The following is a 266,043-nucleotide window of genomic DNA, read 5'->3' on the forward strand; positions in this document are numbered from 1 at the left end:
GTCAGGGTTAGGGTTGGGACCGTTCAGAGCTGGGTTCATGGTCAGGGTTGGGACCGTTCAGAGCTGGGTCAGGGTTGGTACCGTTCAGAGCTGGGTCAGGGTTGGGACCGTTCAGAGCTGGGTTAGGGTTGGGACCGTTCAGAGCTGGGTTCATGGTCAGGGTTGGGACCGTTCAGAGCTGGGTTAGGGTTGGGACCGTTCAGAGCTGGGTTAGGGTAAGGGTTGGGACCGTTCAGAGCTGGGTCAGGGTTAGGGTTGGGACCGTTCAGAGCTGGGTTAGGGTTGGGACCGTTCAGAGCTGGGTTAGGGTTGGGACCATTCAGAGCTGGGTTAGGGTTGGGACCGTTCAGAGCTGGGTTAGGGTTAGAACCGTTCAGAGCTCTGGTTAGGGTTAGGGTCGGGACCGTTCAGAGCTGGGTTAGGGTTAGGGTTGGGACCGTTCAGAGCTGGGTTAGGGTTGGGACCGTTCAGAGCTGGGTTCATGGTTAGGGTTGGGACCGTTCAGAGCTGGGTCAGGGTTGGGACCGTTCAGAGCTGGGTAAGGGTTAGGACTGTTCAGAGCTGGGTCAGGGTTGGGACCGTTCAGAGCTGGGTCAGGGTTGGGACCGTTCAGAGCTGGGTCAGGTTTAGGGTTGGGACCGTTCAGAGCTGGGTTAGGGTTGGGACCGTTCAGAGCTGGGTCAGGGTCAGGGTTGGGACCGTTCAGAGCTGGGTTAGGGTTGGGACCGTTCAGAGTTGGGTTAGGGTTGGGACCGTTCAGAGCTGGGTCAGGGTCAGGGTTAGGACCGTTCAGAGCTGGGTTAGGGTTGGGACCGTTCAGAGCTGGGTTAGGGTTAAGACCATTCAGAGCTGGGTTAGGGTTAGGGTCGGGACCGTTCAGAGCTGGGTCAGGGTTAGGGTCGGGACCGTTCAGAGATGGGTTCATGGTCAGGGTCGGGACCGTTCAGAGCTGGGTTCATGGTCAGGGTCGGGACCGTTCAGAGCTGGGTTAGGGTTGGGACCGTTCAGAGCTGGGTTAGGGTTAGGGTTGGGACCGTTCAGAGCTGGGTCAGGGTTGGGACTGTTCAGAGCTGGGTTAGGGTTGGGACCGTTCAGAGCTGGGTCAGGGTTAGGGTTGGGACCGTTCAGAGCTGGGTTAGGGTTGGGACCGTTCAGAGCTGGGTTCATGGTCAGGGTTGGGACCGTTCAGAGCTGGGTCAGGGTTGGTACCGTTCAGAGCTGGGTCAGGGTTGGGACCGTTCAGAGCTGGGTTAGGGTTGGGACCGTTCAGAGCTGGGTTCATGGTCAGGGTTGGGACCGTTCAGAGCTGGGTTAGGGTTGGGACCGTTCAGAGCTGGGTTAGGGTAAGGGTTGGGACCGTTCAGAGCTGGGTCAGGGTTAGGGTTGGGACCGTTCAGAGCTGGGTCAGGGTTGGGACCGTTCAGAGCTGGGTTAGGGTTGGGACCATTCAGAGCTGGGTTAGGGTTGGGACCGTTCAGAGCTGGGTTAGGGTTAGAACCGTTCAGAGCTCTGGTTAGGGTTAGGGTCGGGACCGTTCAGAGCTGGGTTAGGGTTAGGACCATTCAGAGCTGGGTTAGGGTCGGGACCGTTCAGAGCTGGGTTAGGGTTAGGGTTGGGACCGTTCAGAGCTGGGTCAGGGTTAGGGTTGGGACCGTTCAAAACTGGGTTAGGGTTGGGACCGTTCAGAGCTGGGTTAGGGTTGGGACCGTTCAGAGCTGGGTTAGGGTTGGGACCGTTCAGAGCTGGGTTAGGGTTAGGACCGTTCAGAGCTGGCTTAGGGTTAGGGTTGGGACCGTTCAGAGCTGGGTTAGGATTAAGACCATTCAGAGCTGGCTTAGGGTTAGGGTTGGGACCGTTCAGAGCTGGGTTAGGGTTGGGACCGTTCAGAGCTGGGTCAGGGTTAGGGTCGGGACCGTTCAGAGCTGGGTCAGGGTTAGGGTCGGGACCGTTCAGAGCTGGGTTCATGGTCAGGGTCGGGACCGTTCAGAGCTGGGTCAGGGTTGGGACCGTTCAGAGCTGGGTTAGGGTTAGGGTTGAGACCGTTCAGAGCTGGGTCAGGGTTAGGGTTGGGACCGTTCAGAGCTGGGTTATGGTTGGGACCGTTCAGAGCTGGGTTAGGGTTAGTGTCGGGACCGTTCAGAGCTGGGTTAGGGTTAGGACCATTCAGAGCTGGGTTAGGGTCGGGACCGTTCAGAGCTGGGTTAGGGTTAGGGTTGGGACCGTTCAGAGCTGGGTCAGGGTTAGGGTTAAGACCGTTCAGAGCTGGGTTAGGGTTGGGACCGTTCAGAGCTGGGTTAGGGTTAGGGTTGGGACCGTTCAGAGCTGGGTCAGGGTTGGGACTGTTCAGAGCTGGGTTAGGGTTGGGACCGTTCAGAGCTGGGTCAGGGTTAGGGTTGGGACCGTTCAGAGCTGGGTTAGGGTTGGGACCGTTCAGAGCTGGGTTCATGGTCAGGGTTGGGACCGTTCAGAGCTGGGTCAGGGTTGGTACCGTTCAGAGCTGGGTCAGGGTTGGGACCGTTCAGAGCTGGGTTAGGGTTGGGACCGTTCAGAGCTGGGTTCATGGTCAGGGTTGGGACCGTTCAGAGCTGGGTTAGGGTTGGGACCGTTCAGAGCTGGGTTAGGGTAAGGGTTGGGACCGTTCAGAGCTGGGTCAGGGTTAGGGTTGGGACCGTTCAGAGCTGGGTCAGGGTTGGGACCGTTCAGAGCTGGGTTAGGGTTGGGACCATTCAGAGCTGGGTTAGGGTTGGGACCGTTCAGAGCTGGGTTAGGGTTAGAACCGTTCAGAGCTCTGGTTAGGGTTAGGGTCGGGACCGTTCAGAGCTGGGTTAGGGTTAGGACCATTCAGAGCTGGGTTAGGGTCGGGACCGTTCAGAGCTGGGTTAGGGTTAGGGTTGGGACCGTTCAGAGCTGGGTCAGGGTTAGGGTTGGGACCGTTCAAAACTGGGTTAGGGTTGGGACCGTTCAGAGCTGGGTTAGGGTTGGGACCGTTCAGAGCTGGGTTAGGGTTGGGACCGTTCAGAGCTGGGTTAGGGTTAGGACCGTTCAGAGCTGGCTTAGGGTTAGGGTTGGGACCGTTCAGAGCTGGGTTAGGATTAAGAACATTCAGAGCTGGCTTAGGGTTAGGGTTGGGACCGTTCAGAGCTGGGTTAGGGTTGGGACCGTTCAGAGCTGGGTCAGGGTTAGGGTCGGGACCGTTCAGAGCTGGGTCAGGGTTAGGGTCGGGACCGTTCAGAGCTGGGTTCATGGTCAGGGTCGGGACCGTTCAGAGCTGGGTCAGGGTTGGGACCGTTCAGAGCTGGGTTAGGGTTAGGGTTGAGACCGTTCAGAGCTGGGTCAGGGTTAGGGTTGGGACCGTTCAGAGCTGGGTTATGGTTGGGACCGTTCAGAGCTGGGTTAGGGTTAGTGTCGGGACCGTTCAGAGCTGGGTTAGGGTTAGGACCATTCAGAGCTGGGTTAGGGTCGGGACCGTTCAGAGCTGGGTTAGGGTTAGGGTTGGGACCGTTCAGAGCTGGGTCAGGGTTAGGGTTAAGACCGTTCAGAGCTGGGTTAGGGTTGGGACCGTTCAGAGCTGGGTCAGGGTTAGGGTTAGGACTGTTCAGAAATGGGCGAGGGTTAGGGTTTTTCAAAGCTGGGTCAGGGTTAGTAGAATATGTACCAACCCTGCCAGGTCAATGTTACTTTTGCTGCGTTCAAAACAACTGGGAATTCGATAAACCAGATCTGACTGGGGAGAAATCGATTTGAACGGTCATCCAACTCGGGCCTCTTTCTAGAGCTCCGACTTTCCGACCTGAAGATCACTGACGTTATGGTTTGACCTCGTATTGTTACGAATTCCCAGTAGTTTTGAACGCGGCATTAGTCCTATCACTCTCCAGTGATGTCATTTAAACCTGTCTCACTCTCCAGTGATGTCATTTTAAACCTGTCTCACTCTCCAGTGATGTCATTTTAAACCTGTCTCACTCTCCAATGATGTCATTTAAACCTGTCTCACTCTCCAGTGATGTCATTTAAACATGTCTCACTCTCCAGTGATGACATTTTAAACCTGTCTCACTCTCCAGTGATGTCATTTAAACCTGTCTCACTCTCCAGTGATGTCATTTAAACCTGTCTCAGTCTCCAGTGATGTCATTTAAACAGCTGTCTGTCTCACTCTTCAGTCATATAGACGGGTTGGTTGTTTAGCTACAAAACTGACACATGCGTAACTTTGGGCAGTACGGACTGGGATGTGGACGCATGCGTAACTGGGCAGTACGGACTGGGATGTGGACGCATGCGTAACTTTGGGCAGGACGGACTGGGATGTGGACGCATGCGTAACTTTGGGCAGGACGGACTGGGATGTGGACGCATGCGTAACTTTGGGCAGTACGGACTGGGATGTGGACGCATGCGTAACTTTGGGCAGGACGGACTGGGATGTGGACGCATGCGTAACTTTGGGCAGTACAGACTGGGATGTGGACGCATGCGTATCTTTGGGCAGTACGGACTGGGATGTGGACGCTTGCGTAACTTTGGGCAGTACGGACTGGGATGTGGACGCATGTATAACTTTGGGCAAGACGGACTGGGATGTGGACGCATGCGTAACTTTGGGCAGGACGGACTGGGATGTGGACGCATGCGTAACTTTGGGCAGGACGGACTGGGATGTGGACGCATGCGTAACTTTGGGCAGTACAGACTGGGATGTGGACGCATGCGTATCTTTGGGCAGTACGGACTGGGATGTGGACGCTTGCATAACTTTGGGCAGTACGGACTGGGATGTGGACGCATGCGTAACTTTGGGCAGTACGGACTGGGATGTGGACGCATGCGTAACTTTGGGCAGTACGGACTGGGATGTGGACGCATGCGTAACTTTGGGCAGTACGGACTGGGATGTGGACGCATGTATAACTTTGGGCAAGACGGACTGGGATGTGGACGCATGCGTAACTTTGGGCAGGACGGACTGGGATGTGGACGCATGCGTAACTTTGGGAAGTACGGACTGGGATGTGGACACCTGCGTAACTTTGGGCAGTACGGACTGGGATGTGCTTAGATTGTTGATAACATGGCAACTATATTTAGTCTCCAATGTTTTTTTGAAAACATAAAATAAGGCACAATGAGCACTTGTCTCTCATCCATAGTAACAGTTGTTGGTTAGCTTGCACTAGCTAGCCAATTTTAGTCACGTGACATCAACCAAAACACCTCAAAACAAGACATGAAGTCACGAACAAGCCGAACCACTTATGATTCACCACATGGCAGTTTCTGGTCATTGTTGTTAGAAAACTGACCACATGGCTACTAAATCAGAAAATGTACTGTAATGTTAGCCCAGCAATGGTGCAAGGTAGAACACAGCCTTACATGTAGGATGTAACACTGTGGTAAGTCTATTTGGAAATCGTTGCAACCCGTACATTTAGTGTGGCTGTAGTTAACTAGCTTGCAGTTAGCTTAGCTTGATCCCAGTGTACACTACATTTTACAAAGCCTGAAACTTCAAGCGGACAATAAATGTTTTTATCCCAAATCCTTCATATGAAATTTAGTTGTGATTATACAAGCTGATGCATCATACCTATTACCTTGTTACATGGCTAATTGTTCGATTTTACATTTATATCTCAGCAAATAAGCTATATTAGATTGCAATCATAATATAGTAGCCATATCTAGGAAAACCAAAGTTCCAAAGGCTGGGCCTAATATAGTGTATAAGAGGTCATACAATAAAAACGGTTAAATCTCTGTGGATTGATGAGGAATTTAAAAAATGGTATGTTTGAGAGGGACGCGCGCATTTAAATTTTTTTTTTCTTATTTACAATGACGGCCTACAGTCGATTTAAGAAACAAAATGGGTATTAGGTGAACAATAGATAATAAATTAAATAAAAACAACAGTAAAAAGACAGTGAAAAATAACAGTAGCGAGGCTATATACAGTAGCGAGGCTATATACAGTAGAGAGGCTATATACAGTAGTGAGACTATATACAGTAGCGAGGCTATATACAGTAGCGAGGCTATATACAGTAGCGAGGCTATATACAGTAGTGAGGCTATATACAGTAGAGAGGCTATATAAAGTAGCCAGGCTATATACAATAGGGAGGCTATATACAGTAGCCAGGCTATATACAGTAGCGAGGCTATATACAGTAGAGGCGATATACAGTAGAGAGGCTATAACATTAGCGAGGCTATATACAGTAGCGAGGCTATATACAGTAGAGGTTATATACAGTAGAGAGGCTATATACAGTAGAGAGGCTATATGCAGGAGAGGCTATATACAGTAGAGGCTATATACAGTAGCAAGGCTTGAGAGGCTATATACAGTAGAGAGGCTATAAACAGTGTAGAGGCTATAAACAGTGTAGAGGCTATATACAGTAGAGAGGCTATATACAGTAGAGAGGCTATATACAGGCACCGTTTAGTCGGGCAAATTGAGGTAGTATGTACAGTTGAAGTCAAAGTTTACATACACTTAGGTTGTAGTCATTAAAACTCGTTTTTCAACCACTCCACAAATTTCTTGTTAACAAACTATAGTTTTGGCAAGTCGGTAAGGACATCTACTTTGTGCATGACACAAGTAACTTTTCCAACAATTGTTTACAGACAGATTATTTCACTTATGTATCACAATTCCAGTGGGTCAGAAGTTTACATACACTAAGTTGACTGTGCCTTTAAACAGCTTGGAAAATTCCAGAAAATGATGTCATGGCTTTAGAAGCTTCTGATAGGCTAATTGACATCATTTGAGTCAATTGGAGGTGTACCTGTTTATGTATTTCAAGGCCTACCTTTAAACTCAGTCCCTCTGCTTGACATCATGGGAAAATCAAAAGAAATCAGCCAAGACCTCAGAAAACAATTTGTAGAACTCCACAAGTCTGGTTCATCCTTGGGAGCAATTTCCAAACGCCTGAAGGGACCATGTTCATCTGTACAAACAATAGTACGCAAGTATAAACACCATGGGACCACGCAGCCATCATACCGCTCAGAAAGGAGACGCGTTCTGTCTCCTAGAGATCAATGTACTTTGGTGCGAAAAGTGCAAATCAATCCCAGAACAACAGCAAAGGACCTTGTGAAGATGGAGGGAACACTTACAAAATTATCTATTTCCACAGTAAAACTAGTCCTATATCGACATAAACTGAAAGTCCGCTCAGCAAGGAAGAAGCCACTGCTCCAAAACCGCTATAAAAAAGCCAGACTACGGTTTGCAACTGCACATGGGGACAAAGATCGTACTTTTTGGAGAAATGTCCTCTGGTCTGATGAAACAAAAATAGAACTGTTTGGCCATAATGTCCATCGTTATGTTTGGAGGAAAAAGGGGGAGGCTTGCAAGCCGAATAACTCTATCCCAGCTGTGAAGCATGGGGGTGGCAGCATCATGTTGTGGGTTTGCTTTGCTGCAGGAGGGACTGGTGCACTTAACAAAATAGATGGCATCATGAGGAGGAAAATTATGTGGATATATTGAAGCAACATCTCAAGGCATCAGTCAGGAAGTTAAAGCTTGGTCGCAAATGGGTCTTCCAAATGGACAATGACTCCAAGCATACTTCCAAAGTTGTGGCAAAATGGCTTAAGGACAACAAAGTCAAGGTATTGGTGTGGCCATAACAAAGCCCTGACCTCAATCCTATAGAGAATTTGTGGGCAGAACTGAAAAAGCGTGTGCGAGCAAGGAGGCCTACAAACCTGACTCAGTTACACCAGCTCTGTCAGGAGGAATGGGCCAAAATTCACCCAACTTATTGTGAGAAGCTTGTGGAAGGCTACCCGAAACGTTTCACCCAAGTTAAACAATTTAAAGGCAACGCTACCAAATACTAATTGAGTGTATGTAAATTTCTGACCCACCGGGAATGTGATGAAAGAAATACATGCTGAAATAAATCCTTCTCTCTACTATTATTCTGACATTTCACATTCTTAAAATAAAGTGGTGATCCTAACTGACCTAAAACTGATTTTTTACTAGGATTAAATGTCAGGAATTGTGAAACTGAGTTTAAATGTATTTGGCTAAGGTGTATGTAAACTTACAACTTCAACTGTATGTGTGTGTATATATATATATATATATATATATATATATATATATATATATATATATATATATATATATATATATACACACACAGTGTATTCAAAAAGTATTCAGACCCCTTGACTTTGTCCACATTTTGTTAAGTTACGGCCTTATTCTAAAATGTATTAAATAAAAAAATGTCAATCAATCTACACACAATTCCCCATAATTCTTGGATAAATGTATTAAAGTATTCAGACCCTTTGCTCTGACACTCAATTTTGCTCAGGTGCATCCTGTTTCCATTGATCACCATTGATGTTTCTACAACTTGATTGGAGTCCACCTGTGGTTAATTCAATTGATTTGACATGATTGTAAAGGAACACACCTGTCTATATAAGGTCCCACAGTTGACAGTGCATGTCAGAACAAAAACCAAGCCATGAGGTTGAAGGAATTGTCCGTAGAGCTCCGAGACAAGATTATGTCGAGGCACAGATCTGGGGAAGGGTACTAAAAAATGTCTGCAGCATTGAACGTCCCCAAGAACACAGTGGCCTCCATCATTCTTAATGGAATAAGTTTGGAACCACCAAGACTCTTCCTAGAGCCGGCCGCCTGGCCAAACTGAGCAGTCGGGAAAGGGCCTTGGTCAGGGAGGTGACCAAGAACCCGATGGTCACTCTGACAGAGTTCCTCAGTGGAGATGGGAGAACCTTCAAGAAGGACAACCATCTCTGCAACACTCCACCAATTAGGCCTTCATGGTAGAGTGGTCAGACGGAAGCCACTCCTCAGTAAAAGGCACATGACAGCCCGCTTGGAGTTTGCCAAAAGCCACCTGAAGAATTTCAGACCATGAGAAGCAAGATTCTCAGGCCAAAGATTGAACTCTTTGGCCTGAATGCGAAGCGGAGGAAACCTGGCACCATCCCTATGGTGAAGCATGGTGGTGGCAACATCATGCTGTGGGGATGTTTTTCAGTGGTAGGGACTTGGAGACTAGTTGGGATCAAATGAAAGATGAACGGATCAAAGTACAGAGAGATCGTTGATGAAACCTGCTCCAAAGCACTCAGGACCTCATCCAACGTGCCAGAACTTGAGAGGATCTGCAGAGAGGAATGGGAGAAACTCCCCAAATACAGGTGTGCCAAGCTTGTAGCGTCATACCCAAGAAGACTCGAGGCTGTAATCACTGCCAAAGGTGCTTTAACAAAGTACTAAGTAAAGGGTCTGAATTCTTATGTAAATGTAATATTTCGGGGTTTTTTGCAAACTTTTCTAAAAACCTGTTTTTGCTTTGTCAATATGGGGTATTGTGTGTAGCTTGATGAGGGAAAAAAATACAATTTAATACATTTTACAATAAGGCTGTAAAGTAACAAAATGTGGAAAAAGTCAAGGGGTCTGAATACTTTCCGAAGGCACTGTAGAGGGAAAGAGAGAGAATTAGAGGGAGCATACTTAAATTCACACGACACCAGATAAGACAGGAGAATCACACCAGATATAACAGACTGACCCTAGTCCCCCAGCACATGGACTATTGCAGCATAGATACTGGAGGCTGAGAAGGGGGGATCGGGGGACACTGTGACCCCGTCCGACAATACCCCTGGACAGGGCCAACCAGGCAGGATATAAACCCACACACTATGCCAAAGCACATCCCCCACACCACTAGAGGGATATCAACAGACCACCAACCTACTACCCTGCTACAAGGCTGAGTGAGTACAGCCCCCACACCACTAGAGGGATATCAACAGACCACCAACTTACTACCCAGAGACAAGGCTGAGTACAGCCCCCACACCACTAGAGGGATATCAACAGACCACCAACTTACTACCCTGAGACAAGGCCGAGTATAGCCCACAAAGATCTCCTCCACCGCACGAGCCCGAGGGGGTGCAAAACCGGACAGGAAGATCACGTCTGTGACTCAACCCACTCAAGTGATGCACCCCTCCTAGGGACAGCATGGAAGAACATCAATAAGCCAGTGACTCAGCCCCTGTAATAGGGTTAGAGGCAGAGAATCCCAGTGGAGAGAGGGGAATCGGCCAGGCAGAGACAGCAAGGGCGGTTCGTTGCTCCCGTGCCTTTCCGTTCACCTTCACACTCCTGGGCCAGACTACACTCAATCATAGGACCTACTGAAGAGATGTGTCTTCAGTAAAGGCTTAAAGGTTGAGATCGAGTCTGCATCTCTCACATGGGTAGGCAGACCATTCCATTATAATGGAGCTCTATAGGATAAAGCCCTGCCTCCAGCTGTTTGCTTAGAAATTCTAGGGACAATAAGGAGGCCTGCGTCTTGTGACCGTAGCGTTTGTGTAGGTATGTACAGCAGTACCAAATCAGAAAGATAGGTAGGAGCAAGCCCATGTAATGCTTTGTAGGTTAGCAGTAAAACCTTGAAATCAGCCCTTGCCTTAACCGGAAGCCAGTGTAGAGAGGCTAGCACTGGAGTAATATGATCACATTTTTTGGTTCTAGTCAGGATTCTAGCAGCCGTATTTAGCACTAACTGAAGTTTATTTAGTGCTTTATCTGGGTAGCCGGAACGTAGAGCATTGCAGTAGTCTAACCTAGAAGTGGAAAAAGCATGGATCCATTTTTCTGCATCATTTTTGGACAGAAAGGTTCAGATTTTTGCAATGTTACGTAGATGGAAAAAAGCTGTCCTTGAAACAGTCTTGATATGTTCTTCAAAAGAGAGATCAGTGTCCAGAGTAATGCCGAGGTCCTTCACAGTTTTATTTGAGATGACTGTACAACCATCAAGATTAATTGTCAGATTCAACAGAAGATCTCTTTTTTTCTTGGGACCTAGAACAAGCATCTCTGTTTTGTCTGAGTTTAAAAGTAGAACATTTGCCACCATCCACTTCCTTATGTCTGAAACACAGGCTTCTAGGGAGGGCAATTTTGGGGCTTCACCATGTTTCATCGAAATGTACAGCTGTGTGTCATCCGCATAGCAGTGAAAGTTAACATGTTCCCGAATGGCATCACCAAGAGGTTAAATATATAGTGAAAACAATAGTGGTCCTAAAACGGAGCCTTGAGGAACACCGAAATTTACAGTTGATTTGTCAGAGGACAAACCATCGACAGATAAGATCTAAACCATGCCAGAACTTGTCCGTGTAGACCAGTTTGGGTTTCCAATCTCTCCAAAAGAATGTGGTGATCGATTGGTATCAAAAGCAGCATGAGGTCTAGGAGCACGAGGACAGATGCAGAGCCTCGGTCTGACGCCATTTAAAGGTCATTTACCACCTTCACAAGTGCAGTCTCAGTGATATGATGGGGTCTAAAACCAGACTGAAGCGTTTCGTATACATTGTTTATCTTCAGGAAGGCAGTGAGTTGCTGTGCAACAGCTTTTTCAAAACATTTTGAGAGGAATGGGAGATTCCATTTAGGCCAATAGTTTTTTCATATTTTCTGGGTTAAGAGAGGCTTTATTACTGCCACTTTTAGTGAGTTTGGTACACATCCGGTGGATAGGGAGCCGTTTATTATGTTCAACATTGGAGGGCCAAGCCCAGGAAGCAGCTCTTTCAGTAGTTTAGTTGGAATTGGGTCCAGTACGCAACTTGAAGGTTTAGAGGCCATGATTATTTTCATCAATGTGTCAAGAGATATAGTACTAAAAACCTTGAGTGTCTCCGTTGATCCTAGGTCCTGGCAGAGTTGTGCAGACTCAGGACAACTAAGCTTTGGAGGAATACGCAGATTTATTAAAGAGGAGTCCGTAATTTGCTTTCTAATGATCATGATCTTTTCCTCAAAAGAAGCACATGAATTTATCACTGCTGAAGTGAAAGCCATCCACTCTTGGGGAATGCTGCTTTTTAGTTAGCTTTGCGACAGTATCAAAAATAAATGTTGGATTGTTCTTATTTTCTTCAATTAAGTTGGAAAAATAGGATGATCGAGCAGCAGTGAGGGCTCTTCGATATTGCACGGTACTGTCTTTCCAAGCTAGTCGGATGACTTCCAGTTTGGTGTGGCGCCATTTCCGTTCTAATTTTCTGGAAGTTTGCTTCAGGGCTCGGGTATTTTCTGTATACCATGGAGCTAGTGTCTTATGACAAATGTTTTTTGTTTTTAGGGTTGTGACTGCATATAAGGTATTATGCAAGGTTAAATTGATTTCCTCAGTTAGGTGGTTAACTGATTTTTGTACTCTGACGTCCTTGGGTAGTTGGAGGGATTCTGAAAGGGCATCTAGGAATCTTTGGGTTGTCTGAGAATTTATAGCACAGCTTTTGATGATCCTTGGTTGGGGTCTGAGCAGATTATTTGTTGCGATTGCAAATGTAACAAAATGGTGGTCCGATAGTCCAGGATTATGAGGAAAAACATTAAGATCCACAACATTTATTCCATAGGACAAAACTAAGTCCAGAGTATGACTGGCAGTGAGTAGGTCCGGAGACATGTTGGACAAAACCCACTGAGTCAATGATGGCTCCGAAAGCCTTTTGGAGTGGGACTGTAGACTTTTCCATGTGAATATTAAAGTCACCAAAAATTAGAATATTATCTGCCATGACTACAAGGTCCGATAGGAATTCAGAGAACTCAGTGAGGAACGCTGTATATGGCCCAGGAGGCCTGTAAACAGTAGCTAATAAAAGTGATTGAGTAGGCTGAATAGATTTCATGACTAGAAGCTCAAAAGACGAAAACTGCGTTTTTTTTGTAAATTGACATTTGCAATCATAAATGTTAGCAACACCTCTGCCTTTGCGGGATGTGCGGGGGATATGGTCACTAGTGTAACCAGGAGGTTAGGACTCATTTAACACAGTAAATTTATCAGGCTTAAGCCATGTTTCAGTCAGGCCAATCACATCAAGATTATGATCAGTGATTAGTTAATTGACTATAACTGCCTTGGAAGTGAGGGATCTAACATTAAGTAGCCCTATTTTGAGATGTGAGGTATCACACTCTCTTTCAATAATGACAGGAATGGAGGAGGTCTTTATTCCAGTGAGATTGCTAAGGCGAACACCACCATGTTTAGTTTTGCTAACAGTCTGCTGTCTGGCCTGTGGAGCTAGGGGAGTTAGAGCCCTGTCTATGTTCGTAGATAAGATGAGAGCACCCCTCCAGCTAGGATGGAGTCCGTCACTCCTCAACAGGCCAGGCTTGGTCCTGTTTGTGGGTGAGTCCCAGAAAGAGGGCCAATTATCTACAAATTCTACCTTTTTGGAGGGGCAGAAAACAGTTTTCAACCAGCGATTGAGTTGTGAGACTCCGCTGTAGAGCTCATCACTCCCCCTAACTGGGAGGGGGCCAGAGACAATTACTCGATGCCAACACATTATCAGCTTTTTTACACGCTGAAGCTATGTTGCGCTTGGTGACCTCTGACTGTTTCATCCTAACATCGTTGGTGCCGACGTGGATAGCAATATCCCTATACTCTCTACACTCGCCAGTTTTAGCTTTAGCCAGCACCATCTTCAGATTAGACTTAACGTCGGTAGCCCTGCCCCCTGGTAAACAGTGTATGATCGCTGGATGATTCGTTTTAAGTCTAATACTGCGGGTAATGGAGTCGCCAATGACTAGGGTTTTCAATTTGTCAGAGCTAATGGTGGGAGGCTTCGGCGTCTCAGACCCCGTAACGGGAGGAGTAGTGACCAGACAAGGCTTTGACTCCCACTCACTGCTTAATGGGGAGAACCGGTTGAAAGTTTCTGGCGGCTGAATGAGCGACACCGGTTGAGCATTCCTACAGCATTTCCTTCCAGAAGCCAACACTTAAATTACCCTTGCCTTACGATTGCGTCTGAAGCTGGGCTTGCAGCGCAGGACGAATCTCCTGTATATTTTTATTAATGTTTTATTTCACCTTTATTTAACCAGGTAGGCCAGTTGAGAACAAGTTCTCATTTACACCTACGACCTGGCCAAGATAAAGCAAAGCAGTGCGACACAAACAACAACACAGAGTTACACATGGAATAAACAAACGTTCAGTCAATAACACAATAGAAAAAGTCTATATTCAGTGTGTGCAAATGGCGTAAGGAGGTAAGGCAATAATTAGGCCATAGTTGCGAAGTAATTACAATTTAGCAAATTAACACTGGAGTGATAGATGTGCAGATGATGATGTGCAAGTTGAAATACTAGTGTGCAAAGGAGCAAAAAAGTTAATAAAAACAATATAAGGTGAGGTAGTTGGATGGGCAATTTACAGATGGGCTGTGTACAGCAGCAGCGATCGGTAAGCTGCTCAGATAGCTGATACTTAAAGTTAGTGAGGGAGATATAAGTCTACAACTTCAGCGATTTTTGGAATTCGTTCCAGTCATTGACAGCAGATAACTGGAAGGAAAGGCGGCCAAAGGGGGGCTTTGGGGATGACCAGTGAGATATACCTGCTGGAGCGAGTGCTACGGGTGGGTGTTGTTATGGTGACCAGTGAGCTGAGATAAGGTGGAGCTTTACCTAGCAAAGACTTATAGATGACCTGGAGCCAGTGGGTCTGGCGACAAATATGTAGCGAGGGCCAGCCGACGAGAGCATACAGGTCGCAGTGGTGGGTGATATATGGGGCTTTGGTGACGAAACGGATGGCACTGTGATAGACTGCATCCAGTTTTCTGAGTAGGGTGTTGGAGGCAATTTTGTAAATGACATCGCCGAAGTCGAGGATCGATAGGATACCCTCGTAAAACTGACTATGTTTGGAAGCGTGAGTGAAGGAGGCTTTGATGTGAAATAGGAAGACGATTCTAGATTTAATTTTGGATTGGAAATGTTTAATATGAGTCTGGAAGGAAAGTTTACAGTCTAGCCAGACACCTAGGTATTTGTAGTTGTCCACATATTCTAAGTTAGAACCGTCCAGAGTAGTGATGCTAGTCAGGCGGGCGGGTGTGGGCAGCGATCGGTTGAAGAGCATGCATTTAGTTTTATTTGCATTTAAGAGCAGTTGGAGGCCACGGAAGGAGAGTTGTATGGCATTGAGGTGGATCAGAGAATCACCAGCAGCAAGAGCAACATCATTGATGTATACAGAGAAAAGAGTCGGCCTGAGAATTGAACCCTGTGGTACCCCCATAGAGACTGTCAGAGGTCCGGACAACAGGCCCTCCGATTTTACACACTGAACTCTGTCTGAGAAGTAGTTGGTGAACCAGGCGAGGCAGTCATTTGAGAAACCAAGGCTGTTGAGACTGCCGATAAGAATGCGGTGATTGACAGAGTCGAGAGCCTTGGCCAGGTCGATGAAGACAGCTGCTGTAACCAAAATGCAGTGGGTAAAGTGCTCATCTTCTATATTTATTAAAGGAAAAAACACTTAAACAAAACAAATGACGAAAACAGTCCAATAATGTGCACAGACTATACTGGAAACAACCACCCACAAACACAAGTGAAAACGAACACACTTAAATATGGACTCCAATTAGAGACAACGACAACCAGCTGCCTCTAATTGGAGGTCATTGAAAAACTAGAATAAACATAGAAATAGAAAATTGAGAACATAAATCAAAAACCCGAAACACAAAACAAACACCCCCTGCCACGCCCTGACCAAACTACAATAACAAATAACCCATTTTACTGGTCAGGACGTGACAGTACCCCCCCCAAAGGTGCAGACCCCGAATGCACCTCAAAACAAAAAACCCCACAAAAAATAACCCCAAATTTAAAGGGAGGGAAGGGAGGGTGACACACCCCCCCAATCCTTCAACTATGGAGGTGGCTCTGGCTCCGGGCTTAGTCCCCATTCTAACCTGCCCACCCCCGCTGAAGGCTCAGGGCTGTAGACCACTGCTGAAGGCTCTGGGCTGAGGTGTGTCGCCGGAGACCTCGGGCTGAGGTGCGTCGCCGGAGAGCTCGGGCTGAGGTGCGTCGACGGAGACCTCGGGCTGAGGTGCGTCGCCGGAGACCTCGGGCTGAGGTGCGTCGCCGGAGACCTTGGGCTGAGGTGCGTCGCGGGAGACCTCAAGCTGAGGTGCGTCGCCGGAGATCTCGGACTGTGGGCCGTCTCTGCAGGCTCCGGACTGTGGGCCGTCTCTGCAGGCTCCGGACTGTGGGCCGTCTCTGCAGGCTCCGGACTGTGGGCCGTCTCTGCAGGCTCCGGACTGTGGGCCGTCTCTGGAACTGTCGCCGGCTGCTCTGGACTGGGACTGCGCACTGAAGGCCTGATGCGTGGGGCTGGCTTAGGAGGCGCCAGACTATTTACACGCACCTCAGGGCTAGTGCGAGGAGCAGGAACAGGACGTACTGGACTGGACAGGCGCACTAGAGGCCTGATGCGTGGGGCTAGCATTGGAGGTGCCAGAACAGTAACACGCACCACAGGGCTAGTGCGAGGAGCAGGAACAGGATACACTGGGTCTTGGAGACGCACTGGAGGTCTGGAGCGCACGGCCTGCACAACCCGTCCTGGCTGAGTTGTTACTGTAGCCCGGCACGGGCAGAGTGCTGGCAAAGGGCGAACTGGGCTGTGCTGAGTAATGATGGCTGCCGTGCGTAGAGCAGGCGCAGGGTAGCCTGGGTCTAGGAGACACACTGGTGGCCAGATGTGCTGAGCAGGCATACTCCTTCCTGGCTGGATGCCCACTCTAGCACGGCACTTGCGGGGGGCTGGTATCGACCACACCGGACTGTGTACGCGTAAGGGCGACACAGTGCGTATCTCCGCATAACAAGGCTCTTGCTTGCTCCCCATAATAAGCACGGGGAGTTGGCTCAGGTCTCCATCCTGAGTCTGCCCAACTCCCCGTGTGCCCCCCTAATTTTTTTGGGGGGGGTGCCTCCTCACCTCCCCAAAAATGGTGGATATAATGCCTCATACCGCCGTCGTTCTTCCTTTGCTGCCTCCAGTTCCTCCTTCGGTTGCCGGTACTCCCCAGCCTGCCTCCAGGGTCCCTTTCCATCTAATATTTCCTCCCGTGTCAACGACTCCAAATATTTATCCTGCTGCTCCTTCTTCCGCTGCTTGGTCCTCTTTTGGTGGGTGGTTCTTAAACGGGCGTCGTAAGGAGTGGACCGAAATGCAGCGGGTAAAGTGCTCATCTTCTAAATTTATTAAAGGAAAAAACACTTAAACAAAACAAACGACGAAAACAGTCCAATAAGGTGCACAGACTATACTGGAAACAACCGCCCACAAACACAAGTGAAAACGAACACACTTAAATATGGCCTCCAATTAGAAACAACGACAACCAGGTGCCTCTAATTGGAGATCATTGAAAAACGCAACATAGAAATAGAAAACTAGAATAAACATAGAGATAGAAAATATAGAACATAAATCAAAAACCCAGAAACACACAAAACAAACACCCCCTGCCACGCCCTGACCAAACTACAATAACAAATAACCCCTTTTACTGGCCAGGACGTGACAGCTGCACAGTACTGTCTTTTATCGATGGTGGTTATGATATCGTTTAGTACCTTGAGCGTAGCTGAGGTGCACCCGTGACCAGCTCAGAAACTGGATTGCACAGCGGAGAAGGTACGGTGGGATTCGAAATGGTCAGTGATCTGTTTGTTAACTTGGCTTTAGAAATGCAGAGCAGGATGGATATACGTCTCTAACAGTTTGGGTCTAGTGTCACCCCCTTTGTAGAGGGGGATGACCGCGGCAGCTTTCCAATCTTTAGGAATCTCGGACGATACGAAAGAGAGGTTGAACAGACTGGTAATAGGTGTTGCAACAATGGCGGCGGCTAATTTTAGAAAGAGAGGGTCCAGATATTATGAGTACAGCGACTGCCATTAGAAGGCATCATGTTAATGTTACTACTTAGCTTCGGCTGGTGGAGGTCCTGATGAACCACGTCCAGATAAAGCGTCCGAAGTGAAAAAATTGAATGAATAAAGTCGAGCGAGGGAATTTTTTTAAATTAAAAAGTAAAAAACGTAAAGTTGGCAGGTAGCAAAGTAAGGTTAGCAACAAACCGCACAGCAGCACGTAAACAAGTCTAGAAGTTCTGACCGGAAATGACTACAACACTAGAACTACAGCAATTGAACTAAATTAGTATAAGTATTAGAACAGTAGAACTAGAACAGTAGAACTTGAACTGTAGAACTACAACAGTAGAACTACAACACTAGAACTGCAACACTAAAACTGCAACACTAGAACTACAATTAGAACAGTAAATATAGAACAGTAGATCTGGAACTGTAGAACTTCAACTGTAGAACTACAACAGTAGAACTACAACACTAGAACTGCAACACTAGAACTACAATTAGAACAGTAAATATAGAACAGTAGTCTGGAACTGTAGAACTACAACAGTAGAACTACAACACTAGAACAACAACACTAGAACACTAGAACTACAACACTAGAACTACAACACTAGAACTACAACTATTGAACTAAAATATTATAATTATTAGAACAGTAGATCTAGAACAGTAGATCTATAACAGTGGAACTAGAACAGTGGACCTAGAACACTAGAGCTACAACAGTAGAACTACAACTGTAGAACTACAACAGTAGAACTACAACTGCAGAAATAGAACACTAGAACTACAACACTAGAACTAGAACACTAGAACTCCCTGGTCAAGTCATCATGATGATACCGCTATATGAGGACAGACTAAACAGTGCTTCCTCTAGCTGCCTTTGACAGCAATACTGTAAATGTACAGCACCAGTCAAAAGTTTGTACATACTCATTCTAGGGTTTTTCTTTATTTTTCCTATTTTCTACATTGTAGAATAATAATGAAGACATCAAAACAATGAAATAACACATTTTGAATCATGTAGTAATCAAAAAAGTGTTGATGTCTTCACTAATATTCTACAATGTAGAAAATAATAAAAATAAAGAAAAACCTTGGAATGAGTAAATGTGTCCGAACTGTTTGAATGTTTTGGCACAAGCGTCAACATATGTAGAACTCATTACCGCTCACAGTGGAACCAGCAGATGGAAAGGTGATTGGAGAGATTAATCTGTGACTCAGCAGGACAGAACCACACACACGCACGCACACACACACATATACACACACACACATATACACGCACGCACACACAGACATATACACGCACGCACACACACACACACACACACACACACACACACACACACACACACACACACACACACACACACACACACACACACACACACACACACACACACACACACACACACACACTTATAACTAACATGGCGGTGGTGTAATAATACAACTGGGTTACTGGATGGTAATAATTAACGAACACGTTGGGCCTCAGCTATGGAAACATGTCTATACCCCAAACACTGGAGGGGGGGAGAGAGGGGGGGGAAGAGAGCGAACACGTTGAACAGAGTAGGGCCATCTGGCCTCAGTTATGGAAACATGTCTATACCCCAAACACTGTGGAGAGATGAGAGGGGGGAGAGAAATAGGGAGGGGGGTGAGAGAGAGGGGGATTGAGAGGGGGGGGAGTGAGAGAGGGGGGGGTGTTTTGGTTCGATTGTGAAAAAAATGTATCACGGTTTTCGATTATGTGGGTTGAATGCTTTAACAACGCAGAATAACACAATTAATAAAAGTCCCATGATGGTCGTGACTGCTGATTACTGCTGATTACTGCTGATGACTGCTGATGACTGCTGATTACTGCTGATTACTGCCAATTCGTTTTGATAAACTCCCATATCTACTGGGTGAAATACCACAGTGTGACATCACAGCAGCAAGATGTGTGACCTGTTGCCACAAGAAAAGGTCAACCAGTGAAGAACAAACACCATTGTAAATACAACCCATATTTATTTTTATTTATTTTCCCTTTTGTACTTTAACTATTTGCACATTTGAAATGTCTTTTCCTTTGAAACGTTTTTGATTGATCATTTAACTGTTGTTTATTATCTATTTCACTTGCTTTAGCAATGTTAAAACCTCCTACATCTAGATGTTCCGCTAGCGGAACGCCTCACCAATATCCAATGGTATAGCGTGGCGCGAAATACAAATACCTCAAAAATGCAAAAACTTCATTTTTCAAACATATGACTATTTTACACCATTTTAAAGACAAGACTCTCCTTTATCTAACCACATTGTCCGATTTCAAAAAGGCTTTACAACGAAAGCAAAACATTAGATTATGTCAGGAGAGTACCCAGCCAGAAATAATCACACACCCATTTTTCAAGCTAGCATATATGTCACAAAAACCAAAACCACAGCTAAATGCAGCACTAACCTTTGATGATCTTCATCAGATGACACTCCTAGGACATTATGTTATACAATACATGCATGTTTTGTTCAATCAGGTTCATATTCATATCAAAAACCAGCTTTTCACATTAGCATGTGACATTCAGAACTAGCATACCCACCGAAAACTTCCAGTGAATTTACTAAATTACTCACGATAAACGTTCACAAAAAACATAACAATTATTTTAAGAATTATAGATACAGAACTCTTTTATGCAATCGCGGTGTCCGATTTTAAAATAACTTTTCGGTGAAAGCACATTTTGCAATATTCTGAGTAGATAGCCCGGCCATCATGGCTAGCTATTTTGACACCCAACAAGTTTGGCACTCACCAAACTCAGATTTACTATAAGAAAAATTGGATTACCTTTGCTGTTCTTCGTCAGAATGCACTCCCAGGACTTCTACTTCAACACCCAATGTTGTTTTGGATCCAAATAATCCATAGTTATATCCAAATAGCTGCGTTTTGTTCTTGTGTTCAAGACACTATCCGAAGGGTGACGCGCCAGCGCATATCGTGACAAAAATTGTCAAAATATTCCATTACCCTACTTCGAAGCATGTCAAACGCTGTTTAAAATCAATTTTTATGCGATTTTTCTCGTAAAATAGCGATAATATTCCAACCGGGAGACGTTGTATCCGTTCAAACACTGAAAGTAGAAAATGGAGTCGTCCCATGCACGCGTGCGCCAGTGTTATTGTTCTCAGAACGACCACTTTCCAAAACCCCTACTGTTTTTCGCCCAGGGACTGCAGAGTTATCATTCCACATTCTGGCGCCTTCTGAGAGCCTATGGGAGCCTTAGAAAATGTCACGCTACAGCAGAGATCCTGTATTTTCGATAAAGAGCCTACAGAAGGCCAAGAAATGGTCAGACAGGGCACTTCCCATATAGAATCTTCTCAGGTTTTGGCCTGCCATATGAGTTCTGTTATACTCACAGACACCATTCAAACATTTTGAGAAACTTTAGGGTGTTTTCTATCCAAATCAAATAATTATATGCATATTCTAGTTTCTGGGCAGGAGTAATAACCAGATTAAATCGGGTACGTTTTCTATCCGGCCGTGAAAATACTGCCCCCTATCCTAAACAGGTTAACATATGTTTCCCATGCCAATAATGCCCTTTTCATTGAATTGCACTGAGAGAGAGAGAGAATTGGTACAAAATATATAGAGTACTGTACTCACTACAATTACTTACAGTGCATTCGAAAAGTATTCAGAACCCTTGACTTTTTCCAGATTTTGTTTGTTACAGCCTTATTCTAAAATGTATTAAATATTTTTTTCCCCTCATCAATCTACACACACTACCCCATAATGACAAAGCAAAAACAGGTTTTTAGACAAATTTATGAAAAATAAAGATGAGGGAGGACAGTTTATGTTTTCATGAGCACGGCCTTATTTCCATTACAACGTGTTGGATGACTGTCATTCACATTCACCCAGTTCAATGTAACAGTGATGGGTTTAGGATACTGTCCTTCATATTCACCCAGTTCAATGTAACAGTGATGGGTTTAGGATACTGTCATTCATATTCACCCAGTTCAATGTAACAGTGATGGGTCTAGGGTACTGTCCTTCATATTCACCCAGTTCAATGTAACAGTGATGGGTTTAGGAGACTGTCATTCATATTCACCCAGTTCAATGTAACAGTGATGGGTTTAGGAGACTGTCATTCATATTCACCCAGTTCAATGTAACAGCGATGGGTTTAGGATACTGTCATTCATATTCACCCAGTTCAATGTAACAGTGATGGGTTTAGGATACTGTCATTCATATTCACCCAGTTCAATGTAACAGTGATGGGTTTAGGATACTGTCCTTCATATTCACCCAGTTCAATGTAACAGTGATGGGTTTAGGATACTGTCCTTCATATTCACCCAGTTCAATGTAACAGTGATGGGTTTAGGATACTGTCCTTCATATTCACCCAGTTCAATGTAACAGCGATGGGTTTAGGTTACTACATGATACTCTAATGTTCCCTCTACCCATCATGAGGTTGCTACAACCTAGTGAGAGAGAGAAAGAGGAGCCCCAGTGTGTTCTGGGAGATGAGATTTAGTTTTACCCAGGAGTCTCCTCCATAATCATCTGAGCATGGAGGGTTGCACACACACACACACACACACACACACACACACACACACACTTGTTCCCTATCTCCAGTAGGGTCTCTCTCTGGGATATATGCAGCTCTGCTTAACGCCAGACAGGTAAAATATGGTCCCTGTTCCTGTCTCTCACACACACACACACACACACACACACACACACACACACACACACACACACACACACACACACACACACACACACACACACACACACATTTCTCTCTCTCTCTCTCTCTCTCTTGCATTATAACGCTTAACTGACGTGGGATGTTACTGTGAATCTATCTGACAAGGAGTCTGAGGAGGAGTTGGGACGTTAAAACAGGACACTGAGGAGGAGTTGAGGAGGAGTTGGGATGTTAAAACAGGACACTGAGGAGGAGTTGGGACGTTAAAACAGGACACTGAGGAGGAGTTGGGACGTTTAAACAGGACACTGAGGAGGAGTTGGGACGTTTAAACAGGACACTGAGGTGGAGTTGGGACGTTAAAACAGGACACTGAGGAGGAGTTGGGACGTTAAAACAGGACCCTGAGGAGGAGTTGGGACGTTTAAACAGGACACTGAGGAGGAGTTGGGACGTTAAAACAGGACACTGAGGAGGAGTTGGGACGTTAAAACAGGACACTGAGGAGGAGTTGGGACGTTAAAACAGGACACTGAGGAGCAGGTAGGTCCAATGTTAGTTTGTTAGTTTGTAACATTTCTCTGCTGTTCGTGTCACTGTTTCTATAAGCAACAGAGACCATTACCAATGTTATTAATCAGTCTACAGTGCATTCGGAAAGTATTCAGTCCCCTTGACTTTTTCCATATTTTGTACGTTACTGCCTTATTCTAAAAAGTATGAAATCATTTTCCCCCTCATCAATCTACACACAATACCCCATAATGACATAGCAAAAACTGGTTTTTAGACATTTTTGCAAATGTATAAAATAAAAAAAATGCAATATCACATTTACATAAATATTTAGACCCTTTACTTAGTACTTTGTTAAAGCAACTTTGGCAGCGATTACAGCCTCGAGTCTTCTTGGGTATGATGCTACAAGCTTGGCAGCGATTACAGCCTCGAGTCTTCTTGGGTATGACGCTGCAAGCTTGGCAGCGATTACAGCCTCGACTCTTCTTGGGTATGATGCTACAAGCTTGGCAGCTATTACAGCCTCGAGTCTTCTTGGGTATGACGCTGCAAGCTTGGCAGCGATTACAGCCTCGAGTCTTCTTGGGTATGACGCTGCAAGCTTGGCAGAGATTACAGCTTTGAGTCTTCTTGGGTATGATGCTACAAGCTTGGCAGCGATTACAGCCTCGAGTCTTCTTGGGTATGACGCTGCAAGCTTGGCAGCGATTACAGCCTCGACTCTTCTTGGGTATGATGCTACAAGCTTGGAAACTATTACAGCCTCGAGTCTTCTTGGGTATGACGCTGCAAGCTTGGCAGCGATTACAGCCTCGAGTCTTCTTGGGTATGACGCTGCAAGCTTGGCAGCGATTACAGCCTCGAGTCTTCTTGGGTATGACGCTACAAGCTTGGCAGCGATTACAGCTTCGAGTCTTCTTGGGTATGACGCTACAAGCTTGGCAGCGATTACAACCTCGAGTCTTCTGACTCGAGTATGACGCTACAAGCTTGGCAGCGATTACAGCCTCGAGTCTTCTTGGGTATGACGCTGCAAGCTTGGCAGCGATTACAGCCTCGAGTCTTCTTGGGTATGACGGTACAAGCTTGGCACACGTATTTGGGGAGTTTCTCCCATTCTTCTCTGTAGATCAGTGGCGGTCGGTGTCGTTTAAGATGAGGGAGGACAATTATTTTTTTCATTAGCATGGGCTTATTTCTGTTACAACATATTGGGTGACTGTCATTCATAATCCAACTCAATGTAACAGCGATAGGCTTAGGCAACGACATGATACTTAAATGTCCCCTATACCCATTATGAAGTTTCTACACCCTGGCCTATTTTTGTATTTATTTCACCATTATTTAACCATGTAGGCTAGTTGAGAACAAGTTCTCATTTACAACTGCGACCTGGCCAACATAAAGCAAAGCAGTGCGACACAAACAACAACACAGAGTTACGCATGGAATAAACAAGCGTACAGTTAATAACACAATAGAAACAATAGAAAGTCTATAGACAGTGTGTGCAAATGCCGTGAGGAGGTAAGGCAATAAATAGGCCATAGTAGCAAAGTAATTGCAATTTAGCAGATTAACACTGGAGTGATAGATGAGCAGATGATGATGTTCAAGTAGTGATACTGGTGTGCAAAAGATCAGAAAAGTAACTAAAATCAATATGTGGATGAGGTAGGTAGATTGGGTGGGCTATTTACAGATGGCCTATGTACAGCTGCTTCGATCGGTTAGCTGCTCAGATAGCTGATGTTTAAATTTAGTGAGGGAAATGTAAGTCTCCAGCTTCAGCGGTTTTTGTAATTCATTCCAGTCACTGGCAGCAGAGAACTGGAAGGAAAAACGGCCTAAGCAGGTGTTGGCTTTGGGGATGACCAGTGAGATATACCTGCTGGAGCGCGTGCTACAGGTGGGTGTTGTTATCGTGACCAGTGAGCTGAGATAAGGCGGAGCCTTACTTAGCATAGACTTATAGATGACCTGGAGCCAGTGGGTTTGGCAACGAATATGTAGCGAGGGCCAGCCGACAAGAGCATACAGGTCGCAGTGGTGGTTGGTATATGGGGCTTTGGTGACAAAACGGATGGCACTGTGATAGACTGCATCCAGTTTGCTGGGTAGAGTATTGGAAGCTATTTTGTAGATGACATTGCCGAAGTCGAGGATCGGTAGGATAGTCAGTTTTACGAGGGTATGTTTGGCGACGTGAGTGAAGGAGGCTTTGTTGCGAATAGAAAGCCGATTCTAGATTTGATTTTGGATTGGAGATGTTTAATATGAGTCTGGAAGGAAAGTTTACAGTCTAGCCAGACACCTAGGTATTTCTAGTTGTCCACATATTCTAGGTCAGAACCATCCAGAGTAGTGATGCTAGTCAGACGGGCGAGTGTGGGCAGCGAACGGTTGAAAAGCATGCATTTGGTTTTACTAGTGTTTAAGAGCAGTTGGGGGCCACGGAAGGAGAGTTGTATGGCACTGAAGCGCGTCTGGAGGGTAGTTAACACAGTGTCCAAAGAAGGGCCAGATATATACAGAATGGTGTCGTCTGAGTAGAGGTGGATCCGAAAATCACCAGCAGCGAGAGCGACATCATTGATGTATACAGAGAAAAGAGTCGGCCCGAGAATTTAACCCTGTGGCACCCCCATAGAGACTGCCAGAGGTCCGGAAAACAGGCCCTCCGATTTTACACACCGAACTCTGTCTGAGAAGTAGTTGGTGAACCAGGCGAGGCAGTCAATTGAGAAATCAAGGCTGTTGAGTCTGCCGATAAGAATGTGGTGATTGACAGAGTCGAAAGCCTTGGCCAGGTCGATGAATACAGCTGCACAGTATTGTCTCTTATCGATCGCGATTATGATATAGTTTCTGGACCTTGAGTGTGGCTGAGGTGCACCCGTGACCAGCTCGGAAACCAGATTGCATAATGGAGAAGGTACGGTGGGATTCGAAATGGTCGGTGATCTGTTTGTTATCTTGACCTTCGAAGACCTTAGAAATGCAGGGTAGGATAGATATAGGTCTGTAGCAGTTTGGGTCTAGATTGTCTCCCCCTTTGAAGAGGCGGATGACCGCGGCAGCTTTCCAATCTTTGGGGATCTCAGACGACACAAAAGAGAGGTTGAACAGGCTAGTAATAGGGGTTGCAACAATTTTGTGGGTTCATTTTAGAAAGAGAGGGTCCATGAAAAAAGGTTTACAGCATAGGAACACACAGGTCAAGAGATCTGCATCTAGCTTATCTAGGGTGTTATCATTTGTCCAACAGTTGCAAACAAGAGTTTCTATTGGACAAATTCAGGTATGTTTATCCCCATTTCGTTCCGTTTGCTTCTGTTTAAGAAACGTTTTTCAACAGAATCGGCAGAATGAATACACTCCTGATCACGCGTAAATACAGTTCACTTTCATAGCAGCCACGTTTTATTCCTATGCGCTCTCCTCCTCTCACCTTTTCCCTTCGCTTATGGACTTCAATGCACAACACATCAGCTGTATGTGACCAGTCGAAAAAACCTTTCCAGTCAAACGATATCATAACCGCTACACACAGCCTACATCATTGTCATCATATTAGCTAAAGTAATGTCATATTCAACATAAAGTTGTCATAATTTCTGCTTGCAGTCCAAACACTTAAAAGACACACCCTGTCCACTCAGCCCTCAAATTAAGTGGACACTTCTGATGCCGTATCATGATGTGTGATGAGTGTACACTTACAGGGCGAGGGGGCGAAGGAGGCAGGAATGATTTTTAAATGGACCACCATTGGCCGGAAATTCGTCACTCGTTCATCCCGCGATGATTGTGTTTTCAGCCACCGGTAACTTGTGGGTGCTTTATATGCGCTACAGTCAATTATGATTACATGTCTACTTATATTAACTATATAATTATTAATATACGCCTACTGTATGATAGCTAGCAAATTAATTAGCTGACTAACGTTAGCCTGCCTAGCAGGAACTTCTGAAGAAGGAAAATGTTTTATTTCTACAATTTCCAAAAGATAACCAAACAAAAACGTGTTTGTGCCGTCATGTGCGTTAGTAGCACAATTCCTAACTTATTTACATTCGTTTTTACTTCCACTTGTATGTTGACTTCTCCATTGATGTTATTTTTACGTTTTGGCACTTTTCTTAGAGGATGTACAATCGTCACAAATTGAATTATGAGGGAGTTTCAGGCCCCGGAGTGAACATAATTATACACTCGCAAAGCCGACTAAAAACGAGGGCTAAGGTCCTTACGTGCAAACTTCCCTTGCTTGGCTAATCATTTGGACCACCCTCCAAGATGGCGACGGGGATTCCCCCAAGGGCATAAGGCAAGGGTAAGTGGATGAGGGTGTGTCTTTTAAGTGTTTGGACCGCAGCCACTGTGTAAGTCTATGGAAGGGGTTGAGAACCATGAGCCTCCTAGGTTTTGTATTGAATCAATGTACCCAGAGGAGGACGGAAGCTAGCTTGTCCAGAAGCCACTTCTGCGTTGTCTTGGCTGTGTGCTTAGGGACATTGTCCTGTTGGAAGGTGATCCTTCACCCCAGTCTGAGGTCCTGAGCACTCTGGAGCAGGTTTTCATCAAGGTTCTCTCTGTACTTTGCTCTGTTCATCTTTCCCTTCATGCTGACTAGTCTCCCAGTCCCTGCCGCTGAAAACATCCCCACAGCATGATGCTGCCACCACCATGCTTCACCGTAGGGATGGTGCCAGGTTTCCTCCAGATTTGACGCTTGGCATTCAGGCCAAATAGTTCAATCTTGGTTTCATCAGACCAAAGAATCTTGATTCTCATGGTCTGAGTCCATTAGGTTCCTTTTGGCAAACTCCAAGTGGGCTGTCATGTGCCTTTTACTGAGGAGTGGCTTCGTTTGGCCACTCTACCATAAAGGCCTGATTGGTGGAGTGCTGCAGAGATGGTTGTCCTTCTGGAAGGTTCTCCCATCTCCACAGAGGAACTTCTTAGGAGCTCTATCAGAGTGACCACCAGTTTGGTGGTTCCAAACTTCTTCCATTTAAGAATGATGGAGGTCACTGTGATCTTGGGGACCTTCAGTGCTGCGTACATTTTTTGGTCCCTTCCCCAGATCTGTGCCTCGACATGATCTTGCACTGTTAACTGGGGGGCCTTATATAGACAGGTTTGTGCCTTTCCAAATCATGTCCAATCAGTAGAATTTCCCACAGGTGGACTCCAATCAAGTTGTGGAAACATTTCAAGGATGATCATTGGAAACAGGATGCACCTGAGCTACATTTTGAGTCTCATAGCAAAGGGTTTGAATACTTATGTAAATAAGGTATTTCTGTTTTACATTTTTTCAAAAATTTCAAAAATGTCTAAATACCTGTTTTTGCGTTATCTATATGGGGCAGGGTGTGTATAGATTGATGAGGATGTTTTATTTATTTCATCCATTTAGAATAGTCTTTGTCTATATGGGGCAGGGTGTGTATAGATTGATGAGGATGTTTTATTAATTTAATCCATTTAGAATAGTCTTTGTCTATATGGGGCAGGGTGTGTATAGATTGATGAGGATGTTTTATTTATTTAATCCATTTAGAATAATCTTTGTCTATATGGGGCAGGGTGTGTATAGATTGATGAGGATGTTTTATTTATTTCATCCAATTAGAATAGTCTTTGTCTATATGGGGTAGGGTGTGTATAGATTGATGAGGACGTTTTATTTATTTCATCCATTTAGAATAAAGCTGTAACTTAACAAAATGTCAAAAAAGTCAGGGAGTCTGAATACTTTCCAAATGCACTGTATAATTGTGTGTGTGTGTGTGTGTGTGTGTGTGTGTGTGTGTGTGTGTGTGTGTGTGTGTGTGTGTGTGTGTGTGTGTGTGTGTGTGTGTGTAGGGATGACACCACTGATTGCCTGGCTGATGGTGTTTCTCTGTGATCTGACAGCAGGTAATTCTGCACCCTATACACCAATCTGTGTGCTGTGGCATAGCTCCGGTCCTGTATCTCTGGTCCAGTAGCTCTGGTCCCGTAGCTCTGGTCCGTAGCTCCGGTCCCATAGCTCCGGTCCCGTAGCTCCGGTCCAGTAGCTCTGGTCCTGTAGCTCTGGTCCTGTAGCTCTGGTCCCGCAGCTCTGGTCCCGTAGCTTTGGTCTCGTAGCGCCGGTCCCGTAGCTCTGGTCCCGCAGCTCCGGTTCTGTAGCTCTGGTCCCACAGCTCCGGTCCCGTAGCTCAGGTCCCGCAGCTCCGGTCCCGTAGCTCTGGTCCCGTATGTAGCATTTTCCCAGCCTCTCCCACTCCCATAACACCTTCACTATAACACCTTCACTATCCATAACACCTTCACTATCCATAACACCTTCACTATCCATAACACCTTTACCATCCATAACACCTTCACTATCCATAACACCTTCACTATCCATAACACCTTCACTATCCATAACACCTTAGATATCCATAACACTTTCACTATCCATAACACCTTTACTATCCATAACACCTTTACTATCCATAACACCTTCACTATCCATAACACCTTCACTATCCATAAGACCTTCACTATCCATAACACCTTAAATATCCATAACACCTTCACTATCCATAACACCTTCACTATCCATAACACCTTTACTATCCATAACACCTTCACTATCCATAACACCTTCACTATCCATAACACCTTTACTATCCATAACACCTTCACTATAACACCTTTACTATCCATAACACCTTCACTATAACACCTTTACTATCCATAACACCTTCACTATAACACCTTTACTATCCATAACACCTTCACTATCCATAACACCTTCACTATCCTAAACACATTCATTATCCATAACACCTTAAATATCCATAACTCCTTAAATATCCATAACACCTTCACTATCCATGACATCTTCACTATCCATAACACCTTCACTATCCATAACACCTTAAATATCCATAACACCTTAAATATCCATAACACCTTCACTATCCATGACATCTTCACTATCCATTACACCTTCACTATCCATAACACCTTAAATATCCATAACACTTTCACTATCCATGACATCTTCACTATCCATAACGCCTTCACTATCCATAACGCCTTCACTATCCATAACGCCTTCACTATCCATAACACCTTAAATATCCATAACAACTTCACTATAATACCTTCACTATCATAACACCTTAAATATCCATAACACCTTCACTATCCATAACACCTTCACTATAATACCTTCACTATAATACCTTTACTATCCATAACACCTTTACTATCCATAACACCTTCACTATAATATCTTCACTATCCATAACACCTTCACTATCCATAACACCTTTACTATCCATAACACCTTAAATATCCATAACACCTTTATCAAAAACAATGTTAAAAAAACTCTGTCTGAACACACAGATAAAGACAGCAGGAGGCTTGTGGATCTGGTTTGGGTTAGCTCTGATTCTATGTGTGTGTGTGTGTGTGTGTGTCTGTGTGTGTGTGTGTGTGTGTGTGTGTAGGGCTGGAGCGTGCTGAGGTGATGTGTCGTCGGTCCTGTGAGGAGCTGAATGATCTGTTATCAGAGCTGCATGGCCTCCACATCGTTACCACTAGTCTGCTGCGTGACCTTCAGAGAGCTGTAAGACACACAGACACATACAGACAGGGTTGCCATGGTTACTTCCTAAATGTAATCCATTACAGTTACTGGTTACCTGTCCAGACTTGTAATCAGTAATGTAACTATTGGTTTACCCAAACTCAGTAATCTGATTACATTCTGTTACTTTTAGATTAATTTCCCCTTAAGAGGCATTAGAAGAACGTATGTTACCAACTGAACCACATCTATTGCAGGATAAATCAATGTTAAAGCTTACATAGCTGGCCATTTATGGATGTTACATTTTACTTAATGGGTTGGTTATGTAGGCTTCTTCTAACCCATCGCTTTCTACTACATATAATAATATGATACAATTATATCTTTACATTAAAAACCAAAGGCCATCAGAATTCTAGTCATTCCAATAAATGTTATACCCCTTGATCTTCAAGAATAGGACTTAGAAATCTGGAAGTATAGATTAGCCAAATAGTTTTACCTGAGCATGACCCACCTGAGCATGACCCACCTGAGCATGACCCACCTGAGCATGACCCACCTGAGCATGACCCACCTGAGCATGAGCATGACCCACCTGAGCATGAGCATGACCCACCTGAGCATGACCCACCTGAGCATGACCCACCTGAGCACAGCCAGCCCTACTCTGTTGTTATTGATTGTGTTGTCATTGAGAACTGATTGGGCTCATTGATTCCAGGTGATTAATAAATGCCTCACTGATGGAATGGCTTGATGTGATTTGAGCACTACTGAAAGTGCTGTTTACATGTGATAAATGACTGCAATATGCTGCGTTTGCTATCGGCCTGTTGTTGACCTTTCTGCTGGTGACACTCTGATATCTTGATAATATCCAGCTGTTTAAAGGGAAAATCCACAGATGAAACAATAACAAAACGGTCGCCCTGCCTCTGTTTTGGTAAAAAGCTGAGGGATGGGCCTGGAGAAATGTAACCACTCTCAGACTAATAGACAGAGCTGTGGATACAAGGACTGACCCTCCATGATATCAACATTATTGTTTTAACCATGTTTTGAGGTTGTACAGTGTTTGTTTACATTTCCAATGTTTACAAACGCTGGAGAAAAAAAGCTTATATTTTGGGTTCTCATGGAGTGTGACACACACACACACACACACACACACACACACACACACACACACACACACACACACACACACACACACACAGAGCGTCAGTGCTAACCGTAACCAGATCCACAAGCCTCCTGCCGTCTTCATCTGTGTGTGTGTTCAGACAGAGGAGAATGAGGCATTGCGTGAAGCTCTCTCTGAGTTGGGCAGCAATTTGGACAGAGAGGGAGGAGGAAGAGGAGGAGGAGGAAGAGGAGTAGATGATGAAGAGGAGAAAGTGTGTGTGCAGGACGGACATGTGTATCAGTGGGAAGAGGACTGGGTTTCAGACAGCTGCACATCCTGTACCTGCCAGGTAAACACACACACACACACACACACACACACACACACACACACACACACACACACACACACACACACACACACACACACACACACACACACACACACACACACACACACACACACACACACACACACACACACACACACACACACAAACTCGAGTCAAGATATCTCTAGGCCCTTTTGCTTTACTACTATGTGTGTGTGTGTTTTGTGTGTGTTGTGTGTGTGTGTGTATGTGTGTGTGTGTGTCTGTCTGTGTGGGTTGTGTGTGTGTTTGTGTATGTGTGTATGTATGTGTATGTCTATGTGTGTGTGTGTGTGTGTGTGTGTGTGTGTGTGTGTGTGTGTGTGTGTGTGTGTGTGTGTGTGTGTGTGTGTGCGTGCGTGCGTGCGTGTGTGTAGGAGGGGAAGGCAGTGTGTCGGCAGGTCACCTGTCCTCCAGTAATATGTTCCAGTCCTTCCTTCACTGAAGGGGAATGCTGCCCTGTGTGTCTGGGTGAGAAAACACATTCACTTCGTCTACTCTATTTCTCATCATTATTTCACAAGTCATATTTGTCACGTATAAATCAAATCAAATGAAATTTTATTCATCACATGCCCTGAATACAACAGGTGTAGACCTTGCAGTGAAATGCTGAATACAACAGGTGTAGTAGACCTTGCAGTGAAATGCTGAATACAACAGGTGTAGTAGACCTTGCAGTGAAATGCTGAATACAACAGGTGTAGTAGACCTTACAGTGAAATTCTGAATACAACAGGTGTAGTAGACCTTACAGTGAAATGCTGAATACTACAGGTGTAGTAGACCTCACAGTGAAATGCTGAATACAACAGGTGTAGTAGACCTCACAGTGAAATGCTGAATACAACAGGTGTAGTAGACCTCACAGTGAAATGCTGAATACAACAGGTGTAGTAGACCTCATAGTGAAATGCTGAATACAACAGGTGTGGTAGACCTTACAGTGAAATGCTGAATACAACAGGTGTAGTAGACCTCACAGTGAAATGCTGAATACAACAGGTGTAGTAGACCTTACAGTGAAATGCTGAATACAACAGGTGTAGTAGACCTTACAGTGAAATGCTGAATACAACAGGTGTAGACTTTACAGTGAAATGCTGAATACAACAGGTGTAGACCTTACAGTGAAATTCTTACTTACAAGCCCTTAACGGACAATGCAGTTTAAAAAATATGAATAAGAAATAAAAGTAACAAATAGTTAAAGAGCAGCAGTAAAATAACAATGTGGAGGCTATATACAGGGGGTACCGGTACAGAGTCAATGTGGAGACTATATACAGGGGGTACCGGTACAGAGTCAATGCGGAGGCTATATACAGGGGGTACCGGTACAGAGTCAATGTGGAGGCTATATACAGAGGGTACCGGTACAGAGTCAATGTGGAGGCTATATACAGGGGGTACCGGTACAGAGTCAATGTGGAGGCTATATACAGGGGGTACCAGTACAGAGTCAATGTGGAGGCTATATACAGAGGGTACCGGTACAGAGTCAATGTGGAGGCTATATACAGGGGGTACCGGTACAGAGTCAATGTGGAGGCTATATACAGGGGATACCAGTACAGAGTCAATGTGGAGGCTATATACAGGGGGTACCGGTACAGAGTCAATGTGGAGACTATATACAGGGGGTACCGGTACAGAGTCAATGTGGAGGCTATATACAGGGGGTCCCGGTACAGAGTCAATGTGCAGGGGCACTGGTTAGTCGAGGTAATATGTACATGTAGGTAGAGTTAAAGTGACTGTGCATAGATAATAACAGAGAGTAGCAGCGGTGTAAAAGAGGGGAGGGGGGGCAATGCAAATAATCTGGGAAGCCATTTGATTAGATGTTCAGGAGTCTTATGGCTTGGGGGTAGAAGCTGTTTAGAAGCCTCTTGGACCTAGACTTGGCACTCCCGTGCGTTAGCAGAGACAACAGTCTATGACTAGGGTGGCTGGAGTCTTTGACAATTTTTAGGGCCTTCCTCTGACACCGCCTGGTGTAGAGGTCCTGGATGGCAGGCAGTTTAGCCCCAGTGATGTACTGGGCCATACGCACTACCCTCTGTAGTGCCTTGCGGTCAGAGGCCGAGCAGTTGCCATACCAGGCAGTGAGGGAACCAGTCAGGATGCTCTCGATGGTGCAGCTGTAGAACCTTTTGAAGATCTGAGGACCCATGCCAAATTTTTTGTCTCCTGAGGGGGAATAGGTTTTGTCGTGCCGTCTTCACGACTGTCTTGGTGTGTTTGGACCATTCTAGTTTGTTGTTGATGTGGACACCAAGGAACTTGAAGCGCTCAACCTGCTCCACTACAGCCCCGTCGATGAGAATGGGGGCGTGCTGGGTCCTCCTTTTCCTGTAGTTCACAATCATCTCCTTTGTCTTGATCACGTTGAGGGAGAGGTTTATATCCTGGCACCAGCCAGGTCTCTGACCTCCTCTCTATAGGCCGTCTCATCGTTGTCGGTGATGTGTCATCAGCAAACTTAATGATGGTGTTGGAGTCGTGCCATATGTATACATATGTGTGTGTATGCATATGTGTGTATGTGTGTGTGTGTGCGTGTGTGTGTGTGTGTATTTGTGTGTGTGTGTGTTTGTGTGTGTGTTGTGTGTATTTGTTTGAGTGTTTGTGTGCGTGCTTGTGTGTGTGTGTGTGTGTGTGTGTGTGTGTGTGTGTGTGTGTGTGTGTGTGTGTGTGTGTGTGTGTGTGTGTGTGTGTGTGTGTGTGTGTGTGTGTGTGTGTGTGTATAGGGTTGGGAAGTGAAGATAGATGGTCCCCATGGTCGGAGTGGACGGAATGTTCGGTCACCTGTGGGAGTGGCTTCCAGCGGAGAGGGCGATCTTGTGATGATGTCTTCACGTCCTGTTCTGACTCCTCCCTCCAAACCCGCAGGTGCACCCTGGGAAGTTGTGAAAGCCGAGGTGAGATCACCAATAACTCCTGTAATACAACTATATCCTGTAATACAACTATATCCTGTAATACAACTAGCTCCTGTAATACAACTAGCTCCTGTAATACAACTAGCTCCTGTAATGCAACTAGCTCCTGTAATACAACTATCTCCTGTAATACAACTAGCACCTGTATTACAACTATATCCTGTAATACAACTAGCGCCTGTAATACAACTAGCTCCTGTAATACAACTATCTCCTGTAATACAACTAGCTCCTGTAATACAACTAGCTCCTGTAATACAACTATCTTCTGTAATACAACTAGCTCCTGTAATACAACTAGCTCCTGTAATACAACTATATCCTGTAATACATCTGGCTCCTGTAATACAACTAGCTCCTGTAATACAACTATATCCTGTAATACAACTATATCCTGTAATACAACTGGCTCCTGTAATACAACTAGCTCCTGTAATACAACTAGCTCCTGTAACACAAGTAGCTCCTGTAATACAGCTAGATCCTGTAATACAACTAGCTCCTGTATTACAACTATATCCTGTAATACAACTAGCTCCTGTAATACAACTATCTCCTGTAATACAACTAGCTCCTGTAATACAACTGGCTCCTGTAATACAACTGGCTTCTGTAGTACAACTATATCCTGTAATACAACTATAACCTGTAATACAACTAGCTCCTGTAATACAACTATATCCTGTAATACAACTGGCTCCTGTAATACAACTATATACTGTAATACAACTATCTCCTGTAATACAACTATATCCTGTAATTCATCTGGCTCCTGTAATACAACTAGCTCCTGTAATACAACTGGCTCCTGTAATACAACTGGCTCCTGTAATACAACTATATCCTGTAATACAACTAGCTCCTGTAATACAACTAGCTCCTGTAATACAACTGGCTCCTGTAATACAACTATATCCTGTAATACAACAAGCTCCTGTAATACAACTGGCTCCTGTAATACAACTATCTTCTGTAATACAACTAGCTCCTGTAATACAACTAGCTCCTGTAATACAACTATATCCTGTAATATATCTAGCTCCTGTAATACAACTAGCTCCTGTAATACAACTAGCTACTGTAATACAACTAGCTCCTGTAATATAAGTTTATCCTGTAATACAACTATATCCTGTAATACAACTAGCTCCTGTAATACAACTAGCTCCTGTAATACAACTAGCTCCTGTAATACAACTATAGCCTGTAATACAACTATATCCTGTAATACAACTATATCCTGTAATACAACTAGCTCCTGTAATCCACATAGCTCCTGTAATACAACTATATCCTGTAATACAACTATCTCCTCTAATACAACTATATCCTGTAATACAACTAGCTCTTGTAATACAACTGGCTCCTGTAATACAACTAGCTCCTGTATTACAACTAGCTCCTGTATTACAACTAGCTCCTGTAATACAACTAGCTCCTGTAATACAACTAGCTCCTGTATAACAACTAGCTCCTGTAATACAACTAGCTCCTGTAATACAACTGGCTCCTGTAATACAACTCTATCCTGTAATACAACTAGCTCCTGTAATACAACTAGCTCCTGTAATACAACTGGCTCCTGTAATACATCTGGCTCCTGTAATACAACTGGCTCCTGTAATACATCTGGCTCCTGTAATACAACTGGCTCCTGTAATACAACTATGTCCTGTAATACAACTATCTTCTGTAATACAACTATCTCCTGTAATACAACTAGCTCCTGTAATATAACTAGCTCCTGTAATACAGCTAGCTCCTGTAATACAACTATATCCTGTAATACAACTATATCCTGTAATACAACTAGCTCCTGTAATACAACTATATCCTGTAATACAACTAGCTCCTGTAATACAACTAGCTCCTGTAATACAACTGGCTCCAGTATTACAACTAGCTCCTGTAATACAACTATCTCCTGTAATTCATCTAGCTCCTGTATTACAACTATATCCTGTAATACAACTAGCTCCTGTAAAACAACTATCTCGTGTAATCCATCTAACTCCTGTAATCCATCTAGCTCCTGTAATCCAACTAGCTCCTATAATCCATCTAGCTCCTGTAATCCATCTAACTCCTGTAATCCAACTAGCTCCTGTAATCCATCTAGCTCCTGTAATCCATCTAGCTCCTGTAATCCATCTAGCTCCTGTAATCCATCTAGCTCCTGTAATCTATCTGGCTCCTGTAATAGACATTACGGCTAGCTACGTTGTTGTATTTATTGAAGATACTCTTTGAAGATGTCTGTTTCAGACATGTTAGGAAGGTTGGGACTCTGCTGACGTTTGGCTGAAGCTCATTCCACCGTTGTGGTGTCAGAACAGAGAAGATCTGTGTCTGGGCTGGGGGGAGCTGACCCTCATATGGGTGGGAGGGCCAACAGACCAGAGGGTTAGCTAACCTAACCCTAACCCAGAGACCAGAGGGTTAGGGTTAGCTAACCTAACCCTAACCCTAACCCAGAGACCAGAGGGTTAGCTAACCTAACCCTAACCCAGAGACCAGAGGGTTAGGGTTAGCTAACCTAACCCAGAGACCAGAGACCAGAGGGTTAGCTAACCTAACCCTAACCCAGAGACCAGAGGGTTAGGGTTAGCTAACCTAACCCTAACCCAGAGACCAGAGTGTTAGCTAACCTAACCCTAACCCAGAGACCAGAGGGTTAGCTAACCTAACCCAGAGACCAGAGACCAGAAAGTTAGCTAACCTAACCCTAACCCAGAGACCAGAGGGTTAGGGTTAGCTAACCTAACCCTAACCCTAACCCAGAGACCAGAGGGTTAGGGTTAGCTAACCTAACCCTAACCTAACCCAGAGACCAGAGACCAGAGGGTTAGGGTTAGCTACCCTAACCTTAACCCAGAGACCAGAGACCAGAGGGTTAGGGTTAGCTAACAACTATATCCTGTAATACAACTAGCTCCTGTAATACAACTATCTCCTGTAATACAACTAGCTCCTGTAATACAACTGGCTCCTGTAATACAACTGGCTTCTGTAGTACAACTATATCCTGTAATACAACTATAACCTGTAATACAACTAGCTCCTGTAATACAACTATATCCTGTAATACAACTGGCTCCTGTAATACAACTATATACTGTAATACAACTATCTCCTGTAATACAACTATATCCTGTAATTCATCTGGCTCCTGTAATACAACTAGCTCCTGTAATACAACTGGCTCCTGTAATACAACTGGCTCCTGTAATACAACTATATCCTGTAATACAACTAGCTCCTGTAATACAACTAGCTCCTGTAATACAACTGGCTCCTGTAATACAACTATATCCTGTAATACAACAAGCTCCTGTAATACAACTGGCTCCTGTAATACAACTATCTTCTGTAATACAACTAGCTCCTGTAATACAACTAGCTCCTGTAATACAACTATATCCTGTAATATATCTAGCTCCTGTAATACAACTAGCTCCTGTAATACAACTAGCTACTGTAATACAACTAGCTCCTGTAATATAAGTTTATCCTGTAATACAACTATATCCTGTAATACAACTAGCTCCTGTAATACAACTAGCTCCTGTAATACAACTAGCTCCTGTAATACAACTATAGCCTGTAATACAACTATATCCTGTAATACAACTATATCCTGTATTACAACTAGCTCCTGTAATACAACTAGCTCCTGTAATACAACTAGCTCCTGTATAACAACTAGCTCCTGTAATACAACTAGCTCCTGTAATACAACTGGCTCCTGTAATACAACTCTATCCTGTAATACAACTAGCTCCTGTAATACAACTAGCTCCTGTAATACAACTGGCTCCTGTAATACATCTGGCTCCTGTAATACAACTGGCTCCTGTAATACATCTGGCTCCTGTAATACAACTGGCTCCTGTAATACAACTATGTCCTGTAATACAACTATCTTCTGTAATACAACTATCTCCTGTAATACAAATTGCTCCTGTAATATAACTAGCTCCTGTAATACAGCTAGCTCCTGTAATACAACTATATCCTGTAATACAACTATATCCTGTAATACAACTAGCTCCTGTAATACAACTATATCCTGTAATACAACTAGCTCCTGTAATACAACTAGCTCCTGTAATACAACTGGCTCCAGTATTACAACTAGCTCCTGTAATACAACTATCTCCTGTAATTCATCTAGCTCCTGTATTACAACTATATCCTGTAATACAACTAGCTCCTGTAAAACAACTATCTCGTGTAATCCATCTAACTCCTGTAATCCATCTAGCTCCTGTAATCCAACTAGCTCCTATAATCCATCTAGCTCCTGTAATCCATCTAACTCCTGTAATCCGACTAGCTCCTGTAATCCATCTAGCTCCTGTAATCCATCTAGCTCCTGTAATCCATCTAGCTCCTGTAATCCATCTAGCTCCTGTAATCTATCTGGCTCCTGTAATAGACATTACGGCTAGCTACGTTGTTGTATTTATTGAAGATACTCTTTGAAGATGTCTGTTTCAGACATGTTAGGAAGGTTGGGACTCTGCTGACGTTTGGCTGAAGCTCATTCCACCGTTGTGGTGTCAGAACAGAGAAGATCTGTGTCTGGGCTGGGGGGAGCTGACCCTCATATGGGTGGGAGGGCCAACAGACCAGAGGGTTAGCTAACCTAACCCTAACCCAGAGACCAGAGGGTTAGGGTTAGCTAACCTAACCCTAACCCTAACCCAGAGAACAGAGGGTTAGCTAACCTAACCCTAACCCTAACCCAGAGACCAGAGGGTTAGCTAACCTAACCCTAACCCAGAAACCAGAGGGTTAGGGTTAGCTAACCTAACCCAGAGACCAGAGACAGAGGGTTAGCTAACCTAACCCTAACCCAGAGACCAGAGGGTTAGGGTTAGCTAACCTAACCCTAACCCAGAGACCAGAGTGTTAGCTAACCTAACCCTAACCCAGAGACCAGAGGGTTAGCTAACCTAACCCAGAGACCAGAGACCAGAAAGTTAGCTAACCTAACCCTAACCCAGAGACCAGAGGGTTAGGGTTAGCTAACCTAACCCTAACCCAGAGACCAGAGGGTTAGGGTTAGCTAACCTAACCCTAACCTAACCCAGAGACCAGAGACCAGAGGGTTAGGGTTAGCTACCCTAACCTTAACCCAGAGACCAGAGACCAGAGGGTTAGGGTTAGCTAACAACTATATCCTGTAATACAACTAGCTCCTGTAATACAACTATCTCCTGTAATACAACTAGCTCCTGTAATACAACTGGCTCCTGTAATACAACTGGCTTCTGTAGTACAACTATATCCTGTAATACAACTATAACCTGTAATACAACTAGCTCCTGTAATACAACTATATCCTGTAATACAACTGGCTCCTGTAATACAACTATATACTGTAATACAACTATCTCCTGTAATACAACTATATCCTGTAATTCATCTGGCTCCTGTAATACAACTAGCTCCTGTAATACAACTGGCTCCTGTAATACAACTGGCTCCTGTAATACAACTATATCCTGTAATACAACTAGCTCCTGTAATACAACTAGCTCCTGTAATACAACTGGCTCCTGTAATACAACTATATCCTGTAATACAACAAGCTCCTGTAATACAACTGGCTCCTGTAATACAACTATCTTCTGTAATACAACTAGCTCCTGTAATACAACTAGCTCCTGTAATACAACTATATCCTGTAATACAACTAGCTCCTGTAATACAACTAGCTCCTGTAATACAACTAGCTCCTGTAATACAACTATAGCCTGTAATACAACTATATCCTGTAATACAACTATATCCTGTATTACAACTAGCTCCTGTAATACAACTAGCTCCTGTAATACAACTAGCTCCTGTATAACAACTAGCTCCTGTAATACAACTAGCTCCTGTAATACAACTGGCTCCTGTAATACAACTCTATCCTGTAATACAACTAGCTCCTGTAATACAACTAGCTCCTGTAATACAACTGGCTCCTGTAATACATCTGGCTCCTGTAATACAACTGGCTCCTGTAATACATCTGGCTCCTGTAATACAACTGGCTCCTGTAATACAACTATGTCCTGTAATACAACTATCTTCTGTAATACAACTATCTCCTGTAATACAACTAGCTCCTGTAATATAACTAGCTCCTGTAATACAGCTAGCTCCTGTAATACAACTATATCCTGTAATACAACTATATCCTGTAATACAACTAGCTCCTGTAATACAACTATATCCTGTAATACATCTAGCTCCTGTAATACAACTAGCTCCTGTAATACAACTAGCTCCTGTAATACAACTGGCTCCAGTATTACAACTAGCTCCTGTAATACAACTATCTCCTGTAATTCATCTAGCTCCTGTATTACAACTATATCCTGTAATACAACTAGCTCCTGTAAAACAACTATCTTGTGTAATCCATCTAACTCCTGTAATCCATCTAGCTCCTGTAATCCAACTAGCTCCTATAATCCATCTAGCTCCTGTAATCCATCTAACTCCTGTAATCCAACTAGCTCCTGTAATCCAACTAGCTCCTGTAATCCATCTAGCTCCTGTAATCCATCTAGCTCCTGTAATCCATCTAGCTCCTGTAATCTATCTGGCTCCTGTAATAGACATTACGGCTAGCTACGTTGTTGTATTTATTGAAGATACTCTTTGAAGATGTCTGTTTCAGACATGTTAGGAAGGTTGGGACTCTGCTGACGTTTGGCTGAAGCTCATTCCACCGTTGTGGTGTCAGAACAGAGAAGATCTGTGTCTGGGCTGGGGGGAGCTGACCCTCATATGGGTGGGAGGGCCAACAGACCAGAGGGTTAGCTAACCTAACCCTAACCCAGAGACCAGAGGGTTAGGGTTAGCTAACCTAACCCTTAGGGTTAGCTAACCTAACCCTAACCCTAACCCAGAGAACAGAGGGTTAGCTAACCTAACCCTAACCCTAACCCAGAGACCAGAGGGTTAGCTAACCTAACCCTAACCCAGAGACCAGAGGGTTAGGGTTAGCTAACCTAACCCAGAGACCAGAGACCAGAGGGTTAGCTAACCTAACCCTAACCCAGAGACCAGAGGGTTAGGGTTAGCTAACCTAACCCTAACCCAGAGACCAGAGTGTTAGCTAACCTAACCCTAACCCAGAGACCAGAGGGTTAGCTAACCTAACCCAGAGACCAGAGACCAGAAAGTTAGCTAACCTAACCCTAACCCAGAGACCAGAGGGTTAGGGTTAGCTAACCTAACCCTAACCCTAACCCAGAGACCAGAGGGTTAGGGTTAGCTAACCTAACCCTAACCTAACCCAGAGACCAGAGACCAGAGGGTTAGGGTTAGCTACCCTAACCTTAACCCAGAGACCAGAGACCAGAGGGTTAGGGTTAGCTAACCTAACCCTAACCCTAACCCAGAGACCAGAGGGTTAGCTAACCTAACCCTAACCCTAACCCAGAGACCAGAGGGTTAGGGTTAGCTAACCTAACCCTAACCTTAACCCAGAGGGTTAGCTAACCTAACCCTAACCCAGAGACCAGAGACCAGAGGTGGCAGAATGGAACGCTCAGGTTTGGGTGTTGTGTTTGAGCAATCATTTCCCTTTTATAAAAATGTGTGTGTGTGTGTGTGTGTGTGTGTGTGTGTGTGTGTGTGTGTGTGTGTGTGTGTGTGTGTGTGTGTGTGTGTGTGTGTGTGTGTGTGTGTGTGTGTGTGTGTGTTTAGTGCATGGGAACGGCGGCTGGGGCCTTTGGTCTCCGTGGTCTGCATGTTCTGTGTCGTGTGGTTCAGGTCTCGTCGTGCGTGTTCGACTCTGCATCTTCCCCATCTGTCACCGCGGGGGCAGCGGCTGCCGTGGCAACACCACAGAGACACGTCCCTGTGACGCTACACCCTGTCCAGGTGAGAACACAAACAAACAAACCACATGACTGCTATTGTTGATGTTGGATCGACTGACACACTGTCTGTGTGATTGTAGTTGTTGGGGGCTGGGGACCGTGGTCTTCCTGGTTACCATGCAGTGTGTCGTGTGGCAGTGGGCTGATGATTCGTCAGCGAGAGTGTTCTAACCCCGCCCCCCGGCATGGAGGCAGGAAGTGTGTGGGAGAGACGGCCGACTACGCAGCCTGCGATACACAGCCCTGTACAATAGGTAGCATACATAGACACACAGCTCTAACCCCACAACACAGCCTGGTTTATTTATAGTAGTCTGGGGATTCATATAGCACTACAAACAGGTTGGCTTCTTCTAAAGCATTTCAGATTTTGTCATCCGTTTGCTTTACACCAGCTGACTAATGAGCCCACCAGGGTCTGTCCTTCTACCCAAACCATCACTGACCTTGTTTTGGTGTCTGATAGATCGAGGATGTGGGGTTGTAAACTATGGGTTCAGTGATCATTACATCGTTTTCTGTAGTAGGAAGGTTCAGAAAACTATGGAGAACTATAGTGCAGATGTTTTGGTTACTTCATTGAGATAATTGTACTGGTCTCCTGTATTGAAATGCAATGAGGTGATAATGCCTGAGACCATCTGTAGAGGCTGTAGACAAGCTGGCACTAGATGGATGTTGTTGAATTAAGCAAAAAACTGAACCACAGATTAACGATTACATTTTAAAAGCAATGAAGTGAAGAAATAAATTCTATCTGGAGATCCAGGGCAGATTATGTTTTTTATAAGCTATCATTTACATTTACATTTAAGTCATTTAGCATTTATCCAGAGCGACTTACAAATTGGTGCATTCACCTTATGATATCCAGTGGAACAACCACTTTACAATAGTGCATCTAAATCTTTTAGGGGGGGGGGTTAGAAGGATTACTTTATCCTATCCTAGGTATTCCTTAAAGAGGTGGGGTTTCAGGTGTCTCCGGAAGGTGGTGATTGACTCCGCTGTCCTGGCGTCGTGAGGGAGCTTGTGCCACCATAGGGGTGCCAGAGCAGCGAACAGTTTTGAATGGGCTGAGCGGGAACTGTGCTTCCTCAGAGGTAGGGGGGCCAGCAGGCCAGAGGTGGATGAGCGCAGTGCCCTCGTTTGGGTGTAGGGACTGATCAGAGCCTGAAGGTACGGAGGTGCCGTTCCCCTCACGGCTCCGTAGGCAAGCACCATGGTCTTGTAGCGGATGCGAGCTTCGACTGGAAGCCAGTGGAGAGAGCGGAGGAGCGGGGTGACGTGAGAGAACTTGGGAAGGTTGAACACCAGACGGGCTGCGGCGTTCTGGATGAGTTGTAGGGGTTTAATGGCACAGGCAGGGAGCCCAGCCAACAGCGAGTTGCAGTAATCCAGACGGGAGATGACAAGTGCCTGGATTAGGACCTGCGCCGCTTCCTGTGTGAGGCAGTGTCGTACTCTGCGAATGTTGTAGAGCATGAACCTACAGGATCGGGTCACCGCCTTGATGTTAGTGGAGAACAACAGGGTGTTGTCTAGGGTCACGCCAAGGTTCTTAGCACTCTGGGAGGAGGACACAATGGAGTTGTCAACCGTGATGGCGAGATCATGGAACGGGCAGTCCTTCCCCGGGAGGAAAAGCAGCTCCGTCTTGCCGAGGTTCAGCTTGAGGTGGTGATCCTTCATCCACACTGATATGTCTGCCAGACATGCAGAGATGTGATTAGCCACCTGGTTATCAGAAGGGGGAAAGGAGAAGATTAATTGAGTGTCATCTGCATAGCAATGATAGGAGAGACCATGTGAGGATATGACAGAGCCAAGTGACTTGGTGTATAGCAAGAATAGGAGAGGGCCTAGAACAGAGCCCTGGGGGACAACAGTGGTGAGAGCACGTGGTGTGGAGACAGATTCTAGCCACGCCACCTGGTAGGAGCGACCTGTCAGGTAGGACGCAATCCAAGCGTGGGCCGCGCCGGAGATGCCCAACTCGGAGAGGGTGGAGAGGAGGATCTGATGGTTCACAGTATCAAAGGCAGCAGATAGGTCTAGAAGGATGAGAGCAGAGGAGAGAGAGTTAGCTTTAGCAGTGCGGAGAGCCTCCGTGACACAAAGAAGAGCAGTCTCAGTTGAATGACCAGTCTTGAAACCTGACTGATTTGGATCAAGAAGATCATTCTGAGAGAGATAGCAAGAGAGCTGGCCAAGGACGGCACGTTCAAGAGTTTTGGAGAGAAAAGAAAGAAGGGATACTGGTCTGTAGTTGTTGACATCGGAGGGATCGAGTGTAGGTTTTTTCAGAAGGGGTGCAACTCTCGCTCTCTTGAAGACGGAAGGGATGTAGCCAGCGGTCAAGGATGAGTTGATGAGCGAGGTGAGGTAAGGGAGAAGGTCTCCGGAAATGGTCTGGAGAAGAGAGGAGGGGATAGGGTCAAGCAGGCAGGTTGTTGGGCGGCCGGCCGTCACAAGACGCGAGATTTCATCTGGAGAGAGAGGGGAGAAAGAGGTCAAAGCACAGGGTAGGGCAGTGTGAGCAGGACCAGCGGTGTCGTTTGACTTAACAAATGAGGATCGGATGTCGTCGACCTTCTTTTCAAAATGGTTGACGAAGTCATCCGCATAGAGGGAGGAGGGGGGGAGGGGGAGGAAGATTCAGGAGGGAGGAGAAGGTGGCAAAGAGCTTCCTAGGGTTAGAGGCAGATGCTTGGAATTTAGAGTGGTAGAAAGTGGCTTTAGCAGCAGAAACAGAAGAGGAAAATGTAGAGAGGAGGGAGTGAAAGGATGCCAGGTCCGCAGGGAGGCGAGTTTTCCTCCATTTCCGCTCGGCTGCCCGGAGCCCTGTTCTGTGAGCTCGCAATGAGTCGTCGAGCCACGGAGCAGGAGGGGAGGACCGAGCCGGCCTGGAGGATAGGGGACATAGAGAGTCAAAGAATGCAGAAAGGGAGGAGAGGAGGGTTGAGGAGGCAGAATCAGGAGATAGGTTGGAGAAGGTTTGAGCAGAGGGAAGAGATGATAGGATGGAAGAGGAGAGAGTAGCGGGAGAGAGAGAGCGAAGGTTGCGACGGCGCAATACCATCCGAGTAGGGGCAGAGTGAGAAGTGTTGGAGGAGAGCGAGAGGGAAAAGGATACAAGGTAGTGGTCGGCGACTTGGAGGGGAGTTGCAATGAGATTAGTGGAAGAACAGCATCTAGTAAAGATGAGGTCAAGCGTATTGCCTGCCTTGTGAGTAGGGGGGGAAGGTGAGAGGGTGAGGTCAAAAGAGGAGAGGAATGGAAAGAAGGAGGCAGAGAGGAATGAGTCAAAGGTAGACGTGGGGAGGTTAAAGTCACCCAGAACTGTGAGAGGTGAGCCATCCTCAGGAAAGGAACTTATCAAGGCGTCAAGCTCATTGATGAACTCTCCAAGGGAACCTGGAGGGCGATAAATGATAAGGATGTTAAGCTTGAAAGGGCTGGTAACTGTGACAGCATGGAATTCAAAGGAGGCGATAGACAGATGGGTCAGGGGAGAAAGAGAGAATGTCCACTTGGGAGAGATGAGGATTCCAGTGCCACCACCCCGCTGGCCAGATGCTCTCGGGGTATGCGAGAACACGTGGGCAGACGAGGAGAGAGCAGGAGGAGTAGCAGTGTTATCTGTGGTAATCCATGTTTCCGTCAGCGCCAAGAAGTCGAGGGACTGGAGGGTAGCATAGGCTGAGATGAACTCTGCCTTGTTGGCCGCAGACCGGCAGTTCCAGAGGCTGCCGGAGACCTGGAACTCCACATGGGTCGTGCGTGCTGGGACCACCAGGTTAGAGTGGCAGAGGCCACGCTGTGTGAAGCGTTTGTATGGCCTGTGCAGAGGGGAGAGAACAGGGATAGACAGACACATAGTTGACAAGATACAGAAGAGGCTACGCTAATGCAAAGGAGATTGGAATGACAAGTGGACTACACGTCTCGAATGTTCAGAAAGTTAAGCTTACGTTGCAAAAATCTTATTGACTAAAAAGACTAAAATGATACAGTACTGCTGGCTGGTGAAGTAGGCTAGCTAGCAGTGGCTGCGTTGTTGACTTTGTTTGAAAGTGTAGCTGGCTAGGTAACCTCGATAGTTTCAGTACTACACCTTTATCATGATACAAAGGCAACTATGTAGCTAGCTAACATAACACTAATCAAGACGTTCCTTTGTAATGTATTTAGTTTCTACAATGCTGCTCGTCAGTAATAGTTGGCTAGGTTTGGAAGATGGCGACGCGGGGGACGAAAATAGCTGGCTAGCTTACCTCGATAATTACTCTAAACTACACAATTATCAAACTATGACAAAGACAACTATGTAGCTAGCTAACACTACCCTAGTCAAATCGTTCTGTTGTAATGTATTAGTTTCTACAGTGCTGCTAGTCGGTAAAGGTTGGCTAGCTAGCAGTGGGTTTGATGTTGACTAGGTGTGTTGACTAAATCTGGAGAAAGGCGTCGCGTCGGACGAAAATAGCTGGCTAGCTAACCTCGATGATTACTCTAAACTACACAATTATCTTAGATACAAAGACAGCAAAGACAACTATGTAGCTAGCTAACACTACACTAATCAAATCGTTCCGTTGTAATGTATTAGTTTCTACAGTGCTGCTAGTCGGTAGAAGTTGGCTAGCTAGCAGTGTTGACAAAGTTTGGAGAACGGCGTCGCGGAGGACGAAAATAGCTGGCTAGCTAACCTCGATAATTACTCTAAACGACACAATTATCTTTGATACAAAGACAGCTATGTAGCTAGCTAAAAATTGCTCAGATCAAACAAATCAAACCGTTGTAATGTAATGAAATGTAATATTACCTGCGGAGCGAAGTGCAGCACAACTACTCGCTCCAAACCCGGACATGGAGTTACATGTAATATTAGGGTTAGCTATAAGAAATGAAGGAATGATGTTAACAGGATGAAAAGAGAGGGCCAAGAATGAGGTTAACAGGATGATAGAGAGGGCCAAAAATGAGGTTAATACGATGATAGAGAGGGCCAAGAATGAGGTTAACAGGATGAAAAGAGAGGGCCAAGAATGAGGTTAACAGGATGATAGAGAAGGCCAAGAATGAGGTTAACAGGATGGTAGAGAGGGCCAAGAATGAGGTTAACAGAATGATAGAGAGGGCCAAGAATGAGGTTAACAGGATGAAAAGAGAGGGCCAAGAATGAGGTTAACAGGATGAAAAGAGAGGGCCAAGAATGAGGTTAACAGGATGAAAAGAGAGGGCCAAGAATGAGGTTAACAGGATGAAAAGAGAGGGCCAAGAATGAGGTTAATAGGATGATAGAGAGGGCCAAGAATGAGGTTAATACGATGATAGAGAGGGCCAAGAATGAGGTTAACAGGATGATAGAGAGGGCCAAGAATGAGGTTAATACGATGATAGAGAGGGCCAAGAATGAGGTTAACAGGGTGAAAAGAGAGGGCCAAGAATGAGGTTAACAGGATGACAGAGAAGGCCAAGAATGAGGTTAACAGCATGAAAAGAAAGGGCCAAGAATGAGGTTAACAGGATGAAAAGAGAGGGCCAAGAATGAGGTTAACAGGATGACAGAGAGGGCCAAGAATGAGGTTAACAGGATGATAGAGAGGGCCAAGAATGAGGTTAACAGGATGATAGAGAGGGCCAAGAATGAGGTTAACAGGATGAAAAGAGAGGGCCAAGAATGAGGTTAATACGATGATAGAGAGGGCCAAGAATGAGGTTAATAGGATGATAGAGAGGGCCAAGAATGAGGTTAATACGATGATAGAGAGGGCCAAGAATGAGGTTAACAGGATGATAGATAGGGCCAAGAATGAGGTTAACAGGATGATAGAGAGGGCCAAGAATGAGGTTAACAGGATGAAAAGAGAGGGCCAAGAATGAGGTTAATATGATGATAGAGAGGGCCAAGAATGAGGTTAACAGGATGATAAGAGAGGGCCAAGAATGAGGTTAACAAGATGATAGAGAGGGCAAAGAATGAGGTTAACAGGATGATAGAGAGGGCCAAGAATGAGGTTAACAGGATGAAAAGAGAGGGCCAAGAATGAGGTTAACAGGATGATAGAGAGGGCCAAGAATGAGGTTAATACGATGATAGGGAGGGCCAAGAATGAGGTTAACAGGATGAAAAGAGAAGGCCAAGAATGCGGTTAAGAGGATGAAAAGAGAGGGCCAAGAATGAGGGTAACAGGATGATAAAGAGGGCCAAGAATGCGGTTAACAGGATGAAAAGAGAGGGCCAAGAATGAGGTTAACAGGATGATAGAGAGGGCCAAGAATGAGGTTAAGAGGATGATAGAGAGGGTCAAGAAGGAGGTTAATATGATGAAAAGAGAGGGCCAAGAATGAGGTTAACAGGATGATAGAGAGGGCCAAGAATGAGGTTAACAGGATGAAAAGACAGGGCCAAGAATGAGGTTAACAGGATGATAGAGAGGGCCAAGAATGAGGTTAACAGGATGATAAGAGAGGGCCAAGAATGCGGTTAAGAGGATGAAAAGAGAGAGCCAAGAATGAGGTTAACAGGATGATAAAGAGGGCCAAGAATGCGGTTAACAGGATGAAAAGTGAGGGCCAAGAATGAGGTTAACAGGATGATAGAGAGGGCCAAGAATGAGGTTAAGAGGATGATAGAGAGGGCCAAGAATGAGGTTAACAGGATGAAAAGAGAGGGCCAAGAATGAGGTTAACAGGATGAAAAGAGAGGGCCAAGAATGAGGTTAACAGGATGATAGAGAGGGCCAAGAATGAGGTTAATAGGATGATAGAGTGGGCCAAGAATGAGGTTAATACGATGATAGAGAGGGCCAAGAATGAGGTTAACAGGATGATAGAGAGGGCCAAGAATGAGGTTAATACGATGATAGAGAGGGCCAAGAATGAGGTTAACAGGGTGAAAAGAGAGGGCCAAGAATGAGGTTAACAGGATGACAGAGAAGGCCAAGAATGAGTTTAACAGGATGGTAGAGAGGGCCAAGAATGAGGTTAACAGAATGATAGAGAGGGCCAAGAATGAGGTTAACAGGATGAAAAGAGAGGGCCAAGAATGAGGTTAACAGGATGAAAAGAGAGGGCCAAGAATGAGGTTAACAGGATGAAAAGAGAGGGCCAAGAATGAGGTTAACAGGATGATAGAGAGGGCCAAGAATGAGGTTAATAGGATGATAGAGAGGGCCAAGAATGAGGTTAATACGATGATAGAGAGGGCCAAGAATGAGGTTAACAGGATGATAGAGAGGGCCAAGAATGAGGTTAATACGATGATAGAGAGGGCCAAGAATGAGGTTAACAGGGTGAAAAGAGAGGGCCAAGAATGAGGTTAACAGGATGACAGAGAAGGCCAAGAATGAGGTTAACAGCATGAAAAGAAAGGGCCAAGAATGAGGTTAACAGGATGAAAAGAGAGGGCCAAGAATGAGGTTAACAGGATGACAGAGAGGGCCAAGAATGAGGTTAACAGGATGATAGAGAGGGCCAAGAATGAGGTTAACAGGATGATAGAGAGGGCCAAGAATGCGGTTAACAGGATGAAAAGAGAGGGCCAAGAATGAGGTTAATACGATGATAGAGAGGGCCAAGAATGAGGTTAACAGGATGACAGAAAGGGCCAAGAATGAGGTTAACAGGATGATAGAGAGGGCCAAGAATGAGGTTAACAGGATGAAAAGAGAGGGCCAAGAATGAGGTTAATATGATGATAGAGAGGGCCAAGAATGAGGTTAACAGGATGATAAGAGAGGGCCAAGAATGAGGTTAACAGGATGATAGAGAGGGCCAAGAATGAGGTTAACAGGATGATAGAGAGGGCCAAGAATGAGGTTAACAGGATGAAAAGAGAGGGCCAAGAATGAGGTTAACAGGATGATAGAGAGGGCCAAGAATGAGGTTAATACGATGATAGGGAGGGCCAAGAATGAGGTTAACAGGATGAAAAGAGATGGCCAAGAATGCGGTTAAGAGGATGAAAAGAGAGGGCCAAGAATGAGGGTAACAGGATGATAAAGAGGGCCAAGAATGCGGTTAACAGGATGAAAAGAGAGGGCCAAGAATGAGGTTAACAGGATGATAGAGAGGGCCAAGAATGAGGTTAAGAGGATGATAGAGAGGGTCAAGAAGGAGGTTAATATGATGAAAAGAGAGGGCCAAGAATGAGGTTAACAGGATGATAGAGAGGGCCAAGAATGAGGTTAACAGGATGAAAAGACAGGGCCAAGAATGAGGTTAACAGGATGATAGAGAGGGCCAAGAATGAGGTTAACAGGATGATAAGAGAGGGCCAAGAATGCGGTTAAGAGGATGAAAAGAGAGGGCCAAGAATGAGGTTAACAGGATGATAGAGAGGGCCAAGAATGAGGTTAAGAGGATGATAGAGAGGGTCAAGAAGGAGGTTAATATGATGAAAAGAGAGGGCCAAGAATGAGGTTAACAGGATGATAGAGAGGGCCAAGAATGAGGTTAACAGGATGAAAAGACAGGGCCAAGAATGAGGTTAACAGGATGATAGAGAGGGCCAAGAATGAGGTTAACAGGATGATTGAGAGGGCCAAGAATGAGGTTAACAGGATGAAAAAGAGGGCCAAGAATGAGTTTAACAGGATGACAGAGAGGGCCAAGAATGCGGTTAACAGGATGAAAAGAGAGGGCCAAGAATGAGGTTAACAGGATGACAGAGAGGGCCAAGAATGAGGTTAGCAGGATGATAGAGAGGGCCAAGAATGAGGTTAACAGGATGAAAAGAGAGGGCCGAAAATGAGGTTAACAGGATGACAGAGAGGGCCAAGAATGAGGTTAACAGGATGAAAAGTCAGGGCCAAGAATGAGGTTAACAGGATGATAGAGAGGGCCAAGAATGAGGTTAACAGGATGATAGAGAGGGCCAAGAATGAGGTTAACAGGATGAAAAGAGAGGGCCAAGAATGAGGTTAACAGGATGACAGAGAGGGCCAAGAATGCGGTTAACAGGATGAAAAGAGATGGCCAAGAATGACGTTAACAGGATGACAGAGAGGGCCAAGAATGAGGTTAGTAGGATGATAGAGAGGGCCAAGAATGAGGTTAACAGGATGAAAAGAGAGGGCCGAAAATGAGGTTAACAGGATGACAGAGAGGGCCAAGAATGAGGTTAACAGGATGACAGAGAGGGCCAAGAATGAGGTTAACAGGATGAAAAGAGAGGGCCAAGAATGAGGTTAACAGGATGACAGAGAGGGCCAAGAATGAGGTTAACAGGATGATAGAGAGGGCCAAGAATGAGGATAACAGGATGATAAGAGAGGGCCAAGAAGAAGGTTAACAGGATGAAAAGAGAGGGCCAAGAATGAGGTTAACAGGATGATAGAGAGGGCCAAGAATGAGGTTAATACGATGATAGGGAGGGCCAAGAATGAGGTTAACAGGATGAAAAGAGATGGCCAAGAATGCGGTTAAGAGGATGAAAAGAGAGGGCCAAGAATGAGGGTAACAGGATGATAAAGAGGGCCAAGAATGCGGTTAACAGGATGAAAAGAGAGGGCCAAGAATGAGGTTAACAGGATGATAGAGAGGGCCAAGAATGAGGTTAAGAGGATGATAGAGAGGGTCAAGAAGGAGGTTAATATGATGAAAAGAGAGGGCCAAGAATGAGGTTAACAGGATGATAGAGAGGGCCAAGAATGAGGTTAACAGGATGAAAAGACAGGGCCAAGAATGAGGTTAACAGGATGATAGAGAGGGCCAAGAATGAGGTTAACAGGATGATAAGAGAGGGCCAAGAATGCGGTTAAGAGGATGAAAAGAGAGGGCCAAGAATGAGGTTAACAGGATGATAGAGAGGGCCAAGAATGAGGTTAAGAGGATGATAGAGAGGGTCAAGAAGGAGGTTAATATGATGAAAAGAGAGGGCCAAGAATGAGGTTAACAGGATGATAGAGAGGGCCAAGAATGAGGTTAACAGGATGAAAAGACAGGGCCAAGAATGAGGTTAACAGGATGATAGAGAGGGCCAAGAATGAGGTTAACAGGATGATTGAGAGGGCCAAGAATGAGGTTAACAGTATGAAAAGAGAGGGCCAAGAATGAGTTTAACAGGATGACAGAGAGGGCCAAGAATGCGGTTAACAGGATGAAAAGAGAGGGCCAAGAATGAGGTTAACAGGATGACAGAGAGGGCCAAGAATGAGGTTAGCAGGATGATAGAGAGGGCCAAGAATGAGGTTAACAGGATGAAAAGAGAGGGCCGAAAATGAGGTTAACAGGATGACAGAGAGGGCCAAGAATGAGGTTAACAGGATGAAAAGTCAGGGCCAAGAATGAGGTTAACAGGATGATAGAGAGGGCCAAGAATGAGGTTAACAGGATGATAGAGAGGGCCAAGAATGAGGTTAACAGGATGAAAAGAGAGGGCCAAGAATGAGGTTAACAGGATGACAGAGAGGGCCAAGAATGCGGTTAACAGGATGAAAAGAGATGGCCAAGAATGACGTTAACAGGATGACAGAGAGGGCCAAGAATGAGGTTAGTAGGATGATAGAGAGGGCCAAGAATGAGGTTAACAGGATGAAAAGAGAGGGCCGAAAATGAGGTTAACAGGATGACAGAGAGGGCCAAGAATGAGGTTAACAGGATGACAGAGAGGGCCAAGAATGAGGTTAACAGGATGAAAAGAGAGGGCCAAGAATGAGGTTAACAGGATGACAGAGAGGGCCAAGAATGAGGTTAACAGGATGATAGAGAGGGCCAAGAATGAGGATAACAGGATGATAGAGAGGGCCAAGAAGGAGGTTAACAGGATGAAAAGAGAGGGCCAAGAATAAGGTTAACAGGATGAAAAGAGAGGGCCAAGAATGAGGTTAATATGATGATAGAGAGGGCCAAGAATGAGGTTAACAGGATGATAGAGAGGGCCAAGAAAGAGGTTAACAGGATGAAAAGACAGGGCCAAGAATGAGGTTAACAGGATGATAGAGAGGGCCAAGAATGAGGTTAACAGGATGATAAGAGAGGGCCAAGAATGCGGTCAAGAGGATGAAAAGAGAGGGCCAAGAATGAGGTTAACAGGATGATAAAGAGGGCCAAGAATGAGGTTAACAGGATGAAAAGAGAGGGCCAAGAATGAGGTTAACAGGATGATAGAGAGGGCCAAGAATGAGGTTAAGAGGATGATAGAGAGGGTCAAGAAGGAGGTTAATATGATGAAAAGAGAGGGCCAAGAATGAGGTTAACAGGATGATAGAGAGGGCCAAGAATGAGGTTAACAGGATGAAAAGACAGGGCCAAGAATGAGGTTAACAGGATGATAGAGAGGGCCAAGAATGAGGTTAACAGGATGATTGAGAGGGCCAAGAATGAGGTTAACAGGATGAAAAGAGAGGGCCAAGAATGAGTTTAACAGGATGACAGAGAGGGCCAAGAATGCGGTTAACAGGATGAAAAGAGAGGGCCAAGAATGAGGTTAACAGGATGACAGAGAGGGCCAAGAATGAGGTTAGCAGGATGATAGAGAGGGCCAAGAATGAGGTTAACAGGATGAAAAGAGAGGGCCGAAAATGAGGTTAACAGGATGACAGAGAGGGCCAAGAATGAGGTTAACAGGATGAAAAGTTAGGGCCAAGAATGAGGTTAACAGGATGATAGAGAGGGCCAAGAATGAGGTTAACAGGATGATAGAGAGGGCCAAGAATGAGGTTAACAGGATGAAAAGAGAGGGCCAAGAATGAGGTTAACAGGATGACAGAGAGGGCCAAGAATGCGGTTAACAGGATGAAAAGAGAGGGCCAAGAATGAGGTTAACAGGATGACAGAGAGGGCCAAGAATGAGGTTAGTAGGATGATAGAGAGGGCCAAGAATGAGGTTAACAGGATGAAAAGAGAGGGCCGAAAATGAGGTTAACAGGATGACAGAGAGGGCCAAGAATGAGGTTAACAGGATGACAGAGAGGGCCAAGAATGAGGTTAACAGGATGAAAAGAGAGGACCAAGAATGAGGTTAACAGGATGACAGAGAGGGCCAAGAATGAGGTTAACAGGATGATAGAGAGGGCCAAGAATGAGGATAACAGGATGATAGAGAGGGCCAAGAAGGAGGTTAACAGGATGAAAAGAGAGGGCCAAGAATGAGGTTAACAGGATGAAAAGAGAGGGCCAAGAATGAGGTTAATATGATGATAGAGAGGGCCAAGAATGAGGTTAACAGGATGAAAAGAGAGGGCCAAGAATGAGGTTAACAGGATGATAGAGAGGGCCAAGAATGAGGTTAATACGATGATAGAGAGGGCCAAGAATGAGGTTAACAGGATGAAAAGAGAGTGCCAAGAATGAGGTTAATACGATGATAGAGAGGGCCAAGAATGAGGTTAACAGGATGATAGAGAGGGCCAAGAATGAGGTTAACAGGATGATAGAGAGGGCCAAGAATGAGGTTAACAGGATGAAAAGAGAGGGCCAAGAACCATTATTCCACTGACAACATATTTGCGAACAGGAACAATCCAAGTAAACTATGGAAGTTTTTGAAGCAGTTAGGATACAGTACAGATAATTTATTCCATAACAGTCTAAACTAACATATGGAATTGTTTTAAGATTGTCATACCAAGGATAATTTAGCTATTGTCTAAGCTTAAGATGGTCATACCAATGATAATTTAGCTATTGTCTAAGCTAACATGTGGAATTGTTTTAAGATGGTCATACCAAGGATAATTTAGCTATTTGATTTGGAATTTTAGGACTCCTTTAGTAAAAAAACAATTGTAAAAAATAATTTGATGAAACATTGATTTTGGCCTTTCTGCTAAAATCAAATCAAATCAAATGTTATTGGTCACATACACATATTTAGCAGATGTTATTGTGGGTGCGGCAAAATGCTTGTGTTCCTAGCTCCAACAGAGCAGTAGTATCTAACAATTCATGTGTAAAGCTGTATGTAAGATGTAAGAAGGGCTTTATTAATACATTTGATTGATTGATTGTATGTAAACATTATTTAAACATAATTAAAGTGACTAGGGTTCCATTATTAAAGTGATTTCAAGTCTATGTATGTAGGGCATTAGCCTCTAAGGTGGAGGCCGGCTAGGGATTGCTATTTAACAGTCTGATGGCCTTGAGATTGACATTTACATTTACGTCATTTAGCAGACGCTTTTATCCAGAGCGACTTACAAGTTGGTGCATTCACCTTATGATATCCAGTGGAACAACCACTTCACAATAGTACATCTATATGGCGCGAAATACAAATACCTCAAAAATGCTATAACTTCAATTTCTCAAACATATGACTATTTTACACCATTTTAAAGACAAGACTCTCGTTAATCTAACCACATTGTCCGATTTCAAAAAGGCTTTACAGCGAAAGCAAACCATTAGATTATGTCAGGAGAGTACCCTGCCAAAAATAATCCCACAGCCATTTTCAAAGCAAGCATATATGTCACAAAAACCAAAACCACAGCTAAATGCAGCACTAACCTTTGATGATCTTCATCAGATGACACTCCTAGGACATTATGTTATACAATGCATGGGTGTTTTGTTCAATCAAGTTCATATTTATATCAAAAACCAGCATTTTACATTAGCATGTGATGTTCAGAACTAGCATACCCACCGCAAACTTCCGGTGAATTTACTAAATTACTCACGATTAACGTTCACAAAATACATAACAATTATTTTAAGAATTATAGATACAGAACTCCTTTATGCAATCGCAGTGTCAGATTTTAAAATAGCTTTTCGGTGAAAGCACATTTTGCAATATTCTGAGTACATAGCCCGGCCATCACGGCTAGCTAATTTGACACCCACCAAGTTTGGCCCTCACCAAACTCAGATTTACTATAAGAAAAATTGGATTACCTTTGCTGTTCTTCATCAGAATGCACTCCCAGGACTTCTACTTCAACAACAAATGTTGTTTTGGTTCCAAATAATCCATAGTTATATTCAAATACCATTTTGTTTGTGCGTTCAGGTCAGTATCTGAAGGGTGACGCGCGAGCGCATTTCGTGACAAAAGATTTAAAAATATTCCATTACCGTACTTCGAAGCATGTCAAACGGTGTTTAAAATACATTTTTATGCAATTTTTCTCGTAAAATAGCGCTAATATTCCAACCGGGCGACGTTTTATTCATTCAAAGGCTGAAAGAAAAAAATGGAGAATTCACATGAACACGCATCTCCAGTGTCACTGTTCTCAGCCTGACCACTCACAAAATCTCCTGCTGTTTTTCGCCCAGAGACAGGAAAGACGTCATTCCACTTTCTGGCGCCTTCTGAGAGCCAATGGAAGCCTTAGAAAATGTCACGTTACAGCAGAGATGCTGTATTTTCGCTAGAAATGCCACAGAAGGAGAACAAATTGTCAGACAGGGCCACTTCCTGTATGGAATCTTCTCAGGTTTTGGCCTGCCATATGAGTTCTGTTATACTCACAGACACCATTCAAACAGTTTTAGAAACTTTAGAGTGTTTTCTATCCAAATCTACTAATTATATGCATATTCTCGTTTCTGGGCAAGAGTAGTAACCAGTTTAAATCGGGTACGTTTTTTTATCCGGCTGTGCAAATACTGCCCCCTAGCCCCAACAGGTTAAATCACTAATCCAGGGTAATAATTTATCCATGGAGCTAAAACAAACAATACAGGTACATCTCAATGGTGGCATTGGCAGGGGCTCTTGTTCACTGCCACTTTATGCATGCTCTTCCTGGTACAATAGTGCCCCCAAGATCATTAAAAACAAACTGCGGACACCTCAAAACTAATTTGTTAGTATTATTCTTAGACTTCCAGCACATACTGATCTTGACCATTCGCACTTTGAAAGCCACAGATGGCTCAAAGTGGAGGAGTCTCTGTCAGTCTCTCTCCTCAAAGTGGAGGAGTCTCTGTCAGTCTCTCTTCTCCTCAAAGTGGAGGAGTCTCTGTCAGTCTCTCTCCTCCTCAAAGTGGAGGAGTCTCTGTCAGATCAAGTTTTGTCTTGTTCATCAGATTGTCCACAGTATGGTCCCCAAGCACCTTAAAACAACTTTAACTTGGTCAGGGATAACAATAACTATTCCACTACAAGGAATGAAACCAACACTGTTCCTTTTAGATTTAAGAGTGGTATGTGAAAAGATAGCTTTTTGTACTCGCCTGACATTCTTTGGAATAGTCTTCAAAAATAACTAGAAATTCATAACCTCCATGGTCGGTTTCAAGTTCTCAATGAAAAAAATCTCTAAGTAGCAGCATGTCTGAAAAGAGAGCAGTATGCCTACAGTATGTGGGAGAAGAGAGAGCAGTATGCCTACAGTATGTGGGAGAAGAGAGAGCAGTATGCCTACAGTATGTGGGAGAAGAGAGAGCAGTATGCCTACAGTATGTGGGAGAATAGAGGGCAGTATGCCTACAGTATGTGGGAGAATAGAGAGCAGTATGCCTACAGTATGTGGGAGAAGACAGAGCAGTATGCCTACAGTATGTGGGAGAATAGAGAGCAGTATGCCTACAGTATATGGGAGAAGAGAGAGCAGTATGCCTACAGTATGTGGGAGAAGAGAGAGCAGTATGCCTACAGTATGTGGGAGAAGAGAGAGCAGTATGCCTACAGTATGTGGGAGAAGAGAGAGCAGTATGCCTACAGTATGTGGGAGAAGAGAGAGCAGTATGCCTACAGTATGTAGAAGAAGAGAGAGCAGTATGCCTACAGTATGTGGGAGAAGACAGAGCAGTATGCCTACAGTATGTGGGAGAAGAGAGAGCAGTATGCCTACAGTATGTGGGAGAAGAGAGAGCAGTATGCCTACAGTATGTGGGAGAAAAGGACTACTGGCTGCCTACTGGGTTTTCTATTGTGTAGAAGATATTGCCCTGTAAATATTAGGGATTGATTGTTGAATATAGTAGGGCTGAATAAGACAAGGGTGATGTACCTGTCCAGAGGTGGTTATTATGGAACTGAATTATATTTCTGTCATTGTTTGCGTCCTCTACCACTGGAGTGCTCGTATGTCTGTTTTAACATTTTATAGTCAATTCTACCAATCAAACTCTATGGCCTTCCTCTCTCTCTCTGTGTAGACAGCTGTCTTTCTGGGCCCTGCTTCCCTGGGGTCTCCTGCCACTCTGGGACTGATGGCTCATGGGAATGTGGGCCCTGTCCACTGGGTTACCATGGAAATGGCTCTGTCTGTGAAGACCAGGATGAAGTAAACACACACACACACACACACACACACACACACACACACACACACACACACACACACACACACACACACACACACACACACACACACACACACACACACACACACACACACACACACAACCTCTATCTCTGTGTGAGTAATGTGTGTTGCAGGGTGTGTGTAACCTCTCTCTCCTGCAGTGTGTGTTGCAGGGTGTGTGTGTAACCTCTCTCTCCTGCAGTGTGTGTTGCAGGGTGTGTGTGTAACTTCTCTCCTGCAGTGTGTGTTGCAGGGTGTATGTGTGTAACCTCTCTCCTGCAGTGTGTGTTGCAGGGTGTGTCTGTAACCTCTCTCCTGCAGTGTGTGTTGCAGGGTGTGTGTGTAACCTCTCTCCTGCAGTGTGTGTTGCAGGGTGTGTGTAACCTCTCTCTCCTGCAGTGTGTGTTGCAGGGTGTGTGTGTAACCTCTCTCTCCTGTAGTGTGTGTTGCAGGGTGTGTGTGTGTAACCTCTCTCCTGCAGTGTGTGTTGCAGGGTGTGTGTGTAACCTCTCTCTCCTGCAGTGTGTGTTGCAGGGTGTGTGTGTAACCTCTCTCTCCTGTAGTGTGTGTTGCAGGGTGTGTGTGTAACCTCTCTCCTGCAGTGTGTGTTGCAGGGTGTGTGTGTAACCTCTCTCTCCTGTAGTGTGTGTTGCAGGGTGTGTGTGTAACCTCTCTCCTGCAGTGTGTGTTGCAGGGTGTGTGTGTAACCTCTCTCTCCTGCAGTGTGTGTTGCAGGGTGTGTGTGTAACCTCTCTCTCCTGTAGTGTGTGTTGCAGGGTGTGTGTGTAACCTCTCTCTCCTGCAGTGTGTGTTGCAGGGTGTGTGTGTAACCTTTCTCCTGCAGTGTGTGTTGCAGGGTGTGTGTGTAACCTCTCTCCTGCAGTGTGTGTTGCAGGGTGTGTGTGTAACCTCTCTCCTGCAGTGTGTGTTGCAGGGTGTGTGTGTAACCTCTCTCTCCTGCAGTGTGTGTTGCAGGGTGTGTGTGTAACCTCTCTCTCCTGCAGTGTGTGTTGCAGGGTAAGTGTGTAATCTCTCTCCTACAGTGTATGTTGCAGGGTGTGTGTAACCTCTCTCTCCTGCAGTGTGTGTTGCAGGGTGTGTGTAACCTCTCTCCTGCAGTGTGTGTTGCAGGGTGTGTGTAAGCTCTCTCCTGCAGTTTGTGTTGCAGGGTGTGTGTGTAACCTCTCTCCTACAGTGTTTGTTGCAGGGTGTGTGTAACCTCTCTCTCCTGCAGTGTGTGTTGCAGGGTGTGTGTAACCTCTCTCCTGCAGTGTGTGTTGCAGGGTGTGTGTAAGCTCTCTCCTGCAGTGTGTGTTGCAGGGTGTGTGTGTAACCTCTCTCCTACAGTGTGTGTTGCAGGGTGTGTGTGTAACCTCTCTCCTACAGTGTTTGTTGCAGGGTGTGTGTAACCTCTCTCTCCTGCAGTGTGTGTTGCAGGGTGTGTGTGTAACCTCTCTCCTGCAGTGTGTGTTGCAGGGTGTGTGTGTAACCTCTCTCTCCTGTAGTGTGTGTTGCAGGGTGTGTGTAACCTCTCTCTCCTGCAGTGTGTGTTGCAGGGTGTGTGTGTAACCTCTCTCTCCTGCAGTGTGTGTTTCAGGGTGTGTGTAACCTGTCTCTCCTGTAGTGTGTTTCGCAGGGTGTGTGTGTGACCGAGTGTGTGAATACAGACCCAGGGTTCCACTGTCTCCCCTGCCCCCCCCGATACCACGGCAACCAACCCTACGGTCTCGGACTGGAAGACGCCAACAACACCAAACAGGCCAGTGTGTGTGTGTGTGTGTGTGTGTGGTGTGTGGCGTGTGTGTGTGTGTGTGTGTGTGTGTGTGTGTGTGTGTGTGTGTGTGTGTGTGTGTGTGTGTGTGTGTGGTGTGGGTGTGTTTTGACTGTAAGTGTGTGTTGTAATTATAAGTGTGTGTGTGTGTGTGTATGTGTATGTGTGTGTGTGTGTGTGTGTGTGTGTGTGTGTGTGTGTGTGTGTGTGTGTGTGTGTGTGTGTGTGTGTGTGTGTGTGTGTGTGTGTGTGTGTGGTGTGGGCTATGGGTGTGTTTTGACTGTAAGTGTGTGTGTTGTAATTATAAGTGTGTGTGTGTGTTTAGGTCTGTGAGCCCCACAACCCCTGTAGAGATAATACACACCGTTGCAGTCAGCATGCAGAGTGTGTGTACCTGGGCGTGGCGTCGGAGACTGTGTATCGGTGTGTGTGTGGCGTTGGCTTCGCTGGGGACGGCTTCCTGTGTACTGAAGATTCTGACCTAGATGGCTGGCCCAATCATATCCTTCCCTGCCACCACAACACAACCTACCACTGTCTACAGGTACACACTAACACACACACACACACACACACACACACACACACACACACACACACAACACAACCTACCACTGTCTACAGGTACACACTAACACACACACACACCCAGGCACACACATAACACACACAACTGTATACGCTTAAGATTCACTTCGAAATAGGACATCTGTCGGGAGATGCCTTTAAAACCTGCCACTAGGGGCAACGGTGAGCACTATTACCATCCAGTAGGCTTGGAGTTTACTGGGCCGTTGTGGACAGGGATGGCGGATGTGCGAACAGTTAGACAGAACACTTCCACGTCCCACCACTAGGGAGCAGCATACACTAGGCCAGGTGCTGAGAGTGACAGTCAGTAATTGGTCACAGGTGTGAGAGATTGGGATTGGCTTTTGTATGTATGAATTATTATTATTATTATTATAATAATTATTATTATTATTACTATTATTATTATTATTATTATTACTATTATTATTATTATTATTATTATTATTATTATTATTATTATTATTATTATTGGGCTGGCCTAGCTATCCCTGGACCGTGGTTAGCTGTCTCCTAGCTATCTCTGAACCATGGTTAGCTGTCTCCTAGCTATCCCTGGACCACGGTTAGCTGTCTCCTAGCTATCCCTGGGCTGTGGTTAGCTGTCTCCTAGCTATCCCTGGACCATGGTTAGCTGTCTCCTAGCTATCCCTGGACCATGGTTAGCTGTCTCCTAGCTATCCCTGGACTGTGGTTAGCTGTCTCCTAGCTATCCCTGATCCACAGTTAGCTGTCTCCTAGCTATCCCTGATCCACGGTTAGCTGTCTCCTAGCTATCCCTGATCCACGGTTAGCTGTCTCCTAGCCATCCCTGATCTACGGTTAGCTGTCTCCTAGCTATCCCTGATCCACGGTTAGCTGTCTCCTAGCTATCCCTGATCCACGGTTAGCTGTCTCCTAGCTATCTCTGAACCATGGTTAGCTGTCTCCTAGCTATCTCTGAACCGTGGTTAGCTGTCTCTTAGCTATCCCTGGACTGTGGTTAGCTGTCTCCTAGCTATCCCTGATCCACGGTTAGCTGTCTCCTAGCTATACCTGGACCGTGGTTGGCTGTCTCCTAGCTATCCCTGGACCACGGTTAGCTGTCTCCTAGCTATCCCTGGACCACGGTTAGGTGTCTCCTAGCTATCCCATGGACCACGGTTAGCTGTCTCCTAGCTATCCCTGGACCATGGTTAGCTGTCTCCTAGCTATCCCTGGACTGTGGTTAGCTGTCTCCAAGCTATCCCTGATCCACGGTTAGCTGTCTCCTAGATATCCCTGGACCGTGGTTAGTTGTCTCCTAGCTATCCCTGGACCGTGGTTGGCTGTCTCCTAGCTATCCCTGGACCAAGGTTAGCTGTCTCCTAGCTATCCCTGGACTGTGGTTAGCTGTCTCCTAGCTATCCCTGGGCTGTGGTTAGCTGTCTCCTAGCTATCCCTGGGCTGTGGTTAGCTGTCTCCTAGCTATCCCTGGGCTGTGGTCAGCTGTCTCCTAGCTATCCCTGGACCGTGGTTAGCTGTCTCCTAGCTATCCCTGGACCACGGTTAGCTGTCTCCTAGCTATCCCTGGACCGTGGTTAGCTGTCTCCAAGCTATCCCTGGACCACGGTTAGCTGTCTCCTAGCTATCCCTGGACCACGGTTAGCTGTCTCCTAGGTACAGTGCCTTGCAAAAGTATTCACCCCCCCTTGGCATTTTCCCTGTTTTGTTGCATTACAACCTGTAATTTAAATTGATTTTTATTTGGGTTTCATGTAATGGACAAACACAAATTAGTCCAAATTGGTCTCCTAGCTATCCCTGATCCACGGTTAGCTGTCTCCTAGCCATCCCTGATCTACGGTTAGCTGTCTCCTAGCTATCCCTGATCCACGGTTAGCTGTCTCCTAGCTATCCCTGATCCACGGTTAGCTGTCTCCTAGCTATCTCTGAACCATGGTTAGCTGTCTCCTAGCTATCTCTGAACCGTGGTTAGCTGTCTCCTAGCTATCCCTGGACCGTGGTTAGCTGTCTCCTAGCTATCCCTGGACCACGGTTAGCTGTCTCCTAGCTATCCCTGGACCACGGTTAGGTGTCTCCTAGCTATCCCTGGACCACGGTTAGCTGTCTCCTAGCTATCCCTGGACCATGGTTAGCTGTCTCCTAGCTATCCCTGGACTGTGGTTAGCTGTCTCCAAGCTATCCCTGATCCACGGTTAGCTGTCTCCTAGATATCCCTGGACCGTGGTTAGTTGTCTCCTAGCTATCCCTGGACCGTGGTTGGCTGTCTCCTAGCTATCCCTGGACCAAGGTTAGCTGTCTCCTAGCTATCCCTGGACTGTGGTTAGCTGTCTCCTAGCTATCCCTGGGCTGTGGTTAGCTGTCTCCTAGCTATCCCTGGGCTGTGGTTAGCTGTCTCCTAGCTATCCCTGGGCTGTGGTTAGCTGTCTCCTAGCTATCCCTGGACCGTGGTTAGCTGTCTCCTAGCTATCCCTGGACCACGGTTAGCTGTCTCCTAGCTATCCCTGGACCGTGGTTAGCTGTCTCCTAGCTATCCCTGGACCACGGTTAGTTGTCTCCTAGCTATCCCTGGACCACGGTTAGCTGTCTCCTAGGTACAGTGCCTTGCAAAAGTATTCACCCCCCCTTGGCATTTTCCCTGTTTTGTTGCATTACAACCTGTAATTTAAATTGATTTTTATTTGGGTTTCATGTAATGGACAAACACAAATTAGTCCAAATTGGTGAAGTGAAAAAAATTACTTGTTTCAAACATTTCTAGAAAATACAAAATGAAAAGTGGTGCGTGCATATGTATTCACCCCCTTCGTTATGAAGTCCCTAAATAAGATCTTGTGCAACCAATTACCTTCAGAAGTCACATAATTAGTTAAATTAAATCCACCTGTGTGCAATCTAACTGTCACATGATCTGTCACATGAACTCAGTATATATAATCCCCTGTTCTGAAATACCCCAGAGTCTGCAACACCACTAAGCAATGGGCACCACCAAGTAAGTGGCACCATGAAGACCAAGGAGCTCTCCAAACAGGTCAGGGACAAAGTTGTGGAGAAGTACAGATCAGGGTTGGGTTATAAAAAAATATCAGAAACTTTGAACATCCCACTGAGCACCATTAAATCCATTATTAAAGAATGGAAAGAATATGGCACCACAACAAACCTGCCAAGAGAGGGCCGCCCACCAAAACTCACGGACTAGGCAAGGAGGGCATTAATCAGAGAGGCAACAAAGAGACCAAAGATAACCCTGAAGGAGCTGCAAAGCTCCACAGCGGAGATTGGAGTATCTGTCGATAGGACCACAGAGCTGGGCTTTACAGAAGAGTGTCCAGAAAAAAGCCATTGCTAAAATAAAATAAAAAGCAAACACATTTGGTGTTCACCAAAAGGCATGTGGGAGACTCCCCAAACATATGGAAGAAGGTACTCTGGTCAGATGAGACTAAAATAGAGCTTTTTTGGCCATCAAGAAAAACGCTATGTCTGGGGCAAGCCCAACACCAATCACCCCGAGAACACCATCCCCACAGTGAAGCATGGTAGTGGCAGCGTCATGCTGTGGGGGTGTTTTTCATCGGCAGGGACTGGGAAACTGGTCAGAATTGAAGGAATGATGGGGAGAGCTAAATACAGGGAAATTCTTGAGGGAAACCTGTTTCAGTATTCCAGAGATTTGAGACTGGGACGGAGGTTCACCTTCCAGCAGGACAATGACCCTAAGCATACTGCTAAAGCAACACTCGAGTGGTTTAAGGGGAAACATTTAAATGTCTTGGAATGGCCTAGTCATAGTCCAGACATCAATCCAATTGAGAATCTGTGGTATGACTTAAAGATTCCTGTACACCAGCAGAACCCATCAAACTTGAAGGAGCTGGAGCAGTTTTGCCTTGAAGAATGGGGGGAAAATCCCAGTGGCTAGATGTGCCAAGCTTATAGAGACATACCCCAAGAGACTTGCAGCTGTAATTTCTGCAAAAGGTGGCTCTACAAAGTATTGACTTTGGGGGGGTGAATAGTTATGCACGCTCGAGTTTTCTGTTTTTTTTTGTCTTATTTCTTGTCTGTTTCACAATGAAAAATATTTTGCATCTTCAAAGTGGTAGGCATGTTGTGTAAATCAAATGATACAACCCCCCCCCAAAATCACTTTTAATTCCAGGTTGTAAGGCAACAAAATTAAAAAATGCCAAGGGGGGTGTATACTTTCGCAAGCCACTGTACATGTATCTAACACCATGCTGGGCTCACTGTTACTTACGGCCATGTAAAATAGACACATTCTGACAAGGTTATGGAACAGTTAGTCAAGCCCAGAACCCCTTCACTAAGATTCGATTGATTTGATTGAATATATAATAACTGAGCTGTGTTGTGATTGGCTAACAGGATAACTGCCCCACCCTGCCAAACTCCGGACAGGAAGACCTTGACAACGATCGCCTTGGAGACGCCTGTGATCCTGATGACGACAACGACGATGTCTTAGATGAGAGGGTGAGGGAGAGGGTGAGGGTGAGGGTGAGGGAGAGGGAAAGGGTGAGGGTGAGGGTGTGTGTGTGTGTGTGTGTGTGTGTGTGTGTGTGTGTGTGTGTGTGTGTGTGTGTGTGTGTGTGTGTCTGTCTGTGTGTTTATTCCATTGTTTGTGTGTGTGTGTGTGTGTGTGTGTGTGTGTGTGTGTGTGTGTGTGTGTGTGTGTGTGTGTGTGTGTGTGTGTGTCTGTGTGTGTGTTTATTCCATTTTGTGTGTGTGTGTGTGTTTATTCCATTGTGTGTGTGTGTGTGTGTGTGTGTTTATTCCATTGTGTGTATGCTCCCTAGGATAACTGCCCTGGACACTACAACCCTCATCAGTTTGACTCTGACAGAGATGGAGTTGGAGACCGCTGTGATAACTGTCCCTTCACCCACAACCCTTTACAGACTGATACAGACAGCAACGGAGAGGGAGACGCCTGCAGTATCGACATGGATGGAGACGGTGTGTGTGTGTGTGTGTGTGTGTGTGTGTGTGTGTGTGTGTGTGTGTGTGTGTGTGTGTGTGTGTGTGTGTGTGTGTGTGTGTGTGTGTGTGTGTGTGTGTGTGTGTGTGTGTGTGTGTGTGTGTGTGTGTGTGTAGGGTTGGGTGGGCTACTTTCTAAATGTTAAATGTTGTTAAATGTCCAAAATTGTCATCTGTAAAATAACTTTGGATTACCCAACCTCACTAAACTTAATCTAAATACTTTCAGTTACTTTTGGATTACCCAACCTCACTAAACTAATTACTTTCAGTTACTTTTGGATTACTTTCCCCTTAACAGGAATTAGATGAAGACACAAAGGATCCTTTAAATGCATTTGGTGTCATCATAGTGGTGTCTGATTGGTGGTCATCATTTGGTGTCATCATAGTGGTGTCTGATTGGTGGTCATCATTTGGTGTCATCATAGTGGACTCTGATTGGTGGTCATAATTTGGTGTCATCATAGTGGACTCTGATTGGTGGTCATCATTTGGTTTCATCATAGTGGTGTCTGATTGGTGGTCATCATTTGGTGTCATCATAGTGGTGTCTGATTGGTGGTCATCATTTGGTCTGTCATCATAGTGGTGTCTGATTGGTGGTCATCATTTGGTGTCATCATAGTGGTCTCTGATTGGTGGTCATCATTTGGTGTCATCATAGTGGTGTCTGATTGGTGGTCATCATTTGGTGTCATCATAGTGGTGTCTGATTGGTGGTCATCATTTGGTCTGTCATCATAGTGGTGTCTGATTGGGGGTCGTCATTTTGTCTGTCATCAGTGGTGTCTGATTGGTGGTCATCATTTGGTGTCATCATAGTGGTGTCTGATTGGTGGTCATCATTTGGTGTCATCATAGTGGTCTCTGATTGGTGGTCATCATTTGGTGTCATCATAGTGGTCTCTGATTGGTGGTCATCATTTGGTGTCATCATAGTGGTGTCTGATTGGTGGTCATCATTTGGTGTCATCATAGTGGTGTCTGATTGGTGGTCATCATTTGGTGTCATCATAGTGGTGTCTGATTGGTGGTCATCATTTGGTCTGTCATCATAGTGGTGTCTGATTGGTGGTCATCATTTGGTGTCATCATAGCGGTCTCTGATAGGTGGTCATAATTTGGTGTCATCATAGTGGTCTCTGATTGGTGGTCATCATTTGGTGTCATCATAGTGGTCTCTGATTGGTGGTCATCATTTGGTGTCATCATAGTGGTGTCTGATTGGTGGTCATCATTTGGTGTCAGCATAGTGGTCTCTGATTGGTGGTCATCATTTGGTGTGTCATCATAGTGGTGTCTGATTGGTGGTCAGACTCGCTCAGGTGGAACAAACTGGGACCTTTTTTAATTGCTGAATTGAATGTCATTGAGAAAACAGAAAGGTGTCAATGTATTTTGTTTTTGTGCTAAAATTGTTTCTGAAATTAAAAGTAATCCTAAAAGTATTCATGTCATTTTTCAAAAGTATCTGTAATTTGATTACAATGTATTGGAAACATAACTGATTACAGTTACAGTTTATTCGAAATCAGATTACCTGTAACTGATTACATGTATGTAATTAGTTACTCCCCAACCATGTGTGTGTGTGTGTGTGTGTCTGTGTGTGTGTGTGTGTGTGTGTGTGTGTGTGTGTGTGTGTGTGTGTGTGTGTGTGTGTGTGTGTGTCCCTTCCAGTCCTATAGCATACAGACATACACACACACAACAAGGAAATTACTCATGTAGCTTTAGTCTCTCCCTAACTCATTCCTTCACATGGTAGATCTTTGTGTGTTTGTCTATGTGTTTGTGTAGAGATGCTGAACGAGCATGATAACTGCCCCCATCTGTACAACACTGAGCAGAGAGATACAGACCTGGACGGAGTGGGGGACCAATGTGACAACTGTCCTTTCCTGCACAACCCTACACAGGTATGCACACACACAGGTAAACACACACCGTTGTGTAGGTATGAACGTACACAACATACACATTAAAAACCAGACACCGCGGTCTATAGATTAAAACCAGCCACCGTGGTCTATAGATTAAAACCAGACACCGCGGTCTATAGATTAAAACCAGACACCGTGGTCTATAGATTAAAACCAGCCACCGCGGTCTATAGATTAAAAACCAGACACCGTGGTCTATAGATTAAAACCAGACACCGCGGTCTATAGATTAAAACCAGACACCGTGGTCTATAGATTAAAACCAGACACCGTGGTCTATAGATTAAAACCAGACACCGTGGTCTATAGATTAAAACCAGACACCGCGGTCAATAGATTAAAAAAAAGACACCGCGGTCAATAGATTAAAACCAGACACCGTGGTCTATAGATTAAAACCAGACACCGTGGTCTATAGATTAAAACCAGACACCGCGGTCTATAGATTAAAACCAGACACCGTGGTCTATAGATTAAAACCAGACACCGCGGTCTATAGATTAAAACCAGACACCGTGGTCTTTAGATTAAAACCAGACACCGTGGTCTATAGATTAAAACCAGCCACCGCGGTCTATAGATTAAAACCAGACACCGTGGTCTATAGATTAAAACCAGCCACAGCGGTCTATAGATTAAAAACCAGACACCGTGGTCTATAGATTAAAACCAGACACCGCGGTCTATAGATTAAAACCAGACACCGTGGTCTATAGATTAAAACCAGACACCGTGGTCTATAGATTAAAACCAGACACCGTGGTCTATAGATTAAAACCAGACACCGTGGTCTATAGATTAAAACCAGACACCGCGGTCAATAGATTAAAAAAAAGACACCGCGGTCAATAGATTAAAACCAGACACCGTGGTCTATAGATTAAAACCAGACACCGTGGTCTATAGATTAAAACCAGACACCGCGGTCTATAGATTAAAACCAGACACCGTGGTCTATAGATTAAAACCAGACACCGCGGTCTATAGATTAAAACCAGACACCGCGGTCTATAGATTAAAACCAGCTGGCGCGGTCTATAGATTAAAACCAGACACCGCGGTCTATAGATTAAAACCAGACACCGTGGTCTATAGATTAAAACCAGCCACCGTGGTCTATAGATTAAAACCAGACACCGTGGTCTATAGATTAAAACCAGACACCGTGGTCTATAGATTAAAACCAGACACCGCGGTCTATAGATTAAAACCAGACACCGTGGTGTATAGATTAAAACCAGACACCGTGGTCTCCAGTTCAGCTCAGTAATCTGAACAAAGTAATAGGGACCTTGTTGGACTGCTGTAATGCTAACCAGGTGTGTGTTTGTGTGTGTTTGTATAGACTGATTCAGACAGTGATATGGTTGGTGATCACTGTGATGATAATGAGGATATAGATGAGGACGGTCATCAGAACTCCCTCGACAACTGTCGCTACGTTGCCAATAGCAACCAGGTTGACCATGACAGAGACGGAATTGGCGACGCCTGCGACCATGACGACGACAACGATGGTATCCCCGATGACCGTGACAACTGCCGACTGATGTCGAACGCTGACCAGATAGACGCAGACAGTCAGTACACTCTCACACACACACTCTCACACACACACACACACACACACACACACACACACACACACACACACACACACACACACACACACACACACACACACACACACACACACACACACACACGTCATCAGCATTGGCGGCAGAGGCAGGTTCACATATCCTGATTAGTGACCAGAAAGCACATGTTTTCTTTTCTCTTTACCAGAACAATACTGGTGATTTAATTGATCATGTTCATATTCCAGATAGGCCTAGTTTGGGTGGGTTATAACTCTATGCGTCAGTGGTGGGACTGGCTACATGTCTAATGATGGGGGGTTATAACTCTATACCTCAGTGGTGGGACTGGCTACATGTCTAATGATGGCTGGGTTATAACTCTATACCTAAGTGGTGGGACTGGCTACATGTCTAATGATGGGGGGTTATAACTCTATACCTCAGTGATGGGACTGGCTACATGTCTAAAGATGGCTGGGTTATAACTCTATACCTCAGTGGTGGGACTGGCTACATGTCTAAAGATGGCTGGGTTATAACTCTATACCCCAGTGGTGGGACTGGCTAGATGTCTATAGCCGGGGGGTTATAAATGTATACCTCAGTGGTGGGACTGGCTACATGTCTAAAGATGGCTGGGTTATAAATCTATACCTCAGTGGCGGGACTGGCTACATCTCTAAAGATGGCTGGGTTATAACTCTATACCTCAGTGGTGGGACTGGCTACATGTCTAAAGATGGCTGGTTTATAACTCTATACCTCAGTGGTTGGACTGGCTACATGTCTAATGATGGGTGGGTTATAACGCTATACCTCAGTGGTGAGACTGGCTACATGTGTATAGATGGGTGGGTTATAACTCTATACCTCAGTGTTGGGACTGGCTACATGTCTATAGATGGGTGGGTTATAACTCTATACCTCAGTGTTGGGACTGGCTACATGTCTAAATATGGGTGGGTTATAACTCTATACCTCAGTGGTGGGACTAGCTACATGTCTATAGATGGGTGGGTTATAACTCTATACCTCAGTAGTGGGACTGGCTACATGTCTAAAGATGGGTGGGTTATAACTCTATACCTCAGTGGTGGGACTGGCTACATGTCTAAAGATGGCTGGGTTATAACTCTATACCTCAGTGGTGGGACTGGCTACATGTCTAACAATGGGTGGGTTATAACTCTATACATCATTGTTGGGACTGGCTACATGTCTAAATATGGGTGGGTTATAACTCTATAACTCATTGGTGGGACTAGCTACATGTCTATAGATGGGTGGGTTATAACTCTATACCTCAGTGGTGGGACTGGCTACATGTCTAAAAATGGGGGTGTTATAACTATACCTCAGTGGTGGGACTGGCTACATGTCTAATGATGGGGGTGTTATAACTCTATACCTCAGTGGTGGGACTGGCTACATGTCTAAAGATGGGTGGGTTATACCTCTATACCTCAGTGGTGGGCATGGCTACATGTCTAAAGATGGGTGGGTTATAACTCTATACCTCAGTGGTGGGACTGGCTACATGTCTAACAATGGGTAGGTTATAACTCTATACCTCAGTGGTGGGACTGGCTACATGTCTAAAGATGGGTGGGTTATAACTCTATACCTCAGTGGTGGGACTGGCTACATGTCTAAAGATGGGTGGGTTATAACTCTATACCTCAGTGGTGGGACAGGCTACATGTCTAAAAATGGCTGTTATAACTCTATACCTCAGTGGTGGGACTGGCTACATGTCTAATGATGGGTGGGTTATAACTCTATACCTCAGTGGTGGGACTGGCTACATCTCTATAGATGGGTGGGTTATAACTCTATACCTCAGTGGTGGGACTGGCTACATGTCTAAAGATGGCTGGGTTATAACTCTATACCTCAGTGGTGGGACTGGCTACATGTCTAAAGATGGCTGGGTTATAACTCTATACCTCAGTGGTGGGACTGGCTACATGTCTAAAGATGGGGAATTATAACTCTATACCTCAGTGGTGGGACTGGCTACATGTCTAATGATGGCTGGGTTATAACTCTATACCTCAGTGGTGGGACTGGATACATGTCTAAAGATGGCTGGGTTATAACTCTATACCTCAGTGGTGGGACTGGCTACATGTCTAATGATGGCTGGGTTTTAACTCTATACCTCAGTGGTGGGACTGGCTACATGTCTAATGATGGTTGGGTTATAACTCTATACCTCAGTGGTGAGACTGGCTACATGTCTAAAGATGGCTGGGTTATAACTCTATACCTCAGTGGTGGGACTGGCTACATGTCTAAAGATGGCTGGGTTATAACTCTATACCTCAGTGGTGGGACTGGCTACATGTCTAACAATGGGTGGTTTATAACTCTATACCTCAGTGGAGGGACTGGCTACATGTCTAAAGATGGGTGGGTTATAACTTTATACCTCAGTGGTGGGACTGGCTACATGCCTAAAGATGGGTGGGTTATAACTCCATACCTCAGTGGTGGGACTGGCTACATGTCTAATGATGGGTGGGTTATAAATCTATACCTCAGTGATGGGACTGGCTATATGTCTAAAGATGGGTGGGTCATAACTCTATACCTCAGTGGTGGGACAGGCTACATGTCTAAAAATGGCTGTTATAACTCTATACCTCAGTGGTGGGACTGGCTACATGTCTAATGATGGGTGGGTTATAACTCTATACCTCAGTGGTGTGACTGGCTACATCTCTATAGATGGGATGGTTATAACTCTATACCTCAGTGGTGGGACTGGCTACATGTCTAAAGATGGCTGGGTTATAACTCTATACCTCAGTGGTGGGACTGGCTACATGTCTAAAGATGGCTGGGTTATAACTCTATACCTCAGTGGTGGGACTGGCTACATGTCTAAAGATGGCTGGGTTATAACTCTATACCTCAGTGGTGGGACTGGCTACATGTCTAAAGATGGGGAATTATAACTCTATACCTCAGTGGTGGGACTGGCTACATGTCTAATGATGGCTGGGTTATAACTCTATACCTCAGTGGTGGGACTGGATACATGTCTAAAGATGGCTGGGTTATAACTCTATACCTCAGTGGTGGGACTGGCTACATGTCTAAAGATGGGGAATTATAACTCTATACCTCAGTGGTGGGACTGGCTACATGTCTAATGATGGCTGGGTTTTAACTCTATACCTCAGTGGTGGGACTGGCTACATGTCTAATGATGGGTGGGTTATAAATCTATACCTCAGTGATGGGACTGGCTATATGTCTAAAGATGGGTGGGTCATAACTCTATACCTCAGTGGTGGGACAGGCTACATGTCTAAAAATGGCTGTTATAACTCTATACCTCAGTGGTGGGACTGGCTACATGTCTAATGATGGGTGGGTTATAACTCTATACCTCAGTGGTGGGACTGGCTACATCTCTATAGATGGGTGGGTTATAACTCTATACCTCAGTGGTGGGACTGGCTACATGTCTAAAGATGGCTGGGTTATAACTCTATACCTCAGTGGTGGGACTGGCTACATGTCTAAAGATGGCTGGGTTATAACTCTATACCTCAGTGGTGGGACTGGCTACATGTCTAAAGATGGGGAATTATAACTCTATACCTCAGTGGTGGGACTGGCTACATGTCTAATGATGGCTGGGTTATAACTCTATACCTCAGTGGTGGGACTGGATACATGTCTAAAGATGGCTGGGTTATAACTCTATACCTCAGTGGTGGGACTGGCTACATGTCTAAAGATGGGGAATTAAAACTCTATACCTCAGTGGTGGGACTGGCTACATGTCTAATGATGGCTGGGTTTTAACTCTATACCTCAGTGGTGGGACTGGCTACATGTCTAATGATGGGTGGGTTATAACTCTATACCTCAGTGGTGAGACTGGCTACATGTCTAAAGATGGCTGGGTTATAACTCTATACCTCAGTGGTGGGACTGGCTACATGTCTAAAGATGGCTGGGTTATAACTCTATACCTCAGTCGTGGGACTGGCTACATGTCTAACAATGGGTGGGTTATAACTCTATTCCTCAGTGGAGGGACTGGCTACATGTCTAAAGATGGGTGGGTTATAACTTTATACCTCAGTGGTGGGACTGGCTACATGCCTAAAGATGGGTGGGTTATAACTCCATACCTCAGTGGTGGGACTAGCTACATGTCTAAAGATGGGTGGGTCATAACTCTATACCTCAGTGGTGGGACTGGCTACATGTCTAAAGATGGGTGGGTTATAACTCCATATCTCAGTGGTGGGACTGGCTACATGTCTAAAGATGGCTGGGTTATAACTCTATACCTCAGTGGTGGGACTGGCTACATGTCTAAAGATGGCTGGGTTATAACTCTATACCTCAGTGGTGGGACTGGCTACATGTCTAAAGATGGGGAATTATAACTCTATACCTCAGTGGTGGGACTGGCTACATGTCTAATGATGGCTGGGTTATAACTCTATACCTCAGTGGTGGGACTGGATACATGTCTAAAGATGGCTGGGTTATAACTCTATACCTCAGTGGTGGGACTGGCTACATGTCTAAAGATGGGGAATTATAACTCTATACCTCAGTGGTGGGACTGGCTACATGTCTAATGATGGCTGGGTTTTAACTCTATACCTCAGTGGCGGGACTGGCTACATGTCTAATGATGGGTGGGTTATAAATCTATACCTCAGTGATGGGACTGGCTATATGTCTAAAGATGGGTGGGTCATAACTCTATACCTCAGTGGTGGGACAGGCTACATGTCTAAAAATGGCTGTTATAACTCTATACCTCAGTGGTGGGACTGGCTACATGTCTAATGATGGGTGGGTTATAACTCTATACCTCAGTGGTGGGACTGGCTACATGTCTAAAGATGGCTGGGTTATAACTCTATACCTCAGTGGTGGGACTGGCTACATGTCTAAAGATGGCTGGGTTATAACTCTATACCTCAGTGGTGGGACTGGCTACATGTCTAAAGATGGGTGGATTATAACTCTATACCTCAGTGGTGGGACTGGCTACATGTCTAAAGATGGCTGGGTTATAACTCTATACCTCAGTGGTGGGACTGGCTACATGTCTAAAGATGGCTGGGTTATAACTCTATACCTCAGTGGTGGGACTGGCTACATGTCTAAAGATGGGGAATTATAACTCTATACCTCAGTGGTGGGACTGGCTACATGTCTAATGATGGCTGGGTTATAACTCTATACCTCAGTGGTGGGACTGGCTACATGTCTAATGATGGGTGGGTTATAACTCTACCTCAGTGGTGAGACTGGCTACATGTCTAAAGATGGCTGGGTTATAACTCTATACCTCAGTGGTGGGACTGGCTACATGTCTAAAGATGGCTGGGTTATAACTCTATACCTCAGTGGTGGGACTGGCTACATGTCTAACAATGGGTGGGTTATAACTCTATACCTCAGTGGTGGGACTGGCTACATGTCTAAAGATGGGTGGGTTATAACTCTATACCTCAGTGGTGGGACTGGCTACATGCCTAAAGATGGGTGGGTTATAACTCCATACCTCAGTGGTGGGACTGGCTACATGTCTAATGATGGGTGGGTTATAAATCTATACCTCAGTGATGGGACTGGCTATATGTCTAAAGATGGGTGGGTCATAACTCTATACCTCAGTGGTGGGACTGGCTACATGTCTAAAGATGGGTGGGTTATAACTCCATATCTCAGTGGTGGGACTGGCTACATGTCTAATCATGGGTGGGTTATAACTCTATACCTCAGTGGTGGGACTGGCTACATGTCTAAAGATGGCTGGGTTATAACTCTATACCTCAGTCGTGGGACTGGCTACATGTCTAAAGACGGGTGGGTTATAACTCCATACCTCAGTGGTGGGACTGGCTACATGTCTAATGATGGGTGCTTTATGACTCTATACCTCAGTGGTGGGACTGGCTACATGTCTAAAGATGGCTGGGTTATAAATCTATACCTCAGTGGTGGGACTGGCTACATGTCTAAAGATGGCTGGGTCATAACTCTATACCTCAGTGGTGGGACTGGCTACATGTCTAAAGATGGCTGGTTTATAACTCTATACCTCAGTGCTGGGACTGGCTACATGTCTAAAGATGGGGGGTTATAACTCTATACCTCAGTGGTGGGACTGGATACATGTCTAAAGATGGTTGGGTTATAACTCTATACCTCAGTGGTGGGACTGGCTACATGTCTAAAGATGGGGAATTATAACTCTATACCTCAGTGGTGGGACTGGCTACATGTCTAATGATGGCTGGGTTTAACTCTATACCTCAGTGGTGGGACTGGCTACATGTCTAATGATGGGTGGGTTATAACTCTATACCTCAGTGGTGGGACTGGCTACATGTCTAACAATGGGTGCGTTATAACTCTATACCTCAGTGGAGGGACTGGCTACATGTCTAAAGATGGGTGGGTTATAACTTTATACCTCAGTGGTGGGACTGGCTACATGCCTAAAGATGGGTGGGTTATAACTCCATACCTCAGTGGTGGGACTGGCTACATGTCTAATGATGGGTGGGTTATAAATCTATACCTCAGTGATGGGACTGGCTATATGTCTAAAGATGGGTGGGTCATAACTCTATACCTCAGTGGTGGGACTGGCTACATGTCTAAAGATGGGTGGGTTATAACTCCATATCTCAGTGGTGGGACTGGCTACATGTCTAATCATGGGTGGGTTATAACTCTATACCTCAGTGTTGGGACTGGCTACATGTCTAAACATGGCTGGGTTATAACTCTATACCTCAGTCGTGGGACTGGCTACATGTCTAAAGACGGGTGGGTTATAACTCCATACCTCAGTGGTGGGACTGGCTACATGTCTAATGATGGGTGCTTTATGACTCTATACCTCAGTGGTGGGACTGGCTACATGTCTAAAGATGGCTGGGTTATAAATCTATACCTCAGTGGTGGGACTGGCTACATGTCTAAAGATGGCTGGGTTATAACTCTATACCTCAGTGGTGGGACTGGCTACATGTCTAAAGATGGCTGGTTTATAACTCTATACCTCAGTGCTGGGACTGGCTACATGTCTAAAGATGGGGGGTTATAACTCTATACCTCAGTGGTGGGACTGGATACATGTCTAAAGATGGTTGGGTTATAACTCTATACCTCAGTGGTGGGACTGGCTACATGTCTAAAGATGGGGAATTATAACTCTATACCTCAGTGGTGGGACTGGCTATATGTCTAAAGATGGGTGGGTCATAACTCTATACCTCAGTGGTGGGACAGGCTACATGTCTAAAAATGGCTGTTATAACTCTATACCTCAGTGGTGGGACTGGCTACATGTCTAATGATGGGTGGGTTATAACTCTATACCTCAGTGGTGGGACTGGCTACATGTCTATAGATGGGTGGGTTATAACTCTATACCTCAGTGGTGGGACTGGCTACATGTCTAAAGATGGCTGGGTTATAACTCTATACCTCAGTGGTGGGACTGGCTACATGTCTAAAGATGGCTGGGTTATAACTCTATACCTCAGTGGTGGGACTGGCTACATGTCTAAAGATGGCTGGGTTATAACTCTATACCTCAGTGGTGGGACTGGCTACATGTCTAAAGATGGGGAATTATAACTCTATACCTCAGTGGTGGGACTGGCTACATGTCTAATGATGGCTGGGTTATAACTCTATACCTCAGTGGTGGGACTGGCTACATGTCTAAAGATGGCTGGGTTATAACTCTATACCTCAGTGGTGGGACTGGCTACATGTCTAAAGATGGGTAATTATAACTCTATACCTCAGTGGTGGGACTGGCTACATGTCTAATGATGGCTGGGTTATAACTCTATACCTCAGTGGTGGGACTGGCTACATGTCTAATGATGGGTGGGTTATAAATCTATACCTCAGTGATGGGACTGGCTATATGTCTAAAGATGGGTGGGTCATAACTCTATACCTCAGTGGTGGGACAGGCTACATGTCTAAAAATGGCTGTTATAACTCTATACCTCAGTGGTGGGACTGGCTACATGTCTAATGATGGGTGGGTTATAACTCTATACCTCAGTGGTGGGACTGGCTACATCTCTATAGATGGGTGGGTTATAACTCTATACCTCAGTGGTGGGACTGGCTACATGTCTAAAGATGGCTGGGTTATAACTCCATATCTCAGTGGTGGGACTGGCTACATGTCTAATCATGGGTGGGTTATAACTCTATACCTCAGTGGTGGGACTGGCTACATGTCTAAAGATGGCTGGGTTATAACTCTATACCTCAGTCGTGGAACTGGCTACATGTCTAAAGACGGGTGGGTTATAACTCCATACCTCAGTGGTGGGACTGGCTACATGTCTAATGATGGGTGGGTTATAACTCTATACCTCAGTGGTGGGACTGGCTACATGTCTAAAGATGGCTGGGTTATAAATCTATACCTCAGTGGTGGGACTGGCTACATGTCTAAAGATGGCTGGGTTATAACTCTATACCTCAGTGGTGGGACTGGCTACATGTCTAAAGATGGCTGGTTTATAACTCTATACCTCAGTGCTGGGACTGGCTACATGTCTAAAGATGGGGGTTATAACTCTATACCTCAGTGGTGGGACTGGCTACATGTCTAAAGATGGGTGGGTTATAACTCTATACCTCAGTGGTGGGACTGGCTACATGTCTAAAGATGGGGAATTATAACTCTATACCTCAGTGGTGGGACTGGCTACATGTCTAAAGATGGGTGGGTTATAACTCTATACCTCAGTGGTGGGACTGGCTACATGTCTAAAAATGGCTGTTATAACTCTATACCTCAGTGGTGGGACTGGCTACATGTCTAATGATGGGTGGGTTATAACTCTATACCTCAGTGGTGGGACTGGCTACATCTCTAAAGATGGGTGGGTTATAACTCTATACCTCAGTGGTGGGACTGGCTACATGTCTAAAGATGGCTGGGTTATAACTCTATACCTCAGTGGTGGGACTGGCTACATGTCTAAAGATGGCTGGGTTATAACTCTATACCTCAGTGGTGGGACTGGCTACATGTCTAAAGATGGCTGGGTTATAACTCTATACCTCAGTGGTGGGACTGGCTACATGTCTAAAGATGGGTAAGTTATAACTCTATACCTCAGTGGTGGGACTGGCTACATGTCTAATGATGGCTGGGTTATAACTCTATACCTCAGTGGTGGGACTGGCTACATGTCTAAAGATGGCTGGGTTATAACTCTATACCTCAGTGGTGGGACTGGCTACATGTCTAAAGATGGGGAATTATAACTCTATACCTCAGTGGTGGGACTGGCTACATGTCTAATGATGGCTGGGTTTTAACTCTATACCTCAGTGGTGGGACTGGCTACATGTCTAATGATGGGTGGGTTATAAATCTATACCTCAGTGATGGGACTGGCTATATGTCTAAAGATGGGTGGGTCATAACTCTATACCTCAGTGGTGGGACAGGCTACATGTCTAAAAATGGCTGTTATAACTCTATACCTCAGTGGTGGGACTGGCTACATGTCTAATGATGGGTGGGTTATAACTCTATACCTCAGTGGTGGGACTGGCTACATCTCTATAGATGGGTGGGTTATAACTCTATACCTCAGTGGTGGGACTGGCTACATGTCTAAAGATGGCTGGGTTATAACTCTATACCTCAGTGGTGGGACTGGCTACATGTCTAAAGATGGCTGGGTTATAACTCTATACCTCATTGGTGGGACTGGCTACATGTCTAAAGATGGGGAATTATAACTCTATACCTCAGTGGTGGGACTGGCTACATGTCTAATGATGGCTGGGTTATAACTCTATACCTCAGTGGTGGGACTGGATACATGTCTAAAGATGGCTGGGTTATAACTCTATACCTCAGTGGTGGGACTGGCTACATGTCTAAAGATGGGGAATTATAACTCTATACCTCAGTGGTGGGACTGGCTACATGTCTAATGATGGCTGGGTTTTAACTCTATACCTCAGTGGTGGGACTGGCTACATGTCTAATGATGGGTGGGTTATAACTCTATACCTCAGTGGTGAGACTGGCTACATGTCTAAAGATGGCTGGGTTATAACTCTATACCTCAGTGGTGGGACTGGCTACATGTCTAAAGATGGCTGGGTTATAACTCTATACCTCAGTGTTGGGACTGGCTACATGTCTAACAATGGGTGGGTTATAACTCTATTCCTCAGTGGTGGGACTGGCTACATGTCTAAAGATGGGTGGGTTATAACTCTATACCTCAGTGGTGGGACTGGCTACATGTCTAAAGATGGGTGGGTTATAACTCTATACCTCAGTGGTGGGACTAGCTACATGTCTAAAGATGGGTGGGTCATAACTCTATACCTCAGTGGTGGGACTGGCTACATGTCTAAAGATGGGGAATTATAACTCTATACCTCAGTGGTGGGACTGGCTACATGTCTAATGATGGCTGGGTTATAACTCTATACCTCAGTGGTGGGACTGGATACATGTCTAAAGATGGCTGGGTTATAACTCTATACCTCAGTGGTGGGACTGTCTACATGTCTAAAGATGGGGAATTATAACTCTATACCTCAGTGGTGGGACTGGCTACATGTCTAATGATGGCTGGGTTTTAACTCTATACCTCAGTGGTGGGACTGGCTACATGTCTAATGATGGGTGGGTTATAAATCTATACCTCAGTGATGGGACTGGCTATATGTCTAAAGATGGGTGGGTCATAACTCTATACCTCAGTGGTGGGACTGGCTACATGTCTAAAAATGGCTGTTATAACTCTATACCTCAGTGGTGGGACTGGCTACATGTCTAATGATGGGTGGGTTATAACTCTATACCTCAGTGGTGGGACTGGCTACATGTCTAAAGATGGCTGGGTTATAACTCTATACCTCAGTGGTGGGACTGGCTACATGTCTAAAGATGGCTGGGTTATAACTCTATACCTCAGTGGTGGGACTGGCTACATGTCTAAAGATGGGGAATTATAACTCTATACCTCAGTGGTGGGACTGGCTACATGTCTAATGATGGCTGGGTTATAACTCTATACCTCAGTGGTGGGACTGGATACATGTCTAAAGATGTCTGGGTTATAACTCTATACCTCAGTGGTGGGACTGGCTACATGTCTAAAGATGGAGAATTATAACTCTATACCTCAGTGGTGGGTCTGGCTACATGTCTAATGATGGCTGGGTTTTAACTCTATACCTCAGTGGTGGGACTGGCTACATGTCTAATGATGGGTGGGTTATAACTCTACCTCAGTGGTGAGACTGGCTACATGTCTAAAGATGGCTGGGTTATAACTCTATACCTCAGTGGTGGGACTGGCTACATGTCTAAAGATGGCTGGGTTATAACTCTATACCTCAGTGGTGGGACTGGCTACATGTCTAACAATGGGTGGGTTATAACTCTATACCTCAGTGGAGGGACTGGCTACATGTCTAAAGATGGGTGGGTTATAACTTTATACCTCAGTGGTGGGACTGGCTACATGCCTAAAGATGGGTGGGTTATAACTCCATACCTCAGTGATGGGACTGGCTACATGTCTAATGATGGGTGAGTTATAAATCTATACCTCAGTGATGGGACTGGCTATATGTCTAAAGATGGGTGGGTCATAACTCTATACCTCAGTGGTGGGACTGGCTACATGTCTAAAGATGGGTGGGTTATAACTCCATATCTCAGTGGTGGGACTGGCTACATGTCTAATCATGGGTGGGTTATAACTCCATACCTCAGTGGTGGGACTGGCTACATGTCTAATGATGGGTGCTTTATGACTCTATACCTCAGTGGTGGGACTGGCTACATGTCTAAAGATGGCTGGGTTATAAATCTATACCTCAGTGGTGGGACTGGCTACATGTCTAAAGATGGCTGGGTCATAACTCTATACCTCAGTGGTGGGACTGGCTACATGTCTAAAGATGGCTGGTTTATAACTCTATACCTCAGTGCTGGGACTGGCTACATGTCTAAAGATGGGGGGTTATAACTCTATACCTCAGTGGTGGGACTGGCTACATGTCTAATGATGGCTGGGTTTAACTCTATACCTCAGTGGTGGGACTGGCTACATGTCTAAAGATGGGTGGGTTATAACTCTATACCTCAGTGGTGGGACTGGCTACATGTCTAACAATGGGTGCGTTATAACTCTATACCTCAGTGGAGGGACTGGCTACATGTCTAAAGATGGGTGGGTTATAACTTTATACCTCAGTGGTGGGACTGGCTACATGCCTAAAGATGGGTGGGTTATAACTCCATACCTCAGTGGTGGGACTGGCTACATGTCTAATGATGGGTGGGTTATAAATCTATACCTCAGTGATGGGACTGGCTATATGTCTAAAGATGGGTGGGTCATAACTCTATACCTCAGTGGTGGGACTGGCTACATGTCTAAAGATGGGTGGGTTATAACTCCATATCTCAGTGGTGGGACTGGCTACATGTCTAATCATGGGTGGGTTATAACTCTATACCTCAGTGGTGGGACTGGCTACATGTCTAAAGATGGCTGGGTTATAACTCTATACCTCAGTGCTGGGACTGGCTACATGTCTAAAGATGGGGGGTTATAACTCTATACCTCAGTGGTGGGACTGGATACATGTCTAAAGATGGTTGGGTTATAACTCTATACCTCAGTGGTGGGACTGGCTACATGTCTAAAGATGGGGAATTATAACTCTATACCTCAGTGGTGGGACTGGCTATATGTCTAAAGATGGGTGGGTCATAACTCTATACCTCAGTGGTGGGACAGGCTACATGTCTAAAAATGGCTGGGTTATAACTCTATACCTCAGTGGTGGGACTGGCTACATGTCTAATGATGGGTGGGTTATAACTCTATACCTCAGTGGTGGGACTGGCTACATCTCTATAGATGGGTGGGTTATAACTCTATACCTCAGTGGTGGGACTGGCTACATGTCTAAAGATGGCTGGGTTATAACTCTATACCTCAGTGGTGGGACTGGCTACATGTCTAAAGATGGCTGGGTTATAACTCTATACCTCAGTGGTGGGACTGGCTACATGTCTAAAGATGGGTGGGTTATAACTCTATACCTCAGTGGTGGGACTGGCTACATGTCTAAAGATGGGTGGGTTATAACTCTATACCTCAGTGGTGGGACTGGCTACATGTCTAAAGATGGCTGGGTTATAACTCTATACCTCAGTGGTGGGACTGGCTACATGTCTAAAGATGGGGGATTATAACTCTATACCTCAGTGGTGGGACTGGCTACATGTCTAAAGATGGCTGGGTTATAACTCTATACCTCAGTGGTGGGACTGGCTACATGTCTAAAGATGGGTGGGTTATAACTCTATACCTCAGTGGTGGGACTGGCTACATGTCTAAAGATGGGTGGGTTATAACTCTATACCTCAGTGGTGGGACTGGCTACATGTCTAAAGATGGCTGTTATAACTCTATACCTCAGTGGTGGGACTGGCTACATGTCTAATGATGGGTGGGTTATAACTCTATACCTCAGTGGTGGGACTGGCTACATCTCTATAGATGGGTGGGTTATAACTCTATACCTCAGTCGTGGGACTGGCTACATGTCTAAAGATGGCTGGGTTATAACTCCATATCTCAGTGGTGGGACTGGCTACATGTCTAATCATGGGTGGGTTATAACTCTATACCTCAGTGGTGGGACTGGCTACATGTCTAAAGATGGCTGGGTTATAACTCTATACCTCAGTCGTGGGACTGGCTACATGTCTAAAGACGGGTGGGTTATAACTCCATACCTCAGTGGTGGGACTGGCTACATGTCTAATGATGGGTGGGTTATAACTCTATACCTCAGTGGTGGGACTGGCTACATGTCTAAAGATGGCTGGGTTATAAATCTATACCTCAGTGGTGGGACTGGCTACATGTCTAAAGATGGCTGGGTTATAACTCTATACCTCAGTGGTGGGACTGGCTACATGTCTAAAGATGGCTGGTTTATAACTCTATACCTCAGTGCTGGGACTGGCTACATGTCTAAAGATGGGGGGTTATAACTCTATACCTCAGTGGTGGGACTGGATACATGTCTAAAGATGGTTGGGTTATAACTCTATACCTCAGTGGTGGGACTGGCTACATGTCTAAAGATGGGGGGTTATAACTCTATACCTCAGTGGTGGGACTGGCTACATGTCTAAAGATGGGTGGGTCATAACTCTATACCTCAGTGGTGGGACTGGCTACATGTCTAAAGATGGCTGTTATAACTCTATACCTCAGTGGTGGGACTGGCTACATGTCTAAGATGGGTGGGTTATAACTCTATACCTCAGTGGTGGGACTGGCTACATCTCTATAGATGGGTGGGTTATAACTCTATACCTCAGTGGTGGGACTGGCTACATGTCTAAAGATGGCTGGGTTATAACTCTATACCTCAGTGGTGGGACTGGCTACATGTCTAAAGATGGCTGGGTTATAACTCTATACCTCAGTGGTGGGACTGGCTACATGTCTAAAGATGGCTGGGTTATAACTCTATACCTCAGTGGTGGGACTGGCTACATGTCTAAAGATGGGTGGATTATAACTCTATACCTCAGTGGTGGGACTGGCTACATGTCTAAAGATGGCTGGGTTATAACTCTATACCTCAGTGGTGGGACTGGCTACATGTCTAAAGATGGCTGGGTTATAACTCTATACCTCAGTGGTGGGACTGGCTACATGTCTAAAGATGGGGGATTATAACTCTATACCTCAGTGGTGGGACTGGCTACATGTCTAATGATGGCTGGGTTATAACTCTATACCTCAGTGGTGGGACTGGCTACATGTCTAAAGATGGGTGGGTTATAACTCTATACCTCAGTGATGGGACTGGCTACATGTCTAAAGATGGGTGGGTCATAACTCTATACCTCAGTGGTGGGACTGGCTACATGTCTAAAATGGCTGTTATAACTCTATACCTCAGTGGTGGGACTGGCTACATGTCTAAAGATGGGTGGGTTATAACTCTATACCTCAGTGGTGGGACTGGCTACATCTCTATAGATGGGTGGGTTATAACTCTATACCTCAGTGGTGGGACTGGCTACATGTCTAAAGATGGCTGGGTTATAACTCTATACCTCAGTGGTGGGACTGGCTACATGTCTAAAGATGGCTGGGTTATAACTCTATACCTCATTGGTGGGACTGGCTACATGTCTAAAGATGGGGGATTATAACTCTATACCTCAGTGGTGGGACTGGCTACATGTCTAAAGATGGCTGGGTTATAACTCTATACCTCAGTGGTGGGACTGGCTACATGTCTAAAGATGGCTGGGTTATAACTCTATACCTCAGTGGTGGGACTGGCTACATGTCTAAAGATGGGGGATTATAACTCTATACCTCAGTGGTGGGACTGGCTACATGTCTAATGATGGCTGGGTTATAACTCTATACCTCAGTGGTGGGACTGGCTACATGTCTAATGATGGGTGGGTTATAACTCTATACCTCAGTGGTGGGACTGGCTACATGTCTAAAGATGGCTGGGTTATAACTCTATACCTCAGTGGTGGGACTGGCTACATGTCTAAAGATGGCTGGGTTATAACTCTATACCTCAGTGGTGGGACTGGCTACATGTCTAACAATGGGTGGGTTATAACTCTATTCCTCAGTGGAGGGACTGGCTACATGTCTAAAGATGGGTGGGTTATAACTCTATACCTCAGTGGTGGGACTGGCTACATGCCTAAAGATGGGTGGGTTATAACTCTATACCTCAGTGGTGGGACTGGCTACATGTCTAAAGATGGGTGGGTCATAACTCTATACCTCAGTGGTGGGACTGGCTACATGTCTAAAGATGGGTGGGTTATAACTCCATACCTCAGTGGTGGGACTGGCTACATGTCTAAAGATGGCTGGGTTATAACTCTATACCTCAGTGGTGGGACTGGCTACATGTCTTTAGATGGCTGAGTTATAACTCTATACCTCAGTGGTGGGACTGGCTACATGTCTAAAGATGGGTGGGTTATAACTCTATACCTCAGTGGTGGGACTGGCTACATGTCTAATGATGACTGGGTTATAACTCTATACCTCAGTGGTGGGACTGGCTACATGTCTAAAGATGGCTGGGTTATAACTCTATACCTCAGTGGTGGGACTGGCTACATGTCTAAAGATGGGTGAGTTATAACTCTATACCTCAGTGGTGGGACTGGCTACATGTCTAAAGATGGCTGGGTTTTAACTCTATACCTCAGTGGTGGGACTGGCTACATGTCTAAAGATGGGTGGGTTATAACTCTATACCTCAGTGATGGGACTGGCTACATGTCTAAAGATGGGTGGGTCATAACTCTATACCTCAGTGGTGGGACTGGCTACATGTCTAAAGATGGCTGGGTTATAACTCTATACCTCAGTGGTGGGACTGGCTACATGTCTAAAGATGGGTGGGTTATAACTCTATACCTCAGTGGTGGGACTGGCTACATGTCTAAAGATGGCTGGGTTATAACTCTATACCTCAGTGGTGGGACTGGCTACATGTCTAAAGATGGCTGGGTTATAACTCTATACCTCAGTGGTGGGACTGGCTACATGTCTAAAGATGGGTGGATTATAACTCTATACCTCAGTGGTGGGACTGGCTACATGTCTAAAGATGGCTGGGTTATAACTCTATACCTCAGTGGTGGGACTGGCTACATGTCTAAAGATGTCTGGGTTATAACTCTATACCTCAGTGGTGGGACTGGCTACATGTCTAAAGATGGGTGAGTTATAACTCTATACCTCAGTGGTGGGACTGGCTACATGTCTAATGATGGCTGGGTTATAACTCTATACCTCAGTGGTGGGACTGGCTACATGTCTAATGATGGGTGGGTTATAACTCTATACCTCAGTGGTGAGACTGGCTACATGTCTAAAGATGGCTGGGTTATAACTCTATACCTCAGTGGTGGGACTGGCTACATGTCTAAAGATGGCTGGGTTATAACTCTATACCTCAGTGGTGGGACTGGCTACATGTCTAACGATGGGTGGGTTATAACTCTATACCTCAGTGGTGGGACTGGCTACATGTCTAAAGATGGGTGGGTTATAACTCTATACCTCAGTGGTGGGACTGGCTACATGCCTAAAGATGGGTGGGTTATAACTCCATACCTCAGTGGTGGGACTGGCTACATGTCTAAAGATGGGTGGGTTATAACTCTATACCTCAGTGGTGGGACTGGCTACATGTCTAAAGATGGGTGGGTCATAACTCTATACCTCAGTGGTGGGACTGGCTACATGTCTAAAGATGGGTGGGTTATAACTCCATACCTCAGTGGTGGGACTGGCTACATGTCTAAACATGGGTGGGTTATAACTCTATACCTCAGTGGTGGGACTGGCTACATGTCTAAAGATGGGTGCTTTATAACTCTATACCTCAGTGGTGGGACTGGCTACATGTCTAAAGATGGCTGGGTTATAACTCTATACCTCAGTGGTGGGACTGGCTACATGTCTAAAGATGGCTGGGTTATAACTCTATACCTCAGTGGTGGGACTGGCTACATGTCTAAAGATGGCTGGTTTATAACTCTATACCTCAGTGCTGGGACTGGCTACATGTCTAATGATGGGGGTGTTATAACTCTATACCTCAGTGGTGGGACTGGCTACATGTCTAAAGATGGCTGGGTTATAACTCTATACCTCAGTGGTGGGACTGGCTACATGTCTAAAGATGGGTGGGTTATAACTCTATACCTCAGTGGTGGGACTGGCTACATGTCTAACAATGGGTGCGTTATAACTCTATACCTCAGTGGTGGGACTGGCTACATGTCTAAAGATGGGTGGGTTATAACTCTATACCTCAGTGGTGGGACTGGCTACATGCCTAAAGATGGGTGGGTTATAACTCCATACCTCAGTGGTGGGACTGGCTACATGTCTAAAGATGGGTGGGTTATAAATCTATACCTCAGTGATGGGACTGGCTACATGTCTAAAGATGGGTGGGTTATAACTCTATACCTCAGTGGTGGGACTGGCTACATGTCTAAAGATGGGTGGGTTATAACTCCATACCTCAGTGGTGGGACTGGCTACATGTCTAACCATGGGTGGGTTATAACACTATACCTCAGTGGTGGGACTGGCTACATGTCTAAAGATGGCTGGGTTATAACTCTATTCCTCAGTGGTGGGACTGGCTACATGTCTAAAGACGGGTGGGTTATAACTCTATACCTCAGTGGTGGGACTGGCTACATGTCTAAAGATGGGTGCTTTATAACTCTATACCTCAGTGGTGGGACTGGCTACATGTCTAAAGATGGCTGGGTTATAAATCTATACCTCAGTGGTGGGACTGGCTACATGTCTAAAGATGGCTGGGTTATAACTCTATACCTCAGTGGTGGGACTGGCTACATGTCTAAAGATGGCTGGTTTATAACTCTATACCTCAGTGCTGGGACTGGCTACATGTCTAAAGATGGGGGGTTATAACTCTATACCTCAGTGGTGGGACTGGATACATGTCTAAAGATGGTTGGGTTATAACTCTATACCTCAGTGGTGGGACTGGCTACATGTCTAAAGATGGGGAATTATAACTCTATACCTCAGTGGTGGGACTGGCTACATGTCTAAAGATGGCTGGGTTATAACTCTATACCTCAGTGGTGGGACTGGCTACATGTCTAAAGATGGGTGGGTTATAACTCTATACCTCAGTGGTGGGACTGGCTACATGTCTAAAGATGGCTGGGTTATAACTCTATACCTCAGTGGTGGGACTGGCTACATGTCTAAAGATGGGTGGGTTATAACTCTATACCTCAGTGTTGGGACTGGCTACATGTCTAAAGATGGGTGGGTTATAACTCTATACCTCAGTGTTGGGACTGGCTACATGTCTAAAGATGGGTGGGTTATAACTCTATACCTCAGTGGTGGGACTGGCTACATGTCTAAAGATGGGTGGGTTATAACTCTATACCTCAGTGGTGGGACTGGCTACATGTCTAAAGATGGGTGGGTTATAACTCTATACCTCAGTGGTGGGACTGGCTACATGTCTAAAGATGGCTGGGTTATAACTCTATACCTCAGTGGTGGGACTGGCTACATGTCTAAAGATGGGTGGGTTATAACTCTATACCTCAGTGGTGGGACTGGCTACATGTCTAAAGATGGCTGGGTTATAACTCTATACCTCAGTGGTGGGACTGGCTACATGTCTAAAGATGGCTGGGTTATAACTCTATACCTCAGTGGTGGGACTGGCTACATGTCTAATGATGGGTGGGTTATAACTCTATACCTCAGTGGTGGGACTGGCTACATGTCTAAAGATGGGTGGGTTATAACTCTATACCTCAGTGGTGGGACTGGCTACATGTCTAAAGATGGCTGGGTTATAACTCTATACCTCAGTGGCGGGACTGGCTACATGTCTAAAGATGGCTGGGTTATAACTCTATACCTCAGTGGTGGGACTGGCTACATGTCTAACGATGGGTGGTTTATAACTCTATACCTCAGTGGAGGGACTGGCTACATGTCTAAAGATGGGTGGGTTATAACTCTATACCTCAGTGGTGGGACTGGCTACATGTCTAAAGATGGGTGGGTTATAACTCCATACCTCAGTGGTGGGACTGGCTACATGTCTAAAGATGGGTGGGTTATAACTCTATACCTCAGTGATGGGACTGGCTACATGTCTAAAGATGGGTGGGTTATAACTCTATACCTCAGTGGTGGGACTGGCTACATGTCTAAAAATGGCTGGGTTATAACTCTATACCTCAGTGGTGGGACTGGCTACATGTCTAAAGATGGGTGGGTTATAACTCTATACCTCAGTGGTGGGACTGGCTACATCTCTAAAGATGGGTGGGTTATAACTCTATACCTCAGTGGTGGGACTGGCTACATGTCTAAAGATGGCTGGGTTATAACTCTATACCTCAGTGGTGGGACTGGCTACATGTCTAAAGATGGCTGGGTTATAACTCTATACCTCAGTGGTGGGACTGGCTACATGTCTAAAGATGGGTGGGTTATAACTCTATACCTCAGTGGTGGGACTGGCTACATGTCTAAAGATGGCTGGGTTATAACTCTATACCTCAGTGGTGGGACTGGCTACATGTCTAAAGATGGCTGGGTTATAACTCTATACCTCAGTGGTGGGACTGGCTACATGTCTAAAGATGGGTGGGTTATAACTCCATACCTCAGTGGTGGGACTGGCTACATGTCTAAAGATGGCTGGGTTATAACTCTATACCTCAGTGGTGGGACTGGCTACATGTCTAAAGATGGCTGGGTTATAACTCTATACCTCAGTGGTGGGACTGGCTACATGTCTAAAGATGGGTGAATTATAACTCTATACCTCAGTGGTGGGACTGGCTACATGTCTAAAGATGGCTGGGTTATAACTCTATACCTCAGTGGTGGGACTGGCTACATGTCTAAAGATGGCTGGGTTATAACTCTATACCTCAGTGGTGGGACTGTCTACATGTCTAAAGATGGGTGGGTTATAACTCTATACCTCAGTGGTGGGACTGGCTACATGTCTAATGATGGCTGGGTTATAACTCTATACCTCAGTGGTGGGACTGGCTACATGTCTAATGATGGGTGGGTTATAACTCTATACCTCAGTGGTGGGACTGGCTACATGTCTAAAGATGGCTGGGTTATAACTCTATACCTCAGTGGTGGGACTGGCTACATGTCTAAAGATGGCTGGGTTATAACTCTATACCTCAGTGGTGGGACTGGCTACATGTCTAAAGATGGGTGAATTATAACTCTATACCTCAGTGGTGGGACTGGCTACATGTCTAATGATGGCTGGGTTATAACTCTATACCTCAGTGGTGGGACTGGATACATGTCTAAAGATGTCTGGGTTATAACTCTATACCTCAGTGGTGGGACTGGCTACATGTCTAAAGATGGAGAATTATAACTCTATACCTCAGTGGTGGGACTGGCTACATGTCTAAAGATGGCTGGGTTATAACTCTATACCTCAGTGGTGGGACTGGCTACATGTCTAAAGATGGGTGGGTTATAACTCTATACCTCAGTGGTGGGACTGGCTACATGTCTAAAGATGGCTGGGTTATAACTCTATACCTCAGTGGTGGGACTGGCTACATGTCTAAAGATGGCTGGGTTATAACTCTATACCTCAGTGGTGGGACTGGCTACATGTCTAACAATGGGTGGGTTATAACTCTATACCTCAGTGGTGGGACTGGCTACATGTCTAAAGATGGGTGGGTTATAACTCTATACCTCAGTGGTGGGACTGGCTACATGCCTAAAGATGGGTGGGTTATAACTCCATACCTCAGTGGTGGGACTGGCTACATGTCTAATGATGGGTGGGTTATAACTCTATACCTCAGTGATGGGACTGGCTATATGTCTAAAGATGGGTGGGTCATAACTCTATACCTCAGTGGTGGGACTGGCTACATGTCTAAAGATGGGTGGGTTATAACTCCATATCTCAGTGGTGGGACTGGCTACATGTCTAATCATGGGTGGGTTATAACTCCATACCTCAGTGGTGGGACTGGCTACATGTCTAATGATGGGTGCTTTATGACTCTATACCTCAGTGGTGGGACTGGCTACATGTCTAAAGATGGCTGGGTTATAAATCTATACCTCAGTGGTGGGACTGGCTACATGTCTAAAGATGGCTGGGTTATAACTCTATACCTCAGTGGTGGGACTGGCTACATGTCTAAAGATGGCTGGTTTATAACTCTATACCTCAGTGCTGGGACTGGCTACATGTCTAAAGATGGGTGGGTTATAACTCTATACCTCAGTGGTGGGACTGGCTACATGTCTAAAGATGGCTGGGTTATAACTCTATACCTCAGTGGTGGGACTGGCTACATGTCTAAAGATGGGTGGGTTATAACTCTATACCTCAGTGGTGGGACTGGCTACATGTCTAACAATGGGTGCGTTATAACTCTATACCTCAGTGGTGGGACTGGCTACATGTCTAAAGATGGGTGGGTTATAACTCTATACCTCAGTGGTGGGACTGGCTACATGCCTAAAGATGGGTGGGTTATAACTCGATACCTCAGTGGTGGGACTGGCTACATGTCTAAAGATGGGTGGGTTATAACTCTATACCTCAGTGATGGGACTGGCTACATGTCTAAAGATGGGTGGGTTATAACTCTATACCTCAGTGGTGGGACTGGCTACATGTCTAAAGATGGGTGGGTTATAACTCCATATCTCAGTGGTGGGACTGGCTACATGTCTAATCATGGGTGGGTTATAACTCTATACCTCAGTGGTGGGACTGGCTACATGTCTAAAGATGGCTGGGTTATAACTCTATACCTCAGTCGTGGGACTGGCTACATGTCTAAAGACGGGTGGGTTATAACTCCATACCTCAGTGGTGGGACTGGCTACATGTCTAAAGATGGGTGCTTTATAACTCTATACCTCAGTGGTGGGACTGGCTACATGTCTAAAGATGGCTGGGTTATAACTCTATACCTCAGTGGTGGGACTGGCTACATGTCTAAAGATGGGTGGGTTATAACTCTATACCTCAGTGGTGGGACTGGCTACATGTCTAAAGATGGCTGGTTTATAACTCTATACCTCAGTGGTGGGACTGGCTACATGTCTAAAGATGGGTGGGTTATAACTCTATACCTCAGTGGTGGGACTGGCTACATGTCTAAAGATGGGTGGGTTATAACTCTATACCTCAGTGGTGGGACTGGCTACATGTCTAATGATGGGTGGGTTATAACTCTATACCTCAGTGGTGAGACTGGCTACATGTCTAAAGATGGCAGGGTTATAACTCTATACCTCAGTGGTCGGACTGGCTACATGTCTAAAGATGGGTGGGTTATAACTCTATACCTCAGTGGTGGGACTGGCTACATGTCTAAAGATGGGTGGGTTATAACTCTATACCTCAGTGGTCGGACTGGCTACATGTATAAAGATGGGTGGGTTATAACTCTATACCTCAGTGTTGGGACTGGCTACATGTCTATAGATGGGTGGGTTATAACTCTATACCTCAGTGTTGGGACTGGCTACATGTCTAAATATGGGTGGGTTATAACTCTATACCTCAGTGGTGGGACTAGCTACATGTCTATAGATGGGTGGGTTATAACTCTATACCTCAGTGGTGGGACTGGCTACATGTCTAAAGATGGGTGGGTTATAACTCTATACCTCAGTGGTGGGACTGGCTACATGTCTAAAGATGGCTGGGTTATAACTCTATACCTCAGTGGTGGGACTGGCTACATGTCTAAAGATGGGGAATTATAACTCTATACCTCAGTGGTGGGACTGGCTACATGTCTAAAGATGGCTGGGTTATAACTCTATACCTCAGTGGTGGGACTGGCTACATGTCTAAAGATGGCTGGGTTATAACTCTATACCTCAGTGGTGGGACTGGCTACATGTCTAAAGATGGCTGGGTTTTAACTCTATACCTCAGTGGTGGGACTGGCTACATGTCTAAAGATGGGTGGGTTATAACTCTATACCTCAGTGGTGGGACTGGCTACATGTCTAAAGATGGCTGGGTTATAACTCTATACCTCAGTGGCGGGACTGGCTACATGTCTAAAGATGGCTGGGTTATAACTCTATACCTCAGTGGTGGGACTGGCTACATGTCTAACAATGGGTGGTTTATAACTCTATACCTCAGTGGTGGGACTGGCTACATGTCTAAAGATGGGTGGGTTATAACTCTATACCTCAGTGGTGGGACTGGCTACATGCCTAAAGATGGGTGGGTTATAACTCTATACCTCAGTGGTGGGACTGGCTACATGTCTAATGATGGGTGGGTTATAACTCTATACCTCAGTGATGGGACTGGCTACATGTCTAAAGATGGGTGGGTTATAACTCTATACCTCAGTGGTGGGACTGGCTACATGTCTAAAAATGGCTGGGTTATAACTCTATACCTCAGTGGTGGGACTGGCTACATGTCTAAAGATGGGTGGGTTATAACTCTATACCTCAGTGGTGGGACTGGCTACATCTCTAAAGATGGGTGGGTTATAACTCTATACCTCAGTGGTGGGACTGGCTACATGTCTAAAGATGGCTGGGTTATAACTCTATACCTCAGTGGTGGGACTGGCTACATGTCTAAAGATGGCTGGGTTATAACTCTATACCTCAGTGGTGGGACTGGCTACATGTCTAAAGATGGGTGGATTATAACTCTATACCTCAGTGGTGGGACTGGCTACATGTCTAAAGATGGCTGGGTTATAACTCTATACCTCAGTGGTGGGACTGGATACATGTCTAAAGATGGCTGGGTTATAACTCTATACCTCAGTGGTGGGACTGGCTACATGTCTAAAGATGGGTGGGTTATAACTCCATATCTCAGTGGTGGGACTGGCTACATGTCTAAAGATGGCTGGGTTATAACTCTATACCTCAGTGGTGGGACTGGCTACATGTCTAAAGATGGCTGGGTTATAACTCTATACCTCAGTGGTGGGACTGGCTACATGTCTAAAGATGGGTGAGTTATAACTCTATACCTCAGTGGTGGGACTGGCTACATGTCTAATGATGGCTGGGTTATAACTCTATACCTCAGTGGTGGGACTGGCTACATGTCTAAAGATGGCTGGGTTATAACTCTATACCTCAGTGGTGGGACTGGCTACATGTCTAAAGATGGGTGGATTATAACTCTATACCTCAGTGGTGGGACTGGCTACATGTCTAATGATGGCTGGGTTATAACTCTATACCTCAGTGGTGGGACTGGCTACATGTCTAAAGATGGGTGGGTTATAACTCTATACCTCAGTGATGGGACTGGCTACATGTCTAAAGATGGGTGGGTTATAACTCTATACCTCAGTGGTGGGACTGGCTACATGTCTAAAAATGGCTGTTATAACTCTATACCTCAGTGGTGGGACTGGCTACATGTCTAATGATGGGTGGGTTATAACTCTATACCTCAGTGGTGGGACTGGCTACATGTCTAAAGATGGCTGGGTTATAACTCTATACCTCAGTGGTGGGACTGGCTACATGTCTAAAGATGGCTGGGTTATAACTCTATACCTCAGTGGTGGGACTGGCTACATGTCTAAAGATGGGTGAATTATAACTCTATACCTCAGTGGTGGGACTGGCTACATGTCTAATGATGGCTGGGTTATAACTCTATACCTCAGTGGTGGGACTGGATACATGTCTAAAGATGTCTGGGTTATAACTCTATACCTCAGTGGTGGGACTGGCTACATGTCTAAAGATGGAGAATTATAACTCTATACCTCAGTGGTGGGACTGGCTACATGTCTAAAGATGGCTGGGTTTTAACTCTATACCTCAGTGGTGGGACTGGCTACATGTCTAATGATGGGTGGGTTATAACTCTATACCTCAGTGGTGGGACTGGCTACATGTCTAAAGATGGCTGGGTTATAACTCTATACCTCAGTGGTGGGACTGGCTACATGTCTAAAGATGGCTGGGTTATAACTCTATACCTCAGTGGTGGGACTGGCTACATGTCTAACAATGGGTGGGTTATAACTCTATACCTCAGTGGTGGGACTGGCTACATGTCTAAAGATGGGTGGGTTATAACTCTATACCTCAGTGGTGGGACTGGCTACATGCCTAAAGATGGGTGGGTTATAACTCCATACCTCAGTGGTGGGACTGGCTACATGTCTAAAGATGGGTGGGTTATAACTCTATACCTCAGTGGTGGGACTGGCTACATGTCTAAAGATGGGTGGGTTATAACTCTATACCTCAGTGGTGGGACTGGCTACATGTCTAAAGATGGGTGGGTTATAACTCCATACCTCAGTGGTGGGACTGGCTACATGTCTAATCATGGGTGGGTTATAACTCTATACCTCAGTGGTGGGACTGGCTACATGTCTAAAGATGGCTGGGTTATAACTCTATACCTCAGTCGTGGGACTGGCTACATGTCTAAAGACGGGTGGGTTATAACTCCATACCTCAGTGGTGGGACTGGCTACATGTCTAAAGATGGGTGCTTTATAACTCTATACCTCAGTGGTGGGACTGGCTACATGTCTAAAGATGGCTGGGTTATAACTCTATACCTCAGTGGTGGGACTGGCTACATGTCTAAAGATGGCTGGGTCATAACTCTATACCTCAGTGGTGGGACTGGCTACATGTCTAAAGATGGCTGGGTTATAACTCTATACCTCAGTGGTGGGACTGGCTACATGTCTAAAGATGGGTGGGTTATAACTCTATACCTCAGTGGTGGGACTGGCTACATGTCTAAAGATGGGTGGGTTATAACTCTATACCTCAGTGGTGGGACTGGCTACATGTCTAAAGATGGGTGGGTTATAACTCTATACCTCAGTGGTGGGACTGGCTACATGTCTAAAGATGGCTGGGTTATAACTCTATACCTCAGTGGTGGGACTGGCTACATGTCTAAAGATGGGTGGGTTATAACTCTATACCTCAGTGGTGGGACTGGCTACATGTCTAACAATGGGTGGGTTATAACTCTATACCTCAGTGGTGGGACTGGCTACATGTCTAAAGATGGGTGGGTTATAACTCTATACCTCAGTGGTGGGACTGGCTACATGTCTAAAGATGGGTGGGTTATAACTCCATACCTCAGTGGTGGGACTGGCTACATGTCTAAAGATGGGTGGGTTATAACTCTATACCTCAGTGATGGGACTGGCTATATGTCTAAAGATGGGTGGGTCATAACTCTATACCTCAGTGGTGGGACTGGCTACATGTCTAAAGATGGGTGGGTTATAACTCCATATCTCAGTGGTGGGACTGGCTACATGTCTAATCATGGGTGGGTTATAACTCTATACCTCAGTGGTGGGACTGGCTACATGTCTAAAGATGGCTGGGTTATAACTCTATACCTCAGTGGTGGGACTGGCTACATGTCTAAAGACGGGTGGGTTATAACTCCATACCTCAGTGGTGGGACTGGCTACATGTCTAATGATGGGTGCTTTATGACTCTATACCTCAGTGGTGGGACTGGCTACATGTCTAAAGATGGCTGGGTTATAAATCTATACCTCAGTGGTGGGACTTGCTACATGTCTAAAGATGGCTGGGTTATAACTCTATACCTCAGTGGTGGGACTGGCTACATGTCTAAAGATGGCTGGTTTATAACTCTATACCTCAGTGGTGGGACTGGCTACATGTCTAAAGATGGGTGGGTTATAACTCTATACCTCAGTGGTGGGACTGGCTACATGTCTAAAGATGGCTGGGTTATAACTCTATACCTCAGTGGTGGGACTGGCTACATGTCTAAAGATGGGTGGGTTATAACTCTATACCTCAGTGGTGGGACTGGCTACATGTCTAACAATGGGTGCGTTATAACTCTATACCTCAGTGGTGGGACTGGCTACATGTCTAAAGATGGGTGGGTTATAACTCTATACCTCAGTGGTGGGACTGGCTACATGTCTAAAGATGGGTGGGTTATAACTCCATTCCTCAGTGGTGGGACTGGCTACATGTCTAATGATGGGTGGGTTATAACTCTATACCTCAGTGATGGGACTGGCAACATGTCTAAAGATGGGTGGGTTATAACTCTATACCTCAGTGGTGGGACTGGCTACATGTCTAAAGATGGGTGGGTTATAACTCCATACCTCAGTGGTGGGACTGGCTACATGTCTAAACATGGGTGGGTTATAACTCTATACCTCAGTGGTGGGACTGGCTACATGTCTAAAGATGGCTGGGTTATAACTCTATACCTCAGTGGTGGGACTGGCTACATGTCTAAAGACGGGTGGGTTATAACTCCATACCTCAGTGGTGGGACTGGCTACATGTCTAAAGATGGGTGCTTTATAACTCTATACCTCAGTGGTGGGACTGGCTACATGTCTAAAGATGGCTGGGTTATAAATCTATACCTCAGTGGTGGGACTGGCTACATGTCTAAAGATGGCTGGGTTATAACTCTATACCTCAGTGGTGGGACTGGCTACATGTCTAAAGATGGCTGGTTTATAACTCTATACCTCAGTGGTGGGACTGGCTACATGTCTAAAGATGGGTGGGTTATAACTCTATACCTCAGTGGTGGGACTGGCTACATGTCTAAAGATGGGTGGGTTATAACTCTATACCTCAGTGGTGGGACTGGCTACATGTCTAAAGATGGGGGATTATAACTCTATACCTCAGTGGTGGGACTGGCTACATGTCTAATGATGGCTGGGTTTTAACTCTATACCTCAGTGGTGGGACTGGCTACATGTCTAAAGATGGGTGGGTTATAACTCTATACCTCAGTGGTGGGACTGGCTACATGTCTAAAGATGGGTGGGTTATAACTCTATACCTCAGTGGTGGGACTGGCTACATGTCTAAAGATGGGTGGGTTATAACTCTATACCTCAGTGGTGGGACTGGCTACATGTCTAAAGATGGGTGGGTTATAACTCTATACCTCAGTGTTGGGACTGGCTACATGTCTAAATATGGGTGGGTTATAACTCTATACCTCAGTGGTGGGACTGGCTACATGTCTAAAGATGGGTGGGTTATAACTCTATACCTCAGTGGTGGGACTGGCTACATGTCTAAAGATGGGTGGGTTATAACTCTATACCTCAGTGGTGGGACTGGCTACATGTCTAAAGATGGCTGGGTTATAACTCTATACCTCAGTGGTGGGACTGGCTACATGTCTAAAGATGGGTGAGTTATAACTCTATACCTCAGTGGTGGGACTGGCTACATGTCTAAAGATGGCTGGGTTATAACTCTATACCTCAGTGGTGGGACTGGCTACATGTCTAAAGATGGCTGGGTTATAACTCTATACCTCAGTGGTGGGACTGGCTACATGTCTAATGATGGCTGGGTTTTAACTCTATACCTCAGTGGTGGGACTGGCTACATGTCTAAAGATGGGTGGGTTATAACTCTATACCTCAGTGGTGGGACTGGCTACATGTCTAAAGATGGCTGGGTTATAACTCTATACCTCAGTGGCGGGACTGGCTACATGTCTAAAGATGGCTGGGTTATAACTCTATACCTCAGTGGTGGGACTGGCTACATGTCTAACAATGGGTGGTTTATAACTCTATACCTCAGTGGAGGGACTGGCTACATGTCTAAAGATGGGTGGGTTATAACTCTATACCTCAGTGGTGGGACTGGCTACATGCCTAAAGATGGGTGGGTTATAACTCCATACCTCAGTGGTGGGACTGGCTACATGTCTAATGATGGGTGGGTTATAACTCTATACCTCAGTGATGGGACTGGCTACATGTCTAAAGATGGGTGGGTTATAACTCTATACCTCAGTGGTGGGACTGGCTACATGTCTAAAAATGGCTGGGTTATAACTCTATACCTCAGTGGTGGGACTGGCTACATGTCTAAAGATGGGTGGGTTATAACTCTATACCTCAGTGGTGGGACTGGCTACATCTCTAAAGATGGGTGGGTTATAACTCTATACCTCAGTGGTGGGACTGGCTACATGTCTAAAGATGGCTGGGTTATAACTCTATACCTCAGTTGTGGGACTGGCTACATGTCTAAAGATGGCTGGGTTATAACTCTATACCTCAGTGGTGGGACTGGCTACATGTCTAAAGATGGGTGAATTATAACTCTATACCTCAGTGGTGGGACTGGCTACATGTCTAAAGATGGCTGGGTTATAACTCTATACCTCAGTGGTGGGACTGGCTACATGTCTAAAGATGGCTGGGTTATAACTCTATACCTCAGTGGTGGGACTGGCTACATGTCTAAAGATGGGGGTATTATAACTCTATACCTCAGTGGTGGGACTGGCTACATGTCTAAAGATGGGTGGGTTATAACTCTATACCTCAGTGGTGGGACTGGCTACATGTCTAATGATGGGTGGGTTATTTCTCTATACCTCAGTGATGGGACTGGCTACATGCCTAAAGATGGGTGGGTTATAACTCTATACCTCAGTGGTGGGACTGGCTACATGTCTAAAAATGGCTGGGTTATAACTCTATACCTCAGTGGTGGGACTGGCTACATGTCTAAAGATGGGTGGGTTATAACTCTATACCTCAGTGGTGGGACTGGCTACATGTCTAAAGATGGGTGGGTTATAACTCTATACCTCAGTGGTGGGACTGGCTACATGTCTAAAGATGGGTGGGTTATAACTCTATACCTCAGTGGTGGGACTGGCTACATGTCTAAAGATGGGTGGGTTATAACTCTATACCTCAGTGGTGGGACTGGCTACATGTCTAAAGATGGGTGGGTTATAACTCTATACCTCAGTGGTGGGACTGGCTACATGTCTATAGATGGGTGGGTTATAACTCTATACCTCAGTGGTGGGACTGGCTACATGTCTAAAGATGGGTGGGTTATAACTCTATACCTCAGTGGTGGGACTGGCTACATGTCTAAAGATGGCTGGGTTATAACTCTATACCTCAGTGGTGGGACTGGCTACATGTCTAAAGATGGGTGGTTTATAACTCTATACCTCAGTGGTGGGACTGGCTACATGTCTAATGATGGCTGGGTTATAACTCTATACCTCAGTGGTGGGACTGGCTACATGTCTAAAGATGGCTGGGTTATAACTCTATACCTCAGTGGTGGGACTGGCTACATGTCTAAAGATGGCTGGGTTATAACTCTATACCTCAGTGGTGGGACTGGCTACATGTCTAAAGATGGGTGGGTTATAACTCTATACCTCAGTGGTGGGACTGGCTACATGTCTAAAGATGGCTGGGTTATAACTCTATACCTCAGTGGCGGGACTGGCTACATGTCTAAAGATGGCTGGGTTATAACTCTATACCTCAGTGGTGGGACTGGCTACATGTCTAACAATGGGTGGTTTATAACTCTATACCTCAGTGGTGGGACTGGCTACATGTCTAAAGATGGGTGGGTTATAACTCTATACCTCAGTGGTGGGACTGGCTACATGCCTAAAGATGGGTGGGTTATAACTCCATACCTCAGTGGTGGGACTGGCTACATGTCTAAAGATGGGTGGGTTATAACTCTATACCTCAGTGATGGGACTGGCTACATGTCTAAAGATGGGTGGGTTATAACTCTATACCTCAGTGGTGGGACTGGCTACATGTCTAAAAATGGCTGGGTTATAACTCTATACCTCAGTGGTGGGACTGGCTACATGTCTAAAGATGGGTGGGTTATAACTCTATACCTCAGTGGTGGGACTGGCTACATCTCTATAGATGGGTGGGTTATAACTCTATACCTCAGTGGTGGGACTGGCTACATGTCTAAAGATGGCTGGGTTATAACTCTATACCTCAGTTGTGGGACTGGCTACATGTCTAAAGATGGCTGGGTTATAACTCTATACCTCAGTGGTGGGACTGGCTACATGTCTAAAGATGGGTGGATTATAACTCTATACCTCAGTGGTGGGACTGGCTACATGTCTAAAGATGGCTGGGTTATAACTCTATACCTCAGTGGTGGGACTGGCTACATGTCTAAAGATGGCTGGGTTATAACTCTATACCTCAGTGGTGGGACTGGCTACATGTCTAAAGATGGGTGGATTATAACTCTATACCTCAGTGGTGGGACTGGCTACATGTCTAAAGATGGCTGGGTTTTAACTCTATACCTCAGTGGTGGGACTGGCTACATGTCTAAAGATGGGTGGGTTATAACTCTATACCTCAGTGGTGGGACTGGCTACATGTCTAAAGATGGGTGGGTTATAACTCTATACCTCAGTGGTGGGACTGGCTACATGTCTAAAAATGGCTGGGTTATAACTCTATACCTCAGTGGTGGGACTGGCTACATGTCTAAAGATGGGTTGGTTATAACTCTATACCTCAGTGGTGGGACTGGCTACATGTCTAAAGATGGGTGGGTTATAACTCTATACCTCAGTGGTGGGACTGGCTACATGTCTAAAGATGGCTGGGTTATAACTCTATACCTCAGTGGTGGGACTGGCTACATGTCTAAAGATTGCTGGGTTATAACTCTTTACCTCAGTGGTGGGACTGGCTACATGTCTAAAGATGGGTGGATTATAACTCTATACCTCAGTGGTGGGACTGGCTACATGTCTAAAGATGGCTGGGTTATAACTCTATACCTCAGTGGTGGGACTGGCTACATGTCTAAAGATGGCTGGGTTATAACTCTATACCTCAGTGGTGGGACTGGCTACATGTCTAAAGATGGGTGTATTATAACTCTATACCTCAGTGGTGGGACTGGCTACATGTCTAAAGATGGCTGGGTTATAACTCTATACCTCAGTGGTGGGACTGGCTACATGTCTAAAGATGGGTGGGTTATAACTCTATACCTCAGTGGTGGGACTGGCTACATGTCTAAAGATGGCTGGGTTATAACTCTATACCTCAGTGGTGGGACTGGCTACATGTCTAAAGATGGCTGGGTTATAACTCTATACCTCAGTGGTGGGACTGGCTACATGTCTAACAATGGGTGGGTTATAACTCTATACCTCAGTGGTGGGACTGGCTACATGTCTAAAGATGGGTGGGTTATAACTCTATACCTCAGTGGTGGGACTGGCTACATGTCTAAAGATGGGTGGGTTATAACTCCATACCTCAGTGGTGGGACTGGCTACATGTCTAAAGATGGGTGGGTTATAACTCTATACCTCAGTGGTGGGACTGGCTACATGTCTAAAGATGGGTGGGTTATAACTCTATACCTCAGTGGTGGGACTGGCTACATGTCTAAAAATGGCTGGGTTATAACTCTATACCTCAGTGGTGGGACTGGCTACATGTCTAAAGATGGGTGGGTTATAACTCTATACCTCAGTGGTGGGACTGGCTACATCTCTAAAGATGGGTGGGTTATAACTCTATACCTCAGTGGTGGGACTGGCTACATGTCTAAAGATGGCTGGGTTATAACTCTATACCTCAGTGGTGGGACTGGCTACATGTCTAAAGATGGCTGGGTTATAACTCTATACCTCAGTGGTGGGACTGGCTACATGTCTAAAGATGGGTGGATTATAACTCTATACCTCAGTGGTGGGACTGGCTACATGTCTAAAGATGGCTGGGTTATAACTCTATACCTCAGTGGTGGGACTGGCTACATGTCTAAAGATGGCTGGGTTATAACTCTATACCTCAGTGGTGGGACTGGCTACATGTCTAAAGATGGGTGGATTATAACTCTATACCTCAGTGGTGGGACTGGCTACATGTCTAATGATGGGTGGGTTATAACTCTATACCTCAGTGGTGGGACTGGCTACATGTCTAAAGATGGCTGGGTTATAACTCTATACCTCAGTGGTGGGACTGGCTACATGTCTAAAGATGGCTGGGTTATAACTCTATACCTCAGTGGTGGGACTGGCTACATGTCTAACAATGGGTGGGTTATAACTCTATACCTCAGTGGTGGGACTGGCTACATGTCTAAAGATGGGTGGGTTATAACTCTATACCTCAGTGGTGGGACTGGCTACATGCCTAAAGATGGGTGGGTTATAACTCCATACCTCAGTGGTGGGACTGGCTACATGTCTAATGATGGGTGGGTTATAACTCTATACCTCAGTGATGGGACTGGCTACATGTCTAAAGATGGGTGGGTTATAACTCTATACCTCAGTGGTGGGACTGGCTACATGTCTAAAGATGGGTGGGTTATAACTCCATACCTCAGTGGTGGGACTGGCTACATGTCTAATGATGGGTGGGTTATAACTCTATACCTCAGTGGTGGGACTGGCTACATGTCTAAAGATGGCTGGGTTATAACTCTATACCTCAGTGGTGGGACTGGCTACATGTCTAAAGATGGGTGGGTTATAACTCCATACCTCAGTGGTGGGACTGGCTACATGTCTAATGATGGGTGGGTTATAACTCTATACCTCAGTGGTGGGACTGGCTACATGTCTAAAGATGGCTGGGTTATAACTCTATACCTCAGTGGTGGGACTGGCTACATGTCTAAAGACGGGTGGGTTATAACTCCATACCTCAGTGGTGGGACTGGCTACATGTCTAAAGATGGGTGGGTTATAACTCTATACCTCAGTGGTGGGACTGGCTACATGTCTAAAGATGGCTGGGTTATAACTCTATACCTCAGTGGTGGGACTGGCTACATGTATAAAGATGGGTGGGTTATAACTCTATACCTCAGTGTTGGGACTGGCTACATGTCTATAGATGGGTGGGTTATAACTCTATACCTCAGTGGTGGGACTGGCTACATGTCTAAATATGGGTGGGTTATAACTCTATACCTCAGTGGTGGGACTGGCTACATGTCTATAGATGGGTGGGTTATAACTCTATACCTCAGTGGTGGGACTGGCTACATGTCTAAAGATGGGTGGGTTATAACTCTATACCTCAGTGGTGGGACTGGCTACATGTCTAAAGATGGCTGGGTTATAACTCTATACCTCAGTGGTGGGACTGGCTACATGTCTAACAATGGGTGGGTTATAACTCTATACCTCAGTGGTGGGACTGGCTACATGTCTAAAGATGGGTGGGTTATAACTCTATACCTCAGTGGTGGGACTGGCTACATGTCTAAAGATGGGTGGGTTTTAACTCCATACCTCAGTGGTGGGACTGGCTACATGTCTAATGATGGGTGGGTTATAACTCTATACCTCAGTGGTGGGACTGGCTACATGTCTAAAGATGGGTGGGTTATAACTCTATACCTCAGTGGTGGGACTGGCTACATGTCTAAAGATGGGTGGGTTATAACTCTATACCTCAGTGGTGGGACTGGCTACATGTCTAAAGATGGGTGGTTTATAACTCTATACCTCAGTGGTGGGACTGGCTACATGTCTAAAGATGGGTGGGTTATAACTCTATACCTCAGTGGTGGGACTGGCTACATGTCTAAAGATGGGTGGGCTATAACTCTATACCTCAGTGGTGGGACTGGCTACATGTCTAAAGATGGCTGGGTTATAACTCTATACCTCAGTGGTGGGACTGGCTACATGTCTAACAATGGGTGGGTTATAACTCTATACCTCAGTGGTGGGACTGGCTACATGTCTAAAGATGGCTGGGTTATAACTCTATACCTCAGTGGTGGGACTGGCTACATGTCTAAAGACGGGTGGGTTATAACTCCATACCTCAGTGGTGGGACTGGCTACATGTCTAATGATGGGTGCTTTATGACTCTATACCTCAGTGGTGGGACTGGCTACATGTCTAAAGATGGCTGGGTTATAACTCTATACCTCAGTGGTGGGACTGGCTACATGTCTAAAGATGGCTGGGTTATAACTCTATACCTCAGTGGTGGGACTGGCTACATGTCTAAAGATGGCTGGTTTATAACTCTATACCTCAGTGGTGGGACTGGCTACATGTCTAAAGATGGGTGGGTTATAACTCTATACCTCAGTGGTGGGACTGGCTACATGTCTAAAGATGGGTGGGTTATAACTCTATACCTCAGTGGTGGGACTGGCTACATGTCTAAAGATGGGTGGGTTATAACTCTATACCTCAGTGGTGGGACTGGCTACATGTCTAAAGATGGCTGGGTTTTAACTCTATACCTCAGTGGTGGGACTGGCTACATGTCTAAAGATGGGTGGGTTATAACTCCATACCTCAGTGGTGGGACTGGCTACATGTCTAAAGATGGGTGCTTTATAACTCTATACCTCAGTGGTGGGACTGGCTACATGTCTAAAGATGGGTGGGTTATAACTCTATACCTCAGTGGTGGGACTGGCTACATGTCTAAAGATGGGTGGGTTATAACTCTATACCTCAGTGGTGGGACTGGCTACATGTCTAAAGATGGCTGGGTTATAACTCTATACCTCAGTGGTGGGACTGGCTACATGTCTAACAATGGGTGGGTTATAACTCTATACCTCAGTGGTGGGACTGGCTACATGTCTAAAGATGGCTGGGTTATAACTCTATACCTCAGTGGTGGGACTGGCTACATGTCTAAAGACGGGTGGGTTATAACTCCATACCTCAGTGGTGGGACTGGCTACATGTCTAAAGATGGGTGTTTTATAACTCTATACCTCAGTGGTGGGACTGGCTACATGTCTAAAGATGGCTGGGTTATAACTCTATACCTCAGTGGTGGGACTGGCTACATGTCTAAAGATGGCTGGGTTATAACTCTATACCTCAGTGGTGGGACTGGCTACATGTCTAAAGATGGCTGGTTTATAACTCTATACCTCAGTGCTGGGACTGGCTACATGTCTAAAGATGGGTGGGTTTTAACTCCATACCTCAGTGGTGGGACTGGCTACATGTCTAATGATGGGTGGGTTATAACTCTATACCTCAGTGGTGGGACTGGCTACATGTCTAAAGATGGGTGGGTTATAACTCTATACCTCAGTGGTGGGACTGGCTACATGTCTAAAGATGGGTGGGTTATAACTCCATACCTCAGTGGTGGGACTGGCTACATGTCTAAAGATGGGTGGGTTATAACTCTATACCTCAGTAGTGGGACTAGCTACATGTCTATAGATGGGTGGGTTATAACTCTATACCTCAGTGGTGGGACTGGCTACATGTCTAAAGATGGGTGGGCTATAACTATATACCTCAGTGGTGGGACTGGCTACATGTCTAAAGATGGCTGGGTTATAACTCTATACCTCAGTGGTGGGACTGGCTACATGTCTAACAATGGGTGGGTTATAACTCTATACCTCAGTGGTGGGACTGGCTACATGTCTAAAGATGGCTGGGTTATAACTCTATACCTCAGTCGTGGGACTGGCTACATGTCTAAAGACGGGTGGGTTATAACTCCATACCTCAGTGGTGGGACTGGCTACATGTCTAATGATGGGTGCTTTATGACTCTATACCTCAGTGGTGGGACTGGCTACATGTCTAAAGATGGCTGGGTTATAACTCTATACCTCAGTGGTGGGACTGGCTACATGTCTAAAGATGGCTGGGTTATAACTCTATACCTCAGTGGTGGGACTGGCTACATGTCTAAAGATGGCTGGTTTATAACTCTATACCTCAGTGCTGGGACTGGCTACATGTCTAAAGATGGGTGGGTTATAACTCTATACCTCAGTGGTGGGACTGGCTACATGTCTAAAGATGGGTGGGTTATAACTCTATACCTCAGTGGTGGGACTGGCTACATGTCTAAAGATGGGTGGGTTATAACTCTATACCTCAGTGGTGGGACTGGCTACATGTCTAAAGATGGCTGGGTTATAACTCTATACCTCAGTGGTGGGACTGGCTACATGTCTAAAGATGGGTGGGTTATAACTCCATACCTCAGTGGTGGGACTGGCTACATGTCTAATGATGGGTGCTTTATAACTCTATACCTCAGTAGTGGGACTAGCTACATGTCTATAGATGGGTGGGTTATAACTCTATACCTCAGTGGTGGGACTGGCTACATGTCTAAAGATGGGTGGGCTATAACTATATACCTCAGTGGTGGGACTGGCTACATGTCTAAAGATGGCTGGGTTATAACTCTATACCTCAGTGGTGGGACTGGCTACATGTCTAACAATGGGTGGGTTATAACTCTATACCTCAGTGGAGGGACTGGCTACATGTCTAAAGATGGCTGGGTTATAACTCTATACCTCAGTCGTGGGACTGGCTACATGTCTAAAGATGGGTGGGTTATAACTCCATACCTCAGTGGTGGGACTGGCTACATGTCTAATGATGGGTGCTTTATAACTCTATACCTCAGTGGTGGGACTGGCTACATGTCTAAAGATGGCTGGGTTATAACTCTATACCTCAGTGGTGGGACTGGCTACATGTCTAAAGATGGCTGGGTTATAACTCTATACCTCAGTGGTGGGACTGGCTACATGTCTAAAGATGGCTGGTTTATAACTCTATACCTCAGTGCTGGGACTGGCTACATGTCTAAAGATGGGTGGGTTATAACTCTATACCTCAGTGGTGGGACTGGCTACATGTCTAAAGATGGGTGGGTTATAACTCTATACCTCAGTGGTGGGACTGGCTACATGTCTAAAGATGGGTGGGTTATAACTCTATACCTCAGTGGTGGGACTGGCTACATGTCTAAAGATGGGTGGGTTATAACTCTATACCTCAGTGGTGGGACTGGCTACATGTCTAAAGATGGGTGGGTTATAACTCTATACCTCAGTGGTGGGACTGGCTACATGTCTAAAGATGGGTGGGTTATAACTCTATACCTCAGTGGTGGGACTGGCTACATGTCTAAAGATGGGTGGGTTATAACTCTATACCTCAGTGTTGGGACTGGCTACATGTCTAAAGATGGGTGGGTTATAACTCTATACCTCAGTGTTGGGACTGGCTACATGTCTAAATATGGGTGGGTTATAACTCTATACCTCAGTGGTGGGACTAGCTACATGTCTATAGATGGGTGGGTTATAACTCTATACCTCAGTGGTGGGACTAGCTACATGTCTATAGATGGGTGGGTTATAACTATATACCTCAGTGGTGGGACTGGCTACATGTCTATAGATGGGTGGGTTATAACTCTATACCTCAGTGTTGGGACTGGCTACATGTCTAAAGATGGGGGGTTATAACTCTATACCTCAGTGGTGGGACTGGCTACATGTCTAAAGATGGGTGGGTTATAACTCTATACCTCAGTGGTGGGACTGGCTACATGTCTAAAGATGGGTGGGTTATAACTCCATACCTCAGTGGTGGGACTGGCTACATGTCTAATGATGGGTGGGTTATAACTCTATACCTCAGTGGTGGGACTGGCTACATGTCTAAAGATGGCTGGGTTATAACTCTATACCTCAGTGGTGGGACTGGCTACATGTCTAAAGATGGGTGGGTTATAACTCCATACCTCAGTGGTGGGACTGGATACATGTCTAATGATTGGTGATTTATAACTCGATACCTCAGTGGTGGGACTGGCTACATGTCTAAAGATGGCTGGGTTATAACTCTATACCTCAGTGGTGGGACTGGCTACATGTCTAAAGATGGGTGGGTTATAACTCTATACCTCAGTGGTGGGACTGGCTACATGTCTAATGATGGGTGGGTTATAACTCTATACCTCAGTGGTGGGACTGGCTACATGTCTAAAGATGGGTGGGTTATAACTCTATACCTCAGTGGTGGGACTGGCTACATGTCTAAAGATGGGTGGGTTATAACTCCATACCTCAGTGGTGGGACTGGCTACATGTCTAATGATGGGTGGGTTATAACTCTATACCTCAGTTGTGGGACTGGCTACATCTCTAAAGATGGCTGGGTTATAACTCTATACCTCAGTCGTGGGACTGGCTACATGTCTAAAGATGGGTGGGTTATAACTCCATACCTCAGTGGTGGGACTGGCTACATGTCTAAAGATGGGTGGGTTATAACTCCATACCTCAGTGGTGGGACTGGCTACATGTCTAATGATGGGTGGGTTATAACTCTATACCTCAGTGGTGGGACTGGCTACATGTCTAAAGAATGGTGGGTTATAACTCTATACCTCAGTGGTGGGACTTGCTACATCTCTAAAGATGGGTGGGTTATAACTCTATACCTCAGTGGTGGGACTGGCTACATGTCTAAAGATGGGTGGGTTATAACTCTATACCTCAGTGGTGGGACTGGCTACATGTCTAAAGATGGGTGGGTTATAACTCTATACCTCAGTGGTGGGACTGGCTACATGTCTAAAGATGGGGGGTTATAACTCTATACCTCAGTGGTGGGACTGGCTACATGTCTAAAGATGGGTGGGTTATAACTCTATACCTCAGTGGTGGGACTGGCTACATGTCTAAAGATGGGTGGGTTATAACTCTATACCTCAGTGGTGGGACTGGCTACATGTCTAAAGATGGGTGGGTTATAACTCTATACCTCAGTGGTGGGACTGGCTACATGTCTATAGATGGGTGGGTTATAACTCTATACCTCAGTGGTGGGACTGGCTACATGTCTAAAGATGGGTGGGTTATAACTCTATACCTCAGTGGTGGGACTGGCTACATGTCTAAAGATGGGTGGGTTATAACTCTATACCTCAGTGTTGGGACTGGCTACATGTCTAAAGATGGGTGGGTTATAACTCTATACCTCAGTGGTGGGACTGGCTACATGTCTAAAGATGGGTGGGTTATAACTCTATACCTCAGTGGTGGGACTGGCTACATGTCTAAAGATGGGTGGGTTATAACTCCATACCTCAGTGGTGGGACTGGCTACATGTCTAAAGATGGGTGGGTTATAACTCTATACCTCAGTGGTGGGACTGGCTACATGTCTAAAGATGGCTGGGTTATAACTCTATACCTCAGTGGTGGGACTGGCTACATGTCTAAAGATGGGTGGGTTATAACTCCATACCTCAGTGGTGGGACTGGCTACATGTCTAATGATTGGTGGTTTATAACTCTATACCTCAGTGGTGGGACTGGCTACATGTCTAAAGATGGCTGGGTTATAACTCTATACCTCAGTGGTGGGACTGGCTACATGTCTAAAGATGGGTGGGTTATAACTCTATACCTCAGTGGTGGGACTGGCTACATGTCTAAAGATGGGTGGGTTATAACTCTATACCTCAGTGGTGGGACTGGCTACATGTCTAAAGATGGGTGGGTTATAACTCTATACCTCAGTGGTGGGACTGGCTACATGTCTAAAGATGGGTGGGTTATAACTCTATACCTCAGTGGTGGGACTGGCTACATGTCTAAAGATGGGTGGGTTATAACTCTATACCTCAGTTGTGGGACTGGCTACATCTCTAAAGATGGCTGGGTTATAACTCTATACCTCAGTGGTGGGACTGGCTACATGTCTAAAGATGGGTGGGTTATAACTCCATACCTCAGTGGTGGGACTGGCTACATGTCTAAAGATGGGTGGGTTATAACTCTATACCTCAGTGGTGGGACTGGCTACATGTCTAAAGATGGGTGGGTTATAACTCTATACCTCAGTGGTGGGACTGGCTACATGTCTAAAGATTGGTGGGTTATAACTCTATACCTCAGTGGTGGGACTGGCTACATGTCTAAAGATGGGTGGGTTATAACTCTATACCTCAGTGGTGGGACTGGCTACATGTCTAAAGATGGCTGGGTTATAACTCTATACCTCAGTGGTGGGACTGGCTACATGTCTAAAGATGGGTGGGTTATAACTCCATACCTCAGTGGTGGGACTGGCTACATGTCTAAAGATGGGTGGGTTATAACTCTATACCTCAGTGGTGGGACTGGCTACATGTCTAAAGATGGGTGGGTTATAACTCCATACCTCAGTGGTGGGACTGGCTACATGTCTAATGATGGGTGGGTTATAACTCTATACCTCAGTGGTGGGACTTGCTACATCTCTAAAGATGGCTGGGTTATAACTCTATACCTCAGTGGTGGGACTGGCTACATGTCTAAAGATGGGTGGGTTATAACTCTATACCTCAGTGGTGGGACTGGCTACATGTCTAAAGATGGGTGGGTTATAACTCTATACCTCAGTGGTGGGACTGGCTACATGTCTAACAATGGGTAGGTTATAACTCTATACCTCAGTGGTGGGACTGGCTACATTTCTAAAGATGGGTGGGTTATAACTCTATACCTCAGTGGTGGGACTGGCTACATGTCTAAAGATGGGTGGGTTATAACTCCTTACCTCAGTGGTGGGACTGGCTACATGTCTAAAGATGGCTGGGTTATAACTCTATACCTCAGTGGTGGGACTGGCTACATGTCTAAAGATGGCTGGGTTATAACTCTATACCTCAGTCGTGGGACTGGCTACATGTCTAAAGATGGGTGGGTTATAACTCTATACCTCAGTGGTGGGACTGGCTACATGTCTAAAGATGGGTGGGTTATAACTCTATACCTCAGTGGTGGGACTGGCTACATGTCTAAAGATGGGTGGTTTATAACTCCATACCTCAGTGGTGGGACTGGCTACATGTCTAATGATGGGTGGGTTATAACTCTATACCTCAGTGGTGGGACTGGCTACATGTCTAAAGATGGGTGGGTTATAACTCTATACCTCAGTGGTGGGACTGGCTACATGTCTAAAGATGGGTGGGTTATAACTCTATACCTCAGTGGTGGGACTGGCTACATGTCTAAAGATGGGTGGGTTATAACTCTATACCTCAGTGGTGGGACTGGCTACATGTCTAAAGATGGGTGGGTTATAACTCTATACCTCAGTGATGGGACTGGCTACATGTCTAAAGATGGGTGGGTTATAACTCTATACCTCAGTGGTGGGACTGGCTACATGTCTAAAGATGGGTGGGTTATAACTCCATACCTCAGTGGTGGGACTGGCTACATGTCTAATGATGGGTGGGTTATAACTCTATACCTCAGTGGTGGGACTGGCTACATGTCTAAAGATGGCTGGGTTATAACTCTATACCTCAGTGGTGGGACTGGCTACATGTCTAAAGATGGGTGGGTTATAACTCCATACCTCAGTGGTGGGACTGGCTACATGTCTAATCATGGGTGGGTTATAACTCTATACCTCAGTGGTGGGACTGGCTACATGTCTAAAGATGGCTGGGTTATAACTCTATACCTCAGTGGTGGGACTGGCTACATGTCTAAAGATGGGTGGGTTATAACTCTATACCTCAGTGGTGGGACTGGCTACATGTCTAAAGATGGGTGGGTTATAACTCTATACCTCAGTGGTGGGACTGGCTACATGTCTAAAGATGGGTGGGTTATAACTCTATACCTCAGTGGTGGGACTGGCTACATGTCTAAAGATGGGTGGGTTATAACTCTATACCTCAGTGTTGGGACTGGCTACATGTCTAAAGATGGGTGGGTTATAACTCTATACCTCAGTGTTGGGACTGGCTACATGTCTAAATATGGGTGGGTTATAACTCTATACCTCAGTGGTGGGACTGGCTACATGTCTAAAGATGGGTGGGTTATAACTCTATACCTCAGTGGTGGGACTGGCTACATGTCTAAAGATGGGTGGGTTATAACTCTATACCTCAGTGGTGGGACTGGCTACATGTCTAAAGATGGGTGGGTTATAACTCTATACCTCAGTGGTGGGACTGGCTACATGTCTAACAATGGGTGGGTTATAACTCTATACCTCAGTGGTGGGACTGGCTACATGTCTAAAGATGGGTGGGTTATAACTCTATACCTCAGTGGTGGGACTGGCTACATGTCTAAAGATGGGTGGGTTTTAACTCCATACCTCAGTGGTGGGACTGGCTACATGTCTAAAGATGGGTGGGTTATAACTCTATACCTCAGTGGTGGGACTGGCTACATGTCTAAAGATGGGTGGGTTATAACTCTATACCTCAGTGGTGGGACTGGCTACATGTCTAAAGATGGGTGGGTTATAACTCCATACCTCAGTGGTGGGACTGGCTACATGTCTAAAGATGGGTGGTTTATAACTCTATACCTCAGTGGTGGGACTGGCTACATGTCTAAAGATGGGTGGGTTATAACTCTATACCTCAGTGGTGGGACTGGCTACATGTCTAAAGATGGGTGGGTTATAACTCTATACCTCAGTGGTGGGACTGGCTACATGTCTAAAGATGGCTGGGTTATAACTCTATACCTCAGTGGTGGGACTGGCTACATGTCTAACAATGGGTGGGTTATAACTCTATACCTCAGTGGTGGGACTGGCTACATGTCTAAAGATGGGTGGGTTATAACTCTATACCTCAGTGGTGGGACTGGCTACATGTCTAAAGACGGGTGGGTTATAACTCCATACCTCAGTGGTGGGACTGGCTACATGTCTAATGATGGGTGCTTTATAACTCTATACCTCAGTGGTGGGACTGGCTACATGTCTAAAGATGGCTGGGTTATAACTCTATACCTCAGTGGTGGGACTGGCTACATGTCTAAAGATGGGTGGGTTATAACTCTATACCTCAGTGGTGGGACTGGCTACATGTCTAAAGATGGGTGGTTTATAACTCTATACCTCAGTGGTGGGACTGGCTACATGTCTAAAGATGGGTGGGTTATAACTCTATACCTCAGTGGTGGGACTGGCTACATGTCTAAAGATGGGTGGGTTATAACTCTATACCTCAGTGGTGGGACTGGCTACATGTCTAAAGATGGGTGGTTTATAACTCTATACCTCAGTGGTGGGACTGGCTACATGTCTAAAGATGGCTGGGTTATAACTCTATACCTCAGTGGTGGGACTGGCTACATGTCTAAAGATGGGTGGGTTATAACTCCATACCTCAGCTGTGGGACTGGCTACATGTCTAAAGATGGGTGGGTTATAACTCTATACCTCAGTGGTGGGACTGGCTACATGTCTAAAGATGGGTGGGTTATAACTCTATACCTCAGTGGTGGGACTGGCTACATGTCTAAAGATGGGTGGGTTATAACTCTATACCTCAGTGGTGGGACTGGCTACATGTCTAAAGATGGCTGGGTTATAACTCTATACCTCAGTGGTGGGACTGGCTACATGTCTAACAATGGGTGGGTTATAACTCTATACCTCAGTGGTGGGACTGGCTACATGTCTAAAGATGGCTGGGTTATAACTCTATACCTCAGTGGTGGGACTGGCTACATGTCTAAAGATGGGTGGGTTATAACTCCATACCTCAGTGGTGGGACTGGCTACATGTCTAATGATGGGTGCTTTATAACTCTATACCTCAGTGGTGGGACTGGCTACATGTCTAAAGATGGGTGGGTTATAACTCTATACCTCAGTGGTGGGACTGGCTACATGTCTAAAGATGGGTGGGTTATAACTCTATACCTCAGTGGTGGGACTGGCTACATGTCTAAAGATGGGTGGTTTATAACTCTATACCTCAGTGGTGGGACTGGCTACATGTCTAAAGATGGGTGGGTTATAACTCTATACCTCAGTGGTGGGACTGGCTACATGTCTAAAGATGGGTGGGTTATAACTCTATACCTCAGTGGTGGGACTGGCTACATGTCTAAAGATGGGGGTATTATAACTCTATACCTCAGTGGTGGGACTGGCTACATGTCTAAAGATGGGTGGGTTTATAACTCTATACCTCAGTGGTGGGACTGGCTACATGTCTAAAGATGGGTGGGTTATAACTCTATACCTCAGTGGTGGGACTGGCTACATGTCTAAAGATGGGTGGGTTATAACTCTATACCTCAGTGGTGGGACTGGCTACATGTCTAAAGATGGGTGGGTTATAACTCTATACCTCAGTGTTGGGACTGGCTACATGTCTAAAGATGGGTGGGTTATAACTCTATACCTCAGTGTTGGGACTGGCTACATGTCTAAAGATGGGTGGGTTATAACTCTATACCTCAGTGGTGGGACTGGCTACATGTCTAAAGATGGGTGGGTTATAACTCTATACCTCAGTGGTGGGACTGGCTACATGTCTAAAGATGGGTGGGTTATAACTCTATACCTCAGTGGTGGGACTGGCTACATGTCTAAAGATGGGTGGGTTATAACTCTATACCTCAGTGTTGGGACTGGCTACATGTCTAAAGATGGGTGGGTTATAACTCTATACCTCAGTGGTGGGACTGGCTACATGTCTAAAGATGGGTGGGTTATAACTCTATACCTCAGTGGTGGGACTGGCTACATGTCTAAAGATGGGTGGGTTATAACTCCATACCTCAGTGGTGGGACTGGCTACATGTCTAATGATGGGTGGGTTATAACTCTATACCTCAGTGGTGGGACTGGCTACATGTCTAAAGATGGCTGGGTTATAACTCTATACCTCAGTCGTGGGACTGGCTACATGTCTAAAGATGGGTGGGTTATAACTCCATACCTCAGTGGTGGGACTGGCTACATGTCTAATGATTGGTGATTTATAACTCGATACCTCAGTGGTGGGACTGGCTACATGTCTAAAGATGGCTGGGTTATAACTCTATACCTCAGTGGTGGGACTGGCTACATGTCTAATGATGGGTGGGTTACAACTCTATACCTCAGTGGTGGGACTGGCTACATGTCTAATGATGGGTGGGTTATAACTCTATACCTCAGTGGTGGGACTGGCTACATGTCTAAAGATGGGTGGGTTATAACTCTATACCTCAGTGGTGGGACTGGCTACATGTCTAAAGATGGGTGGGTTATAACTCCATACCTCAGTGGTGGGACTGGCTACATGTCTAATGATGGGTGGGTTATAACTCTATACCTCAGTTGTGGGACTGGCTACATCTCTAAAGATGGCTGGGTTATAACTCTATACCTCAGTCGTGGGACTGGCTACATGTCTAAAGATGGGTGGGTTATAACTCCATACCTCAGTGGTGGGACTGGCTACATGTCTAAAGATGGGTGGGTTATAACTCCATACCTCAGTGGTGGGACTGGCTACATGTCTAATGATGGGTGGGTTATAACTCTATACCTCAGTGGTGGGACTGGCTACATGTCTAAAGAATGGTGGGTTATAACTCTATACCTCAGTGGTGGGACTGGCTACATGTCTAATGATGGGTGGGTTATAACTCTATACCTCAGTGGTGGGACTGGCTACATGTCTAAAGATGGCTGGGTTATAACTCTATACCTCAGTCGTGGGACTGGCTACATGTCTAAAGATGGGTGGGTTATAACTCTATACCTCAGTGGTGGGACTGGCTACATGTCTAAAGATGGGTGGGTTATAACTCCATACCTCAGTGGTGGGACTGGCTACATGTCTAAAGATGGGTGGGTTATAACTCTATACCTCAGTGGTGGGACTGGCTACATGTCTAAAGATGGGTGGGTTATAACTCTATACCTCAGTGGTGGGACTTGCTACATCTCTAAAGATGGCTGGGTTATAACTCTATACCTCAGTGGTGGGACTGGCTACATGTCTAAAGATGGGTGGGTTATAACTCTATACCTCAGTGGTGGGACTGGCTACATGTCTAAAGATGGGTGGGTTATAACTCTATACCTCAGTGGTGGGACTGGCTACATGTCTAAAAATGGGTGGGTTATAACTCTATACCTCAGTGGTGGGACTGGCTACATTTCTAAAGATGGGTGGGTTATAACTCTATACCTCAGTGGTGGGACTGGCTACATGTCTAAAGATGGGTGGGTTATAACTCTATACCTCAGTGGTGGGACTGGCTACATGTCTAAAGATGGCTGGGTTATAACTCTATACCTCAGTGGTGGGACTGGCTACATCTCTAAAGATGGCTGGGTTATAACTCTATACCTCAGTGGTGGGACTGGCTACATGTCTAAAGATGGGTGGGTTATAACTCTATACCTCAGTGGTGGGACTGGCTACATGTCTAAAGATGGGTGGGTTATAACTCTATTCCTCAGTGGTGGGACTGGCTACATGTCTAAAGATGGGTGGTTTATAACTCTATACCTCAGTGGTGGGACTGGCTACATGTCTAATGATGGGTGGGTTATAACTCTATACCTCAGTGGTGGGACTGGCTACATGTCTAAAGATGGGTGGGTTATAACTCTATACCTCAGTGGTGGGACTGGCTACATGTCTAATGATGGGTGGGTTATAACTCTATACCTCAGTGGTGGGACTGGCTACATGTCTAAAGATGGGTGGGTTATAACTCTATACCTCAGTGGTGGGACTGGCTACATGTCTAAAGATGGGTGGGTTATAACTCCATACCTCAGTGGTGGGACTGGCTACATGTCTAAAGATGGGTGGGTTATAACTCTATACCTCAGTGGTGGGACTGGCTACATGTCTAAAGATGGCTGGGTTATAACTCTATACCTCAGTGGTGGGACTGGCTACATGTCTAAAGATGGGTGGGTTATAACTCCATACCTCAGTGGTGGGACTGGCTACATGTCTAATGATTGGTGCTTTATAACTCGATACCTCAGTGGTGGGACTGGCTACATGTCTAAAGATGGCTGGGTTATAACTCTATACCTCAGTGGTGGGACTGGCTACATCTCTAAAGATGGCTGGGTTATAACTCTATACCTCAGTGTTGGGACTGGCTACATGTCTAAAGATGGGTGGGTTATAACTCTATACCTCAGTGGTGGGACTGGCTACATGTCTATAGATGGGTGGGTTATAACTCTATACCTCAGTGTTGGGACTGGCTACATGTCTAAAGATGGGGGGTTATAACTCTATACCTCAGTGGTGGGACTGGCTACATGTCTAAAGATGGGTGGGTTATAACTCTATACCTCAGTGGTGGGACTGGCTACATGTCTAAAGATGGGTGGGTTATAACTCTATACCTCAGTGGTGGGACTGGCTACATGTCTAAAGATGGGTGGGTTATAACTCTATACCTCAGTGGTGGGACTGGCTACATGTCTAAAGATGGCTGGGTTATAACTCTATACCTCAGTGGTGGGACTGGCTACATGTCTAAAGATGGGTGGGTTATAACTCCATACCTCAGTGGTGGGACTGGATACATGTCTAATGATTGGTGATTTATAACTCGATACCTCAGTGGTGGGACTGGCTACATGTCTAAAGATGGCTGGGTTATAACTCTATACCTCAGTGGTGGGACTGGCTACATGTCTAATGATGGGTGGGTTATAACTCTATACCTCAGTGGTGGGACTGGCTACATGTCTAATGATGGGTGGGTTATAACTCTATACCTCAGTGGTGGGACTGGCTACATGTCTAAAGATGGGTGGGTTATAACTCTATACCTCAGTGGTGGGACTGGCTACATGTCTAAAGATGGGTGGGTTATAACTCCATACCTCAGTGGTGGGACTGGCTACATGTCTAATGATGGGTGGGTTATAACTCTATACCTCAGTGGTGGGACTGGCTACATCTCTAAAGATGGCTGGGTTATAACTCTATACCTCAGTGGTGGGACTGGCTACATGTCTAAAGATGGGTGGGTTATAACTCTATACCTCAGTGGTGGGACTGGCTACATGTCTAATGATGGGTGGGTTATAACTCTATACCTCAGTGGTGGGACTGGCTACATGTCTAAAGATGGGTGGGTTATAACTCTATACCTCAGTGGTGGGACTGGCTACATGTCTAATGATGGGTGGGTTATAACTCTATACCTCAGTGGTGGGACTGGCTACATGTCTAAAGATGGGTGGGTTATAACTCTATACCTCAGTGGTGGGACTGGCTACATGTCTAAAGATGGGTGGGTTATAACTCTATACCTCAGTGGTGGGACTGGCTACATGTCTAAAGATGGGTGGGTTATAACTCCATACCTCAGTGGTGGGACTGGCTACATGTCTAAAGATGGGTGGGTTATAACTCCATACCTCAGTGGTGGGACTGGCTACATGTCTAATGATGGGTGGGTTATAACTCTATACCTCAGTGGTGGGACTGGCTACATCTCTAAAGATGGCTGGGTTATAACTCTATACCTCAGTGGTGGGACTGGCTACATGTCTAAAGATGGGTGGGTTATAACTCTATACCTCAGTGGTGGGACTGGCTACATGTCTAATGATGGGTGGGTTATAACTCTATACCTCAGTGGTGGGACTGGCTACATCTCTAAAGATGGCTGGGTTATAACTCTATACCTCAGTCGTGGGACTGGCTACATGTCTAAAGATGGGTGGGTTATAACTCCATACCTCAGTGGTGGGACTGGCTACATGTCTAAAGATGGGTGGGTTATAACTCCATACCTCAGTGGTGGGACTGGCTACATGTCTAATGATGGGTGGGTTATAACTCTATACCTCAGTGGTGGGACTGGCTACATGTCTAAAGATGGGTGGGTTATAACTCTATACCTCAGTGGTGGGACTGGCTACATGTCTAAAGATGGGTGGGTTATAACTCTATACCTCAGTGGTGGGACTGGCTACATGTCTAAAGATGGGTGGGTTATAACTCTATACCTCAGTGGTGGGACTGGCTACATGTCTAAAGATGGGTGGGTTATAACTCTATACCTCAGTGGTGGGACTGGCTACATGTCTAAAGATGGGTGGGTTATAACTCCATACCTCAGTGGTGGGACTGGCTACATGTCTAAAGATGGGTGGGTTATAACTCTATACCTCAGTGGTGGGACTGGCTACATGTCTAAAGATGGGTGGGTTATAACTCTATACCTCAGTGGTGGGACTGGCTACATGTCTAAAGATGGGTGGGTTATAACTCTATACCTCAGTGGTGGGACTGGCTACATGTCTAAAGATGGGTGGGTTATAACTCTATACCTCAGTGGTGGGACTGGCTACATGTCTAACGATGGGTGGGTTATAACTCTATACCTCAGTGGTGGGACTGGCTACATGTCTAAAGATGGGTGGGTTATAACTCTATACCTCAGTGGTGGGACTGGCTACATGTCTAAAGATGGGTGGGTTATAACTCTATACCTCAGTGGTGGGACTGGCTACATGTCTAAAGATGGGTGGGTTATAACTCTATACCTCAGTGGTGGGACTGGCTACATGTCTAAAGATGGGTGGGTTATAACTCCATACCTCAGTGGTGGGACTGGCTACATGTCTAATGATGGGTGGGTTATAACTCTATACCTCAGTGGTGGGACTGGCTACATGTCTAAAGATGGGTGGGTTATAACTCTATACCTCAGTGGTGGGACTGGCTACATGTCTAAAGATGGGTGGGTTATAACTCTATACCTCAGTGGTGGGACTGGCTGCATGTCTAAAGATGGGTGGGTTATAACTCTATACCTCCGTGGTGGGACTGGCTACATCTCTAAAGATGGGTGGGTTATAACTCCATACCTCAGTGGTGGGACTGGCTACATGTCTAATGATGGGTGGGTTATAACTCTATACCTCAGTGGTGGGACTGGCTACATGTCTAAAGATGGCTGGGTTATAACTCTATACCTCAGTCGTGGGACTGGCTACATGTCTAAAGATGGGTGGGTTATAACTCCATACCTCAGTGGTGGGACTGGATACATGTCTAATGATTGGTGCTTTATAACTCGATACCTCAGTGGTGGGACTGGCTACATGTCTAAAGATGGCTGGGTTATAACTCTATACCTCAGTGGTGGGACTGGCTACATCTCTAAAGATGGCTGGGTTATAACTCTATACCTCAGTCTTGGGACTGGCTACATGTCTAAAGATGGGTGGGTTATAACTATATACCTCAGTGGTGGGACTGGCTACATGTCTAAAGATGGGTGGGTTATAACTCTATACCTCAGTGTTGGGACTGGCTACATGTCTAAAGATGGGTGGGTTATAACTCTATACCTCAGTGGTGGGACTGGCTACATGTCTAAAGATGGGTGGGTTATAACTCTATACCTCAGTGGTGGGACTGGCTACATGTCTAAAGATGGGTGGGTTATAACTCCATACCTCAGTGGTGGGACTGGCTACATGTCTAATGATGGGTGGGTTATAACTCTATACCTCAGTGGTGGGACTGGCTACATGTCTAAAGATGGGTGGGTTATAACTCTATACCTCAGTGGTGGGACTGGCTACATGTCTAAAGATGGGTGGGTTATAACTCCATACCTCAGTGGTGGGACTGGCTACATGTCTAAAGATTGGTGGTTTATAACTCAATACCTCAGTGGTGGGACTGGCTACATGTCTAAAGATGGCTGGGTTATAACTCTATACCTCAGTGGTGGGACTGGCTACATGTCTAATGATGGGTGGGTTACAACTCTATACCTCAGTGGTGGGACTGGCTACATGTCTAAAGATGGGTGGGTTATAACTCTATACCTCAGTGGTGGGACTGGCTACATGTCTAAAGATGGGTGGGTTATAACTCTATACCTCAGTGGTGGGACTGGCTACATGTCTAAAGATGGGTGGGTTATAACTCCATACCTCAGTGGTGGGACTGGCTACATGTCTAAAGATGGCTGGGTTATAACTCTATACCTCAGTGGTGGGACTGGCTACATGTCTAAAGATGGCTGGGTTATAACTCTATACCTCAGTCGTGGGACTGGCTACATGTCTAAAGATGGGTGGGTTATAACTCCATACCTCAGTGGTGGGACTGGCTACATGTCTAAAGATGGGTGGGTTATAACTCTATACCTCAGTGGTGGGACTGGCTACATGTCTAAAGATGGGTGGGTTATAACTCCATACCTCAGTGGTGGGACTGGCTACATGTCTAATGATGGGTGGGTTATAACTCTATACCTCAGTGGTGGGACTGGCTACATGTCTAAAGATGGCTGGGTTATAACTCTATACCTCAGTGGTGGGACTGGCTACATGTCTAAAGATGGGTGGGTTATAACTCTATACCTCAGTGGTGGGACTATCTACATGTCTAAAGATGGGTGGGTTATAACTCTATACCTCAGTGGTGGGACTGGCTACATGTCTAAAGATGGGTGGGTTATAACTCTATACCTCAGTGGTGGGACTGGCTACATGTCTAAAGATGGGTGGGTTATAACTCCATACCTCAGTGGTGGGACTGGCTACATGTCTAAAGATGGGTGGGTTATAACTCTATACCTCAGTGGTGGGACTGGCTACATGTCTAAAGATGGGTGGGTTATAACTCTATACCTCAGTGGTGGGACTGGCTACATGTCTAACAATGGGTAGGTTATAACTCTATACCTCAGTGGTGGGACTGGCTACATGTCTAAAGATGGCTGGGTTATAACTCTATACCTCAGTGGTGGGACTGGCTACATGTCTAAAGATGGGTGGGTTATAACTCCATACCTCAGTGGTGGGACTGGCTACATGTCTAATGATGGGTGGGTTATAACTCTATACCTCAGTGGTGGGACTGGCTACATGTCTAAAGATGGGTGGGTTATAACTCTATACCTCAGTGGTGGGACTGGCTACATGTCTAAAGATGGCTGGGTTATAACTCTATACCTCAGTGGTGGGACTGGCTACATGTCTAAAGATGGGTGGGTTATAACTCTATACCTCAGTGGTGGGACTGGCTACATGTCTAATGATGGGTGGGTTACAACTCTATACCTCAGTGGTGGGACTGGCTACATGTCTAAAGATGGGTGGGTTATAACTCTATACCTCAGTGGTGGGACTGGCTACATGTCTAAAGATGGGTGGGTTATAACTCTATACCTCAGTGGTGGGACTGGCTACATGTCTAAAGATGGGTGGGTTATAACTCCATACCTCAGTGGTGGGACTGGCTACATGTCTAATGATGGGTGGGTTATAACTCTATACCTCAGTTGTGGGACTGGCTACATATCTAAAGATGGCTGGGTTATAACTCTATACCTCAGTCGTGGGACTGGCTACATGTCTAAAGATGGGTGGGTTATAACTCCATACCTCAGTGGTGGGACTGGCTACATGTCTAATGATGGGTGGGTTATAACTCTATACCTCAGTGGTGGGACTGGCTACATGTCTAAAGATGGGTGGGTTATAACTCTATACCTCAGTGGTGGGACTGGCTACATGTCTAAAGATGGGTGGGTTATAACTCTATACCTCAGTGGTGGGACTGGCTACATGTCTAAAGATGGGTGGGTTATAACTCTATACCTCAGTGGTGGGACTGGCTACATGTCTAAAGATGGGTGGGTTATAACTCTATACCTCAGTGGTGGGACTGGCTACATGTCTAAAGATGGGTGGGTTATAACTCTATACCTCAGTGGTGGGACTGGCTACATGTCTAAAGATGGGTGGGTTATAACTCCATACCTCAGTGGTGGGACTGGCTACATGTCTAAAGATGGGTGGGTTATAACTCTATACCTCAGTGGTGGGACTGGCTACATGTCTAAAGATGGGTGGGTTATAACTCTATACCTCAGTGGTGGGACTGGCTACATGTCTAAAGATGGGTGGGTTATAACTCCATACCTCAGTGGTGGGACTGGCTACATGTCTAAAGATGGGTGGGTTATAACTCTATACCTCAGTGGTGGGACTGGCTACATGTCTAAAGATGGCTGGGTTATAACTCTATACCTCAGTGGTGGGACTGGCTACATGTCTAAAGATGGGTGGGTTATAACTCTATACCTCAGTGGTGGGACTGGCTACATGTCTAAAGATGGGTGGGTTATAACTCTATACCTCAGTGGTGGGACTGGCTACATGTCTAAAGATGGGTGGGTTATAACTCTATACCTCAGTGGTGGGACTGGCTACATGTCTAATGATGGGTGGGTTACAACTCTATACCTCAGTGGTGGGACTGGCTACATGTCTAAAGATGGGTGGGTTATAACTCTATACCTCAGTGGTGGGACTGGCTACATGTCTAAAGATGGGTGGGTTATAACTCTATACCTCAGTGGTGGGACTGGCTACATGTCTAAAGATGGGTGGGTTATAACTCTATACCTCAGTGGTGGGACTGGCTACATGTCTAAAGATGGGTGGGTTATAACTCTATACCTCAGTGGTGGGACTGGCTACATGTCTAAAGATGGGTGGGTTATAACTCCATACCTCAGTGGTGGGACTGGCTACATGTCTAATGATGGGTGGGTTATAACTCTATACCTCAGTGGTGGGACTGGCTACATGTCTAAAGATGGGTGGGTTATAACTCTATACCTCAGTGGTGGGACTGGCTACATGTCTAAAGATGGGTGGGTTACAACTCTATACCTCAGTGGTGGGACTGGCTACATGTCTAAAGATGGGTGGGTTATAACTCTATACCTCAGTGGTGGGACTGGCTACATGTCTAAAGATGGGTGGGTTATAACTCTATACCTCAGTGGTGGGACTGGCTACATGTCTAAAGATGGGTGGGTTATAACTCCATACCTCAGTGGTGGGACTGGCTACATGTCTAAAGATGGGTGGGTTATAACTCTATACCTCAGTTGTGGGACTGGCTACATGTCTAAAGATGGCTGGGTTATAACTCTATACCTCAGTGGTGGGACTGGCTACATGTCTAAAGATGGGTGGGTTATAACTCCATACCTCAGTGGTGGGACTGGCTACATGTCTAAAGATGGGTGGGTTATAACTCCATACCTCAGTGGTGGGACTGGCTACATGTCTAAAGATGGGTGGGTTATAACTCTATACCTCAGTGGTGGGACTGGCTACATGTCTAAAGATGGGTGGGTTATAACTCTATACCTCAGTGGTGGGACTGGCTACATGTCTAAAGATGGGTGGGTTATAACTCTATACCTCAGTGGTGGGACTGGCTACATGTCTAAAGATGGGTGGGTTATAACTCTATACCTCAGTGGTGGGACTGGCTACATGTCTAAAGATGGGTGGGTTATAACTCTATACCTCAGTGGTGGGACTGGCTACATGTCTAAAGATGGGTGGGTTATAACTCTATACCTCAGTGGTGGGACTGGCTACATGTCTAAAGATGGGTGGGTTATAACTCTATACCTCAGTGGTGGGACTGGCTACATGTCTAAAGATGGGTGGGTTTATAACTCTATACCTCAGTGGTGGGACTGGCTACATGTCTAAAGATGGGTGGGTTATAACTCTATACCTCAGTGGTGGGACTGGCTACATGTCTAAAGATGGGTGGGTTATAACTCTATACCTCAGTGGTGGGACTGGCTACATGTCTAAAGATGGGTGGGTTATAACTCTATACCTCAGTGGTGGGACTGGCTACATGTCTAAAGATGGGTGGGTTATAACTCTATACCTCAGTGGTGGGACTGGCTACATGTCTAAAGATGGGTGGGTTATAACTCTATACCTCAGTGGTGGGACTGGCTACATGTCTAAAGATGGCTGGGTTATAACTCTATACCTCAGTGGTGGGACTGGCTACATGTCTAAAGATGGGTGGGTTATAACTCCATACCTCAGTGGTGGGACTGGCTACATGTCTAAAGATGGGTGGGTTTATAACTCCATACCTCAGTGGTGGGACTGGCTACATGTCTAAAGATGGGTGGGTTATAACTCTATACCTCAGTGGTGGGACTGGCTACATGTCTAAAGATGGGTGGGTTATAACTCTATACCTCAGTGGTGGGACTGGCTACATGTCTAAAGATGGGTGGGTTATAACTCTATACCTCAGTGGTGGGACTGGCTACATGTCTAAAGATGGGTGGGTTATAACTCTATACCTCAGTGTTGGGACTGGCTACATGTCTAAAGATGGGTGGGTTATAACTCCATACCTCAGTGTTGGGACTGGCTACATGTCTAAAGATGGGTGGGTTATAACTCCATACCTCAGTGGTGGGACTGGCTACATGTCTAATGATGGGTGGGTTATAACTCTATACCTCAGTGGTGGGACTGGCTACATGTCTAAAGATGGGTGGGTTATAACTCTATACCTCAGTGGTGGGACTGGCTACATGTCTAAAGATGGGTGGGTTATAACTCTATACCTCAGTGGTGGGACTGGCTACATGTCTAAAGATGGGTGGGTTATAACTCTATACCTCAGTGGTGGGACTGGCTACATGTCTAAAGATGGGTGGGTTATAACTCTATACCTCAGTGGTGGGACTGGCTACATGTCTAAAGATGGGTGGGTTATAACTCTATACCTCAGTGGTGGGACTGGCTACATGTCTAAAGATGGGTGGGTTATAACTCTATACCTCAGTGGTGGGACTGGCTACATGTCTAAAGATGGGTGGGTTATAACTCTATACCTCAGTGGTGGGACTGGCTACATGTCTAAAGATGGCTGGGTTATAACTCTATACCTCAGTGGTGGGACTGGCTACATGTCTAAAGATGGGTGGGTTATAACTCTATACCTCAGTGGTGGGACTGGCTACATGTCTAAAGATGGGTGGGTTATAACTCTATACCTCAGTGGTGGGACTGGCTACATGTCTAAAGATGGGTGGGTTATAACTCTATACCTCAGTGGTGGGACTGGCTACATGTCTAAAGATGGGTGGGTTATAACTCTATACCTCAGTGGTGGGACTGGCTACATGTCTAAAGATGGGTGGGTTATAACTCTATACCTCAGTGGTGGGACTGGCTACATGTCTAAAGATGGTGTTGGTTATAACTCTATACCTCAGTGGTGGGACTGGCTACATGTCTAAAGATGGCTGGGTTATAACTCTATACCTCAGTGGTGGGACTGGCTACATGTCTAAAGATGGGTGGGTTATAACTCTATACCTCAGTGGTGGGACTGGCTACATGTCTAAAGATGGGTGGGTTATAACTCTATACCTCAGTGGTGGGACTGGCTACATGTCTAAAGATGGGTGGGTTATAACTCTATACCTCAGTGGTGGGACTGGCTACATGTCTAAAGATGGGTGGGTTATAACTCTATACCTCAGTGGTGGGACTGGCTACATGTCTAAAGATGGGTGGGTTATAACTCTATACCTCAGTGGTGGGACTGGCTACATGTCTAAAGATGGGTGGGTTATAACTCTATACCTCAGTGGTGGGACTGGCTACATGTCTAAAGATGGGTGGGTTATAACTCTATACCTCAGTGGTGGGACTGGCTACATGTCTAAAGATGGGTGGGTTATAACTCTATACCTCAGTGGTGGGACTGGCTACATGTCTAAAGATGGGTGGGTTATAACTCTATACCTCAGTGGTGGGACTGGCTACATGTCTAAAGATGGGTGGGTTATAACTCTATACCTCAGTGGTGGGACTGGCTACATGTCTAAAGATGGGTGGGTTATAACTCTATACCTCAGTGGTGGGACTGGCTACATGTCTAAAGATGGGTGGGTTATAACTCTATACCTCAGTGGTGGGACTGGCTACATGTCTAAAGATGGGTGGGTTATAACTCCATACCTCAGTGGTGGGACTGGCTACATGTCTAAAGATGGGTGGGTTATAACTCTATACCTCAGTGGTGGGACTGGCTACATGTCTAAAGATGGGTGGGTTATAACTCCATACCTCAGTGGTGGGACTGGCTACATGTCTAAAGATGGGTGGGTTATAACTCTATACCTCAGTGGTGGGACTGGCTACATGTCTAAAGATGGGTGGGTTATAACTCTATACCTCAGTGGTGGGACTGGCTACATGTCTAAAGATGGGTGGGTTATAACTCTATACCTCAGTGGTGGGACTGGCTACATGTCTAAAGATGGGTGGGTTATAACTCTATACCTCAGTGGTGGGACTGGCTACATGTCTAAAGATGGGTGGGTTATAACTCTATACCTCAGTGGTGGGACTGGCTACATGTCTAAAGATGGGTGGGTTATAACTCTATACCTCAGTGGTGGGACTGGCTACATGTCTAAAGATGGGTGGGTTATAACTCCATACCTCAGTTGTGGGACTGGCTACATGTCTAAAGATGGGTGGGTTATAACTCTATACCTCAGTGGTGGGACTGGCTACATGTCTAAAGATGGGTGGGTTATAACTCTATACCTCAGTGGTGGGACTGGCTACATGTCTAAAGATGGGTGGGTTATAACTCTATACCTCAGTGTTGGGACTGGCTACATGTCTAAAGATGGGTGGGTTATAACTCCATACCTCAGTGGTGGGACTGGCTACATGTCTAAAGATGGGTGGGTTATAACTCTATACCTCAGTGGTGGGACTGGCTACATGTCTAAAGATGGGTGGGTTATAACTCTATACCTCAGTGGTGGGACTGGCTACATGTCTAAAGATGGGTGGGTTATAACTCTATACCTCAGTGGTGGGACTGGCTACATGTCTAAAGATGGGTGGGTTATAACTCTATACCTCAGTGGTGGGACTGGCTACATGTCTAAAGATGGGTGGGTTATAACTCTATACCTCAGTGGTGGGACTGGCTACATGTCTAAAGATGGGTGGGTTATAACTCTATACCTCAGTGGTGGGACTGGCTACATGTCTAAAGATGGGTGGGTTATAACTCTATACCTCAGTGGTGGGACTGGCTACATGTCTAAAGATGGGTGGGTTATAACTCTATACCTCAGTGGTGGGACTGGCTACATGTCTAAAGATGGGTGGGTTATAACTCCATACCTCAGTGGTGGGACTGGCTACATGTCTAATGATGGGTGGGTTATAACTCCATACCTCAGTGGTGGGACTGGCTACATGTCTAACAATGGGTAGGTTATAACTCTATACCTCAGTGGTGGGACTGGCTACATGTCTAAAGATGGGTGGGTTATAACTCTATACCTCAGTGGTGGGACTGGCTACATGTCTAAAGATGGGTGGGTTATAACTCTATACCTCAGTGGTGGGACTGGCTACATGTCTAAAGATGGGTGGGTTATAACTCCATACCTCAGTGGTGGGACTGGCTACATGTCTAAAGATGGGTGGGTTATAACTCTATACCTCAGTGGTGGGACTGGCTACATGTCTAAAGATGGGTGGGTTATAACTCTATACCTCAGTGGTGGGACTGGCTACATGTCTAAAGATGGGTGGGTTATAACTCTATACCTCAGTGGTGGGACTGGCTACATGTCTAAAGATGGGTGGGTTATAACTCTATACCTCAGTGGTGGGACTGGCTACATGTCTAAAGATGGGTGGGTTATAACTCTATACCTCAGTGGTGGGACTGGCTACATGTCTAAAGATGGGTGGGTTATAACTCCATACCTCAGTGGTGGGACTGGCTACATGTCTAAAGATGGGTGGGTTATAACTCTATACCTCAGTGGTGGGACTGGCTACATGTCTAAAGATGGGTGGGTTATAACTCTATACCTCAGTGGTGGGACTGGCTACATGTCTAAAGATGGGTGGGTTATAACTCCATACCTCAGTGGTGGGACTGGCTACATGTCTAAAGATGGGTGGGTTATAACTCTATACCTCAGTGGTGGGACTGGCTACATGTCTAAAGATGGGTGGGTTATAACTCTATACCTCAGTGGTGGGACTGGCTACATGTCTAAAGATGGGTGGGTTATAACTCTATACCTCAGTGGTGGGACTGGCTACATGTCTAAAGATGGGTGGGTTATAACTCTATACCTCAGTGGTGGGACTGGCTACATGTCTAAAGATGGGTGGGTTATAACTCTATACCTCAGTGGTGGGACTGGCTACATGTCTAAAGATGGGTGGGTTATAACTCTATACCTCAGTGGTGGGACTGGCTACATGTCTAAAGATGGGTGGGTTATAACTCTATACCTCAGTGGTGGGACTGGCTACATGTCTAAAGATGGGTGGGTTATAACTCTATACCTCAGTGGTGGGACTGGCTACATGTCTAAAGATGGGTGGGTTATAACTCCATACCTCAGTGGTGGGACTGGCTACATGTCTAAAGATGGGTGGGTTATAACTCTATACCTCAGTGGTGGGACTGGCTACATGTCTAAAGATGGGTGGGTTATAACTCTATACCTCAGTGGTGGGACTGGCTACATGTCTAAAGATGGGTGGGTTATAACTCCATACCTCAGTGGTGGGACTGGCTACATGTCTAAAGATGGGTGGGTTATAACTCTATACCTCAGTGGTGGGACTGGCTACATGTCTAAAGATGGGTGGGTTATAACTCTATACCTCAGTGGTGGGACTGGCTACATGTCTAAAGATGGGTGGGTTATAACTCTATACCTCAGTGGTGGGACTGGCTACATGTCTAAAGATGGGTGGGTTATAACTCCATACCTCAGTGGTGGGACTGGCTACATGTCTAAAGATGGGTGGGTTATAACTCTATACCTCAGTGGTGGGACTGGCTACATGTCTAAAGATGGGTGGGTTATAACTCTATACCTCAGTGGTGGGACTGGCTACATGTCTAAAGATGGGTGGGTTATAACTCCATACCTCAGTGGTGGGACTGGCTACATGTCTAAAGATGGGTGGGTTATAACTCTATACCTCAGTGGTGGGACTGGCTACATGTCTAAAGATGGGTGGGTTATAACTCTATACCTCAGTGGTGGGACTGGCTACATGTCTAAAGATGGGTGGGTTATAACTCTATACCTCAGTGGTGGGACTGGCTACATGTCTAAAGATGGGTGGGTTATAACTCTATACCTCAGTGGTGGGACTGGCTACATGTCTAAAGATGGGTGGGTTATAACTCTATACCTCAGTGGTGGGACTGGCTACATGTCTAAAGATGGGTGGGTTATAACTCTATACCTCAGTGGTGGGACTGGCTACATGTCTAAAGATGGGTGGGTTATAACTCTATACCTCAGTGGTGGGACTGGCTACATGTCTAACGATGGGTGGGTTATAACTCTATACCTCAGTGGTGGGACTGGCTACATGTCTAAAGATGGGTGGGTTATAACTCTATACCTCAGTGGTGGGACTGGCTACATGTCTAAAGATGGGTGGGTTATAACTCTATACCTCAGTGGTGGGACTGGCTACATGTCTAAAGATGGGTGGGTTATAACTCCATACCTCAGTGGTGGGACTGGCTACATGTCTAATGATGGGTGGGTTATAACTCTATACCTCAGTGGTGGGACTGGCTACATGTCTAAAGATGGGTGGGTTATAACTCTATACCTCAGTGGTGGGACTGGCTACATGTCTAAAGATTGGTGGTTTATAACTCTATACCTCAGTGGTGGGACTGGCTACATGTCTAAAGATGGCTGGGTTATAACTCTATACCTCAGCGGTCGGACTGGCTACATGTCTAAAGATGGGTGGGTTATAACTCTATACCTCAGTGGTGGGACTGGCTACATGTCTAAAGATGGGTGGGTTATAACTCTATACCTCAGTGGTGGGACTGGCTACATGTCTAAAGATGGGTGGGTTATAACTCTATACCTCAGTGGTGGGACTGGCTACATGTCTAAAGATGGGTGGGTTATAACTCTATACCTCAGTGGTGGGACTGGCTACATGTCTAAAGATGGGTGGGTTATAACTCTATACCTCAGTGGTGGGACTGGCTACATGTCTAAAGATGGGTGGGTTATAACTCTATACCTCAGTGGTGGACTCTATCATATCTAAAAATTGGTGGGTTATATTACTCAGTATACCTCAAAGTGCTGTACAGAAACCCTGCCTACCCCAAACACAAGAACATGTGAAAGATGCGGTGGGTTATAACTCTATACCTCAGTGGTGGAACCAGGCTATTAAGAGGGTGGCCAGTCCTCTTACTGGCTGGCAGGGTGGATATTTACAGCTGGTCAAAATGTCTAAAATGGGTTGGGTTAATAACTCATAGCTAGTTGTGGGTGCAACATGCACTCCGGTGAACAGGTCAGGGTTATAACCCATAGCCTCAGTAGAACAGGTGAAACTGGAGCCAGCACGCCAGGTGGACTGGGGAAAGCAAGGAGTCATCATACCAGGTAGTCCTGAGGCATGGTCCTAGGGCTCAGGTCCTCCGAGAGAAAGACAGAAAGAGAGAAAGAGAGAATTAGAGAGAGCATATTTAAATACACACAGGACACCGGATAAGACAAGAGAAATACTCCAGATGTAACAGACTGACCCTAGCCCCCCGACACATAAACTACTGCAGCATAAATACTGGAGGCTGAGACAGGAGGGATCAGAAGACACTGTGGCCCCATCCGATGATACCCCCGGACAGGGCCAAACAGGCAGGATATAACCCCACCCACTTTGCCAAAGCACAGCCCCCACACCACTAGAGGGATGTCTCCAACCACCAACTTACCGTCCTAAGACAAGGCCGAGTATAGCCCACAACGATCTCCGCCATGGCACAACCCAAGGGGGGGGGGGGGCGCCAACCCAGACAGGAAGACCACGTCAGTGACTCAACCCACTCAAGTGACGCACCCCTCCCATGGACGGCATGGAAGAACACCAGTAGGCCAGTGACTCAGCCTCTGTAAAAGGGTTAGAGGCAGAGAATCCCAGTGGAAAGAGGGGAACCGGCAAGGCAGAGACAGCAAGGGCGGTTCGTTGCTCCAGCCTTTCCGTTCACCTTCACACTCCTGGGCCAGACTATACTTAATCATAGGACCTACTGAAGAGATAAGTCTTCAGTAAAGACTTAAAGGTTGAGACTGAGTCTGCGTCTCTCACATTGGTAGGCAGACCATTCCATAAAAATGGAGCTCTATAGGAGAAAGCCCTACCTCCAGCCGTTTGCTTAGAAATTCTAGGGACAATTAGGAGGCCTGCGTCTTGTGACCGTAGCGTACGTGTAGGTATGTACGGCAGGACCAAATCGGAAAGATAGGTAGGAGCAAGCCCATGTAATGCTTTGTAGGTTAGCAGTAAAACCTTGAAATCAGCCCTTGCCTTAACAGGAAGCCAGTGTAGGGAGGCTAACACTGGAGTAATATGATCAAATTTTTTGGTTCTAGTCAGGATTCTAGCAGCCGTATTTAGCACTAACTGAAGTTTATTTAGTGCTTTATCCGGGTAGCCGGAAAGTAGAGCATTGCAGTAGTCCAGCCTAGAAGTAACAAAAGCATGGATTAATTTTTCTGCGTCATTTTTGGACAGAAAATTTCTGATTTTTGCAATGTTACGTAGATGGAAAAAAGCTGTCCTTGAAACAGTCTTGATATGTTCTTCAAAAGAGAGATCAGGGTCCAGAGTAACGCCGAGGTCCTTCACAGTTTTATTTGAGACGACTGTACAACCATCCAGATTAATTGTCAGATTCAACAGAAGATCTCTTTGTTTCTTGGGACCTAGAACAAGCATCTCTGTTTTGTCCGAGTTTAAAAGTAGAAAGTTTGCAGCCATCCACTTCTTTATGTCTGAAACACAGGCTTCTAGCGAGGGCAATTTTGGGGCTTCACCATGTTTCATTGAAATGTACAGCTGTGTGTCGTCTGCATAGCAGTGAAATTTAACATTATGTTTTCGAATGACATCCCCAAGAGGTAAAATATATAGTGAAAACAATAGTGGTCCTAAAACGGAACCTTGAGGAACACCGAAATTTACAATTGATTTGTCAGAGGACAAACCATTCACAGAGACAAACTGATATCTTTCCGACAGATAAGATCTAAACCAGGCCAGAACTTGTCCATGTAGACCAATTTGGGTTTCCAATCTCTCCAAAAGAATGTGGTGATCGATGGTATCAAAAGCGGCACTAAGATCTAGGAGCACGAGGACAGATGCAGAGCCTCGGTCTGACGTCATTAAAAGGTCATTTACCACCTTCACAAGTGCAGTCTCAGTGCTATGATGGGGTCTAAAACCAGACTGAAGCGTTTCGTATACATTGTTTGTCTTCAGGAAGGCAGTCAGTTGCTGTGCAACAGCTTTTTCTAAAATTTTGGAGAGGAATGGAAGATTCGATATAGGCCGATAGTTTTTTATAATTTCTGGATCAAGATTCGGCTTTTTCAAGAGAGGCTTTATTACTGCCACTTTTAGTGAGCTTGGTACACATCCGGTGGATAGAGAGCCGTTTATTATGTTCAACATAGGAGGGCCAAGCACAGGAAGCAGCTCTTTCAGTAGTTTAGTTGGAATAGGGTCCAGTATGCAGCTTGAGGGTTTGGAGGCCATGATTATTTTCATCATTGCGTCAAGAGATATAGTACTAAAACACTTTAGTATCTCCCTTGATCCTAGGTCCTGGCAGAGTTGTGCAGACTCAGGACAATGGAGCTTTGGAGGAATACCCAGATTTAAAGAGGAGTCTGTAATTTGCTTTCTAATGATCATGATCTTTTCCTCAAAGAAGTTCATAAATTTATTACTGCTGAAGTGAAAGCCATCCTCCATTTGCGAAGGCTGCTTTTTAGTTAGCTTTGCGACAGTATCAAAAAGAAATTTCGGATTGTTCTTATTTTCCTCAATTAAGTTGGAAAAATAGGATGATCGAGCAGCAGTAAGGGCTCTTCGATACTGCACGGTACTGTCTTTCCAAGCTAGTCGGAAGACTTCCAGTTTGGTGTGGCGCCATTTCCGTTCCAATTTTCTGGAAGCTTGCTTCAGAGCTCGTGTATTTTCTGTATACCAGGGAGCTAGTTTCTTATGACAGATGTTTTTAGTTTTTAGGGGTGCAACTGCATCTAGGGTATTGCGCAAGGTTAAATTGAGTTCCTCGGTTAGGTGGTTAACTGATTTTTGTCCTCTGACGTCCTTGGGTAGGCAGAGGCAGTCTGAAGGGCATCAAGGAATCTTTGGGTTGTCTGAGAATTTATAGCACGACTTTTAATGCTCCTTGGTTGGGGTCTGAGCAGATTATTTGTTGCAATTGCAAACGTAATAAAATGGTGGTCCGATAGTCCAGGATTATGAGGAAAAACATTTAGATCCACAACATTTATTCCATGGGACAAAACTAGGTCCAGAGTATGACTGTGGCAGTGAGTAGGTCCAGAGACATGTTGGACAAAACCCACTGAGTCGATGATGGCTCCGAAAGCCTTTTGGAGTGGGTCTGTGGACTTTTCCATGTGAATGTTAAAGTCACCAAAAATTAGAATATTATCTGCTATGACTACAAGATCCGATAGGAATTCAGGGAACTCAGTGAGGAACACTGCATATGGCCCAGGAGGCCTATAAACAGTAGCTATAAAAAGTGAGTGAGTAGGCTGCATAGATTTCATGACTAGAAGCTCAAAAGACGAAAACGTCATTGTTGTTTTTTTTTTGTAAATTGAAATTTGCTATCGTAAATGTTAGCAACACCTCCGCCTTTGCCGGATGCACGGGGGTATGGTCACTAATGTAACCTGGGGGTGAGGCCTCATTTAACACAGTAAATTCATCAGGCTTAAGCCATGTTTCAGTCAGGCCAATCACATCAAGATTATTATCAGTGATTAGTTCATTGACTATAACTGCCTTGGAAGTGAGGGATCTAACATTAAGTAACCCAATTTTGAGATGTGAGGTATCACAATCTCTTTCAATAATGGCAGGAATGGAGGAGGTCTTTATACTAGTGAGATTGCTAAAGCGAACACCGCCATTTTTAATTTTGCCCAACCTAGATCGAGGCACAGACACGGTCTCAATGGGGGAAGCTGAGCTGACTACACTGACTGTGCTAGTGGCAGACTCCACTAAGCTGGCAGGCTGGCTAACAGCCTGCTGCCTGGCCTGCACCCTATTTCATTGTGGAGCTAGAGGAGTTAGAGCCCTGTCTATGTTCGTAGATAAGATGAGAGCACCCCTCCAGCTAGGATGGAGTCCGTCACTCCTCAACAGGCCAGGCTTGGTCCTGTTTGTGGGTGAGTCCCAGAAAGAGGGCCAATTATCTACAAATTCTATCTTTTGGGAGGGGCAGAAAACAGTTTTCAACCAGCGATTGAGTTGTGAGACTCTGCTGTAGAGCTCATCACTCCCCTAACTGGGAGGGGGCCAGAGACAATTAATCGATGCCGACACATCTTTCTAGCTGATTTACACGCTGAAGCTATGTTGCGCTTGGTGACCTCTGACTGTTTCATCCTAACATCGTTGGTGCCGACGTGGATAACAATATCTCTATACTCTCTACACTCGCCAGTTTTAGCTTTAGCCAGCACCGTCTTTAGATTAGCCTTAACGTCGGTAGCCCTGCCCCCTGGTAAACAGTGTATGATCGCTGGATGATTAGTTTTAAGTCTAATACTGCGGGTAATGGAGTCGCCAATGACTAGGGTTTTCAATTTGTCAGAGCTAATGGTGGGAGCCGTCGGCGTCTCAGACCCCACAACGGGAGGAGTAGAGACCAGAGAAGTCTCGGCCTCCGACTCCGACTCGCTTAATGGGGAGAACCGGTTGAAAGTTTCTGTCGGCTGAATAAGCGACACCGGTTGAGCATTCCTACAGCGTTTCCCTCCAGAAGCCATGAGAAAGATGTCCGGCTGCGGGGACCGTGCGAGGGGGTTTATACTAACGTTACTATCTGTACTTACTGGTGGCACAGACGCTGTTTCATCCTTTCCTACACTGAAATTACCCTTGCCTAACGATCGCGTCTGAAGCTGGGCTTGCAGCACAGCTATCCTTGCCGTAAGGCGATCGTTCTCCTGTATATTATAAGTACAACGACTGCAATTAGAAGGCATCATGTTAATGTTACTTAGCTTCGGCTGTTTGAAGTCCTGACGAACCATGTCCAGATAAAACCTCCGGGGATGAATGAAAAAAGTTGAGTGAGGAAAAAAGTTGAGTGAGGGAAAAAGTAAAAATATACGGTAATGAAAAAGTAAAAAACCGTCAGGTATCAAAGTAAGATCGGCAACAAAAACGCACAGCAGCGTAAACAAGTCTGCAAGTTGTGACCGGAAACAGGAACATGTACCTCAGTGGTCCTACTGGCTACATGTCTAATGATGGGTGGGTTATAACTCTATACCTCAGTGGTGGGACTGGCTACATCTCTAAAGATGGCTGGGTTATAACTCTATACCTCAGTCGTGGGACTGGCTACATGTCTAAAGATGGGTTGGTTATAACTCCATACCTCAGTGGTGGGACTGGCTACATGTCTACAGACGGCTGGGTTATAACTCTATACCTCAGTGGTGGGACTGGCTACATGTCTAATGATGGGTGGGTTATAACTCTATACCTCAGTGGTGGGACTGGTTACATGTCTAATGATGGGGGGTTATAACTCTATACCTCAGTGTTGGGACTGGCTACATGTCTAAAGATGGGTGGGTTATAACTCCATACCTCAGTGGTGGGACTGGCTACATGTCTAAAGATGGGTGGGTTATAACTCTATACCTCAGTGGTGGGACTGGCTACATGTCTAAAGATGGGTGGGTTATAACTCTATACCTCAGTGGTGGGACTGGCTACATGTCTAAAGATGGGTGGGTTATAACTCTATACCTCAGTGGTGGGACTGGCTACATCTCTAAAGATGGCTGGGTTATAACTCTATACCTCAGTCGTGGGACTGGCTACATGTCTAAAGATGGGTGGGTTATAACTCTATACCTCAGTGGTGGGACTGGCTACATGTCTAATGATGGGTGCTTTATAACTCTATACCTCAGTGGTGGGACTGGCTACATGTCTAAAGATGGCTGGGTTATAACTCTATACCTCAGCGGTCCTACTGGCTACATGTCTAATGATGGGTGGGTTATAACTCTATACATCAGTGGTGGGACTGGCTACATGTCTAAAGATGGGTGGGTTATAACTCTATACCTCAGTGGTGGGACTGGCTACATGTCTAAAGATGGGTGTGTTATAACTCTATACCTCAGTGGTGGGACTGGCTACATGTCTAAAGATGGGTGGGTTATAACTCTATACCTCAGTGGTGGGACTGGCTACATGTCTAAAGATGGGTGGGTTATAACTCCATACCTCAGTGGTGGGACTGGCTACATGTCTAAAGATGGGTGGGTTATAACTCTATACCTCAGTGGTGGGACTGGCTACATGTCTAAAGATGGCTGGGTTATAACTCTATACCTCAGTGGTGGGACTGGCTACATGTCTAATGATGGGTGGGTTATAACTCTATACCTCAGTGGTGGGACTGGCTACATGTCTAAAGATGGGTGGGTTATAACTCTATAGCTCAGTTGTGGGACTGGCTACATGTCTAATGATTGGTGCTTTATAACTCTATACCTCAGTGGTGGGACTGGCTACATGTCTAAAGATGGCTGGGTTATAACTCTATACCTCAGTGGTGGGACTGGCTACATGTCTAATGATGGGTGGGTTATAACTCTATACCTCAGTGGTGGGACTGGCTACATGTCTAACAATGGGTGGGTTATAACTCTATACCTCAGTGGTGGGACTGGCTACATGTCTAAAGATGGGTGGGTTATAACTCTATACCTCAGTGTTGGGTTATAACTCTATACCTCAGTGGTGGGACATGTCTAAAGATGGGTGGGTTATAACTCTATACCTCAGTGGTGGGACTGGCTACATGTCTAAAGATGGGTGGGTTATAACTCTATACCTCAGTGGTGGGACTGGCTACATGTCTAAAGATGGGTGGGTTATAACTCTATACCTCAGTGGTGGGACTGGCTACATGTCTAATGATGGGTGGGTTATAACTCTATACCTCAGTGGTGGGACTGGCTACATGTCTAAAGATGGGTGGGTTATAACTCTATACCTCAGTGGTGGGACTGGCTACATGTCTAAAGATGGGTGGGTTATAACTCCATACCTCAGTGGTGGGACTGGCTACATGTCTAATGATTGGTGCTTTATAACTCGATACCTCAGTGGTGGGACTGGCTACATGTCTAAAGATGGCTGGGTTATAACTCTATACCTCAGTGGTGGGACTGGCTACATGTCTAATGATGGGTGGGTTATAACTCTATACCTCAGTGGTGGGACTGGCTACATGTCTAACAATGGGTGGGTTATAACTCTATACCTCAGTGGTGGGACTGGCTACATGTCTAAAGATGGGTGGGTTATAACTCTATACCTCAGTGTTGGGACTGGCTACATGTCTAAAGATGGGTGGGTTATAACTCTATACCTCAGTGTTGGGACTGGCTACATGTCTAAAGATGGGTGGGTTATAACTCCATACCTCAGTGGTGGGACTGGCTACATGTCTATAGATGTGTGGGTTATAACTCTATACCTCAGTGGTGGGACTGGCTACATGTCTAAAGATGGGTGGGTTATAACTCCATACCTCAGTGGTGGGACTGGCTACATGTCTAAAGATGGGTGGGTTATAACTCTATACCTCAGTGGTGGGACTGGCTACATGTCTAAAGATGGGTGGGTTATAACTCTATACCTCAGTGGTGGGACTGGCTACATGTCTATAGATGGGTGGGTTATAACTCTATACCTCAGTGTTGGGACTGGCTACATGTCTAATGATGGGTGGGTTATAACTCTATACCTCAGTGGTGGGACTGGCTACATGTCTAAAGATGGGTGGGTTATAACTCCATACCTCAGTGGTGGGACTGGCTACATGTCTAAAGATGGCTGGGTTATAACTCTATACCTCAGTGGTGGGACTGGCTACATGTCTAAAGATGGGTGGGTTATAACTCTATACCTCAGTGGTGGGACTGGCTACATGTCTAACAATGGGTGGGTTATAACTCTATACCTCAGTGGTGGGACTGGCTACATGTCTAAAGATGGGTGGGTTATAACTCTATACCTCAGTGGTGGGACTGGCTACATGTCTAAAGATGGGTGGGTTATAACTCCATACCTCAGTGGTGGGACTGGCTACATGTCTAATGATGGGTGGGTTATAACTCTATACCTCAGTGGTGGGACTGGCTACATGTCTAAAGATGGGTGGGTTATAACTCTATACCTCAGTGGTGGGACTGGCTACATGTCTAAAGATGGGTGGGTTATAACTCTATACCTCAGTGGTGGGACTGGCTACATGTCTAAAGATGGGTGGGTTATAACTCTATACCTCAGTGGTGGGACTGGCTACATGTCTAAAGATGGGTGGGTTATAACTCTATACCTCAGTGGTGGGACTGGCTACATGTCTAAAGATGGGTGGGTTATAACTCTATACCTCAGTGTTGGGACTGGCTACATGTCTAAAGATGGGTGGGTTATAACTCTATACCTCAGTGGTGGGACTGGCTACATGTCTAAAGATGGGTGGGTTATAACTCTATACCTCAGTGGTGGGACTGGCTACATGTCTAAAGATGGGTGGGTTATAACTCTATACCTCAGTGGTGGGACTGGCTACATGTCTAAAGATGGGGGTGTTATAACTCTATACCTCAGTGGTGGGACTGGCTACATGTCTAAAGATGGGTGGGTTATAACTCTATACCTCAGTGGTGGGACTGGCTACATGTCTAAAGATGGGTGGGTTATAACTCTATACCTCAGTGGTGGGACTGGCTACATGTCTAAAGATGGGTGGGTTATAACTCCATACCTCAGTGGTGGGACTGGCTACATGTCTAAAGATGGGTGGGTTATAACTCTATACCTCAGTGGTGGGACTGGCTACATCTCTAAAGATGGCTGGGTTATAACTCTATACCTCAGTGGTGGGACTGGCTACATGTCTAATGATGGGTGGGTTATAACTCTATACCTCAGTGGTGGGACTGGCTACATGTCTAAAGATGGGTGGGTTATAACTCTATACCTCAGTGGTGGGACTGGCTACATGTCTAATGATTGGTGCTTTATAACTCTATACCTCAGTGGTGGGACTGGCTACATGTCTAAAGATGGCTGGGTTATAACTCTATACCTCAGTGGTGGGACTGGCTACATGTCTAAAGATGGGTGGGTTATAACTCTATACCTCAGTGGTGGGACTGGCTACATGTCTAAAAATGGGTGGGTTATAACTCTATACCTCAGTGGTGGGACTGGCTACATGTCTAAAGATGGGTGGGTTATAACTCTATACCTCAGTGTTGGGTTATAACTCTATACCTCAGTGGTGGGACATGTCTAAAGATGGGTGGGTTATAACTCCATACCTCAGTGGTGGGACTGGCTACATGTCTAAAGATGGGTGGGTTATAACTCTATACCTCAGTGGTGGGACTGGCTACATGTCTAAAGATGTGTGGGTTATAACTCTATACCTCAGTGGTGGGACTGGCTACATGTCTAAAGATGGGTGGGTTATAACTCTATACCTCAGTGGTGGGACTGGCTACATGTCTAAAGATGGGTGGGTTATAACTCTATACCTCAGTGGTGGGACTGGCTACATGTCTAAAGATGGGTGGGTTATAACTCCATACCTCAGTGGTGGGACTGGCTACATGTCTAATGATTGGTGCTTTATAACTCGATACCTCAGTGGTGGGACTGGCTACATGTCTAAAGATGGCTGGGTTATAACTCTATACCTCAGTGGTGGGACTGGCTACATGTCTAATGATGGGTGGGTTATAACTCTATACCTCAGTGGTGGGACTGGCTACATGTCTAACAATGGGTGGGTTATAACTCTATACCTCAGTGGTGGGACTGGCTACATGTCTAAAGATGGGTGGGTTATAACTCTATACCTCAGTGTTGGGACTGGCTACATGTCTAAAGATGGGTGGGTTATAACTCTATACCTCAGTGTTGGGACTGGCTACATGTCTAAAGATGGGTGGGTTATAACTCTATACCTCAGTGGTGGGACTGGCTACATGTCTAAAGATGTGTGGGTTATAACTCTATACCTCAGTGGTGGGACTGGCTACATGTCTAAAGATGGGTGGGTTATAACTCTATACCTCAGTGTTGGGACTGGCTACATGTCTAAAGATGGGGGGTTATAACTCTATACCTCAGTGGTGGGACTGGCTACATGTCTAAAGATGGGTGGGTTATAACTCTATACCTCAGTGGTGGGACTGGCTACATGTCTAAAGATGGGTGGGTTATAACTCTATACCTCAGTGTTGGGACTGGCTACATGTCTAATGATGGGTGGGTTATAACTCTATACCTCAGTGGTGGGACTGGCTACATGTCTAAAGATGGGTGGGTTATAACTCCATACCTCAGTGGTGGGACTGGCTACATGTCTAATGATGGGTGGGTTATAACTCTATACCTCAGTGGTGGGACTGGCTACATGTCTAAAGATGGGTGGGTTATAACTCTATACCTCAGTGGTGGGACTGGCTACATGTCTAATGATTGGTGCTTTATAACTCGATACCTCAGTGGTGGGACTGGCTACATGTCTAAAGATGGCTGGGTTATAACTCTATACCTCAGTGGTGGGACTGGCTACATGTCTAATGATGGGTGGGTTATAACTCTATACCTCAGTGGTGGGACTGGCTACATGTCTAACAATGGGTGGGTTATAACTCTATACCTCAGTGGTGGGACTGGCTACATGTCTAAAGATGGGTGGGTTATAACTCTATACCTCAGTGTTGGGACTGGCTACATGTCTAAAGATGGGTGGGTTATAACTCCATACCTCAGTGGTGGGACTGGCTACATGTCTAATGATGGGTGGGTTATAACTCTATACCTCAGTGGTGGGACTGGCTACATGTCTAAAGATGTGTGGGTTATAACTCTATACCTCAGTGGTGGGACTGGCTACATGTCTAAAGATGGGTGGGTTATAACTCTATACCTCAGTGGTGGGACTGGCTACATGTCTAACAATGGGTGGGTTATAACTCTATACCTCAGTGGTGGGACTGGCTACATGTCTAAAGATGGGTGGGTTATAACTCTATACCTCAGTGTTGGGACTGGCTACATGTCTAAAGATGGGTGGGTTATAACTCTATACCTCAGTGTTGGGACTGGCTACATGTCTAAAGATGGGTGGGTTATAACTCCATACCTCAGTGGTGGGACTGGCTACATGTCTATAGATGTGTGGGTTATAACTCTATACCTCAGTGGTGGGACTGGCTACATGTCTAAAGATGGGTGGGTTATAACTCTATACCTCAGTGGTGGGACTGGCTACATGTCTAAAGATGGGGTGTTATAACTCTATACCTCAGTGGTGGGACTGGCTACATGTCTAAAGATGGGTGGGTTATAACTCTATACCTCAGTGGTGGGACTGGCTACATGTCTAAAGATGGGTGGGTTATAACTCTATACCTCAGTGTTGGGACTGGCTACATGTCTAAAGATGGGTGGGTTATAACTCTATACTTCAGTGGTGGGACTGGCTACATGTCTAAAGATGGGTGGGTTATATCTCCATACCTCAGTGGTGGGACCGGGTACATGTCTAATGATGGGTGGGTTATAACTCTATACCTCAGTGGTGGGACTGGCTACATGTCTAAAGATGGGTGGGTTATAACTCTATACCTCAGTGGTGGGACTGGCTACATGTCTAATGATTGGTGCTTTATAACTCTATACCTCAGTGGTGGGACTGGCTACATGTCTAAAGATGGCTGGGTTATAACTCTATACCTCAGTGGTGGGACTGGCTACATGTCTAATGATGGGTGGGTTATAACTCTATACCTCAGTGGTGGGACTGGCTACATGTCTAACAATGGGTGGGTTATAACTCTATACCTCAGTGGTGGGACTGGCTACATGTCTAAAGATGGGTGGGTTATAACTCTATACCTCAGTGTTGGGACTGGCTACATGTCTAAAGATGGGTGGGTTATAACTCCATACCTCAGTGGTGGGACTGGCTACATGTCTAATGATGGGTGGGTTATAACTCTATACCTCAGTGGTGGGACTGGCTACATGTCTAAAGATGTGTGGGTTATAACTCTATACCTCAGTGGTGGGACTGGCTACATGTCTAAAGATGGGTGGGTTATAACTCTATACCTCAGTGGTGGGACTGGCTACATGTCTAAAAATGGGTGGGTTATAACTCTATACCTCAGTGGTGGGACTGGCTACATGTCTAAAGATGGGTGGGTTATAACTCTATACCTCAGTGTTGGGACTGGCTACATGTCTAAAGATGGGTGGGTTATAACTCTATACCTCAGTGTTGGGACTGGCTACATGTCTAAAGATGGGTGGGTTATAACTCCATACCTCAGTGGTGGGACTGGCTACATGTCTAATGATGGGTGGGTTATAACTCTATACCTCAGTGGTGGGACTGGCTACATGTCTAAAGATGGGTGGGTTATAACTCTATAGCTCAGTGGTGGGACTGGCTACATGTCTAATGATTGGTGCTTTATAACTCGATACCTCAGTGGTGGGACTGGCTACATGTCTAAAGATGGCTGGGTTATAACTCTATACCTCAGCGGTCCTACTGGCTACATGTCTAACGATGGGTGGGTTATAACTCTATACATCAGTGGTGGGACTGGCTACATGTCTAAAGATGGGTGGGTTATAACTCTATACCTCAGTGGTGGGACTGGCTACATGTCTAAAGATGGGGGGTTATAACTCTATACCTCAGTGGTGGGACTGGCTACATGTCTAAAGATGGGTGGGTTATAACTCTATACCTCAGTGGTGGGACTGGCTACATGTCTAAAGATGGGTGGGTTATAACTCTATACCTCAGTGGTGGGACTGGCTACATGTCTAAAGATGGGTGGGTTATAACTCTATACCTCAGTGGTGGGACTGGCTACATGTCTAAAGATGGCTGGGTTATAACTCTATACCTCAGTGGTGGGACTGGCTACATGTCTAAAGATGGGTGGGTTATAACTCCATACCTCAGTGGTGGGACTGGCTACATGTCTACAGACGGCTGGGTTATAACTCTATACCTCAGTGGTGGGACTGGCTACATGTCTAATGATGGGTGGGTTATAACTCTATACCTCAGTGGTGGGACTGGCTACATGTCTAATGATGGGTGGGTTATAACTCTATACCTCAGTGTTGGGACTGGCTACATGTCTAAAGATGGGTGGGTTATAACTCCATACCTCAGTGGTGGGACTGGCTACATGTCTAAAGATGGGTGGGTTATAACTCTATACCTCAGTGGTGGGACTGGCTACATGTCTAAAGATGGGTGGGTTATAACTCTATACCTCAGTGGTGGGACTGGCTACATGTCTAAAGATGGGTGGGTTATAACTCTATACCTCAGTGGTGGGACTGGCTACATCTCTAAAGATGGCTGGGTTATAACTCTATACCTCAGTCGTGGGACTGGCTACATGTCTAAAGATGGGTGGGTTATAACTCCATACCTCAGTGGTGGGACTGGCTACATGTCTAATGATGGGTGCTTTATAACTCTATACCTCAGTGGTGGGACTGGCTACATGTCTAAAGATGGCTGGGTTATAACTCTATACCTCAGTGGTCCTACTGGCTACATGTCTAATGATGGGTGGGTTATAACTCTATACCTCAGTGGTGGGACTGGCTACATGTCTAAAGATGGGTGGGTTATAACTCTATACCTCAGTGGTGGGACTGGCTACATGTCTAAAGATGGGTGTGTTATAACTCTATACCTCAGTGGTGGGACTGGCTACATGTCTAAAGATGGGTGGGTTATAACTCTATACCTCAGTGGTGGGACTGGCTACATGTCTAAAGATGGGTGGGTTATAACTCTATACCTCAGTGGTGGGACTGGCTACATGTCTAAAGATGGGTGGGTTATAACTCTATACCTCAGTGGTGGGACTGGCTACATGTCTAATGATGGGTGGGTTATAACTCTATACCTCAGTGGTGGGACTGGCTACATCTCTAAAGATGGCTGGGTTATAACTCTATACCTCAGTGGTGGGACTGGCTACATGTCTAAAGATGGGTGGGTTATAACTCCATACCTCAGTGGTGGGACTGGCTACATGTCTAAAGATGGGTGGGTTATAACTCCATACCTCAGTTGTTGGACTGGCTACATGTCTAATGATGGGTGGGTTATAACTCTATACCTCAGTGGTGGGACTGGCTACATGTCTAAAGATGGGTGGGTTATAACTCTATACCTCAGTGGTGGGACTGGCTACATGTCTAAAGATGGGTGGGTTATAACTCTATACCTCAGTGGTGGGACTGGCTACATGTCTAAAGATGGGTGGGTTATAACTCTATACCTCAGTGGTGGGACTGGCTACATCTCTAAAGATGGCTGGGTTATAACTCTATACCTCAGTCGTGGGACTGGCTACATGTCTAAAGATGGGTGGGTTATAACTCCATACCTCAGTGGTGGGACTGGCTACATGTCTAATGATGGGTGCTTTATAACTCTATACCTCAGTGGTGGGACTGGCTACATGTCTAAAGATGGCTGGGTTATAACTCTATACCTCAGTGGTGCTACTGGCTACATGTCTAAAGATGGGTGGGTTATAACTCTATACCTCAGTGGTGGGACTGGCTACATGTCTAAAGATGGGTGGGTTATAACTCTATACCTCAGTGGTGGGACTGGCTACATGTCTAAAGATGGGTGTGTTATAACTCTATACCTCAGTGGTGGGACTGGCTACATGTCTAAAGATGGGTGGGTTATAACTCTATACCTCAGTGGTGGGACTGGCTACATGTCTAAAGATGGGTGGGTTATAACTCTATACCTCAGTGGTGGGACTGGCTACATGTCTAAAGATGGGTGGGTTATAACTCTATACCTCAGTGGTGGGACTGGCTACATGTCTAAAGATGGGTGGGTTATAACTCTATACCTCAGTGGTGGGACTGGCTACATCTCTAAAGATGGCTGGGTTATAACTCTATACCTCAGTGGTGGGACTGGCTACATGTCTAAAGATGGGTGGGTTATAACTCTATACCTCAGTGGTGGGACTGGCTACATCTCTAAAGATGGCTGGGTTATAACTCTATACCTCAGTGGTGGGACTGGCTACATGTCTAAAGATGGGTGGGTTATAACTCCATACCTCAGTGGTGGGACTGGCTACATGTCTAATGATGGGTGCTTTATAACTCTATACCTCAGTGGTGGGACTGGCTACATGTCTAAAGATGGCTGGGTTATAACTCTATACCTCAGTGGTGGTACTGGCTACATGTCTAATGATGGGTGGGTTATAACTCTATACCTCAGTGGTGGGACTGGCTACATGTCTAAAGATGGGTGGGTTATAACTCTATACCTCAGTGGTGGGACTGGCTACATGTCTAAAGATGGGTGGGTTATAACTCTATACCTCAGTGGTGGGACTGGCTACATGTCTAAAGATGGCTGGGTTATAACTCTATACCTCAGTGGTCCTACTGGCTACATGTCTAATGATGGGTGGGTTATAACTCTATACATCAGTGGTGGAACTGGCTACATGTCTAAAGATGGGTGGGTTATAACTCTATACCTCAGTGGTGGGACTGGCTACATGTCTAAATATGGCTGGGTTATAACTCTATACCTCAGTGGTGGGACTGGCTACATGTCTAATGATGGGTGGGTTATAACTCTATACCTCAGTGGTGGGACTGGCTACATGTCTAAAGATGGGTGGGTTATAACTCTATACCTCAGTGGTGGGACTGGCTACATGTCTAAAGATGGGTGGGTTATAACTCTATACCTCAGTGGTGGGACTGGCTACATGTCTAAAGATGGGTGGGTTATAACTCTATACCTCAGTGGTGGGACTGGCTACATGTCTAAAGATGGGTGGGTTATAACTCTATACCTCAGTGGTGGGACTGGCTACATGTCTAAAGATGGCTGGGTTATAACTCTATACCTCAGTGGTGGGACTGGCTACATGTCTAAAGATGGGTGGGTTATAACTCTATACCTCAGTGGTGGGACTGGCTACATGTCTAAAGATGGGTGGGTTATAACTCTATACCTCAGTGGTGGGACTGGCTACATGTCTAAATATGGCTGGGTTATAACTCTATACCTCAGTGGTGGGACTGGCTACATGTCTAAAGATGGGTGGGTTATAACTCTATACCTCAGTGGTGGGACTGGCTACATGTCTAAAGATGGGTGGGTTATAACTCTATACCTCAGTGGTGGGACTGGCTACATGTCTAAAGATGGGGGGTTATAACTCTATACCTCAGTTGGGACTGCCATGTCTAGTTATAACTCTATACCTCAGTGGTGGGACTGGCTACATGTTCTAAAAATGGGTGGGTTATAACTCTATACCTCAGTGGTGGGACTGGCTACATGTCTAAAGATGGGTGGGTTATAACTCCATACCTCAGTGGTGGGACTGGCTACATGTCTAATGATGGGTGCTTTATAACTCTATACCTCAGTGGTGGGACTGGCTACATGTCTAAAGATGGCTGGGTTATAACTCTATACCTCAGTGGTCCTACTGGCTACATGTCTAATGATGGGTGGGTTATAACTCTATACATCAGTGGTGGGACTGGCTACATGTCTAAAGATGGGTGGGTTATAACTCTATACCTCAGTGGTGGGACTGGCTACATGTCTAAAGATGGGGTGTTATAACTCTATACCTCAGTGGTGGGACTGGCTACATGTCTAAAGATGGGGTGTTATAACTCTATACCTCAGTGGTGGGACTGGCTACATGTCTAAAGATGGGTGGGTTATAACTCTATACCTCAGTGGTGGGACTGGCTACATGTCTATAGATGGGTGGGTTATAACTCTATACCTCAGTGTTGGGACTGGCTACATGTCTAATGATGGGTGGGTTATAACTCTATACTTCAGTGGTGGGACTGGCTACATGTCTAAAGATGGGTGGGTTATATCTCCATACCTCAGTGGTGGGACCGGGTACATGTCTAATGATGGGTGGGTTATAACTCTATACCTCAGTGGTGGGACTGGCTACATGTCTAAAGATGGGTGGGTTATAACTCTATACCTCAGTGGTGGGACTGGCTACATGTCTAATGATTGGTGCTTTATAACTCCATACCTCAGTGGTGGGACTGGCTACATGTCTAAAGATGGCTGGGTTATAACTCTATACCTCAGTGGTGGGACTGGCTACATGTCTAAAGATGGGTGGGTTATAACTCTATACCTCAGTGGTGGGACTGGCTACATGTCTAACAATGGGTGGGTTATAACTCTATACCTCAGTGGTGGGACTGGCTACATGTCTAAAGATGGGTGGGTTATAACTCTATACCTCAGTGTTGGGACTGGCTACATGTCTAAAGATGGGTGGGTTATAACTCTATACCTCAGTGGTGGGACTGGCTACATGTCTAATGATGGGTGGGTTATAACTCTATACCTCAGTGGTGGGACTGGCTACATGTCTAAAGATGGGTGGGTTATAACTCTATACCTCAGTGGTGGGACTGGCTACATGTCTAATGATGGGTGGGTTATAACTCTATACCTCAGTGGTGGGACTGGCTACATGTCTAACAATGGGTGGGTTATAACTCTATACCTCAGTGGTGGGACTGGCTACATGTCTAAAGATGGGTGGGTTATAACTCTATACCTCAGTGTTGGGACTGGCTACATGTCTAAAGATGGGTGGGTTATAACTCTATACCTCAGTGTTGGGACTGGCTACATGTCTAAAGATGGGTGGGTTATAACTCCATACCTCAGTGGTGGGACTGGCTACATGTCTAATGATGGGTGGGTTATAACTCTATACCTCAGTGGTGGGACTGGCTACATGTCTAAAGATGGGTGGGTTATAACTCTATACCTCAGTGGTGGGACTGGCTACATGTCTAATGATTGGTGCTTTATAACTCGATACCTCAGTGGTGGGACTGGCTACATGTCTAAAGATGGCTGGGTTATAACTCTATACCTCAGTGGTCCTACTGGCTACATGTCTAATGATGGGTGGGTTATAACTCTATACCTCAGTGGTGGGACTGGCTACATGTCTAAAGATGGGTGGGTTATAACTCTATACCTCAGTGGTGGGACTGGCTACATGTCTAAAGATGGGGTGTTATAACTCTATACCTCAGTGGTGGGACTGGCTACATGTCTAAAGATGGGTGGGTTATAACTCTATACCTCAGTGGTGGGACTGGCTACATGTCTAAAGATGGGTGGGTTATAACTCTATACCTCAGTGGTGGGACTGGCTACATGTCTAAAGATGGGTGGGTTATAACTCTATACCTCAGTGGTCCTACTGGCTACATGTCTAATGATGGGTGGGTTATAACTCTATACCTCAGTGGTGGGACTGGCTACATCTCTAAAGATGGCTGGGTTATAACTCTATACCTCAGTCGTGGGACTGGCTACATGTCTAAAGATGGGTGGGTTATAACTCTATACCTCAGTGGTGGGACTGGCTACATGTCTAAAGATGGCTGGGTTATAACTCTATACCTCAGTGGTGGGACTAGCTACATGTCTAAAGATGGGTGGGTTATAACTCTATACCTCAGTGGTGGGACTGGCTACATGTCTAATGATGGGGGGTTATAACTCTATACCTCAGTGTTGGGACTGGCTACATGTCTAAAGATGGGTGGGTTATAACTCCATACCTCAGTGGTGGGACTGGCTACATGTCTAATGATGGGTGGGTTATAACTCTATACCTCAGTGGTGGGACTGGCTACATGTCTAAAGATGGGTGGGTTATAACTCTATACCTCAGTGGTGGGACTGGCTACATGTCTATAGATGGGTGGGTTATAACTCTATACCTCAGTGGTGGGACTGGCTACATCTCTAAAGATGGCTGGGTTATAACTCTATACCTCAGTGGTGGGACTGGCTACATGTCTAAAGATGGGTGGGTTATAACTCCATACCTCAGTGGTGGGACTGGCTACATGTCTAATGATGGGTGCTTTATAACTCTATACCTCAGTGGTGGGACTGGCTACATGTCTAAAGATGGCTGGGTTATAACTCTATACCTCAGCGGTCCTACTGGCTACATGTCTAATGATGGGTGGGTTATAACTCTATACCTCAGTGGTGGGACTGGCTACATGTCTAAAGATGGGTGGGTTATAACTCTATACCTCAGTGGTGGGACTGGCTACATGTCTAAAGATGGGGGGTTATAACTCTATACCTCAGTGGTGGGACTGGCTACATGTCTAAAGATGGGTGGGTTATAACTCTATACCTCAGTGGTGGGACTGGCTACATGTCTAAAGATGGGTGGGTTATAACTCTATACCTCAGTGGTGGGACTGGCTACATGTCTAAAGATGGGTGGGTTATAACTCCATACCTCAGTGGTGGGACTGGCTACATGTCTAATGATGGGTGGGTTATAACTCTATACCTCAGTGGTGGGACTGGCTACATCTCTAAAGATGGCTGGGTTATAACTCTATACCTCAGTCGTGGGACTGGCTACATGTCTAAAGATGGGTGGGTTATAACTCCATACCTCAGTGGTGGGACTGGCTACATGTCTACAGACGGCTGGGTTATAACGCCATACCTCAGTTGTTGGACTGGCTACATGTCTAATGATGGGTGGGTTATAACTCTATACCTCAGTGGTGGGACTGGCTACATGTCTAAAGATGGGGGGTTATAACTCTATATCTCAGTGGTGGGACTGGCTACATGTCTAAAGATGGGTGGGTTATAACTCTATACCTCAGTGGTGGGACTGGCTACATGTCTATAGATGGGTGGGTTATAACTCTATACCTCAGTGGTGGGACTGGCTACATCTCTAAAGATGGCTGGGTTATAACTCTATACCTCAGTCGTGGGACTGGCTACATGTCTAAAGATGGGTGGGTTATAACTCCATACCTCAGTGGTGGGACTGGCTACATGTCTAATGATGGGTGCTTTATAACTCTATACCTCAGTGGTGGGACTGGCTACATGTCTAAAGATGGCTGGGTTATAACTCTATACCTCAGTGGTCCTACTGGCTACATGTCTAATGATGGGTGGGTTATAACTCCATACCTCAGTGGTGGGACTGGCTACATGTCTAAAGATGGGTGGGTTATAACTCTATACCTCAGTGGTGGGACTGGCTACATGTCTAAAGATGGGGTGTTATAACTCTATACCTCAGTGGTGGGACTGGCTACATGTCTAAAGATGGGTGGGTTATAACTCTATACCTCAGTGGTGGGACTGGCTACATGTCTAAAGATGGGTGGGTTATAACTCTATACCTCAGTGGTGGGACTGGCTACATGTCTAAAGATGGGTGGGTTATAACTCCATACCTCAGTGGTGGGACTGGCTACATGTCTAATGATGGGTGGGTTATAACTCTATACCTCAGTGGTGGGACTGGCTACATGTCTAAAGATGGGTGGGTTATAACTCTATACCTCAGTGGTGGGACTGGCTACATGTCTAAAGATGGGTGGGTTATAACTCTATACCTCAGTGGTGGGACTGGCTACATCTCTAAAGATGGCTGGGTTATAACTCTATACCTCAGTGGTGGGACTGGCTACATGTCTAAAGATGGGTGGGTTATAACTCTATACCTCAGTGGTGGGACTGGCTACATGTCTAAAGATGGGTGCTTTATAACTCTATACCTCAGTGGTGGGACTGGCTACATGTCTAAAGATGGCTGGGTTATAACTCTATACCTCAGTGGTGGGACTGGCTACATGTCTAATGATGGGTGGGTTATAACTCTATACCTCAGTGGTGGGACTGGCTACATGTCTAAAGATGGGTGGGTTATAACTCTATACCTCAGTGGTGGGACTGGCTACATGTCTAAAGATGGCTGGGTTATAACTCTATACCTCAGTGGTGGGACTGGCTACATGTCTAAAGATGGCTGGGTTATAACTCTATACCTCAGTGGTGGGACTGGCTACATGTCTAAAGATGGGTGGGTTATAACTCTATACCTCAGTGGTGGGACTGGCTACATGTCTAAAGATGGGTGGGTTATAACTCTATACCTCAGTGGTGGGACTGGCTACATGTCTAAAGATGGGTGGGTTATAACTCTATACCTCAGTGGTGGGACTGGCTACATGTCTAAAGATGGCTGGGTTATAACTCTATACCTCAGTGGTGGGACTGGCTACATGTCTAAAGATGGGTGGGTTATAACTCTATACCTCAGTGGTGGGACTGGCTACATGTCTAAAGATGGGTGGGTTATAACTCTATACCTCAGTGGTGGGACTGGCTACATGTCTAAAGATGGCTGGGTTATAACTCTATACCTCAGTGGTGGGACTGGCTACATGTCTAAAGATGGGTGGGTTATAACTCTATACCTCAGTGGTGGGACTGGCTACATGTCTAAAGATGGGTGGGTTATAACTCTATACCTCAGTGGTGGGACTGGCTACATGTCTAATGATGGGTGGGTTATAACTCTATACCTCAGTGGTGGAACTGGCTACATGTCTATGGATGGGTAGGTTATAACTCTATACCTCAGTGGTGGGACTGGCTACATGTCTAAAGATGGGTGGGTTATAACTCTATACCTCAGTGGTGGGACTGGCTACATGTCTAAAGATGGCTGGGTTATAACTCTATACCTCAGTGGTCCTACTGGCTACATGTCTAATGATGGGTGGGTTATAACTCTATACCTCAGTGGTGGGACTGGCTACATGTCTAAAGATGGGTGGGTTATAACTCTATACCTCAGTGGTGGGACTGGCTACATGTCTAAAGATGGCTGGGTTATAACTCTATACCTCAGTGGTGGGACTGGCTACATGTCTAAAGATGGGTGGGTTATAACTCTATACCTCAGTGGTGGGACTGGCTACATGTCTAAAGATGGGTGGGTTATAACTCTATACCTCAGTGGTGGGACTGGCTACATGTCTAAAGATGGGTGGGTTATAACTCTATACCTCAGTGGTGGGACTGGCTACATGTCTATAGATGGGTGGGTTATAACTCTATACCTCAGTGGTGGGACTGGCTACATGTGTAAAGATGGGTGGGTTATAACTCCATACCTCAGTGGTGGGACTGGCTACATGTCTAACAATGGGTGGGTTATAACTCTATACCTCAGTCGTGGGACTGGCTACATGTCTAAAGATGGGTGGGTTATAACTCCATACCTCAGTGGTGTGACTGGCTACATGTCTAATGATGGGTGCTTTATAACTCTATACCTCAGTGGTGGGACTGGCTACATGTCTAAAGATGGCTGGGTTATAACTCTATACCTCAGCGGTCCTACTGGCTACATGTCTAATGATGGTTGGGTTATAACTCTATACATCAGTGGTGGGACTGGCTACATGTCTAAAGATGGGTGGGTTATAACTCTATACCTCAGTGGTGGGACTGGCTACATGTCTAAAGATGGGGTGTTATAACTCCATACCTCAGTGGTGGGACTGGCTACATGTCTAAAGATGGGTGGGTTATAACTCTATACCTCAGTGTTGGGACTGGCTACATGTCTAAAGATGCGTGGGTTATAACTCCATACCTCAGTGGTGGGACTGGCTACATGTCTAATGATGGGTGGGTTATAACTCTATACCTCAGTGGTGGGACTGGCTACATGTCTAAAGATGGGTGGGTTATAACTCTATACCTCAGTGGTGGGACTGGCTACATGTCTAAAGATGGGTGGGTTATAACTCTATACCTCAGTGGTGGGACTGGCTACATGTCTAAAGATGGGTGGGTTATAACTCTATACCTCAGTGGTGGGACTGGCTACATCTCTAAAGATGGCTGGGTTATAACTCTATACCTCAGTCGTGGGACTGGCTACATGTCTAAAGATGGGTGGGTTATAACTCCATACCTCAGTGGTGGGACTGGCTACATGTCTACAGACGGCTGGGTTATAACTCTATACCTCAGTGGTGGGACTGGCTACATGTCTATAGATGGGGTGTTATAACTCTATACCTCAGTGGTGGGACTGGTTACATGTCTAAAGATGGGTGGGTTATAACTCTATACCTCAGTGGTGGGACTGGCTACATGTCTAATGATGGGTGTGTTATAACTCTATACCTCAGTGGTGGGACTGGTTACATGTCTAATGATGGGGGGTTATAACTCTATACCTCAGTGGTGGGACTGGCTACATGTCTATGGATGGGTAGGTTATAACTCTATACCTCAGTGGTGGGACTGGCTACATGTGTAAAGATGGGTGGGTTATAACTCCATACCTCAGTGGTGGGACTGGCTACATGTCTAATGATGGGGGGTTATAACTCTATACCTCAGTGGTGGGACTGGCTACATGTCTAAATATAGCTGGGTTATAACTCTATACCTCAGTGGTGGGACTGGCTACATGTTTATAGATGGCTGGGTTATAACTCTATACCTCAGTGGTGGGACTGGCTACATGTGTAAAGATGGCTGGGTTATAACTCTATACCTCAGTGGTGGGACTGGCTACATGTCTAAAGATGGCTGGGTTATAACTCTATACCTCAGTGGTGGGACTGGCAACGTGTCTAAAGATGGGGGGTTATAACTATACTTCAGTGGTCGGACTGGCTACATGTCTAAATCAAATCAAATCAAATCAAATGTATTTATATAGCCCTTCTTACATCAGCTGATATCTCAAAGTGCTGTACAGAAACCCAGCCTAAAACCCCAAACAGCAAGCAATGCAGGTGTTTAAGCACGGTGGCTAGGAAAAACTCACTAGAAAGGCCAAAACCTTGGAAGAAACGTAAAGAGGAACCAGGCTATGAGGGGTGGCCAGTCCTCTTCTGGCTGTGCCGGGTGGAGATTATAACAGCACATGGCCTCGATGTTCAAATGTTCATAAATGACCAGCATTGTCAAATAATAATAATCATAGTAGTTGTTGAGGGTGCAACAAGTCAGTAACACAAGAGTAAGTGTCAGTTGGATTTTTCATATCCGATCTTTGAGAGTATCTCTACCGCTCCTGCTGTCTCTAGAGAGTTGAAAACAGCAGGTCTGGGACAGGTAGCACGTCCGGTGAATAGGTCAGGGTTCCAGCAGGTCTGGGACAACAGGTCTGTGACAGGTAGCACGTCCGGTGAACAGGTTAGGGTTCCATAGCTGCAGGCAGAACAGTTGGAACAGGAGCAGCAGCACGGCCAGGTGAACTGGGGACAGCAAGGAGTCATCAAGCCAGGTATTCCTGAGGCATGGTCCTAGGGCTCACGTCCTCCGAGAGAGAGAAAGAAAGAAAGAGAAAGAGATAATTAAAGAGAGCATATTTAAATTCACACAGGACACCGGAAAAGACAAGAGAAATACTCCAGATGTGACAGACTGACCCTAGCCCCCGACACATAAACTACTGCAGCATAAATACTGGAGGCTGAGACAGGAGGGGTCAGGAGACACTGTGGCCCCATCCGATGAAACCCCCGGACAGGGCCAAACAGGTAGGATATAACCCCACCCATTTTGCCAAAGCACAGCCTCCACACCACTGGAGGGATATCTCCAACCACCAACATACCATCCCGGGACAAGGCCGAGTATAGCCCACAAAGATCTCCGCCACGGCACAGCCCAAGGGGGGGCACCAACCCAGACAGGAAGACCATGTCAGTGACTCAACCCACTCAAGTGACGCACCCCTCCCAGGGACGGCATGGAAGAACACCAGTAAGCCAGTGACTCAGCCCCCGTAATAGGGGTAGAGGCAGAGAATCCCAGTGGAAAGAGGGGAAACCGGCCAAGCAGAGATAGCAAGGGCGGTTCGTTGCTCCAGCCTTTTCGTTCACCTTCACACCCCTGGGCCAGACTACACTTAATCATAGGACCTACTGAAGAGATGTGTCTTCAGTAAAGACTTAAAGGTTGAGACTGAGTCTGCGTCTCTCACATGGGTAGGCAGACTATTCCATAAAAATGGAGCTCTATAGGAGAAAGCCCTTCCTCCAGCTGCTTGCTTAGAAATTCTAGGAACAATTAGGAGGCCCACGTCTTGTGACCGTAGCGTACGTGTACGTATGTATGGCAGGACCAAATCGGAAAAATAGGTAGGAGCAAACCCATGTAATGCTTTGTAGGTTAGCAGTAAAACCTTGAAATTAGCCCTTGCCTTAACAGGAAGCCAGTGTAGTGAGGCTAGCACTGGAGTAATATGATCAAATTTTTTGGTTATAGTCAGAATTCTAGCAGCCGTATTTAGCACTAACTGAAGTTTATTTAGTGCTTTATCCGGGTAGAACGTAGAGCATTGCAGTAGTCCAATCTAGAAGTAACAAAGGCATGGATACATTTTTCTGCGTCATTTTTGGGCAGAAAGTTTCTGATTTTTGCAATGTTACGTAGATGGAAAAAAGCTGTCCTTGAAACAGTCTTGATATGTTCTTCAAAAGAGAGATCAGGGTCCAGAGTAACGCCGAGGTCCTTCACAGTTTTATTTGAGACGACTGTACAACCATCCAGATTAATTGTCAGATTCAACAGAAGATCTCTTTGTTTCTTGGGACCTAGAACAAGCATCTTTGTTTTGTCCGAGTTTAAGAGTAGAAAGTTTGCAGCCATCCACTTCTTTATGTCTGAGACACAGGCTTCTAGCGAGGGCAATTTTGGGGCTTCACCATGTTTCATTGAAATGTACAGCTGTGTGTCATCCGCATAGCAGTGAAATTTAACATTATGTTTTCGAATGACATCCCCAAGAGGTAAAATATATAGTGAAAACAATAGTGGTCCTAAAACGGAACCTTGAGGAACACCGAAATTTACAGTTCATTTGTTAGAGGACAAACCATTCACAGAGACAAACTGATATCTTTCCGACAGATAAGACCTAAACCAGGCCAGAACTTGTCCATGTAGACCAATGTGGGTGTCCAATCTCTCCAAAAGAATGTGGTGATCGATGGAATCAAAAGCAGCACTAAGATCTAGGAGCACGAGGACAGACGCAGAACCTCGGTCTGACGTCATTAAAAGGTCATTTACCACCTTCACAAGTGCAGTGTCAGTGCTATGATGGGGTCTAAAACCAGACTGAAGCGTTTCATGTACATTCTTTGTCTTCAGGAAGGCACTGAGTTGCTGCGCAACAGCTTTTTCAAAACATTTTGAGAGGAATGGAAGATTCGATATAGGCCGATAGTTTTTTATAGTTTCTGGGTCAAGATTTGGCTTTTTCAATCTTTATTACTGCCACTTTTAGTGAGTTTGGTACACATCCGGTGGACAGAGAGCCGTTTATTATGTTCAACATAGGAGGACCAAGCACAGAAAGCAGCTCTTTCAGTAGTTTAGTTGGAATAGGGTCCAGTATGCTGCTTGAAGGTTTCGAGGCCATGATTATTTTCATCATTGTGTCAAGAGATATAGTACTAAAGCACTTTAGTGTCTCCCTTGATCCTAGGTCCTGGCAGGGTTGTGCAGACTCAGGACAACGGAGCTTTGGAGGAATACGCAGATTTAAAGAGGAGTCCGTAATTTGCTTTCTAATGATCATGATCTTTTCCTCAAAGAAGTTCATGAATTCATCACTGCTGAAGTGAGAGCCATCCTCTCTTGGGGAATGCTGCTTTTTAGTTAACTTTGCGACAGTATCAAAAATAAATGTTGGATTGTTCTTATTTTCCTCAATTAAGTTGGAAAAATAGGATGATCAAGCAGCAGTGAGGGCTCTTCGATACTGCACGGTACTGTCTTTCCAAGCTAGTCGGAAGACTTCCAGTTTGGTGTGGCGCCATTTCCGTTCCAATTTTCTGGAAGCTTGCTTCAGAGCTCGTGTATTTTCTGTATACCAGGGAGCTAGTTTCTTATGACAAATGTTTTTAGTTTTTAGGGGTGCAACTGCATCTAGGGTATTGCGCAAGGTTAAATTGAGTTCCTCGGTTAGGTGGTTAACTGATTTTTGTCCTCTGACGTCCTTGGGTAGGCAGAGGGAGTCTGGAAGGGCATCAAGGAATCTTTGGGTTGTCTGAGAATTTATAGCACGACTTTTAATGCTTCTTGGTTGGGGTCTGAGCAGATTATTTGTTGCGATTGCGAACGTAATAAAATGGTGGTCCGATAGTCCAGGGTTATGAGGAAAAACATTAACCTCTATGGGCTACTCAACAGCCAGTGTAATCCCGTGGCGCGTTATTCAAATTCCTCAAAAATGCAAAAACTTCAATTTTACTTCAGATAATATTAATTACAGAGAAATTATTTTATAGAATAGCATGTTATATTACTTAATCCGGCATAGCCAAAGACACGACAGTAGATAGAACCTTCTAGTCCCAAAGTCTCCGTTTGTAGATAGAACCTTCTAGTCCCAAGGTCTCCGCTTGTAGATAGAACCTTCTAGTCCCAAGGTCTCCATTTGTAGTTGAACAAGTCATTGCATGTATATATATATTTTTACTTGACTTGAAAAAATGTGTGACTCGACTTGCTCTTAGAATGCATGACTTGTCCTGGACTCGAGACTCGACCCATTCTACTTGGGACTCGACTTGAGACTCGTACCTTGTGACTTGAGACTTGCTTGTGACTCAAATAATAGTGACTCTGGCACACACACAAATACATATACACACACCACATTATCAGTGTGTGTGTACCGTTTTCAGTCTCTGTAAAGATGACTTTGATAATGATATTACCTCTCTCTCTCCTGTCTCTAGATGATGGTCGTGGTGATGCTTGTAAAGATGACTTTGATAATGACAGTATACCAGATGCACTAGATGTTTGCTCAGAGAACAGTGGTATTGGATTTACAGACTTCAGGAAGTTTCAGACGGTTCTGTTGGACCCTCGGGGGACCACTCAGTCTGACCCTCTGTGGGTGGTCCGAGGACACGGAACCGAACTGCTACAGACTGCAAACTCTGACCCTGGCATCGCCTTGGGTACGACCCTTAACCTCTAACCTAAGACCGCATTAACGCTGATCTGGGTGTTGTTTGTGTGGTTTTCATGTGCGTGTGCGTGCCTGTGTTTGTGCGCATGTGCGTGCCTGTGTTTGTGCGTGTGTGCGTGCCTGCGTTTGTGCGCGTGTGCGTGCCTGCGTTTGTGCGCGTGTGTGTGTGTTCTCAGGTTTTGATGAGTTCCGTGCGGTGGACTTCAGTGGGACATTCTACGTGAACACAGACCGTGATGATGACTATGTAGGGTTTGTGTTCTCCTTCCAGTCCAGCAGACGGTTCTACGTTGTCATGTGGAAACAGGTCAGTCAGGAGTACACACACCCACACACACACACACACTGGCCTCTAACCCTGCCGGGTCAGCCAGTCCTGACCTCTTACCTCAAACCTGTAACTTCAAACCCTGCCAGGTCAGCCAGGCTTACTGGGAGAATAGTCCTTCCAGGGCGTTTGGGAACGCTGGTGTCTCTCTTAAAGTGGTCAACTCAACCTCAGGCCCTGGGGAGGCCCTCCGCAACGCCCTGTGGCACACAGGAAACACCATGCAGCAGGTACACACAGGAAACACCACACAGCAGGTACACACAGGAAACACCACACAGCAGGTACACACAGGAAACACCATATAGCAGGTACACACAGGAAACACCACACAACAGGTACACACAGGAAACACCATACAGCAGGTACACACAGGAAACACCACACAACAGGTACACACAGGAAACACCACACAGCAGGTACACACAGGAAACACCACACAGCAGGTACACACAGGAAACACCACACAGCAGGTACACACAGGAAATACCACACAGCAGGTACACACAGGAAACACCATACAGCAGGTATACACAGGAAACACCACAAAGCAGGTACACACAGGAAACAACAGGTACACACAGGAAACACCATACAGCAGGTACACACAGGAAACACCATACAGCAGGTACACACAGGAAACACCATACAGCACGTACACACAGGAAACACCATACAGCAGGTACACACAGGAAACACCACACAGTAGGTACACACAGGAAACACCACAAAGCAGGTACACACAGGAAACAGCATACAGCAGGTACACACAGGAAACACCACAAAGCAGGTACACACAGGAAACAGCATACAGCAGGTACACACAGGAAACACACACACACCTCTAACCCTATAGTAAACCCCTGTGTGTGGGTCCTTAGGTTCGCACACTGTGGCACGACCCCAACAACATGGGCTGGAAGGACTACACTGCCTACCGCTGGCACCTCATCCACCGACCCAAAACCGGTTTCATAAGGTACTTAACCACCAACCCATAACCCTAACCCATAACTCTAACCCTAACCCCTAACTCTAACCCCTAACCCTAACCCCTAACTCTAACCCCTAACTCTAACCTCTAACCCCTAACCTCTAACCTCTAACCCCTAACCCTAACCCCTAACTCTAGCCCCTAAATCTAACCTCTAACCCCTAACTCCTACCCCTAACTCTAACCCCTAACTCTAACCCATAACTCCTACCCCTAACCCCTAACTCTAACCCCTAACCTCTAAGTCTAACCCCTAACCTCTAACTCTAACCCCAACAGTAACTCTAACTTTAACCCCAACAGTAACTCTAACTTTAACCTCTAACCTCTAACCCCAACAGTAACTCTAACTTTAACCTCTAACCCCAACAGTAACTCTAACCCCAACAGTAACTCTAACCCCAACAGTAACTCTAATCCAACAGTAACTCTAACCCCAACAGTAACTCTAATCCAACAGTAACTCTAACCCCAACAGTAACTCTAACCCAACAGTAACTCTAACTTTAACCTCTAACCCCAACAGTAACTCTAACCCCAACAGTAACTCTAACCCCAACAGTAACTCTAACCCCAACAGTAACTCTAACTTTAACCTCTAACCCCAACAGTAACTCTAACCCCAACAGTAACTCTAACTTTAACCTCTAACCCCAACAGTAACTCTAACCCCAACAGTAACTCTAACCCCAACAGTAACTCTAATCCAACAGTAACTCTAACCCCAACAGTAACTCTAATCCAACAGTAACTCTAACGTTAACCTCTACCCCTAACCTCTAACCCCAACAGTAACTCTAACTCTAACCCCAACAGTAACTCTAACTCTAATCCCAACAGTAACTCTAACCCCTAACCTCTAACTCTAACCCCAACAGTAACTCTAACTCTAACCCCAACAGTAACTCTAACGTTAACTTCTAACCCCAACGGTAACTCTAAACCCAACAGTAACTCTAACTTTAACCTCTAACCCCAACAGTAACTCTAACCCCAACAGTAACTCTAACCCAACAGTAACTCTAACCCCAACAGTAACTCTAACCCCAACAGTAACTCTAACCCCAACAGTAACTCTAACCCCAACAGTAACTCTAACCCAACAGTAACTCTAACCCCAACAGTAACTCTAACCCAACAGTAACTCTAACCCCAACAGTAACTCTAACTCTAATCCCAACAGTAACTCTAACCCCTAACCTCTAACTCTAACCCCAACAGTAACTCTAACTCTAACCCCAACAGTAACTCTAACGTTAACTTCTAACCCCAACGGTAACTCTAAACCCAACAGTAACTCTAACTTTAACCTCTAACCCCAACAGTAACTCTAACCCCAACAGTAACTCTAACCCAACAGTAACTCTAACCCCAACAGTAACTCTAACCCCAACAGTAACTCTAACCCCAACAGTAACTCTAACCCCAACAGTAACTCTAACCCCAACAGTAACTCTAACCCAACAGTAACTCTAACCCCAACAGTAACTCTAACCCAACAGTAACTCTAACCCCAACAGTAACTCTAACTTTAACCTCTAACCCCAACAGTAACTCTAACCCCAACAGTAACTCTAACTCCAACAGTAACTCTAACCCCAACAGTAACTGTAACCCAACAGTAACTGTAACCCAACAGTAACTCCAACAGTAACTCTAACTTTAACCTCTAACCCCAACAGTAATTCTAACCCCAACAGTAACTCTAACCCCAACAGTAACTCCAACAGTAACTCTAACTTTAACCTCTAACCCCAACAGTAATTCTAACCCCAACAGTAACTCTAACCCCAACAGTAACTCTAACACCAACAGTAACTCCTAGCCTCATCCACCTACCCAACACTGGCTTCATCAGGTATCTAATTAACCTCTGAACTTTGGCATCTAACTTTTTGTGTATGTCCAGTAGTGGTGTTTGATGGTGTCTCTTCCAGCTGACTCAGGATGTGTGTGTGTGTGTGTGTGTGTGTGTGTGTGTGTGTGTGTGTGTGTGTGTGTGTGTGTGTGTGTGTGTGTGTGTGTGTGTGTGTGTGTGTGTGTGTGTGTGTGTAGGATAGTGGTGTCTGAGGGCAGGTCCATCCTAGCTGACTCTGGGCCAGTGTATGACAGAACTCTGGCTGGAGGGAGACTGGGACTGTTTGTCTTCTCACAAGAACACATCCTCTTCTCTGACCTCAGATACACCTGTAGAGGTGAGACACACACACACACACACACACACACACACACACACACACACACACACACACACACACACACACACACACTCAAATTCACAGACGTCAGTAAAGTTAATTTGTGTTTTTCTTCTCCCACTCTCTTCCAGATAACTGAGTTCTGTTCATACTGAGATACTGCTGCACCCGTCCCTCCACCACTTCATCCTCCTCCAGTCCTCCAGTCCTCCCTCCACCACTTCACCCACCTCCAGTCCTCCCTCCAACACTTCACCCTCCTCCAGTCCTCCCAACACCACTTCATCCTCCTCCAGTCCTCCGTCCACCACTTCATCCTCCTCCAGTCCTCCCTCCACCACTTCATCCTCCTCCAGTCCTCCCTCCACCACTTCACCCTCCTCCAGTCCTCCCTCCACCACTTCACCCTCATCCAGTCCTCCCTCCACCACTTCACCCTCCTCCAGTCCTCCCTCCACCACTTCACCCTCCTCCAGTCCTCCAGTCCTCCCTCCACCACTTCATCCTCCTCCAGTCCTCCCTCCACCATTTCACCCACCTCCAGTCCTCCCTCCACCATTTCACCCTCCTCCAATCCTCCCTCCACCACTTCACCCTCCTCCAGTCCTCCCTCCTCCAGTCCTCCCTCCACCACTTCACACTCCTCCAGTCCTCCCTGTTCCAGTCCTCCAGTCCTCCCTCCACCACTTCATCCTCCTCCAGTCCTCCCTCCACCACTTCATCCTCCTCCAGTCCTCCAGTCCTCCCTCCACCACTTCACCCTCCTCCAGTCCTCCCTCCACCACTTCATCCTCCTCCAGTCCTCCCTCCACCACTTCATCCTCCTCCAGTCCTCTGTCCACCACTTCACCCTCCTCCAGTCCTCCAGTCCTCCCTCCACCACTTCATACTCCTCCTCCCTCCATCACTTCATCCTCCTCCAGTCCTCCCTCCACCACTTCACCCTCCTTCAGTCCTACGTCCACCACTTCACCCTCCTCCAGTCCTCCCTCCACCACTTCATCCTCCTCCAGTCCTCCCTCCACCACTTCACCCTCCTCCCTCCACCACTTCATTCTCCTCCAGTCCTCCCTCCACCACTTCACCCTCCTCCAGTCCTCCCTCCACACTTCACCCTCCTCCAGTCCTCCCTCCACCACTTCACCCTCCTCCAGTCCTCCCTCCACCATTTCACCCTCCTCCCTCCACCACTTCATCCTCCTCCATTCCTCCCTCCACCACTTCATCTTCCTCCAGTCCTCCCTCGACCACTTCATCCTCCCCCAGTCCTCCCTCCGCCACTTCACCCTCCCCCAGTCCTCCCTCCGCCACTTCACCCTCCTCCAGTCCTCCCTCCACCACCTCATCCTCCTCCAGTCCTCCCTCCACCAGTTCATCCTCCTCCAGTCATCCCTCCACCACTTCACCCTCCTCCAGTCCTCCCTCCACCACTTCACCCTCCTCCACTCCTCCCTCCACCACTTCACCCTCCTCCACTCCTCCCTCCACCACTTCATCCTCCTCCAGTCCTCCCTCTGCCACTTCACACTCCTCCAGTCCTCCCTCCGCCACTTCACCCTCCTCCAGTCCTCCCTCCACCACTGCATCCTCCTCCAGTCCTCCCTCCACTACTTCACCCTTCTCCAGTCCTCCCTCCACCACATCATCCTCCTCCAGTCCTCCCTCCACCACTTCACCCTCCTCCAGTCCTCCCTCCACCACTTCACCCTCATCCAGTCCTCCCTCCACCACTTCACCCTCCTCCAGTCCTCCCTCCACCACTTCACCCTCCTCCAGTCCTCCAGTCCTCCCTCCACCACTTCATCCTCCTCCAGTCCTCCCTCCACCATTTCACCCACCTCCAGTCCTCCCTCCACCATTTCACCCTCCTCCAATCCTCCCTCCACCACTTCACCCTCCTCCAGTCCTCCCTCCTCCAGTCCTCCCTCCACCACTTCACACTCCTCCAGTCCTCCCTGTTCCAGTCCTCCAGTCCTCCCTCCACCACTTCATCCTCCTCCAGTCCTCCCTCCACCACTTCATCCTCCTCCAGTCCTCCAGTCCTCCCTCCACCACTTCACCCTCCTCCAGTCCTCCCTCCACCACTTCATCCTCCTCCAGTCCTCCCTCCACCACTTCATCCTCCTCCAGTCCTCTGTCCACCACTTCACCCTCCTCCAGTCCTCCAGTCCTCCCTCCACCACTTCATACTCCTCCTCCCTCCATCACTTCATCCTCCTCCAGTCCTCCCTCCACCACTTCACCCTCCTTCAGTCCTACGTCCACCACTTCACCCTCCTCCAGTCCTCCCTCCACCACTTCATCCTCCTCCAGTCCTCCCTCCACCACTTCACCCTCCTCCCTCCACCACTTCATTCTCCTCCAGTCCTCCCTCCACCACTTCACCCTCCTCCAGTCCTCCCTCCACACTTCACCCTCCTCCAGTCCTCCCTCCACCACTTCACCCTCCTCCAGTCCTCCCTCCACCATTTCACCCTCCTCCCTCCACCACTTCATCCTCCTCCAGTCCTCCCTCCACCACTTCATCTTCCTCCAGTCCTCCCTCGACCACTTCATCCTCCCCCAGTCCTCCCTCCGCCACTTCACCCTCCCCCAGTCCTCCCTCCGCCACTTCACCCTCCTCCAGTCCTCCCTCCACCACCTCATCCTCCTCCAGTCCTCCCTCCACCAGTTCATCCTCCTCCAGTCATCCCTCCACCACTTCACCCTCCTCCAGTCCTCCCTCCACCACTTCACCCTCCTCCACTCCTCCCTCCACCACTTCACCCTCCTCCACTCCTCCCTCCACCACTTCATCCTCCTCCAGTCCTCCCTCTGCCACTATACACTCCTCCAGTCCTCCCTCCGCCACTTCACCCTCCTCCAGTCCTCCCTCCACTACTTCACCCTTCTCCAGTCCTCCCTCCACCACATCAACCTCCTCCAGTCCTCCGTCCACCATTTCACCCTCCTCAACTCCTCCCTCCACCACTTCACCCTCCTCCAGTCCTCCCTCCACCATTTCACCCTCCTCCCTCCACCACTTCATCCTCCTCCAGTCCTCCCTCCACCACTTCATCTTCCTCCAGTCCTCCCTCGACCACTTCATCCTCCCCCAGTCCTCCCTCCGCCACTTCACCCTCCCCCAGTCCTCCCTCCGCCACTTCACCCTCCTCCAGTCCTCCCTCCACCACCTCATCCTCCTCCAGTCCTCCCTCCACCAGTTCATCCTCCTCCAGTCATCCCTCCACCACTTCACCCTCCTCCAGTCCTCCCTCCACCACTTCACCCTCCTCCACTCCTCCCTCCACCACTTCACCCTCCTCCACTCCTCCCTCCACCACTTCATCCTCCTCCAGTCCTCCCTCTGCCACTTCACACTCCTCCAGTCCTCCCTCCGCCACTTCACCCTCCTCCAGTCCTCCCTCCACTACTTCACCCTTCTCCAGTCCTCCCTCCACCACATCATCCTCCTCCAGTCCTCCGTCCTCCATTTCACCCTCCTCAACTCCTCCCTCCACCACTTCACCCTCCTCCAGTCCTCCCTCCACCATTTCACCCTCCTCAAGTCCTCCCTTCACCATTTCACCCTCCTCCAGTCCTTCCTCCTCCACTCCTCCCTCCACCATTTCACCCTCCTCAGCTCCTCCCTCCACCACTTCACCCTCCTCCAGTCCTCCCTCCACCACTTCACCCTCCTCCAGTCCTCCCTCCTCCAGTCCTCCCTCCACCACTTCACCCTCCTCCAGTCCTCCCTCAACCACTTCACCCTCCTCCAGTCCTCCCTCCTCCAGTCCTCCCTCCACCACTTCACCCTCCTCCACTCCTCCCTCCAACACTTCATCTTCCTCCAGTCCTCCCTCCACCACTTCACCCTCCTCCAGTCCTCCCTCCACCACTTCACCCTCCTCCAGTCCTCCCTCCACCACTTCATCCTCCTCCAGTCCTCCCTCCACCACTTCACCCACCTCCAGTCCTCCCTCCACCAATTCACCCACCTCCAGTCCTCCCACCACCATTTCACCCTCCTCCCGTCCTCCCTCCACCATTTCACCCTCCTCCAGTCCTCCACTCCTCCCTCCACCACTTCATCCTCCTCCAGTCCTCCCTCCACCATCTCACCCTCCTCCAGTCCTCCCTCCACCATTTCACCCTCCTCCAGTCCTCCCTCCACCACTTCACCCACCTCCAGTCCTCCCTCCACCACTTCACCCACCTCCAGTCCTCCCACCACCATTTCACCCTCCTCCCGTCCTCCCTCCACCATTTCACCCTCCTCCAGTCCTCCACTCCTCCCTCCACCACTTCATCCTCCTCCAGTCCTCCCTCCACCATTTCACACTCCTCCAGTCCTCCCTCCACCATTTCATCCTCCTCCAGTCCTCCCTCCACCACTTCACCCACCTCCAGTCCTCCCTCCAACACTTCACCCACCTCCAGTCCTCCCACCACCATTTCACCCTCCTCCCGTCCTCCCTCCACCATTTCACCCTCCTCCAGTCCTCCTCTCCTCCCTCCACCACTTCATCCTCCTCCAGTCCTCCCTCCAACATTTCACCCTCCTCCAGTCCTCCCTCCACCATTTCACCCTCCTCCAGTCCTCCCTCCACCACTTCACCCTCCTCCAGTCCTCCCTCTACCACTTCACCCTCTTTCAGTCCGCCCTCCACCACTTCACACTCCTCCAGTCTTCCCAACACCACTTCATCCTCCTCCAGTCGTCCCTCCACCGCTTCATCCTCCTCCAGTCCTCCCTCCACCATTTCACCCTACTCCAGTCCTCCCTCCACCACTTCCCCCTCCTCCAGTCCTCCCTCCTCCAGTCCTCCAGTCCTCCCTCCACCACTTCACACTCCTCCAGTCCTCCCTCCTCCAGACCTCCAGTCATCCCTCCACCACTTCATCCTCCTCCACCACTTCATCCTCCTCCAGTCCTCCCTCCACCACTTCATCCACCTCCAGTCCTCCAGTCCTCCCTCCACTACTTCACCCTCCTCCAGTCCTCGCTCCACCACTTCATCCTCCTCCAGTCCTCCCTACACCACTTCATCCTCCTCCAGTCCTCCCTCCACCACTTCACCAGACTCCAGTCCTCCAGTCCTCCCTCCACCACTTCATACTCCTCCTCCCTCCATCACTTCATCCTCCTCCAGTCCTCCCTCCACCACTTCACCCTCCTCCAGTCCTCCGTCCACCACTTCACCCTCCTCCAGTCCTCGCTCCACCACTTCATCCTCCTCCAGTCCTCCCTCCACCACTTCACCCTCCTCCCTCCACCACTTCATCCTCCTCCAGTCCTCCCTCCACCACCTTGTCCTCCCTTCACCACCTCATCCTCGTCCACTCCTCCCTCCACCACTTCATCCTCCTCCAGTCCTCCCTCCACCATTTCAACATCCTCCCGTCCTCCCTCCACCATTACACACTCCTCCAGTCCTCCACTCCTCCCTCCACCACTTCACCCTCCTCCAGTCCTCCCTCCACCTCTTCACCCTCCTCCACTCCTCCCTCCACCACTTCATCTTCCTCCAGTCCTCCCTCTGCCACTTCACCCTCCTCCAGTCCTCCCTCCACCACTTCACCCTCCTCCAGTCCTCCCACCGCCACTTAACCCTCCTCCAGTTCTCCCTCCACCACTGCATCCTCCTCCAGTCCTCCCTCCACCACTTCACCCTTCTCCAGTCCTCCCTCCACCACATCATCCTCCTCCAGTCCTCCATTTCACCACATCACCCTCCTCCAGTCCTCCCTCCACCACTTAATCCTCCTCCAGTCCTCCCTCCACCACTTCACCCACCTCCAGTCCTCCCACCACCATTTCAACCTCCTCCCGTCATCCCTCCACCATTACACACTCCTCCAGTCCTCCACTCCTCCCTCCACCACTTCATCCTCCTCCAGTCCTCCCTCCACCACTTCATCCTCCTCCAGTCCTCCCTCCACCATTTCACCCTACTCCAGTCCTCGCTCCACCATTTCACCCTCCTCCAGTCCTCCCTCCACAACTTCACCCTCCTCCAGTCCTCCCTCCTCCAGTCCTCCAGTCCTCCCTCTACCACTTCACCCTCTTTCAGTCCGCCCTCCACCACTTCACACTCCTCCAGTCTTCCCAACACCACTTCATCCTCCTCCAGTCGTCCCTCCACCACTTCATCCTCCTCCAGTCCTCCCTCCACCATTTCACCCTCCTCCAGTCCTCCCTCCACCACTTCCCCCTCCTCCAGTCCTCCCTCCTCCAGTCCTCCAGTCCTCCCTCCACCACTTCACACTCCTCCAGTCCTCCCTCCTCCAGTCCTCCCTCCACCCTTTCACTTCTTCCTCCCAGTCCTCCAGTCCTCCCTCCACCACTTCACCCTCCTCCAGTCCTTGCTCCACCACTTCATCCTCCTCCAGTCCTCCCTCCACCACTTCACCCTCCTCCCTCCACCACTTCATCCTCCTCCAGTCCTCCCTCCACCACTTCATCCTCCTCCAGTCCTCCCTCCACCACTTAACCCTCCTCCAGTCCTCCCTCCACCACCTCATCCTCCTCCAGTCCTCCCTCCACCACTTCATCCTCCTCCAGTCCTCCCTCCACCACTTCACCCTCCTCCAGTCCTCCCTCCACCACTTCACCCTCCTCCCTCCACCACTTCATCCTCCTCCAGTCCTCCCTCCACCACTTCAGCCTCCTCCAGTCCTCCCTCCACCACCTCAACCTCCTCCAGTCCTCCCTCCACCAATTCACCCTCCTCCAGTCCTCCCTCCACCACTTCACCCTCCTGGCTCCACCACTTCATCCTCCTCCAGTCCTCCCTCCACCACTTCATCCTCCTCCAGTCCTCCCTCCACCACTTCATCCTCCCCAGTCCTCCCTCTGCCACTTCACCCTCCTCCAGTCCTCCCTCCACCAACTCATCCTCCTCCAGTCCTCCCTCCACCACTTCATCCTCCTCCAGTCATCCCTCCACCACTTCACCCTCCTCCAGTCCTCCCTCCTCCAGTCCTCCAGTCCTCCCTCCACCATTTCACACTCCTCCAGTCCTCCCTCCTCCAGTCCTCCAGTCCTCCCTCCACCACTTCATCCTCCTCCACCACTTCATCCTCCTCCAGTCCTCCCTACACCACTTCATCGTCCTCCAGTCCTCCCTCCACCACTTCATACTCCTCCACCCTCCATCACTTCATCCTCCTCCAGTCCTCCCTCCACCACTTCAACCTCCTCCAGTCCTCCCTCCACAACCTCATCCTCCTCCAGTCCTCCCTACACCACTTCATCCTCCTCCAGTCCTCCCTCCACCATTACACACTCCTCCAGTCCTCCATTCCTCCCTCCACCACTTCATCCTCCTCCAGTCCTCCCTCCACCACTTCATCCTCCTCCAGTCCTCCCTCCACCATTTCACCCTCCTCCAGTCCTCGCTCCACCATTTCACCCTCCTCCAGTCCTCCCTCCACAACTTCACCCTCCTCCAGTCCTCCCTCCTCCAGTCCTCAAGTCCTCCCTCTACCGCTTCACCCTCTTTCAGTCCGCCCTCCACCACTTCACACTCCTCCAGTCTTCCCAACACCACTTCATCCTCCTCCAGTCGTCCCTCCACCACTTCATCCTCCTCCAGTCCTCCCTCCACCATTTCACCCTCCTCCAGTCCTCCCTCCACAACTTCACCCTCCTCCAGTCCTCCCTCCTCCAGTCCTCCAGTCCTCCCTCTACCACTTCACCCTCTTTCAGTCCGCCCTCCACCACTTCACACTCCTCCAGTCTTCCCAACACCACTTCATCCTCCTCCAGTCGTCCCTCCACCACTTCATCCTCCTCCAGTCCTCCCTCCACCATTTCACCCTCCTCCAGTCCTCCCTCCACAACTTCACCCTCCTCCAGTCCTCCCTCCTCCAGTCCTCCAGTCCTCCCTCTACCACTTCACCCTCTTTCAGTCCGCCCTCCACCACTTCACACTCCTCCAGTCTTCCCAACACCACTTCATCCTCCTCCAGTCCTCCCTCCACCACTCCCTCCAACCATTCATCCTCCTCCAGTCCTCCCTCCACCACTTCATTCTCCAGTCCTCCCCTCTCCAGTCCTCCCTCCACCACCTTGTCCTCCCTTCACCACCTCATCCTCGTCCACTCCTCCCTCCACCACTTCACCCTCCTCCAGTCCTCCGTCCACCACTTCACCCTCCTCCAGTCCTCGCTCCACCACTTCATCCTCCTCCAGTCCTCCCTCCACCACTTCACCCTCCTCCCTCCACCACTTCATCCTCCTCCAGTCCTCCCTCCACCACCTTGTCCTCCCTTCACCACCTCATCCTCGTCCACTCCTCCCTCCACCACTTCATCCTCCTCCAGTCCTCCCTCCACCATTTCAACCTCCTCCTGTCCTCCCTCCACCATTACACACTCCTCCAGTCCTCCACTCCTACCTCCAACACTTCATCCTCCTCCAGTCCTCCCTCCACCACTTCACCCTTCTCCAGTCCTCCCTCCACCACATCATCCTCCTCCAGTCCTCCATTTCACCACTTCACCCTCCTCCAGTCCTCCCTCCACCACTTAATCCTCCTCCAGTCCTCCCTCCACCACTTCACCCACCTCCAGTCCTCCCACCACCATTTCAACCTCCTCCCGTCCTCCCTCCACCATTACACACTCCTCCAGTCCTCCACTCCTCCCTCCACCACTTCATCCTCCTCCAGTCCTCCCTCCACCACTTCATCCTCCTCCAGTCCTCCCTCCACCATTTCACCCTCCTCCAGTCCTTGCTCCACCATTTCACCCTCCTCCAGTCCTCCCTCCACAACTTCACCCTCCTCCAGTCCTCCCTCCTCCAGTCCTCCAGTCCTCCCTCTACCACTTCACCCTCTTTCAGTCCGCCCTCCACCACTTCACACTCCTCCAGTCTTCCCAACACCACTTCATCCTCCTCCAGTCGTCCCTCCACCACTTCATCCTCCTCCAGTCCTCCCTCCACCATTTCACCCTCCTCCAGTCCTCCCTCCACCACTTCCCCCTCCTCCAGTCCTCCCTCCTCCAGTCCTCCAGTCCTCCCTCCACCACTTCACACTCCTCCAGTCCTCCCTCCTCCAGTCCTCCAGTCCTCCCTCCACCACTTCATCCTCCTCCACCACTTCATCCTCCTCCAGTCCTCCCTCCACCACTTCATCCTCCTCCAGTCCTCCAGTCCTCCCTCCACCACTTCACCCTCCTCCAGTCCCTGCTCCACCACTTCATCCTCCTCCAGTCCTCCCTACACCACTTCATCCTCCTCCAGTTCTCCCTCCACCACTTCATACTCCTCCTCCCTCCATCACTTCATCCTCCTCCAGTCCTCCCTCCACCACTTCACCCTCCTCCAGTCCTCCCTCCACCACTTCATCCTCCTCCAGTCCTCCCTCCACCACTTCATCCTCCTCCAGTCCTCCCTCCACCACTTCACCCTCCTCCCTCCACCACTTCATCCTCCTCCAGTCCTCCCTCCACCACTTCACCCTCCTCCCTCCACCACTTCATCCTCCTCCATTCCTCCCTCCACCACTTCAGCCTCCTCCAGTCCTCCCTCCACCACCTCGTCCTCCTCCAGTCCTCCCTCCACCAATTCACCCTCCTCCAGTCCTCCCTCCACCACTTCACCCTCCTGGCTCCACCACTTCATCCTCCTCCAGTCCTCCCTCCACCACTTCATCTTCCTCCAGTCCTCCCTCCACCACTTTATCCTCCCCCAGTCCTCCCTCCGCCACTTCACCCTCCTCCAGTCCTCCCTCCACCAACTCATCCTCCTCCAGTCATCCCTCCACCACTTCACCCTCCTCCAGTCCTCCCTCCTCCAGTCCTCCAGTCCTCCCTCCACCACTTCACACTCCTCCAGTCCTCCCTCCTCCAGTCCTCCAGTCCTCCCTCCACCACTTCATCCTCCTCCACCACTTCATCCTCCTCCAGTCCTCCCCCCACCACTTCATCCTCCTCCAGTCCTCCAGTCCTCCCTCCACCATTTCACCCTCCTCCAGTCCTCCCTCCTCCAGTCCTCCAGTCCTCCCTCTACCACTTCACCCTCTTTCAGTCTGCCCTCCACCACTTCACACTCCTCCAGTCTTCCCAACACCACTTCATCCTCCTCCAGTCGTCCCTCCACCACTTCATCCTCCTCCAGTCCTCCCTCCACCATTTCACCCTCCTCCAGTCCTCCCTCCACCATTTCACCCTCCTCCAGTCCTCGCTCCACCATTTCACCCTCCTCCAGTCCTCCCTCCACAACTTCACCCTCCTCCAGTCCTCCCTCCTCCAGTCCTCCAGTCCTCCCTCTACCACTTCACCCTCTTTCAGTCCGCACTCCACCACTTCACACTCCTCCAGTCTTCCCAACACCACTTCATCCTCCTCCAGTCGTCCCTCCACCACTTCATCCTCCTCCAGTCCTCCCTCCACCATTTCACCCTCCTCCAGTCCTCCCTCCACCACTTCCCCCTCCTCCAGTCCTCCCTCCTCCAGTCCTCCAGTCCTCCCTCCACCACTTCACACTCCTCCAGTCCTCCCTCCTCCAGTCCTCCAGTCCTCCCTCCACCACTTCATCCTCCTCCACCACTTCATCCTCCTCCAGTCCTCCCCCCACCACTTCATCCTCCTCCAGTCCTCCAGTCCTCCCTCCACCATTTCACCCTCCTCCAGTCCTCCCTCCTCCAGTCCTCCAGTCCTCCCTCTACCACTTCACCCTCTTTCAGTCCGCCCTCCACCACTTCACACTCCTCCAGTCTTCCCAACACCACTTCATCCTCCTCCAGTCGTCCCTCCAACACTTCATCCTCCTCCAGTCCTCCCTCCACCATTTCACCCTCCTCCAGTCCTCCCTCCACCATTTCACCCTCCTCCAGTCCTCCCTCCACCACTTCACCCTCCTCCCTCCACCACTTCACCCTCCTCCAGTCCTATCTCCACCACTTCACCCTCCTCCCTCCACCACTTCATCCTCCTCCATTCCTCCCTCCACCACTTCAGCCTCCTCCAGTCCTCCCTCCACCACCTCATCCTCCTCCAGTCCTCCCTCCACCAATTCACCCTCCTCCAGTCCTCCCTCCACCACTTCACCCTCCTGGCTCCACCACTTCATCCTCCTCCAGTCCTCCCTCCACCACTTCATCTTCCTCCCAGTCCTCCCTCCACCACTTTATCCTCCCCCAGTCCTCCCTCCGCCACTTCACCCTCCTCCAGTCCTCCCTCCACCAACTCATCCTCCTCCAGTCCTCCCTCCACCAACTCATCCTCCTCCAGTCATCCCTCCACCACTTCACCCTCCTCCAGTCCTCCCTCCTCCAGTCCTCCAGTCCTCCCTCCACCACTTCACACTCCTCCAGTCCTCCCTCCTCCAGTCCTCCAGTCCTCCCTCCACCACTTCATCCTCCTCCACCACTTCATCCTCCTCCAGTCCTCCCCCCACCACTTCATCCTCCTCCAGTCCTCCAGTCCTCCCTCCACCATTTCACCCTCCTCCAGTCCTCCCTCCTCCAGTCCTCCAGTCCTCCCTCTACCACTTCACCCTCTTTCAGTCCGCCCTCCACCACTTCATCCTCCTCCAGTCCTCCCTCCACCACTTCATCCTCCTCCAGTCCTCCCTCCACCACCTCATCCTCCTCCAGTCCTCCCTCCACCACTTCATCCTCCTCCAGTCCTCCCTCCACCACTTCATCCTCCTCCAGTCCTCCCTCCACCACCTCATCCTCCTCCAGTCATCCCTCCACCACTTCACCCTCCTCCAGTCCTCCCTCCACCACTTCACCCTCCTCCATCCACCACTTCACCCTCCTCCAGTCCTCCCTCCACCACTTCACCCTCCTCCCTCCACCACTTCATCCTCCTCCATTCCTCCCTCCACCACTTCAGCCTCCTCCAGTCCTCCCTCCACCACCTCATCCTCCTCCAGTCCTCCCTCCACCAATTCACCCTCCTCCAGTCCTCCCTCCACCACTTCACCCTCCTGGCTCCACCACTTCATCCTCCTCCAGTCCTCCCTCCACCACTTCATCTTCCTCCAGTCCTCCCTCCACCACTTTATCCTCCCCCAGTCCTCCCTCCGCCACTTCACCCTCCTCCAGTCCTCCCTCCACCAACTCATCCTCCTCCAGTCATCCCTCCACCACTTCACCCTCCTCCAGTCCTCCCTCCTCCAGTCCTCCAGTCCTCCCTCCACCACTTCACACTCCTCCAGTCCTCCCTCCTCCAGTCCTCCAGTCCTCCCTCCACCACTTCATCCTCCTCCACCACTTCATCCTCCTCCAGTCCTCCCCCCACCACTTCATCCTCCTCCAGTCCTCCAGTCCTCCCTCCACCATTTCACCCTCCTCCAGTCCTCCCTCCTCCAGTCCTCCAGTCCTCCCTCTACCACTTCACCCTCTTTCAGTCTGCCCTCCACCACTTCACACTCCTCCAGTCTTCCCAACACCACTTCATCCTCCTCCAGTCGTCCCTCCACCACTTCATCCTCCTCCAGTCCTCCCTCCACCATTTCACCCTCCTCCAGTCCTCCCTCCACCATTTCACCCTCCTCCAGTCCTCGCTCCACCATTTCACCCTCCTCCAGTCCTCCCTCCACAACTTCACCCTCCTCCAGTCCTCCCTCCTCCAGTCCTCCAGTCCTCCCTCTACCACTTCACCCTCTTTCAGTCCGCCCTCCACCACTTCACACTCCTCCAGTCTTCCCAACACCACTTCATCCTCCTCCAGTCGTCCCTCCACCACTTCATCCTCCTCCAGTCCTCCCTCCACCATTTCACCCTCCTCCAGTCCTCCCTCCACCACTTCCCCCTCCTCCAGTCCTCCCTCCTCCAGTCCTCCAGTCCTCCCTCCACCACTTCACACTCCTCCAGTCCTCCCTCCTCCAGTCCTCCAGTCCTCCCTCCACCACTTCATCCTCCTCCACCACTTCATCCTCCTCCAGTCCTCCCCCCACCACTTCATCCTCCTCCAGTCCTCCAGTCCTCCCTCCACCATTTCACCCTCCTCCAGTCCTCCCTCCTCCAGTCCTCCAGTCCTCCCTCTACCACTTCACCCTCTTTCAGTCCGCCCTCCACCACTTCACACTCCTCCAGTCTTCCCAACACCACTTCATCCTCCTCCAGTCGTCCCTCCACCACTTCATCCTCCTCCAGTCCTCCCTCCACCATTTCACCCTCCTCCAGTCCTCCCTCCACCATTTCACCCTCCTCCAGTCCTCCCTCCACCACTTCACCCTCCTCCCTCCACCACTTCACCCTCCTCCAGTCCTCCCTCCACCACTTCACCCTCCTCCCTCCACCACTTCATCCTCCTCCATTCCTCCCTCCACCACTTCAGCCTCCTCCAGTCCTCCCTCCACCACCTCATCCTCCTCCAGTCCTCCCTCCACCAATTCACCCTCCTCCAGTCCTCCCTCCACCACTTCACCCTCCTGGCTCCACCATTTCACCCTCCTCCAGTCCTCCCTTCACCATTTCACCCTCCTCCAGTCCTTCCTCCTCCACTCCTCCCTCCACCATTTCACCCTCCTCCAGTCCTCCCTCCACCACTTCATCCTCCTCCATTCCTCCCTCCACCACTTCAGCCTCCTCCATTCCTCCCTCCACCACTTCAGCCTCCTCCAGTCCTCCCTCCACCACCTCATCCTCCTCCAGTCCTCCCTCCACCAATTCACCCTCCTCCAGTCCTCCCTCCACCACTTCACCCTCCTGGCTCCACCATTTCACCCTCCTCCAGTCCTCCCTTCACCATTTCACCCTCCTCCAGTCCTTCCTCCTCCACTCCTCCCTCCACCATTTCACCCTCCTCCAGTCCTCCCTCCACCACTTCATCCTCCTCCAGTCGTCCCTCCACCACTTCATCCTCCTCCAGTCCTCCCTCCACCATTTCACCCTCCTCCAGTCCTCCCTCCACCTTTTCACCCTCCTCCAGTCCTCGCTCCACCATTTCACCCTCCTCCAGTCCTCCCTCCACAACTTCACCCTCCTCCAGTCCTCCTTCCTCCAGTCCTCCAGTCCTCCCTCTACCACTTCACCCTCTTTCAGTCCGCCCTCCACCACTTCACACTCCTCCAGTCTTCCCAACACCACTTCATCCTCCTCCAGTCGTCCCTCCACCACTTCATCCTCCTCCAGTCCTCCCTCCACCATTTCACCCTCCTCCAGTCCTCCCTCCACCACTTCCCCCTCCTCCAGTCCTCCCTCCTCCAGTCCTCCAGTCCTCCCTCCACAACTTCACACTCCTCCAGTCCTCCCTCCTCCAGTCCTCCAGTCCTCCCTCCACCACTTCATCCTCCTCCACCACTTCATCCTCCTCCAGTCCTCCCCCCACCACTTCACCCACCTCCAGTCCTCCCACCACCATTTCACCCTCCTCCCGTCCTCCCTCCACCATTTCACCCTCCTCCAGTCCTCCACTCCTCCCTCCACTACTTCATCCTCCTCCAGTCCTCCCTCCACCATTTCACCCTCCTCCAGTCCTCCCTCCACCATTTCATCCTCCTCCAGTCCTCCCTCCACCACTTCACCCACCTCCAGTCCTCCCTCCACCACTTCACCCACCTCCAGTCCTCCCACCACCATTTCACCCTCCTCCCGTCCTCCCTCCACCATTTCACCCTCCTCCAGTCCTCCACTCCTCCCTCCACCACTTCATCCTCCTCCAGTCCTCCCTCCACCATTTCACCCTCCTCCAGTCCTCCCTCCACCATTTCACCCTCCTCCAGTCCTCCCTCCACCACTTCACCCTCCTCCAGTCCTCCCTCCACCACTTCACCCTCCTCCAGTCCTCCCTCCTCCAGTCCTCCCTCTACCACTTCACCCTCTTTCAGTCCGCCCTCCACCACTTCACACTCCTCCAGTCTTCCCAACACCACTTCATCCTCCTCCAGTCCTCCCTCCACCGCTTCATCCTCCTCCAGTCCTCCCTCCACCATTTCACCCTACTCCAGTCCTCCCTCCACCACTTCCCCCTCCTCCAGTCCTCCCTCCTCCAGTCCTCCAGTCCTCCCTCCACCACTTCACACTCCTCCAGTCCTCCCTCCTCCAGACCTCCAGTCATCCCTCCACCACTTCATCCTCCTCCACCACTTCATCCTCCTCCAGTCCTCCCTCCACCACTTCATCCACCTCCAGTCCTCCAGTCCTCCCTCCACCACTTCACCCTCCTCCAGTCCTCGCTCCACCACTTCATCCTCCTCCAGTCCTCCCTACACCACTTCATCCTCCTCCAGTCCTCCCTCCACCACTTCACCAGACTCCAGTCCTCCAGTCCTCCCTCCACCACTTCATACTCCTCCTCCCTCCATCACTTCATCCTCCTCCAGTCCTCCCTCCACCACTTCACCCTCCTCCAGTCCTCCGTCCACCACTTCACCCTCCTCCAGTCCTCGCTCCACCACTTCATCCTCCTCCAGTCCTCCCTCCACCACTTCACCCTCCTCCCTCCACCACTTCATCCTCCTCCAGTCCTCCCTCCACCACCTTGTCCTCCCTTCACCACCTCATCCTCGTCCACTCCTCCCTCCACCACTTCATCCTCCTCCAGTCCTCCCTCCACCATTTCAACCTCCTCCCGTCCTCCCTCCACCATTACACACTCCTCCAGTCCTCCACTCCTCCCTCCACCACTTCATCCTCCTCCAGTCCTCCCTCCACCTCTTCACCCTCCTCCACTCCTCCCTCCACCACTTCATCTTCCTCCAGTCCTCCCTCTGCCACTTCACCCTCCTCCAGTCCTCACTCCACCACTTCACCCTCCTCCAGTCCTCCCACCGCCACTTAACCCTCCTCCAGTTCTCCCTCCACCACTGCATCCTCCTCCAGTCCTCGCTCCACCACTTCACCCTTCTCCAGTCCTCCCTCCACCACATCATCCTCCTCCAGTCCTCCATTTCACCACATCACCCTCCTCCAGTCCTCCCTCCACCACTTAATCCTCCTCCAGTCCTCCCTCCACCACTTCACCCACCTCCAGTCCTCCCACCACCATTTCAACCTCCTCCCGTCCTCCCTCCACCATTACACACTCCTCCAGTCCTCCACTCCTCCCTCCACCACTTCATCCTCCTCCAGTCCTCCCTCCACCACTTCATCCTCCTCCAGTCCTCCCTCCACCATTTCACCCTACTCCAGTCCTCGCTCCACCATTTCACCCTCCTCCAGTCCTCCCTCCACAACTTAACCCTCCTCCAGTCCTCCCTCCTCCAGTCCTCCAGTCCTCCCTCTACCACTTCACCCTCTTTCAGTCCGCCCTCCACCACTTCACACTCCTCCAGTCTTCCCAACACCACTTCATCCTCCTCCAGTCGTCCCTCCACCACTTCATCCTCCTCCAGTCCTCCCTCCACCATTTCACCCTCCTCCAGTCCTCCCTCCACCACTTCCCCCTCCTACAGTCCTCCCTCCTCCAGTCCTCCAGTCCTCCCTCCACCACTTCACACTCCTCCAGTCCTCCCTCCTCCAGTCCTCCAGTCCTCCCTCCACCACTTCATCCTCCTCCACCACTTCATCCTCCTCCAGTCCTCCCTCCACCACTTCATCCTCCTCCAGTCCTCCAGTCCTCCCTCCACCACTTCACCCTCCTCCAGTCCTTGCTCCACCACTTCATCCTCCTCCAGTCCTCCCTCCACCACTTCACCCTCCTCCCTCCACCACTTCATCCTCCTCCAGTCCTCCCTCCACCACTTCATCCTCCTCCAGTCCTCCCTCCACCACTTCACCCTCCTCCAGTCCTCCCTCCACCACCTCATCCTCCTCCAGTCCTCCCTCCACCACTTCATCCTCCTCCAGTCCTCCCTCCACCACTTCACCCTCCTCCAGTCCTCCCTCCACCACTTCACCCTCCTGGCTCCACCACTTCATCCTCCTCCAGTCCTCCCTCCACCACTTCATCCTCCTCCAGTCCTCCCAACACCACTTCATCCTCCCCCAGTCCTCCCTCTGCCACTTCACCCTCCTCCAGTCCTCCCTCCACCAACTCATCCTCCTCCAGTCCTCCCTCCACCACTTCATCCTCCTCCAGTCATCCCTCCACCACTTCACCCTCCTCCAGTCCTCCCTCCTCCAGTCCTCCAGTCCTCCCTCCACCACTTCACACTCCTCCAGTCCTCCCTCCTCCAGTCCTCCAGTCCTCCCTCCACCACTTCATCCTCCTCCACCACTTCATCCTCCTCCAGTCCTCCCTCCACCACTTCATCCTCCTCCAGTCCTCCAGTCCTCCCTCCACCATTTCACCCTCCTCCAGTCCTCGCTCCACCACTTCATCCTCCTCCAGTCCTCCCTACACCACTTCATCGTCCTCCAGTCCTCCCTCCACCACTTCATACTCCTCCACCCTCCATCACTTCATCCTCCTCCAGTCCTCCCTCCACCACTTCAACCTCCTCCAGTCCTCCCTCCACCACCTCATCCTCCTCCAGTCCTCCCTACACCACTTCATCCTCCTCCAGTCCTCCCTCCACCATTACACACTCCTCCAGTCCTCCATTCCTCCCTCCACCACTTCATCCTCCTCCAGTCCTCCCTCCACCACTTCATCCTCCTCCAGTCCTCCCTCCACCATTTCACCCTCCTCCAGTCCTCGCTCCACCATTTCACCCTCCTCCAGTCCTCCCTCCACAACTTCACCCTCCTCCAGTCCTCCCTCCTCCAGTCCTCCAGTCCTCCCTCTACCACTTCACCCTCTTTCAGTCCGCCCTCCACCACTTCACACTCCTCCAGTCTTCCCAACACCACTTCATCCTCCTCCAGTCGTCCCTCCACCACTTCATCCTCCTCCAGTCCTCCCTCCACCATTTCACCCTCCTCCAGTCCTCCCTCCACCATTTCACCCTCCTCCAGTCCTCGCTCCACCATTTCACCCTCCTCCAGTCCTCCCTCCACAACTTCACCCTCCTCCAGTCCTCCCTCCTCCAGTCCTCCAGTCCTCCCTCTACCACTTCACCCTCTTTCAGTCCGCCCTCCACCACTTCACACTCCTCCAGTCTTCCCAACACCACTTCATCCTCCTCCAGTCGTCCCTCCACCACTTCATCCTCCCCCAGTCCTCCCTCTGCCACTTCACCCTCCTCCAGTCCTCCCTCCACCAACTCATCCTCCTCCAGTCCTCCCTCCACCACTTCATCCTCCTCCAGTCATCCCTCCACCACTTCACCCTCCTCCAGTCCTCCCTCCTCCAGTCCTCCAGTCCTCCCTCCACCACTTCATCCTCCTCCACCACTTCATCCTCCTCCAGTCCTCCCTCCACCACTTCATCCTCCTCCAGTCCTCCCTACACCATTTCACCCTCCTCCAGTCCTCGCTCCACCATTTCACCCTCCTCCAGTCCTCCCTCCACAACTTCACCCTCCTCCAGTCCTCCCTCCTCCAGTCCTCCAGTCCTCCCTCTACCACTTCACCCTCTTTCAGTCCGCCCTCCACCACTTCACACTCCTCCAGTCTTCCCAACACCACTTCATCCTCCTCCAGTCGTCCCTCCACCACTTCATCCTCCTCCAGTCCTCCCTCCACCATTTCACCCTCCTCCAGTCCTCCCTCCACCATTTCACCCCTCCTCCAGTCCTCGCTCCACCATTTCACCCTCCTCCAGTCCTCCCTCCACAACTTCACCCTCCTCCAGTCCTCCCTCCTCCAGTCCTCCAGTCCTCCCTCTACCACTTCACCCTCTTTCAGTCCGCCCTCCACCACTTCACACTCCTCCAGTCTTCCCAACACCACTTCATCCTCCTCCAGTCGTCCCTCCACCACTTCATCCTCCCCCAGTCCTCCCTCTGCCACTTCACCCTCCTCCAGTCCTCCCTCCACCAACTCATCCTCCTCCAGTCCTCCCTCCACCACTTCATCCTCCTCCAGTCATCCCTCCACCACTTCACCCTCCTCCAGCCCTCCCTCCTCCAGTCCTCCAGTCCTCCCTCCACCACTTCATCCTCCTCCAGTCCTCCAGTCCTCCCTCCACCATTTCACCCTCCTCCAGTCCTCACTCCACCACTTCATCCTCCTCCAGTCCTCCCTACACCACTTCATCGTCCTCCAGTCCTCCCTCCACCACTTCATACTCCTCCAACCTCCATCACTTCATCGTCCTCCAGTCCTCCCTCCACCACTTCAACCTCCTCCAGTCCTCCCTCCACCACCTCATCCTCCTCCAGTCCTCCCTACACCACTTCATCCTCCTCCATTCCTCCCTCCACCATTACACACTCCTCCAGTCCTCCAGTCCTCCCTCCACCATTTCACCCTCCTCCAGTCCTCGCTCCACCATTTCACCCTCCTCCAGTCCTCCCTCCACAACTTCACCCTCCTCCAGTCCTCCCTCCTCCAGTCCTCAAGTCCTCCCTCTACCACTTCACCCTCTTTCAGTCCGCCCTCCACCACTTCACACTCCTCCAGTCTTCCCAACACCACTTCATCATCCTCCAGTCGTCCCTCCACCACTTCATCCTCCTCCAGTCCTCCCTCCACCATTTCACCCTCCTCCAGTCCTCCCTCCACAACTTCACCCTCCTCCAGTCCTCCCTCCTCCAGTCCTCCAGTCCTCCCTCTACCACTTCACCCTCTTTCAGTCCGCCCTCCACCACTTCACACTCCTCCAGTCTTCCCAACACCACTTCATCCTCCTCCAGTCGTCCCTCCACCACTTCATCCTCCTCCAGTCCTCCCTCCACCATTTCACCCTCCTCCAGTCCTCCCTCCACAACTTCACCCTCCTCCAGTCCTCCCTCCTCCAGTCCTCCAGTCCTCCCTCTACCACTTCACCCTCTTTCAGTCCGCCCTCCACCACTTCACACTCCTCCAGTCTTCCCAACACCACTTCATCCTCCTCCAGTCCTCCCTCCACCACTTCATCCTCCTCCAGTCCTCCCTCCACCACTTCATCCTCCTCCAGTCCTCCCTCCACCACCTTGTCCTCCCTTCACCACCTCATCCTCGTCCACTCCTCCCTCCACCACTTCACCCTCCTCCAGTCCTCCGTCCACCACTTCACCCTCCTCCAGTCCTCGCTCCACCACTTCATCCTCCTCCAGTCCTCCCTCCACCACTTCACCCTCCTCCCTCCACCACTTCATCCTCCTCCAGTCCTCCCTCCACCACCTTGTCCTCCCTTCACCACCTCATCCTCGTCCACTCCTCCCTCCACCACTTCATCCTCCTCCAGTCCTCCCTCCACCATTTCAACCTCCTCCCGTCCTCCCTCCACCATTACACACTCCTCCAGTCCTCCACTCCTCCCTCCACCACTTCATCCTCCTCCAGTCCTCCCTCCACCACCTCACCCTTCTCCAGTCCTCCCTCCACCACATCATCCTCCTCCAGTCCTCCATTTCACCACTTCACCCTCCTCCAGTCCTCCCTCGACCACTTAATCCTCCTCCAGTCCTCCCTCCACCACTTCACCCACCTCCAGTCCTCCCACCACCATTTCAACCTCCTCCCGTCCTCCCTCCACCATTTCACCCTCCTTCAGTCCTCCCTCCACCACTTCCCCCTCCTCCAGTCCTCCCTCCTCCAGTCCTCCAGTCCTCCCTCCACCACTTCACACTCCTCCAGTCCTCCCTCCTCCAGTCCTCCAGTCCTCCACCACTTCATCCTCCTCCAGTCGTCCCTCCACCACTTCATCCTCCTCCAGTCCTCCCTCCACCATTTCACCCTCCTCCAGTCCTCCCTCCACCACTTTCCCCTCCTCCAGTCCTCCCTCCTCCAGTCCTCCAGTCCTCCCTCCACCACTTCATCCTCCTCCAGTCCTCCCTCCACCACTTCATCCTCCTCCAGTCCTCCAGTCCTCCCTCCACCACTTCACCCTCCTCCAGTCCCTGCTCCACCACTTCATCCTCCTCCAGTCCTCCCTACACCACTTCATCCTCCTCCAGTCCTCCCTCCACCACTTCATACTCCTCCTCCCTCCATCACTTCATCCTCCTCCAGTCCTCCCTCCACCACTTCACCCTCCTCCAGTCCTCCCTCCACCACCTCATCCTCCTCCAGTCCTCCCTCCACCACTTCATCCTCCTCCAGTCCTCCCTCCACCACTTCATCCTCCTCCAGTCCTCCCTCCACCACTTCATCCTCCTCCAGTCCTCCCTCCACCACCTCATCCTCCTCCAGTCATCCCTCCACCACTTCACCCTCCTCCAGTCCTCCCTCCACCACTTCACCCTCCTCCCTCCACCACTTCACCCTCCTCCAGTCCTCCCTCCACCACTTCACCCTCCTCCCTCCACCACTTCATCCTCCTCCATTCCTCCCTCCACCACTTCAGCCTCCTCCAGTCCTCCCTCCACCACCTCATCCTCCTCCAGTCCTCCCTCCACCAATTCACCCTCCTCCAGTCCTCCCTCCACCACTTCACCCTCCTGGCTCCACCACTTCATCCTCCTCCAGTCCTCCCTCCACCACTTCATCTTCCTCCAGTCCTCCCTCCACCACTTTATCCTCCCCCAGTCCTCCCTCCGCCACTTCACCCTCCTCCAGTCCTCCCTCCACCAACTCATCCTCCTCCAGTCCTCCCTCCACCACTTCATCCTCCTCCAGTCATCCCTCCACCACTTCACCCTCCTCCAGTCCTCCCTCCTCCAGTCCTCCAGTCCTCCCTCCACCACTTCACACTCCTCCAGTCCTCCCTCCTCCAGTCCTCCCTCCACCACTTCATCCTCCTCCACCACTTCATCCTCCTCCAGTCCTCCCCCCAACACTTCATCCTCCTCCAGTCCTCCAGTCCTCCCTCCACCATTTCACCCTCCTCCAGTCCTCCCTCCTCCAGTCCTCCCTCTACCACTTCACCCTCTTTCAGTCCGCCCTCCACCACTTCACACTCCTCCAGTCTTCCCAACACCACTTCATCCTCCTCCAGTCGTCCCTCCACCACTTCATCCTCCTCCAGTCCTCCCTCCACCATTTCACCCTCCTCCAGTCCTCCCTCCACCATTTCACCCTCCTCCAGTCCTCGCTCCACCATTTCACCCTCATCCAGTCCTCCCTCCACAACTTCACCCTCCTCCAGTCCTCCCTCCTCCAGTCCTCCAGTCCTCCCTCTACCACTTCACCCTCTTTCAGTCCGCCCTCCACCACTTCACACTCCTCCAGTCTTCCCAACACCACTTCATCCTCCTCCAGTCGTCCCTCCACCACTTCATCCTCCTCCAGTCCTCCCTCCACCACTTCATCCTTCCCCAGTCCTCCCTCTGCCACTTCACCCTCCTCCAGTCCTCCCTCCACCACTTCACCCTCCTCCAGTCCTCCCTCCACCACCTCATCCTCCACCAGTCCTCCCTCCAACACTTCATCCTCCTCCAGTCCTCCCTCCACCACTTCACCCTCCTCCAGTCCTCCCTCCACCACTTCACCCTCCTCCCTCCACCACTTCATCCTCCTCCAGTCCTCCCTCCACCACTTCAGCCTCCTCCAGTCCTCCCTCCACCACCTCATCCTCCTCCAGTCCTCCCTCCACCAATTCACCCTCCTCCAGTCCTCCCTCCACCACTTCACCCTCCTGGCTCCACCACTTCATCCTCCCCCAGTCCTCCCTCCGCCACTTCACCCTCCTCCAGTCCTCCCTCCACCAACTCATCCTCCTCCAGTCCTCCCTCCACCACTTCATCCTCCTCCAGTCGTCCCTCCACCACTTCATCCTCCTCCAGTCCTCCCTCCACCACTTCATCCTTCCCCAGTCCTCCCTCTGCCACTTCACCCTCCTCCAGTCCTCCCTCCACCACTTAACCCTCCTCCAGTCCTCCCTCCACCACCTCATCCTCCACCAGTCCTCCCTCCAACACTTCATCCTCCTCCAGTCCTCCCTCCACCACTTCACCCTCCTCCAGTCCTCCCTCCACCACTTCACCCTCCTCCCTCCACCACTTCATCCTCCTCCAGTCCTCCCTCCACCACTTCAGCCTCCTCCAGTCCTCCCTCCACCACCTCATCCTCCTCCAGTCCTCCCTCCACCAATTCACCCTCCTCCAGTCCTCCCTCCACCACTTCACCCTCCTGGCTCCACCACTTCATCCTCCTCCAGTCCTCCCTCCACCACTTCATCCTCCTCCAGTCCTCCCTCCACCACTTCATCCTCCCCCAGTCCTCCCTCCGCCACTTCACCCTCCTCCAGTCCTCCCTCCACCAACTCATCCTCCTCCAGTCCTCCCTCCACCACTTCATCCTCCTCCAGTCATCCCTCCACCACTTCAACCTCCTCCAGTCCTCCCTCCACCACTTCACCCTCCTCCCTCCACCACTTCACCCTCCTCCAGTCCTCCCTCCACCACTTCACCCTCCTCCCTCCACCACTTCATCCTCCTCCATTGCTCCCTCCACCACTTCAGCCTCCTCCAGTCCTCCCTCCACCACCTCATCCTCCTCCAGTCCTCCCTCCACCAATTCACCCTCCTCCAGTCCTCCCTCCACCACTTCACCCTCCTGGCTCCACCACTTCATCCTCCTCCAGTCCTCCCTCCACCACTTCATCTTCCTCCAGTCCTCCCTCCTCCACTTTATCCTCCCCCAGTCCTCCCTCCGCCAATTCACCCTCCTCCAGTCCTCCCTCCACCAACTCATCCTCCTCCAGTCCTCCCTCCACCACTTCATCCTCCTCCAGTCATCCCTCCACCACTTCACCCTCCTCCAGTCCTCCCTCCTCCAGTCCTCCAGTCCTCCCTCCACCACTTCACACTCCTCCAGTCCTCCCTCCTCCAGTCCTCCATCCCTCCCTCCACCACTTCATCCTCCTCCACCACTTCATCCTCCTCCAGTCCTCCCCCCACCACTTCATCCTCCTCCAGTCCTCCAGTCCTCCCTCCACCATTTCACCCTCCTCCAGTCCTCCCTCCTCCAGTCCTCCAGTCCTCCCTCTACCACTTCACCCTCTTTCAGTCCGCCCTCCACCACTTCACACTCCTCCAGTCTTCCCAACACCACTTCATCCTCCTCCAGTCGTCCCTCCACCACTTCATCCTCCTCCAGTCCTCCCTCCACCATTTCACCCTCCTCCAGTCCTCCCTCCACCATTTCACCCTCCTCCAGTCCTCGCTCCACCATTTCACCCTCCTCCAGTCCTCCCTCCACAACTTCACCCTCCTCCAGTCCTCCCTCCTCCAGTCCTCCAGTCCTCCCTCTACCACTTCACCCTCTTTCAGTCCGCCCTCCACCACTTCACACTCCTCCAGTCTTCCCAACACCACTTCATCCTCCTCCAGTCGTCCCTCCACCACTTCATCCTCCTCCAGTCCTCCCTCCACCATTTCAACCTCCTCCAGTCCTCCCTCCACCACTTCCCCCTCCTCCAGTCCTCCCTCCTCCAGTCCTCCAGTCCTCCCTCCACCACTTCACACTCCTCCAGTCCTCCCTCCTCCAGTCCTCCAGTCCTCCCTCTACCACTTCACCCTCTTTCAGTCCGCCCTCCACCACTTCACACTCCTCCAGTCTTCCCAACACCACTTCATCCTCCTCCAGTCGTCCCTCCACCACTTCATCCTCCTCCAGTCCTCCCTCCACCACTTCATCCTTCCCCAGTCCTCCCTCTGCCACTTCACCCTCCTCCAGTCCTCCCTCCACCACTTAACCCTCCTCCAGTCCTCCCTCCACCACCTCATCCTCCTCCAGTCCTCCCTCCACCACTTCATCCTCCTCCAGTCCTCCCTCCACCACTTCACCCTCCTCCAGTCCTCCCTCCACCACTTCACCCTCCTCCCTCCACCACTTCATCCTCCTCCAGTCCTCCCTCCACCACTTCAGCCTCCTCCAGTCCTCCCTCCACCACCTCATCCTCCTCCAGTCCTCCCTCCACCAATTAACCCTCCTCCAGTCCTCCCTCCACCACTTCACCCTCCTGGCTCCACCACTTCATCCTCCTCCAGTCCTCCCTCCACCACTTCATCCTCCTCCAGTCCTCCCTCCACCACTTCATCCTCCCCCAGTCCTCCCTCCGCCACTTCACCCTCCTCCAGTCCTCCCTCCACCAACTCATCCTCCTCCAGTCCTCCCTCCACCACTTCATCCTCCTCCAGTCATCCCTCCACCACTTCACCCTCCTCCAGTCCTCCCTCAACCACTTCACCCTCCTCCCTCCACCACTTCACCCTCCTCCAGTCCTCCCTCCACCACTTCACCCTCCTCCCTCCACCACTTCATCCTCCTCCATTCCTCCCTCCACCACTTCAGCCTCCTCCAGTCCTCCCTCCACCACCTCATCCTCCTCCAGTCCTCCCTCCACCAATTCACCCTCCTCCAGTCCTCCCTCCACCACTTCACCCTCCTGGCTCCACCACTTCATCCTCCTCCAGTCCTCCCTCCTCCACTTCATCTTCCTCCAGTCCTCCCTCCACCACTTTATCCTCCCCCAGTCCTCCCTCCGCCAATTCACCCTCCTCCAGTCCTCCCTCCACCAACTCATCCTCCTCCAGTCCTCCCTCCACCACTTCATCCTCCTCCAGTCATCCCTCCACCACTTCACCCTCCTCCAGTCCTCCCTCCTCCAGTCCTCCAGTCCTCCCTCCACCACTTCAAACTCCTCCAGTCCTCCCTCCTCCAGTCCTCCAGTCCTCCCTCCACCACTTCATCCTCCTCCACCACTTCATCCTCCTCCAGTCCTCCCCCCACCACTACATCCTCCTCCAGTCCTCCAGTCCTCCCTCCACCATTTCACCCTCCTCCAGTCCTCCCTCCTCCAGTCCTCCAGTCCTCCCTCTACCACTTCACCCTCTTTCAGTCCGCCCTCCACCACTTCACACTCCTCCAGTCTTCCCAACACCACTTCATCCTCCTCCAGTCGTCCCTCCACCACTTCATCCTCCTCCAGTCCTCCCTCCACCATTTCACCCTCCTCCAGTCCTCCCTCCACCATTTCACCCTCCTCCAGTCCTCGCTCCACCATTTCACCATCCTCCAGTCCTCCCTCCACAACTTCACCCTCCTCCAGTCCTCCCTCCTCCAGTCCTCCAGTCCTCCCTCTACCACTTCACCCTCTTTCAGTCCGCCCTCCACCACTTCACACTCCTCCAGTCTTCCCAACACCACTTCATCCTCCTCCAGTCGTCCCTCCACCACTTCATCCTCCTCCAGTCCTCCCTCCACCATTTCACCCTCCTCCAGTCCTCCCTCCACCACTTCCCCCTCCTCCAGTCCTCCCTCCTCCAGTCCTCCAGTCCTCCCTCCACCACTTCACACTCCTCCAGTCCTCCCTCCTCCAGTCCTCCAGTCCTCCCTCTACCACTTCACCCTCTTTCAGTCCGCCCTCCCCCACTTCACACTCCTCCAGTCTTCCCAACACCACTTCATCCTCCTCCAGTCGTCCCTCCACCACTTCATCCTCCTCCAGTCCTCCCTCCACCACTTCATCCTTCCCCAGTCCTCCCTCTGCCACTTCACCCTCCTCCAGTCCTCCCTCCACCACTTAACCCTCCTCCAGTCCTCCCTCCACCACCTCATCCTCCTCCAGTCCTCCATCCACCACTTCATCCTCCTCCAGTCCTCCCTCCACCACTTCACCCTCCTCCAGTCCTCCCTCCACCACTTCACCCTCCTCCCTCCACCACTTCATCCTCCTCCAGTCCTCCCTCCACCACTTCAGCCTCCTCCAGTCCTCCCTCCACCACCTCATCCTCCTCCAGTTCTCCCTCCACCAATTCACCCTCCTCCAGTCCTCCCTCCACCACTTCACTCTCCTGGCTCCACCACTTCATCCTCCTCCAGTCCTCCCTCCACCACTTCATCCTCCCCCAGTCCTCCCTCCGCCACTTCACCCTCCTCCAGTCCTCCCTCCACCAACTCATCCTCCTCCAGTCCTCCCTCCACCACTTCATCCTCCTCCAGTCATCCCTCCACCACTTCACCCTCCTCCAGTCCTCCCTCCTCCAGTCCTCCAGTCCTCCCTCCACCACTTCACACTCCTCCAGTCCTCCCTCCACCACTTCATCCTCCTCCACTACTTCATCCTCCTCCAGTCCTCCCTCCACCACTTCATCCTCCTCCAGTCCTCCAGTCCTCCCTCCACCATTTCACCCTCCTCCAGTCCTCGCTCCACCACTTCATCCTCCTCCAGTCCTCCCTACACCACTTCATCCTCCTCCAGTCCTCCCTCCACAACTTCACCCTCCTCCAGTCCTCCCTCCTCCAGTCCTCCAGTCCTCCCTCTACCACTTCACCCTCTTTCAGTCCACCCTCCACCACTTCACACTCCTCCAGTCTTCCCAACACCACTTCATCCTCCTCCAGTCGTCCCTCCACCACTTCATCCTCCTCCAGTCCTCCCTCCACCATTTCACCCTCCTCCAGTCCTCCCTCCACCATTTCACCCTCCTCCAGTCCTCGCTCCACCATTTCACCCTCCTCCAGTCTTCCCTCCACAACTTCACCCCTCCTCCAGTCCTCCCTCCTCCAGTCCTCCAGTCCTCCCTCTACCACTTCACCCTCTTTCAGTCCGCCCTCCACCACTTCACACTCCTCCAGTCTTCCCAACACCACTTCATCCTCCTCCAGTCGTCCCTCCACCACTTCATCCTCCTCCAGTCCTCCCTCCACCATTTCACCCTCCTCCAGTCCTCCCTCCACCACTTCCCCCTCCTCCAGTCCTCCCTCCTCCAGTCCTCCAGTCCTCCCTCCACCACTTCACACTCCTCCAGTCTTCCCTCCTCCAGTCCTCCAGTCCTCCCTCCACCACTTCATCCTCCTCCACCACTTCATCCTCCTCCAGTCCTCCCTCCACCACTTCATCCTCCTCCAGTCCTCCAGTCCTCCCTCCACCACTTCACCCTCCTCCAGTCCTTGCTCCACCACTTCATCCTCCTCCAGTCCTCCCTACACCACTTCATCCTCCTCCAGTCCTCCCTCCACCACTTCATACTCCTCCTCCCTCCATCACTTCATCCTCCTCCAGTCCTCCCTCCACCACTTCACCCTCCTCCAGTCCTCCCTCCACCACCTCATCCTCCTCCAGTCCTCCCTCCACCACTTCATCCTCCTCCAGTCCTCCCTCCACCACTTCATCCTCCTCCAGTCCTCCCTCCACCACTTCATCCTCCTCCAGTCCTCCCTCCACCACCTCATCCTCCTCCAGTCCTCCCTCCACCACTTCATCCTCCTCCAGTCCTCCCTCCACCACTTCATCCTCCTCCAGTCCTCCCTCCACCACTTCATCCTCCTCCAGTCCTCCCTCCACCACCTCATCCTCCTCCAGTCATCCCTCCACCACTTCACCCTCCTCCAGTCCTCCCTCCACCACTTCACCCTCCTCCCTCCACCACTTCATCCTCCTCCAGTCCTCCCTCCACCACTTCATCCTCCTCCAGTCCTCCCTCCACCACTTCATCCTCCTCCAGTCCTCCCTCCACCACCTCATCCTCCTCCAGTCATCCCTCCACCACTTCACCCTCCTCCAGTCCTCCCTCCACCACTTCACCCTCCTCCCTCCACCACTTCATCCTCCCCCAGTCCTCCCTCCGCCACTTCACCCTCCTCCAGTCCTCCCTCCGCCACTTAACCCTCCTCCAGTCCTCCCTCCGCCACCTCATCCTCCTCCAGTCCTCCCTCCACCACTTCATCCTCCTCCAGTCCTCCCTCCACCACTTCACCCTCCTCCAGTCCTCCCTCCACCACTTCACCCTCCTCCAGTCCTTCCTCCTCCAGTCCTCCCTCCACCACTTCACCCTCCTCCAGTCCTCCCTCCTCCAGTCCTCCCTCCACCATTTCACCCTCCTCCACTCCTCCCTCCACCACTTCATCCTCCTCCACTCATCCCTCCACCACTTCACCCTCCTCCAGTCCTCCCTCCACAACTTCACCCTCCTCCAGTCCTCCCTCCACCACTTCACCCACCTCCATTCCTCCGTGTCCTGTTCCTGCTCCCCACACTCGCCCTGAGGTGCGTGCTACCAGTCTGGTGCCACCTGTGCCAGCCCCACACACTAGGCCTTCAGTGAGTCTCTCCAGTCTGGTGTGTCCTGTTCCTGCTCCCCATACTCGCCCTGAGGTGCGTGTCACCAGTCTGGGGCCACCTGTCCCCGCTCCACGCACTAGGCCTTCAGTGAGTCTCTCCAGTCCGGTGTGTCCTGTTCCTGCTCCCCACACTCGCCCTGAGGTGCGTGCTACCAGTCTGGTGCCACCTGTGCCAGCCCCACGCACTAGGCCTTCAGTGAGTCTCTCCAGTCCGGTGTGTCCTGTTCCTGCTCCCCACACTCGCCCTGAGGTGCGTGCTACCAGTCTGGGGCCACCTGTGCCAGCCCCACGCACTAGGCCTTCAGTGAGTCTCTCCAGTCCGGTGTGTCCTGTTCCTGCTCCCCACACTCGCCCTGAGGTGCGTGCTACCAGTCTGGTGCCACCTGTGCCAGCCCCACGCACTAGGCCTTCAGTGAGTCTCTCCAGTCCGGTGTGTCCTGTTCCTGCTCCCCGCACTCACCCTGAGGTGCATGTTACCAGTCTGGACAGCTTTGTGACATCAAATGGACTTTGGTGGTCAAGATGTGTTGGCATCTGTACTGATTGCGCAAAAGCCATGACAGGGAGACATAGTGGAGTGGTAACGCACAGTTGCTCCCAACGCCACTTGGGTTCACTGCAGCATCCACCGAGAGGCTCTTGCTGCCAAGGGAATGCCTGACAGCTTGAAAGACGTTTTGGACACTACAGTGAAAATGGTTAACTTTGTTAAAGCAAGGCCCCTGAACTCTCATGTATTTTCTGCACTATGCAATGATATGGGCAGCGACCATGTAACGCTTTTACAGAAGTACGCTGGTTATCAAGGGGCAAAGTATTGACATGTTTTTTTAAATTGAGAGAAACCTGTTATGAACCTGTTTATATAGTCAATACAAACCTGTTATAAACCTGTTCATATAGTCAATACAAACCTGTTATAAACCTGTTCATATAGTCAATACAAACCTGTCCATATAGTCAATACAAACCTGTTATAAACCTGTTCATATAGTCAATACAAACCTGTTATAAACCTGTTCATATAGTCAATACAACCTGTTATAAACCTGTTCATGAAGTAAATACAAACCTGTTAATATAGTCAATACAATCCTGTTATTAACCTGTTATACACCTTTTATAAACCTGTTAATATAGTCAATACAATCCTGCTATAAACCTGTTATACACCTGTTATTAACCTGTTCATATAGTCGCTATAAACCTGTTATACACCTGTTATTAACCTGTTATACACCTGTTATTAACCTGTTATACACCTTTTATAAACCTGTTATACACCTTTTATAAACCTGTTATACACCTGTTATTAACCTGCTCATATAGTCAATACAGTCCTGCTATAAACCTGTTATACACCTGTTATTAACCTGTTCATATAGTCAATATAAACCTGTTATACACCTGTTATTAACCTGTTCATATCGTCAATCCGTCATTTTTACATCATTTGAATATGTCAGGTGAGTATTTCATTTGAACATTCTTTCAGAGGGACAGTAAATGACAGCCAGTAAGGTCAGTTTGTTTTATACATCTGAACTTTACTGGAGAATAACAAGCATGACAACATGAGATACATTTGATAAACATGTTCACGCACACACACACACACACACACACACACACACACACACACACACACACACACACACACACACACACACACACACACACACACACACACACACACACACACACACACACACACACACACACACACACACACACACACACACACGTGTCCATATGGTGTCCAGTGTGTCTATATCATCTGTGTCTGGGAGTCGCAGCGCGGCCACAGGAATCGGAGACAGAGGAAGAGGAGGAAGAGGAGGAAGAGGAAGAGAGAGATGAAGAAGAGGAGGGTGACGTAGCCAGCGTGAGGAAGAGGAGGAGTGTCTGGAGCCTCGGCTGGAATCATATTGGTCAGATTCAGCATGTAGCCCAACGTCCAGCCTGCATCACTACCTGAAATCTATACACACACACACACACACACACACACAGTCAGTGTTGAAGACATATTTCAGAAAGGTCAGGATATAGAATCTAAACGATTGGTATTTTTGGTATTTTATTAGGATCCCCATTAGGTGTTGCAAAAGCAGCAGCTACTCTTCCTGGGGTCCACACAGAACATGAACTACATGGACAGAACTATATCTATTTAAAAAAGGTACACACAGCCTACACATCCACACAGCCATACATCCACAAAGCCTACACATCAATACATCCCCACAGCCTACACATCAATACATGAACACAGCCTACACATCCACACAGCCTACACATCGATACATCCACATAGCCTACACATCAATACGTCCACACAGCCTACAAATCAATACATCCACACAGCCTACACATCCACACAGCCTACACATCAATACATACACACAGCCTACACATCAATACATACACACAGCCTACACATCCACACAGCCTACACATCAATACCTCCACACAGCCTGCACATCAATACATCCACACAGCCTACACATCCATACATCCACACAGCCTACACATCCATACATCCACACAGCCTACACATCCACACAGCCTACACATCCATACATCCACACATCCACACAGCCTACACATCCACACATCCACACAGCCTACACATCCACACATCCACACATTCACACAGCCTACACATCCACACAGCCTACACATCCACACAGCCTACACATCAATACATCCACACATCAATACATACACACAGCCTACACCTCCACACAGCCTACACATCAATACATCCACACATCCATACATCCACACAGCCTACACAGCCTACACATCCATACATCCACACAGCCTACACATCCATACATCCACACAGCCTACACATCCACACATCCACACAGCCTACACATCCACACAGCCTACACATCCACACAGCCTACACATCAATACATCCACACAGCCTACACATCCATACATCCACACAGCCTACACATCCACACAGCCTACACATCAATACATCCACACAGCCTACACATCCATACATCCACACAGCCTACACATCCATACATCCACACAGCCTACACATCAATACATCCACACAGCCTACACATCAATACATCCACACAGCCTACACATCAATACATACACACAGCCTACACATCCACACAGCCATACATCCACACAGCCTACACATCCACACAGTCTACACATCAATACATCCACACAGCCTACACATCCACACATCCACACAGCCTACACATCCACACATCCACACAGCCTACACATCCACACAGCCTACACATCCACACAGCCTACACATCAATACATCCACACAGCCTACACATCCATACATCCACACAGCCTGCACATCCACACAGCCTACACATCAATACATCCACACAGCCTACACATCCATACATCCACACAGCCTACACATCCATACATCCACACAGCCTACACATCAATACATCCACACAGCCTACACATCAATACATCCACACAGCCTACACATCAATACATACACACAGCCTACACATCCACACAGCCATACATCCACACAGCCTACACATCCACACAGCCTACACATCAATACATCCACACAGCCTACACATCCATACATCCACACAGCCTACACATCCACACAACCTACACATCAATACATCCACACAGCCTACACATCAATACATCCACACAGCCTACACATCAATACATCCACACAGCCTACACATCCACACAACCTACACTTCCATACATCCACACAGACTACACATCAATACACCCACACAGCCTACACATTAATACATCCACACAGCCTACACATCGATACATCCACACAGCCTACACATCCACACAGCCTACACATCCACACAGCCTACACATCCACACAGCCTACACATCAATACATCCACACAGCCTACACATCCACACAGCCTACACATCTATACAGCCACACACAGCCTACACAATATGAGATGCAATTATGGCTCTATATATTACTGTATGCTTTATGGAATTTGTTCTGGATTAGAGGACTGTGAAAAGACCTCTGGTGGGGTAAGTGTGTGTGTCAGAGCTGTGTGTAAGCTGACTATGCAAACAATTTGGGATTTTCAACACATTAATGTTTCTCATAAAAAGAAGTGTTGCAGTCAGTCTCTCCTCAACTCTTAGCCAAGAGAGACTGGCATGCCTAGTATTAATATCAGCCCTCTGATTACAATGAAGAGCAAGACATGCCTTTGTTCTGGACCAGCTGCAGCTTAACTAGGTGTTTCTTTACAGCACTTGAACATATGACGGGACAATAATCAAGATAAGACAAAACTAGAGCCTGCAGGACCTGCTTTTTGGAGTGTGGTGTCAAAAAAATCAGAGCATCTCTTTTTTACTGACAGACCTCTCCCCATCTTTACAACCGTTGAATCCTTTGACCATGATCGTTTACAATCTAAGGTAACGCCAAGAAATGTAGCCTCCTCAACTTGTTCAACAGCCACACCATTCATTACCAGATTCAGGATATATGCTGAACAATCATATAAATGAAACATGCAACAATTTCCAAGATTTTATTGAGTTACAGTTCATATAATTAATAAAATTCATTGGGCCCTAATCTATGGATTTCACATGCCTGGGAGTACAGATATGCATCTGTTGGTCAAAGATACCTTAATAAAAGGCAGGGAAGAGGATCAGAAAACCAGTCAGTATCTGGTGTGACCACCATTTGCCTCATACAGCGCGACACATCTCCTTCACATAGAGTTGATCAGGCTGTTGATTGTGGCCTGGGGAATGTTGTCCCACTCCTCTTCAATGGCTGGGCGAAGATGCTGTATATTTGTCGGTAACTGGAACACGCTGTCGTACACGTCGATCCAGAGCATGCCAAACATGCTCAATCGGTGACATGTCTGGTGAGTATGCAGGCCTTGGAAGAACTGGGACATTTTCAGCTTCCAGGAACTGTGTACAGATCCTTGCGACATGAGGCGGTGCATTATCATGCTGAAACATGAGGCGGTGCATTATCATGCTGAAACATGAGACGGTGCATTATCATGCTGAAACATGAGGCGGTGCATTATCATGCTGAAACATGAGACGGTGCATTATCATGCTGAAACATGAGGCGGTGCATTATCATGCTGAAACATGAGGTGATGGCGGCGTGTTCCAATGGGCCTCAGGATGTCGTTACGGTATCTCTCCGCATTCAAATTGACATCGATAAAATGCAATTGTGTTGATTGTCTGTAGCTTATGCCTGCCTGCCCACACCATAACTCCACCACCACCATGTGGCACTCTGTTCACAACGTTGACATCAGCAAACCGCTCGCCCACATGATGCCATACATGTGGTCTGCGGTTGTGAGGCCGGACGTACTGCCAAATCCTCGAAAACGACATTGAAGGCAGCTTATGTTAGAGAAATGAACATTCAATTCTCTGGCAACAACTCTGGTGGACATTCCTGCAAACGCATGCCAATTTCTCCCTCAAAACTGGAGACATCTGTGGCCTTGTGTTGTGAGACAAAACTGCATATTTTAGATTGGTCTTTTATTCTCCCCAGCACCTTTCACCTTTATTTAACCAGGTCGGCCAGTTGAGAACAAGTTCAACTGCGACCTGGCCAAGAATAAAGCAAAGCAGTGCGACACAAACAACACAGAGTTACACATGGGATAAACAAACGTACAGTCAATAACACAATAGAAAAATCTATATACAGTGTCTGCAAATGTAGTATGATTAGGGAGGTAAGGCAATAAATAGGCCATAGTGGCAAAATAATTACAATGTAGCAATTAAACCCTGGAGTGATAGATGAGCAGAAGATGAGTGTGCAAGTAGAGATACTGGGGTGCAAAGGAGCAAGATAAATAAATAACAATATGGGGATGAGGTAGTTGGGTGGGCTATTTACAGATGGGCTGTGTACAGATGCAATGATCGGTAAGCTGCTCTGACATCTGATGCTTAAAGTTAGTGAGGGAGATATAAGACTCCAGCTTCAGTGATTTTTGCAATTCGTTCCAGTCATTGGCAGCAGAGAACTGGAAGGAAAGGCGGCCAAAGGAACAGTTGGCTTTGGGGATGACCAGTGAGATATACCTGCTGGAGCGCGTGCTACGGGTGGGTGTTGTTATGGTGATCAGTGAGCTGAGATAAGGCAGGGCTTTACCTAGCAAAGACTTATAGATGAACTGGAGCCAGTGGGTCTGGCGACAAATATGTAGCGAGGGCCAGCTGACGAGAGCATACAGGTCGCAGTGGTGGGTGGTATATGGGGCTTTGGTGACAAAACGGATGGCACTGTGATAGCAAACTGGATGCAGTCTGAGTAGAGTCTTGGATGCTATTTTGGAAATGACATCGCCGCAGTTGAGGATCGGCAGGATAGTCCGTTTTACGAGGGTATGTTTGGCAGCATGAGTGAAGGATGCTTTGTTGCAAAATAGGAAGCCGATTCTAGATTTAATTTTGGATTGGAGATGCTTATTGTGAGTCTGGAAGGAGAGTTTACAGTCTATCCAGACACCTAGGTATCTGTAGTTGTCCACATATTCTAAGTCAGAACCGTCCAGAGTAGTGATGCTGGACGGGCTAGCAGGTGCGGGCAGCGATCGGTTGAAGAGCATGCATTTAGTTTTACTTGTAATGATCATGCTGTTTAATCAGCTTCTTGATATGCCACACCTGTCAGATGGATGGATTATCTTGGCAATGGAGAAATGCTCACTAACAGGGATGTAAACAATTTTGTGCACAAAATGTCAGCTGATGAAACATGGGACCAACACTACATGTTGTGTTTATATTGTTGTTTAGAATCTAAAGGATCTTCAGAAGGAAGTAGGAAAACTGATACATAAACAGGAATTGCAACTGCACCGCATTTGATCGCATAGCACAGAGGGTGGTGAGCACGGTCCAGTACATCACTGGGGCTCCCTGCCATCCACTACCTCTACAGAAGGTGGTGAGTACGGCCCAGTACATCACTGGGGCTCCCTGCCATCCAGTACCTCTACAGAGGGTGGTGAGTACGGCCCAGTACATCACTGGGGCTCCCTGCCATCCACTACCTCTACAGAAGGTGGTGAGTACGGCCCAGTACATCACTGGGGCTCCCTGCCATCCAGTACCTCTACAGAGGGTGGTGAGTACGGCCCAGTACATCACTGGGGCTCCCTGCCATCCAGGACCTCTACAGAGGGTGGTGAGTACGGCCCAGTACATCACTGGGGCTCCCTGCCATCCAGGACCTCTACAGAGGGTGGTGAGTACGGCCCAGTACATCACTGGGGCTCCCTGCCATCCAGGACCTCTATATCAGGCGGTGTCAAAAGAAGGCCTGGAAAATTGTTAGACTCCAGCCACCCAAGCCATTGACTGTTCTCTCTGCTTCCGGAGCATCAAGTCTCACACTAACAGTCCTCTATCTAGCTGTTCAGGAGCCTATCTCCTATCCCCAAACCATTAGACTGATAACCAGATAACAGAATGGATACAGGACTATCTCCTATCTGTCATCACTGTATTTATTTTTTCACTGACTATGAACCAGGGGCGGAAATCCCGGGGGGGTCGGGGGGGACACGACCCCCCCATCCTGGGAAAAATATGATTTGTCCCCCCCAATATATCACTGAAACATAACTATGTAATTTAAATAATATTAATAATACGCAATGAAAGCAATTGTGCTGATTATAGACACTTAATAGCGCGTTTTTAAGTTTCAAAAGATTGCGACCCCCCCACCCTTTGCCTCACAATGGTTTGATCCACTGCCAGTTCCTTAGTTGGCAAGGTAACAGAGGGGTCGTATCTACTGTCTGAAAGGCACTCAACGAACGTAACTGACGTGATGTTAATCCAGTCAATCGTGCACACACACTAGCTGAATATGCAGAGCTAGCGCGCAAATATTAACTATTAAGCTAGCTAGTACCTATTCCATTTATGTGGCCTCGTCAAAGATGGAATCTTTGCTATCGTCAATTTATTCCAAGATCATCATGCAGATGATGTAAGTTAGTGCTTCAAAGTCCCTGTGATAAGGTTAGCGATAAACTGAAGTCCAAACTGAACAGAACTACACTCTCTTCTACCATTGTCTTAAATATATTTAATGGTCTCGTTGCAAAAGCTAAATTGTCGCAAGGGAACTTTTATTTATTTATTTTATTTAACCCGGGTAGCAAAGATTATAGCAAACACCACTGAAACGGAATTGGTGCTCGCTAGCTTTGCAAATTCAGCTATTGTTGGAAGCCAGCCAATATGAAACAAACTATTAAAATTACAAAAGGTTGCAGCATATGTTGTGTAAATGGTGAACTCATACAGCTGTCAACTCTTGTCATTTTAATCCGTTTCACATTTGCTCGCTACCTTTTAGATCGAAGCCCAAATAGAATGATAAAAGATAAGATGATAGAAGCCCATCTCCTACTGTAAATAACTTACACACATTGTGTGTGTGTGTAGCCAGCCTGCCAGCCAGCCAGGTAGAAAAATGGCAGAAAAATAAAAGACGGACATCAGAGTATTTTTCAGTACACCAAAACGCAAAGTAAGAACCTTAGTAGCCTAATATCTCAAAGACTAGTTGATAAAATGTTCATAAGAAAGAAATGAAATTCTAATGGAAATGTTTCACAATGATGTCATTGGGCAGAACAGGCAACAGATGGCACACAGACAGCAGAGTTGGGGACAGATATGCAGGGACAGGGAGTCTCAGGTAAGTTTGTTGAGTCTTTGTTTGGCAACATTATGAAAGGTTCTCAATTTTTCTGACTTGTAAAATAGGAACATAATTGGAAAATGCCATGGATACCCCCACTCTCAACTTAAACTGGTGACTGAACTAAGATTTGTTAAAGGCAATGGTATTGCTGTTGTGATTAGTTGTGTAGTTCTGGGTACCGGTAGTTAGGAGTATGGCAAACACCTTATTTCTTTGGTTCCTCAATATACATTTACCATATTACAATGTAGGCTATGTGTTACAGCACTACTTTTGATGTCCCCCTCAGGAATTGCTCTTGAGAAAATGTCATGTAATTGTCCCCTCCAAAGTTGACATCAGATTTTCGCCCCTGCTATGAACACTCACTGGACTCCTTGCACACACACACACACACACACACACACACACACACACACACACACACACACACACACACACACACACACACACACACACACACACACACACACACACACACACACACACACACACACACACACACACACACACACACACACACACACTTCATTCACACTCCACTGTTGATCATATATCCTGATGTCAAGTTACCTGGTCCCTATACATACTGTATCTCCTGACCCTGTATATAGTCCCCTGGTCCCTATACATACTGTATCTACTGACCCTGTATATAGTCCCCTGGTCCCTATACATACTGTATCTGCTGACCCTGTATATAGTCTGCTTTCTTTATCATGTTCTTCCTATTTCTGTGTTTTGTTGTACCTTAGTCTATTGTGTGGTACTGGACTGATATTATTACTTGTTGGTAAAACAGAAAAAAGCCATTTCACTGTGCTTGTGCACTTGACAATAAAACTGTGAAACTTGAAGGCTGATAGCATGACATAAATGCATATTTAACTACTAACAACACACCAACTCTTAACAGTCGTGTGTGTGTGTGTGTGTGTGTGTGTGTGTGTGTGTGTGTGTGTGTGTGTGTGTGTGTGTGTGTGTGTGTGTCTGACCTTCTTGATGAACATGATGTCTGTCCATGTGTCTGAGGTGAAGTTGTATCCATCAGTCAGTAGAGACAGGATGTAGCTCCCAGAGAAACAGTACTCTGCCAGATACTTCTCCTTCACATCAGGGTGCTGCTGCTGGATCTGCACACGCACATTACACACCGAGGGCAGTGAGGACTGTGACTGGGAGAAACTGCATGTGTGCTTATGTGTGTCTGTGTATTTATTAATTAAGGATCCCCATTAGTTCCTGCCAAGGCAGCAGCTACTCTTCCTGGGGTTTATTATGGATCCCCATTAGTTCCTGTCAAGGCAGCAGCTACTCTTCCTGGGGTTTATTATGGATCCCCATTAGTTCCTGTCAAGGCAGCAGCTACTCTTCCTGGGGTTTATTATGGATCCCCATTAGTTCCTTTCAAGGCAGCAGCTACTCTTCCTGGGGTTTATTATGGATCCCCATTAGTTCCTGCCAAGGCAGCAGCTACTCTTCCTGGGGTTTATTATGGATCCCCATTAGTTCCTGCCAAGGCGCCAGCTACTCTTCCTGGGGTTTATTATGGACCCCCGTTTAGTTCCTGTCAAGGCAGCAGCTACTCTTCCTGGGGTTTATTATGGATCCCCATTAGTTCCTGCCAAGGCAGCAGCTACTCTTCCTGGGGTTTATTACGGATCCCCATTAGTTCCTGCCAAGGCAGCAGCTACTCTTCCTGGGGTTTACTATGGATCTCCGTTAGTTCCTGCCAAGGAAGCAGCTACTCTTCCTGCGGTTTATTATGGATCCCCGTTAGTTCCTGCCAAGGCAGCAGCTACTCTTCCTGGGGTTTATTATGGATCCCCATTAGTTCCTGCCAAGGCAACAGCTACTCTTCCTGGGGTCCAGCAACAATACCAGCAGTTATATACAATTTAAAATATTACATAACATTACATTTCATAACATTTTTTCAACACATTAAGTGTGTTCCCTCAGGCCACTACTCTACTACCCCATATCTACAACACACTGTGTTCCCTCAGGCCCCTACTCTACTACCACATATCTACAACACACTGTGTTCCCTCAGGCCACTACCCTACAACCACATATCTACAACACACTGTGTTCCCTCAGGCCACTACTCTACTACCACATATCTACAACACACTGTGTTCCCTCAGGCCACTACTCTACTACCCCATATCTACAACACACTGTGTTCCCTCAGGCCACTACTCTACTACCACATATCTACAACACACTGTGTTCCCTCAGGCCACTACTCTACTACCACATATCTACAACACAAACCCATGTGTCTGTAGAGTGCGTGTCTTATCGTGTGTAAGCGTGTGTGTGTGTGTGTGTATATATATATATATATATATATATATATATATATATATATATATATATATATATATAACACACACACCTGGGTCCAGGGTGTAGAACAGTAGAGCGCCAGCTTCTCCCTGCTGCTTTCCAGAGAGCCTGATGTCAAGTTCAGAAAGTTCATCACAAAGTAGAATGCTGAGAATGCCTGAGAGAGAGGAGAGAGAGACGAGAGAGACGAGAGAGGAGAGAGAGACGAGAGAGACGAGAGAGGAGAGAGAGGAGAGATGAGAGAGGAGAGAGGAGAGAGGAGAGATGAGAGAGGAGAGATGAGAGAAGAGAAGAGAAGAGAGAGGGAGAGAGAGAGGAGAGAGAGGAGAGAGGAGAGAGATGAGAGAGAGAAGAGGAGAGAAGAGAAGAGAGAGAGGAGAGAGACGAGAGAAGAGAGAGAGGAGAGAGACGAGAGAGACGAGAGACGAGAGACGAGAGAGAGAGACGAGAGAGATGAGAGAGAGAGGAGAGAGAGAGAGAGAGGAGGAGAGAGAAGAGAGACAGAGAGCGAGAGACAGAAAGAAGAGACAGAGAGAGACAGAAAGAAGAGACAGAGAGACAGAGAGGGAGAGGGAAGAGACAGACCGAGAGAGACAGAAAGAGACAGCTAAATTAAAAAGACAGATGATTCTGAGCATTTTCTCACAACTTGTCTTTCTCATTACTAAGACGTTTTCTGCATTCAATCCCAGAAGGGGTTACCAGGGGTTTACAAGACCCTGTTGAAGGTGCCCTTTGAAGAACCCTTTTGGGTTCCAGGTATAACTCTTTTGGTTCCATGTAGAACCTTTTTGGGTTCCACGAAGAACCCTTTCCACAGAGTGTTCTACATGGAACCCAAAAGGGTTCTACCTGAAACCAAAAAGGGTTATCCTATAGGGACAGCCGAAGAACCCTTTTGGAACCCTTTTTTCTAAGAATGTAGGGTTAGGGTAAAAGTTAAGCTCACCCCAAACGGCCCCTGTAGTGGTGGCTGGTAGACCCTGTTGAAAGAACAGCGACTGAAGCTGCAGCTACTGAAGTTGAAGATTCTTCTGACTACTTCCTGGCACAATGATGCGTTTCCTGCTCCTATGTGAGTGAAACTGTCCCTGGAGACGAGGGGTTTCCCAGCCATGACGCAGGGGCTGGAGTACACGCTAAAGTAGCTTCGATCAACACTATAACCTGGGTGGAAACACGGGTCCAGCACTGAGCTGTCCCCAGACTGACAGACACACAGACACACACAGAGTTATGAGCCAGGGAAACACGGGTCCAGCACTGAGCTGTCCCCAGACTGACAGACACACAGACACACACAGAGTTATGAGCCAGGGAAACACGGGTCCAGCACTGAGCTGTCCCCAGACTGACAGACAAACACAGAGTTATGAGCCAGGGAAACACGGGTCCAGCACTGAGCTGTCCCCAGACTGACAGACACACAGACACACACAGAGTTATGGGATCAAAGGTAAGACATCAGGAATAGAGGTCAAGGGTCAAGATTACCTGAGTCTGCTGAGCAAGCGCCAGTTTGAGCGCCTGGTCTTTCCCGTAGCACAGGAAGCTGTGTGTGTAGAGGAAGTAGTCATTTCCATACAGACGGAAGGTCACAGCGTTCTCCGCCGATTCCTCCGCCACATCCTGATTGGCTACAAAGCTGATCTGAGTGGAGGCTCCGCCCAGGTCAAGAGCTCCGGTGGTCCCTGAGCCCTGCAGCACACACACACACACACACACGTTTCAGTATATCACTCAGCAGTAGCGGTGTGTGGGTAAAATCACAGGGGAACCCAGAACAAAATGCCATATTCCAACCTGTGTTGTGGTAATTGGCATTGTTTGCTCTGTAACCGGTTAGTTCACATGCCTTGTGGCCGTGTTATACAGGCCTAAAGGCCCAGACAACGAGACGACACAATGGCAGAATAAATTTACACCACAACTTTGTTTCATCACAAAACCGGAGAGCAACATCTGTCCGCTGAAGTCCTCAAAGCAGAATGCAGGAAACAGACAGTTACATGACCTCCAGCAGGGGTCAAGCAAGTTCATGTTCCCACATTTTCAGACCACTAGACCACTAAACAACTATTGATTTAGATCCAAGGAAAGTTACTGCAAGTCGCAAAGAAAACAGGAGCTCCACTATTCCAGCACCATGTCAACACCAGGAGCTGCCTCCACTATTCCAGCACCATTTCAACACCAGGAGCTGCCTCCACTATTCCAGCACCACTTCAACACCAGGAGTTGCCTCCACTATTCCAGCACCACTTCAACACCAGGAGCTGCCTCCACTATTCCAGCACCACTTCAACACCAGGAGCTGCCTCCACTATTCCAGCACCACTTCAACACCAGGAGCTGCCTCCACTATTCCAGCACCACTTCAACACCAGGAGCTGCCTCCACTATTCCAGCACCACTTCAACACCAGGAGCTGCCTCCACTATTCCAGCACCACGTCAACACCAGGAGCTGCCTCCACTATTCCAGCACCATGTCAACATGGGATAATTTATACTGTTCCATCTTCCATCCCTGGTATGGGATAATGGGATAATTTAGAGTACTGTTCCATCTTCCATCCCTGGTATGGGATAATGGGATAATTTAGAGTACTGTTCCATCTTCCATCCCTGGTATGGGATAATGGGATAATTTATACTGTTCCATCTTCCATCCCTGGTATGGGATAATGGGATAATTTAGAGTACTGTTCCATCTTCCATCCCTGGTATGGGATAATGGGATAATTTATACTGTTCCATCTTCCATCCCTGGATTGAGGTACGCTTTCCAGCCATATCCCGCATTTGTCACCGGGGTGCAAACATTATGGATAAGCAGTGTTTCAACATGAAAGAGAAGGTTCTCACCTGTTTCAGTTGGTCACTCAGGTAGTTAACAGTGACCCAGCCGAAGGCTCCCTCCTCCTGGCCTGTGATGATGCGAGCGCCCTGATAGGAGAACGGAGAGGACTGCAACACCTCCTCTACCGACCACAGCACCTGATCAGACAAACTCTGGTTCTCCATCCTAAACACGCACGCACGCACGCGCGCACACACACACACACACGCACACACACGCGCACACGCACACACACACACACACACACACACACACACACATACACACATACCCTTTTTTGGTTAGTCCAGTGTTTTCATAATAACTTCCTGGTTAGTCCTATGTTTTCATTTTTACTTCCTGGTTAGTGTACAACGTTTTCATAATAATGTCCTAGTTAGTGTCCAGTGCTTCCATAATAACTTCCTGATTAGTGTCTAGTATTTTGATATCAACTTTCTACTTGGTGTCCAATGTTTTAATATTAATATCCAAGTTAGTGTCCAGTGATTTTAACTAACTTTCTAGTTAGTGTCCAGGTTTTTCATTTGAACTTCTTGGTTAGTGTCTAATGTTTTCATAAAAACGTTCTGGTTAGTGTCCAGTGTTTTTATAATTACTGCCTGGTTAGCTTATTAACTTTCTAGTTAGTGTCCAGTGTTTTCATATTAACTTCCTGGTTAGTGTCCAGTAACTTTCTAGTTGGTGTCCAGTGTTTTCCTAATAACTTCCTGGTTAGTGACCAAAGTTTTCATACTAACTTCCTGGTTAGTGTCTATTCTTTTCATAATAACTTCCTAGTTATTAATCAGTGTTTTCATATTAACTTCCTGGTTAGTGTCCAGTGTGTTCACATGAACTTCCTGGGTAGTGTCCAGTGTTTTATAAAAACCTCCTAGTTATTGTCCAGTGTTTTTATATTAACTTTCTGGTTATTGTCCAGTAACGTCCTTATTGTCGTCCAGTGTTTTCATGTTAACTTCCTGGTTAGTGTCTAGTGTTTTTGTAAAAACTTCCTAGTTATTGTCAAGTGTTGTCAAATTAACTTCCTCATTACTGTCCAGCGTTTTCAGAAATTCCTGGTTAGTGTCTAATGCTGCCAATGACTGGAACGAACTGCAAAAATCACTGAAGCTGGAGACTCATATCTCCCTCACTAACTTTAAGCACCAGCTGTCAGAGCAGCTCACAGATCACAGCACCTGTACATAGCCCATCTGTAAATAGCCCATCCGACTACCTCATCCCCATACTGTATTTATTTATTTATCTTGCTCCTTTGCACCCCAGTATCTCTACTTGCACATTCATCTTCTACACATCTACCATTCCAGTGTTTAATTGCTATATTGTAATTACTTCTCCACCATGGCCTATTTATTGCCTTAACTTACCTCATTTGCACTCACTGTATATAGACTTTTTCTACTGTATTATTAACTGTATGTTTGTTTATTCCACGTGTAACTCTGTTGTTGTTTGTGTCGCACTGCTTTGCTTCATCTTGGCCAGGTCGCAGTTGTAATTGAGAACTTGTTCTCAACTAGCCTACCTGGTTAAATAAAGGTGAAATAAAATATAAATAAAATAAAAATTGGGCATGTGGACCCCAGGATGAGTAGCTGCTGCTTTTGCAACAGCTAATGTGGATCCTAATGAAATACCCAATAACACTGATAGGCTGCAGAGCCGTCTGTTTAGCTTGCTGCAGAGCTGTCTGTTTAGCTTGCTGCTACCTAATAACACTGATAGGCTGCAGAGCCGTCTGTTTAGCTGGCTGCTACCTAATAACACTGATAGGCTGCAGAGCCGTCTGTTTAGCTGGCTGCAGAGCCGTCTGCTTAGCTGGCTGCAGAGCCGTCTGTTTAGCTTGCTGCTACCTAATAACACTGATAGGCTGCAGAGCCGTCTGTTTAGCTGGCTGCAGAGCCGTCTGTTTAGCTTGCTGCTACCTAACAACACTGATAGGCTGCAGAGCCGTCTGTTTAGCAGTCAGTAGTTTCAGCTCCGTTGGGTAGTAGTGGGTAATGTTTATCCAGTCAGTAGTTTCAGCTCCGTTGGGTAGTAGTGGGTAATGTTTATCCAGTCAGTAGTTTCAGCACCGTTGGGTAGTAGTGGGTAATGTTTATCCAGTCAGTAGTTTCAGCTCCGTTGGGTAGTAGTGGGTAATGTTTATCCAGTCAGTATTTTCAGCTCCGTTGGGTAGTAGTGGGTAATGTTTATCCAGTCAGTAGTTTCAGCTCCGTTGGTTAGTAGTGGGTAATGTTTATCCAGTCAGTAGTTTCAGCTCCGTTGGGTAGTAGTGGGTAATGCCTGGCCAGTCAGTAGTTTCAGCTCTTCTCCTAAACACCGTGATCAGTGGATCATTTGAAGATCAGCGTCACTGAAGTTGGTGGTTCGTTCCTACTCATTTCTGATCTGTCGTCACTAGTTACCAGAGCCACAAAGTCAGAAACCGCGCCTACCTCTATAATTTATCTTCTTAAAATATGATGTTTAAACCTAATTTTAACCATAACCATACTGCTAACTTTATGCCTAACCCTAACCTTAAATTAAGACCAAAAAGCTCATTTGAGTTTTCACACATTTTTACAATATAGCCAATTTTGACTTTGTGACTGTACTATCTGGTGGAAATCTTTCAGATCTGAGACGAGAGAAATTGTCCGCCAGATTTGGTGTTTTGTTAAGGGCTCGGAGTGGTCACGCCCCCAAGAAGGCTCAGCCAATCATCCGACGGATTATACTTCCTGCTATCCTACGAAACAACATTTTGTGTCCAGGGGTCAGGCGTACCTGAGCAGCCTCATTCCGGCGGTGGCACCCAGGTAGAGGGGCGTCTCGTGGTGCCTGCTTATGGGGATGAGGCGCTCTGCTTCCTTCATACAGCTCTTCAGAGACGCCCCTGCCTGCCCTGGAAACACAGAGTAGCTGGAGATACCAGCACCTGGACACGAAACACACACACACACACACACACACACACACACACACACACACACACACACACACACACACACACACACACACACACACACACGAAACACACATTTTAACTAGATAACAAATCATATTTTAGTGGTCACATACACATGGTTAGCAGATGTTAATGCGAGTGTAGCGAAATGCTTGTGCTTCTAGTTCTGACAGTGCAGCAATATCTAACAAGTAATCTAACAATTTCACAACAACTACCTTGTACACACAAGTGTAAAGGGATGAATAAGAATATGTACATATAAATATATGGATGAGCGATGGCCATGTGCCATAGGCAATATGCAGTAGATGGTATAGAATACAGTATATACATATGAGATGAGTAATGTAGGATATGTAGACATAATTAAAGTGCCGTTATTTAAAGTAACTAGTGATACCTTTAAATCAATTTATTAAATGTATTAAAGTGGCCAGAGATTTGAGTCTGTATGTTGGCAGCAGCCATTCTGCTAGTGATGGCTGTTTAACAGTCTGATGGCCTTGGGATAGAAGCTGTTTTTCAGTCTCTCGGTCCCCGCTTGCTAGGTTTTTATAGTGTGTATGTGTCTACCTTTGACTTTGCAGGCGTGTGTCTGCTGCACTCTTCCAGTGTCATTATCCTTCTCTGCCGGCCACTCGTAGATATACACTGCTGTATGTGAGGAGCCAGCATCCAGGACGATCCCATACTGAGAGATGGAGAGAGAGACATTTTCAACCTCTCTGACCCAGTCTGTAATACCTACATGTTTCAAGCAAACCACCCTAGTCCTTGTACCTAAGAATGGAACCTGTCTAAATGACTACCAACCCGTAGCACACATCTTCAGCCATGACAAGTGTATTTATTCTGGATCCCCATCCGCTGATTGAGAAAGAAAAGGAGAGCCACTAGGAGCTCAGATGAAATAATTTAATAACTGAATAACCAACGTTTGTTCATCAGGGTATAATGACAAACACTGCGGGTCACTAGTTTATAAAGTGGCAAAGAACACACACAGGTGTCTGTAATCATGGCCGGGTGTGGCCTGATATCATTGGTTCATTCTCAGACATAAGAATAACATACAAAAACATAAATTGATAGCATACGATCATAGATACAATTTGGCTACATAGGCCTACAAAATATTTACAAAGAATAGCAAAATCACAATAATCACAAAAATGGCTTCAGTTAAAAGTCTACGTTGAGACCGAAGGGAGCAAGGTCCTTTAAATGAAAGATCCAGGCAGCCTCTCGTTTTAACAATAAATTGTCGAGGTCACTCCCTCTCCTAGGGAGGGTGACATGTTCGATGCCGATATAACATAGGGTTGAAATCTAGTGGTTTGCTTCCAAAAAGTGGACTGCAACTGGGGTAGTCTGGAGTGGCATGGTAGCCTAGTAGTTAGAGCGTTGGGCCAGTAACCGAAAGTTTGCAAGTTGAAATCCCCGAGCTGACAAGGTACAAATCTGTCATTCTGCCCCTGAACAAGGCAGTTAACCCACTGTTCCTAAGCTGTCATTGTAAATAAGAATTTGTTCTTAACTGACTTGCCAAGTTAAATAAAGTTGTGTTTTTGCACCTAATGGTGCTACGATGCTCCAAGATTCGTACTTTTAATTTGTGCTTTGTTTTACCCACATAATATTTAGGACAAGGACAAGTTATAAGATAAGTATCTGCCTTAGTGGAGCACGTAATAACACCTGTGATTGGGATCTGTTTCCCTGTTTGGGGTAGTTTGAAGGATCTACATTTGTAAGTGCCATTGCATTGAGTACAGCCATTACACTAGTAGTTTACATCCAGTAGAGGCATAAATAGACGTTGTTCAGGGATATCTTGGGGTGGTAAATCAGAGTGTACCAATTGATCTGAGATTTCCGCCCCGTGAGAATACGACCAAGGGAGGGTCCGAAAACACATTACCAATACTGTCATCGGATCTTAGAATGTGCCAATGTTTGCGATCGATTCCTTTCCCAAGTCTTTTTAGTTTCCTGAGGGGGAATAGGCTTTGTCGTGCCCTCTTCATGACTGTCTTGGTGTGTTTGGACCATGATAGTTTGTTGTTGATGTGGACACCAAGGAACTTGAAGCTCTCAACCTGCTCCACTACAGCCCCGTCGATGAGAATGGGGGCGTACTCGGTCCTCCTTTTCCTGTAGTCCACAATCATCTCCTTAGTCTTGTTCACGTTGAGGGATAGGTTGTTACCCGGCCAGGTCTCTGACCTCCTCCCTATAGGCTGTCTCGTCGTTGTCGGTGATCAGGCTGTTGTGTCATCTGCAAACTTAATGATTGTGTTGGAGTCGTGCCTGGCCATGCAGTCGTGGGTGAACAGGGAGTACAGGAGGGGACTGAGCACACACCCCTGGGGAGCTCCAGCGTTGAGGATCAGCGTGGCAGATGTGTTGTTACCTACCCTCACCATCTGGTGGCGGCCCATCAGGAAGTCCAGGATCCACCCCCTTAGAGGGTCCAGGATCCAGTGTTTAGTCCCAGGGTCCTTAGCTTAGTGATGAGCTTTGAGGGCACTATGGTGTTGAACGCTGAGCTGTAGTCAATGAATAGCATTCTCACATAAGTGTTCCTTTTGTCCAGGTGGGAAAGGGCAGTGTGGAGTGCAATAGAGATTGCATCATCTGTGGATCTGTTTGGGCGGTATGCAAATTGGAGTGGGTCTAGGGTTTCTGGGTTAATGGTGTTGATGCAAGCCATTACCAACCTTTCAAAGCACTTCACTTACTGGTCAGGACGTGACAGGAACAGGACATCCTGGATTGGGCTGACGCACTGAAGGCCTGGTGCGTGGTGCTGGCTTTGGAGATGCCAGACTGGATACACGCACCTCAGGGCTAGTGCGAGGAGCGGGAACAGGATACACTGGGCAGTGAAGGTGCACTGGCGGTCTCGAGCGCAGTACTGGCACCACCCTTACTGGCTGGATGCCCGCTTCCGCCTGGCAAATGCGGGACGCTGGCACCGCGCACACCGGCCTGTGAATGCTCGGCCTCGACGCCGTGCGCATCACCCCATAGCACGGGGCCTGAACAGTAACATGCTGCCTCCGGTAAGCACGGGGAGTTGGCTTGGGGCTTAACCCTGGCCCAGACAAACTACCCGTGTGCCCCCCCCCCAAAAAAAAATATTGGGGCTGCCTCTCAGGCTTCCATGCCAATCATGTTCCAATATAACAGTCCCGGTCCTCTCCAGCCTTTTTCCATGGTCCCTCTCCGGCTAGGATCTCCTCCCAGGTCCACAACTCCCGATAGCTTTTCTCCAGCTCCTTATCCCGCTGCTTGGTCTGTTGGTGGTGGGAAGTTCTGTAACGACCGTCATATGAAGTAGACCAAGGCGCAGCAGGTTGAGTGCTCATTTTAACGTTTTATTTTAATAAACTAGAACACTTAACTTCTCTAGGGTAGTGGGACGAAATTGTCCCACGCTATTCAACAGCCAGTGAAAGAATCAGAGCGCCAGATTTAAACCACAAAATGTCATAATTCAAAGTTCTAAAACATAGGACTATTTTACACCATTTTATAGATACACTTCTCCTGAATCGAACCACGTTGTCCGATTTCCAAAAGGCTTTACAGCGAAAGCAAAACATTAGATTATGTTAGGAGAGTACATCGACACAATAGCCACACCGCCATTTTCCGACCAACCACATGCATCACAAATAACCAAAACACAGCTAAATGAAGCACTAACCTTTGACAATCTTCATCAGATGACACTCCTAGGACATCATGTTACACAATACATGCATTCTTTTGTTCGATAAATTTCATATTTATATATAAAAACAGCATTTTACATCGGCGCGTGATGTTCCGAATTTTTTTCCCCTCAAATGCTTCCGGTGAATCTGCGCTACAATTTACAAAATTACTATTCGAAAACATTGGTAAAATATAATATTGTCATTCATAGAATTATAGATTAAGGAATACCCGGGATAGGATAAAGTAATCCTTCTAACCCCCCCACCCTCCCCCCAAAAAGATATAGATGTACTATTGTAAAGTGGTTGTTCCACTGGATATCATAAGGTGAATGCACCAATTTGTAAGTCGCTCTGTATAAGAGCGTCTGCTAAATGACGTAAATGTAAATGTAACTGGATTTTGTTGGAGAGGCTTCCATTAAAGAACACCCTCTGTGTTCTGTTAGACAGGTAACTCTTTAATGCATAATGCATAATATAGTGCATAATATAGTCTACAATATTATGGATTTTTCCATCGCAGCCACAGAATCTGAAAAAGCTATCGCAAACATTTATTGTACCTCGTTGCCCTAACAACCACATATGGTACCTTGTACTTCTGTAGGAGAGGCTTGTTCTGCAATACTGCTGTTGTCACCAGGGCAACTATCGCTGTGATACCAAGCACAGGGATGATGATCACTGCCTTATGCCAAGCGTTATTTCCTTTCGTCTCTGTGGAAGAGGGAGAGGAGGAGAGATGGGGAGGAGAGAGGGAAGAGAAGAGAGGAGGGAGAGAGAGGGAGGGAGGGAGGGAGAGAGAGAGGGAGAGGAGGAGAGATGGGGAGAGAGGGAGGAGAGAGGGAAGAGAAGAGAGGAGGGAGAGAGAGAGGGAAGGAGAGAGGGAGAGAGAGGGAGGAGAGAGGGAAGAGAGGAGGGAGAGGGAGAGGGAGGGCGAGAGGTAGGAAGAGAGAGGGGAAGTTGGAGAGAGTTAGCATTTTCCAACCAGCTGCTGATGATGTCACATCTGTATTATTGATGACAGGAGGGTTATGAGTGTTATTGTTGATACTGTTGTTGTTGCTGTTGTTGTTGTGTAACTAGGGACTAGTTCTAAATGTGTTGAGGTAGAGAGGGTGAAGGGTGGGGAAGAGAGGGAGGAGGGTAGGGGAAGAGAGGGAGGAGGGTAGGGGAAGAGAGGGAGGAGGGTATGGGAAGAGAGGGAGAGAGGGATAGAGGAGGGTGGGGAAGAGAGGGAGGATGGTGGGGAAGAGAGGGAGGAGGGTGGGGGAAGAGAGGGAGAGAGGGATAGAGGAGGGTAGGGGAAGAGAGGGGAAGAGAGGGAGGAGGGTGGGGGAAGAGAGGGAGAGAGGGATAGAGGAGGGTAGGGGAAGAGAGGGAGGAGGGTGGGGGAAGAGAGGGAGAGAGGGATAGAGGAGGGTAGGGGGAGAGAGGGAGAGAGGGAGGAGGGTAGGGGAAGAGAGGGAGGAGGGTAGGGGAAGAGAGGGAGAGAGGGATAGAGGAGGGTGGGGGAAGGGAGGGAGGAGGGTGGGGAAGAGTGGGAGGAGGGTAGGGGGAGAGAGGGAGGAGGGATACAGGAGGGTGGGGGAAGAAAGGGAGAGAGGGAGGAGGGTAGGGGGAGAGAGGAGGGTGGGGGAAGAGAGGAAGGAGGTTAGGGGGAGAGAGGGAGAGAGGAAGGTGGGGGAAGAGAGGAAGGAGGGTAGAGGGAGAGAGGGATAGAGGAGGGTAGGGGAAGAGGGGGAGAGAAGGAAGAGGGTGGGAGGAGAGAGGGAGAGAGGGATAGAGGAGGGTAGGGGAAGAGGGGGAGAGAAGGAAGAGGGTGGGAGGAGAGAGGGAGAGAGGGATAGAGGGATACAGGAGGGTAGGGGAAGAGAGGGAGAGGGAGAGAGGGAGAGAGGGAGAGAGGGATAGAGGAGGGTAGGGGGAGCGGGGGAGAAGGAGAGGGGGATAGAGGGAGGAGGGTGGGAGGAGAGAGGGAGAGAGGGATAGAGGAGGGTAGGGGAAGAGGGGGAGAGAAGGAAGAGGGTGGGAGGAGAGAGGGAGAGAGGGATAGAGGCAGGAGGGTGGGGGAGAGAGGGTGGGGGAGAGAGGGAGGAGGATAGGGGGAGAGAGGGTGGGAGGAGAGAGGGTGGGGGAGAGAGGGAGGAGGATAGGGGGAGAGAGGGTGGGAGGAGAGAGGGAGAGAGGGATAGAGGAGGAGGGTGGGAGGAGAGAGGGATAGAGAAGGAGGGTGGGAGGAGAGAGGGAGTGAGAAGGAGGGTGGGAGGAGAGAGGGATAGAGGCAGGAGGGTGGGGGAAGAGAGGGATAGAGGCAGGAGGGTGGGGGGAGAGAGGGATAGAGGCAGGAGGGTGGGGGGAGAGAGGGATAGAGGAGGGTAGGGGGAGAGAGGGATAGAGGGATAGAGGAGGGTAGGGGAGAGAGGGAGAGAGGAGGGTAGGGGAGAGAGGGAGAGAGGGATAGAGGAGGATAGGGGGAGAGAGGGAGGAGGGTGGGGGAAGACATGAGACAGGAGAGATTGACATGCATATTATTAATGTTTGCTCTCTGTGTGCATCCAAGGGCCAGCCGTGCTGCTCTGATCTGAGCCAATTATAATTTTCCCAAGTCCCTCTTTGTGGCACCTGACCACACGATTGAACAGTATTCCAGGTGAGACAAAACTAGGGCCTCTAGGACCTGCCTTGTTGATAAGGTAGAGTAGCGCTTTATTATGGACAGACTTCTCCCAATCTTAGCTACTGCTGCACCATCGAGAGCATCCTGACTGATTGCATCACTGCCTGGTATGGCAACTGCTCAGTCTCTGACCGCAAGGCACTACAGAGGGTAGTGCGTACGGCCCAGTACATCACTGGGGCTAAGCTGCCTGCCATCCAGGACCTCTACACCAGGTGGTGTCAGAGGAAGGCCCTAAAAATTGTCACTGACTCCAGCCACCCTAGTCATAGACTGTTCTCTCTGCTACCGCATGGCAAGTGGTACCGGAGTGCCAAGTCTAGGTCCAAAAGGCTTCTTAACAGCTTCTACCCCCAAGCCACAAGAGTCCTGAACATCTAATCAAATGGCTACCCAGACTATTTGCTTCTTTTTTTGAGTAGCGGAGAGAAAATCGTACTCTTTGATGATTGGCTGTTGTGTCTTGTGATGACGTCATGTGTTGGGCTCATTCATTAAGCTGTGCTAAAGTGTGTTCATACTGTGGTAATGGTTCACTGTTACGTGCTTTTACAATGGATAGAATGGAAATTCTTAAAACATTGTAATGATCTAGAAGTGCTAAATTGGGTGCACTTACTAAAAATATAAATGAAATCACAGTTTATGGTTGATGATAGAAATGTGGAATTGGTTTACCAGCCGAGGAGGCAGAAAAGGATCAGGTTTATTACCAGCCGAGGAGGCAGAAAAGGATCAGGTTTATTACCAGCCGAGGAGGCAGAAAAGGATCAGGTTTATTACCAGCCGAGGAGGCAGAAAAGGATCAGGTTTATTACCAGCCGAGGAGGCAGAAAAGGATCAGGTCGAATGGTTTGGCCCAAACACAGCAACACTGGACTATTTTGCATCCATAGTGGACACATGGATGGAAGAAGCACATCAATGCTCAGATGTTAACAAAACTGATGCGGAGGTCCAGCCAAGGGACAGTATCGCAAATATCTAATCAAAATGTGGAAATGAATCACAACACAGCAGGCGCTCAGGACAATCCACTACATCTTATATCAGGCTGAATTTGGAGACTGAAAAGGCAGCCTTATTGGTTGAAGTTGAAACATTGAAAAGGAAACAACTATTGGAGAAACAAGAGCCTCAACTCAAATCATAAATGGAAGAATTAGAGCTTGAAGCTGAAATATGGTCTAAAAGTGCTAAGCTGGATGTATCCCTTTGTTCAGCACGTCTGTGCATACCACACAGGGCCAGGGTCAAAGTAGTATGTTGCAAGAAAGTGCTACCACCACATACAGCTCTGTTCATCGTACGTCAACTAACACACAGGCGGAGCCTGTTGTAAGACCAAAAGATAAGCAGCTGCAACATCCAACTAGAAGAGGAAGGCCTATCAACCCAGATCAGGGTGGAGCCGACAACATGGGCACTGTTGTCAACATTCTGCTACACCAAAATGCTTTCACTGAAATGCTGGTAAAGCAGCAACGGTTGTCCTCATTACCATCTTAGTGTACCTGTGTTTACAGCAAAGACAGGCTGTACTTTTTGGAGCAATTCACCAGAGATCTAGTCTGAAGTTGCCAAGATATGGAGGCTAACAGAGGTTATGCAGAGACTTCTGGAAAAAAACACTTTGGAGATGACTATAGAATCACCACAGCTGAGCGCCCATGGACGACGTAGGAAGTGTCACGTTAGAGCAGAGATCCTTTGTAAAAGATAGAGATGGCAAAGAAGTTCCAGAAATGGTCAGACAGGCCACTTCCTGTAAAGGAATCTCTCAGGTTTTGACCTGCCATTTGAGTTCTGTTATACTCACAGACACCATTCAAACAGTTTTAGAAACTTTAGGGTGTTTTCTATCCATATATAATAAGTATATGCATATTCTAGTTACTGGGTAGGATTAGTAACCAGATTAAATCGGGTACGTTTTTTATCCAGCCGTGAAAATACTGCCCCCTAGCCATAAGAGGTTAAAGAGGTGTCTGAATGAATACCCCATCCACTTCTGTGAGCTGAGTTTTTCCATCTAGAACGTTATATAGGGATTCACTGTGGAGATATGAAAGGAGAGAACAGCACTCCATCTACAGTGGACTGATAGGACATATGTCAGTGCAGCAGGTCAAAATTATACGATTACAAGAAAGGGGCTCTGGGATTGTTTACTTTAGGAGGGTTTGTTTGTTTGTTTTTACCCTACGTTTTACCATACACAACCCACCTCTTGTGAATATTTGTTAGTGGTGTTAATACTGTTTGATTTATTTTGTGGGGTATTTTTATTTTTATTTTAGTGGGTTTTTCACGGGTTAGTAGGGATGCACCTTAACCTGTTAGGGCTAGGGGGCAGTATTGACACGGCTGGATAAAAAACATACCCAATTTAATCTGGTTACCACTCCTACCCAGTAACTAGAATATGCATATACTTATTACATATGGATAGAAAACACCCTAAATTTTCTAAAACTGTTTGAATGGTGTCTGTGAGTATAACAGAACTCAAATGGCAGGTCAAAACCTGAGAGATTCCTTTACAGGAAGTGGCCTGTCTGACCATTTCTTGAACTTCTTTTCCATCTCTATCATTTACTAAGGATCTCTGCTCTAACGTGACACTTCCCACGTCGTCCATAGGCGCTCAGAGCCCGGGAAAAAACAGAATGTCGTCATTCCAGCCCCAGGCTGAAACACATTATCGCCTTTCTCAAGTGGCCGATCAAGGGACACTGGGCTTAGGCGCATGACCCGACCGCCCCCGCCTTTGGGATTTTTTCCTCTGTTTGCCGAAAAGGAGATTCCCTGTCGGAATATTATCGCTTTTCTACGAGAAAAATGTCGTAAAAATTGATTTTAAACAGCGGTTGACATGCTTCGAAGTACGGTAATGGAATATTTAGAATTTTATTGTCACGAATTGCACCATGCGCGCGACACTTCTTTACTATTTCGGATAGTGTCTGGAACGCATGAACAAAACGCCGCTATTCGGATATAACGATGGATTATTTTGGACCAAACCAACATTTGTTATTGAAGTAGCAGTCCTGGGTGTGCATTCTGACGAAGACAACAAAAGGTAATCAAACTTTTATAATAGTAAATATGATTATGGTGAGTGCTAAACTTGCCGGGTGTCTAAATAGCGAGCCCGTGATGCCTGGGCTATGTACTTAGAATATTGCAAAATGTGCTTTCACCAAAAAGCTATTTTAAAATCTGACATATCGAGTGCATAGAGGAGGTCTGTATCTTTAATTCTTAAAATAATTGTTATGCTTTTTGTGAATGTTTATCGTGAGTAATTTAGTAAAATGTTAGCGAATTCCCCGGAAGTTTGCGGGGGGTATGCTAGTTCTGAACGTCACATGCTAATGTAAAAAGCTGGTTTTTGATATAAATATGAACTTGATTGAACAAAACATGCATGTATTGTATAACATAATGTCCTAGGGTTGTCATCTGATGAAGATCATCAAAGGTGAGTGCTGCATTTAGCTGTCTTCTGGGTTTTTGTGACATTATATGCTGGCTTGAAAAATGGGTGTCTGATTATTTCTGGCTTGGTACTCTGCTGACATAATCTAATGTTTTGCTTTCGTTGTAAAGCCTTTTTGAAATCGGACAGTGTGGTTAGATTAACGAGAGTCTTGTCTTTAAATAGCTGTAAAATAGTCATATGTTTGAGAAATTGAAGTAATAGGATTTTTAACGTTTTGAAAATCGCGCCACAGGCTGCCAGTGGCTGTTACGTAGGTGGGACGCAAGCGTCCCACCTAGCCCATAGAGGTTAAAGGGCACAGAAATGAAATTTTCTGAAGTATCTATTGTCCGAAAGTTTTGGTTGCACACATGTAAATTCTCTGGATAAGAAATGTATTGAAAAACCCAAGGTAAACCTGATACACAAAATGTTTGAAATGTCTTTAAATAATGTTGGAGGTACAGGGAAAGAAAAGGGAAAGAAACACTCACTTAATGGGGTTGAATAACCTCTGACCTCTTCTGACTTTCTGGTGAGGCCTGATCACCCTCACTAGAAAGGCTGGTGAGGCCTGATCACCCTCACTAGAAAGGCTAAAGACATTGGGTGAGATTTAAATATAATGTGTAAACAATAATAATAATTAGGAAGAAGTTTATAATTTATCAATAGTCCTATGCGTTATTCAGAACAAGAGGACACAGAGAGAGAGCTGCCCCTGAATGAGAGACACCTGTCTCTAGTCTATTTCACTATTTCTTGAATTACCTTATGGGATACAATTATTTTAAGATGAAGTTATCAAGGGTTGTAATTGTAATTTTATTTGTTATTTTGATTTAACCGGCGGTGTTGATTTTTTTGGACGCATGAATCACGATGTGAGTCATGTGTCAAAAGGGAAGAAGTGTATTGCTGTTGTTTTGTAGTTTTGTTTTTGTCTTGTTTGTTTTGTTTTGCTTCAACACAAATGTCACCAGATTGGGTCTGCTGGATGGTGGGGATTTCTCCCTCAGGATTAGCCCTCTGACTCCCTGACCTGGAACTGCGGTGAGATCGCCAAGTTGATAGGGGAGTAGAAGCCAATTTGAAAAAATGGCTTCAGCTGTGTGTTGTTATTCTCTTTGACATTTGTCTTAAACATTTGAAATAAGACTATTGGTAGAAGTAATCATTTGTCATACAGTGAATAGTTTGTCTGGATTTCCTGAATCAGAAATGCTCTAAACTAAACTGTTGTTCTGGTCTGTCCTCTCGGGAGGTTATGGGGAAGTCGACCACAGATGGTATCTAGATGCACGGAAGGATAATTCAACCAAGAACAGTATGAGCCTCACCCCCTCTAACCGGCTGAAGTCATGGCGAAAATGGCATTCACTATGGTCCTTCACCACTTCTACCGTGAGACCTGAGTCTGAGCCAGAAACCTGTACACAGCATCCAGTCGAAGCTATCATCTGCCTTTTCTGTCATGCCTTTTCTCTCAGGATTGCGACATGAGTCCACGTGGAGTGAGCATGGGGAGAGATCCCATCCAAACTACACTCGTGCTGCTGGTGTACTGGTAGGAAAATGGACAAGACATAATGGACTGTAAAGGATGGTGGCGGCTCAGGTGAGAGATTATTCCCCAGATCGGGACATAATCCCGATCTGAAATCGGGACATTATCAAGGGCCATCCACTTTGAATATGTGCCATTGGGAAGTCCAACTGAAAATGAAGAAAGGGCGGAAGAATGAGTGCCGGGAATCAGGGGGGTGGTCAACTGTGCCCGTAATTGATTTAGGCTTGTCCAAAATGGTTTATTTGGGGTAACAGGTTGATTGTGGAGATCTGCACACTGCGAAATGTTTAGTAATTTAGACCAAAAATGCATTGAGGTATTGATCTGTCATTAACTTGCCTCTTGGGACCACAGCTCCATCTGATCTGCCATTAACATGCCTCTTGGGACCACAGCTCCATCTGATCTGTCATTAACATGCCTCTTGGGACCACAGCTCCAGCTGATCTGTCATTAACATGCCTCTTGGGACCACAGCTCCATCTGATCTGTCATTAACATGCCTCTTGGGACCACAGCTCCATCTGATCTTCATTGTGTAATGAAGAACATGTGGATTGGATGAAGCTAAGGTCTAAGTTAAACCCTTCTACTGGTTTTTTGGTACCTATAGACCTATTAAAACAACCTGAGTCTACAGATCCCTTGAGTGTATTTTAGATTGTACGACCCAGAGTGAAGGGTTTGAAAGGATGAAGTGTCTGGTTTTCTGTGTTGATTTCTCTTACTTTAATTGGAGAATCTCCTTTTGATAGAAGCTATAATCTAATGCTTACCTTAAATGTAATTATAATTACCACAGATTGATAAGAAGAGGGCATCTGAAGGAAAATGTTATGTTTGTCTTTTTCTAATAACCATATCAACTGGGTTCATGCAAGTGACTGATTGATCGTACCTGGGAGGAATCCTCACTATCAGTATAAGCAATTTGGCAGTATGCCCAGAACATGGGCAGAATGAGAGGAATAGAGAGAGAGAGGATAGAGAAAGAGAGGATAGAGGGAGGATAGAGGGAGGATAGAGAAAGAGAGGAATAGAGAGAGGAATAGAGGGAGGAGGATAGAGAGAGGGATAGAGAGAGGAATAGAGAGAGGAATAGAGAGAGGAGGATAGAGAGAGGAATAGAGAGAGGGATAGAGAGAGGGATAGAGAGGTATAGAGAGAGGAATAGAAAGAGGAATAGAAAGAGGAGGATAGAGAGAGGAATAGAGAGGTAGAGAGAGGAATAGAGAGAGGTAGAGAGAGAGAGAGGGATAGAGAGAGCTAGAGGGAGGAGGATAGAGAGAGGAATAGAGAGAGGAATAGAGAGAGGGATAGAGAGAGGGATAGAGAGAGGAATAGAGAAAGGAATAGAGAGAGGGATAGAGAGAGGAATAGAGGAAGGATAGAGAGAGGGATAGAGAGAGAGGTACAGAGAGAGGTACAGAGAGAGGTATAGAGAGAGAGGTACAGAGAGAGGTACAGAGAGAGGTATAGAGAGAGGATAGAGAGAGGGATAGAAAGAAAGGGAAAGAAGAGAGAGGGGGAGAAATGGAGAGAGGGAGAGAGAAAGGGAGGGAGAGAGAGAGAGGGAGAGAGAGGGGGAGAGGGAGAAAGAGGGTGAGAGGGTGAGAGGGAGAGCGAAAGGGAGAGAGAGGGTGAGAGGGAGAGAGAGGGTGAGAGAGAAAGGGAGAGAGAGAGAGAAAGGGAGAGGGAGCGAGAGGGAGGGAGAGAGAGGGAGCGAGAGAGAGAGAGAGAAAGGGAGAGAGAGAGAGAGAGAGAGAGAGAGAGAGAGAGAGAGAGAGAGAGAGAGAGAGAGAGAAAGGGAGAGAGGGAGAGAGAGAGAGAGCTAACAGTTAACTATGTGGGGAGAGAGGGAGAGAGGGAGAGAGAGAGAGCTAACAGTTAACTATGTGGGGGAGAGAGGGAGAAAGAGAGCTAACAGTTTACTATGTGGGGGGGAGAAAGAGAGAGCTAACAGTTAACTATGTGGGGGAGAGAGGGAGAGAGAGAGCTAACAGTTAACTATGTGGGGAGAGAGGGAGAGAGAGAGCTAACAGTTAACTATGTGGGGGAGAGAGAGAGAGCTAACAGTTAACTATGTGGGGGAGAGAGGGAGAGAGGGAGGGAGAGAGAGCTAACAGTTAACTATATGGGGGAGAGAGGGAGAGAGAGAGCTAACAGTTAACTGTGTGGTAGAGAGAGAGAGAGGGGGAGAGAGAGAGCTAACAGTTAACTGTGTGGGGGAGAAAGGGGAGAGAGAGAGAGAGAGAGAGAGAGAGAGAGAGAGAGAGAGAGCTAACAGTTAACTGTGTGGGGGAGAGGGAGAGAGGGAGAGAGAGAGCTAACAGTTAACTATGTGGGGGAGAGAGGGAGAGAGAGCTAAAAGTTAACTATGTGGGGGAGAGAGGGAGAGAGAGAGAAAGGGAGAGAGAGAGAGCTAACAGTTAACTATGTGGGAGAGAGAGAGAGCTAACAGTTAACTGTGTGGGGGAGAGAGGGAGAGAGGGAGCTAACAGTTAACTATGTGAGGGAGAGAGAGAGAGAGAGAGAGAGAAAGGGAGAGAGGGAGAGAGTGAGAGAGAGAGAGAGAGGGAGAGAGAGAGAGAGCTAACAGTTAACTATATGGGATAGAGAGGGAGAGAGGGAGAGAGAGCTAACAGTTAACTGTGTGGGGGAGAGAGGGCTAACAGTTAACTGTGATATGATTGATCTTTTCTAGAACCAGGAGGTTGGTCCATCTAAAAAGAACAGAGTTGCAGCCCTGTGTGTGTGTTTGTATCTCAGCGCCTCTTCGTCTGAAATGCACTGAGTTTGGCATTTCCTCTCCAAGCCCGGGCAGTGCAGGCTGTCGGCATGGAAACCAGCTGAAGTGTGTGTGTGTGTGTCAAACCCTGAAAGGGGCTAATTAGGGGGAACCAATGTCTGGCTCTAAGCAACATGTGTGTTTGTGTTTGAGGAAGAGGAAGTTGGGACTCCATTCGTTAGTTGTTTATGTTGGAGTGTGATTGGTCAGGCAGTTTGAGAAATCATCATTGTTACCGTTTGGAATTCCCTGTGTGTGTGTGTGTGTGTGTGTGTGTGTGTGTGTGTGTGTGTGTGTGTGTGTGTGTGTGTGTGTGTGTGTGTGTGTGTGTGTGTGTGTGTGTGTGTGTGTGTGTGTGTGTGTGTGTGTGTCAGAGGGAGTGTGAGCTTACTACACACACACACACACAAAGACAAAACACACACTTACAATATCTTAGTGTTCCATTCTCTTATAAGGTTCTAGCCTGTCTTCCTGCAGTATATCAGCCTTAGATCCCATGTGGGTTAGCCTGTCTTCCTGCTGTTTTTCTGTCAGCCTTAGACCTCATGTGGGTTAGCCTGTCTTCCTGCTGTAGTTCTGTCAGCCTTAGATCCCATGTGGGTTAGCATGTCTTCCTGCAGTATATCAGCCTTAGACCCCATGTGGGTTAGCCTGTCTTCCTGCTATAGTTCTGTCAGCCTTAGACCCCTTGTGGGTTAGCCTGTCTTCCTGCAGTATATCAGCCTTAGACCCCATGTGGGTTAGCCTGTCTTCCTGCAGTATATCAGCCTTAGATCCCATGTGGGTTAGCCTGTCTTCCTGCTGTTGTTCTGTCAGCCTTCGATCCCATGTGGGTTAGCCTGTCTTCCTGCTGTAGTTCTGTCAGCCTTAGATCCCATGTGGGTTAGCCTGTCTTCCTGCCTGTTCCTGCTCACACACAAGCTTGCGCAGGTACCACACACACACGCAAACAGACACACACACTCACTCACACACACGCAAACAGACACACACACACTCACACACACACACATCCACACACACGCAGGCAAGGCACACACACTCACCCACCCCCGTATCTTTTCCGTTAAAGTTGCCTTCACGTTAAGACAGTTGCACCAAATATTTTAAGGTTAATTTCCCCCTTAAATTATGTTACAAAAAATGCCCATGAGGTCCCTTAACTGCTTCATTCAGTATGGATATCAATGTGAACAGCATTTTTGTGGAGGTGAATATTGCTTTCCTACTGCTCCTACTGCTTTGCTTTGTCTTGGCCAGGTCGCAGTTGTAAATGAGAACTTGTTCTCAACTAGCCTACCTGGTTAAATAAAGGTGAAATAAAAAAATAAAAAAATAATAATTCATATGCCCTCGTTGCTAAAGCAAAACTGAAACCACCTAGCTAGTTAGCTAGCGAACTAAACGATGGAAAGTGGTAGTTTTAGTCTAGGTTGAAGATAGGGACAGGAACAGTGACCAGTCGTTTGTTGTTCTGGGTCTGGACTCCAGCACTTTGGGTCTGAAATGCTACAATGAATATGAGGTGAACAAGCAGACTAGCAGCTTTAACCTGAGTCTGTTTTCAACCCCGTCGGGGGAACCGTTCATACATGTTCCTGTACACAGTCCCCCAAATTCAGTTATACATGTATTAAAGTAGTAAACAGTTAAGTATTTGGTCCCATATCCATAGCATGTAATGACTACATGATGAGTGAGAACGTTACAGAGGCATAAATATCATACCCCCCAATAATGCTAACCTCCCCGTTATGGTAATGGTGAGAGGTTAGCATGTCTTGGAGGTATGATATAAAATGCTAACCTCCCCTGTTATTGTAATGGTGAGAGGTTAGCATGTTTTAGGGGTATGATATAAAATGCTAACCTCCCCTGTTATTGTAATGGTGAGAGGTTAGCATGTTTTAGGGGTATGATATAAAATGCTAACCTCCCCTGTTATTGTAATGGTGAGAGATTAGCATGTCTTGGTGGTATGATATAGAATGCTAACCTCCCCTGTTATTGTAATGTGAGAGGTTAGCATGTCTTGGGGGTATTATATAAAATGCTAACCTGCCCTGTTATTGTAATGGTGAGAGTTTAGCATGTCTTGGGGGTATGATTTAAAATGCTAACCTCCCCTGTTATTGTAATGGTGAGAGGTAAGGATGTTTAGGGGTTTGATATAAAATGCTAACCTCCCCTGTTATTGTAATGGTGAGAGGTTAGAATGTTTTAGGGGTATGATATAAAATGCTAACCTCCCCTGTTATTGTAAAGGTGAGAGGTTAGCATGTTTTAGGGGTATGATATAAAATGCTAACCTCCCCTGTTATTGTAATGGTGAGAGGTTAGCATGTTTTTGGGGTATGATATAAAATGCTAACCTCCCCTGTTATTGTAATGGTGAGAGGATAGCATGTTTTAGGGGTATGATAAAAAATGCTAACCTCCCCTGTTATTGTAATGGTGAGAGGTTAGCATGTTTTAGGGGTATGATATAAAATGCTAACCTCCCCTGTTATTGTAATGGTGAGAGATTAGCATGTCTTGGTGGTATGATATAGAATGCTAACCTCCCCTGTTATTGTAATGGTGAGAGGTTAGCATGTTTTAAGGGTATGATATAAATTGCTAACCTCCCCTGTTATTGTAATGTGAGAGGTTAGCATGTCTTGGGGGTATTATATAAAATGCTAACCTGCCCTGTTATTGTAATGGTGAGAGTTTAGCATGTCTTGGGGGTATGATTTAAAATGCTAACCTCCCCTGTTATTGTAATGGTGAGAGGTAAGCATGTTTAGGGGTATGATATAAAATGCTAAACTCCCCTGTTATTGTAATGGTGAGAGGTAAGGATGTTTAGGGGTCTGATATAAAATGCTAACCTCCCCTGTTATTGTAATGGTGAGAGGTTAGCATGTTTTAGGGGTATGATATAAAATGCTAACCTCCCCTGTTATTGTAATGGTGAGAGGTTAGCATGTTTTAGGGGTATGATATAAAATGCTAACCTCCCCTGTTATTGTAATGGTGAGAGGTTAGCATGTTTTAGGGGTATGATAAAAAATGCTAACCTCCCCTGTTATTGTAATGGTGAGAGGTTACAATGTTTTATGGGTATGATATAAAATGCTAACCTCCCCTGTTATTGTAATGGTGAGAGGTAAGCATGTTTAGGGGTATGATATAAAATGCTAAACTCCCCTGTTATTGTAATGGTGAGAGGTAAGGATGTTTAGGGGTATGATAAAAAATGCTAACCTCCCCTGTTATTGTAATGGTGAGAGGTTAGCATGTTTTAGGGGTATGATATAAAAATGCTAACCTCCCCTGTTATTGTAATGGTGAGAGATTAGCATGTCTTGGTGGCATGATATAGAATGCTAACCTCCCCTGTTATTGTAATGGTGAGAGGTTAGCATGTTTTAAGGGCATGATATAAATTGCTAACCTCCCCTGTTATTGTAATGTGAGAGGTTAGCATGTCTTGGGGGTATTATATAAAAAGCTAACCTGCCCTGTTATTGTAATGGTGAGAGTTTAGCATGTTTTAGGGGTATGATATAAAAATGCTAACCTCCCCTGTTATTGTAATGGTGAGAGATTAGCATGTCTTGGTGGTATGATATAGAATGCTAACCTCCCCTGTTATTGTAATGGTGAGAGGTTAGCATGTTTTAAGGGCATGATATAAATTGCTAACCTCCCCTGTTATTGTAATGTGAGAGGTTAGCATGTCTTGGGGGTATTATATAAAATGCTAACCTGCCCTGTTATTGTAATGGTGAGAGTTTAGCATGTTTTAGGGGTATGATATAAAATGCTAACCTCCCCTGTTATTGTAATGGTGAGAGGTTAGCATGTTTAGGGGTATGATATAAAATGCTAAACACCCCTGTTATTGTAATGGTGAGAGGTTAGCATGTTTTAGGGGTATGATATAAAATGCTAAACACCCCTGTTATTGTAATGGTGAGAGGATAGCATGTTTTAGGGGTATGATAAAAATGCTAACCTCCCCTGTTATTGTAATGGTGAGAGATTAGCATGTCTTGGTGGTATGATATAGAATGCTAACCTCCCCTGTTATTGTAATGGTGAGAGGTTAGCATGTTTTAAGGGTATGATATAAATTGCTAACCTCCCCTGTTATTGTAATGTGAGAGGTTAGCATGTCTTGGGGGTATTATATAAAATTCTACCCTGCCCTGTTATTGTAATGGTGAGAGTTTAGCATGTCTTGGGGGTATGATTTAAAATGCTAACCTCCCCTGTTATTGTAATGGTGAGAGGTTAGCATGTTTTAGGGGTATGATATAAAATGCTAACCTCCCCTGTTATTGTAATGGTGAGAGGTTAGCATGTTTAGGGGTATGATATAAATTTCTAACCTCCCCTGTTATTGTAATGGTGAGAGGTTAGCATGTTTTAGGGGTATGATATAAAATGCTAACCTCCCCTGTTATTGTAATGGTGAGAGGTTAGCATGTTTAGGGGTATGATATAAAATGCTAAACACCCCTGTTATTGTAATGGTGAGAAGTTAGCATGTTTTAGGGGTATGATATAAAATGCTAACCTCCCCTGTTATTGTAATGGTGAGAGGTTAGCATGTTTAGGGGTATGATATAAAATGCTAAACACCCCTGTTATTGTAATGGTGAGAGGTTAGCATGTTTTAGGGGTATGATATAAAATGCTAACCTCCCCTGTTATTGTAATGGTGAGAGGTTAGCATGTTTTAGGGGTGTGATATAAAATGCTAACCTCCCCTGTTATTGTAATGGTGAGAGGTTAGCATGTTTAGGGGTATGATATGAAATGCTAACCTCCCCTGTTATTGTAATGGTGAGAGATTAGCATGTCTTGGTGGTATGATATAGAATGCTAACCTGCCCTGTTATTGTAATGGTGAGAGGTTAGCATGTTTTAAGGGTATGATATAAATTGCTAACCTCCCCTGTTATTGTAATGTGAGAGGTTAGCATGTCTTGGGGGTATTATATAAAATGCTAACCTGCCCTGTTATTGTAATGGTGAGAGTTTAGCATGTCTTGGGGGTATGATTTAAAATGCTAACCTCCCCTGTAATTGTAATGGTGAGAGGTAAGCATGTTTAGGGGTATGATATAAAATGCTAAACTCCCCTGTTATTGTAATGGTGAGAGGTAAGGATGTTTAGGGGTATGATATAAAATGCTAACCTCCCCTGTTATTGTAATGGTGAGAGGTTAGCATGTTTTTGGGGTATGATATAAAATGCTAACCTCCCCTGTCATTGTAATGGTGAGAGGTTAGCATGTTTAGGGGTATGATATAAAATGCTAACCTCCCCTGTTATTGTAATGGTGAGAGGTTAGCATGTTTTAGGGGTATGATATAAAATGCTAACCTCCCCTGTTATTGTAATGGTGAGAGGTTAGCATGTTTTAGGGGTATGATATAAAATGCTAACCTCCCCTGTTATTGTAATGGTGAGAGGTTAGCATGTTTAGGGGTATGATATAAAATGCTAAACACCCCTGTTATTGTAATGGTGAGAGGTTAGCATGTTTTAGGGGTATGATATAAAATGCTAACCTCCCCTGTTATTGTAATGGTGAGAGATTAGCATGTCTTGGTGGTATGATATAGAATGCTAACCTCCCCTGTTATTGTAATGGTGAGAGGTTAGCATGTTTTAAGGGTATGATATAAATTGCTAACCTCCCCTGTTATTGTAATGTGAGAGGTTAGCATGTCTTGGGGGTATTATATAAAATGCTAACCTGCCCTGTTATTGTAATGGTGAGAGTTTAGCATGTCTTGGGGGTATGATTTAAAATGCTAACCTCCCCTGTTATTGTAATGGTGAGAGGTTAGCATGTTTTAGGGGTATGATATAAAATGCTAACCTCCCCTGTTATTGTAATGGTGAGAGGTTAGCATGTTTAGGGGTATGATATAAAATGCTAAACACCTCTGTTATTGTAATGGTGAGAGGTTAGCATGTTTTAGGGGTATGATATAAAATGCTAACCTCCCCTGTTATTGTAATGGTGAGAGATTAGCATGTCTTGGTGGTATGATATAGAATGCTAACCTCCCCTGTTATTGTAATGGTGAGAGGTTAGCATGTTTTAAGGGTATGATATAAATTGCTAACCTCCCCTGTTATTGTAATGTGGGAGGTTAGCATGTCTTGGGGGTATTATATAAAATGCTAACCTGCCCTGTTATTGTAATGGTGAGAGTTTAGCATGTCTTGGGGGTATGATTTAAAATGCTAACCTCCCCTGTGTTTGTAATGGTTAGAGGTTAGCATGTTTTAGGGGTATGATATAAAATGCTAACCTCCCCCGTTATTGTAATGTGGGAGGTTAGCATGTCTTGGGTGTATTATATAAAATGCTAACCTGCCCTGTTATTGTAATGGTGAGAGTTTAGCATGTCTTGGGGGTATGATTTAAAATGCTAACCTCCCCTGTTATTGTAATGGTGAGAGGTAAGCATGTTTAGGGGTATGATATAAAATGCTAAACTCCCCTGTTATTGTAATGGTGAGAGGTAAGGATGTTTTAGGGGTATGATATAAAATGCTAACCTCCCCTGTTATTGTAAAGGTGAGAGGTTAGCATGTTTTAGGGGTATGATATAAAATGCTAACCTCCCCTGTTATTGTAATGGTGAGAGGTTAGCATGTTTTTGGGGTATGATATAAAATGCTAACCTCCCCTGTTATTGTAATGGTGAGAGGTTAGCATGTTTTAGGGGTATGATATAGAATGCTAACCTCCCCTGTGTTTGTAATGGTTAGAGGTTAGCATGTTTTAGGGGTATGATATAAAATGCTAACCTCCCCCGTTATTGTAATGGTGAGAGAATAGCAAGTCTTGGTGGTATGATATAGAATGCTAACCTCCCCCGTTATTGTAATGGTGAGAGTTTAGCATGTCTTGGGGGTATGATTTAAAATGCTAACCTCCCCTGTTATTGTAATGGTGAGAGGTTAGCATGTTTTAGGGGTATGATATAAAATGCCAACCTCCCCTGTTATTCTAATGGTGAGAGGTTAGCATGTTTTAAGGGTATGATATAAATTGCTAACCTCCCCTGTTATTGTAATGTGAGAGGTTAGCATGTCTTGGGGGTATTATATAAAATGCTAACCTGCCCTGTTATTGTAATGGTGAGAGTTTAGTATGTCTTGGGGGTATGATTTAAAATGCTAACCTCCCCTGTTATTGTAAATACACTGTGGATGGTGTATCAATAACCCCCCCTGTATATAGCCTCCACATTGACTCTGTACCGGTACCCCCTGTATATAGCCTCCACATTGACTCTGTACCGGTACCCCCTGTATATAGCCTCCACATTGACTCTGTACCGGTACCCCCTGTATATAGCCTCCACATTAACTCTGTACCGTAACATCCTGTATATAGCCTCCACATTGACTCTGTACTGTAATACCCTGTATATAGCCTCCACATTGACTCTGTACCGGGACCCCCTGTATATAGTCTCCACATTGACTCTGTACCGGTACCCCCTGTATATAGCCTCCACATTGACTCTGTACTGGTACCCCTGTATATAGCCTCCACATTGACTCTGTACTGTAATACCCTGTATATAGCCTCCACATTGACTCTGTACCGGGACCCCCTGTATATAGTCTCCACATTGACTCTGTACCGGTACCCCCTGTATATAGCCTCCACATTTACTCTGTACTGGTACCCCTGTATATAGCCTCCACATTGACTCTGTACTGGTACCCCCTGTATATAGCCTCCACATTGACTCTGTACCAGTAACACCCTGTATATAGCCTCCACATTGACTCTGTAGGGTAACACCCTGTATATAGCCTCCACATTGACTCTGTACCGGTACCCCCTGTATATAGCCTCCACATTGACTCTGTACCGGTACACCCTGTATATAGCCTCCACATTGACTCTGTACCGGTACACCCTGTATATAGCCTCCACATTGACTCTGTACCGGTACACCCTGTATATAGCCTCCACATTGACTCTGTACCGGTACCCCCTGTATATAGCCTCCACATTGACTCTGTACCAGTACACCCTGTATATAGCCTCCACATTGACTTTGTTGATTAACACCCTGTATATAGTCTCCACATTGTCTCTGTACCGGTACCCCCTGTATATAGCCTCCACATTGACTCTGTTGCGTAACACCCTGTATATAGTCTCCACATTGACTCTGTACCGGTACCCCCTGTATATGGCCTCCACATTGACTCTGTACCGGTACCCCCTGTATATAGCCTCCACATTGACTCTGTACCGGTACACCCTGTATATAGCCTCCACATTGACTCTGTACCGGTACCCCCTGTATATAGTCTCCACATTAACTCTGTACCAGGACCCTCTGTATATAGCCTCCACATTGACTCTGTGTCGGTCGGTACCCCCTGTATATAGTCTCCACATTAACTCTGTACCGGTACCCCCTGTATATGGCCTCCACATTAACTCTGTACCGGTACCCCCTGTATATGGCCTCCACATTGACTCTGTACCGGTACCCCCTGTATATAGCCACCACATTGACTCTGTACCGGTACCCCCTGTATATAGTCTCCACATTAACTCTGTACCGGTACCCCCCTGTATATAGCCTCACTATTGTTATTTTATTTCTGCTCTTTAATTACTTGTACTTTTATTTCCATAATAAATACAAATACATCAAATTCCACTGTTGTCTAACCCTTCCACTGTTCTCTGAGACTGAACACCCTTAAAAGAATGCTGAACCTAAAGAAACTAACCTCAACCCTCACAGATGGTCTCTCATCTAGTCACTTCCTGTTAAAACAGGACACTCTGACTGACATGACTCAGCAACAGGAAGTTGGCTTCCTCTTTGAGAAAGCAAAGCATTATGGGAGCTTGGAGGACAGACATCATACCACACATACTAACCTAAAACGATCCTCAAATCTCTGAAGCCCCTTAGAACTAACACCTAACCCTAACACAAAACCAGACACTGAACCTAACTCTACATTCATTAGAACCCTCAGGCACCTGCTGTAGAACACTCAGACACTATTTAGAACATTCTGCGATGATTTGGAACATTCAGACACTATTTAGAACATTCAGACACTATTTAGAACATTCACACACTATTTAAAACATTCAGACTGTATTTAGAACATTCAGACTGTATTTAGAACATTCAGACTGTATTTAGAACATTCAGACACTATTTAGAACATTCAGACTGTATTTAGAACATTCAGACTGTATTTAGAACATTCAGACACTATTTAGAACATTCAGACACTATTTAGAACATTCAGACACTATTTAGAACATTCAGACACTATTTAGAACATTCAGACACCATTTAGAACATTCAGACACCATTTAGAACATTCAGACACCATTTAGAACAGTCAGACACCATTTAGAACAGTCAGACACTATTTAGAACATTCAGACACTATTTACAACATTCAGACACTATTTAGAACATTCAGACACTATTTAGAACATTCAGACTGTATTTAGAACATTCAGACACTATTTAGAACATTCAGACACTATTTAGAACATTCAGACACTATTTAGAACATTCAGACACTATTTAGAATATTCATACTGTATTTAGAACATTCAGACACTATTTAGAACATTCAGACACTATTTAGAACATTCAGACACTATTTAGAACATTCAGACACTATTTAGAATATTCATACTGTATTTAGAATATTCATACTGTATTTAGAATATTCATACTGTATTTAGAACATTCAGACACCATTTAGAACATTCAGACACCATTTAGAACATTCAGACACCATTTAGAACAGTCAGACACTATTTAGAACAGTCAGACACTATTTAGAACAGTCAGACACTATTTAGAACAGTCAGACACTATTTAGAACATTCAGACACTATTTAGAATATTCAGACTGTATTTAGAACATTCAGACACTATTTAGAATATTCAGACTGTATTTAGAACATTCAGACACTATTTAGAATATTCAGACTGTATTTAGAACATTCAGACACTATTTAGAACATTCAGACACTATTTAGAACATTCAGGGACCATTTAGAACATTCCGACACTATTTAGAATATTCAGGGACCATTTAGAACATTCAGGGACTATTTAGAACAGTGTCCTGCGTTCCATTGACCTTTACTGCATCAATTGTAATGTTGTCACGGTAATGTCACACCAAAGGAAGTGGTGTGTGTGTGTGTGTGTGTGTGTGTGTGTGTGTGTGTGTGTGTGTGTGTGTGCAGGCAGAGCTGTAATCCTACCTCTCTGTTCAGCCATGGTCTGTATCGCTTAGCAGTGATATAATAGTCTTTCTATTCTCTCTCCCTCTCCCCTCTTGCTCTCTATAACCTTCCCCCCCTCTCTCTCTCCCCTCTTCTCTCTGACACACAAACGGCTCTCTTTGCTCTCTTTCTTTCTTCCTTCCTTCCTTTCCTCTCTCCTCTCTCTCTCTTCTCCTCCCTTTCTCTCCCCTCCTTCCCTACCTCGCTCTCTTTAACACACACTGCTCTCTCCTCCACCCTTACGCTGCACCTCTATCTATCAACAGGCTCTATATTAGAACAAGCTGCCAGCCTCCTCTCTCTACCCTCCTCCCCCTCTCTCTACCCCCTCTCTCTTCTCTCCTCCCTCTTCCCTCCTCCCCTTCTCTCTACCCTCCTCCCCCTCACTTTTCTCTCCTCCCGCTCCGACCTCTCAACACTCCCTCCTCTCTCTTCTCTCCTCCCCTCCCCCCTCTCTCTACCCTCCTCTCTTCCCTCCTCCCCCTCTCTCTACCCTCCCCCCCTCTCTCTACCCTCCTCCCCCTCCAACCTCTCAACACTCCCTCCTCTCTTCTCTCCTCCCCTCTCCCCTCTCTGTTCTCTCCTCCCCTCTCCTCTCTTTTCTCTCCTCCCACTCCAACCTCAACACTCCCCCCTCTCTCTTTTCTCCTCACCTCCCTCTTCTCTTCTCTCCTCCCACTCCAATCTCACCTCAACACTCCCCCTTTCTCTTCCTCCTCCTCCTCCTCCTCTCTTCCCTCCTCCTCTTCTCTCTTCCCTCCCCTCTCCTCTCTCTTCTCTCTTCCCACTCCAACTTCTCAACACTCTCCCCTCTCTTCTCCCCTCTCTTTTCCCTCCTCACCCTCTCTACCCTCCTCTCCCTCTCTTCCCTCCTCCCCCTCTCTCTTCTCTCCTCCCACTCCAACCTCACTTTAACACTCCCTCTACCCTCCTCCCCTTCGCTCTTCTCTCCTCCCCCCTCTCTACCCTCTTCCCCCTCTCTCTTCCCTTATCCCCCTCTCTCTTCTCTCCCCTCCTCCAACCACCCCTCAACACACCCTCCTCTCTGTTCCTCTCTCTGGATTCAAGGAGGGCTGGGTACATCTAAATGTGTGTGTGTTGGTGTATGTGTGTGTGTTTGTGTACATATAGAGTGGGGGGAAAAAGTATTTGATCCCCTGCTGATTTTGTACGTTTGCCCACTGACAAAGCAATGATCAGTCTATAATTTTAATGGTAGGTTTATTTGAACAGTGAGAGAGAGAATAACAACAACAAAAAATCCAGAAATAAACGCATGTCAAAAATGTTATAAATTGATTTGCATTTTAATGAGGGAAATAAGTATTTGACCCCCTTTCAATAAGAAAGATTTCTGGCTCCCAGGTGTCTTTTATACAGGTAACGAGTTGAGATTAGGAGCACACTCTTAAAGGGAGTGCTCCTAATCTCAGTGTGTTACCTGTATAAAAGACACCGGTCCACAGAAGCAATCAATCAATCAGATTCCAAACTCTCCACCATGGCCAAGACCAAAGAGCTCTCCAAGGATGTCAGGGACAAGATTGTAGACCTACACAAGGCTGGAATGGGCTACAAGACCATCGCCAGGCAGCTTGGTGAGAAGGTGACAACATTTGGTGCGATTATTTGCAAATGGAAGAAACACAAAAGAACTGTCAATCTCCCTCGGCCTGGGGCTCCATGCAAGATCTCACCTCATGGAGTTGCAATGATCATGAGAACGGTGAGGAATCAGCCCAGAACTACACGGGAGGATCTTGGCAATGATCTCAAGGCAGCTGGTACCATAGTCACCAAGAAAACAATTGGTAACACACTACGCCGCGAAGGACTGAAATCCTGCAGCGTCCGCAAGGTCCCCCTGCTCAAGAAAGCACATATACATGCCCGTCTGAAGTTTGCCAATGAACATCTGAATGATTCAGAGGACAACTGGGTGAAAGTGTTGTGGTCAGATGAGACCAAAATGGAGCTCTTTGGCATCAACTCAACTCGCCGTATTTGGAGGAGGAGGAGGAATGCTGCCTATGACCCCAAGAACACCATCCCCACCGTCAAACATGGAGGTGGAAACATTATGCTTTGGTGGTGTTTTTCTACTAAGGGGACAGGACAACTTGGGGACGGGGCCATGTACCGTCAAATCTTGGGTGAGAACCTCCTTCCCTTAGCCAGGGCATTGAAAATGGGTCGTGGATGGGTATTCCAGCATGACAATGACCCAAAACACACAGCCAAGGCAACAAAGGAGTGGCTCAACAAGAAACACATTAAGGTCCTGGAGTGGCCTAGCCAGTCTCCAGACCTTAATACCATAGAACATCTGTGGAGGGAGCTGAAGGTTCGAGTTGCCAAATGTCAGCCTCGAAACCTTAATTACTTGGAGAAGATCTGCAAAGAGGAGTGGGACAAAATCCCTCCCGAGATGTGTGCAAACCTGGTGGCCAACTACAAGAAACGTCTGACCTCTGTGATTGTCAACAAGGGTTTTGCCACCAAGTACTAAGTCATGTTTTGCAGAGGGGTCAAATACTTATTTCCCTCATTAAAATGCAAATCAATTTATAACATTTTTGACATGCGTTTTTCTGGATTTTTGTTGTTGTTATTCTGTCTCTCACTGTTCAAATAAACCTACCATTAAAATGATAGACTGATTATTTCTTTGTCAGTGGGCAAACGTACAAAATCAGCAGGGGATCAAATACTTTTTTCCCTCACTGTATAATCATATTTTGACCCTTTCTCTTTGGTGTTTCTTCAATGTTTCCTAATTATTCATTTTGATAGTCTGAAAGTGATTATTCAGCTCTTTTAGTTCCTCAAACACACAGACTGGTTGACTAATAACAAAAGGGGAAGGGTTAAGAACACAGACAGAGAGATGGTGGGAGATAGTGAGACAGTCAGAGAGAGTGAGAGAGAGGCAGAAAGATTGAGACAGAGAGGGTGGGTGGGAGTGATGAGAGGGAAAGAGAGACAGAGATACAGAGAGGAGAGAACATTGTTAGTGTCACACCCTGACCTGAGAGATCCTTTTTATGTCTCTATTAAGGTTTGGTCAGGGTGTGATTTGGGTGGGCATTCTATGTCTGTTTTTCTATGTTTGGGATTGCTTTGTTTCGGCCTGGTATGGCTCCCAATCAGGAACAGCTGTACATCGTTGTTGCTGATTGGGAGTCATACTTAGGCAGCCTGTTTTTCCTTTGGGCTTTGTGGGTGAATGTTTTCTGTTTAGTTTTGTAACCTGACAGAACTGTTGCTGGTCGTTTTTGGTTTATTTTTGTAAGTGTTCATTCGGTCCATTAAAATCTTTCAAGATGAACACATCCTCCGCTGCACCTTGGTCTCATTTTGACGACGGCCGTTACAGTTAGTGTAGTGCCTATTGTGTTCGCCTCACAAAAAAAATGTCCACGGTTAGAAACCGGGCTGAAACAGAAAGCTCCGCTTTTCATGAGTGCCTTATTATAGGAATTCAACTACATGCAACGAATATCAGTAAAAATGTGTTTACTCCTTGTAGATGCTTTAAGCAGCAATTTCTGTAGTGTAGTGGATATCACATTAGACTAACACGTGGTGGCCAGTCGTGTATAGCCGTAGCACCATTTTGATGACCTTTTCTGCCATTTTGAGAAATGGTTCGATCCCACCCAGGGACATGATTATTTATAATACTTATAACACTTAAAACGTGGATCACATGATAGCACAGTTTATCCTGTTTATTCAAATAAATACTAGAGTTTATTCCCTCAGACAAAATTGTTTTACAGGAGAGGAGGAGACTCACTGTGATTAACTAGTTTTACAGGAGAGGAGGGGACCCACTGTGATTAACTAGTTTTACAGGAGAGGAGGGGACCCACTGTGATGAACTAGTTTTACAGAAGAGGAGGGGACCCACTGTGATGAACTAGTTTTACAGGAGAGGAGGGGACCCACTGTGATGAACTAGTTTTACAGGAGAGGAGGGGACCCACTGTGATTCACTAGTTTTACAGGAGAGGAGGGGACCCACTGTGATTAACTAGTTTTACAGGAGAGGAGGGGAGCCACTGTGATTAACTAGTTTTACAGGAGAGGAGGGGACCCACTAGTTTTATAGGTGAAGAGGGGACCCACTGTGATTCCCTAGTTTTACAGGAGAGGAGGGGACCCACTGTGGTTCACTAGTTTTACAGGAGAGGGGGGGACCCACTGTGATTCACTAGTTTTACAGGAGAGGAGGGGACCCACTGTGATTCACTAGTTTTACAGGAGAGGAGAGGACCCACTGTGATTAACTAGTTTTACAGGAGAGGAGAGGACCCACTGTGATTCACTAGTTTTACAGGAGAGGAGGGGACCCACTGTGATTCACTAGTTTTACAGGAGAGGAGGGGACCCACTGTGATTCACTAGTTTTACAGGAGAGGAGGGGACCCACTGTGATTCACTAGTTTTACAGGAGAGGGGACCCACTGTGATTCACTAGTTTTACAGGAGAGGAGGGGACCCACTGTGATTAACTAGTTTTACAGGAGAGGAGGAGACCCACTGTGATTAACTAGTTTTACAGGAGAGGACCCACTGTGATTAACTAGTTTTACAGGAGAGGAGGGGACCCACTGTGATTCACTAGTTTTACAGGAGAGGAGACCCACTGTGATTCACTAGTTTTACAGGTGTCACGCCCTGGCCATAGAGGGTTTTGTTCTCTATTTTGGTTAGGCCAGGGTGTGACTAGGGTGGGCAGTCTTTGTTCCGTTTTCTATGTTTTGTGTATTTCTCTGTTTTGGCCAGGTATGGCTCTCAATCAGGGACAGCTGTCTATCGTTGTCTCTGATTGGGAGCCATACTTAGGTAGCCTGTTTTCCTTTGGGTTTTGTAGGTGGTTACTTTCTGTTTAGTTCCTGACAGAACTGTTTCGCTGTCATTCGTTTTCTTGTTTTGTTGAAAGTGTTCTATGAAAAAGTTAATGATGAGCACTCACCACGCTGCGCCTTGGTCTACTCCTTTCGACAACCGTTACAGAACCACCCACCAAAAGAAGACCAAGCAGCGTGGATTGGCGCACCGGGGAGAAGGATGGACATGGAAGTCGGAACGTCGATTCTGGGAGGAGAAGTTAAGGGAGCTACAGGAGCCTGAGAGACAGCCCGCGGTGCGGTCGATACGGGCTCCTCAGCGTTGCCATGCTAGAGTGGGCACTCAGCCAGGGAGAAGTGCGCCGGTGCAGCACATCTGGCCACCAGTGCATCTCCTAGGTCCAGCCTACTCCGCGCCTGTTCTACGCACGGCAGCCATCATTCCCCAGCACAGCCCAATTGGCCCTGTGCCAGCGCTCCGCCCGTGCCGGGCTATAGTGACCATCCAGCCAGGATGGTGTGTGCCAGCCCTGAGCTCCAGATCTCCGGTATGCCTCCATAGCCCAGTATGTCCTGTTCCTGCTCCTCGTACTAGCCCTGAGATGCGTGTTACCAGTCTGGCACCTCCAAAGCCAGTCCCACGCATCAGGCCTCCAGTGCGCATTTCCTGTCCAGAGCTGCCAGAGTCGCCCGCCTGTCCGGAGCTGCCAGAGTCGCCCGCCTGTCCGGAGCTGCCAGAGTCGCCCGCCTGTCCGGAGCTGCCAGAGTCGCCCGCCTGTCCGGAGCTGCCAGAGTCGCCTGCCTGTCCAGAGCTGCCAGAGTCGCCCGCCTATCCGGGGCCCGCTGCGAGGGTCCCCAGTCCGGGGTCGGCGGCGAGGGTCCCCACTCCAGAGGCGCCACCTAAGTGGGCCAAGCCGAAGGTGGAGCGGGGTCCACGTCCCGCACCAGAACCGCCGCCGTAAGGAAGGCCCACCCAAACCCTCCCCTTTAGAGTCAGGTTTTGCGGCCGGAGTCCGCACCTTTGGGGGGGGGAGGGGGGTACTGTCACGCCCTGGCCATAGAGAAGGTTTTGTTCTCTATTTTGGTTAGGCCAGGGTGTGGCTAGGGTGGGCATTCTATGTTCCGTTTTCTACCTGCAGCCTCTACACTCTAACCACTAGGCTACCTGCCACCCCTTTATCTGTTTTTTAAACCAGGTTTTCTGTTTATTTGAGCAATATGAGATGGGATGGAGGTCCATGCAATTATGGCTCTATATATTACTGTATGCTTTATGGAATTTGTTCTGGATTAGAGGACTGTGAAAAGACCTCTTGTGGGGTAAGTGTGTGTGTCAGAGCTGTGTGTAAGCTGACTATGCAAACAATTTGGGATTTTCAACACATTAATGTTTCTCATAAAAAGAAGTGTTGCAGTCAGTCTCTCCTCAACTCTTAGCCAAGAGAGACTGGCATGCATAGTATTTATATCAGCCCTCTGATTACAAGGAAGAGCAAGACATGTCTTTGTTCTGGACCAGCTGCAGCTTAACTTGATGTTTCTTTGCAGCACTTGAACATATGACTGGACAATAATCAAGATAAGATAAAACTAGAGCCTGCAGGACTTGCTTTTTCGAATATGGTGTCAAAAAAATCAGAGCATCTCTTTATTACAGAGAGACCTCTCCCCATCTTTACAACAATTTAATCTATATGTTTTGACCATGACAGTTTACAATCTAAGGTAACGCCAAGTAATTTAGTCTCAACTTGTTCAACAGAAACACCATTCATTGCCAGATACAGCTTAGGTCTAGAACATAGGGAATGATTTGTACCAAATACAATGCACTTAGTTTTAGAGATGTTCAGGATCAGTATATTACTGGCCAACCATTCCAAAACAGACTGCAACTCTTTGTTAAAGGTTTCAGTGACTTCATTAGCTGTGGTTGCTGATGCATATATGGTTGAGTCATCAGCATACATGGACACACATGCTTTGTTTAATGCCAGTGGCAGGTCCTTGGTAACAATATAAAAGAATAGAGGGCCTAGAGAGCTGCCCTGCGGTACACCACACTGTACATGTTTGACATTAGAGACACTTCCATTAAAGAAAACCCTTTGAGATATATTAGATAGCTCTGAATCCACAGTTTGGCAGAGGATGAAAAGCCATACGTTTTTTCAATCCAAAAATATGATGGTCAATAATGTCAAAGGCTGCCCTGAAATCTAACAGTACAGCTCCACCAATCTGTTCATCATCAATGTATTTCAACCAATCCTCAGCTCACAATCTGCTTACCATCAATGTCTTTCAACCAATCATCAGCTCCACCAATCTGCTTATCATCAATGTCTTTCAACCAATCATCAGCTCCACCAATCTGCTTATCATCAATGTCTTTCAACCAATCATCAGCTCCACAATCTGCTTATCATCAATGTCTTTCAACCAATCATCATTCATTTGGGTTAGGCAAATCAAATCATTGTATTTTATTGGTCACATACACACATGGTTAGCAGATATTGTGAATGTAGCGAAATGCTTGAGCTTCTAGTTCCGACAGTGCAGCAATATCTAACAAGGAATATCTAACAATTACACAACAAAACCTAATATCTAACAATTCCACAGCAAATACCTAACAGAGCGATATCAAGATGGCGCCGGAGAACTAGGCTGAAGTTTTACGTATTCCTAACCAATTGTGTTTTTTTGTTTGTTTCTTTGCATTGTTTGTAACGATGCAAATAGTCTGGTAGCCATTTGATTATCAATCAAATCTATTTATAAAGCCCTTCTTACATCAGCTGATGTCACAAAGTGCTGTACAGAAACCCAGCCTAAAACCCCAAACAGCAAGCAATGCAGGTGTAGAAGCACGGTGGCTAGGAAAAACTCCCTAGAAAGGCCAGAACCTAGGAAGAAACCTAGAGAGGAACCAGGCTATGAGGGGTGGCCAGTCCTCTTCTGGCTGTGCCGGGTGGACATTATAACAGAACATGGCCAAGATCTTCAAATGTTCATAGACGACCAGCAGGGTCAAATAATAATAATCACAGTGGTTGTCGAGGGTGCAACAGGTCAGCACCTCATGAGTAAATGTCAGTTTGCTTTTCATAGCCGATCATTCAGAGTATCTCTACCGCTCCTGCTGTCTCTAGAGAGTTGAAAACAGCAGCTCTGGGACAGGTAGCACATCCGGTGAACAGGTCAGGGTTCCATAGCCGCAGGCAGAACAGTTGAAACTGGAGCAGCAGCACGGCCAGGTGGACTGGGGACAGCAAGGAGTCATCAGGCCAGGTAGTCCTGAGGCATGGTCCTAGGGCTCAGGCCTCAAACTTTATTTGCCACATGCGCATGCCCTTAACCAACAGTGCAGTTCAAGAAGAGTTAAGAAAATATTTACCAAATAAACCAAATAAAAAATAATAAAAATTAACACAATAAAATAACAATAACGAGGCTATATACAGGGGGTAATTTGAACATGTAGGTAGGGGTGAAGTGACATTGCATAGACAATAAACAGCGAGTAGCAGCAGTGTACAAAACAAATGAGGGGGGGGGGTCAATGTAAATAGCGAGCTGTAGGACCTTATATAGACAGGTGTGTGGACTCCAATCAAGTTGTAGAAACATCCCAAGGATGATCAGTGGAAACAGGATGCACCTGAGCTCAATTTTGAGTCTCATTGGAAAGGGTCTGAATACTTCTGTAAATAAGGTATTTCAGATTTTATTTTTAATACATTTGCAAAAACTTCTAAAAACCTGTTTTTGCTCTGTCATTATGGGGTATTGTGTGCAGATTGATGACCCAGTATGAAACCGGGAATATTTCTCGTGTGAAGCGAACGTGATAACCACTACACTACAGAAACTCCTGCTACAATTATCTGCAAGGAGTAACCGAATTTTACAGATATTCATGGCACGTATTCGAATTTCCAAAATTAGGCATTTATGAAAATGACTATTCTCTGTTAAAAGTACAGTACCTACTGCATGTGTCAAAGAGCACTGTTTCCGCCTGGTTTCGAACCAGGGACCTTCCGCATGTAAAGCGAACATGATAACCACTTCACTACAGAAACTGCTGCTACAATTATCTGCGAGGAGAAAACCTAATTTTACCGATATTCATGGCACATATTCGAATTTCCAAAATAAGCCATTAATGAAATTCTCTGTTACCACTATGGTACTTCTTGAATGTGTCAATGAGCGTTGTTTCCGCCTGTTTTCGAACCAGGGACCTTTCGCGTGTGAAGCAAAAGTGATAACCACTACACTACAGAAACTGCTGCTGCAATTATCTGCAAGGAGGAAACTGAATTTTACAGATATTCATGGCACGTATTCGAATTTCCAAAATAAGGCATTTATGAAAATAACTATTTTCTGTATAAATGCGGAACTCATTGCATGTGTCAAAGATCTCTGTTTCCGCCCGGTTTCAAAACGGGGACCTTTCCCGTGTGAAGCGAACGTGATAACCACTACACTACAGAAACTGCTGCTACATTTAGCTGCAAGAAGTAAACCGAATTGTACAGATATTCATGGCACGTATTCAAATTTCCAAAATAAGGCATTAATGAAATTCTCTGTTACCACTATGGTACTTCTTGAATTTGTCAATGAGCATTGTTTCCGCCTGTTTTCGAACCAGGGACCTTATGCGTGTGAAGCTAGCGTGATAACCACTACACTACAGAAACTGCTGCTACAATTAGCTGCAAGGAGTAAACCAAACTTTACAGATATTCATGGCACGTGTTCGAATTTCCAAAATTAGGCATTTATGAAAATAACTATTCTCTGTTTAAAGTACAGAACCTACTGCATGTGTCAAAGAGCACTGTTTCCGCCCGGTTTCAAACCGAGGATCTTTCGCATATACACCGAACGTGATAACCACTACACTACAGAAACTGCTGCAAAAATTAGCTGCAAGGAGTAAACCGAATTTGACAGATATTCATGGCACGTAATGAAATTCTCTGTTACCACTATAGTACTTCTTGAATGTGTCAATGAGCGTTGTTTCCGCCTGGTTTCGAACCAGGGACCTTTCACGTGTAAAGCGAACGTGATAACCACCTCACTACAGAAACTGCTGATTGAATTATCTGCAAGGAGTAAAACAAAGTTTACTGATATTCCTGGCACGTATTAGAATTTCCAAAATAAGGCATTAATGAAATTCTCTGTTACCACTATAGTACTTCTTGAATGTGTCAATGAGCGTTGTTTCCGCCTGGTTTCGAACCAGGGACCTTTCACGTGTAAAGCGAACATGATAACCACCTCACTACAGAAACTGCTGCTACAATTATCTGCAAGGAGTAAACAGAACTTTACAGATATTCATGGCACGTATTCGAATTTCCAAAATAAGGCATTTATGAAAATAACTATTTTCTGTATAAATGCGGTACTCATTGCATGTGTCAACGAACTCTGTTTCCGCCCGGTTTCAAAACGGGGACCTTTCGCGTGTGAAAGGTCTACTATGTGTCTACTATGTGTCTGTCTATCCCTGTTCTCTCCCCTCTGCACAGGCCATACAAACGCTCCACACCGCGTGGCCGCTGCCACTCTAACCTGGTGGTCCCAGCGCGCACGACCCACGTGGAGTTCCAGGTCTCCGGCAGCCTCTGGAACTGCCGGTCTGCGGCCAACAAGGCTGAGTTCATCTCAGCCTATGCTACCCTCCAGTCCCTAGACTTCCTGGCGCTGACGGAAACATGGATTACCACAGATAACACTGCTACTCCTACTGCTCTCTCCTCGTCTGACTACGTGTTCTCGCATACCCTTAGAGCATCGAGCCAGCGGGGTGGTGGCACTGGAATCCTCATCTCTCCCAAGTGGACATTCTCTCTTTCTCCCCTGACCCATCTGTCTATCTCCTCATTTGAATTCCATGCTGTCACAGTTACCAGCCCTTTCAAGCTTAACATCCTTATCATTTATCGCCATCCAGGTTCCCTTGGAGAGTTCATCAATGAGCTTGACGCCTTGATAAGTTCCTTTCCTGAGGATGGCTCACCTCTCACAGTTCTGGGTGACTTTAACCTCCCCACGTCTACCTTTGACTCATTCCTCTCTGCCTCCTTCTTTCCACTCCTCTCCTCTTTCGACCTCACCCTCTCACCTTCCCCCCCTACTCACAAGGCAGGCAATACGCTTGACCTCATCTTTACTAGATGCTGTTCTTCCACTAATCTCATTGCAACTCCCCTCCAAGTCTCCGACCACTACCTTGTATCCTTTTCCCTCTCGCTCTCATCCAACACTTCTCACTCTGCCCCTACTCGGATGGTATTGCGCCGTCCCAACCTTCGCTCTCTCTCTCCCGCTACTCTCTCCTCTTCCATCCTATCATCTCTTCCCTCTGCTCAAACCTTCTCCAACCTATCTCCTGATTCTGCCTCCTCAACACTCCTCTCCTCCCTCTCTGCATCCTTTGATTTCCTCTGTCCCCTATCCTCCAGGCCGGCTCGGTCCTCCCCTCCTGCTCCGTGGCTCGACGACTCACTGCGAGCTCACAGAACAGGGCTCCGGGCAGCCGAGCGGAAATGGAGGAAAACTCGCCTCCCTGCGGACCTGGCATCCTTTCACTCCCTCCTCTCTACATTTTCCTCTTCTGTCTCTGCTGCTAAAGCCACTTTCTACCACTCTAAACTCCAAGCATCTGCCTCTAACACTAGGAAGCTCTTTGCTACCTCTTTGCTACCTTTGCTACCTTGACGACATCCGATCCTCGTTTGCTAAGTCAAACGACACCGCTGGTCCTGCTCACACTGCCCTACCCTGTGCTTTGACCTCTTTCTCCCCTCTCTCTCCAGATGAAATCTCGCGTCTTGTGACGGCCGGCCGCCCAACAACCTGCCCACTTGACCCTATCCCCTCCTCTCTTCTCCAGACCATTTCCGGAGACCTTCTCCCCTTCCTCACCTCGCTCATCAACTCATCCTTGACCGCTGGCTACGTCCCTTCCGTCTTCAAGAGAGCGAGAGTTGCACCCCTTCTGAAAAAAACCTACACTCGATCCCTCCGATGTCAACAACTACAGACCAGTATCCCTTCTTTCTTTTCTCTCCAAAACTCTTGAACGTGCCGTCCTTGGCCAGCTCTCCTGCTATCTCTCTCAGAATGACCTTCTTGATCCTAATCAGTCAGGTTTCAAGACTGGGCATTCAACTGAGACTGCTCTTCTCTGTGTCACGGAGGCTCTCCGCACTGCTAAAGCTAACTCTCTCTCCTCTGCTCTCATCCTTCTAGACCTATCTGCTGCCTTTGATACTGTGAACCATCAGATCCTCCTCTCCACCCTCTCCGAGTTGGGCATCTCCGGCGCGGCCCACGCTTGGATTGCGTCCTACCTGACAGGTCGCTCCTACCAGGTGGCGTGGCGAGAATCTGTCTCCGCACCATGCGCTCTCACCACTGGTGTCCCCCAGGGCTCTGTTCTAGGCCCTCTCCTATTCTCGCTATACACCAAGTCACTTGGCTCTGTCATATCCTCACATGGTCTCTCCTATCATTGCTATGCAGACGACACACAATTAATCTTCTCCTTTCCCCCTTCTGATAACCAGGCGGCGAATCGCATCTCTGCATGTCTGTCAGACATATCAGTGTGGATGACGGATCACCAGCTCAAGCTGAACCTCGGCAAGACGGAGCTGCTCTTCCTCCCGGGGAAGGACTGCCCGTTCCATGATCTCGCCATCACGGTTGACAACTCCCTTGTGTCCTCCTCCCAGAGTGCTAAGAACCTTGGCGTGATCCTGGACAACACCCTGTCGTTCTCCACTAACATCAAGGCGGTGACCCGATCCTGTAGGTTCATGCTCTACAACATTCGCAGAGTACGACCCTGCTTCACACAGGAAGCGGCGCAGGTCCTAATCCAGGCACTTGTCATCTCCCGTCTGGATTACTGCAACTCGCTGTTGGCTGGGCTCCCTGCCTGTGCCATTAAACCCCTACAACTCATCCAGAACGCCGCAGCCCGTCTGGTGTTCAACCTTCCCAAGTTCTCTCACGTCACCCCGCTCCTCCGCTCTCTCCACTGGCTTCCAGTTGAAGCTCGCATCCGCTACAAGACCATGGTGATTGCCTACGGAGCTGTGAAGGGAACGGCACCTCCGTACCTTCAGGCTCTGATCAGGCCCTACACCCAAACGAGGGCACTGCGTTCATCCACCTCTGGCCTGCTGGCCCCCCTACCTCTGAGGAAGCACAGTTCCCGCTCAGCCCAGTCAAAACTGTTCGCTGCTCTGGCACCCCAATGGTTGAACAAGCTCCCTCACGACGCCAGGACAGCGGAGTCAATCACCACCTTCCGGAGACACCTGAAACCCCACCTCTTTAAGGAATACCTAGGATAGGATAAAGTAATCCTTCTAACCCCCCCCCTTAAAAGATTTAGATGCACTATTGTAAAGTGGTTGTTCCACTGGATATCATAAGGTGAATGCACCAATTTGTAAGTCGCTCTGGATAAGAGCGTCTGCTAAATGACTTAAATGTAAATGTAAATGATGTAGGGATCTGATTCTATGTGAAAATGTGGTTACTAGGGGGATGATAATTGTCTGTTGATTGGGTATTGATGACAAAGGAGAAGAGACAGAGGAAGTGTTGCGGTTTAGTGATTGGTGCAGATCACTCCCCTGAGGGGAGTCAGGATTAGAGGGAGGGAGATAGGAGTTAAGTTAGGATGAGAACCCTGGTTAGGGTAATGGTGAACATTAAGGTTAGGCGTGGGGTTTGGGGAGAGGTTAAAGTTAGGCGTGGGGTTTGGGGAGAGGTTAAGGTTAGGCGTGGGGTTTAAGAGGGTTTATGTTTGTGTTGGTGTCAAACCTTGGGTTGCACAGGCCTATTGCACCCCTACCGGTCCGGAGAAAGTGGGAGGACATGAGAGACTGAGAGCTCCGAGGGGCCATCCACAACAATTCAAAAGTAGGAGGAGGACAATCATCTAAAAACAACCTGGGAGTAGAAGGTTTAACCTTAAACCAAATTTCATATAAAATCACATTAGAACATGCATACCAGATCAATTAGATAACTAAAAAAGAAAAATGTAATTTTTTTTTAAAGTTGAATAAATAATCAGGTAAATAAGATGAAGGGATTACATGTCATGTTAAAATGTAATAAAATTCAGCACCAAATACAAAAAAAGACACCTCCAGGTTCAGCAATCAAATGCTTCTTTTTTATTATTTTAACCTCCTCCTCGTTCCAGTGGCCCCTCCATCCCTCTTAATTAGGTCCCCACCCCCTCCCACTATTAGTGTTTTCCATCATTCCTTAGCATTCATACCCAGTGGAGCCAAAGTATTAAGTTTTGAAATCCACCTGGATTCGGCCGCTTTCCTCTGGCCTGTGGTCCAGGTGGATTTCATCTCCAGACTGGTAATACGGAGGGAGGTGGTTGGGTGGGTTTGAAAATGTTGGACCAGGTGTGTTTGTAATATGTTTTTTCAAATTGTGTAGATGTGCTGTTTGAAGCGCGTCAAGACTGTGTGACCGGTTTCTCCTATATAAATGTTATGGCATAGACAATATTGGTGCTTTGAATGGTCATGAGTTGTGAGATAGGACTGGAGGTTTGTGCATGTGGATTTTGAATGTGTGAAAGATGTCTATAATACTGTTGTTCAATGGGTAGTTTAGGAGTGGGTTTATTGGAAAATGTAGCAAAAATTAAGATCCCTTAAGTTGGGGTTTCTGCGGAAAGCTGATATGGGTCTGAATTCCTGAACTGGGGGAAATGTGCGTTGTGTTTGGGTGAAAGCGACTTTCAGTCTAGAGTGAAGGAGTCTGTTTACGTCAGAGAAGGTGCTGATAATGGGTATAATCTGGGGTTCTGTGTCTGTTGGGGGAATAGGAACAGGGGGTCTGGGAAAGGTCTGAGGGTGGAGGACAGGGATAGGATGGGGGGGATGGGGATACGGACCCAGAATCGGGAAAGGGATAAGGATAGGTGTGGGCTGTTCCTCCAGGTCAGAAGTCAGTACCTGGTCCAGAGTTCTAATGGGAGGGTTAGGGTTAGGGTTAAGGTTAAGGTTTATGTTTGTATCAAACCTTGGGTTGCACGGGCCTATTGCACCTTTTACCGGTCTGGAGAAAGTGGGAGGACATGGGAGACTGAGAGCTCCGAGGGGCCACCCACAACAATTCAAAAGTAGGAGGAGGACAATCATCCAAAAACAACCTGGGAGTAAAAGGTTTAACCTTAAACCAAATTTCATATAAAATCACATTAAAACATGCATACCAGATCAATTAGATAACTAAAAAAGAAAAAGTATTTTTTTTTTAATAGTTGAATAAATAATCAGGTAAATAAGATGAAGGGATCACCTGTCATGTTAAAATGTATAATATAATAAAATTCAGCACAAAATACAAAAAAGACACCACCAGGTTCAGCAATCAAATGCTTCTTTTTTTATTATTTGAACTTCCTCCTGTTCCAGTGGCCCCTCCAGCCCTCTTAATTAGGTCCCCACCCCCTCCCACTATTAGTGTTCTCTGTTATTCCTTAATATTCATACCCAGTGGAGCCAAAGTATTAAGTTTTGAAATCCACCTGGATTCGGCCGCTTTCCTCTGGCCTGTGGTCCAGGTGGATTTAATCTCCAGACCGGTAATGCGGAGGGAGGTTGTTGGGTGGATTTGAAAATGTTGGACCAGGTGTGTTTGTAATATGTTTTTTCCAATTGTATAGAGGTGCTGTTTCAGGCGTGTCAAGACTGTGTGACCGGTTTCTCCTATATAAATGTTATGGCATAGTGTGCATGTTATGGCATAGACAATATTGGTGCTTTGAATGGTCATTTTTATTTATTTATTTATTTCACCTTTATTTAACCAGGTAGGCAAGTTGAGAACAAGTTCTCATTTACAATTGCGACCTGGCCAAGATAAAGCAAAGCAGTTCGACAACATACAAAAACACAGAGTTACACATGGAGTAAAACAACATACAATCAATGACGCAGTAGAAAGTAAATAAAGTATAGCAAGTAAAACAATGGAATGGTAGATTTGTAGTTTGAAGAAAGTTCAAAGTTAAAATATAAATAATATGGTGCAAAGGAGCAAAATAAATTAATACAGTAGGGGAAGAGGTAGTAGTTTGGGCTAAATTATAGATGGGCTATGTACAGGTGCAGTGATCTGGGAGCTGCTCTGATAGCTGGTGCTTAAAGCTAGTGAGGGAGATGAGTGTTTCCAGTTTCAGAGATTTTTGTAGTTCGTTCCAGTCATTGGCAGCAGATAACTGGAAGGAGAGACGACCAAAGGAGGAGTTGGCTTTATACCTGCTGGAGCGCGTGCTACAGGTGGGTGCTGCTATGGTGACCAGTGAGGGGAGATAAGGGGGGACTTTACCTAGCAGGGTCTTGTAGATGACATGGAGCCAATGTGTTTGGCGACGATTATGAAGCGAAGGCCAGCCAACGAGAGCGTACAGGTCGCGGTGGGTAGTATATGGGGCTTTGGTGACAAAACGGATGGCACTGTGATAGACTGCATCCAGCTAGTTGAGTAGGGTATTGGAGGCTATTTTGTAAATGACAATGACGAAGTCGAGGATTGGTAGGATGGTCAGTTTTACGAGGGTATGTTTGGCAGCATGAGTGAAGGATGCTTTGTTGCGAAATAGGAAGCCAATTCTAGATTTAACTTTGGATTGGAGATGATTGATGTGAGTCTGGAAGGAGAGTTTACAGTCTAACCAGACACCTAGGTATTTGTAGTTGTCCACAAATTCTAAGTTAGAACCGTCCAGAGAAGTGATGCTGGACAGGCGGGCAGGTGCAGGCAGCGATCGGTTGAAGAGCATGCATTTAGTTTTACTTGTGTTTAGGAGCAGTTGGAGACCACGAAAGGAGAGTTGAATGGCATTGAAGCTCGTCTGGAGGGTTGTTAACACAGTGTCCAAAGAAGGGCCAGAAGTATACAGTATGGTGTCGTCTGCGTAGAGGTGGATCAGAGATTCACCAGCAGCAAGAGCGACATCATTGATGTATACAGAGAAAAGAGTTGGCCCAAGAATTGAACCCTGTGGTACCCCCATAGAGACTGCCAGAGGTCCGGACAGTAGGCCCTCCGATTTGACACACTGAACTCTGTCAGAGAAGTAGTTGGTGAACCAGGCGACGCAATCGTTTGAGAAACCAAGGCTACTGAGTCTGCCGATGAGGATGTGGTGATTAACAGAGTCAAAAGCTTTGGCCAGGTCAATGAATACGACAGCACAGTATTGTTTCTTATCAATGGCGGTTACGATGTCGTTTAGGACCTTGAGCGTGGCTGAGGTGCACCCATGACCAGCTCTGAAACCAGATTGCATAGCGGTGAGGGTGCGGTGGGATTCGAAATGGTCGGTAATCTGTTTGTTGACTTGGCTTTCGAAGACCTTAGAAAGGCAGGGTAGGATGGATATAGGTCTGTAGCAATTTGGGTCAAGAGTGTCACCTCCTTTGAAGAGGGGGATGACAGCAGCTGCTTTCCAATCTATGGGAATCTCAGAAGACACGAAAGAGAGGTTGAACAGGCTAGTAATAGGGGTTGCAATAATTTCGGCAGATAATTTTAGAAAGAAAGGGTCCAGATTGTCAAGCCCAGCTGATTTGTAGGGGTCCAGATTTTGCAGCTCTTTCAGAACATCAGCTGAATGGATTTGGGAGAAGGAGAAATGGGGGAGGCTTGGGCGAGTAGCTGTGGGGGGTGCAGTGCTGTTGAATGCAGTAGGGGTAGTTAGGTGGAAAGCATGGCCAGCCGTAGAAAAATGCTTATTGAAATTCTCAATTATAGTGGGCTTATCGGTGGTGACAGAGTTTCCTATCCTCAGTGCAGTGGGCAGTTGGGAGGAGGTGTTCTTATTCTCCATGGACTTTACAATGTCCCAGAACTTTTTAGAGTTTGAGTTGCAGGAAGCAAATTTCTGTTTGAAAAAGCTAGCCTTGGCGTTTGTAACTGCCTGTGTGTATTGGTTTCTAACTTCCCTGAAAAGTTGCATATCGCGGGGGCAGTTCGATGCTAATGCAGAACGCCACAGGATATTTTTGTGTTGGTTAAGGGCAGTCAGGTCTGGGGAGAACCAAGGGCTATATCTGTTCCTGGTTCTAAATTTCTTGAAAGGGGCATGCTTATTTAAGATGGTGAAGAAGGCATTTAAAAAAAATAACCAGGCATCCTCTACTGACGGGATGAGGTCAATATCCTTCCAGGATACCAGGGCCAGGTCGATTAGAAAGGCTTGCTCGTTGAAATGTTTCAGGGAGCGTTTGACAGTGATGAGTGGAGGTCGTTTGACCACTGACCCATTACGGGTGCAGGCAATGAGGCAGTGATTGCTGAGATCTTGGTTGAAAACAGCAGAGGTGTATTTAGAGGGCACGTTGGTTAGGATGATATCTATGAGGGTGCCAGTGTTTGCGGCTTTGGGGTTGTACCTGGTGGGTTCATTAATAATTTGTGTGAGATTGAGGGCATCAAGCTTGGATTGTAGGATGGCTGGGGTGTTAAGCATGTCCCAGTTTAGGTCACCGAGTAGCACGAGCTCTGAAGATAGATGGGGGGCAATCAGTTCACATATGGTGTCCAGAGCACAGCTAGGGGCCGAGGGGGGTCTATAGCAGGCGGCAACGGTGAGAGACTTGTTTTTGGAGAGGTGGATTTTTAAAAGTAGAAGTTCAAATTGTTTGGGTACAGACCTGGATAGCAGGACAGAACTCTGCAGGCTATCTCTGCAGTAGATTGCAACACCGCCCCCTTTGGTCGTTCTATCTTGTCTGAAAACGTTGTAGTTAGGGATGAAGATTTCAGAGTTTTTGGTGGACTTCCTAAGCCAAGATTCAGACACAGCTAGGACATCCGGGTTGGCACAGTGTGCTAAAGCAGTGAATAAAACAAACTTAGGGAGGAGGCTTCTAATGTTAACATGCATGAAACCAAGGTTATTACGGTTACAGAAGTCATCAAAAGAGAGCGCCTGGGGAGTAGGAGTGGAGCCAGGCACTGCAGGGCCTGGATTCACCTCTACATCCCCAGAGGAGCAGAGAAGAATAAGTATGAGGGTACGGCTAAAAGCTATAAGAATTGGTCGTCTGTGACGTCCAGAATAGAGAGAAAAAGGAGCAGGTTTCTGGGGGCGATAAAATAGCTTCAAGGTATAATGTACAGACAAAGGTATGGTGGGATGTGAGTACAGAGGAGGTAAACCTAGGCATTTAGTGATTATGAGAGAGATATTGTCTCTAGACACATCATTGAAACCAGAAGATGTCATAGCTTGTGTGGGTGGAGGAACTGAGAGGTTGGATAAGGTATAATGAGCAGGGCTAGAGGCTCTACAGTGAAATAAGCCAATAAACACTAACCAGAACAGCAATGGACATTGCATATTGACATTAAGGAGAGGCATGCTTAGCCGAGTGATCAAAGGGTCCAGTGAGATTCAGACAGCTAGCCGGGCCATAGGTAGCAAGCTGGTGGAAGATGGAGGGAGGTCTGTTTTTAGCCACTTCGTGCGTTTCCGTCTGTGGGTTAGTGGGGTTCGTGTGGAAAGGGGGACCTGTCCAAGTTGGCAAAATAGTTAGTTATAGTGGCCCAAGAAAAGTGTCCGATAGACCTCTTCAGATCGCAGCCGATAAGACAGCTAACGATTAGTCGGCCACAGATGGGCGATCAGGTTACGTCGCGACGGAGGGGCCAGTTGGATAACTCCCTCGGGCAGATAACGTCGGTGGTCCAGTCGTGAAGACCCGATGGGGCTCCGCATCGGCAGTAAAAAGGGTCAGGATAGGTGATTGTAGCCCAGGAGACACTTCAGCTGGCTAGCTCAGGAAAAGCCCACGAGTGGCTGACGGAACTCTTCAGCTGGCTAGCTCCGTAATAATGTGTGTTAATTCCGTGACCGACGTTGCCAATAGTCACTCAGGTAGCAGCTAGTTAGCTGCAAGATCCAGGTGTAAATGTCCAGAACCTGCAGTAGAAATCGGCGAAAGGAGAGAGAATAGGTCTGGTATGCTCTGGTCTGAGTCGCGCTGTACAAAAACTGGCTAACCCTCTGGCTAGCTTCTGTTGTGGAATTCAGATGAGGTAAATAATACTTTCTTTTTTAAATTGGTGAGGCGGGTTGCAGGAGAGTGCTTTGAGGTTGAGTTTTTAGAAGAAAAAAATGTAAAAAGATAAGTGAAGAAAAATATGTAAATATATATATATACACGGGACACGACAAGAGGAGGGTAGAGGACGTCTGAACTGCTACGCCATCTTGGATATTAAGTATCATGAGTTGTGAGATAGGACTGGAGGTTTGTGCATGTGGATTTTGAATGTGTGAAAGTTGTCTATAATAATGTTGTTCAATGGGTAGTTTGGGAGTGGGTTTAATGGAAAATCTTGCAAAAATTAAGAGATCCCTTAAGTTGGGGTTTCTGCGAAAAGCTGATATGGGTCTAAATTCCTGAAGTGGGGGAAGTGTGCGTTGTGTCTGGGTGAAAGCGGCTTTCAGTCTAGAGTGAAGGAGTCTGTTTACGTCAGAGAAGGTGCTGATAATGGGTATAATCTGGGGTTCTGTGTCTGTTGGGGGAATCGGAACAGGGGGTCTGGGAAAGGTCTGAGGGTGGAGGACAGGGATAGGATGGGGGGGATAGGGATACGGACCCAGAATCGGGAAAGGGATAAGGATAGGCGTGGGCTGTTCCCCCAGGTCAGAAGTCAGTACCTGGTCCAGAGTTCTAGCGGGAGCGTTATGAAGGTTAGGGTTAGGGTTAAGGGTGGGGTACGGAGGATCAGGCAGTCTGTTCTGGGTGAAGCCCGCCAGTGTGTTAGCCGTAATGTACCTCAGTGATCTCTTTGAATATCCCCTCTTCCTCAGTGCACTAAAAATAGTCTGTGTGGCTAGATGAGTCTTTCTGTTGTGTACATAGTCAATGGAATCGAATGAGTTGTGATTTTAAAATACCAGTGAATGTCTGTTTTGGGTGATAACTGGACTTGTGAAGTAAGGCATGTGTGTCTGTGTCTTTAAAGTATACTTTTGTTTGTAAAGAGACTGTGTGTGTCAGTATCTGGAAAGAATATTGTTGTATCCAGGAAGTTGATTGTATGTGGGTGAATGACATATTTAACAGTTATGGTCGGATGATGGTTATTGAGTATTTCAATGAACGTTTTGAAATGTACCAGATCATGTTCCCACACTCCGAAGATATCGTCCAGGTATCGTCTATAAAACATGGGACACAATGGGCATTTATCTAAGGCTGTCAACTCCCAGTCCGCCATATAAATATTAGCATAGGCTGGAGCAAACTTTTTACCTATCGCCGTCCCATGAATCTGTAAGTAGTGCTTATTATTGAATGTGAAATCATTGTTTCTTAATCCAAGTTCTAGAAGCTGTAGGAGTTGTGAGTCTGGTCTATCTGGGTATCTCTGAGTGCAGATTTCACTGCTGCTAAACCTGACAAGATATCTATGTTAGTGTAGAGAGAATCTATATCTATGGTGAATAGGTATGCATTTGCTGGGACTGGAATGTTGTGAAGAGTGTCTATGAAGTGGTATGTGTCCTTCAGGTAGCTGGGGTGCCTTTGTGAAATGGGGTTGAGCAAGTAGTCAATAAACTCCGCTGCTGGCGAGGACTCACTCCCACAGTCCGACACAATAGGTCTTCCCTTCGGGACCTCAACAGGGACTGTCCAGGCATCTGGTGTTTGATGTATCTTAGGGAGGAGATAGAGTCTCTGTCTGGGTAAGTCTGGTCCATCTAGATATTCCTTTTGTCTATATGTAATGTATTTCTTTTTATTAAGATCTGATTATCTGTCTACTTTTTATTTGTGTCTGGATCTGTGTAGAAGCAGGGATAGAAGTATAGTGTTGTGTGTTAGAGTTGGCGGTGGGCTTCAAAGAGGTACTGTTGGTTTTCCATAATAATTATCTTTGAGCCTTTGTCTGCTGGTTTTATGGTTATATGTTTGTGTTTCCTTAATTTAGCTATGGCTTGTCTTTCTTCTACTGTGATATTCTGTTGTGAAGTTATGGTGGTGGTATGGAATTCTCTGATGTGTGTGTGTGTGTGTGGGGGGGGGGGTTTAATAAGTTTCCTAATGGGTGCTGATATTGTCTGTGATTTTGGTTCCCATCTGGATGGAGCTGTGAATGGTAGGGTTTGGTAATCAGATGTATAATCAAAGTGGTCCAAAAGCTTCAGAGCTCTATGATACCTGTAGATGTCCCTCTGGAGGTCCCCGTAGTCAGAATGCAGTGGTGTGGGGATAAAAGTGAGTCCCCTCTCCAGCAGCCGAGTCTCAGAAGGTGATAAGTGAAATGTGGATGAAAGATTAAGGATGTTTGTGTCTTGGTGGAGGGGCTGTGATGTAGGCATACCCTCCCCCACTATTTTAGCTGTTCCATCCAATGTTGGAGTATTTTTGCCCCTGTATCTGGTGTCCAGTGTATGTTGTCTTTCTCTGTGTGGAAATCTAAATGGTGGATTTCTAATAGGGGGTTGTAGTGTGTGGCGATGTGTGAATTAACCTCTGGGCGGGGTCCTTCCCATATGCGGGACGGACATCCAGCAGACATCCAGCGAAAAATCCTATCGCCATTAGCATAACGAAATTTAATATATATTTTTTTCAAATATAGGACTATGTTATATCGTTTTGTAGGTACACCTCTCCTGAATCGAACCACGTTGTCCGATTTCAAAAAGGCTTTACAGCAAAAGCAAAACATTAGATTATGTTAGAGGAGTATATCGTAAAAGTAGCCACATAGCCATTTTCCGACCAACCACATGCATCACAAATAACCAACAAACAGCTAAATGCAGCACTAACCTTTGACAATCTTCATCAGATGACACTCCTAGGACATCATGTTACACAATACATGCATTCTTTTGTTCGATAAAGTTCATATTTATATATAAAAACAGCATTTTACATCGGCGCGTGACGTTGACTAACTATTTTCCCTCAAATGCATCCGGTGAAACAGCGCTACAATTTACTAAATTACTATTCGAAAACATTTTAAAAATGTAATATTGTCATTCTAAGATTTATAGATGAATATCTCTTGAAAGCACCTGTAATGCCAGATTTAAAAAGAACTTTACTGGGTAATCACACTTTGCGATAAAAGAGGATGCGATACTCAGAAAAATAGGCTACCGTTACAGGTCAGCGCCATCTTGGAACAATCGCATATCAAATCTACTCTTGTATACTATTGTCAATAATCACTTACCTTTGATTATCTTCATAAGAAAGCACTTCCAGGAATCCCAGGTCCACAACAAATGTATTTTCGTTCGAAAAAGTTCATCCTTTACGTCCCAATAGCTTGTTCTTGTTAGCGCGTTCTGAAGGCTGCTCCAAAAGTTCCGTCGGCCGCGGGACTCCTCTTTCAACAAAATGCATTTTTTTTTTTTTTAGGTTTGTTCAAACATGTCAAACGTTGTATAACATAAATCTTTAGGGCCTTTTTCAACCAGAGCTCCAATAAGATTCAAGGGGGACGATTGCATTGTCTTTCTAAACTTTTCGAAAGGGGAGGGTAGCCAGGGGTGCCGGCGTCATAATGGTGATGGCCCTCCTCATGTGACCACTTTCCACAGCCTCTCATTCTGTCAGTTTTTTTTTTTTATTTAGGTTTGTTCAAACATGTCAAACGTTGTATAACATAAATCTTTAGGGCCTTTTTCAACCAGAGCTCCAATAAGATTCAAGGGGACGATTGCATTGTCTTTCTAAACGTTTCCAAAGGGGAGGGTAGCCAGGGGCGCCGGCGTCATAATGGTGATGGCCCTCCTCATGTGACCACTTTCCACAGCCTCTCATTCTGTCAGTTTTCACAGTAGGAGACTCAAACCACTTTGTAAAGACTGGGGACAGGGGAAGACTGGGGACAATAGGAAGTGCTCAATGAACCATTGCTCACGGTGTGATTTATAGGGAAAGTGATGAAGTTGAGTCCGCAATTCAGAATTCCACATCCTGTTACGATCGGTCTCAGGGTTTTGACTGCCATATGAGTTCTGTTATACTTACAGACACCATTCAAACCGTTTTAGAAACTTTAGGGTGTTTTCTATCCATAAGTATGAATTATATGCATATCCTAGCTTCTGAGTTTGAGTAGGATGCCGTTTAAAATGGGCACCATTTTTTTTCAAAAATCGCTGTATCCTAGGCAACCGTCAAGAGGTTAATATATTTCAACATGGTTTGTTGTTTCTCTGACAGGTGGGGAGAGTAGTTAATGATGGGGAAGTAAATGGTTGCATTGGGATACATCACTGTTGCTTTACTGTGAAGTGATTGTAGTTGTCCTATGGGTGTTTGTTTATGTGTTTGATCTTTGTTGTTCAGGCCCAGAGACAGCACAACCACCTTTGTGTTAGGATTTGGGGTAGATTTTGCCAATACCCCAGTAATGTGGTGGAACTGTGCTCCAGGATAACTGTCAATTTGGATGTGTTTGTACGGATGGTAGGGTATTCTTTTCAAGTCTGAATGTTAGGGTTAGGGGTTAGGGTTAGGCGTGGGGTTTGGGGAGAGGTTAAGGTTAGGCGTTGGGGTTAGGCGTTGGGGTCAGGGTCAGGGGTTAGGGTTAGGTTGTTGTTTGGTGGAGCAAAAAAAGAGACATACACGCACGCACGCAGGAAGGCAGGAGAGAAGCTATGAAAAGCAGACTAAGACGTGATTGTGGGCTTTGTTCCAAGCTGAATATCGTGCGGATAGACCGACATTTCAAGTCTGTCCATGCACTTAAGCCTGCTACTATAGAATGGAAGCGTGCTATGCAATCTAGCCGGCGTTCAACTGAGAGACAGCAGCCCGAATCATGGCAGTGTATGCAGCCTAACAACGGTGTTGCACCGCGGCTGGAGCCCTGGGAGAACCCTGGTTATTTGCAGTGTGTTGAAAGTGAGTTGTCCGTGGAGCAGCAGCTGGTAGACGAGGGTGAGCAGTCCGTGGTGGTGGATCAGCGGCTGTGGGACGAGAGTGAGCAGGCGGCAGCGACTGCGCCGGTGCAGTTAACCAGTCAGATCGGTGGTGAACCATGCTCGGAACCGAGGGAGCAAGGCTGCGTCGTGGTGACTTCCACAGAGAGCGAGAGTGATGAAGGCGGCGGTGTGTCATCCAGAATTGAAGGTTGGAGGAATGGAATTTTGACTGAATATGAACACTTTGCTATGGGTAAAAACCCTTCAGTTAACCTCTATGGGCTAGGTGGGACGCTAGCGTGCCACCCGTGGTGCACTCCATCAACAGCAGGTGCATTTCAAGAGCGGCAAATTTGAATCCAAATAAATGTCAAAATTCAGGACAGTACATTTACAAGAGTTGTGTGTAATGTTTTGTCAAGTCAAAGACAGGGTCACCAAAACCATAAAACCAGCTAAAATGATGCACTAACCTTTTACAATCTCCATCAGATGACACTCCTAGGACATTATGTTAGACAATGCATGCATTTTTAGTTCTATCAAGTTCATATTTATATCCAAAAACAGCGTTTTACTATGGCATTGATGTTGAGGAAATCGTTTCCCTCCAATAACCGGCAGTCAAGTCAGCGTCACAAATTAAATAATTAAAATTAGAAAACATTGGTAAAATATTATATTGTCATTTAAAGAATTATAGATTTACATCTCTTGAACGCAATCAACTTGCCAGATTTAAAAATAACCTTACTGGGAAATCACACTTTGCAATAATCTGAGCACTGCGCCCAGAAAAATACGCGTTGCGATACAGACTAGACGTCATGTTGGGGAGATCTAAAATCGAAAATACTATGTAAATAATCCATTACCTTTGATTCTCTTCATCAGATGTCACTTCCAGGTATCACAGGTCCATAACGAATGTAGTTTTGTTCAAAAAAGCTCATCATTTATGTCCAAAAATCTCCGTCTTGTTAGCACATGATCTAAGCCAGCCGGACTTCACTTCATGAACGAGGGGAAAAAATATATTTACGTTCGTTCAAACATGTCAAACGTTGTATAGCATAAATCATTAGGGCCTTTTTTAACCAGAACATGAATAATATTCAAGGTGGACGAATGCATACTCTTTTATAACGTATTGGAACGAGGGTACCCAACATGAACTCGCGCGCAGGTGTCTAATGGGACATCATCGTTCCATGGCTCTTGTTCGGTCAGATCTCCCTCCAGAAGACTCAAAACACTTTGTAAAGGCTGGTGACATCTAGTGGAAGCAATAGGAAGTGCCAAAATATTCCTCAGCCCCTGTGTTTTTCAATGGGATAGGTTTAAAGGTAATACAACACATCAGGTATCCACTTCCTGTCAGAAAATGTCTCAGGGTTTTGCCTGCCAAATGAGTTCTGTTATACTCACAGACACCATTCAAACAGTTTTAGAAACTTTAGAGTGTTTTCTATCCATATATAATAAGTATATGCATATTCTAGTTACTGGGTAGGATTAGTAACCAGATTAAATCGGGTCCATTTTTTTTATCCAGACGTGCAAATGCTGCCCCCTAGCCCTAACAGGTTAAAGTCAATACAACACATCAGGTATCCACTTCCTGTCAGAAAATGTCTCAGGGTTTTGCCTGCCAAATGAGTTCTGTTATACTCACAGACACCATTCAAACAGTTTTAGAAACTTTAGAGTGTTTTCTATCCATATATAATAAGTATATGCATATTCTAGTTACTGGGTAGGATTAGTAACCAGATTAAATCGGGTACATTTTTTTTATCCAGAAATGCAAATGCTGCCCCCTAGCCCTAACAGGTTAATCTAACCACGTTTTACGATTTCAAAAAGGTTTTACGGCGAAAGCATAAATTTAGAGTATGTTAGGACAGTACATTTACAAGAGTTGTGTGTAATGTTTTGTCAATTCAAAGACAGGGTCACCAAAACCATAAAACCAGCTAAAATGATGCACTAACCTTTTACAATCTCCATCAGATGACACTCCTAGGACATTATGTTAGACAATGCATGCATTTTTAGTTCTATCAAGTTCATATTTATATCCAAAAACAGCGTTTTACTATGGCATTGATGTTGAGGAAATCGTTTCCCTCCAATAACCGGCAGTCAAGTCAGCATCACAAATTAAATAATTAAAATTAGAAAACATTGGTAAAATATTATATTGTCATTTAAAGAATTATAGATTTACATCTCTTGAACGCAATCAACTTGCCAGATTTAAAAATAACCTTACTGGGAAATCACACTTTGCAATAATCTGAGCACTGCGCCCAGAAAAATACGCGTTGCGATACAGACTAGTCGTCATGTTGGGGAGATCTAAAATCGAAAATACTATGTAAATAATCCATTACCTTTGATTCTCTTCATCAGATGTCACTTCCAGGTATCACAGGTCCATAACGAATGTAGTTTTCTTCAAAAAAGCTCATCATTTATGTCCAAAAATCTCCGTCTTGTTAGCACATGATCTAAGCCCGCCGGACTTCACTTCATGAACGAGGGGAAAAAATATATTTACGTTCGTTCAAACATGTCAAACGTTGTATAGCATAAATCATTAGGGCCTTTTTTAACCAGAACATGAATAATATTCAAGGTGGACGAATGCATACTCTTTTATAATGTATTGGAACGAGGGTACCCAACATGAACTCGCGCGCCAGGTGTCTAATGGGCCATCATCATTCCATGGCTCTTGTTCTGTCAGATCTCCCTCCAGAAGACTCAAAACACTTTGTAAAGGCTGGTGACATCTAGTGGAAGCAATAGGAAGTGCCAAAATATTCCTCAGCCCCTGTGTTTTTCAATGGCATAGGTTTAAAGGTAATACAACACATCAGGTATCCACTTCCTGTCAGAAAATGTCTCAGGGTTTTGCCTGCCAAATGAGTTCTGTTATACTCACAGACACCATTCAAACAGTTTTAGAAACTTTAGAGTGTTTTCTATCCATATATAATAAGTATATGCATATTCTAGTTACTGGGTAGGATTAGTAACCAGATTAAATCGGGTAAAAAAAAAATATCCAGCCGTGCAAATACTGCCCCCTAGCCCTAACAGGCTAAGTAATCAAGCTATTCCTTCAGTTCTCAGTAGGCTAGAGGTCCGAGCCACCTGCGCTGATAGACGTAGGTTTGCGGCTCTCAAGTCCAGCCGGTTGGCCATCTTTAATGGCACTCGACGATCCCCAGTCACCATCTTCAGTGAGAGGGATTTTACTGAAGTAACCCCGGAAAGTGGGGGTTATCAGATGTGCATTTCAAGCCACAAAACGAACTATAGCTTCGGTGAGTGCAGAGTTGTTCTATCTGAGCAGGAATACACTTGGCTTAAACGATTCCATCAGATCAGGCCTAATCTGAGTGGAATCACCTCATATACAGAACTCTTCTTTTTCACGTCCTGCGGTCAACCGTACGGCAATCTCTGTGTATGTGGGCCAGCTATTTGAAGAATTTGACATTGGAAGTAAAGTCACCTTTGGTACAATTCGATGAAGCGTTGCTACATTGAACTTTAATCAAGGCTCGGTTACAGACCGGGGAACTGTGTCTGACCATATGTGTCATTCTCTGGAAACGCAGGCACGGTACTACCGGTACCATAATTTGCCTCGTAACGCCAGCCGAGCGCGGTCACTAATTGAGGGACAAATCAACCCATGATTCACTGATAAATAAAGACTATTTATTTGAAACTCACCCATGTCTTTGTGTGTCATTTGGTCACGGTTGAGAATGTATGATAGAGGGCAGGCAGGTGACTAATTCACAGCATTTAAAGACAAGACTCTCCTTTATCTAACCACACTGTCCGATTTCAAAAAGGCTTTACAGCGAAAGCAAAACATTAGATTATGTCAGCAGAGTACCAAGCCAGAAATAATCAGACACCCATTTTTCAAGCTAGCATATAATGTCACAAAAAACCAGAAGACAGCTAAATGCAGCACTAACCTTTGATCTTCATCAGATGACACACCTAGGACATTATGTTATACAATACATGCATGTTTTGTTCAATCAAGTTCATATTTATATCAAAAACCAGCTTTTTACATTAGCATGTGACGTTCAGAACTAGCAAACTTCCGGTGAATTTACAAAAAATTTACTAAATTACTCACGATAAACATTCACAAAAAGCATAACAATTATTTTAAGAATTATAGATACATTACTCCTCTATGCACTCGATATGTCCGATTTTAAAATAGCTTTTCGGATGAAGCACATTTTGTAATATTCTAAGTACATAGCCCAGCCATCACGGCTAGCTATTTAGACACCCGGCAAGATTAGCCTTCACCAAAATCCTATTTCCTATAAGAAAAATGTTCTTACCTTTCCTGTTCTTCGTCAGAATGCACTCCCAGGACTTCTACTTCAATAACAAATGTAGGTTTGGTCCCAAATAATCCATCGTTATATCCAAATATCCTCTGTTTTGTTTGTGCGTTCTAGACACTATACGAATGGTAAATAACGGTCGCACGCATGGCGCATGGCGTGACAAAAAAATTCTAAATATTCCATTACCGTACTTCGAAGCATGTCAACCGCTGTTTAAAACCAATTTTTATGCCATTTATCTCGTAGAAAAGCGATAATATTCCGACCGGGAATCTGCAATAAGCTAAACAGCCGAATGAAATTTCTCCACGGGGGCGAATCGTGCACGCGCCTCATTCAATGGTCCTCTGATCGGCCACTTGGATAAGGCAATAATCTGTTTCAGCCAGAGGCTGCCTCGTCATCGTTCAGGTTTTTCCCGGGTTCTGAGAGCCTATTGGAGCCCTGGGAATTGTCACGTTACAGCTAAGATCCTTACTCTTCAATAAACAGATGCAAGACGCACGACTCCTTGTCAGACAGGCCACTTCCTGCATGAAACCTTGTCAGGTTTTTGCCTGCCATAGGAGTTCTGTTATACTCACAGACACCATTCAAACAGTTTTAGAAACTTTAGGGTGTTTTCTATCCAAACCTGAACAATAATATGCATATTCTAGCTTCTGAGTTGGTGTAGGAGGCAGTTAAAAATGGGCACATCTTTTTTCCAAAATTCTCAATACTGCCCCCTAGCCCAAACAGGTTAAGAAACTTTAGGGTGTTTTCTATCCAAAGCCAATAATTATATGCATATTCTAGTTACTGGGCAGGAGTAGTAACCAGATTAAATCGGGTACGTTTTTTATCCAGCCGTGTCAATACTGCCCCCTACCCCCAACAGGTTAACTTGTTATGGATAGGGGGCAGTATTTTCACGGCCGGATAAAAAACGTGGTCATATGTTTGAAAAATGTACGTTTTGGGATTTTTGAGGAATTTGTAATTCGCACCACGCTTATCATTGGATATTGGAGCAGGTGTTCCGCTAGCGGAACGTCTAGATGTAAGAGTTTAAAAGGATTTAAAACCGTTTTTTTTAAATGGTCCTGGTAACCCAAAAATAAAACACAGTGCAATTTCTGAGAAGTGAAACATAGCCGATTTTCTGAGAATTTTGGAGATTTTTTTAAAAACTTCCATAAATCAGCCAAGCCAGCCCCCATTGACTTGGGCCCATAGTAGGGTGCTCTCAGGGTGGGTATGTAGGTCTGTATACCCTTTAAAAGTATTTAAAACAGTTTTTAAAATTTAGACCTGGTAACCCAAAATAAAACCAGGTGCACATTTGGACTTAGTCTCTGGAGTGAAATGAAAAGTGGGCACTAACTTTTTCGAACAATTTCTGAAATGTTCAAATAATGATTAAAAATACTTCCTGAGGGGCTAGAGTTCCCAAATTTGGGCTCATACCCTCTCTCGTGATGGGTAACAATTAGCCCCTGTTTATAAAATTTTGCATGCATAGGAAATAATTTTTTAGGTCCCGGGAACTTTTTTTCGAAAACTTAACTCGATTTTCTATTATACATTTTTTATGGAAAAATGGTTTAAATTATATGGAAATGTTCGTTTATATGTGCCCTTTCGTGCAAAAAGTTGTACTTTATTCAAGTTTTTAGTGTTTTTTTTTTGTGGTCCGGATTTTCATACAGGGGAAAAAAATATACCGTGTGAGTAACACAGTGAAGATCGGTAAATTCCGTATTCCCGTCTTTACACAGTCATGCCCGTGTGGGGCAGACAGGTACCGGCGCGAAATCAGAAACCTGGTTTTTGACAACACGACTTCCATGGCCTAGAAGCACAGGGATAGTGGCAAACTACTAGTCCCATATAGTAAATGCGAAATGGACACTTCTGAGGGTTGCTTGTCCCTCGGAACCATGGTAGTTCGGTCCATATCCCTTCAGCGACCGATTGATGGTTACTACTCAGGCCGAACAGGGAGAGCTTTATGGACACTTTTTAGGGTTACAAGCCCCTCAGAACCGTGGGTACTTTGGACCATATCCCTCCGGCGCCCGATTGGTCCTAAGTATTGATCCAATTTTCCCAGCTTGGTGGTGGGAGGATATTGAGCTCTTTCCTGGGCAGGTGCTCTATCCCAGCTATCACCTTGTGGGTTTGGGTCCTCCATGACCATGATTCTTGTCCCAGCTTGCCACACGTTGCGTATCCATGGTTGTCCTCTGTTGTCGAGCCTGTTTTACATCTTCTGACCGATTTGCATTCTATTTCCACCTGGGAGGGCCCCTGTCGGCCGGCCTTTGGTCGGTGTTCAGACGGACGGTTCCTCCCGCCCCACGTGGAATTGCCTCTATCGGGGGAGCCCCCGCCTTGATGACAAGCTTCAGCCGCGCTCCGTTCGTGCGCGATCTAGCCGACCCGTCTGTCTGTGGGGAGTGGAGTACCCAGGTAGCGATGCCTGCGGATGACGTTCACCCATGCCGTACCGGCGCCAGAAACGCATGTATTTCTCAAATCCTGTCTTTTATCCACGTTGATGGCGTTCCGAATAAATCCTCCAGCTAAGACAAGATACCTGTTGAGCGGTGCCCCGGCACCTGTGGCTCCGGCCACGGGCAGTTCAGGGCCTCCCGCTGGGCGCACGGTGGATTGACCTAGGGCCTCCTCCCCTCACGGGATAGGAGTGGTCCCTGGCTGTTCTCCGCTTAGTGTGCCCGGGTACAACCTCTAAGTTGTG

At 46.9% G+C, this 266,043-nt stretch overlaps 3 protein-coding genes and 3 non-coding genes across 6 annotated transcripts; 2 read left to right on the forward strand and 4 right to left on the reverse strand.

Annotated features, from left to right (window-relative positions):
* Positions 1–34,972: 34,972 nt before the first annotated feature.
* Positions 34,973–163,828, forward strand: LOC106577471 (thrombospondin-2-like; the record flags this gene model as incomplete). The annotated part of the gene is made up of 16 exons (XM_045700575.1): positions 34,973–35,153; positions 42,888–43,064; positions 43,144–43,317; positions 59,135–59,262; positions 60,908–61,042; positions 61,380–61,598; positions 66,023–66,130; positions 66,454–66,613; positions 68,438–68,556; positions 69,926–70,160; positions 159,931–160,158; positions 160,346–160,476; positions 160,587–160,727; positions 161,379–161,476; positions 163,547–163,686; positions 163,821–163,828. Coding segments are annotated over 16 exons (2,382 nt in total), but the record flags the coding sequence as incomplete, so codon positions are not given.
* A 2,413-nt stretch (positions 163,829–166,241) lies between these two features.
* Positions 166,242–166,992, forward strand: LOC123728658 (pectinesterase inhibitor 10-like; the record flags this gene model as incomplete). The annotated part of the gene is made up of 3 exons (XM_045700576.1): positions 166,242–166,314; positions 166,788–166,816; positions 166,942–166,992. Coding segments are annotated over 3 exons (153 nt in total), but the record flags the coding sequence as incomplete, so codon positions are not given.
* A 27,075-nt stretch (positions 166,993–194,067) lies between these two features.
* Positions 194,068–234,364, reverse strand: LOC106577463 (ectonucleoside triphosphate diphosphohydrolase 1). The gene is made up of 10 exons (XM_045701251.1): positions 234,025–234,364; positions 213,788–213,912; positions 210,041–210,158; positions 209,284–209,434; positions 206,511–206,670; positions 205,138–205,341; positions 204,593–204,850; positions 203,693–203,800; positions 202,284–202,421; positions 194,068–194,526 (listed from the first exon to the last, which is right to left on the reverse strand). The coding sequence occupies exons 1-10, from the start codon at positions 234,038–234,040 to the stop codon at positions 194,314–194,316; spliced, it is 1,491 nt and encodes a 496-aa protein (XP_045557207.1). The 5' UTR covers positions 234,041–234,364; the 3' UTR covers positions 194,068–194,313.
* An 8,555-nt stretch (positions 234,365–242,919) lies between these two features.
* Positions 242,920–242,992, reverse strand: trnav-uac (transfer RNA valine (anticodon UAC)). Its single transcript has one exon. It is a non-coding gene; the product is annotated as a tRNA-Val (tRNA).
* Positions 242,993–243,126: 134 nt separating this feature from the next.
* trnav-cac (transfer RNA valine (anticodon CAC)) lies at positions 243,127–243,199 on the reverse strand. Its single transcript has one exon. It is a non-coding gene; the product is annotated as a tRNA-Val (tRNA).
* A 743-nt stretch (positions 243,200–243,942) lies between these two features.
* Positions 243,943–244,015, reverse strand: trnav-uac (transfer RNA valine (anticodon UAC)). The gene has a single exon. It is a non-coding gene; the product is annotated as a tRNA-Val (tRNA).
* Positions 244,016–266,043: the final 22,028 nt, after the last annotated feature.

This window comes from Salmo salar, chromosome ssa18 (genome assembly GCF_905237065.1).
Source record: "Salmo salar chromosome ssa18, Ssal_v3.1, whole genome shotgun sequence".
In the NCBI taxonomy this organism is placed as follows: Eukaryota; Metazoa; Chordata; class Actinopteri; order Salmoniformes; family Salmonidae; genus Salmo; species Salmo salar.

Excerpts from the sequence above, each read along its gene's own strand:
- LOC106577463 (XM_045701251.1), bottom strand. Across the intron at positions 210,159-213,787 it reads CTCTCCTACAGAAGTACAAG|TATGGGATCGTCCTGGATGC; the intron begins GTACCATATGTG and ends TCCATCTCTCAG. Across the intron at positions 204,851-205,137 it reads CGCTTGCTCAGCAGACTCAG|TCTGGGGACAGCTCAGTGCT; the intron begins GTAATCTTGACC and ends TGTGTCTGTCAG.